The sequence below is a fragment of the Canis lupus genome, chromosome 15 (assembly GCF_003254725.2).
Source record: "Canis lupus dingo isolate Sandy chromosome 15, ASM325472v2, whole genome shotgun sequence".
Lineage (NCBI taxonomy): Eukaryota > Metazoa > Chordata > Mammalia > Carnivora > Canidae > Canis > Canis lupus.
The window spans coordinates 9765489-10053846 of NC_064257.1; the positions used below are offsets into that span (position 1 = coordinate 9765489).

At 40.2% G+C, this 288358-nt stretch overlaps 3 protein-coding genes, 1 long non-coding RNA gene and 2 pseudogenes across 28 annotated transcripts; 5 read left to right on the top strand and 1 right to left on the bottom strand.

Annotated features, from left to right (window-relative positions):
* The first annotated feature begins 3196 nt into the window (after positions 1-3196).
* Positions 3197-146630, top strand: EPS15 (epidermal growth factor receptor pathway substrate 15). Of its 9 annotated transcripts, none has more exons than XM_049093895.1 (26): positions 3199-3380; positions 37066-37179; positions 37489-37530; positions 40532-40621; positions 41880-41927; positions 45316-45411; positions 48098-48163; positions 50446-50571; positions 52664-52723; positions 60817-61017; positions 61869-62014; positions 63628-63784; positions 68257-68342; positions 85202-85274; positions 98442-98603; positions 99020-99217; positions 106916-107119; positions 109130-109246; positions 109496-109586; positions 113232-113267; positions 114154-114290; positions 118533-118602; positions 136799-136875; positions 138231-138393; positions 142027-142220; positions 144147-146630. In XM_049093895.1, exons 1-26 carry the CDS (start codon positions 3348-3350, stop codon positions 144291-144293), a joined length of 2934 nt encoding a protein of 977 aa, XP_048949852.1. In that variant the 5' UTR covers positions 3199-3347; the 3' UTR covers positions 144294-146630. The 9 variants fall into 9 exon arrangements, with proteins under 9 accessions (XP_048949856.1, XP_048949854.1, XP_048949855.1 ...); XM_049093896.1 differs by having other exon boundaries at positions 3201-3380; positions 60817-60906; XM_049093900.1 differs by lacking the exon at positions 3199-3380 and adding an exon at positions 3548-3701.
* Positions 71553-73667, top strand: LOC118350750 (calmodulin-like; annotated as a pseudogene).
* On the top strand, positions 102569-102684 carry LOC112642662 (U4 spliceosomal RNA; annotated as a pseudogene).
* A 17572-nt stretch (positions 146631-164202) lies between the features above and the next one.
* On the top strand, positions 164203-201494 carry TTC39A (tetratricopeptide repeat domain 39A). Of its 13 annotated transcripts, none has more exons than XM_049094541.1 (19): positions 164989-165120; positions 165760-165874; positions 172713-172817; positions 181624-181755; positions 182669-182745; positions 182876-182943; positions 184944-185008; positions 187006-187105; positions 188364-188429; positions 189849-189957; positions 190342-190409; positions 190623-190682; positions 191262-191423; positions 194152-194243; positions 196163-196283; positions 197992-198151; positions 198729-198843; positions 199882-199998; positions 200468-201494. In XM_049094541.1, the coding sequence occupies exons 3-19, from the start codon at positions 172753-172755 to the stop codon at positions 200586-200588; spliced, it is 1698 nt and encodes a 565-aa protein (XP_048950498.1). In that variant the 5' UTR covers positions 164989-165120; positions 165760-165874; positions 172713-172752; the 3' UTR covers positions 200589-201494. The 13 variants fall into 13 exon arrangements, 12 of the variants coding, with proteins under 12 accessions (XP_035554976.1, XP_048950496.1, XP_048950498.1 ...); XM_049094542.1 differs by lacking the exon at positions 164989-165120 and adding an exon at positions 175118-175391 and having other exon boundaries at positions 165740-165874; XM_035699083.2 differs by lacking the exons at positions 164989-165120; positions 165760-165874 and adding an exon at positions 164203-164302.
* A 6193-nt stretch (positions 201495-207687) lies between these two features.
* Positions 207688-243815, bottom strand: RNF11 (ring finger protein 11). 2 transcript variants are annotated; one of them, XM_025420117.3, is made up of 3 exons: positions 243255-243815; positions 210923-211092; positions 207688-209607 (listed from the first exon to the last, which is right to left on the bottom strand). In XM_025420117.3, exons 1-3 carry the CDS (start codon positions 243375-243377, stop codon positions 209436-209438), a joined length of 465 nt encoding a protein of 154 aa, XP_025275902.1. In that variant the 5' UTR covers positions 243378-243815; the 3' UTR covers positions 207688-209435. The 2 variants fall into 2 exon arrangements, with proteins under 2 accessions (XP_025275902.1, XP_035554977.1); XM_035699084.2 differs by lacking the exon at positions 243255-243815 and adding an exon at positions 229334-229583.
* Positions 211092-231732, top strand: LOC112642484 (uncharacterized). Of its 4 annotated transcripts, none has more exons than XR_007402517.1 (4): positions 211092-216216; positions 216999-218731; positions 221755-221839; positions 228092-229470. It is a non-coding gene; the product is annotated as an uncharacterized LOC112642484 (long non-coding RNA). The 4 variants fall into 4 exon arrangements; XR_004805142.2 differs by lacking the exon at positions 211092-216216 and adding an exon at positions 230147-231732 and having other exon boundaries at positions 216223-218731; positions 228092-228152; XR_007402518.1 differs by lacking the exon at positions 211092-216216 and having other exon boundaries at positions 216223-217131; positions 218661-218731.
* Positions 243816-288358: the final 44543 nt, after the last annotated feature.

A 288358-nucleotide genomic window follows, 5' to 3' on the forward strand; every position in this document is an offset into this window, starting at 1 on the left:
AGCTAAGTTTGCTCTAAGTGGACTTTACTGAAACAAGTTATTTACAAAATATTTGTTCCTTGTTTTTTTTTTTTTTTTGTCTGTGAAATGGGGATAAAATAACGATGCAAATAATAACTACACATGAGACTATGCATTAAATTCACTTCAACAATCTTTATCATGCTATATGCTGATGTGAAAAATTGATAAACTGTGAAAAGCAATTCTGAAAACATACAAGGTATTGTTTTTGATTTACTATAAATCACGCAATGATTATAACAGTAATAATTCCTTATGTTTCCTCCATATTTTCCACACTGATCTGCTCATTTTTTATAGATTTATTTATCTTAGAGAGAGAGAGCGAGAGAGAATGAGAGAGAGCACACAAGTGGGAGGGGCAGTGGGAGAGGTAGAGAGAGTCTAAAGCAGTTACTCTGTACTGAGTGTGGAGCCCAATACAGGGCTCGATCTCACGACTCTGAGATCATGACCTGAGCTGAAACCAAGAGTGGGGTGCTTAACGGATGTGCCACCCAGGTGTCCCTGATCTGCTCATTTTTATATATGAGAAACTGAGGCTCAAACAGGTTTGTCTGAGGCCATACACCAAATGATTCCAATATTTTCCTTACTACCTACATATTGCCTTTCTGGAAAACTCTATACACCAGGAATTCCACTCTATTCACCAAAAGTAGTATCTTCTTATATTTTATATGATTTGGAGGCTCTTCTTTGAATAGCAAGTGAATTTGTATTTCCCATAATAATTTACTCCATGGCTTTCAGGTTTCTTTCTTTCTTTCTTTCCTTCTCTTCTTGATTTTATCTATTCGTAAGACACGGAGAGAGAGGCAGAGACACAGGCAGAGGGAGAAGCAGGCTCCATGCTCGGAGCCCAATGTGGGACTCGATCCCATGACCCCGGGATCATGACCTGAGCCAAAGGCAGATGCTCAACCATTGAGCCACCCAGGTATACTGGCTTTCAGATTTCTTAGCCTACATCTATAACTATCTCCATCTTTAAGTATTTTCATATATGTTATTTCATTTATCCTCACAACAACCCTAAGGTTGTATAGCTAGTAAATGGTAGAACCAGAACTATAACCTGGATGTTTCTGGCATCCAAGCCCTGTTTATTCCACTATGCTATACTGCTTTGGTTATTAGCTGTGTAACTTTAGGCAAATCACTTAACCCCTGTAACCTTCATTTACTATATCTATAAAGTGGGTTTATACTTTTCAGAGTTGTGAAGCTCAGATGTGATAATGTAATACAGAAAAGTCAAATAGAGGGCAACCTGGGTGGCCCAGTGGTTTGGCGCCGACCTCAGCCCAGGGTGTGATCCTGGAGACCCGGGATCGAGTCCCACGCCGGGCTCCCTGCATGGAGCCTGCTTCTCTCCCTCTCCCCCTGCCTGTGTCACTGCCGCTCTCTCTCTGCATCTGTCATGAATAAATAAATACAATCTTTTTTTTTTTTTTTTTTAAAGTCAAATAGAAACATCAGTTGTGGTTATGGCTGATGGACATACCAAGGTAAACTAATTTAAAACAATATCTCCCCTTTTCCCTTGAGTTAAAAAGAATAAGAGCAAAAAGAGACCAAAGGAGACTGTTGAATATGTGGTGGTCCACTAGACCTGCATGCCTGGCTCCTTGTGGCCAGACCTTATGAAAAGGAGTCTGAGTAGAGTCAGGAATTTCTGGAGGCATTTCTCAGGTGGTTTGCCTGTGGTGGCAAAAGTCTAAAAACTTAGGTGAGGCTTACTCCATCATGAGCCTTGTCCAGCTGGCCCTCCTGGTATATTAAATGGGACTTCTATGATAATGGTGACAAGGTCATGGGTCTGATAGAGTTTTGGTTTGTTGGTGTGGGGAGCCACCATGACTGAGAAAAGAAGACCAATTCTAGGCAAAAACATTTATTGAGGCCTACTCTGCTGTAGACTAAACTGTGAGTGGGATGTAGTCATGAATCAGTCCCCTGTCCTCAAGGATTTTAGTGTGGTAGGTACAGAGAAGTCCTTAATTAACTCTTAAAAACAGGCGGAATATAAGAAGGACCACATCAGAACAACTAAGAGGTGGGATGGAAGTTCCTAGAAGGCTTCTTAAAGTAGATGGCATATAAGCCAAGTCTTTAAAGATCAGGGTTTCTAGTAACTTGTTGTATATTCTAACTGAAGATGGCAGTATGAGATAGTGTAGGATGCGCTATATTTAACACAAATTGTAACTAACGCCTTTTATTGAGTACCTGCTATATGCTAGGGTCTTGAGGATACAGAAATACATCAGAAGCAGTCCTTGCCATGGAGCAGCTCTCAGTCTCGAGGGGTAGACAGATGTAAAGGGTCCTTTGAGTGACAATGACTTCATAAAGCAGGGAAGAAATTTAAAAAGAAGAGTTGTAACTCTGACTTGGGGAGATCAGGAGATGCTTTGTAAAGGGGAAAATACTTGAGCATGTCTTTAGAAACTGGAAGTTTGCCAGGTGGACTATGGGAGGAATTAGGAGTGCTGCAGGTGCCTGAGCAGATCCCAGCGCTCTCTTATTAAACCATGTAAGTGTGGCAAGCAGCAAGCAGGCAAAGACATTATTTATCGCCCCTCCCACTTGGATTTTGGCTCCTGGAGGGAAGAACCTAGAAGTCTTCTTTTTCAATATCACGTACATGGTTAAATGAAAGGTTTTGGAGGCAGATCTGGATTCTAACCTGGCTTTCTAATCAGCTGTATGACTTTAGGTAAAATAGCTGTTTATGTTTCTATTTCCTCATTTATATAACTTATTTGTGTCTCAGTTCCTCCCACTCATACAACTGGAAAATAGTGTGTAGCACAGAGTCTAGCATATACGAAGTACTGCTACTTCTATCACGATCTCATTTCGTTTTCACAAGCAACCTGGACTTTGCGTAGCATTTCCCCCATTTTTCAGAAGCAGCAGCTTAGAGTACGTAGGCGATCTGCCTAAACTTTCCGGGCAATCTGTCTGCGGTCTCTTCCGCCTACGCAGCCCGTCCGCCTTACTTCTCTGTCCGCGCCGGGTTTTCTTGGGCGGCCCCGGGGGGAGGCTCCTGTCCGGCAGCGCGAAATCCGGCGCCAGGACTTGGGCGCCGCCGCGCTGGCGCCGGGCGGGCGGGCGGGGTGGGGCGGGGCCGGGAGGGGCGGGGCGGGGCGGGGCGGGGCGGGCGGGCGGGAGGAGGGAAGTTGTCGAAGTTACAGGGGAGACGCCCGCCCGCCCGGCCGCCCGGGCCTCGCCTCTGCCCGCTCCCTCCGCCTCCTCCCGCCCCGAGCCCCAGTCCGCCCGTCCTTCCTTCCCCTCCCGTGCATGATGGAAGCACCATGGCTGCGGCGGCCCAGCTCTCCCTGACACAGGTAACACCGCCCGCCCGGCTCGGCCGCTGTCCCAGGCGGCCCCTCCCCCACCGCGCTGCGGGCGGGCGGCCGGGTAGTTTCTCTGGTGCGGGCGGGGCGGCCGCCGGGGCGGGCGGGGGCGAGCGGCGGCGCGAGGCTGAGTGTGCGTGTACTGCGGGGCCGTCCGAGCCCGCAGCCGCGCCGCCCCGCCACGACCCCGCCCCCGCTCCCGCTCCCCGCGCGGCCCGCGGCGCCCGTGCCCGTGCCGGGTGGGCAGTGGCCCCGCGCGGCTCCGCCTCGGCCGCCGAGAAGTTTCCTCCTTCCAGGCCAGGAGCGCTCCAGGTGGGCTCCCGTGGCGCTGGCGCCGGCGCCGGCCGCCTCGCCCCGCGCGGCGGCCCCCGGGCTCCGCGGCGCTTCCCGAGTTAAAAGTCGCCTTCCCGACGCGGAGCCCAGGGCCGTTCCCCCCCCCCCCCCCGACGGGGGCCGCAGTCTGCCGCTTCCGTCGAGCCCCGCGCTCCCCTCGGCACCAGCCTGGGCCCCCTCCGGGTTCGGCCAAGCCTCGACCCGCTCTCCTGGGCTGGACCTCCGCTTCCGTCGTCTTCCGCCCCCTCGGGCCGGGGAGGGCCGTCGCGTAGCCGCCGCCTCATCAACAGGTGTGACGGCTCCGCCCGCCTCGGCCTCGGCGCTGGACGGCCGGAGATGACCTCCTGCGGGGCCATGGTCGGCCCCTTCCTCGCCTCCCCCGTTCCTCAGAGCCTAGGCCCGGTGCTTCGCTCTGGGAGCCTCGTTCCTCCGTCCCCGTAGAGAGGGCGGGCCGCGGCGGTCTTCCCCCGGTGCTCTCCCGCCGAGGTGGCCGGCGCTTGTCCGGCCCTGACCCCAAGCCTCCCGGCCTTCCACTTCTCGGCGGGTCCGCCCTGCCCGGAGCGCCTGCCACAGCCCGCGCGCTGCCCGCTGCCTCCTGCCGCCTTGTAGTCCCCTTGGCCTACATCCGTCGCGCTTCTCGTGGGCCGGTGCCGTCGTCGCGCCGCAGCAGAAGGCTCTGGGGTGTTTGCCCCGGCGCCGTGAACTCGAGAGCCCGAGCGACACCCGCTCTCCGGGGAACCCGCCGCCACCCGCAGACTCGTGCCTCAGGTCCAGTAACTCACTTCAGTTTGCAGGAATTCTGTTTCCTAAGTGACGTCTGGTGGTTTCCCTGTTCTCTTGATGTCGCTCACCCTCTTTTGACAAGCAGGTAACAGGGAAGAATCCTTGGAATGTGGGGTTGAGGGCTGGTGGCGGACCTCTTTGGAAGGGCCCTCCTGAGATTCAGGTGTGCGCGGTGGCGGCAGTGACTCTTGGGTCGCCCTTTTTAGGAGTCTCATGGCTGTTGGCAGGCCCTTGCTTTCTGGCCGCGCTGGCCGGGTCGGGCAGGAGCTTCCCCCTCTTGAAGTCTTCTGTAGATTTGTTTCTGAGTTGTTTGCGTACTTTATTCTCTCTCCCGGGCTAATGTTTCTGATTTCTGTTTATCATCCTTCATCTCTGGACATTTTCTTTAGGCTCTTGTCAGTTTTATAGATAGTTACATAATTGAAATAGGTTGTTGTGGTTGTGTGTTTAAATATGAACATGTATGTACACAGTAAGTACTGAATCACGAGTATTCTCCTTCAGTGTCTCACATAGAGAACGTACATTGATGGTTCATTTATATTGATAATTCAAATTAAGCCAATTTAGAATATTTTTAAGACATTAGAGGCAATAAGTTCTATATAAAGGGACAGGAAAAAGAACCTTTCTAAACCTTTCTATACCCTAACGTGCCGCCTCGTCATTTTAAAACTTTTTAAACTTGTGTATTTTTTTTTTTATTTTTTTTAACTGCTGGAAACAAATAAACTAAGGTAACAATGCAACTTGGTTTCACATTCATTATTGATCTATTTGTGTCACACTCCACCCCCGACCCCCAAACACACACTTAGGCATACTCAAGTGAGAAATCCTCCAGGGCAGGGACACATTTTAATTCATCTGTCTTCCTCAGTGCCCATCTGGAAGAAAGTGATTAAACACTGTCTTTTGAATGACTGAAAAATTTAAAGGGCTCTGTGACAGTTAAAAGATTAAACAGATGCTGAAGTGAGTTTCTACCTCTGGTCATGGGATAATGATGAAGTTTTGGAGTAGGTTCTTTCATTCAACAAATATTTGTTAAGTACCTATTATGTGCTAGGCACGATGCTAGGATTGTCTTGTTTATAGTTTTTTTTGCCTTTATCAGTTCAGTAAAACTGACAGTTTGGGGGGAAAATGTGAAAAACATTTTAATTTACTCCTTCCTTCCTCTTTCCTTGACTGACAACCAACCCACCAGCTCCCCAGCCACCAAAATAATTTATTTAAATTATCATATTCTAGCTTCTTCAGAGGATAGAATACTAGAGTAATGGAACTTAGTTCCAGTCCCAGATCTGCCAAGAGCTAACTCTATGGAATTGAGTTAGATCTCCAAGGCCTCAATTTTCTTAGTTTTAATATTCATTCAACAAATATTTGTTGAGCATTCATTGTGTGCTAGGAAATATGTGTTAGATACTAAGGATATGTTAAGAAACAAATAACAATTCTTGGAGGCAAAACATAGAACTTATATTCCTGTAGGGGAGTTTGAATGAGCTGATCTAAGGCCCTTTCTAATTGAGATTTCTTTTTTATAGACCATATTTTATGATTTGTAGCTCTAGTGGGACTTTACCGGGGTACTTTAGTGTTGTGTAGCCTTAGTGTTTTCTTTCTTTCTTTTTTTTTTCACTTTTTAAAATTTCAAGTAGGCTCCACACCCAATGTGGAGCCTAACACTGGGCTTTAACGATCTGACCCTGATATAGAGACCTGAGCTGAGATCAACAGTTGGATGCTTTACCAACTTAGCTGCCCAGGTAACCCTAGCATTAGTGTTTTGTAATTTCAATTGTCTTCGCTAGACATTCGATTTTCTTTTAATCAATATGAAGTAAAACTTAAATGAGAAAGATCTTGTGATTTTTGCTTGTGGTGATTACAAAAAAGATATTAGGGATCCCTGGGTGGCGCAGCGGTTTGGCACCTGCCTTTGGCCCAGGGCGCGATCCTGGAGACCCGGGGTCGAATCCCACGTCGGGCTCACTGAATGGAGCCTGCTTCTCCCTCTGCCTCTCTCTCTCTCTGGGTGACTATCATAAATAAATAAAAAATTAAAAAAAAAAGATATTAATACTTTCTCTCTTTAAGCTTTCCCAGTGGCCCATTTCTTCTTCAAGTCTGTATCCTTACTACTACTACTACTCTCAGCCTTTCTTACTATATGTAAAGAGCGTTTACTGTATATATTAGGGTGTTACAGTATGCAGGGAATTTTACTTCATTTAACTTAACACTCCATTTTACAAATGAGGGAAGTAATTTATGAGCTAATAAGTAGTAGATCTGAGATTTGAACCAAGGACTGTAGGATTTCAAAAGCTGTTTACTTCACTCTATTCTCTGTACTAGACACTTGGCATATCCAGTGCTCCCTTGTATTTTTGATGCTCTTTTTCAGTAAATGCTCTATTGTCCTAATTAGATGGTAAACTTTTTGAGGATGGAAGCCCTGTCTTTTGCCTCTGAATCTCCAGGGTCTTTTATGCTATTGTGAGTATAGAAGTGGTGTCCTCGATGATGATAAAAGTTTTATTTTATTGAAATATGACGTGATAGGAATATTTAAATGATTTTCCAGCAGCAGTTCAGCTTTATGTTGCAGTTTTCTTGTGTAATTTAGCAAGGATTCTTTTTTAATTAAAAAAAAGCCTTAGAAGGGGACTTAAGTGAAAAAAATCTTAGTATATGGTCTAAAGCACTATGTGCTATAAGAATAATACTTTTCCTGTTTTTCCCCCAAAGATTTTATTTACTCATTTGAGATGAGAGAGAGCACAAGCAGGGAGGAGAGGGAGAGGGAGAAGCAGACTCCCTGCTGAGCAGGGAACGCAGCCCATCCAAGGACCTTGAGATCCTGACCTGAGCTGAAGGCAGATGCTTGACTGATTGAGCCACCCAGGAGCCCCAAGAATACTTTTCCTTTTAATGCTTTTTTAATTGCAAGAGTGATATAACTGTATTACAGAAACTTCGGAAATTGGAGAAAAAGAATCCCTCATAATTTTGTAGTTTGTGGTGTTTATTTTCAGTTGTATCAAAGAATACATGATGTGTGTTAATAAATGTGTCATCTTAGTGGTCTGGTTTAGCAATATGGCAATAAATATCAGGATACAGTATAAAAATTACATGTTCTCAGAAGCAGAGTGTGTGTATTTAACATGACTATTAAGTTCTACTATGAGAAGGACACCATAATATTTTTCTTTTGTGCCTGCAATTACAGTCCAGTATACTCAGGAAATCCATCCTTCTTTGAGTGATATCCAACTGTTTTCAAAAATGGCTTGGAATGTTCAGCATTTGGGAGGAGTTGTCATAGTTAAAATTAATTAGGAACAGTTGGGTTTGTCCAATACAGAGTCTCCCAGGAGTAACCTAAGAGTGTATTCCTTTGTTTTCACTGTATTTGGGGATAGAATGGTAACGGACTAAAAAGTTGTAGGAAAAGATTGAGCATCTTTATTTAGTAATGAACCATAGTTTTTATCTCCTCTCTTACTAATAGTCTGACTTAAGGACTCGGTCTAAGGTGTTTTACTTGCTCTTCAAGGAATTAAACATACTTACACAATTCTTTACTTTGTGAGTTTTGCACTTAATGATACTGGAACTATGGAAACCAGAAGAGGAAAACAGAATGAGTGAGAGAGAGAATAAAAGAGAGAAAGAGAGAAAGAGAAAAATCTGGTTACTTGGAGAAATGAAATTGTAGAACTACATGAAAAGTTAATCCAGGCAGAGTTCATTAGGCAAACTCCTACGCTGGAATTTCATGTTAAAGTGGTTAAACTCTCATCAACAAGATAAAATATTATGCCTTCATTAAAAATTATGTTTATTGGGAGCTTATAATAATATGAAGAATATTGTAATTTGAATGCTGTATTACAGCAAAGTGGAGACATTTTATTTTTTTATTTTTTATTTATTTATGATAGTCACACAGAGAGACAGAGAGAGGCAGAGACATAGGCAGAGGGAGAAGCAGGCTCCATGCACCAGAAGCCCGATGTGGGATTCGATCCCGGGTCTCCAGGATGGCGCCTTGGGCCAAAGGCAGGTGCCAGACCGCTGTACCACCCAGGGATCCCGAGACATTTTATTTAGAAGAATGATCTAACCATGCATCTATGAGCATGCATAGAAAAAAGATTGGCAGGAAAAAAAAAGCATCAAGATTTTTGTAATAGCATGGTTATAGTTTTTATTTACCTTCTTTTTTTTTTTTAAAGATTTATTTATTTATGATAGACATAGAGAGAGAGGCAGAGACACAGGAGGAGGGAGAGGCAGGCTCCATGCCGGGAGCCCGATGTGGGACTGGATTCCGGGACTCCAGGATCATGCCCTGGGCCAAAGGCAGGCGCTTAACTGCTGAGCCACCCAGGGATCCCCTTTATTTACTTTCTTTTTGATAGTGAGCACATATTTATTTTGGAATCTGCTGATTTAGCATTTCTATATGAACTCTTTTTGAATATTTACTGTTAAATTGAAATTAATGACTATATATAAAGTGAGAATCTGTGTTCTACGATTGCATTTACACTCACATTTCATCTTAAAAATTCCCATTTTTACACTTGGAGAAATTGGTCAGAAGAATGATAATAACTATTGTTATAATTGGTTTGGAAAATTGTCAGAGGACTAATTTATAAGTTTTTGTGCTGCTGTATTATTTATTTATTTATTTATTTATTTATTTTAATTTTTATTTATTTATTTATCATAGTCACAGAGAGAGAGAGAGAGAGAGAGAGAGAGAGAGAGAGAGGCAGAGACATAGGCAGAGGGAGAAGCAGGCTCCATGCACTGGGAGCCTGATGTGGGATTCGATCCCGGGTCTCCAGGATCGTGCCCTGGGCCAAAGGCAGGCGCCAAACCGCTGCGCCACCCAGGGATCCCTGCTGTATAATTTATGAAACATTTTATGCTCTCATTTGATTTTCATAATAACTAACCAGCGAGGGTATTACTCTTATTTCAAATTAGAGAATACTAAGTCTCAGAATTTGCGACTTAAGTTTTACAGTCAGTAAATAAAAGCGTAAACCCATGTTAAAAAAAATTCAAACAAACAAAAAATTCAAACAATATCAGTGAAAATCTCCTTCTCTAGGCCCTGAGTCTCCTTCCTAGAGATGGTCATTCTTGCCACTTTGTTGTGTGTATTTCCAGCAATAATCTGTGATTTATATGTAAATATGCATAATTTTTCTTTTGAGTAAGCTGCATATTGTTTTATGGCTTATTATTATTTTTTTAGCTTAATCTGAGACATTATTCTTTACTAGCACATACAGATCTCCCTCATTATTTTCAAAACTTTAGGATCTTTCTTTATAAGAGTATACTGTAATTTATTTAATTAGCTACCTCATGATGGACATTTCTGTTGCTTCCAATTGTTTGCTATTACTACTAAGAGTGCTGCAGTGAATATTCTTTTACACACCTTTGTGCAAAGGTGTGCGTGTGTACTTTAGTTTTTGGTAGGTATAATTTTTGGGCCAAAGGATTTTTAGATACATATTGCTAATTTGCATTTGGAAAGGTTGTACTAGCAACAATTTGAGTGTGTTTTTCCTTCTCCATAGCTTCATCAGTACAGTATATTTGCAAACTTTTGTTCATTGCCAACTTGATACAGAAAATGATGCTAAAAGTTGGCCTTATGCACTGTACTTTCCTGTCACATAAATGTGAACTTTTTGATATTTTGTATAAAAGGTAGAGGTGAGATATAAGGAACTTAACTTTGTGATATAAATAATGCTTTGACGATTTGACAGTGCAATTAAAAATTAAAGGTTGGAGCTCTTTTAAAAACTTGTTTTTTATATGGTATAGATGTACAAAAAAAAGTAAGCCTCATTTCCTCAAGGCCCCTTTAGTTTGGGTATTTTGTAATGGGAATTAAATGGTATCAAGAGTCTCTCATCTGAAATAATCAGACTGCTTATATCTTGTTTTATCTCAATAAAAATAAAAATTTGGCCAAGAACAATGGGGCAAGACCATACTTTTTTGGAAGAAAGCTTCTATATACTTGGGATTTTTTAGATCATGGTTTTTCAGCCTTGGCACTATTGACATTTTGGGCCAGGTAATTCTTTGGTGTAGGGCAGCTGTCCAGTGCCTGCGGGATGTTTTACAGGTCCCTTATCCATGATATGCTAGTAACACTTTCTCATTTGGGATAATCAGAAATATCTCTAGATATTGCCAGATGTTTCTTGGAGCACAAAATTGCCCCCAGTTGAGCATCATTGGTTTATATACATACTCTTTGAAATTAGTGACCCAGGAAGGAATATAGGAGATACTGAGGTAGATGCTTTCCTGGGATAGGCATGGGAGGATAGCTTATCTTCATATTTTTATTCCTAAACCTGCCATGAGCCATGAATGGCTAATTGTGCATGGATTTTGAACTTAAAAAACTTAAATGGTAAGAAACTGGAAATTGTGAATTTGATTCTGTATATGGTTTCTCTTAGTGGGCTAAGTTTTAATATAAAGATATGGGAAGGAAAACACACCACTATTGTGAAAGAAGAGGAGTGATGTTTCTTAAACTCCAATAAGCAGTAGATACTTTTAGGTAATTTACATATGTCATTTCACTTAATCTTCATAGTTTTAATAAAGTAGCAATTAAGCTTCTGTATTACTTACTTAGGGTTGTGTTGTAAGTGGCAGATTTTTGAGATTTGAACCTAGGCACATCTGTTCTTAGACACATTCGCTATACTGTTTCCTGTAAACAGTCATTGACAATAAATCAGACAAGTATGAAAATGAACATTCACATGATATTATGTTCCTTCATTGTTATGTAAAAGGAACAAATTATTCAGAGTGAGGTACATGTATGTGTGTATGTGAGGGAGAGAAGAGGTCAATATTGGGATAACAATAATTAATACTTATTGAGCACTTACGTGTCAGACAGTGTTTTTAATAATCTTTACAACCTGAGGAAGTTTTCAGTAGTCCTTATAACTTGATCATCCCTATTTGTTTCTCAAAAAGAAATTTAAGCTCAGAGATGAAGTAATTTGTTCAAAGTCAAGCTGCTGCTAGGTAGTAAAGCCAGAATTGTGGGCCAGGTAGTGTAAACAATTCATAATAATTATTATTATGGTACAGATAGATTCATTCAATTGAATGAATGTGTTTGTATTTTTGAGGGCAGAATAATAGCTCTGACAGATCTAATTATGGTACTAATGCTTGCTTAACTGAACATATGTTCTAGGCTGCAACATCTTTTTATGTAAAAACTTACCATTGCCTACACCACATCTCTAGAAAGTGATTATAATACCAGATAGTGGAGAGTTTTTATAGACTTGATAGAAGGTAGTATTACATTTTGCAACCTAGAAGTTTATTACTAATGTAAACCTAAGCTTGTCTTGGTTTGTGTACAATATTTATTTTCAAGCTAATATTCTCTTGGACGTCTTGGAGTTTGTTCAGTATTTTATTGCTAACCATGATACCACATATCAGAAAATACTCCCTAAGAGACAAACTATTTTATTGAATAAAACATAGAACTACTAGGCTTAAAGATATCTGACACCACTCCAGAAATGAACATTGCTGAGAGCTGGGGTGAAATAATGGGAGATCTTGGGCTTTGCAGTGAGAATGTCTTAAATCCTTTATTTGATTGTGTAACAAGTTTCTTAGCCTCTGTTTTTCTTTTTTTTTTTTTTTAAGCTTATAAAATAGGGGATAAACTTAACTTGCAGGATTTGTTGTGAAGATTATGTGAAATAGTGGATATAAATGTCTAAGATCTATCGATCGATCAATCGATCAATCAATCGTCTATTTATTTATTAAAGGATTTTATTTATTCATGAGAGACATAGAGGCAGAGACACAGGCAGAGGGAGAAGCATACTCCATGCAGGGAGCCCGACGTGGGACTCGAGCCCGGATCTCCAGGATCAGGCCTTGGGTGGAAGGCGGTGCAAACCGCTGGGCCACCCAGGCTGCCCCAAGATCAATTTAAATGGTAGCAGCTAATAATAAAAATAACAAGAACAACTGCCAGCACTAGCCAAATGTTTACAATCACTGGATTTGGTTATTTATAGGGCTGTTAATTTTTATGAAATGTACTTAGAATTTTCATAGATCATTGATACCAAGGATTATTGATATCTTCATTTTATCTTGTATTCTTTTGGTATAGCACATGTATATCAGTAGGCATATATGAAAAATTGGAAACTTCTGTGCACCAAAGATGCTTCTGTTATTGCTGGTTGATCTCTTATTTCAGAAACCATTTACTGGGTAGCGCCGCCTGAAGCCTGAGGTGTGATCCTGGAGATCCGAGATCGAGTCCCACATTAGGCTTCCTGTATGGAGCCTGCTTTCCCCTCTGCCTATGTCTCTGCCTCTCTCTCTCTCTGTGTCTCTCATGAATAAATAAATAAAATCTTAAAAAAAGAAAAAAGAAACCATTTACTGAATGCCGTCTGTGTGTCATCGCTGTGTTAGGCCTTAGACATAAGAGGAGAGCAAGGCTTAGACTCATGTATGCACTGAAATTCCTTTTAGTCTTTTAGGGAGGTAACAGTGACTTTCTGGGATGAGAGGTACCTTGAAAAAGGGTGACTGAAGTAAGGCCCTGGGGTGGTGTGAAGTATCCTGTGATTCTGATGGAACTTTTTGTAGTAGTTTAGTTTTTGAGTTGATTGATAGCATAGATGACATTTAAGTTGTACTTAAAAGGGTAGCATAAAACTATAGGAACATTTGACTCAAGTCAAATTGTATTTTGGTGTATAGGGTCCACATTGGGGGAAATAACATCCATTTTTAAATGATTTATTCTCTGCTTTTTTCCCTCTATAAGAAAACAAGAATTTTTAACTCAGAGACATTAGGGAGGAGTTTCGGGGATAGGCTTCAAAGAATCTGTGACCTACTCTAAAATAGTATGTAAAAAATTATGAGTGTCAAGTTTTCTTTCTTTTTTTTTTTTGAGTTTATTTATTTATGGGAGACACAGAGAGAGAGGAAGAGGCAGAGACATAGGCAAAGGGAAAAGCCGGCTTACTCTGGGGAGCCTGATGCGGGACTCTATCCTAGGACCCCGGGATCACAACTTGAGCCAAACAAAGGTAGATGCTCAACCACTGAGCCACTGGGTGCCCCAAGTATCAAATTTTCTATCCCAGGGATACTGAGAGAAATTTTATATAGTGGGAAGAACACTGGACTTCACGCCCTGAGCTGAAGGCAGATGCTCACCACTGAGCCACCCAGGCATCCCTTACTTCTTTTCTTTACACGTTTCTTAAAATGTGGTTGTAACCTTGCTCTCTCTCCACACACCACATACAGTATATACATATGTATATATAATTTTATATTGTTTTCTTTAACTTAACATTATAAGTGTTTTTCTATGTTATTTCCATAGCATCTTTTTAATGTATTTAGAATATATTCATTAATCTGATGTTTTATTGTTTACTTAAGCCCTATGTATAGGCAATTTATGTATCAATTATAATTAATGCTGTTGTTAATAACCTTTGATGTGCCATTTGCTAAATCCTTTTTTGCAGAGTTATAGATGGTACTTACTACATAATTGAATTATTTTTCTATATATACCTTTGAGTTTTGAAGTTAAACTTGAGTGATTTTTACTTAATTTATGTTTATAAGATCTTGAATGGCAAAGCAGATAACAGCAGTATTTTACTCAGATAGGAACAATAATCTTAAAAATACTATTATGAAGGAATTAAATTGAATATATTTAATTTGGCTTCAAACCACCTTTATAGTTTGTAAAGTTTGCTTAGCATGGGAAGTTAGCATTAAAAGTTGTAGCTTGAGGAAGATCAGATGGTTTCAGTTTGCATATAGTTTTCATCCTTCTTTGCAGGCTAGGATGCTTTCATTCTTAGTCTTGTTCTCTACATTCTGTTCCATGTTTTATGTTTTTTATTCTAGCACACTTTCATGCAGGGCCTTGTAAGACCTAGGGGTGGATTCTGGATCATCTTGCACTTTAGAACAAACAGTTCAAAAACTTGACTGTATTGACTATACTTTGAGCCAGACTTGAGATGTTCAGGTTTGTCTCTGTGCTTGACAGTTTTTTTTTTCTTTTATATACCCTCACAGCTTTATGTGACAAATTTCTTCCTTATTTTATTTATTTATTTTTTAAAAGATTTTATTTATTTATTCATGAGAGACACAGAGAGAGACACACACACACAGGCAGAGGGAGAAGCAGGCAGAGGGAGAAGCAGGCTCCACGCAGGGAGCCCGATGCAGGACCCGATCCTGGGACTCCAGGATCAGGCTCTGGACTGAAGGCGGCACTAAACTGCTGAGCCACCCAGGCTGCCCTCTTCCTTATTTTAGTGCAGAAATTTTACCAGTATCAGTATTCATAGATTAAGGTGGACAAGAATTATTTTCCTATAACCTTACATGTGCGCCACAGATACACTTCTTATAAGGAAAACTTCCTAAAACACTCATTTTTAAAAATAAGTGTATGATCGGCATTATTTATATGTTTAATGAATATTAAAAATATTTAAAAATTGATTATTGGGCAGACCCGGTGGCTTAGTGGTTTAGTGCCGCCTTCAGCCCAGGGCGTGATCCTGGAGACCCAGGATCGAGTCCCATGTCGGGCTCCCTGCATGGAGTTTGTTTGTTTGTGTTTTAAAGATTTTATTTATTTATTCACGAGAGATACAGAGAGAGAGAGAGAGAGAGAAGCAGAGACACAGGCAGAGGGAGAAGCAGGCCCCATGCAGGGAGCTTGATGTGGGACTCAATCCCGGGACTCCAGGATCACACCCTAGGCCGAAGGCAGGTGCTAAACTGCTGAGCCACCCAGAGATCCCCCTCCCTGCATGGAGCTTGCTTCTCCCTCTGCCTGTGTCTCTGCCTCTCTCTCTCTAATAAATAAATAAAATCTTAAAAAAAATTGATTATTGTTTAGGTAACAGTTATAGTTTTTCATCATGAGGCTAGGTAGAAGGAAAAGCATACTTTGAAATTGTAAATTTACTGAATTTATTTCTAGTGCTAGTTTAAAAATATTTCATATGTGAAAATTAATGGTATTTTTGATGTATATTTGCATTTAGAATTATGAACTATCAAGCACTATTAAAAAGCACTAGAGGTACTGAATTTATAAAATATTTAAGAATTGTTGTTAAAAAGCTTTGAGATTCCTACATAATTTTTAAAAAAATTTTTAAATTTACTCTTTTAAACTAACTTAGTGACATATAGTCTGTATATCATACAATTTACCCATTTAAAAAAATGTACAATTCATTGATTTTTAATCTATTTATAGATGTGTGCAACCATCACCACAGTCAGTTTTGGAGCGTTTAATCACCTCAGAAAGAAACCTCGTATGCTTTAGGTATCATCCTCTTCTCTGCCATTCTTTCCCCAGTCCTAAACAACCACTAATCTGTTTTCCATCTCAATTAGATTTTCCTAGTCTGGATTTTGTATGAATGGAATCATGTACCATGTGGACTCTTCTAACTAGTTTTTCACTTAACATAGTATTTCTGAGGTTTATCCAAGTTGTAGCAAATACCAGTACTTCATTAATTTTTTTTAAAGATTTTATTTATTTGAAAGAGAAAATGAGCAATGGGGAAGGGGAGTGGGACAGGGAGAGGGAGAAGCAGACTCCCCATTGAGCAGGGAGCCCAACGTGAAGCTCAATCCCAGGACTCTGGGGTTATGACCTGAGCCAAAGGCAGACACTTAACCAACTGAGCCACTTAGGCACCCCTACTTCATTCATTTTCAATTTTTTTTTTTTTTTAAGATTTTATTTATTTATTCAGACCGAGAGAGAGGCAGAGTCACAGGCAGAGGGAGAAGCAAGTTCCGTGCAGGGAGCCCGACGTGAGAGTGGATCCCAGGTCTCTAGGATCACACCCCGGGCTGCAGGCGGTGCTAAACTGCTGTGCCACCGGGGCTGCCCTACTTCATTCATTTTTATGGCAGAACAATATTTCATATAATGTTTATACCACATTTTCTTTTTTTTTTTTTTTAAAGATTTTATTTATTCATTCATGAGAGAGAGAGAGAGAGGCAGAGGGAGAGGCGGGTTCCACACAGGGAGCCCGATGTGGGACTCGATCCCGGGACTCCAGGATCACACCCCGAGCCGAAGGGAGGTGCCAAACCTCTGAGCCACCCAGGGATCCCCCTATACCACATTTTCTTTATCTTTTTGTCTGTTGAAGGACGTTTGAGTTGTTTTCTCCTTTTGGCTGTTGTAAATAATCTGCTTTGAACATTCATGTACAAGATTTTGTGTGGATGTATGTTTTTATTTCTGTGAATATTTATCAGGTCATATAGTAATTTCAGGTTTAATTGTTTGAGAAATTGCCAGACTTTTCCAAAGCAGCTACACCATTTTACATTCCCACTGGCTGTGTATGAGGATAAGGACTTTGCCGCATCCTCTCTGGTAATTGTTAACTGTTCAATTCCAGCTGTGGCCAGAATCCTGGTGGCTGTGAAGTAGCATCTCTTGGTTTTGATTTGTATTTCCCTAATCACAAATGTTTTCTAGCATCTTTTCATGTACTTATTAGCCATTTGTATATCTTCTTTGGAGTAGTATTCATTCATGTCCTTTGCCCATTTTCCAGTTGGGTTGTCTTTTTATTATTGAGTTATAAAAATTTGTTATGTATCTAGTTACAAGTCACTTGTGAGATTTGTGACTTGCAAATATTTTCTCCCATTCTGTGGGTTGTGTTTCCACTCTCTTTTTTTTTTTTTTTTTTTATTTATGATAGTCATACAGAGAGAGAGAGAGAGAGAGAGAGGCAGAGACATAGGCAGAGGGAGAAGCAGGCTCCATGCACCGGGAGCCTGACGTGGGATTCGATCCCGGGTCTCCAGGATCGCGCCCTGGGCCAAAGGCAGGCGCCAAACCGCTGCGCCACCCAGGGATCCCGTGTTTCCACTCTCTTGATAGTGTCCTTTGATATGTAAAACTTTCACATTTTGGTGAAGTCCAGTTTTTTTCTTTTTTTACTTGTGCTTTTGGTGTTTTATCTAAGAGGGTTTTTTTGGGCAAATATTGGGTCATGAAGATTTATCCCTATGTTCAAAGAGTTTTATTATTTAAGCTTTTACATTTAAGTCTTTGATTCGTTTTGAGTTAGTTTTCACATGGTGTGAGGTAATGTTCCAGTTTGATTCTCCAGTTGTCACAGCACTGTTTGTCAAAAAGACTGTTGTTTCCACACTGAATGATCTTGTCAAAAATCATTTGACCAGGAGCACCTGGGTGGCTCAGTTGGTTAAGCATCCCAACTCTTGATTTTGGCTCAGGTCATGATCTCAGGGTCCTGTGATTTAGCCTCAGCCCAGTGTTGGGCTTCACCTGGGTATGAAGCCAGCTTAAGATTCTCTCTCCCTCTCCCTCTGCCCCTCCACCTCCCCTCCCTGCCTGGCCCCCAGCCCTGCGCGCCCACATGCACCTAATCTCTCTCTCTAAAATTAACAACAACAACAAAAAAATCATTTGACCCCAGATGCATGAGGTTATTTCTGGATTCTTAATTTTCTTGTGTTGCGGGACGCCTGGGTGGCTCAGTGGTTGAGCATCTGCCTTCGGCCCAGGGTATGATCCTGGGATCAAGTTCCACATGGGGCTCCCTGCATGGAGCCTGCTTCTCCCTCTGCCTGTGTCTCTGCCTCTCTCTCTCTGTGTCTCATGAATAAATAAATAAAATCTTAAAAAAAATTTTTTTTCTTGTGTTGCTCTTTACATTTATCCTTGTTTAGTAAAACACTATCTTATGTCTGCTTGTAGTAAGTTATGAAATTGGGAAGTGTTAGTCCTCTAGCTTTTTCTTTTCAGGATTATACTTGGCTACTCTGGGTTCTTTGTAATCCCATATGAATTTTAAAACTGACTTGTCATTTTCTACAAAGAAGTCATTTGGAATTCTCATAGGGTCTATAAATTAGTTTCGAGAATATAGTTATCTTAATGTTAGGTCTTCCAATTCATTAACGTGATTTTTTTCCCCATTAAATAGATCTTTAATTTTGTTCAATGGTGTCTTGTAGTTTTTAGAGTATAAGTTTTTTACTTATTTGTTAAATTTATTCTTAAGTATTTTATTCTTTAGTTATTTGAATGGAATGGGTTTCTTAATTTCATTTATATATTTGTTGCAAGTGTAAAGTTCAGTTAATTTTTGTGTATTGACCTTGTATCCTACAACCTTACTGAACTCATTTATTCTAATAGTTTTTTTAGTGGATTCCTTAGGAATTTTTATGCACTGTATAAGATCATGTCATCTATGATCATGTCATCTGTGACAGAGAGAGTTTTATTTCTTCCTTTCCAATATGCATGCCTTTTATATATTGTTTTTGTTTAATTTCCCTGGTTAAGGGCAGCCCCTGTGGCGCAGCGGTTTAGCGCCGCCTGCAGCCTGGGGTGTGATCCTGGAGACCCGGGATCGAGTCCCACGTCGGGCTTCCTGCATGGAGCCTGCTTCTCCCTCTGCCTGTGTCTCTGCCTCTCTCTTCACTCTCTCTGAATGAATGAATAAATAAATCTTTTAAAAAAAAATTTCCCTGGTTAAGACCTCCACTACAATGTTGAATAGAAGTATTGAGACTGGACATTCTTCTTTTGTCCCTGATCTTTGGGGGAAAGCAGGCACATTTATAAATAGTACCTTGAAGGTGCCTAGTTTAGCAATTGATTGTTCAGGAAACCTAGTGTTGTTTGAAAGGGGTTTATTTATTTATTTATTTTTAAAGATTGTATTTATTTGAGAGAGAGAGGGAGAAGCAGACTCTCTGCTGAGCAAGGAACCCGATGTGGGGCTCAATCCCAAGACCCTGAGATCATGACCTGAAATGAAGGCAGACATTTAACCAACTGAGCCACCCAGGTGTGTCTTGAGAGGGGTTTATTTTATTTTTTAAAAAGATTTTATCCATTTCTTCATGAGAGACACAAGAGAGAAAAGCAGAGGGAGAAGCAGGCTCTGTGCAGGGAGCTTGATGTGGGACTCGATCCTGGGATTCTGGGACCATGCCCTGAGCCAAAGGCAGGTGCTCAACCACTGAGCCACCCAGGCGTCCTCCTGAGAGGGGTTTAGGTCACACTTTGATAATGTAGCTCAGGGTTTCTTTTTCTTTTTTTTTAAAGATTTTATTTATTTATGCATGAGAGACACACACAGAAAGAGAGAGGCAGAGACACAGGCAGAGGGAGAAGCAGGCTCCATGCAGGGAGCCCAACGTGGGACTTGATCCCCGGTCTCCAGGATCAGGCCCTGGGCCAAAGGCAGGCACTAAACCGCTGAGCCACCAGGGCTGCCCTAGCTCAGGGTTTCTTAAGAGAGAACTTGTATATCAATATCACCTGAGAACTTAGAAATGGGAAGTCTTAGACCTTATCTAGTCCTACTTTGAATCAGAATCAGAAACTTGAGGGTGGGGGATTTACTTATTAACCTTTTGCGTGATAAGTGTAGTTCATATTTTGAAAAAACTAATGCTACTAATGAGTAACATAGGGTTTTAAGTCTATGAAGCATGTAGTATTCACAAACACTGTTTATGCTAGGTATTTTTCTTTTTCTTTCTTTCTTTTTTTTTTATACATATGTAGAAACAACCCAGGGAGGTTGTCAGTTTTCTATGCTTTTGGGCAAGTAGTTAAAAGAGTGAGCTCTGGCATTGTACTGCATGGCTTGGAATTGTAGTGTTGCCATTTATATCAGCTATGTGAATTTGGGCAAGTCATTTAATCCCCTTGTGTTTCAGGTTCTTTATGTGTAAGATATGAATGAGTGCCTACTTTATAGAGGTAGGAGTGCTCTTCACAGTTGCTTGACTAGTTCCTTTAAGATTTAATTTAGGTGTCACTTGTAAATGACTTCCTCAGCTTTTTCTATTTGTTAAAAAATAATTCAGACATGACTTTTCCTCTTCTGCTTCCCTTAGTTATCTCTGATTCCATAGCAACTGTGTTTACTCCCTCATGTTGCACTTATCACAATGGATTGTTGTCTGTTTTTCCCCTCTAGACTTAAGTTTCCAACGTCCGGGACTATGGTTTCTTAGTGTTCCCAGTATCTAGGCATATGGATGTACAATAGATGTCTAAATGAATGAATTTTGGACTTTGTATTTCTTCAGTATGTTTCTCTCTGTACTTTGTTTTTGTTTTTTTAAAGATTTTATTTATTCATGACAGACACACACACACACACACACAGAGACAGAGACAGAGACACAGGCAGAGGGAGAAGCAGGCTCCATGCAGGGAGCCCGATGTGGGACTTGTTCCCGGGTCTCCAGGATCACACCCCGGGCTGAAGGCAACGCTAAACCGCTGGGCCTAACCGCTGGGCCACCAGGGCTGCCCTCTCTGTGTACTTTGTTTCTGCCTGGTAATAACATTAGTAATACAGTTTATTTGAATACTTTCTATTTGTCTGGCAGTCAGCTTAGCACATTAAATACATTTTTGTATTTAGCCATTGTGTTATAATTTTGCTTTCTCTTTTTTTTTCTCTTAAGGCTAAATGACAGGAGAGCAAAGAAGTTGTCCTATTTGTTCATCTCTCTATCGGGAGTGCCTAGTACAATGACACATTAATAGATCAGCAGTTGTGTAAATAGGAAATGACTGATATTAGTATGTTAATGCATTGTCTTCTACTGAATCACACAGACTACATAGTGTAAGGCATATTTGTATAATATTTCAATGGATCCTGAACTGGGAGTTTTAAGCATAATAGGTCATTTTAGCTATCTTCAGCCTTCCTAGCTGCTTTCCGTAAAGCAATATCTTCTCCACTCAACTGTTCGTGTAAGTGCTCCAGCCAGTTACTGTATTTCCTCAACTAGAAATTGAAATGAATGGTCTAGTAATTATATAAAACACTTGAAATTGAGACTGGATGGATATTATCTCTATACTCATGTGCCAAAATTATCCCTGCCTGCAATTCCAGTAGAAATTCTTATTCCTAGTACTTTCCTGATTGAGGTTAAGCAGTTACGGTTTCTGGTATAGGTAATTCTCTGTAGAGGCTGCATGAGTGATCAGCAGACAGCCCCCGAGCAATGCTTGCATTTTAAGAGAGGGGTGTGCTAAGTAGGCCAAATGACAAATTGGTGAAATGTGTGTGGCTGACTATAACACTCTGCTAGTATTTTACTAAACTAAGGATTGAAAGGCAACAGATCTTTTCACATTATAGTATAGGTAAGTTGACAGTATTTTTCCAAAGTTTCAGTCATTTGGCTGAAAAAGGATGCTTTTTATTTCCTGGCTTGCAGATTTTATTCCCAGGAAAAGACAGTGAAATGCAAGGATGTTTATCATATGAAAATCAATCAATGTAATGTACCACATTAATAGAACAAAGGGGAAAAAACCCCACATGATCATCTCAATGCAGAAAAAAGCATTTGACAGAATTCAACACCCTTTCATGATGAAAATACTCAATAAATGAGCAATAGAAGGGAACTTCCTCAATGTGATAAAAGCCATATATAAAAACCCACAGCTAGCATCATACCAAGTGTTGAAAGTCTAAAAGCTTTTTTTTAAGATGGGGAGCAAGATGAACATGTCTGCTTTTACCATCTCTATTCAACATAGTATTGGAAATTCTAGGTAGAAAAATTAGGCAAAAAAAAAAAAAAAAGAAATAAAGAAATAAAGGTATCCAATTTGGAAAGGAAAATAAACTTGTCTCTGTTGATGACCTGATATTTTAAAAATTTATTCTGATAAGTAATACATAGCATGAGATATACCCCCTTAATAAAATTTTAAATGAACAGTACAGTATTGTTAACTGTAACCACAATGGTGTGCAGCAGATCTCTGGAACCTTTTCATGTTGTATTACTGAAACTCTTCCCATTGTATAGCAACTCCCCATTTTCCTCTTCCTCCAGTCTGTGACAACAACTTTGCTTCTTTTTGCCTCTATGAGTTTCATTATTTTAGATACCTATTATAAGTGGAATCATGCAGTATTGTCCTTCTGTAACTGACTTAATTTCCCTTAGAATGTCTTCAAGTTTCATTCATGTTGTAGTATGCACAGGATTTCCTTCTTTTTTATGGCTGAACAATATTCTATGTGTACCACATTTTCTTTATTTTTAAATTAAGTTTTGAAAATTTTTTTTAAAATTTTTATTTATTTATGATAGTCACAGAGAGAGAGAGAGAGGCTCAGAGACACAGGCAGAGGGAGAAGCAGGCTCCATGCACCGGGAGCCCGATGTGGGATTCGATCCCGGGTCTCCAGGATCACGCCCTGGGCCAAAGGCAGGCGCCAAACCGCTGCGCCACCCAGGGAGCCCTAAGTTTTGAAATTTTAATTTCAGTTTTGTTAACATACAGTGTTATATTACTTTCAGGTGTACAATATAGTGATTTAACAATTCTGTACTTTCTCAGTGCTCATCATAATTGTACTCTTAATCCCTTTCACCTATTTTAACCACCCCCCCACCCACCTCTCCTCTGGTAACCACCCGTTTGTTTTCTGTAGTTAAGAGTCTGTTTCTTGTTTTGTCTCTGTGTCTCTGTGTCTTTTTTCTTTGCTGGTTTGTTTTGTTCTTTAAATTCCACATATGAGTGAAATCATATGTGTACCACATTTTCTTTATCCATTTGTTGATACACAGTTAAGTGTATCTCTCTAGTTCTTGGCTATTGTGAATCATGCTGCTGTGAACATAGGGGTGCATTTCTCTTTGAGAACCTGATTTCAGTTCTTTTGGATAAACACTGAGAAGTGGGATTAATGGATCATATAGTAGTTCTGTTTTTTAACTTTATGAGGAGGCTTCATACAGTTTGACATGACTTTAAATGTAGAAAATCCTAAAGATTCCATAAAACCAATGGTAGAGCTAATAAACAAATTTGGCAAAGTTGCAGGATACAGAATCAACACAAAAAAAAGTTTTCAATTTTTACTAGCAATGAACAATTTGCAAAGGAAATTAAGAAAGCAGTTTTGGGGGATCCCTGGGTGGCGCAGCAGTTTGGCGCCTGCCTTTGGCCCGGGGCGCGATCCTGGAGGCTCTGGGATCGAATCCCACGTCGGGCTCCTGGTGCATGGAGCCTGCTTCTCCCTCTGCCTGTGTCTCTGCCTCTCTGTCTCTCTCTGTGTAACTATCATGAATAAATAAATAAAATCTTTAAAAAAAAAAAAAAAAGAAAAGAAAAGAAAAAAAAAAAAAAAGAAAGCAGTTTTGGGAGTGCTTCTCCGTCATTTGAGAGGCTGATTCTCGGTTTCAGCTCAGGTCCTGATCTCATGGACCCTGAGGTTGAACCCAGAGTCTGGCTCTCAGCTCTGTGGGGAGAATGCCTGAGATTCTTTCCCTTTCCCTCTGCTTCTCACATGTGCACATGAATGCTCTCTCTCTCTCTCAGATAAATAAATCTTTAAGAAAAAAAAAAGAATATCATTTGTAGTAGCATCAAAAGAGTAAAATACTTTGAAATAAATTTAACCAGGGGGGCAGAAAGAAGACTTGTACAATGAAAAGTAGAAAACATTGCTTTGACTTAATGTTTGATTGTGATACTAGAGAAATAAAAGCAGATAAATATATGTAATTTGGGGTTAATAATAAAGTTTTTTTTAAAGACTTTATTTATTCATGAGAGACAGAGAGAGAGAGAGGCAGAGACACAGGCAGAGGGAGAAGCAGGCTCCATGCAGGGAGCCTGACATGGGACTCGATCCTGGGAACCAGGATCATGCCCTGGGCTGAAAGTGGCGCTAAACTGCTGAGCCACCCAGGCTGCCCAATAAAAAAGATTTTAGGGACACCTGGGTGGCTCAAGTGGTTGAGCGGCTGTCTTTGGCTCAGGTCGTGATCCTGGAGTTCCGGGATCAAGTCTCGCATTGGGCTCCCTGCATGGAGCTTGCTTCTCCCTCTGCCTGTGTCTCTGCTTCTCTCTCTGTGTCTCTCATGAAGAAATAGATAAAATCTTTCAAAAATAAAAAAGATTTAAAAAATTATTTTCATATTAAGTTGTGTTAATAGGTGGCCCTTATGACTAAAGGTGCCTTAGAATTGGAACATGGTAATACTTCTCTGAGTGTTATGGAAGCTCAAATGATACACCGCATATGAAGGATGCTGGTAAGAATGATGAAACTAACAACATAGATGTTAAAAGCTAGTAAGATAATGGAGAAAATAACAACACTGATGATTGAAGCAAACAAATGATTAAGAACAAAAAGTCTTACAATCAGACTTCTTGGATTTGAATGCTGGTTCCAACACTTAAATAGGTATATGACTCTGAGTCACTCAGTTTATTAATGTCTCATTTTCCTCATTTGTAATGTATAGGAAATACTCAATAAGGATTTAATGTATGTTATATTATGAAGCCATAATACACTGTATGTATGATTTTTAAATGTGGGGTATTTAAATTCTGACTTTATAATTTAACTTATCTTTTAATTTTGTATTTATGTATTGATTATTTAAGTAGGCTTAACACCCAGCGTCGGGCTCAAACTAATGGCCCTGAGATCAAGAGTGGCATGCTCTTCCTACTAAGCCAGCCAGCCAGCCAGGTGCCCCTTAACTTACTTGCTTGCTTGCTTATTTATTTATTTATTTATTTATTTATTTATTTATTTATGACTTGCCTTTTTAAAAAGCAGCATTTCATTGTTGATTCTTTTGGGTCTCTGGTATCCCATTAACTATGAAAGATTTTTGCTCCTTACCTTCCTTTTTAGAAAGCAACAACATTTCATTGCTGATTCTCTTGGGCCTCTGGTACCCCATTAATTGTGAAATTTTTTTTTTGTTTTACTTGTGCAAAGCTACTGAAGAGCTACTCTCCATATGTCTGTATTAAATTTCAGCATATTTGTTTGCCTTCATTTACTACAGGCCAACTTTTACTAATCTATTAGTTCTGGGCTATTAATCATTCTCTCCAACTGGTGTCAGTGGCAGACTGTGAGGGTTTACCCCTCTCTCCCATTTTGTAAGTCATAATAATGAAAATTCTTTTTATAAAATTCTTTGCTATTTTAGAAATGAACAAACAATAAACATCCAAACATGTTTATTTTCTTGGTTTACTTTAAGTTTATTTAAGAAATGATATGTGTTTCAAATTATACTTGAGACAAAGTAAGGTTGTGTGGATATTTTTTATTTTATTTTATTTTTTAATATTTTATTTATGAGAGAGAGCTAGAAAACAAGCAGGGGAAAGCAGAGGTTGAGGTAGGAGCAGACTCCCCACCAAGCAGGGAGCCTGATGTGGGGGCTTGATCCCCGGATTCCGGAATCATGAACTGAGCTGAAGCCGATACTCAACCAACTAAGCCACCCAGGCACCCCTGTGTGGATATTTTTTAAATGTTAGATCTATAGCATAAAAGAATTGGGATAGCAAAGATTTTCTGTTGCTTTATTGTTTGATCCGTATTGTTCTGAATACCAGTCAAGAAATATGTAAAATTCACTCTTTTAGCCAGTTCTTTTGTTCTTATATCAGAACCGTTTTATGCAAGTGATAGGGAATGCCAGTTCTTAAGTGGAAAGGGAATGTTAGTTTACGTACTTGATAGGTCTGGGAGTAGAGCTGGCTTCACATGTGTTAAGGTCTCAATGATATCACTCCTCTGTTTTTCCTTCATATCTTGGCTCCAGTCTTACGCAAGCTTTTTGGTGTACCACTAAGAGGATTTTATACACTTTATAACTACTAGTACATGGACAAGAGAACCTCTTTTCTGGTAGCTCCCACAAAAGAACTGTGATTTTGTCTGATTGGACCGACTAAAGTTCCTATTTTTCCCTGAAACAGTTGCTATGGAGAATGGGTTGAAGAGTTGGTTTACCAGAAAGAATTGAAGTTACTGGTTGTTATGGGTCGATTTGTGCCTCTCTCCCACTCAAATTCATATGTTGAGTTCCTAAAATATGACTTGGAGAGAGTCACTAGAGATAGTTAGTTGAGATAGTTAGTTGAGTTACTCATACTGGAGTAGGGTGGGCCACTAATCCAGTACAGTGATGTCTTCATCAAAAGCAGAAATTTGGACACAGACATGTAAGGAGAATGCTATGTGAAGATTGGCGTTATGTTGCCACAAGCCAAGAAACTACCAGAAGTAGGAGAGAGGCCTGGAACAGATCCTTCCCTAGTGCCTTCAGAGGGAGCTTGGCCCTTCAGAGGGCCCTTGATTTTGGACTTCTGGCCTCCAGATTGTTAGTAAATTTCTATTGTTCTAAGCTGCTTAGTTTGTGGTGTATTTTTATGGCACCTCTAGCAAACCAGTGTGGTGATCATGAATTTATAGTAATACCAATCCTGTTCAGTGACTTTCTCAGCTGCAGCCTCGAAGAAAAGAGGGTAGTTAGATTCATCCAGGTTTGGGATTTTGCTGTATTTGTGTGACCAAATGACCAGAGGAGTAAGATTTTAGGTTACTGGCAAGAATATTCCCCCCCCCCCCTTCTGGCAAGAATATTATCGAAATCGTGCATCATTGTATCTAAACTGAATGAGGAGGGAAGTATAGTAAGAGAGGGTCTGGTGGTTCAAAGTCAAAATGAAAGGGTCCATGGATAAGAGGTCTTATAGAGGCAAAGGACTATACCTTGAAAGAAGTCCTATTTGGAGAGCAAGATGCTCAAAGTATGATTTAGGATGAAGAGCGAGTGCTGGTCAAGGTAGAAGGGCTAGGAAGGATGTGACCATGGGAGTAAGATAGTGAGTGGGCCATAGCATATGTATAGCTCCATGTTTTGCAGTGAATACTGGAGTTAAGAGGTCTAGGAGGTAAGAAGCCAGGTTGTTGGATGGGTTGTTTAATCTATGATATAGTCATCCATTGGTAATGAGATTCAGAGTAGAGAGGAAGACAGTGAGTTGCCAAAGCCTTAGATGAGGTAGAGAGATCAGGTTAGAAGACACCAGTGTTTTTTGTTTTTTTTTTTTAATATTTTATTTAAATTCAATTTGCCAACATATGGTAAACACCCAGTACTCTTCTCATCATGTGCGCTTCTAAGTACCCATCACCCAGTTACCGCATCCTGCCACCCTTCTCAGAAGACTCCAGTGTTAAGGAAAAGAAGAGAGTAATTTTGTTGAAAGGTAAGAGCCTCAAAAGAGTAAAGCTTAAAAAAAAAAAAAAAAAAAAGAGTAAAGCTTTATTTATTTACTTTTTAAGTAGGCTCTGCACCCAGCGTGGAGCCTGACATGGAGTTTGAACTCATAACTCTGAGGTCAAGACCTGAGCTGAGATCATGAGTTGGATATTTAACTGACTGAGCCACCTAGGTGCCCCTATAGAATTTAGTGATTCATCACTTGGATATAACACCTAGTATTCATCCCAACAAGTGCCCTCCATAATGCCCATCACCCATTGTTTTTTTTTTTTTTTAAGTTTTATTTTATAACTATTTATTTATTTATTTTAAAGATTTTATTTATTTATGCTTGAGAGACATAGAGAGAGGCAGAGACACAGGCAGAGGGAGAAGCAGGCTCCACTCCATGCAGGGAGCCCGATATGGGACTTGATCCCGGGTTTCCAGAATCCCACCCTGGGCTGAAGGCGGTGCTAAACCGAAGGGCCACCAGGGCTGCCCCCATTGTTTTGTTTTTAAAACAAAAAGTTGAGTAACATAATGTGGACAAGCTGTGGGGGTAATCAAAGGGGATTTTAATCCCATTTCTGGACCCTGAGATAGGCTGGATGTTAAAACTGGACCATCTGAGAGTGCTGTCAGGGAGGTAAGAGATTGAGTTCCATTGAGAGTGGGAGGTTGAAGGTAATATTTTGAGAAAAGATGTGTCTGCTTTTCTCTTCAGGACAGGACCAGGTGTTATTTCATGTTGGTAAGTGGAGGGAACATTCTCAGTAGAGGTTGAGGAAAAAAATGACTTGCTTACTTTTTTCTTTCTGTACTAGACAGTAAACTCCTTATAAGTAGGGACTATGTATCACTGTGCCTACCTCAGTCTTTGGCAAGTAGTAGGTTGTCAATAAATGTTGAATAAATGAATTTATACTTCCAACAGTATTTGAGAATTTACTGTAAGAAGGAATTTCATTAATAATCATTCATTCAACTAATATTTATTGAGGGTTTTCATATGTAGATACGGTGATAGGTATTGGGGATATGATGGTGAACAAGATAGATATGGGCTTCTGCTCTAATGGAGCTCACCTTAATGTGAGGGCCGTAAAACACACACACACACACACACACACACACACAGGCAAAATTAAAACAAGTCATAGTAAGGGCTTTCTGAAGGAAACAGAAACAAGCAAGACTGAGGTAGAATATAAAAGAGAAGAGGACCTACATCATAAATGATCCAAAAAAAATCTTAGAATGGGTAGGTAACATTTAAACTAAGACCTAAAGAAAATGAAAATACCAACTATGATTTTCAGGAAGAGAGAATGACACTTGCAAAGTCTGTGAGTTGGGACAGAATTTGCTCTTTAGAACTGATGTCAGAGTGGGTTTTAGAGAAAAATTTTTTTATTTTTCTGTCAGATGTTTGGGAGATATCCAAGTGGAGATGTAGAAGGTTAATATAAAAGTTTGGAGTTAGAGAAAGGGTCTGAAGTAAAGGTAGCAGTTTGGTAATCATCAGCGTTAGGTGTGGTATTGAACAATGGAAATGGATATGATCACCTGGGTTAATGTACAAATAGGAGGTTGTGAATGTCCTTTGTAAAAGGTAAAGTGCTATACATATAAATACAGGAGATAGTTATTTTGTTTCATTTCTTCCTTACTTGAATTGTTATAATTCATATATTATTCATGCTTAAAGATAATGCTTGTCCCAGTGATTTCTCTTTATTTTGGGCTGTCTAGACTGGTATGTGTAGGGCTTCCTGTCTTCTGAGGAGAGACCAGAGCTACTCTTTATATTCATTGTCACTCTGCCACTTAGATTTTTGATCAGGTTGGGCTGGATTTAACAAAAGCTGGTTTGTTATTGGTCTGAGTTGTTGGTATGTTTTGTTTACATCCACTGTTTTTCGGTAGTATACGGCTATGGCATCTTTTGAAATCCTTTTGTTTACTTGAAATACCTTTACCTTTCATTTCTGATAATCTCCAAAGCAAATCTATTCTTAGATCTAGATTTTGAAAGCTTTCTTAACAATACTCCTAGAGTTCTAGGAGTCACAACTCATTTAATAATTTAATAATGACTAGGTGTCTTCTAGGGACAGAGCAGTAGGTTTAGGTACCTAGGGTTCCAAAAACCATACAGGACTCTTGCCCCTCAAACAGCTTATACTTAAAGTTACAGTGCTCCATTCTGCAAATATGCTAACATCTCATGTTTGTCCCATAACAAACCATTTTAAATTGGTAACATAGTAGGCAGAGACCTAGGAATACTTCAAGAATCGTATTAAGAAAGCTTTCAAAATCTGTGCATTCTCTAAGTGAACTGCATTCTCTAAGTGAACTGCCCAGATGCCTGCTTGTGTTACCTTAAGCTTCTCATCAGCTTTAAAGGTGAGGACTACTCACAGCACTTGCTTTTCTCCATCCTCTACTCAGCTTCAGGGTTGTTTTCCTTCCTGAGTTTCATTATTATTGACGTTCTTTTGATGCTTCAGACATGTTCAGATTGCTGTTTCCTTTTGTCAGTTTGAATTGCCCCTTTTTATTTTCTCATTCTTCTGCTTACTGTTCATTTTTATCCTTTTTCCTTTGTATTGTGAAATATACAAGTCTGTTTTAGACATCACAAGAGTGTCAGAAGGATTTAGTCTCCTTTGCAAGCCATTCACATTGAGTAAATTATGTATATAAATGCATAGGCTTTTCTGATTGTATTCATTACTTTGGCCTTTGTACCTGCTGTTCCATCATTAAAGGAATTGGTGGTTGTGGTTGTGATTGAGTAGTTGAAAGGATGTCAGGGCTAGTTCCACTTCTGGTTCCTCAGTTCTCTTGAAAATGGAGCATTAGAAGGCTGTATTCTTAGTAAGCTGAATTTTTGTGTGTTAATATGTAAAAAGTACTTGTATGGCAAATTACCTGGAAAATTGTGTGCATTGTAACATTTATTTTTTTTATAACACTTATTTTTCTATGTCTACTAGTACTGAATTGTTACTTGTTTTCTTAAATTTTTAGATTGACCAAAACAAAACAAATTTTGGGTGGTTTATTTAGAAAAATAAAATCTTTCCCATTATCTTCTTTTCATTACCTAGACTTCTGTATCTGTTTGCCTTTATACACAGTGTTCTTCCTGTCTGGATTGCTGCCTCTTTATTTCATAGTGGTCTTCAATAACACGTTTACATGGCAATTTGCAAAAAGTACTATAGAGAGGTTGCATATACCCTTTATCCAGTTGTCCCTAATTGTAATACCTCATATAATTCTAGTACAATAGCAAAACCAGAAAATTGACACTGGCACAGTTCATAGGACTTATTCAAATGTCATTGGTTTTATAGACACGTGTGTGTGTATTTGTATGTAGTTTTATGCATATGAGGTTTTATCATGTGTGGATTCATGTAACTAGCAACAATTAAGATAACTGTTCCATCACAAAGATTTTTCATCTTACTTCTTTATATCATACCTACTCCCTTCATTTTATTAATTTATACACTGTTTTTTTTTTTTTTTTTATCATGTTACTCACTGGTTACTCTTCATTGTGTGGCCCTGTGATTAACGGAAAAAAGATAAACGTTATGTTTTAGAAGTTATTTCTCTATTTTTACCTTTTTTTCCCCCACATCCTTCTATAACTATTTACAATAAGCCTAATAACACTAAAGTTTCAGTTCATTTTGTGCACTATAGAATCATAGTCTCCTATGATGAGACCCCCAAAAATGAAACTAAAAATTCCATATGAGGCAATTCTTGACATTTATTTATTAACCTATGAATTTCCCTAATAACCAGGACCACCATCTCTTCTTCTTCCACCACCTCCTCCTCCTCCTCTTTCTCTTCTTTTTTTTACTACCTGGTATTCTTTGGTGTCAGATTACCTGTATGTTTTGCTGGATTATGTTGCAATAAGAAATAATGCAGAACATTGGCTTACAATAACAGAGGTTTAATTATTGTTCACATTATAGGTTCCCTAGTAATCAACTACAGTTCTACTCCATGATTCTTTTTCATTTTAGGATCCAGATTGCAAGAGCACCCCCTATTTGTGACATACTGTTCTCTTGGTAGAGAGAAAAGAGCAAGAGTTAGTGGAAACATAGCTCTTAAAGCTTCTACTTGCAGATGGAAGTTTCTATTTCACTGGCCAAAGTAAGTCTCATGGCCAGGCCAACAACAGTAGGGTTGTACTTGCTGCAGAGACGCACTACAAGTCACATGGCAACAGGCAGAGGTGTTAATGATACTTTGAAAAGAGGAGAATAGATGAGAATTATAATGCAACCTACCTTAGGATGGTGTAGTATGCAATACTTCTGTAGTAACTTTTTTCTTACTGAAGTTTATGATACTTTAAATGGTTTTTTTCTTAATAAAAATAGCAGCTCCTTTTTTTTTTTTATTTTATTTGTTTATTCATGAGAGACACAGAGAGGCAGAGGAAGAAGCAGGCTCACTGTGGGGAGCCTGATGTGGGCCTCAATCCCAGAACCCTGGGATCACGACCTGAGCCAAAGGCAGACACTCAACCACTGAGCCACCCAGGTGCCCCACAATTCCTTTCTTTTTCTTTGTTGCACTAGTTAGAATATTGGTTCAAGCCAAAATCACACTGGTTTATTTTATTTTATTTTATTTTATTTTATTTAGATTTTATTTATTTATTCATAGAGATGCAGAGAGAGAGAGAGAGAGAGAGAGAGAGAGGCAGACACACAGGCAGAGGGAGAAGCAGGCTCCATGCAGAGAGCCTGACGTGGGACTGGATCCAGGGTCTCCAGATCACGCCCTGGGCTGCAGGCGGCGCTAAACCGCTGCGCCACCGGGGCTGCCCATCACACTGGTTTAAACAGAGAGAGTTTATCTCCCTTAAGCAACTGTTCAGGTAGGGTAAGTGTATAGGACAGATATAGCATCTTTAGGATAGTGTCTGGGACCTAGGCCCTTTTTCTCCTGTTGTTCTTTTATTCTCAACCATGTTTTCCATCTTAGTCTGGACAACTGGTCTATATTCTGCCAACATACCTGTATTTGACAAGCTGGAAGGAAGGGCTAGGAGGTAGAAAACATTCTCCAGACTTCCCTGTAGGTGCATAGACCTGGGATTGGACACATTATTTTTTTTTTCTCATTCCATTGAGGAGAACTGGGATTGTAAGAGAGGCTGGGAAATGTAGCTTTAGCTAGGTGTCCATGTGTCCAGATAAGGCTTAGGGGTACTGTTCTAAAGAAAGAAGAAAGGATATTAGGAAACAAGCAGCCATCTCTTTAATTAATTTAATCCATATGAGACTTATGAAAAATAGATATTACTAGCACTTTACAGATAAGGAGACAGGCTTCTAATTTTATTTTGTGTTATTTGAGAGAGAGAGCATGAGCAAGAGGAGGGACAGAGGGACAAGCAGACAATCTGCTGAGTGGGGAGCCCAGTGTGAGGCTCGATTCCAGGACCCTAAGATCATGACCTGAGCCAAAGACACTTAACTAACTAAGCTACCCAGGCTCCCCAAGGAGACAGGATTTTAAAGAAGTGAAATAAGTGGTTCAGGTTCATCTAAGAAGTAGTAGAATTGGACTTTGGATCTAGGCCTATCTGATACCAAAACTTGAGTATTTTTTTACAAAACTGTATTTGCTTTCTAACATCTATTATTTACAAGCACTTAACATTTTTTCAGAGTAGTAATAAATAGCTACTGACTCTTTAGAAGGAATTCTTATATTTATGAATATTTTACTTTGTGGCAACTGATGAATTTATTATATAGCTAATAAATAAATAATTGTTTTTAAATAATGTTAGAATTTTAAAAGGTCAAATTTTTATTTGGACAACTTTAAAAGTTTTCCTTTAGAAATTAATTTAGATACTAAAAATTCATATGCAGTTTTGAATATGGATTTCATATTTGGGGGATTTTTGTATTTTCCCTCAATTTGAAAATAGCTTTATTATTTTATTTTAATTATAAAAATAGAAAATACTTATAAAAAAGAATACAGAGTAGTACAACAAAGAATGTAAAAATAATTTATACCATTTTAGCTATATGCTAAATTTTTTTATTTCTGCATTCATTATGTGTGTTGTGTATCTGTGATTTCTTTTTGATTTAAAATGATCATATTTCAGGAAAAAAGTTTTTACCGAGACACACCAAAAACACTCTTTGGTCTTTTTGCTTGATGAGTGAATTGGCAATTTGGATGGCTTTTTCCATTCTCACTTAGCTGTATCGTATTAGTATACTAATCAGTACAGGGTGTACTTTAGAACACTTTAGTGTGCTAATGCCTTCTCAAATGTGTTTATGTAGTAACCAATGAGTCTGTAATGTGAGGATTAGTAAAGTACAATTTGGAGCTCAGAATTTCTTTTTGTGTATGAGATTCCCATTCCTCCCCCCTCAGCACTAAAAATTCAACTAAAAATTGAATTATCTTTATAATTTAACTCTTCATTATAGATGGAATGTATTTTATTTGCTTCCTCTAGCAAAGTATTTTCACCCTTATCTATAAGTAGGATGGATATGTAATTTTTTACCAAATTTGGACATTTTTGAGAATGAAAGGGATACTTATAAATATTTAAAATTCTGAAAGTTTTTTGAGATATATTTTTTGGCATCAAAATGATTTCATTACATTGATAGGTAAGTATAGTAGTTCCAGACAAAGACAGTTTTCAGAAATAAAATTATTAAAACATACTATAACAAAATTAAGTCTTTATATTAATTATCACAATATTTGCCATTTATATATGTATACAATGGAATATTACTCAGCCATTAGAAACGACAAATACCCACCATTTGCTTCGACATGGATGGAACTGGAGGGTGTTATGCTGAGTGAAATAAGTCAATCGGAGAAAGACAAACATTATATGGTCTCATTCATTAGGGGAATATAAAAAATAGTGAAAGGGAATAAAGGGGAAAGGAGAAAAAATGAGTGGGAAATATCAGAAAGGGAGACAGAACATGAGAGACTCCTAACTCTGGGAAATGAACAAGGGGTATAGAAAGGGAGGTAGGTGGGGGGTGGGGGTGACTGGGTGACGGGCACTGAGGGGCGCACTTGATGGGATGAGCACTGGGTGTTATTCTATATGTGGCAAATTGAACACCAATAAAAAATAAATTAAAAACAGTATTTGCCATTTAACAGCTTGGATAAATAACCTCTCTGAGATTAGGTATTAACATAATCCAGAAGATTCTAAAGGAAAAAGACCAGTTGGCTGCATACCTGAGCTCCATGGAAAAGTCTTTCTCTGACCTCTTCAAGCGGTTTGAGAAACAGAAGGAAGTGATCCAGGGGTATCACACGAATGAAGAATCTCTGAAGAAGTGTGTTGAGGATTACATAGTGAGGATTGAGAAGGAGGGCCAGTGGTACCAGGCCCTGAAGGCCCACGCAGAAGAGAAGCTCAAGCTGGCCAGTGAGGAGATCGCTCAGGTGCGCGGCAAGGCCCAAGCGGAGGCCTTGGCCTTCCAGGCCAGCCTGAGGAAGGAGCAGATGCGCATCCAGTCACTGGAGAAGACAGTAGAGCAGAAGACTAAGGAAAATGAAGAATTAATCCGAATCTGTGAGGACCTCATTTCCAAGATGGAGAAGATCTGACCTGAAGCCCTACTGCCCCCCTTCTGTATATCTGTCTGGGGAAGATTTTGTGTTCTTTCCTCTCACATAACCTCTGGTTTTTAAACTAGACTACTTTAAGAAGAGTAAATAAAATTTCCCTTAGGTTCGCAAAAAAACAAAAAAAACAAAAAAAACAAAAAAAACAGAAAAAAACTGGGTTTTCCAGAGAAACAGGACCAACAGGATAGACATACACACACATTCACATACACTGATTTTAAGGAATTGGCTTATGTGATTGTGGATGCTGGCAAGTCCTAAATCTGCAGGCCAGCAGACTGGGGACCCAGGGGTGAGCTGATGTTGCTCCTGAATCTAAAGGCTTTCTGGAGGCAAGATTTCTTCTTCCTCAGGGGACTTCAGTCTTTTCTCTTAAGATCTTCATCTGATTGGATGAAGCCCGTGCTTAACTGACTGAGCCACCCAGGTGTCCTAAATGTTGATTTCCTAATCTAGTTTTATACCCATTAAGGCTATAGGCCCAACCTTGATGCTTGAAGATTTTTTTCTTGTTTGTATTTCTAACTAAGCCTTTCTTGCCCCTCTCATCTACTTAATAAGTGCTGTCAAATCCATTTTACAAACATTTGTTCAGACCATACCCTTCTTTTCTGCCATTGCCAGTGTTCAGGTCCTCTATTGGGTCCATTAAAATTATTTCCTGAGTAGCTTCTACTTTCCGTCCTATTTTCCCTCTTCACAAATAATCACCGAGACCTAATACTATGTTAATAACTTATGAATCTGTCCTCTTTGTCTATTCTCAATTTCTTTACTTTTACTGTGGCATGTGAATCCCTTAAGTTGCCTTTTACAAAACTTCACAATCTTCTTTCCAATTCCTGATACCATTCAGAATTTACTCTTTTCTTTTTCTTTTTTTTTTTTTGATTTTTATTTATTTATGATGGTCACACAGAGAGAGAGAGAGAGAGAGAGAGGCAGAGACATAGGCAGAGGGAGAAGCAGGCTCCATGCACCGGGAGCCCGATGTGGGATTCGATCCCGGGTCTCCAGGATCGCACCCTGGGCCAAAGGCAGGCGCTAAACCGCTGCGCCACCCAGGGATCCCCAGAACTTACTCTTTTCAAACATTAACTGAGCTTTCTGTTGATTGCAGGCCTTTGTGCATGCTCTTACCTCTATGTAGACTCCGCCTCTCCCCTTCTCATCCATACTTCAAATGCCTGCACTGATGTCACTTCCTTGAAGTCTTCTTGGATTTCCTTCCTGGTTCTAGAACACTCTTACACATTCATGTACAGGTGAACTTGAGCCTTCAGACATTAATATTCCTATGCTGCCTTTCAGATGAGATAGTAAATCTGTTCATTAGCTGTCCAGGGAACCCTTTAAACTGTGGTATGAACTCCTTGCCTACAAGCATTTCAGATAAGATGATATAAATATCTTTTTGTATATCAGCTTGTATATTCACTTGATTATTTTATCAAAATGGTTTTGAGTTGTATTCATAGGGACCTTGGACACTTAGGTAGAAGATGAATGCTGAAGGCTTTTGGACTTTCAACTGTCTATATATTGGGTTTCTTGGTAAAATTTTGCATGAGGAAAAAAAGTTTTTTTTTTAATTTTTATTTATTTTTGATAGTCACAGAGAGAGAGAGAGGCAGAGACACAGGCAGAGGGAGAAGCAGGCTCCATGCACCGGGAGCCTGATGTGGGATTCGATCCCGGGTCTCCAGGATCGCGCCCTGGGCCAAAGGTAGGCGCCAAACCGCTGCGCCACCCAGGGATCCCGGAAAAAAAAGTTTTGATGACAAAAGTAATTTTAAAATTCTTGTTCTAGAAAATAAAAATAAATTCTTGTTCTATTTTTTTCTACTTGATTCTTAATAATCCATATGGCTGCCTTTATCCACTTTCCCTTCCTCCTTAAAAGAAACTAAGCCAAACTTTTTGAAATAAGGATATTTTACTCTTACTCATCTTTGTTTCACAAATTTCTATTGAATGAATGCAAATATACAGATGATTGATTAGTATTTAATTTCTAATTGTTTGTTTATTTTAGTTATCAAGTGGGAATCCTGTATATGAAAAATACTACAGACAGGTAAGATTTTTGTTTCTTTGAATATAAAATTGAATTTAAAAATGTTTTTTCAACTCTTGATTGTATATTTGCAGGTTACAAGCCAGCCGAACACATTTGATGTGTCTTGTTTTCAATTTCCTGTGCTTTAACCTTTTGTTTTGAGTGCTTAATACTTTTGACAAGCTATCAGAAAAATGAAGAAAAGAGATAATTAAGCCCAAACACTTAATTGTCTTAAATGTCTATCTATCCATATAATGTGTACTATTAGATTTAGGTTATAAAATCCATATAATATTAAATATATTCATGCAGATATAAATATAGAAATTAATTATAGCCAAATAGAAATGACTTTTCTGTTGTTTTTAAGACTTATTAAAGTTTAGGGGCACCTTGATGGCTCAGTTGGTTAAGCAACCAACTCTTGATTTAAGCTCAGGTCACCATCTCAGGGTTGTTGGATTCCCCTTACCCCCTCCTCTCTCCCACCCTGTGTCCCTTTCCACTCTTGCTCTTTCTCTTATGTGCATGCTCATTCTCTCTCAAATAAATAAAATCTTATAAAAATACTTATTAAAGTTTAATTTTCGCAAAGTTAAAACTATGATTCTCATAGAAATACAAGTAGGAAATGCATGTGTGTCAAGGATTTTATTTACCTCAATTAATTACTGGGAGAACCAGTAAGATGTAAAAATGAGAATATGAGTTGTAGAGATTTATATTCTCCATGAGACAAAATTCATTTATTGGTATGGGTAGGAATCATTGCATTGCTATGTTTTCTATAATTTAACTTCTATTCCTAAAGAATCTTGGATTGTACTTTTTAAAGCCTTTGCTGTTTTTCCTCTATCTTGAGACTAGGGCCCAAATCTTAGAAATTCTTTCCCCCATATTTCATCTGCAGTACATATGAATTTGAATGAATTTATCTCATTTTGAGATTTCCCTGTCTGTTGAGGTTCCTAGCCTGCTAAGTGACCTTGCTTTACTGTCTCTGAGACTGGGACCTTATAAACTGGGTTGCAGAAAACTGGGAGGGCTTTCTAGACATTGTCTCTGCTTAAGTCAGTCCTTTTTCCTTAATAGTGGCTTGTTCTTTTTGAATAAAAGATCATTATTCTCACATAAGCCACTCAACTATATCCTGATAAAAAGAAAAAATTATTTAACGTGTTAATAACTATATATTGCCATAAAAATAAGAACATTCCATTGAAAGATTTGTTTTTGAGTTCTGAGGTCAGTGAAAATCAGATACCATTGAAAACTATTTCAGTTTATAAAAGCAGAGCCTACTAAATCAATATAAGGAGAAAATAGAAAGGGCTTTTCCACATATCCATTAGAAAACAGAATATTAACAATAATACCAACAGTATTCCAAGTTAATAACCATAATTAAATATTCCCCAGCAGTTCATTAAGTCATGTGTAATTAATTCTTCTTCCCTTGCTTGGGTCAGGAGTCTGCTTTCATGAAATGTATCTAATTCTGGACTGCACAGTTCTGGATCTTCTGACTTAGTCCAGTAGTATAGACTGAGACTTGTCTAAAGTGATGTCAGCTCAGAAGTCTTTATTAAAAAGTCTGTATTTTGAAGTGTTAATAATTCAGATTATATGGGATAGTTCTTTCCGTGAGGCTCTGAGACTGTTTATCTTTGATGAAAACAAAGTTCTAGCCTATAGCTTATGGCAGGGCAAGTGTCACAGTACAACAGGAACTCTTGTATGTGACAGAAACTAAATGGCTGTGTTTAATTTATTATAGTAACCAAAAGAAAGGAAGATAGTCAAATTGGAATATGATACATAAATATTTCATAAAAGTTTGATCAGTGTTTCCCCTGCTAGGAATAGATATTCCCTTCTCCCTGCAGTCAGGGAGCAGGCAAAGTAGGAGGAGTCCTGGAGATTTTTAGAGGCAGGTTTGTTAATATTTCTGTACTTCTTTGTTACCCAAAATTTGAATTGGGCAATTTTTTTTTGGCAATTTTTTTTCTTTTCTTTTCTCTCTCTCTCTCTCTCTCTCTCTTTTTTTTTTTTCTGAGTGATTTATTCCACATTCAAGCACTTGAAAGAAAGGATTTCTCTTTTGCGTCTTTGCTGGGATTGGCCTGTCTGGAATGCTTTGTATATGTTTACAACAATCTTAATCTTTTAACTAAACTGGAAAAACAGCTAGCTCAAAAATATCCTTGTTTCGTGTTACTTTTCCATGACTTTTTAAAAATTTACTTTTCATTTTTATAAACAGAATTTTACTTCAGGAAATCTTTACAGAAGTGAAAATCTTTTTTTTTTTTTTTTTGAGCTGTTTTTCTGCTCTTTGTGACATTCTGTTTTATTTTTATTTTTATTTTTAAAGATTTTATTTATTTATTCATGAGAATACACACAGAAGAGAGAGAGAGGCAGAGACACAGGCAGAGGGAGAAGCAGGCTCCATGCAGGGAGCCCGACGTGGGACTCGATCCCGGGTCTCCAGGATCACTCCCTGAGCTGTAGGCGGCGCTAAGCCGCTGAGCCACTGGGGCTGCCCCTGTGACATTCTGTTTTAACGGAAAGTTCCTATCAATTAAAATGATGTGTATCTGTTTTTTTGTTTTTTTTTGATGCATATCTGTTAATGCTCTTTAGGAACTTAAGAATTTAAAAAATATTTCCTTAAGTTTATTATGGAATCACTGCTGGTTTTAGAGCTAATACTCCTTTGACCTTTTTTTTTTTTTTTTTTTTTTTTTTTTTTTTAGGTGTTACAGTTTCTAAGAATAAATATAAAAGCAGAAGTTAATGATTTAAAAATGTTTGAAAAAAAGCCCCAGATCTACAGGTACTCCCATTTGTCAGAAGTTCTCTCCAGGAAATGCTGCCCTTTCTTGGCCTTTGTTAGTCAAAGGATTCCTGTCCCCTTTAAAAAAGTCAGTTTCCAAGTCACAGGGAGGAAGGCAGGTAAAATGATAACTTTGTCTCTATGGTTGTCAGCAACTTATGGTTTAAATCTTTTCAGGTTGATACAGGCAATACTGGAAGGGTGTTGGCTTCTGATGCTGCTGTTTTCCTGAAAAGATCAGGGCTTCCAGACTTGATACTTGGAAAGGTAATATTTATTCATTTTAATTAGACTATAATGAATATTTAGTATAAATAAATTGGATGCAAATTTAGAAAGATACCATCAAAAAACTTAGAACTGAATCATTGAAGCAGTTATAGGAATGCAATGGAGGGAATTTGTGGTGCAGTGATTTACTCTTTTGAAAAGTAAGGGGTTTTTCGGATTTTTAGAAAACCAATTACTTTTTAGTAGGATGAAATGAGGAAGGAATAGTACATTTGGGTATTGAGGGAGAAACAGTGCAGACTGGGAACCTTGCCACCCACTCAGAGAGTTGGCTCTATCTTTGTTTCCTGTACTATAACTGTCTCTAACTGTGTTTAATTTGTGGTGAATAGAGTTGGGGATGAGAGGCTTAGAAAAGAGCACAAAGAAGTGGAAAGTCCCTCTCCTGCTAGATCTCCTGGTGAATCCTTATACATGATACTGATATTAATTATTCACAAATAAACATGAACTATTTCAGCTTGCCTGTAAGGAAGAATATCATCTTAATATGGACCTAAAATCAAGGTAGTATGTTCTAGTAGAAAGAGCATTGAATTTGGAGTTAGAACCTGGGTTAATGAAAAGGGCATTGGACTTGGAAGTTAGAAGATGAATGGATAAAGAAGATGTGGTTTATGTATACAATGGAATATTACTCAGCTATTAGAAATGACAAATACCCACCATTTGCTTCAACGTGGATGGAACTGGAGGGTATTATGCTGAGTGAAGTAAGCCAGTCGGAGAAGGACAAACATTATATGTTCTCATTCATTTGGGGAATATAAATAATAGTGAAAGGGAATATAAGGGAAGGGGGAAGAAATGTGTGGGAAATATCAGAAAGGGAGACAGAACGTAAAGACTGCTAACTCTGGGAAACGAACTAGGGGTGGTAGAAGGGGAGGAGGGCGGGGGGTGGGAGTGAATGGGTGACGGGCACTGGGGGTTATTCTGTATGTTAGTAAATTGAACACCAATAAAAAATAAATTAAAAAAAAAAAAAAAAGAACCTGCATTTCAGTTCTTTTCTTGATGCCTTGAATGTTCTTGAGTTAAGTATCTCACTGGGCCATAGTATCTTTGTGTAGGGTTGCACTAAATGACCTTCAAGGTTTCTTCCCACTTTTAATTCTGTGATTCTTAAATCTGATGACCAAAGAGAATGAAGTTGTAAATTGCAGGGATTTAAGTTATCTTTAAGATGATTTTTGTTTAAAAAACAGATTGACTTTTTTTTTCTGAATTTCAGATTTGGGATTTAGCTGACACAAATGGCAAAGGAATCCTGAACAAACAAGTAAGATTCCGAGATTCATATGAAAAAGTTTTTGAGTGCTTCAGAATAAAAAATAACAAGGATTTTTTCTAGTTTTAAACTAGGAATTGGTTTTTTGCCAATATTAGGTTTTCCAAGGGAAAGTGTTATAACAGTATATTGGAAAATATTTCCAATTCCATAGACATTAAAGTAACTGATTCCCAAATGTTAGTGTTAATTTGGTAACATTGTTCTCCTGGAATGTCGTAGCCTGTTGGGGCTTCTCTAACATGATAATATAGACTGGATGGCTTATAAATAGCAGAAATGTATTGCTCACAGTTCTGGAGGCTTGAAACACAAGACCAGGCTGCCAGCATGTTTGGGTGAGGACTATCTTCTTTGTCACAGACCTCTTGTTGTATCCTTCCATGGCAGAAGGGGCTAGGGATCTTTCTGGACCCTCTTTTTTATTTTTTCTTTTTAATTTTTTTTTTTAATTTTTATTTATTTATGATAGTCACACACAGAGAGAGAGAGAGGCAGAGACACAGGCAGAGGGAGAAGCAGGCTCCATGCACCGGGAGCCCGACATGGGATTCGATCCCGGGTCTCCAGGATCACGCCCTGGGCCAAAGGCAGGCGCTAAACTGCTGCGCCACCCAGGGATCCCTGGACCCTCTTTTTTAAAGCATTAATCCCATGAGGCCCCCATTCTGATGCCTTAAGCATGTCTCAAAGGCCCTACCTCCTAATATCGCTACCTTTGGTACCTTGTACAATATACTTACTTGTGAGTATTCTGTCTAGGTCTTACTTTTGGCATATAAACCAAAAAATGGTTTACAGGCCATGAGTAAACCCTAGACTAGAAATATATGAAAGTGATTATGAATATTGGACACCATCAGTATACTTTGAAATTTAGCTTGTTAGGGATAGATTTCAGGACTGGAGATGGGTAGATTCCACAGCACTGAATTAAAGCTTGCTGCATGCTGATACATTGGCTGAGCACTGCTACTCAAAATTAGTTCCCCTATATGGGAACAGCTGAAGCAGCATCAAACTCCAAAAAGGGGTGGGAAATTTAGATGAGAGAGTACGAATATCAAGTCTCTTAATTAAGATTCTAGGGCTAGATTATAGTCCCCAATAGAGCCTCTGGGCAGAAGGGCTAATTGGTACGTTGGAGACATAGGAAAACTAGCTTCATATGGGCAGCCAGAGTACTGTGCGCTCAGTCAGCAAATATTTGTTGAATACCTGTTTTGAGTCAGGCTTTGGAAATGCAGGCGTGAACAAGACAGATATGGTCCCTGTCTTCAGGAGTTTATATAGTTTATATTTACAGTTTATAGTGTTTTCTTCACTCTGATATTACTGAACTTCGGATGTTGAGTTGAGTTGTCTTTGTTATATATATCCAAGTGGCTGGATTTGTGGATCTGCAGTTTAAACTTTGATGTTTGCATGAGAGAAGTAGATTTTTGAATTAACATGAAACAAAGGGAAAAAACCAATATTTATTGAGTTTCTATGTGCCAAAAATGACAGTAGGTGTTTTCGTTCTTATAGTATGGTTTTTATTTTGTACCTCATAATACATGGCAAAGGTATTAGAAAAATTTTATTTAACTTGTCCATGGCCGGGATCCCTGGGTGGCGCAGCGGTTTGGCGCCTGCCTTTGGCCCAGGGCGCGATCCTGGAGACCCAGGATCGAATCCCACATCGGGCTCTCGGTGCATGGAGCCTGCTTCTCCCTCTGCCTGTGTCTCTGCCTCTCTCTCTCTCTCTGTGTGTGACTATCATAAATAAATAAAAATTAAAAAAAAAAAAAAAAAAAAAAAAAAAATAACTTGTCCATGGCCTCACAACTTTAAGTGGCAGAACTAGAATTTAATGCAAGACTATTTCACTTCAGAGCCTGTCCATACTATGGGAGGGGACCTGATTACCTAAGAGTAATTGAATCTCTTATAACATGAGAAAGTAAAAAAGGTTGATTTTGGAGGACTTAGAATACCAGCATTTATTTTTATTTATTTTTTAAAGATCTTATTTATTAGAGAGAGTACACATGCATGCATATGAGGGAGGAGGGGCAGAGAGAGAGGGAGAAGCAGATTCCCCACCGAGGAGGGAGCCTGATGTAAGGCTCTAACCCAGGACTCTGGGATCATGACCTGATGCCAGAGGCAGGTGCTTAATCGACTGAGCCACCCAGGTGCCCCCAAAATACCAGTATTTAAAGGTTGGGGGAGGCATTGACTCTGAGATTTGAAAGGTCAGAGGAAAAGTAGGAGAGTTTTATGAAGCTATGTTGGTGGAGGAGAGTTTCTGGGAGTTATCATACTGTCCAGACTGCCAAAAGAACAAGCAGAACGAGGTGAAGTTTTTTGTGTTTTGTTTTGTTGAGGCTATTGTATTTGGTAGCTAAGAAGTTATTTGTGACATAGGCAGTGGTTTCTCTAGCTAATGGTGGAAGTTCAAGTGGGATTGCATAAAAGCTTATGGAATGAATGAAAAGAGAAGGGGAGATCTTGAAATATCACCTTTTTAAGAAATTTGTGAGTGAAGGCAAGGTGTTACATAAAGCAGACAACCTGCAAGGTTCTAAGAATAGGTAAGAATTGGGTAAGAATGGTATTGGTGAGAATAGGAGGTTTGAGAAAAGTGGTGAAGGGTTGATTGCATCAGCAACGATACTAAGTTGAAAGTGATTAAAACTGGAGTAAAGGCTTTTGTTGTGTTTATTCCCAGACCAAAAACCAGTTGCTTCAGCATCTCTGCATTTATTTATTAAATTTTGCACTGAGACTTAAAAGGCCAAAAATCCAAGGACCTTTGGGAGAGATTTACAAGTATTTTGAAGTGAAGCAGTTATGTAATTGTTTTAGATGCTGCACAGTAGCTCTATATTCTCTGTAGCTTTCCTGGAATAGCAGTGGTTGAATCACTTGAATGATTGGTCCAGTTTCAAAATTTATCATCTTAAATCCAGAGATGACTTTTGATAACATTCAGTTGTTATTTTCTTCTGGGGTTTTTTCCAGACTCTTTTCCTCACTTAAATGATAAAAATCATTTTTAACATCAAATGTTAAATGTTCATCAAATGTTCTTTGAAGAATGTATTAATCTTGTATAATTTCTACTACCTGTATTATCACAGTTTATTTAAATATTTTCCCATTTATATTAACACCTTTTGCTATTTATAATGTTAGGAACATCTTTGTACATAGATATCTTCTGAATTTTACAGCAAGTGTTTTCAGGCAAATGTGCTATTATATTTGTTGCTACATTAAGATCTTGGAGTAATTATGAATTGTTTTATATTTTCAGATTGTAAGTGTGGTTGGATGGATAGATAGGTAGATAGATAATTAATGTACTTAACTTCATGCTTCTCTTTCTCAGGAATTCTTTGTTGCTTTGCGACTTGTGGCATGTGCCCAGAATGGATTAGAGGTTTCTCTGAGTAGCTTGAACCTGGCTGTTCCTCCACCAAGATTTGTAAGAAATGATCTTAAGTTTAAATTGTACTTAATTTTTAAAATGGTACAACATGATTTAAAAATTAAAATTGCTATATTAAAAAATAATTTCCCTAACCCCTATCACTCAGCTACCTGATTTTCTTTCTTAATGGCTACTGTTGTTATTAGTTTCTTGTATATTCTTCCAGAGTTACTATATGTGTATTTACTTATTTTTTAATTTATTTTTTAAAGATTTTATTTATTCATGAGACACAGAGAGAGAGAGGCAGAGAAACAGGCAGAGGGAAGCAGACTCTCTGCAGGAAGCCTAATGTGGGACTCAATCCTAGGACTCTGGGATCACACCCTAAGCCAAAGGCAGACACCTAACCGCTCAGCCACCCAGGCGTCGCATTATATGTGTATTTAAAGAAATATAAATACCCACTTCCTCATTTTACATTGATTGTAGTGTACAATTAATAAACACAATTCTTTTTTTTTTTTTTTTTTTTTTTTTTTTTTTTTTTTTTTATTTATTTATGATAGTCACAGAGAGAGAGAGAGAGGCAGAGACATAGGCAGAGGGAGAAGCAGGCTCCATGCACCTGGAGCCCGACGTGGGATTCGATCCAGGGTCTCCAGGATCCCGCCCTGGGCCAAAGGCAGGCGCCAAACCGCTGCGCCACCCAGGGATCCCAATAAACACAATTCTATACCTTTTTAAATAATATGTTTTAGAGATCTTTACATAAAAGCGTATTTATTCTTTTTAATAGCTGTATAGTATTTCCTTGCTTCTATTTACATAAAAGTTTTTAAATTTTTTATTTAAACTCCAGTTAATTAACATACAGTGTTATATTAGTTTCAGGTGTACAATAGAGTGATTTGTTACTTGCCTACAACACCCAGTGCTCATCACAGCGAGTGCACTCCTTAATTCCTGTCACCCATTTAACCTATCCCCTCCATACTTCCTCTCTACCATAATTTATTTACCTTCCTATTGATAGGCTTTTAGCTTGTTTTTAATCTTTTATTATTAAAAAATGCTGCAATGAATAATAACCTTGGATATATGTCATTTTACATGTACAAAAATATATTTATATGTGCATATTCTCAGAAGTGGAATTGCTCTTTCAGAAGTTTGTGCATTTGTGGAGTTTTCATATGTAATATCAATTTGTGTTCCGTAGTGGTTGTACTCGTTCACAAACCCACCATCAGTTGGTCACGTGCTCTTTTGCTAACATTCTGTTGTTAATTTGAGAGGTGACAAATGGAATGTTGAGTGTAGTTTTAATTTGTCCATTTGGTTTTACAGAGTGAGTTTGAGTAGTTTTTCTCATGCTTATAAGTCATTTTCATTACCTTTATGTGAAATGTCTGTTTAAAGCTTTTCCCATCTTTCTTAGGTTATTGATCATTTTAAAAATTGAATTCTAGAGGTTATGTATATATACTACATACACACACACATATATTTTCCTAGTTTGTCATTTGTCTTGAAATCGTAGTGATTTTTTTCATAAAGAAGTGATTTTTTTAATGAGTTACTAGGATTTAATTTTTTAATAGTTTATTTTTTTCACATTTATGTTAGTCTTGATACTAAGTATGAGTATGGGTTCAAATTGATGATTTTCCCAGGATGGCCACTTTATAAAATAACCAGTCTTTTCCTTACTGATTTGGAATGCCACCTCAGCCATGTATTTTTAGTTCCTTTCTGGATTTTTTTGTTTTTACCCATTGATCTGTTTATTCATATGCTCACCTAACATTGTTTTAATTATCATATTTGGTAATTTGTTTGTATGTCTAATAGGGCTGGTCCTCCCTACCCTACCCCCTTTTCTAGAAGTTTCATGGCTCTTACTTATTTTTTGTTTGTTTTAGATTTTATTTATTTATATGAGAGAGAGTGTGTGCACAAACGAGGGAGAGAGTTAGAGAGAGAGGGAGAAGCAGACTCCTTGCTAAGCAAGGGAACCTCACTTGGGGCTCTCATTCCCAGGACCCTGAGATCATGACCAAAGCTGAAGGTAGATGCGTAACTGAATGAGCCACCCAGGCACTGTGGCTCTTGTTTTTAAATTTAAAACTTTAAAAGTATTTGCTCTGAGTATTATGAATTTAACTTCAGTTTTGAGAATTTCTGCATGTGTAAGTTTAGGTAGGGAATCAGAGGGTTAATTTAGGGATTTGTTTTCTAACTATATTATTATAAAAATGTTTCTACTATATCCATCTGTCTCTAAAAGGAGATAAATATAACAACTTGGGTGTGCTGTTAATAGGTTCATGTTCTTGTAACTTAAGAAATCTTAAGTTGGGTTCTTGTCCCAGTTTACTTTCCTTAAATAGTGTTAGGAAAAAGTCATCAGTTAACAGGGCCACAAATATTTCTGTTACATTCAGATATCTTTATCTTGATATCAGTTGTAATAAGATTTCTTCTATAACACTAAATGTTTCAGTTAGTGCTCTAATATCATTTATGCAGCTAACTCATAACTCAGTTTTTGTTTCATTTGTATTTAGATGAAAGTCTAATAGAGTCAATGTAAAATAGTGTCTTGTGTGCATTGAGTTCCGTATTTTGTATGAATGTATTTAAATCCAAAGACCTTTTTCTTGTTGTTTATTGATGTGAGGTTTTCAGCTCTTCATGTGCTCTATTTTTTTATTTATTTATTTTTTGTTTTTTTTAGCATGATACCAGTAGTCCTTTGCTCATCAGTGGAACTTCTATAGCTGAGCTCCCATGGGCTGTAAAAGTAAGTAAACTTTGTAACTACTTTTTCCTTACACATTGCTTTGCTTCCTAGCCATTTAATCCTCTCCCACTACTACCAAAATCTATTGTAACCTGCATGGGATTTTCATTTTTTTACTGTAGGGGAAATACTGGTACTAGAAATCTTTTGAGAGATCTTACTATTCTATCAATCATTTTGAACAGTTAGTATGGCTTAAATGCATTTATTTTATAGTATAAACTAAAAATGGTGATGTCATATTCCTATATTAATGAAAATATTTTATGAATAGGTAGTTTACCCTACTGGTATTATTTCCTGTTTGAAAATTCTGGTTAACCAGATAATTCTCTTTATGGCTCTAAAACAAACAATTTTGTATGAAATCTTTTTCTGAAGTGGATATTTTGCATTATATCTATTGGAGACATCATGCTAGTTATGTCTCCAATTTAAAAAATGTTATCGGGGGGATCCCTGGGTGGCTCAGCGGTTTTCACACCTGCCTTTAGCCGGGGAGCGATCCTGGAGTCCCGGGATCGAGTCCCGTGTCAGGCTCCCGGCATGGAGCCTGCTTCTCCCTCTGCCTGTGTCTCTGCCTCTCTCTCTGTCTATCATAAATAAATAAAAATAAATATTTAAAAATAAATAAAAAATGTTATCAGGTACCTGGGTGGCTCGATTGAGTGTCTGCCTTTGGCTCAGGTCATGATCCTGGATTCCTGGGATCAAGCCCATCAGGCTCCTTGCTTAGTGGTGAGCCTGCTTCTCCCTCTGCTCCTCACTACACTTGTTCTCTCTCTCACTCTCTCTCAAATAAATAAATAAAAGCTAAAAAATAAATAAAATCTTATCAGCTTTTAAAAATTTATCAGATTTTAAAAATCATAGTATCTAAATAATATTAGGACTAGGATATAGCAGATCAAATGGCTTTTAATAAATATGTATAGTTTTGTTCGAAAGTCACTTGGTTTCTATGTCCATATATGCCTGTGTGTTATTAACTAATTTAAAAAAGTATAGGAATCTGGCTTTGACTGGGAAAATCATGACTGCTAATTTTTTTAAAGATTTATTTATTTATTTTAGAGAGAAAGAGGGTGTACACACACGTGCGCGTGCGCACACACACACACACACACACAAGTATGGGGAGAGTCAGAGGGAGAGAATCTCAAGCAGATTGCCTGCTGAGTGCAGAGCTCAACTCAGGGCTCGACATGGGCTCCATCTCACAACTCTGAGATCGTGACCTGAACCCAAATCAAGAGTCTGACTCTCCACCAACTGAGCCACCCATGTGCTCCATGAACAGTAGTTTTTTATGTTATACAGATAACTTTCCAGGATTTTAGGGATGTCCTATTATCGATAAGAAAAGAAAATCTTGCTTTGGAAAAAATGGGAGAAACTAGGTGTTTAGTCCTATGGTGGTTATTTTTTTTTTTAAATCTGAGTTTGAAATATGACTTAATACCATGTTGAGAAGGTCGTAGAATGTCACTAACTAGCTTGTGTGTTCTCACAAGTTATTTCCTTGCTATGGATTTCAGTGAGAAGGTTGGACTAGATGCTCCTCTCAGAGCCCTTCCTATTACTTGATTAAGCTAATAGTAGAAAAGCAAACATAGTATTGCAGCTACAAAAGGAATGGAAGGGATACTGGACTCTTGAGTAACTTTTAGATTGTTATTTATAATATATTTTGATGAAAGCAAAAAATGTTTTAAAAATAATTTTTAAGAATATATTGCCTAGGGATCCCTGGGTGGCGCAGCGGTTTAGCACCTGCCTTTGGCCCAGGGCGCTATCCTGGAGACCCGGGATCGAATCCCACATCGGGCTCCCGGTGCATGGAGCCTGCTTCTCCCTCTGCTCTGCCTATGTCTCTGCCTCTGTGTGTGTGTGTGTGTGTGTGTGTGTGACTATCATAAATAAATAAAAATTAAAAAAAAAAAAGAATATATTGCCTAGGGGATCCCTGGGTGGTTCAGCGGTTTGGTGCCTGCTTTTGGCCCGGGGCGCGATCCTGGAGTCCCGGGATCGAGTCTTACATTGGGCTCCCAGCATGGAGCCTGCTTCTCCCTCTGCCTGTGTCTCTCTCTCTCTCTCTCTCTCTCTCTCTCTCTGTGTGTGTGTGTGTGTGTGTGTATCATAAATAAATAAATAAATAAACAAACAAATAAATATATCTTAAAAAATATATATATTGCCTATTCTTTGAGGATTTGATTTTTATAACTGCAGTTTAAATGCTTTTCACCACTGATTAACTTGTGATCTTTTTAATATTATAGTCTGAAGATAAGGCCAAATATGATGCAATTTTTGATAGTTTAAGCCCAGTGAATGGATTTCTATCTGGTGATAAAGTGAAACCAGTATTGCTCAACTCTAAGTTACCTGTGGATATCCTTGGAAGAGTAAGATATTATTAAATTCTAAATGTAATTTTTATGTATCTTATTTTTGTCTTTATCAGGGGCACTTACAGCTCATTGTCAAAGATTACACAGATTTTATTTTGATGTTATAGAATTTTTCTGTGATCTGCTTTAATATGTAAAATTATTGCCAATTAATTTTATTTGATATTCCCTCTAAAATATGAGTACTTGAAATTAGTTATATATGTAAGCCCTTTGAGCAGGTCCTTTTTATTTGAACTGTATGTTCTGACTTCCCAGTTCCTTGATTTAATTTCTGGAGACCATCAGTATTTTATATCTATTGCCTACTTCATGGCTGTATGATGGGGCCCTGCTATAAGGAATAGTTTCATCTCTGAAATCATTAACTCTCTAAATAGAACTTACCATCTTTATAGATCTCTTTCATAAATACTTGTAAGACTAATTCTTTGACTTCACAAGACTTTTAAGTCTCAGAGTCCTTTACTTTCTCCATTTTTCAAATTTATTTATTTTTTCCTCATCCAACTTGGTCCACAGTTTCATTTGGTATCTTTAGCTCCCGTTACCATATTTTCTAACCTTTCTTCTGACCTGTTGAAAATCTGACTTTGCACGAAGCTAATTATGTGCCTTCTCTGTGGTTGCATGTGGACTACTGAGAATCTAATAAGATATTGGTATCATCATAATTTTATGATCACCAACTTCAGCAGGGCTTTCCCTACTCTTGGGCTATTTTCCATAGTGATTTATCTCTATGCCTCTTTGGATTTCAAACCTCATCTACTCTCATTAAACCTCCAGAGAGTCTGTATTGTATGGAAAACAATAATGGACTTAGTTGGAAATCTTTAATCCCTTGCTTGGCCAGAATACAGAGGGTTAAATCTGGCTGCACCATTTCTTAGACGTGTGACCTTGAGTTAATCATCAGAAAACCATGTATCATTTTTTTTAATCTTTAAGATGAGCATGATTCCATTTATAGGGTTGTAAGGATTAAATGTGATTATGTATGTAGCACAGTGCTTGGTACATATTCTTTAATGCTAGATGCCACGATGCTGATGGTGATAATGACTTACTACCATACCACCTGTAGGAGTACTACTGGATCAGTGTTGTATAGGTTAGCTCAGTAAATGTTAATTTAAAAGCCATTTTTCAGTACTATTTCTCGTTAATCATTTCTCTACTGTGTGGTCAGTGTGAGATTTCTAAACTATAAATATAATCCTGTTATTTTGACTTAAACTTAACCCTCTTAGTAGCTTCTCATTGCATTTAAGATAAAGTCCAAATTCCTTGAAGACATTTAGTGACCAAACACTTGCTTATCTCCACTCCAGTCTCTTACTAAAGTAAATTTTACTCCCAGTAAAATTTTGTTGAAAGACTTAAATATCTTCTTTTCAAGGATTTAACATAGTTTTATAGCTGATCCAAAGGTATGGAATCTACTCTGTATTTAAACCAAATCTACTAGGGCCTTTTAGATTTATTTTTTCTTTGTAAGCCCTGGACATTAGCTGGTTAATAATAACACAGTATTCACTGGACATATATTTTAGTTGATCAGAGATTCTGTAGTGTATGGAAAACAATAATGGACTTAGTTGGAAATCTTCATGTTGAGAACTGATTCTGTGACTTAATAATGGTTGCATGATCTTAAGTCATATCACCTCAGGTCTAAAAGTGGGTTGATAGTACCACATGGAGTTGTTGCATGAGTTAACAGATGATGTTTGTGAAAAAGCATTGTAGCTGTTTAAAGTGCTGTATACATAGTTTTCTTACTGGATAGAAACAAAATATTTTCTTTAAAATTTTGTAAGAAACTTTTATTAAAAAACACTTGTATTAAGAATTATTCCTTCTTTTTACAATAATGTTAATGTTAATATAGCATATGAGTGATGTAATAAAATGTTCAGCATAAGTGAAATTTCTCCAAGAAGTAGATATTTTAATGTTTATTTATTTATTTTATATTTTAATGTTTAGATGAAAGATTTCCTTGCATTTATTGTATTTGGTGTTTACAGGTAGCATATGAAGTGAAAGAGCTTTAATCTTTGTTGATTCCTTTCTTTTTAAGGTTTGGGAGTTGAGTGACATTGACCATGATGGAATGCTTGACAGAGATGAGTTTGCAGTTGTAAGTAACCTAATGCTCTTAAAATCTTAAACATCTTAATGGTTTTCTCAAGCAAAAATTTCCTTGTTTAGTTTCTCCTCAGAGGAAAACTGTATTTTCCTAAGGTTGTTGGTATGAGTATTTTTGTCTAGAGTATACAGGTAGTCAATAAATATTTTTAAAGAAACAGATAGTAGAAAATGTATGGTCTTACTGTCTTCATTTTATTTGACTTTAATGTACATAGGATTATATACTTTGGATAATGTATTGTAAAGATGCTGAGTGGTATCGATCTTTACCAGACATCTCTTTTAAGTAATAAAAGTAGCTTCTTTCTGCTATGGAATAATTTTACTTCAGATATATCCCCAGATTTTCACATTTATTTTATTAAAGGAAAACATGGATAACATTGTAGTTTTACTTTATAGAGTGAGAAAGTTTTGACATCTTATCTGAAGATATGTCATCTTTGGAAATTGGAAGTTAATTCCAAATAGAGTTGTATTCTTCATCTCTTCCTTAAAAGTTAGATACAACTCTGCTGTGAGCTTATGAATAGTAAATCTCTAATCCCCCTTTGAATCTCTTACTTGGAAATTAATCTGTTCAGATTTTCTGTCTTTATTTTGCTGAGAAATTGTCTGCTTGACTTTCCAAATTTGTTGTGGGAGATTTGCCTTATTCTTTTAATCTCTTCTGGGCTGTGGTTGTGCTACTCTTTCATTCCAAATCTTATTTTTTTGCTCCCTCTCATCTTTTGTTTAATTGAATTTTATCTAGTTTATAAATCTTTAAAAAGAGCCATCTTTTGGATATAATTATCCTTTCTATTATGTTTTGACTTTTTCATTTTTTCAGCTTTTATCTTAATGACTTCTTCCTAGTTTCTTTTGGTTTACCTTTTAAAAAATATTTTCTTGAAAATGAGTACTAAATCCCTTTATTTTTTTTATCATCTTTAATATTGAAAAAACTTAAAGTACATATTTTCTCTTGAGTACAAGTTTAGCTGGATTCCATAGATACTGATACAAAGTATTCTTTTTACTACTTTTTAGATAATTTTTAGCTTTTTTAAATCATCTGTTTAGGAATATGTTTCCTAATTTCAAAGTAGTTAAGTTTGGTTTTTAGTTACCTTTGTATATACTTTTAGCTTGATTTGATTATGGTTAGAGAATGTGATCTTTAAAATCTTTACTTAAAAAATTTCATAAGATTTTCTTTGTTGCCAAGTTCATGACCTCTTATATGTTCCCTGGATGTATCAGCTTTTCTGCTCAGAAGATATTAGACCTATATAAATTCATTATATCAATTTTATTGATTATATTTCAGTTTCCATTTAGCCTTATTTTTCTTTTTTTGTCCTTTCATAAACTTTATTGTTTATATTCTAGGAATCAACTAAAATAGGAAGAATAAGTATTATTACATTTGAAAAAAAAATACAGAAATGGAAACCTTTTTTTTTTTTTTTCCAGAAATGGAAACTTAAAGTGACTTGAGTTGATGGTCTTAGGTCCCTAGCATTTTTAATTTTAATTTGGGTGATAGTTGGGAAATGGCAGGGGGTACCCCCTCACAAATGGTGACAGAAGTTATCTCAACTAACTATTAACGGTTGATTCAGTGTTTTGGGGGAAAGAAAGTGGTTATATTGAAGAGGTTTGGCTGATGATGTACTTTGAAAGACTGTGAAGACAAAAATTAAAAATTTCAAGGAAGGATTTGTATAAGTATAGTTAAAGTAGGTGGAGAATAGTATTATCCTCATTTGATTAACAGTAGTATGTGCTAAGGTAAGTGATTAAACACAATTTATCTTATGTGCTCTGAAGCCTTTTGCTAGGTAACCTACTCTTTTTTTTTTTAATAAAAGTAAACCTTTATTGAAAGAATAGTTTAAGAATGAACGACGCATTTATGGGAAGTTACAACTTAAAAAAAAATGAACATCTATATGTCTTCTCCTAGATTTAATAATTTTAACCACTTTGCACATTTGATTTCTTTCTATGAGCATTCCTCAGAAATTCTTTCCAACTTTATCATGCTTAGTGACTTTAATTTTAGATTTCGGCTCATGTGATGTATTTTTTTTTTTAAGATTTTATTTATTTATTCATGACAGACACACACACACACAGAGAGGCAGAAACACCGGTAGAGGAGAAGCAGGCTCCATGCAGGGAGCTGGACGTGGGACTCGATCCCGGGTCTCCAGGATCAGGCCCTGGGCCAAAGGCAGGCGCTATACCACTGAGCCACTGGGGCTGCCCCATGTGATGTATTTTTTAAAGATTATTTGCTTGATAGAGTGAGCACACATGTACATGTGAGCAAGGGGGGAGGGGTAAAGAGGGAGGGAAAGGAGAGAGAATCTCAAGCAGACTCCCTGCTGAGCGTGGAACCTGACGGGGCTCAATCCCACGACCCTAAGATCATGACCTGAATCAAAATCAAGAGTCGGATGTTTAACCAACTGAGCCACCCAGGCACCCCTCATATGATATATATACTGCCTCTGTTCTTTTTTAAAGTCTGGATCATCTGATATTTCTTTTCTTTTCTTTTCTTTTTTAGTATTTATTTATTTATTCATGAGAAGCACAGAGAGAGAGAGAGAGGCAGAGACATAGACAGAGGGAGAAGCAGGCTCCTGTGGGGAGCCCGATGTGGGACTCAATCCCAGGACTCGGATCACACCCTGAGCCAAAGGCAGACAATCATTGAGCCACCCAGGTGTCCCTACCTGATATTTATGTTTAAATTTATCTCTTGGATACAGCTTATTCCTGTGTTTCAGTTTTTCCCTAATTTGACAGTTTTTGTCTTTTAAGATGATGGTGCAGATACTGATTTTATTCCCTCTACCTTATGTATTTTACATTATTTTCTCTTTTTCCTGTTCCTATTGTTGCTAGTTATCAAGTAGTGATTCATTGAGTTTTCCCCTCTTATTTAAGTGTAAATTCTGTTTTAATATCTGTTCCATTAATGGTTAATAACACTTATCCCTGTACTTAATCATACTTCTTTCTCCAGCAGCTGAAAGTAAGTTAACCTTTACTCCAGTAAAACAAGTCCTTTAAATTATTTTCACTTCCTTTTTCACCTCCTAACCACAGAAAATTTTAGAATATTTTTTGTTAACTAAAATTCTAGACTTTTCTCAGTTAATTTAGTTCTTTTAATTCTAGGATTTTCCTTGTGGTTTTGCCATTATCAGTGATCTCACTAGCATTCTTTTGATGGACTTTGCCTGATAAATATTTTTCCATCTTTTTTCTTAATGAATGGGGCAAGTAACTTTTTTATAATTGAGATAATATGATTAACAGTGTTGTATTACTTTCCGGTATACAACATAATGATTCAACAATTCTGTACATTCCTCAGTAACCACAATAACCACGATAAGTGTAGTTACTGTTACCAAACAATGTCATTACAATCTTATTGCCTATATTCCCTATGCCATGCTTTTCATCTCTTATTTTATAACTGGAAGTTTGTACTTTTTAATCTTTATCTATTTCACGCATTCCTGCCACCTCCTTTCTGGCAACCACCAGTTTGTTCTCTGTATTTAAGAGTCTGTTAACTTGTTTGTTTGTGTCTTTCTTTGCTTGTTTATTTCTTAGATTCTACATGTGAATGAAATCATGGTATTTGTCTTCTCTGTTTGTCTGTCTGACTTCACTTAGCATTATATTCTCTAGGCCCATCCATTTTGTTGCAAATGGCAAGATTGTATTCTTTTTTTATGGCTGAGCAATGTTCCTCTGTATGTGTGTACACCACATCTCTCTTTATTGCTTCATTTATCAATGGACACTTGGGATGTTTCCATATCTTTGCTATTGCAAATAATGCTGTAGTAAACATGGAGGTGCATACATTTTTTTGAATTAGAGTTTTTGTTTTCTTTGGGTAAATACCCAATAGTGAAATTACTGGATCATATGGTATTTCCATTGTTAAGTTTTTGAGAAACTTCCATACTGTTTTCTATAGTGATTGTACCAATTTACATTCCCACCGATAGTGCAGAAGGATTCCTTTTTCTCCACATCCTTGCTTACCCTTGTTATTTCTTGTCTTTCTGATTCTGGCTATTCTGACAGGTGTAAGGTGATATATCATTGTGGGTTTTGATTTGCATTTCCCTGATGTCTCCTTAGTATGTAATAGTTTTTCTGTCTTGCTTCACTATGACTTTGGCATTATCAAGGAGCACTAGCCAGGTATTCTGTAGAATGTCTGCCAATCTAGGTTTGTCTGGTGTTTTTCTCATGGATAGAGTGGGGATATAGGTTTCTGGAAAGAATACCACAGATGTGAAATGCCTTTCTCATCACATTTATCAGGGGATAAATGATGTCTATATGCCATTACTGGTGATGTTAATCTTCATCACTTGGTAAAGCTGGCATTTGCCAGATTTCTTCACTATAAAGTTACTATTTTCCTCTTTTCCATTCTTTTCTTTGGAGAGGCAGACTCATGCCATTTTTACTTTGACAGAATACAAAGTAATCATTTGTACTGGTTTTTACATTCTTATTAGGCCTTTAGATTTTTCTGTTAAGTAAATGGTCTAAATTTTTGTCAGTAGCATTTGTTGGATCCTCATGTGAAGAGTTTTTGGCACTTTGAGGTTTATTAACTATATTTGTGTTAACATGTTCACATTGTACTGAAATTAACTTGTTACATGTTTGCTGCTTCTTTTGAGGTGGTAAGGTCTTTTTAGTTTTGTATTTCTAGTGCCTAGCACAGTGCCTGGTGGCTAGAAATTTCTCAGTACATATTTTGTTGAATTAAATTGATGAAGAAAATGTCATCAAATTTCATTGTATTACTTGGAATATATAAGAAATGCCTGATATTTTTTTAATCCCAGAATGCTATTTTAAGAAATTAAAACTGGCAGTTCAAGTGATTAAGTAGATGAATGAGCAAATAAAACTCTTAAGGAAACTCCTAAAATACTGGTTCTCAAAGTATTTGTCTTCTATCAGCAACATCAATATTACCAGAGAACGTATTAGAAATGCAGATTCCTAGGTATAAGCCCAGACCAACTAAATCAGAATCTCTGGGGTAGGGTAAAAAAGGCCTCCCCGAGATTCTGATGGCCACTAAACTGAGAAATACTCCCTAAAAGCAAAGAGAATAAAAGTGAGCAGCTACTGGTAATTGACTGCAATAGTAAACTAAATCCCCTCTTTCCCTGCTATCACGGAGAAAGCTTAGGCTTGTTTTTGCCAGACTTTACTTTTTTTTTTTTTTTTTTTCTTTCTTTCAACTATGGTGCTTCATTTCATTTAATTGCTGTATTTGTTTCAGTGGCAGGCTTTGATTAGGATAAAGTACAATATAATTTTAAAAAAAATTACAACCCAACAGTATACTGTTCACTTTTTTCTGTTTTATTTGGTAGAAAAATTTTTGGCTTCAGTTTTGTCAGGGAAACTATTTTCAAGGCAACATGAAATAATGATACTTTAAAAAAAATTTTTTTTTTTTTAACTTTCAAAAAATGTGTTGTCTGTTGGCAGCAGATAGCTGACATAGCTCTTTTGCTTCTGGTGTCTTCTTTTCCAGGAAATGACTCCCATCTGCAGTGAGAGGAATGCTGACCTTTAATGTGCATGTTAGTCACTTCTTTTAGCTCAGTGCCAACTTCATAATATTGCCTATATCATGAATTTGGTTGAAATTATATGCTATCCAGATATTTTTCACTCTGGAGTTTCAGGCTTTTGAAGATAATAAAGTTTATGTGTTTCTAAAACTAAATTAAGTTCTTCAAGTTGACTAGTAAATGGGGAGAGGAGAATTCTTGGTTTGGGCCAAATGGTTAAATATGGTCCAGGACAAAGAGCATCAGCATCTTTGGAGACTTCTTAGAAATATAAACTATAAGGCCCAACCCAGACTTAATGATTCAAGAATTCTGGGAGTGGAGCCTAGAAATCTGCACTTTATAATATTGTCCAGGTAATTCTGATACCTGCTACAATTTGGGTCCCATTGAGTAAAAGGTTAGTTTTATTCCACGTAGAGGAGAACATGGTCTTGTAAAATTATATGTGTACTCCTAGAGAAAAATAAGAGCTTATAGCCAGGTCTTTGAACCCTATACTATCACTTCTTAAAAAGATAACAGGCAAGATACTTAGCATCTTTGAGCTTCAGTTTCTTCGTACATAAAATGATATTTGTAATCACAGAAATTATGGGTCAGTGTTGTTGTATTAGGTACTGAATAAACACTGATTCGAAAGCCCTGTAAATAAACTTAGAATTGGAAGCAAACATTTTTAGGGGGAGAATGTCATTTTCAGGGAAAGAAAAATAAGAAGTACTTAAGCTTCCTCTCAGTTGCTGTTGGAATCTTTTTGGAGGTACCAAGTTGCTTTGAGCAGTTTTAAATTCTTGAAGATTGTCATGGAAACTATCTTTTCAAAGTCTTGAAGGTATCTTGAATTCTTTAAAATGAAGGGAATATCCTGCATTGTATATGTAATGTACTTTGTGCAAATGCTTTATGTATTTAATAATTAAAAATAATGTTTAATAGGTAGTATATTTGCATGGTTCAGAAGTCAGTACAATAGATGAAGATATTCAGTGGAGGGGCAGTTGAGTGGCTCAGTTGGTTAACGGCTGCCTTCAGCTCAGGTGATGATCTCAGAGGTCCTGGGATCGAGCCCCACTGAGGGGTTCCTGCTTAACGGGAAGCATACTTCTCCCTCTCCCTCTGCCTGCCACTCACCCTGCTTGTGCTCTCTCTTTCTGTCAAATAAATAAATAAAATCTTAACAAAAAAAAATATTCAGTGGAAAAAAAAATCTCAGTTCCATCCTTGCCCTCAGTGCTCCATTTATACTTACTGTGTAACCAACCACTTTTCTTAGTTTCTTGTTCATTCTTCTAGAGTTTAAAAAAGCAAATATAAGCACATAGGAATCATTATTACTTCCTTACTGCAAAAGATAACACACTATACATATTAACACTGGGATACCTTTTCACATAGAAAGCTGTACATTTCTTTTTCTTTTTTTTTCCCCAAGTCAGCTAGAGTGAGGACTACTTTACATACAGTGAGTTGCAATCAATTTAAGTATATAATTTGATGCGTTTTGATAATTGTGTATATTTGTGAAAGTACTATAGTTAAGAGAGAGAATGTTTCCAACTATTTTTTGTTTGTTGGTTTTGGTTTTGGTTTCATAGTATTTTATTGTATAGCTGTACCATAATTTTTTTTTTTTTTTGTACCATAATTTTTTTAAACCAGTCTTTGGTTGTTGAGTACTTGGGTGCTGCTACAAATAATTCTGTGATTAACAGTCGTTTTCAATACAGTGTTTTTTTATGGGCAGGTAATTCTGAGGATAGATTCCCAGATGGGGGATTGATGAACCAAAGGGAGAAGTAAATAAATTTGGTAGTTGTTACCAATTTGCCCTTCTTAGGCTTGGTACCAGTTTGAGCTTCCACTAAAGAGTGTCTGAGGATCCCTAGTCTAGTTAACAATGTACGTTATGAAATTTGGATTTTTACCAGTTAGTGGAAAATGGGACTTTAATATACTTTTAATTTGAAATTTTCTTGTGAAAGTGAGCATATTTTTGTATGTTGAAGGATAGGCCATCTGTAGTATTTACTTTTCAGTAAAATATCTGTTCTTACTATTTACCTATTTTCCTATTGAATTTTGGCTTTTTTTTTCTTATGTTAATTTCTAAGGATTCTTTTTAGGAAGATTAGCTCTTTCTTTGCAAATATCTTTTCCCCAGATTGTTTGCTTTTGACATTGCAAGAACTTTAGTTGAATAGTGTGTATCTGAGTTTTTGCTACTTTGGGTATCTTCCTAAAAGTTGCTTAGCTTTGATTTATTTCCTTTTCTCCTTTCTTCCTTTCGTCTCTCTCTTTTCCTCTTTCTTTCATTTCCAGCCTAATTTCTTAAAAAAAAAAAAAGAATTTCAGACAGCTCAAAGCTGCTTTGTTGTTGAACAATGATCAATTCAGTGGGTAGATGTTGTTAAATGATTTTAATATATGTGACCCTGGTTCATCTCTCTTGAAGGCCATGTTTTTGGTATACTGTGCGTTGGAGAAAGAACCTGTGCCAATGTCCTTGCCTCCTGCCTTGGTGCCACCTTCTAAGAGAAAAACGGTCAGTATATCAGGCTCTGTGCGGTTGATCCCCTCTTCAGCATCAGCCAAGGAACCTTACCACTCCTTACCACCTGTAGGCATTTTACCTACCAAAGCACCATTAAGACAGGTATAGATCTATCAGTGTTAAAGGACTTTTTTTTTTAAGTGCATGGCATTTAATAGTTGATTGCTTGATGAAGACAGAAAGAGCAATCAAAGGGATCAAAGATTTATAGCACCCTCTGGTTGAACCTGCATAATACGATGTCCCAGAGATGACATATAACCCTCTTGCATTTTGCCTTACTTAGATCATCTGGATTTTTTATTGGCTTTGCCTTGATCTACCTAGAATTAGAGTCGGAGACAGAAGATAATCCATGCTAATCTGGCATGCTTGCCCAGGCATAGTTAATAGATGTTACTGTTTTTTTAATCCCCAGTTAACTCTTGATTCTTTGGGATCAAATTATCCAATTTGTGGTTATCTAGGGCCTTTTTTCCCCCTCCAGCCTGCTGCTTGTCAGGCTGAGTAAAGGAGAATAATGACAGGATATGCAAATCAGCCAGTTCAGCTACAGCTAAGAAAGCTGAATGAAACTATAAAAATGGGGATTGAGAATTATCTAAATATTTTGTTTGTATCAACTTTCCCAGTTACCTCTATTAATGTGGTCATTCAAAAATCAAGAGTTAACTATGCTTGAATTTACTCATTACCTAAAAGGAAAAAAGTGAAATGGGCATCTATAAATATAGTCCCAACTGCTCTATATTTTTCTGTAATTTTTTCTTCACCATAGCATTTTGATTAGGGTGTGATGGAATGGTACACTATTGCTACATCTAATGGGGTGGAATTGCTAAGAATTTTGACAAATACTATCTTGGGTTGAAGGAATGACACTTCAAAGTCTTATTCATTCTGATGGAAATACTATATATATATATTTTTTTTTTTTTTTTGCCCCCCTGTAGTGGGTTGTATCCCCTGCAGAAAAGGCTAAATATGATGAGATCTTCTTGAAAACTGATAAAGATATGGATGGATTTGTGTCTGGATTGGAAGTCCGTGAAATCTTCCTGAAGACAGGTTTACCTTCTACCTTACTGGCCCATATTTGGTAAGATTTTATTTAAATTGATTTAGAAAAGAAATACAGCTTTGTGTAAGTTGCGTTTTGTGCATTCTTATTTTTAAGCATTTGTTGGACAATTTTGTTTCATAATTCTTTGTAGAGAAAATTTAAATATGAGGATTTCTTCTGAATAGTGGACAAAAGCTTGAGAATGGATTACCTGTTTTATAAGATTGACAGTGTCAGTGATTATTAAAATGTTAAAATGCAGCAGTTTATATCAATTAAACTTAGTTTTAAGGGAGAATGCAAAAATCTGAAATTTAAACAACATACAAAATAGTATCTTCAAGGTGTGCTCATATAATTCTGTAGGGCATATGTATACTTTTATACCTTTTCAGAGAAATTACACACTTGATCCTTAAAAAAGACAACCTTGAGTGTCTTTAGTGCATGTCATGTTAAATGAGACTGTGCATACGAAAATTTATAGTGTGCCTGTTGCCAGTTCACCTGACTATACCAGAGGTTATGTTGAGGTTTTCAGGGGGCAGCAAACGTCAGATGTGGAACCACACAGCTGCAAAGAGAAACTTAGAAAAGAACAAATGAGGACAGTAGGTCTGCCTTAAGAGGAACAAGAACTCAAGAGGGGGAAAGTTTAAATATATATAACTAATAATAGCTGCCACTTTCAAGTGCCTAGGCCAGGCAGTGTGCTCAATAAATGGCAGCCATCATGGGCTTGACATTATGCCCAGACTTTTTATGTACTTTACCTTTAATTCTCACTGTAACCTTGCAGAATATGTGTTATCTCCACTTTATCATTGAAGAAACTAAAGCTTGAAGAGATGAAAAAAAATTTGTTCAAGGTCACAAGAAGAAATAAGTAGAGAAGTTGGAATTCAGGGTTTCTTTGACACCTTACTGATAGTCTGTTCATCAGGCCACATTAGCTTTCAGTGAATGTAATAGATCAGGACTTCAGAAAGTTGACCTCTAAAAAGAGAGAGAAGAAGAGGGTGAGAGAGAGAGAGAGAGAGAGAAAGGAAAAGAAAATAGGATAAAATATTCTCTGTTTCTCTTCAAGTGATTTTGTAAAGCTTTCCAGATTTGCTGCCTTCTCTTCACATGTGATCTCCATTTGCAGCTGTTGTTTCTGCTTTGACTTGGTGATCCTTATATCCGCCTACTCCCAAGAGTTGCAGGAAGCAAGCCAGTGTGGAAATTTTTGCTTGTTTTAGAATCATTCTAATGCCACTAATGAACCAAATTTGTTGAAACTTAGGTTTCATTTTTAACATCTTTTAGTGTTGAGAACGTTAAGATTCTCTGGCCCACCACAACTCTTGCTCTGTAGTGTTTCTAGAAATCGGTAAGAAAATACAAAGCAAACCCAGATAGATCTGAGACCTCTGCTTAGCACTAAGGTGAATATTCTCTTTATCTTTTTAAAAAACCATTTTAGCTAATCTCTCTTTTCTGACATTTGACTTTAAGTTTTAGGCAGGCCACACACACAGAAGTTTGAGTTTCTTTTTTAATTCAACTGATTATTTTTAAAAAGCTACCTAGTCCTATTACTTTTTCCCTGGATTTTTAGAATGGTAGTTATAGCACTTATATTCTGTTCTTTTTGTTTATTTGTACAGGACATTATGTGACACAAAAGACTGTGGGAAGCTTTCAAAAGATCAGTTTGCCTTGGCTTTTCACTTAATCAATCAAAAGTTAATAAAGGGCATTGATCCTCCTCACATTCTTACTCCTGAGATGGTTCCACCATCAGACAGGGCCAATTTACAAAAGGTAAGGAAAACCCAAATGTGTTAACAGAAAAAAACAAGTGCTGTGTTAGATGACAGACTTGATTTGTTTGAAGCAGTGGAGAAAATGTATCTGGCTAGGAGCAGAGCAGTATACTGTTTGTGGTTTAGTTTGTGTCTATAAATATGTTCAGATGCCTTGTATGACATCCTTGGGCTGCAGCTCGTTTACCCCAGCATTCATTACACATATGGCAACCATATTTTCCAGTCTAAAAATTGGAAAAATATGGTCTTCCCCCCCATTTGGACTTGTGAATTTTTGTGAATGAGGTATAAAATTTAAATGAAATCTATAGGAATTAAATTATTGTATTGCATTTGATGATTCACTCTTAATACAAATTTGTTTTTTTTTTAACAATACAAATTTGAAAATAAAATCTAGGAGATTATGATTGCTTGGTGTCAATTTTATATATAAACAAAAACATCATTTTGAGAAGAAATCTGTATGGTTTTGCCACATAAATGACCTTCTTTTCCTGAGCATGTGGCCAAATTTCATATCTGAACAGCTAGAAGCAGGTTTTAGCTACTTTTGGTTTCTGGCCAGCAGTGGGAATTTTCAAAACTACATTGTTGTAGCCATGCTGTGCCTTGATTTTTCTCCCCGCCTCTACACATCCTTCCTAGCATAGTATATTTACAACATCTTGGTCTTAATAAAGCTTCAAAAGGACTTACATTGTCTAGTGGCTATTTTCCTTTAAAAATGCATACCTTGTTTCTTTTAATATCTTATGACCTATAAAATAATTGCTGTGGTGATTCTTCAGAGTTAGTTATAATAGAAGTTGTGAAATGTGTGGTGTAAGGAGAGTTGTCTTTAAAATGTCAGTAGAGGGGCATCCTGGGTGGCTCAGCAGTTTAGCACTGCCTTCAGCCCAGGGCCTGATCCTGGAGACCTGGGATCGAGTACCACATCAGGCTCCCTGCGTGGAGCCTGCTTCTCCCTCTGCCTGTGTCTCTGCCTCTCTCTCTCTTTCTGTGTCTCATGAATAAATAAATAACATCTTTAAAAAAATGTCAGTAGAATATTTTGGTTCTGTATTAATTTTGTCACATAAGTTTAAAAAAATCCCATTTTAACCTAATAAAAGTGAAAATTAATTTTTTTCCAAGTCAACTAAATGGAAATTTACAACCACCAGGATAGAAGTTGCTTATAAGAGTTTTTGTCCTTATTTTTTAATAACATAAATATTTGGTTATCGGTTTAGTGAGTTTGGGGGGGGGGGGCATTTTGTGAAGAAATCTCATTTTTTGAGATTTCTTGTGACATAGGACTTGGGTCCCCTAAGTTGTAGTGAAAGCTAAAAGTGATGCCACCCAGAAAGATAAAAGTTAGAAATTTGTATGTGTGCTCTCTGCTGTATCTCTGTCTCAGCTGTTCCATCCTTTTTTGTTTTCACCTTTACAGACTTTTTTTTTTTCCCCTTGCCACCTTCATGTTATACTAAGTCTTCCACCAGTACAAACTATAGATACAACAGAAGCAAATTGTTTGTTATGCAAAGTCTCTAAAACATTAGTAGACACTCTTATTTACATCTGCCTACGGATGTTTTTAATAGATTTGTCTGAAGTCCGTTCACCAGAGCATAGACACTTTTGGCTATTTATGTCAGATATCAATATTATACATTAAAATGGGATTTTTAAATCATTATTGTCTTATCTATTAACCAACATTTTTAACCTTAAATATTAAAAATTTGCATTTGGTTTATTTTTCAAATAATCTCTTTTTATAATCTATTTTTTTAGAACTGCATTTTTTTTGCAGCTTTTACTAATCTTTTTTTTGAATATTGCTTTCCTTTCTGTGTTTTTTCTAGTTTAGACTGTTTTTTCCATTCTGCAGCACTCTGCTTTCGCCTTTCTTGTACTGTCAGTTTCTTAACTCTGCTCTCTCAAGGTTAGAGCTTTACTTTATGCCTTTTTTTGCATTAGTTTTTGGCTTATAATTTTGAAATTAGAGGCTTGTTAAGTGGCAAAGTTGATGCAGAGAAAATACCTAAACAACATGATTTTGTTACGTCTGTCACTTGGTCCTTGTGTGCATTTTAGCTTGCTTTCCTTAGGCTCTTTGATCCACTTAAAATTACCAAAGTGGAATTTCTGTGTAATGCACAAAAGCAGGGCGAGAGGAAATATTTTGAAAAAAGGGACATGCTATATTTTTCTCCATATGCCTTTCTTATACTTTATATACTGTTAGCTGAACTTTTTCCATGTTTTTTGGTTGCATGCCATTTTATAACTTTAGAATGAGAGTTTAATTTCCAAATTAGCAATTTGAGGAGTGACACAAGCTATACCAACTGTAGTACACTAATCTTCCTTTTAGAGTCATCTGTGGTATCACCTTCTAACTTGTTTGAGGTTAAACTTACTTGCCTCACTCTTCTTATTTGATATTTTTAATAGTGGAAGACTATCAACTCTGAGTCACTTTTTTTGAGTTAGAGTGACAGAAGAGGTGTGAAAGTCATGAGTTTCTTGGTATACTTGCACCTTTCATAGCAAATTTCTCAGTAGCAGTTAGGTGATATAAGTTACTCTTGGTGATAAAAGTGAGACCAAGTGCTAATTTTTCATTTTGTTCAACTGTCAAACTATTCGGCCAGGCTTAGTTCATAAATCAAGTTTAGACAGACTTGAAATCCTAAGAATACCTGTCACATTCAGAAATCCACTTTAAAATTTCTGATATAATTTAGGATGATAAGGGTCTGTGTATTAGTGAAACACAGTAAAACAGTAAGAGGTGTATTTGATAAAAATTTGTAGTTAATATAAAATTAAGACTAGCATTAATTAAATCCTAATAGTTGAATTTGGGTATGCATAGCCAAAACAGAACATCTGAGGACTAATAATGCAGTGTGTCTGAAGAAATATGGAGAGAATTATTTGCCAAACTTTATTGACGTACCTGTTTCTCAAGTTGGCTTTAGGGTGATGGTTCATTTACCTAAATATCTTAATATGCAAGTGCCAAGAGGCATAATGTGAAATACATTTGAATTTAATCAGAGGTCTCCTAATCAATATTTCCTATTGCCTGGGTTCAATTTTAAGCAAGTCAATTATGCCTGGTTCCTTAGTTCTAAAATGGGGTTAATAATATTATCTGGCATACCTACAACCCAGTTTTCAGATTAGTTTTGAGACTTGATTGATGGATTTGAAAGTGTAGTAAATTATAAATCATCATATACATGTGAGGAGATGGGATATTGTGAACTTATAGGTATCCTCTTCTGTTGTCCAAGTTGGTAACATGAATTAAGTTCATAGCAACATAAGTATTAATAATTTTTATGATATAAAAATATATATCATAACTTTTATGATCTGCTAATAAAGTCCTCAGTATGTCTTAGTTTTACATGTTGAGGCCTCAATTTTAGTATTTCCTAATGGTGGTTATTCTGTTATTTGTCAATCTCATGGTAGCATTGGGTGTAGGTCAGGTGTCTGAAGGAGCAGTTATCTTCTTACCCTGACTTCACCCAGATGTATTAAGTACCAGAAATGGTTCACAAACCATTGTGAGCCAGGGTGGAAGCAATTCATTGGGAGGTCATCTATCTTAAGAGGATATTCTGTTGAGGAAATTAATTGTAATAATGCTTTACATTTATAAAATGTTATGAAGTTTTAGAGTGACTTACCTTATTTATTTCATTTAATTTTTAAAGTGGACAGGGCAGAGATTATTTCCCTACTTTACAGTGAAGATCATGCAGCTAGTAAAATGGCAGAGCCCAGGATAAACCCAGCTAGATTTTCTAATTACAGGTACCTTTTGGAGACCCAATTTTGACACTTTCATTATTGAAAGAAAACTATATGTAAAGGATGTCATATGAAGACAGTTTCATATTTGCTGATATTAATATTTACTATGTAACATGTTGAGCAGTTGGTTTTACTTTAAATAGGGTAGGCACTAAAATTGTTTAACAGAAGTAAATGTTAAATTGAATAAAATCAACTTACCATTATGATTCTGAGATTCAGCGAAAATTTGTTTACTTACTTTGTGCTGGATGACACAAGTACAAATAAGTCACCATCCATCTCCCCAAGAAATGTATTCTCTAATGGAGGAATTAGTTTATAAATCTGATATCTGCTTTACTTCAAGGTTTTAAACAGGTGCTAGGATCAAGTGACAAAGACTTTGGGATCTGAAGTGGTGATACCTATTATAGAGCAACAGCTTTTAGAGAACTTAAGCGAAAATGTCTCAGTTTATAACTGTGTGTGTGTGTATCTATAAGATTACACTAGATATGATTTTCTTAAACAAATTAAAAATATTAGTAATACTGTAAAATATGTAGTAGTCTATATTCATGTCGTGCTTTTGAACATTTTCAATGCTTCACCATATATAATTTTATAGTAATAATGTTATAATTGTGAACTTTTTGTTTTTAGAACATCATAGGATCAAGTCCTGTTGCAGATTTCTCTGCTATTAAGGAGCTAGATACCCTTAACAATGAAATAGTTGACCTACAGAGGTATGTAAAGTAAAATTACAGCTGACTATATACATATACACACACACATTTCTGTTTCTAACATGTATCTTGGTAAATGCTACTTTCTTTAAATACCCTTGAATTGGTAATCTGTGACCCTATTTCGTTTTTTATTCCAGTGTACCCTATTTCATCAAATCTAAGGCAACCTTTAGTTGCAGGATGCACTATTTTCTTATGTACCACTAAACAAAGAAAAAAAATCACTGCCAAATAAACAGTGGCATCAGCTATAAATACTATCTAACTTTTAGGGAGCAAAAAAAATGTGTATCTTAGAATGAATGGATTATAGTTTTCCTCCAGCTTTGGATATTTGAATAGCATATTAGAAAACATTATATAATACATTTTGTGGAAGGAATGTTAAATGCATATACCAATTCTGAGAGCTTTCATAATTGTTATCTTATTTGCTTCTTACAGAAACCTTACAACTTGAGTAGATTTTATTGTTTCTAGTTTACAGGTAAGGAGTTCAGGTGCAGAGAGAGGTTATTTTGCCCAGTCATACAAACTTGATAGCAGTAGAACTAATATCTGATCTCCAGACTACTTGATTTAGAGTTGAATCTTCTCTCTCATACATAGGTACTATGTAGAACAGACTTAAATACAATTGGATTTGAATCTAAATACAGCAGGTACTATTGATATTTCTTTAATTCCCTTGTTCCCTGGAAACTTTATGGTAATACTGTAAAAATGACCTCCTGAAATTACTTTTGTAAAAATGGGACCATTTTTCCATCTGCAAGGTTTTGGATTTACATAATATAATCACTTTGTATTTACACAAACCTTTTTTTTTTTTTTTTTTTGGTTTTGTTTTTAACATTCATAGCATTTTGAAGCAGATAATGGCTGATATTTTAGTGTTAGTATTGAGACATAAGAGAATAGTTAAATGATTTATCTGGACCATATGGCAAGAAATAGGGAATGATCTTTCCTCATTCATGGGCTACTTTAAAATTGTATGGAGAAACTTAGTTGTTATGATTTTTTACTTGCAAGAAACAATTCAACCCTGGCTAATTTAAGTGGGAGTGAATTTATTGACTTGTGAAACTAAGGCCTCTTAGAGGTAGGGGTGTTTTAAGGAATAGCTTCATAATGGGGCTTAAATGATATAATTTGTTTTCTTGCTCAATTTCTTGTATGCAGTTCCACTGGGTTGTTCCATTCTCATGTGGAATTTCCCATTATATTGCCAAAAGAGCAGTAGCACACGTAGCCTCGTGTATTTGTAAATTCAAATCTAATGCAGTACCTCTTTTCTGCAAAATCCCTAAGATTCCATGTGATCATACTTGCTTAGGGCCATGCCTGTCTCTGAAACAGGAGCCAGGTATGTATAATTTATTAATTTGCCATGAACTCAGTCATGGGAGTGGTGAGAGGGTAGTTGGCTACCAGGACCACATAGAGGAATGGGTATCCTGACATGAAAATTATGCCAGAAGGAGAAATGAATTCTGGGGAAGTCAATGTCTGCTGAAGGCCACACAGCTTCAAATCCACAGTATTTTCAGTGATTAGCCTTGGTATCATCTGTCTCTTTAAACAGTATGACTTGACATTCTAGAAACATAAGTCTGAGCCCCTTTTTAAATGTCATTGTGTAGGTTTTTTGTGTTTTCTGTTGTTTTTTGTTTTATTTAGTTTTGAGGTTATCTAAGTTCTGTCATATTCTTATTTCCTGCTCAAAAATTGCCCTTTGCCTATTTATATAAAGCCTCTACTCTTCGAATCCCAGAAAGTGAAAAACAAAAACAGAAACAAAACCCTTGGGAATTTTATAGTCCAATTTTTTTCCTTACTCATGAAAAAAATTCAAAGTCACACATCAAATCAGCAACAGTGCTGGGTGGCACCCCAAGTCAAGTTGTGTTAAGTCGTAGTTCTGCATTCTTTCTATTATATGTCTGCCTCTCATTAAGACTTAAACATTTTTTACTTTGGTTCAGAATAAAAGAAGTAAACATTTATTGAGTCTATAATGATGTGTGGACTTTTCATTTTCTTAGGGTCTATAAATAGCCCACTAACATTTTTGCTTGCCTTATGTGTAACAAAAATTGAATAATAGCTAGATTTGAAAATACTTGTCTTCTGTGCCTCTTGTAGATATGCCGCAATATGCTAGGGCCCCAATATGCTAGGACTCTCTTGACTTTATCAGTAATTAACATATGAAATGTTTTTGTAGTGAGCTTTATTAGAAAGTAGAGCATCATACATAGGGTATTCTTGCCAGTGCAGACATTTCTAATATTAATTACATTTGGTAAACTGAGCTTTCACTAACTTCTAATAACCATAATATTAAGTTATACTAGTGATAGTCTTCTATAGTGAATCACAACTGAAACATAAAAACATATCTAACATTTTGTGACTATATGTCTTATTAAGAAAATCATAGAGCTCTAAAACCTTGTTAGGTTTTAGGTTGTAGTCACACTGTATAAATGTGTAAAACACATATACATGATTTGGCATTTGTAAAAATATTTTCCCTAGGCTTTTATTTTAGGTGAAGTCTACAGTGTAGATAAACTTCTATCATCTGTCAGCTCCAGTAATGTCATAATGATACTCATCAACCCATGGTAAAATTATGGTTGTTAAAATAACTTTTGTAACTGGTTGTGTTAGGTCACTATATCACCCACTCTTCAAGATACTACATTATAAATCTTGGTTTTTGTTATTGTGAATAGCAATATTTTTCTGTGCCATAGTATTACTCTTCAGCCTTTAGATTATTTTTAATATATCAGGATACAATGAATATAACTATAAAACAGGAAAAATAATTTAAACAGAATTTGCTTATGGTTTTTACTAAATTGCTGTCTGAGAAAATTGCTTCTTATTTGTTGCTTTTTAGATGAAAATATTTAATTTCAGTCCAGGGACTAAACCTGCAAATAAATAATACATAATATGGAATTATAATGAATATAGTGCTTTACAAATTTATTTTTCCATAATGATGGTTATAGTGCATACTTGTAAACATTTGGAAAATACAGAAAAGCATAATGAAGAAAAGAATCTGTTTCTTAGAATAATATTTATAATCTTAGAATAATCTATAACCTCAAAATTAGTTGGGTAAAGAATATTCTTTGTTATGAGTCAGAAAATGAGATGTTTCTATCTGTGGTTCATGAAGTTTTCTAATTGAAAATATTTAAGAGATTGAGAGCTTGAAGCAGGATGTGTTTTTGTCATTCCTTAAATTTTTAATAATCCTTCAACATTTTCTATATAGAAATTTAATTATGTCATTCAGGTTAAATTTGCATGATATTTTTAAATTAAAGAAGGAAAAGCAATAGTTGTAAGTGGTGCTGGGAGCTTTGAGGGTGCAGTGCTGTTCTTTATAGTCAGGATGGCAGTGACACATCACTGAGCATGCATCAAACTGCTGCTGCTGCAGCAGCAGCAGCAGAAGAGGTACTTCCATCTGCTGTTCCAGCCCCTGCACTGGTGCAGCCACCCTCACTCCCTCTGCTCTGTCTGCCTTCGTTTGCCCCATGTCTGGTCAGCTGACCCATGAACAGATTGCTGAGTTTAGGGAAGCTTTCTCCAGCTGGAGATGGCACTATCACAACAAAGGAATTTGGGACTGTCATGAGGTCACTGGGTCAGAACCCAACAGAAGCCAGATTTCAGGATATGATGGTAATGGCACTGTTGACTTCCCAGAATTTTGGACTATGATGGCTACAAAAATGAAAGATACAATGAAGAAGAAATTGGTGAGGCATTACAATGAGTCTTTGACAAGGATGACAGTGGTTAATCAGTGTGGCAGAACTATGTCATGTTATGACAAACTTAGAGAAACTAACAGATGAAATAGTAGTTGAAATGATCAGACAAGCGGATATTGGTAGAGATGGACAAGTCAACTATGAAGAATTTGTACCGGTAATACTGCAGAATGACCTACTTTAAACTCCTTCCCCCTTCCCCAGAGGAATAAGACTGAATCTTTTATTTACCCCTTACCCAAGAAACAAAACAAAACAAAAAGAGCAAAAAAAAAAAACCCCTTTATTTACTCATTCTGTTTTTATTTAGCAAAACAATGTCAGAAGTGCGTTCTATGCATACACACAAAATCTGCATGCATTGCCTTGTGGTCTTGTCCCTTAAAGATCAAGCTATGCATCACTTTTATAATATAAGTTTAATAATATAAGTACTTTTACTACCTTAATGATCAAGACTTCTTGCAGTTCCATTTCCTAATGATTAATATACTGTTTGGGCTGGCCAGTTTTTCATACATACAACTTGACAATTGAGCACATTTGAACATTTATATTAAAAACAAAAAATGAAAAAACAAATTTAAAACCTATTCAAGTAGCTTCTAGTTCAGTTTGTTAGTATAAATTGTCATAACTGGTTTACTTAAAACAAACACTTAACATTGGTTTACCTCAGGATGCTGTGCAAAAAGAATGGGTGAAGGATAAACTATCTAGATGGCTATAGCCCCTCTTGTACTTGGATATGCCTTGACCCATGCTGATGACACACATCCTGGTGGCATGCTGTATGTATTGGTTTAGCATTATCCACATGGTACTTGAGTGAAATGGGTGTCAGGCTCTCACCATTCACACACATTTTTAAAAAGAAACCTTTACCAAGGGAGCATCTTTGGACTCTGTATTTTTAAAACCTTCTGAGCCATGACATGGGAGCCAGCAGGTTAGGCTGTGGCTGTGGACTTTACAACCATCAACATTGTTGTTTAAGAAATTACACTTTATGTCCATTCCAAGTTGTAAATGCTAGTTTTTCTGTCCAATAAAAAGATCATTAACTTAAAACATAGTTATATCATAATCTTTTTAAATATCTGGATTTCTTACCTCAGCCCAAGACCTATATTTATATTCTTCATTTGTCTTCTAGAGAATGTCCAGTAGACATGACTTCCCAGTCTTCTTACCGCTATCCTTGTCTCATTTATTTGCATTTCTTAGTGATGTGACCATTCATCTAGTCACTCAGGCTAGAAATCTGAGATTTTTCTTTTATCTGTATTCTATCTTTGAAATGTTTCTTGAAATCATTCCTACCTTTCCATCTCCTTTGCCTGATCACCTCCTCCTGATCTTTCAAACCTCACCTTAGGCATCACTTCCTTTGGAAGGGGGAGCCTTCTCTGATTTGTTTACCTCCTAACTTTCATACGTATCAAATTTTATATAGTTTTAATATTTACAGTAGTAACATTTACTATCCTTTATTATAATCATCTTTTATTTGGTCTCTCACTAGCCTATGTACTTCTTAAGCATAAGGACTATTTGCATACTCACTGCTCTATAAGCTAATGCCTAACTTATTTAATAGATGAGAAAATAATTTTCAGTATTGTTGAAATCTGTCCTGTGTACTATTATTATTTCTTTCTTAGTTTTACTAACCCTTTATCTCTTCTCTGGATTACTGTTGTAACCTCCTAATTGACTCTGCACTTTGAGTCTCTCCTTTCCTTTGCACCTCCAACTGATGTATAAAATACAACTCAGATTCCTTAGTGACTTCCTATCCCCAACTGGATCCAGCTCACTTTTCTGAGATGATATAAAGGCTCTTCTTTCATGGTTTTCCTTTGGCATCCTGAGCATTCTTTTGTCTTAGCCACCTCCCACAATAAAGTAGAATCCTTTTCTTCTAGAGCACTGTCAAGCTCCTTGAGAGCAGATGCCATGTTTGCTTTTGTACTCTCAGTATTGAGAATAGTGCTCTTGTTTTGGTTTTATCCCTCTTCTCAAGCCATGTGGTGGGTGCACCTCTCTGGACAGCATGCCACACATTTTTATTCTTCTGTGCTTGTCATCCTATTGTTCCCCTTTGCCTGAGCATACCTTTTACTTTGTAAGCTTTTACTTGTGCTTTAAGACCCAGCTTAAATATTGTCTGCTTTGTCAAACTTTTACTGAAATCTTGATTTGCTAATTGCTTTTTTCTTTCTACTCCTAGTAACTTTATTCCTTTGTAATAGTATTCACCATATTTTATTCTGGTCTTTATTTTAATTTGAACTCCTTTAAGGCAGGGGCTATGCTTTATTCACTTGGATAGGTCTAGAAGATAACGCATAGAGTGCCTGACACCACAGAATCTCAGTATAGGTTAGTTGGTTGAATGAATGAATCAAAGTATGTTATAAATATTAGAATATTTCCCAGACTTAATTCCTGCCAAGTTTATGACAGACTAGAAGCTGTGTATTAAAGGATGAAAAGACAAAGATCTTTTGAAGAATAGCTTATTTTGAAGACTGTACGAGAGGATTTTATAGACGAGAGGGTTTTTAATCCTCACAGGGACATTAAGGATAGTGGGCTGATTTTTCATATTTTGACAACTTGTTTTTTGTGTCAGGGATTTCCTCTGAGAATCTGATGAAGGCTTTTAGACTCTATCCCTCCCCCTCAAAAAGAACATATGTGTCCATGTACACATTTTGCATTTATTTCAGGGGTTCCCAGACACTTAAAAACTATCCATGGATCCATTCTTGCTCTGAAAGTAAAGTGTCTCAAGTAGAGAAATTCTTGACAGTGAAAAGTCAAAACTTGCTTCAGTCACTAAGATAGCATAGTGGTGGTAAATTGTGCTGAGGCAGGAGTTAATATTTATTTGTCTTCTATCAGCTTCTACTTCCTTCCTCTCTCTGTCCTTTTAGCAAGAACATCAGGAAGTAAAAGCTACATCCTGTCAGGCCAGTTTGTTATCCTGGTCTTGGGCCAGTAAACAGGATAGATAATTACAATAATAATTATTAGATATTGTGCTATGTCTGCTTTATATAATTTCTCTTATTGAATTCTTGCAACATCACTGAAGGGTAAGAAGTTTTATCCTGATTTTTCAGATGAAGAATAGACAAATCTTCTTTTCTAAGAAGCTTTCCTTTGGTATCTACCTCAGCTCAGAGAGCATTCGTTTCCTTCTCTCAGAATGCTTACAGTTCTGAATTATATTTCTTCCTCTGATAAATTCTGAGCTATGTAGGATAGCACAGACTGTCTCTTATTTCTGATGAGGCAATATAGTATATTATTTCAGAGCATGGCTTTCTCACAGAGTGCTTAGTTTGGCTCCTGACATGACTTAGCCAAGTAACTTAACACTCTGTGCCTCAGTTTCTTCATCTGTGAGATGGAAATATGACTAATACCATGTAAAATGTTTAATATCTTTCTTGGAACATGATAAATTCTCAGTATGTGTTTATAGTCGTCGTCGTCATCATCATCATCATCCCCAATACCGAGCTCAGCATTCAGAGCACAGCATTTACTAAATAGACGCTCAGCAAACATTGGTTGGAGTAGCTTTCTTTCCCTGGCTAAAGAGCTACTGGAACTATGTACACAGGCAGCCAGCATTTGTGTTTCTAAATATATAGATCTCTAGCTCAACATATTTAAGAACTGATTTTTAAAAAATGTATTTAAAGCGGCATTAACATACAATTTGAATTTTTTTAAAATTTATGTTTTGGTTAGGTCAGTTCACAACCATTAGAAACCATTAGCTCTGAAGAGAGCATAGCTTATACTATAGAATCTGGAGTTCTTTTGCTTATATGATCCAGTCTGACCTGTTTCTAGCCATGTAAAGATCCATGATACTATTAGACCTCAATCATGACTACCTCAACAGTGGTGTTACTGATTGAATAACTGAAGTTCTAGGTTGTTGTGTGCTTTTGTTTGGTAATAAGGAGTTTATCTAAATTTTCACACAGAATGCGTGGCTCAGCATTTAAAATCTTTATTTAGGGAGACTTCCCTTATTTGATACCCTCCCTGCGAAAGTTTGAACCTGTGCTAATACAGTAGCCACTAGCTACATCTGGCTATTGAGCACTTGAAATATGGCAAATCCAAATTAAGATGTGATGTTAGTATAAAATATACTGGATTTCAAAAAAGAATGTAAATGTTTTGGCTATACTGGGTTAAATAAAACATTATAATAAATTTCGCTTCTTTGTTTTTACTTTTTAATATATGGCATTTAGATCATTTAAAATTACATATGTGACTTGCATTTCTGTTGGATAGCTGTGGTCTCAATCAGTTATATTCTGTAAAAATTACATTTGCTTTCATTATTTTGTGGCACTGATAGCTTATTTAGGGGCTCTTTTTAAGAGAGCAATAATTTTTAAGATGTGTTAAAATCTGTCTTTGGGAAACAAAAATATCTACCAAGAAATTTCAGCTCCTGAAGGATTTAGGAGTCAGTCTCTACCCACATAGTTAGGTCCTAAATGCCATCATTCTGGATGCTTGATTGCAACTTTCAAAAAACCAGTTAAAATTACTCAGCCATCAGAAAGTATGAATACCTACCATTTACTTTTATGTCGATGGAACTGGAGAGTATTCTTAATGCTGAGCGAAATAAGTCAATTGAAGAAAGACAATTGTCATATGGTCTCACTCATATGTGGAATATAAGAAATAGTGAAAGGGACTATAAAGGAAAGGAGGGAGACTGAGTGGGGAAAAATTAGAGAGGAAGATAAACCATGAGGGACTCCTGGGAAACAGAGGGTTGAAGAAGGGGAGGTGGGTGGGCGGGTAGGGTTACTGGGTGACGGGCATTAAGGAGGGCACATGATGGGATGAATACAACTAGGTGTTGTACTATATGTTGGCAAATTGAATTTAAATAAAATATTTTAAAAAACCAAAAAGCTAGTAAATATTGTACTTTTGTACTAGTAAATAGTATAACAGTAATAATAATAACAACTGACATTTACGAGCACTGTGTCAGCATTGTGCTGATGTCTTTCCAGATGCAATATAAATCAGTCCTCCTTATCTTTATTGTCACTGTTTTATAGTTAGGAAAACTAAGGCCTTGTTTTACATTTCTTTACCTTTTTTCATCTTTTGTCCTGTCAGATGAGTGGAATAAATTAATTTTGGGAGTTTTGCAAAAATAAGCTTTTATTTCTCCTTTAATTTTTATTTATTTATTTGTTTAAAGATTTTTATTTATTTATGCGAGAGAGAGAGAGACAGAGAGGGGCAGAGGGAGAAGCAGGCTCCATGCAGGGAGCCCGAAGTGGGACTTGATCCCTGGTCTCCAGGATCATGCCCTGGGCTGAAGGCAGCACTAAACCGCTGAGCCACCCAAGGCTGTCCTATTTGTCCTTTTAAAAATGAATTATCAAGTTTTGGATTCTGCTGCTGACGGGGCAGTGGTCATGTGAGCAACGCCCCAAAGTTGGTGTTTTTCCTGACTCCAGCTAGGGTTTCCTTTCAGTAATTTATGACCATAAATATATTCCTGGACTTATTTTTAAAAACTAAAACTCATTACAACAGTCAGCCTCTCAGAATTAAAAACTTTAGTAATTCCCACGGTACCATATGTACTTGAACTGTTACAACGTTTGTCTGTTTTATGATTAATGGCTGTGTTTCCTCAGCAAACTATAGGTAGGAGCCCAACTTCAATCTTGTTTGGCATTTAGTAGATATTCGATAACTGTTGAAAGATTGAAATAATAAGATTCTATTATAGAAGGCAACTTCTAGAGAAATTAAATTACTTAAAGGTACAAATCAATGTCTTTACTCTCAAACTGTAGCTCAAATTTTGATCAAATCACTGATTCTTAGAGTGAAAGGCTGTCTAACTTTCAGACTGGTTTGAATTCCAAGTCAGGACAGATGTTACATTGCCTTTCTAGCAATTGTTATCAGCTTTCTGAGCAATAAGAGCCTCTACTTCCTCTCTTCTTCTACAGAGCAGAAGTTAGAAAAGAAGTGTGTTGCTAAATGATCCCGTTCAGAGTTCAAAAAAGCACAGCTCAGAAACCTTTAGGGACTCCCTTTGTATTAAAAGGCGGTATGTCTTTATTAACTTCTCATTTTGGAAGGATAGTTTTGTCAGCTCGTGTTTTTAGCACTTTAGTTTTTTTTGTTTTGTTTTTTTTTCAGCACTATATATATATTATCCCATTGCCTTCTTTTTTTTGGGGGGGGGAGAAGACAATTTTACTGAAATACAACATAGAAAAGTTAAAAAATCATGAGTGCATAGTTTGAGAAATCTTCACAAACCAAGCATGCCATGTAATCAGAACCTAATCAAGAAACAAGATTCTTCTTGCCCCCTTCCAATTATAACCTCCCCCAAAGCACAACTTCTAATATTATAGATCAGTTTTTTCCTGTTTCTGTACATTGGATACATTGAATTAGAGAATATTTAGGCTTTTGGGGGATGGCTTCTTTTATTTATTTGTTTGTTTGTTTATTTATTTATTTATTTATTTATTTATTATAATAAATTTATTTTTTATTGGTGTTCAATTTGCCAACATACAGAATAACACCCAGTGCTCATCCCATCAAATGCCCGCCTCAGTGCCCATCTGCCTTCTGTCCTTCAAGGTTTCTGCTGAGAAATCTTGTATGTCTTTACTACTGCTTTTAAGATTCTGTCTTTTAACAGTTTCATTATAATGTATCTCAGTGTGGGTTTTCCTGCTGGAATTTGTTGAGCTTCTTGGATTGTAGATTGATACATTTTATCAAATTTGTGAAGTTTCTTCTTAGACTACCTAGAAGTCTGCCATTTTGCTGACATCTTTTGTCAAAGAAAGCTTATGCTTTCTTGCATAAGCTCTCCTCCTTTTGAAATGCCATTTTTCTAACCAATATTCATTGTTTACTTCAAGGCTTAGCTGAAGTCTGACCTCCTTCACAAAGCATGCCTAGGCTGGGATAATTTCTGTTGATAAACATACCAGTTACCATCTGCACAGCTTATTTTGCAGTTAATGATCCTTCCTTCACTAATACCAAGCAAGTCTTTTCTGACCCTTTCCAGGGAGAATCAGGTGCCCATTTTCTGTATTCCCACAGCATCTTGTGCTTAACGTTCTAGCACCCAGTATACTGCATTGTGATTATCTTCTTATGGTTTACTGCCAAACCCTTCATATACACTGAATTCTGAGTTTCTTAATGGCAGGTACTTGTCCCATTGTTTTCTGTAGCCCTAAAGTGTAGCACAGTGACAAGTACATAGTAAGATTCAGTATTTGTTGAATCACAAGGTAGGTATTAAAGTTGCATAGGGATATATTATTGAGTTTTGTTGTGTATTTTCTTTGTCACTCCTCTCTGCAAACCCCACATATATGATATGTAGATACTATACTATATTCAGTTTATTTTAAGGAATTAACTCACAGAGTTGTGGGAACTGGCAAGTCTGAACTGTATAGGAAAGGCCAGTAGGTTGAAGTCTCCAGGAAGAGTTGATGTTGAGGTTAAAGTCCAACAATAGTTTGGAGGTAGAATTCTCTCTTCCTTGGGGGAACCTCCGTTTTTTTCTCTTAAGGCCTTAAACTGACTTGGTGAAGCCCATTCATACTATGTTGGGTAATTTACTCAAAGTCTACTGATTTAAATATAATTTCATCTAAAAAATACCTCTGCAGTAGGGAGCTGGGGTGGCTCAGTTGGTTGAGCTCTTCGTTTTGGTTCAGGTCATGATCTCAGAGGTTGGTGGATCAAGCCCCCTGTCAGGCTCCGCGCTCAGTGGGGAGTCTGCTTGAAGATTCTCTCCCTCTGCCCCTCCCCCAGTTGTAAATAAATAAGTCTCTTATTTATTTATTCATTTATTTATTAAAGATTTTATTTATTCATGAAAGACAGAGAGAGAGAGGCAGAGACACAGGCAGAGGGAGAAGCAGGCTCCATGTGGGAACCCTGATATGGGACTCAATTCTGGAAACCCAGGATCATGCCCTGAGCCAAAGACAGATGCTCAACTGCTGAGCCACCCAGGCATCCCAATAAATAAATCTTTTAAAAAAATATCTCCACAGCAACATCCTTACTAGTGTTTAACCAAATCTGTGAGTACCATGGCCTAGCCAAGTTAATGCATAGTTAACCATCACAAAGGGTGAAAGGAGCCAGAGCATAAGGCTTACCAGGATTCTCTATTTGCCTGCCTTTCACTTCAGCTTTTTATGTGAAAATTTTACTATTTATTAGGCAAAGACAGCAAATGTCCTCAGCACCAGGACTCGCATTTGCCCATCTTCACTATTTCACAGGAACAATTCTTCCTAAGAATGTATAGCACCAATTATGTAGTAAGCACTTATTATGTAGTAAGTTTAATAAATGCTAGTTTCCATAATTATAATTATTAATAGTAGTAGGTAGTACTAGTTGTTGTAATGATAGTTGTAGTAGATATGATAGTGGTAGTAATAGTTTCTATTAGTTCTGAATAAAGGCATCCTAGATAAAGATCCTGACTGCCTTGGCTTTGGTCATGGGTCTGTTCTTGAATTAATTGATGGTGAGTTGGTATAATGTGACTGGTTAAGCTTTGGTCAGGAGCCAGTCTCTGGCCAATCATTGCTCAGAGAGGTTGAATCTGTGAAAAGATGGCATCTTCTACTTGAACTATTCAGGCAAAAAGGTAATAGGTAAGGGAGAAAGAAAGGAGCAGTCTCCTAAAAGAAGGATTTCTGCGTCCTAGGAGAAGGGAGGGTCAGCAGAACAAATAGTTGCTACTACAGTGATTTAAGTAAGATGCCCTGTGATGGAGCCAGTATTTGAATTCTGGGCTGTTTTACACCAAATCTTATGCTTTGAAGACCATATAATGAGTTTTTAAAGGTAGAGAGTAGTTATTTGAATATTAGGCAAGATTTTGGTGCAGGAATTTTGGTAATTACATTATATATTCTATACATTGGGCCAATGTTTTCTAAATTTTAATGCAACCCATAATTCCCTTTAACAAATTTTAAAAATTACTCCATCAGTTTTATTTAAAATTCTAAGTAATGTTAATTTTTTTTTAATTTTTTATTTATTTATGATAGTCACAGAGAGAGAGAGAGAGAGGCAGAGACACAGGCAGAGGGAGAAGCAGGCTCCATGCACCGGGAGCCCGACGTGGGATTCGATCCCGGGTCTCCAGGATCGCGCCCTGGGCCAAAGGCAGGCACTAAACCGCTGCGCCACCCAGGGATCCCAGTAATGTTAATTTTATCAGTAAAAAGCAAGCACAGCATAGGCTCAAAGCCTGCTTTTTTCCTAATTACATGACATCTTGTACATTTTACCTCGCAAATCTTAAGATGGGTTTTTAGTTTCTCACTAGTTTCTCTTTTTATTGCTCTCTGGTTGGAAAATAGAATATTTATATTCAGAAAAAAACCTTAAAACTCTGTTTCTGGGAAGGGCTTTGAAGGTGACTTAATCCTGTTTCTCTGACAATGTTGGTATTGTATCAAAATTAAGACAGATGGCTCACTCCCCTTTTGCCATGAACAGCCTGGGGAAATGAAGGCAAACTGTGTGGACTCAGAGTCCCTGGGGCTGACTGTCCTTGTGAATAGCTTTGACTAGTTATAGTAAGTTTATGCAGTTATCTACGTTAGGTTTCTGAAAGCGTAGGTTGGGGTTTGCTTTTCTTGCTGGTTCACATACTAGGTTCCACCAAAAACCAGCAGCTTTTGGAAACCAAGGAGCTCTATCCCTGGCCTTTCTTTATGGCTTTGGTATTTGTAGATTCTTTAGGATGTGCTAGCATCTTGGGAGTGAATAGGGTTGCAGAGATAGTCTAAGATAGAAGGTGTAAGATCATTACTTTTCCCTTTTGGAAGTTACTAAGCTGAAGGCAGTAGTTTTTTCTGTCATCCAAAATGAGTAGTGCTTTGGGCAAAATGCTTACTTACACACTTATTTTTGAAATTTATCTTAAATATGTCATATCCATATATATTGATGGGCTCCTTAAGAAACTGCATATAAATATTTTTTATTGTGACACAGAATCTTGTCACACGAGGAATTAAGTTTTTGAATTAATGTTAAACAGAATGCTTTGTAATAGTTATTCAACCGTAATCTGTAGAAAAATTTGTTATTTGAAAGAAAGGAGAATGTAAGCTCTATGACCCAAGTCCCATTTTCTTGCACCTAAGCATTAGTGCGTGTAAATGTATTTAATTATTCTTACTTGCCCGAAATGAGAAGACTAGCTATAGAGGTTAAGTGTCTCTGGACTCTACATCTGAAACTAATGATGTGTTACATATTGGCTTATTGTATTTTTTTTTAAGATTTTATTTATTTATTTGAGAGAGAGAGAGAGAGGCAGAGATGGTGACAGCACAAGTGGAGAGGAGAGGCAGAAGCAGACTCCCTGCCCAGCAGGGAGCCCAATGCAGGCTCCATCTCAGGACCCTGGGATCATGACCTGAGCCAAAGGCAGACACTTAGCCAGCCAACTGAGCCACCCAGGTGCCCCTGGCTAATTGTATTTAAATTTAAAAAGAAAAAAAAAAAAAAAAGAATGCGGAATATCACAACATAACAACTTGGCATCCCTAAAATTATAATCTAAGTTAATGAGAAAATAATTTGATTTTTTAGTCTAATTTATAGGACAGGGACAGGTTTTCAATTGTGATGGTTTTAATAGAAGGTAATATAACTGATGATTTTTTTTACATTTCTCTTTAGTAATATATCTTATACTACTTGGTTTTGATTATAAAGGAATTATTATGAGGCCAGAATTTTACTAGATAAAAGTGGATAGAAAGTGAAATTTAATTGATCTCAGTACTATGAGAATTAATGCCTGAGGATTTCATTTTCTTTTTACTTGGAAATGGTCTTTAGGATATGTTTGGAGATATCACTACTGCTACCCTCACTCCCACACCCAAAATGATGAAGAGGAATCTGTACCTTCTGTGCTTCCTCCATTTTACACAAACATAGACCCTATTTGCTGGCTAGAGTTGACAGTCCTTTGTAATCTGTTTTCCTTTTTCACCAAGTGAACTTCCTTTTTTTTTTCCCCCTCTCTTATTCTGTCTTGGCTGCATTGTCAGCTCACTGCTTTCTTTCAGCCCTGTTTTCCTGCCTGCACACTTGATCTTTGAGCAGGCACTGTCAGTAACAGCAGTTAACAGACAAGCAGAAAGAACTGAATACAAACATGCCCCTTAGTGCGTTCAGTGCTGATCTGTGATACTATGTGTTGTTTTCTATTTTTGTTATTAGCTACTGTCAGAAACAAGGGGCAGAATTGATACTGACCCTGTGTGGAATACCTCTGAGAGTTTGGGATTGGGGGAGGGGGCTAGTTCTGACATGCTGCACCAGGAATGAAAACACTCTTCTGCTCACATAAGGAAGAAAGGAAAAGAGGATTGAGCTTGCAGAATTTGTGTGGTATATTTAGATTTTTCTTCCTGTGATTTCTATTTTTTGATTTTACCTCATTTTATAAAGGTTGGAATGGGGAATGACCTTTGCATAATAAGTGGATTGAGGTATTGGGGGGGAATGGGCTGCAACAATGATTCACATGGTAAGGGACTGTTTAAGATCTCCATGACATCATGACCCATGGTGCGACCCACCTGACAAATGGGTAGTGAGCTCCTTGGCCATCTCAAGTGTTTTAACAGTATACAAATAGCTTTTATTCTTGTGCTTTTTTTCCTCTCTGACAAATCTTAACACTGTGCCTGAATATCCAACAAAACAGTTGATTTTTGTCTGCATTTAAAATATCACCTCAAATAGGGGAGAAATATAAATGTAGCATTAAGTTGTCCCCTCAGTATCTCCTCTGGTATAATTTCCCCACTTTCCTTTATACTACAGCTTAATGGAGCCTGAGCTTATGTTTGGGTGTTATCTGGAACGAAACTGAAATAATAGTCTTGAAGCTCTAAGGAGAAACTCTGCAGTGCTAGTCTGGAAGACTACTTGGATGCCATCCTCCCTTTTTCATGTTGCCCACTTTTACCTTTACCCTCACCCAAAAATGTATTGCTGTAGAATTCTATGGATTTTTCTCTCATTTTGTAGAAAAGAAAGGAAAAAATGAAGGGAGCAAGTCAGTGTGTGTGTATGAGCAGTTAAATTTATTACATCAAAAGAAATAGCTTTGTATCATAATTCTGAGTCTAAGGTTGTTTAGGTCTCATTCATTAGGAATCTAGCTCTGATGGAAGCATATAAGAATTTAGATAATGGTATCTCAGAATACAAGTGGATCCCAGTATGTTTGATCTGAAGAGTATAGAAAGAGATAAATGCTAATGTGATTCCTTTTTTTAATTTAGTTATATACATTGTTTTATGTATTTAATCAACTGGAATTGATAAGTGGTCCTAAAATAGCTTTTTTGAGCAGAGCAGTATTTGATAGAGCAAATGGACTGTTATATTGACAGTCTTACCCATTTCCTCTATGTTGTTTCATTCTAAAATTGGTACACACCAGTGACTTAAGGGGAAATTAACACTTCAGTAAATGTCCTTTTCCTTAATATTGTTGACTATTTCTATTAGCCATTTTCATCTGATTTGACAGTGGTACTTAAGGGTTAAACTTACAGAGCTGATGCAACCCCTCCTTTTTTTCACCAGCAGTTTTCATTGGACATCATTTCCATAGCAACAGTGACATCAGTGAAACCTGAGTGTTTCATTGATTATTTTTCTCCTCTTCCTTTTTTAATCTATTCTCTTTTCACCACATTTTAGTGAGAAAGCAATTTTTTTTTTTTTTACAAACAGAGCTTATATTGATTTCTATTCCATAAATAATTAAAAGAGGGTGGAAAAATCTGCCCTTCACTTAAAAATTGAATGTTTCACTATGTATTTAAAAAGCGATTCAGGATTAGGAGGATGGATAACCATACCAGCTGTAGCTGATGTTCTCAAATATTCTTGCATTGTTTGCTGGTCTTCTAGGGAAAAGAATAATGTGGAACAGGACCTTAAGGAGAAAGAAGATACTATTAAACAGAGGACAAGCGAGGTTCAGGTAAATGAACTGTAAAATTCAGTATTCTGTTTCTGATTTAGAAGGATTCATTTTAAATGTATGAGGTTTTTTACTATTTGATGGTTGTGGTATTGATGAGTAGGTCAAGGGAATACCTGTTATTTATGTCATATAAATATTTGCTTTTTCCAAAATGATAGTTTTTCTCTGAATTTTGGCCTGCAAAGATTATACTGCAATGAGAAAGCAGTATTTTTTAGCATAAATTTCTAGTTTTGAAAGTATTTTTAAGATAATATTTACCTACATATTATATCATTAAAGGTAAGTTTGAATGACTAATACGTAAATATTATTACAAAAATAAAATTAAATGAATGAGATCATCATCACCACCACCATCTTCATCAAAAACAAATTGCTTTTTATGAATGTGAAATTTTGTTAGCTAGGATACCTAGTATTTTTAAACAGCTGTTTCTCCTAATATTGATAGGATAGGAAATGATATGAAACTATTTAAAATAGCATTTTGTAAGTTGCTTAGTAGCCAGGATATCTTAAACTTTAGCATTAAAGAGATTTAATTCATTTTCATTAGGTGCTGCATTAATAAGTACCTTCATTTTACAAATAGAAAAGGTAATAAAGCCTCAGTTTCTGATTGAGAAATGATACAAAAATGGGCATTTCAAACAAAAATATAGAAAATTGGGCAGTGTTGCATTTAGAGCAGTATACAATGCATGTGACCATGTTATTGGGGCACTGTTTCCTGAATGTTATACCAGCATATACAGGAGATTGGATATAGAAACACTGCTATCAGTTGCCAATAAAAGCTCATAAATGGGCCTTTTAAAACATATTACTTGTATGCTGGATTTCCCTGCTTGTGCTGATACTTTTAAATGAATGAAAGGTCTAAATTGGTAGATCCATTGTTTTTTTTTAATGTAGGACATACACTAGAGATTGTCTATGAGGTGGACTGTGCCTGGGTAGAATGATTTACTAGGAAATTGAGAAAGAAGCCAAAGAGACTTCTTGTTACAAGTTGGTTTTTTTTTATTAGATCACTACATTTATTATATATATTGGAATTTTCCTAATGGTGATGGAAAAGTCAAGAAATCATTGCTAATAAATATATTCCCCTTTGTGATAGTGAGATGGGGGGTAGTTACTTCAATTACATTATTTTTCTGCGGTTTTTGAGCTTCTTAGGAAATGCAAAAGAGACTCAGACTTTAAGCAGTGATTGCTGAAAATAGCATTAGAATGGAAGATAAAATAATCTATAGAAGTTTCTTCAATCTGAAGTGATAGATACAGTTACTAATAGAATACTGGACAGCTTCTAAATTTAGCCAGATAGTGTTTTGAAGTATGAAGGTTTTTACGATGGACAGTATTTTGTTATTTGTGTACATCTACCTGTTGGTTTTTCCATTCTGTATCTTTTAAGAATGTGAATTTATTTATTTATTTATTTATTTATTTATTTTTTTAAGAATGTGAATTTAAAAGGCTGGTTTGGAACAACCCTGAAATTTATATTGTTCCTTTCAGGCTAAATGGGCTGTCCTTGAATATTTGATTTCTTATAATTTTAGAAGTTTTGTTATCAGTCAAAATTCCTTCATGATTTTTCTGTCCTTTTTCACTTGGTGGTGATGGTAAGGTATATCCTTAAATCCAGCTTAAATCCTAAGCTTTGCTAAATTCAAAATATATAATTAGCAGAGGGAGTCTATTTAATTTTTCTGCATCAGGTACTATAAATAAAAGGCATCTTGGAGCATACTTAGTACAGACCAAGTTGTAATGTTTGAACATAAGTTCCTTGGCAAAAGAACATTGAATAAAAGCTTTGTATTAGTAAATTCATTATTTGTTCTGGAGCACAGAACCCAAATTTTAGAGGTAACCAAAGTGCTAAAAGACGTTCTTTTTTGTTTTGTGTCTCTGTAGTCTTCCTAATACAGATTAATTTAAAAATCTACATAATTAATTTCTAAATTTTTGTTTCCTATTTATATTCCTATGAACTAGCATCTTGAAAGTTTATAGTTCAAGATTTTTTTTTCCTTGAAAACCAAACCAGCAATTAACTTCAGGTTTTTTTTTTTCCTTGAAATGTTAACGTGTATGAGGTACACTGCTAGTTCAACTTTTTTTTTTTTTTTTAAGATTTTACTTACTTATTCATGAGAGACACAGGGAGAGAGGCAGAGACACAGGCAGATGGAGAAGCAGGCTTCCTGCAAGGAGCCCCATGTGGGACTTGATCCCGGATCCTGGGATCACGCCCTGAGCCAAAGGCAGACGCTCAACCGCTGAGCCACCAGGGCGTCCCTGCTAGTTCAGCTTCTGTGGAGAAATTAGGCCCCAACTGATCCAAGGAGAAAAAGCTATAAAAGGCCATTCTGTCTCAAAGGTATATGGTTTGGGCTTTTGGTAGTTAAGTGGAGAAGGCAGACCCCACATTCTTACTACCTTAAACTGCCTATGTACAATTTTTAAGAAAGTTTTTCTTCTGAGTAGTTAACAAATTAGGAATTTATTCTCCTGTGTGCTTTCTTCAGTGTTGCATAGAAATTTGTAGAAACAGCTTGGTATCAGACAAACTTGAATTCAGTTTCTGGGGCAGCCCAGGTGGTTCAGCGGTTTAGCACTGCCTTTGGCCTAGGGCATGATCCTGGAGACCCGGGATTGAGTCCTATGTCGGGCTCCCTACAAGGAGCCTGCTTCTCCCTCTGGTTGTGTCTCTGCCTCTCTCTCTCTCTCTCTCTCTCTCTTTCTCTCTCTCATAAATAAAGGAATAAATAAAATCTTAAAAAAAAAAAAACAGAATTCAGTTTCTGGTTCTGACTCTTCCTAGGTTTGTAATGCTAAGTAAGCAACCACTCTACACATTAGTTTTCTATTCTGTAACATGGGATAATAAAAATACCAAATACTTAGAGTTGCTGTAGGAATAAAATGAGATAATGCAGTTTCAGTGCCTCACAGAGTACCAGGTTAAAGTTCAGTAAATGTTCTGATTAGTAGTAGAATTCTATACCTACCGTCATCTCTTTATTACCTATCCTCCCTTCATTGTCAAGCTCTTCCTTCTCTGACTTCTGTCTTCACTGAGGGCTGTCTGCACACAGGACTCACCAATTTGAAAATACCTTTTTTGTGTTTGTTTTGTTTTGTTTTGTTTTCGGTTATTGCTACCATGTTAGCTACCAGCTTGTTTTTTTTTTTTTTTTGCTTTTTTGCTTTATGTGGCCATTTTTTCCTCATCATATCCTTTCAAGTAATTGTCTTTAGTGTGCTGTTTACCCATACCACTTCACTTTAATTTTTCTTCCCAGAACCAATAATTTTGTTCAGGCCAGATCCATTGGTCTTTCCTACATTAGTTCCTGCTTTTTTTTTTTCTTTTTAAGATTTTGTTTATTCATGAAAGACACACAGAGAGAGGCAGAGACATAGGCAGAGGGAGAAGCAGGCTCTGTGCAGGAGTCTGATGTGGGACTCAATCCCAGGACCTGGGGATCATGCCCTGAGCCAAAGGCAGACGCTCAACCACTGAGCCACCCAGGCGTCCTGGTCACTGCTTTCTTGAATTGTGTTCTTTCATATATTCTTCTGCCTGTCTGATCCTTTGCTTTTGTTACCTTTCCCCTGGATTGACTGATACATGCCTCCACCTTGTTTCCTTCCTTTGCCATACCCCTGTTACCCATATGCTGGTGACTCCCAAATATTTATCAAGTGCACTGCTCTCTAGTCTCACATCTCCAGTTAGACTACATTTTGGTGTTTGTCATTTCAAAGTCAATGTGTCTAAAATGAGTCTCATTTTGTTGAAAAAAATTGGCTTCAATTTTGGACTTTCCTATTTCTCTCAGTGTTTCCTTTGTTATTATCGCCACCCTTATTACCTAACATTTGAAATTTTGAAATCAGATCATAAGGCTCTTCTTGCTCATCCTCTTTATGCCTTTCTTCCTAAACCAATTTTAGTATCATAACTCTCAGATGTGAAAATCTTTACTGCTGCCCACTGCCGCAGTTAGTGATGGGAGGATGTCATATCTCATGGGTATATTGGAGGGAGAAACAAAGATAAGATCCAAATCCTCCTCTTGTACTACTTGTTTTTTTATTGTTTGCCTCTGAGCTGTGTGCCATATACAGTCTCTTATTCCTACCCCTTATATCTTTTGGCCTTGTGATCCAGAATGCTCCCTACCTCCCTGCCTATGTGAATTCTGCCCAAGCCTTAAAGCCCAGCTCAATTCCCACCATTTCTCTGAATAAAACTTTGCCTTCTCTGACTCTTATCAGTCTTTCCTTTGTTGGAATTCCCAGAGGAGTGTATTTACTTGGATGGTATGTCCAGTATGTGCTGGACCTTCTTGTGCTGGTGTAGTGTGCATGATTCCAGTATCTTCCAGCATCTATTGTAAACTCCTTAAGCTAAGAAACTGTACCTTAGAACATTTCTTTCACTATTTTTCATAATATATTATTAGTTGGAGATAAATTTAAGGAAGCTGTTGATAACAGAAATGAATAAACTTTAGTTTTATGCATGACATTAAAAATAGAACAAGACATACCCAGAAACCCTACACAGAAAGGATTGGGAGCATGATAGGTATCATAGAGTCAAAATTTTCCATAAAGTTCTTACTTGTTCATGCTACTCTGATGCAAAAGAAGCTTCCACTTATTTATACTTCATCAGTAAAGGTTCAGTAATTCATAGTAATTGTCCTTTTTGTTTTTTTCATTTTAATCACTTAGGTTGTTTTTTTTTTTTTTTTTTTTTTCCTTAGATGAAGAGAGAGGACTTATTTTGGGTAGAAGTAAAATTAGATACATGAGCTCAACATTCTTTTCGTAGCGATAATGCTCTTAGAACATGCTGGGAAGCATATGATTGGGAAATAAAGGCAAGCTGTTGGCGAGGTTTTCTAACACCCACCTAGTTTAATAGACTTCCTTTCTGTTCTTTGACCTAAACATCTTGCTCTACAGTTGATACTTTTTTTTATATTAAGATACTCTTGTAACTTCCATTTTGAGATTTAGGCCAACATAATGAATGTACCTGATTATTTCTAGTTTGGGATTAGTCTGCAGAATTTTAAAAATCAATTAAATAGTATTTTTATAAGATTACCAAAATACTTAAAATTCCCCATGTTCTTCTTCTTCATAATTCTTAAGGTATAGATACACTAGTATAAGTACATGTCTGTATATATGCTTTGGGGCTTTTAAGTAAGTATTTGTTCATAAGTTAGTGGGGTTTTTTGTTAATTTTTTCTCTATTTTATATGAAACAGATGCAAATGTATTCATGTTGTTAGTTCTTAGATTTAATACTTACATTATTTCTTCAGTTGTACAACTGACTTGGATTGCTAAAATAAATTTTTACTCTTAATATAGCTAAGAATTTTTATGTGTTTTTTAAATTCTATTTTCACTATATCTGTAGCACTTTATGAAGTGTGGAAGGATGGGGATGAGTTTATCATTTTCATTAACTTGTGTGATTTCTAGAAAATAGGACATTTTCTTTGAAAGTTCTTTTTAAATAAAGCCAAGATACTAGCTCAAGGATCCCTTCATTCCCTGATGAGGAACCTTGGATGTGGTTGCTTTGGTATTTTTCTAAAATAGACCTTGGCACTATGTTACTGTAGTTTTGTTCACTCCACTCTTGTCAGTCTCTAATTGCTGCTATCCTTCTTTGTTCTGTTGATGGCACAGATAGGCAAATAGAGCATGACCATGGAAAGTAGAGCATAACTAGGAAGGCTTCTGCAAATGTCCTTTAGTCACTTGATGGGATGGCATTTGATAGTGCTGCAGTTTTGCACTGAATCAGAAGAGGATTTTCCCAAACACTACTTTAAGGTTGAGACAATTATCCTAGTTTAGTGGAAGATACTGTTTGCTAGGAGAGACTGCTTATTGCCCTGGTCAAGGGCAGGGCAGGGGGTTTGGGGAGGTGGGCAGAGGGAGATGTGCATCTGTTGACTTCAGTTAGTCTCAGGATAAGCAAATCTATACCAAAAATAAAATAACCAAGTATATCTGAATATCTATGTTGATGGGGAAATTGCACTGCAGTGGTGGTAGCCTTACAGATAATTTTGTGGCGAAATTTGATTCTTGAATTTTGCATCGGTTCATTTCTATTATGTGCAATTTAATAACTTTAAGTTTGCTTACTCAAAAAGTAGACCCTTTTATGTATGGATTAGTGTTGGGATTTTTAAAGAGATGATCTTTTATCATATTTAGATATAAACATGAAGGGACACCTGGGTGAGCTCAGTGGTTGAGCATCTGCCTTTGGCTCAGGTTGTGATCCGGGTGTCCTGGGATCAAGTCCTGCATCAGGCTCCCAATGGGGAGCCTGTTTCTCCAACTCTGCCTATGTCTCTACCTCTCTTTCAGTGTCTCTCATGAGTAAGTAAATAAAATCTTTAAAAAAAAAAGAAATAGACATGAAGATGGGGTCCCTGAGTGGCTCAGTCTGTTAAGCATCTGACTCTTGATTTTGGCTCAGGTCGTGATCTCAGGGTCGTGAGATCAAGCCTTCTGTTGGGCTCTGCATTGGGCATGGAGCCTGCTTGTCCCTCTCCCTTTGCTCTGTCTCAATTATATACATTAATAAAATCTTACAAAAAAAAGAAATAGATGTGAAGAAACATTAATTATAATTAGTTTTAATATGGACATCTAACCAGCTTAGAATATATCATTAATGTGAGGTATTTTCTCAGTAATCTTTCCCTTGAGGCCTATACTTTTGTGTTACTATGTGGAGTTTTACTGCAGTTAACAAGTGAGGCTGGTAAATTTGAGTGAATTTGTTTGCTCTGTGGAAAAGAAAGGTCAAGAATGAGTAAATATTATATTGGCTTGTTTATTCTCTTTCCTTTTGCCCAAACTTATCTTCTAAGGGTGTACTTAAAGTGGCTCACTAAAAATACTAGTTTTGAAAAATGGTTCAGTTATTAAAGGAAACCACCATTATTCCTACTATTGGTAGTTCTTACATAAAAATTCCATCACATCTGAATATTTTTATATTGGTATGAAACCTCCAGAGGTATGTGATACTTAAAAAACTGCAAACTTGACATTTTGAGATTATAAAAGTAATTTAGGTCCATAGTAATCTTGTAAAATATAGAAAAGTATAAAAGAAAAACCCTATGATTTAACATTCTAGAGAAAGCCATCGTTAACATTTTGCTATATATTTTTTAGTGTACATAAATGGCTTTATATTAATCTGTGACTATACATGTTTCATATTCAGCTTTAAAAAATTAGCATTATGTCCTAGACATTTTCTTTTTTTAAGATTTTATTTATTTAGAGAAGGGAGAGGGGATAGGCAGAGTGAGAGGGAGTTCTGTCTCAAGCAGCCTCCACATTGAGTGCAGAGCCCAACGCGAGGCTCAATCTCATGACCCTGAGATCACAACCTGAACCCAAATCAAGAGTCACCTGCTTAACTGACTGACCACCTAGGTGTCCCTGGACATTTTCATATGTCATGTGACCTTTTTAAGGTAAATTTATTTTTAATTAGATTTACAGTAAAAGTAGAGACATCCAAATTACGTCTGTTTGTCAAGACTAGAGATGAAGTCCAAGATTTTTTTGGTGGGGGGAAGTTTGGGAGATAGTGGGAAATCAGACTAGAGTATATGAGGATGAGAATAGGTAACAGATATTTTTTCCTTTTCCCATCTCTGAACATTTTATTTTTTTTATTTTTTTATTTTTTTTAAATTTTTATTTATTTATGATAGGCACACAGTGAGAGAGAGAAAGGCAGAGACACAGGCAGAGGGAGAAACAGGCTCCATGCACCGGGAGCCCGACGTGGGATTCGATCCAGGGTCTCCAGGATCGTGCCCTGGGCCAAAGGCAGGCGCTAAACCGCTGCGCCACTCAGGGATCCCCCCCATCTCTGAACATTTTAATTAAAGGGAAAGAAAAAATATTTCCACAGCATATCAAAATACATAAACTATATAATAACTTTATAACCAAAGTAAGGTATTTATGATGGATTATATTCCCAAACCAACAAAATTACTTGAGCGGTAGGTGACATTTAAAAAAATATTTTACAGTTTACCTATAAGAAAATTTCAAACCACTGTAGTTTTCCCAGTTACTGTGTTACAGTGAAGCTGTTACTCACTTCCCTGAAGAGTAAGAATAGTGATAATATTATTATGTAAAAAACACAAATATATAAGCTTAAAAACACAAGAAAGGTATATGCCACAGTAATGTCCTAAAGCAGTAAAGATTATTTCCATATAATGGAAATTTTAAATGTCAGCTCAGTCTTGGTCTATAGACTATAAAAATATTGAACCAGTGTGGAAATTTAGGTATTATTTTAATTTAACAAAAAGCAAAAAAAAATAATAATAATAATAATAATTTAACAAAAAGCATTCACTTATCATAGATTAGTTTGAGGCTACTATTAATATTTATAGTTCAAGTGCAGAGTGAAGCTTTTCACAAAATGGTAAAAGAACATAAAATCCTTTCTTTCTGTCAACCTCAGGAACATATTCCAGTTGTTTTTCACAGGTATAGAAACTTTGTGATAGTTACACATCATTGTTTAATTAATCCTCTGGAATGTGTTGGGCATTGTACTAGATTGTGGAACCCCAAAGAAAGATGAGACATTGGCTCTGTCCTTCAGCAGTTTATTGTTTAGAGGTAACTATAATCCAGTGTAGTAAGTGTGATAATAGAGGTTGGTATGAACTGCTATAAGAGCACAGGTAAAAGAAGCTCAAGGTAAGTCAGAAGAGATTAAATTTGGCTGGGCTTTGAAGAATGAATAGTGTTTCCAGGTAACAATGGTGTGGAAGGACATCTAAGGCAGAGGAAATGGCTTTGGAAAGGCACAAGGACATTGAAGTATATATTGTCTCTTGGAGAAAGATGGTTTATTGAGGCAGGGGCACAAGTGAATATAAGGAAAAGAGGGTAATAGAAGAGGAAGGATAACATGGGGCCCAGAATTGAAGGTTCTGATGTATCTTGTAGGCAGTTTTACTTTATCCTACAGATAAGAAGGAGCCATTATATATTTTTGCAGAATAACTAAAGAACCCTCCTTTACAATGAGTTGTTTTGGTTTTGGTTTTTAAAGAAAGTTGGACATTTAGGATCGGAAGAAACAAAGACAGAAAAAACAAAGTGTTAATCAAGAAATGGGACAATGAAAACTGATATGTATTTATTAAGAGCCAATCCCAGGTGCATATCTAAAACTAGATCTTTGAGTATGGATCAGTTAATAGTATAGGCAAGGTTGAAAATTTAGGGATTAAAAAAAATTAGGCATGCTGGCAAATTAATGATAAAGTACTAGTGGAGCTTACCTTTATGAATCTATAATCACATGGAATGTCCACGCAAGAAGAGTCTTTCACGATCATCCGTTGTGTGGGCCCTTTTAAAGGAATTTATAAAGAAAGCAGCATGGTAGTAATTGCACTTTTAAATTAATCAGATGGTTGAGAAAATGTAAGTGAAAGTTATTAAAGGCATTATTCAGTGTCTTATTTAATCACAGAAGCATCTACATATATTTGAAAAAAATAGCATATTTGTGAGACATTTAGTCTATAGACACTGTGCATAGCTTAGTGATTAAGGACTCAGACTGGAATCAGAACCTAGTTTGAATCCATCACCTGCTAACTGTAACTTTGGACAAGTACTTGCCCATCTGTGTCTTCAATTTTCTTATCTGTAAAATGTGAATAACAATAGTACCTACTTCATAGATTTGTCATATAGAATTATAAATGAGTTAATGTGTGTAAAGAGTGTGGAACAATACCTAGCACATTGTAAGGGCTATTGTAGAAGTCCTTGTTTTGTATAAATCATGCAGTAATTCAGAGACCTTCCAAGTTTTTGTTTTGTTCTTAGACTCTTATTCTGATGAATGATTGATGAGATCTTTGAATGGTATGTTACTAAAAAGATATCATTATTTTAGAAATTTGTGTTCAGAGTTTTCTTTCACCCTTTTTGAGATATCTGCCCACCTTCTGCTGAGACGTACCTTAGAGTTATCAATCCCTTCTTCCTAATTTGTGGTTCCTAGAGAGAATTAAGTCCTAATTCCCTTTGGAAACCTTTATATACAGTGAATTAATCTCTCTCCTGTGTATCTACAATGGTTCTAGTATTGTACCATTCTGCAAAGAATTGGGAAAATAGTCACTCAAATGATTTTCTGTGGCCATGTGAAGAACCCCAAATGTTAGAGGACCTATAAATTAGGCCATCATGGCTGCTCTGTTTCGTGGTGGTAATGATAATGGCAGTGGCTGCTTTCATCTATCTCCCAAGGTGTCCTTTATATATTTTTTAAATAGATTTTTTTAAAGAGCAGTTTTAGGTTTATAGCAAAATTAAGCAGAGGGTACAGAGATTTTCCATTGTAATTTTTTAGTTTCTGTAGGCTTTATCATTAAGCATAAAGTATGACACATAAATAAATAAACACATAGCATTTTCAAAATGATTTATCTTTAGGAAATTCTTTTCTATGCTGAGATCTATATTTTCTTCCATACATTTAAAAATTTTTTATCTTCCATATATTTTAAGGTCTTGGCCTTTCACATTTAGTATACCTGGAATTTATTTTTCCATTTGGTGTGATTTAGAGACTTCATTTTATTTTTTACCTTTTGGATATGTCCAGTGTACTTACTGAACATTTAGTCTTTTTTTCCTTCCAGTCAATTTTAATGTCATGTTTTCACATCATTATTTCTATGTATGCCAGATCTATGTCTAAATTTTCTTTTCTGTTCTTTTGATGTGTTTGTCTATCCTTAGATCAACACCAAACTGTCTTAATTATTTTAGTTTTCCAATAATTCATAATACCTAGTAGGTTAAGTCCTTTTACATTTTATTATGCTGTTTCTTTTTCTTTTTTATTTCAAATGTGTTTTAGAACCACCTTGTCAGGCTCTTTGCAAAACCTTGTTAGGGTTTTCATTGGAATATATAAATTAATTAGGAATGAATTGACATCTTAATGATATAATTCATCATTCATTAAATATTTATGGAGTACTTCTATGTATACTGGGAACTGGGAATATAGCAGTGAACAAAATTCACAAATATCTCCAGACTCATGGAGCTTACATGGTAGTCAAAGGACATAGACTATGAACAAAATAAATAAATTGTATACTCTATTATTCATAATAGCCAAAAACTGGGAGCAATCTAAAAGTTCATCAAATGTATATCCATACAATGAAATAATATTCAGCAAGAAAAAGGAATAAATACCTATATATGCAACAACTCAGGCAAATGTCAAAAGTACTATACTGGGTGTAAGAAGCCAGATGCAATAGATTACATATTATATGATTCCATTTATATGAAATTTCTACAAAAGGCAAAAACTATAGTGACAGATCATCAGTTGTCTGGGGCTTGAAATGGGAATGAGAATTGACTGCAAAGGAGTTTGAGGGAACTTTTAGAAGATGGAAATGTTGGGGATCCCTGGGTGGCTCAGCTGTTTCGTGCCTGCCTTTGGCCCAGGGCGCAATCCTGGAGTCCCGGGATCGAGTCCCATGTCGGGCTCCCGGCATGGAGCCTGCTTCTCCCTCTCCCTATGTCTCTGCCTCTCTCTCTCTATGTCTATCGTAAATAAATAAAAATAAATCTTTAAAATAAAATAAAGAAGATGGAAGTGTTGTGAAACTGAGTTATGATGGTTGGCAAATTGTATATTTACTAAAACTTAGTTGTATACTTACAGTGGGCAAATTTTATGGTATATAAATCAAATCTCAATGAAGCTGTTTAAAATAATTATTTTATACCAGTACAGATGAGCCTTGAAAACATGTTAAGTCACAAGCCAATTACAAAAAAAAACAGATGTTATATGATTTCACTTATATTAACTATACAAAACAGACAGAGCTTATTGAGATAGAAAGTAGATTGATAGTTGCCTCGGGCTGGGGTGATTGGGAGGGAAATAGTGACTTATTAGTGGGTAGGGGTTTCTTTTTGGGGTGATTGAAAATCTAAAAAAATTGTGATGATTGCATAACTCTATAAAGATACTAAAAGCCAATGAATTGTATACATTAAATGGGTCAGTCATATGGTAGGTTTATCTCAAGCTGTTCTAGACAATGAATAAAATTACTGCTATATATGAAGGAGACTTAGGGGAGGGAAGTGGTGGTAATGGTACTGGTGATGCTGGTGCTGATGAGGAAGGCCTCACTGAGAAGGTTCTATAGCTGAGCAAAGACTTGAAAGAAATGAGACATTAAGCTGTATGGTTACCTTGGGGAAGAACTTTCTAGGAAGAAGGAAGATCCTGAGAAAGGAGCCTGTCTGGCATGTTTGAGGAGCAGCAGTGAGGCCAGAGTGGCTGAGCAAGGGAGAGCACAGTAGGAAGTGAAGTTGGGAGGTGCAGGGCCCCTCTGTGGACTTCAGTTTTTACAGTAAGGGAGATGGGGAGTCAGTGCAGAGTTTTGAGTGACTCATCTGACACATGTTTTTAACAGTGGCTGCTGTGCTGAAAATAAAATGTAGGTAGCCTCTGTAGGAGCAGGGAAACCAGTTAGAAGGCAGCAATCCAGGAGAGAGAGAACAGTGACTTGGACCCCAAGGTTGGGGAAAAGTGGTCAGATTTTGAATGTATTTTGAAGGAAGAAGCAATAAGATTTGCTGACGGATTGAAGATGAGATGTGAAAGAAAGAGAAGAGTCGGTCAAAGAAGATGCCGGATTTTTTGGCCAGGGAAACTGAGAGAGGGAAGATTGAGGATAAAGCAGATTTGGTGGGGGGGGGGGGATGCCAGGAGTTCTGTTTTTGACATGTTTGAGAAGCTCATTAGACATCCAAGGACAGATTTGAGTAAGCAAATTGGATTTTAAAATTTGGAGTCTAGGGAAGAAATCCTGAAGTAAAGACAGTATTTAAAGCTAGCTAGGATTCCTCCAATCTACCAACACCAATATATTTAGAAAGACAAGACTTTATTTTCCCTTAATATAGGCTTTTAAACATCCTTAAACATCCCCTCTCTCCAAAAATAATAAATATGTTGATTTTCTTCTATTTCAGGATCTGCAAGATGAAGTTCAAAGGGAGAATACTAATCTGCAAAAACTACAGGCCCAGAAACAGCAAGTACAGGAACTCCTTGATGGACTGGATGAACAGAAGTCCCAGCTGGAGGAGCAACTGAAGGAAGTTAGAAAGAAATGTGCTGAGGAGGCCCAGCTGGTAAAGTCTGGCCATTCCATGCAGCCTGTATCTGTACCTTAGTTGCTTTTCCTAGCATAAGATGGAAACATTCTTTGCTTGTTGTATTGCTGCTGTGGTTGTTAGGTGGCAATCTAGTCAATACTTGTGGCACATGAAGGAGTTGGAGCACTGTTCATCTGGAAATTGCAGGCCCTCTTTAGGGGAAAGAGGGCACTTAGTGCAGTACTTTTTCAAATTTTAGCTGAAAGTGTGGTACCTATGCCTTCAAGTCCCCTCTATTCATTTCCTAATTGCCCTTTTCTATCAAAAGTATATACTTCAAAAAACACCAAAAGAGTAAACTGAATAAATAAATGTGTTTGCATTATGGAACATTTTAATGACAACTCTTTTTTTTTAATCCCACTTTCTTTTCATTCACTCCCATGTTACAGATCTCATCCCTGAAAGCTGAATTAACTAGTCAAGAATCACAGATCTCTACTTATGAGGAAGAGCTGGCCAAAGCTAGGGAAGAGCTGAGTCGCCTACAGCAAGAAACAGCAGAATTGGAGGAGAGTGTGGAGTCAGGCAAGGCTCAGCTGGGGCCTCTTCAGCAGCACCTGCAAGATTCACAACAGGAAATAAGTTCAGTAAGTCTTTGTGGCAATGAGAAATATGCTCAAATGGGGCCTGCCTCACCATGTCCTTTTAGCAAATAATACTTTCTCAACTTGTGTTCCTTTTCCTTCTGCCTCATCTGTTATTCATTTTTCATTCATTTTATACAAGTAAGTTTCTTGTTGCCTGTTCTAAGTTAAAATTGTCATACATCTTGTATATCTCATTATTATCATAAGAGTCATGGCTAAGGGTGCAGGTTTTGTAGATGTATGGTTTAGGCTTAAGTGCTAGCTCTTCCACTTACTGCCTGAATCATCTTAGTATCAAATGCCTCATCTTTAAAATTGAAGAATTAACAATCCCTCTACTTTTTAGGTCTGCTGTAAGGATTAAATGAAATGTAAAGGATTAAACACTGTGAGACAGTTTAGCATAGTGTTTGGTACATAAATGCTCCAAATGTTGCTTATTTTTATAAATAATAACCTCGCACCTTCCCTTTTGTGATTCTAATCTTAAAACCAGTTTTGTTTATTTGGAGACCTTTATTATTTTAATTAGGAAATTGTTTTTTTATATAGATAAACATGTCGTGTTGTGTGGGTCCAGAGTATAGATCTCCTGCTTTGTTATTTCTAGGCTTCCCTAAATGAAGAATAATATTTTATAGAATGATAGTAAGATGGTTAGTTATGAGAAGAGAGATCATATAGCTCATTCTTTTCATTTTGAATTTGAACAAACTGAAGCCAAGAAAGATTAAGTAACTTGCCTGTGGTTACATTGCCTTTAAAAGAGCCGGAACCGGGCAGCCCCAGCGCCGCCTGCAGGCCAGGGCGTGATCCTGGAGACCCTGGATCAAGTCCCACATCAGGCTCTCTGTATGATGCCTGCTTCTCCCTCTGCCTGTGTCTCTGCCTCTCTTTCTCTGTCTCTATGAATAAATAATAATAAAAAAAAAATCTAAAAAAAAAAAAGAGCCAGAACCTAGAATCCAGATTTTCTAACATGTAGTCCAGTGTCCTCAGTTAATTATTATGTATAATGAAGTCCTATCCATTGATAGGCCTCCTTCCCCTCTCTTGTCTGACAGGTAAATACCTACTCACTTATCTTGCAAGACATAGCTTATTTCTTTATAGCATTTTCTGAACCCTGCCTCTATTGGTCTCTCCTTTTACAGAAATAGTAACATTTTTCCCTGCATATTTGTTTATGTGTCTGTCTCCCCCATCATACTGAGCTTTTTAGTCTAGGTCTTTTTTATATATTTTTTTAAAGATTTTTATTTATTTATTCATGAGAGAGAGAAAGAGAGAGAGAACGAGGCAGAGACACAGACAGAGGCAGAAGCAGGTTCCACGCAGGAAGCCCCACGTGGGACTCGATCGGGTCTCCAGGATCAGGGCCTGGGCTGAAGGCAGTGCTAAATCGCTGAGCCACCCGGGCTGCCCAGGTCTAGGTCTTATTTATACTCAATGAACAGGTAACCTGAAAGAAGGCTATTCTAGTGGGAATGCTATCAGCTGAATGAATATTCTTTAAAATTATTTTCTTCTTTGAGTTTTTTTTTTGAGGTATAATTTACATACCATAAAATTTACAGGTTTTATTTTATTTTATTATTTTTTAAGATTTTATTTATTCATGAGAGACACACACAGAGAGAGAGAGAGAGGCAGAGACACAGGCAGAGGGAGAAGCAGGCTCCATGCAAGGAGCTGATGTGGGACTGGATCCCAGGTCTCCAGGATCACACCCTGGGCTGCAGGCGGCGCTAAACCGCTGCGCCACCGGGGCTGCCCTACAGGTTTTTAATAATACAGTTCAGTGATTTTCAATAAATTTAGAATTGTTCAAACATCACAATCCAATTTTAGAACATTTCTATCACTCCTAAAAAGATCCCTTGCACCCATTTGTAGTGAGTCCCTGCTTCTACCCCTAGGTAAGTACTACTGCTTTCTGATTCTAAAGGTTTGCCTTTTCTGAGCATTTCAAGTAGATGAAATCAAACATTATATACATTATCTTTTTTCATGTGGTTTCCTTCACAAGCATAGTGTTTTTGAGGCTCATTTGTGTTGTAGCATGTTTCAACATTATTATTTCATTGTATAAAGTATTTTGTTTATCCATTCACTGATTAATGGGCATTTGATTCTTTCTACTTGTTGGCTGTTACGAATAATGCTGCTATGAACATTTGCAAACAATTATTTGTGTGGATATGTTTTCATTTCTCTTAGGTATGGAATAGTTGGTTATATTGTGAAATTATGTTTAAATTTTTTTTAACTTTAAATTGCCAAAGTTTTCCAAAGTCACTACCATTCACATTCCCAGTAATAATATATGAGGGTTCCAGTTTCTCCAGTCTTACTGAGACTTTTTTTTTTTTAATTTTTATTTATTTATGATAGTCACGGAGAGAGAGAGAGAGAGAGAGAGAGAGAGAGAGGCAGAGACACAGGCAGAGGGAGAAGCAGGCTCCATGCACCGGGAGCCCGACGTGGGATTCGATCCCGGGTCTCCAGGATCGCACCCTGGGCCAAAGGCAGGCGCTAAACCGCTGCGCCACCCAGGGATCCCCTTACTGAGACTTTTACTGTCTACTTAACTGATTTTAGTCATCCTAGTAGGTATGAAGTGGTATCTCATAGTTTCTAATTTATATTTTTCTTTTTTTTTTAAGATTTTATTTATTTATTCGTGAGAGACACAAAGAATGGCAGAGACATAGGCAGGGGGAGAAGCAGGCTCCCTGTGGGGAACCCGATGTGGGACTCGATCCAATTAACCTGGTATCAGGCCCTGAGTCGAAGGCAGACGCTCAACCACTGAGCCACCCGAGCATCCCTCTAATTTATATTTTTTTAATGACTAGTGATGTTGAGTATCTTTTCATGTGCTTATTAGCCATTTGTATATCCTTTTGGATATCCTTTATATCCTTTGACTCAAGGCATGATCCCAGGGTTCGGGATCGAGTCCCACATTGGGTTTCCCACAGGGAGCCTACTTCTCCCTCTGCTATGCCTCTGCCTCTCTCTCTCTCTGTCTTTCATGAATAAATAAAAAAAATCTTTAAGTAAAAATTAGATTGTCTAATTATTATTAAATTACAAGAGTTTAGGGGATTCCTGGGTGGCTCAGTGGTTTGGCACCTGCCTTTGGCTTAGGGCTTGATCTTGGAGACCTGGGGTCGAGTACCATGTCGGGCTCCCTGCATGGAGCCTGCTTCTCCCTCTGCCTGTGTCTCTGCCTCTCTCTCTCTCTCTCTCTGTCTCTCATGAATGAATGAATGAATGAATGAATAAATAAATAAATAAATAAATAAATAAATAAATAAATAAATAAGAGTTTAAAAAATTCTGGATAGCTTTGCGCAGTGGCAGTGTCATAGCCAATGAGGTTTACCTGAGGCACAATTATTACTAGTTAAAAATTCTGGATATAAGTTCTTTACCAGAATATTTGATTTGCAAGTAATTTCTCCCAGTCTCTGGCTTGTTTTTTCATTTTCTTTTCTTTGAGTTTTTTGAAAGAGAAGTTATTTCAAAGGAAGGAACATAAATGAGAAAAGTAGAAAGGACTCTGGATATTACAAATTATCACTGAGAAAAAAAAATTATCACTGAGAAAAGAAGACACTGTTTCTGAACAAGGAAAATAATTTCAGCAAACTATACTACCAAGTGTGCCAGATGATATTAGGTACTTATGGAAGGAATTATATCCTTGCAAACTGATCTTCATACCTTAAGAACAAACATACCAGGGAGCACCTGGCTGGCTCATTTGGTAGGGCATTGTGACTCTTGATCTTCGGGTCATAATTGTAAGTTCATTCCCTACGTTGGGTGTAGAGTATTTTTGAAAAATAAATAAAAAATAAAAAAAATTAAAATAAACATACCAATTTCTTATATTTGACTTAGTGACTTGTGTGTCTTTCCCACAGAGGGCAGCAGTTTCCCATGGGCCTATAAAAAATGAAAATCCAGTACTTTATAAATATACAATTATGCAAATATAAAATTATCCTGAGACTTTAATTGCTCTTTAAAGCTAAACTGTAGCTTTTCTGTTAAAAGGGAGAACTGAGGAAAAATTTCTGACTTGCTAAATTTTCATTTTTACTTCTTTGTATTTATGGTAGGAAAAAGCAAAGAACCTTTGGCTTTAATTCTATGTATCTTACTTACACAATATTTGCTGTTTTTATCCAAGTATTACTGGCATTCTGATAGTTTATTGCATTTCTCTTGCACAGTTTGCAAAGAGCTTGTGTTAGTTGTATGATTTTTTTTTTTTTTCTGTATCCTCTAAGTTTATGCAGAGACCAAGGAAGAAGACAGGCTAAGTGACAGGTACGTGAGAGAGCCAGACACAGGAAAGCCTAGTTTTGTTCAAGATATTATTATCTCAAAAGTAACTTAAAGGAATAAATTGTCTTAAATAGTACTCTTTGATAGGCAAGTATTTCCATACAGTGTTTCATCTATATGATGGTTATTAGTGTTAAGGTTTTAAATTGTAGACTGAAAAGGTATAGTGGATATTGAAATTGATTTAATGGTCATGATAAAAGCATTTTTAAAAAATGAAGTTAAGACAGGAGTGTTCTGGAGTGTTCAGAACTTTTGAGTCTTTGGTGCTCCTGATCACCAAAGTATTCTTTATTTGGGATTCCTTGAGCTAACCCAACTTGACATACTGGTCATCATCTTGTAGACATAGTCTTATTGCTCTTCAAATGCAGCCTGAAATCAGGTGTTGAATCCATTTTGTGAGCTTCAGTAGTTTCAGTCAGGGACAAGAAAAAGTCAGAAGGAACATGACTATAAAATAGAGAGGATGGGATCCCTGGGTGGCGCAGCGGTTTGGCGCCTGCCTTTGGCCCAGGGCGTGATCCTGGAGACCCGGTATCGAATCCCACGTCGGGCTCCCAGTGCATGGAGCCTGCTTCTCCCTCTGCCTCTCTCTCTCTCTCTCTCTGTGTGACTATCATAAATAAATAAAAAATTAAAAAAAAATAAAAATAAAAAATAAAATAAAATAAAATAAAATAGAGAGGAGATATTGGGCAGCCCTGAAGCAAATGGACTAGAGGAGAGCTCTGCCTCTGGCCCCCACAGAAAAAACCTCCCTGACCTGTAGAGTTAGTGATTGTGCCCAACTCAGTGAGAAAAACTGCCTGATCCATAAAACATAAAATTATTTTCTCCATGTAACATAAACCCATTTTATACGTGCACATTTGTTTCCTAATACACATTCCAAGTTTTTAATGTATAAAAAATTAAATTAACTATTGTTAATGATGGAGTACTACACTATGTACATTTTTAAAATAGAAAGTGAAAAGTCTTGTTTTGCTCATGTTTTTTTCCATTAATATCAACACTTTTGAGTAGAATCAAAGAATATTATTTGTAAAACCGATACAAGAAATAAAGATAATCTAATTTTCTTCCATAAAAAAAAATAAAGAAATAAAGAAAAAGAGACATCTGCTAATTCCAGCTCCTGGAGTAGAACAGTGTTTGGAGCATGGGACCTGTTCTGTCTGCACAGGGTGTACCTGTCTGTGTGCCTGCGCATTCCTACGTATACCTATATAGGTTGTTTTTATTTAGAAAAAATAAAGACATACTTTATATACAAAAAATAAAATAGAATGCAATAAGACAGAATAGGAAATATAAGCACGCATTACATGGAATAAAGATACATAAAGATTATAAGGATTATATTATAAAATTATAAGGATTATTTAAGGATTCATGAAACTTTCACAGCTGTATGTGCATGTGTGCATGTAAATTATACATATGGATGAATGTGTCTGCATTACATATATATGTTTATGTATGTATATATACACAGAGAGACCTGTTCAAATAAATACATATATTTACTGGGTTAGGAAGTAAAATCTACTTCTTTCTATAGATTAAAGTAAAAAAAAAAAGTTTATAAACCACAACTCAATAGCACTGGGAATATACAAGGCATATGCTGTGTGTTACAAATGTGTAACATTTTGGATTATTAGTTTAAATTCTAAATACAATGCAATTTGATAGACACATATGCTTACTGATATCCACGGTTTGAACCTAAATTACACGCTTACAGTACACTTACATCATTGTGCTAGATGTTGGAGATACAAAGGTGATAGCAAAAGTTATGGTCCCTACTCTCAAAGAGCTCAATGTTTTTAACTTTTTAAAAATGGAGTGAATTAGTGGAAAAAAAACAGGGAAACTTAATTCGTATTATGGTGAGAAAATGCTAGTGTGCTAGGCACTTTTATGCACATTGTCCATTATTTACGCACAGACATTTACATTTTACAGAATTCTTTCAAATATATCTTTGCTTCATTTAATCATCTGTGGAGATAGTTCTTACTTTAGGATTAAGAAATGAAGGCTTGAAGAAGTTACTTCGACTAAGGTCACTTAACTGAAAGGTGACAGAGCTCAATTGACGTCTGTTTTCCCAGTCCAATATAGTGTTCTTTTCCCAGGTTATGACCCTGGAAAGATCTGTGGTAAATAACAGATTCCAAAATGAGCAACCTAAAAACCTCATGCAGAAAATAAGATTAGAGGCACTGAGTCTTTTTTTTTTTAATTTTTATTTATTTATGATAGTCACAGAGAGAGAGAGAGAGAGGTAGAGACTTAGGCAGAGGGAGAAGCAGGCTCCATGCATTGGGAGCCCGATGTGGGATTTGATCCTGGGTCTCCAGGATCACGTCCTGGGCCAAAGGCAGGCGCTAAACCGCTGCGCCACCCAGGGATCCCCAGAGGCACTGAGTCTTGATTCATGAAATGTCAGTAGGAAATATTTATATTTGCTAAAAACAAAAAATACAGCATGTAATATAAAAAAATGTATTTTATGAAAAATGGGAACTATTCAGTAAAATTTCATTCATTACGCCTTTCACTAAAAGCATATTTTGATTTTTCCCTCTCTTCAATTTCTTTGAGATATTTACTAATTTATTTTTTTTATTATAGATGTTAGTATGAATAAGCATCATCTTTCCCCAGCCTCTGGCCCCAGCATTTTTCTTTTAATATATATTACAGTTTATTGAATTCTGCCTCTCTGTCCTACCGTTGTTCCAGGAATATAAAGTCACTTGGATACTGAAATCCAAACTACTTTGTCCTTTATTTAATATATTTGGAATAGCTTAGATTTACCACTTCCTAGGACTCTAGCCCATTAATAAATAATACCAGAGCATAGGACAGTAGCTCATTTTGCCTTAGTCTTCACTCTTCTCCTTCCCAGTAGGAGTATAGATAGCTCCAAAATGTTGTGTGCTCTCCCTCAGCTTCCTTTTTGCCCCCCAAAACTTCATCACAAAATCTTCCCTTGTTCTGTTACTTTGCTGTCTTTTTCCCAATATGCTGACCCTTTTTCTAGTTATACCAAAAGGACACCAAAATATGGATAATTGAATCAAAATTCTTGAAGCTTTCAAAAGATGTACAAAAGTGAATCCATATATACTGGAATTTCAAGAGAACTCATGGAGATGGATTACTGAAATCTCTCTAAATCATGCTGCATTCCCAGAGTATTTTCCCTAATGGAAGCAAATTTATCATTGACCAAACCTAGGGATGTAGCTATTTAAATTTTTTGTGTCTTTCTAGTAATAAATTCTGTTTTGTATTTCTACTTTGTGTTGACAGATGCAAATGAAACTGATGGAAATGAAAGAGCTGGAAAGCCATAATAATCAATTAAATTGGTGCAGTAGCCCACACAGCATTCTTGTAAATGGTGCTACAGATTATTGCAGCCTCAGCACCAGCAGCAGTGAAACAGCTAACCTTAATGAGCATGCTGAAGGCCAAGGCAACTTGGAGTCAGAGCCCATACACCAGGAGTCTCCAGTGAGTCTAGTAGTTCTATAATCTTCATAATCAACTTCAGAAAAAAAAAACTGATACAGATCAAAGTTTTTGTTGATGTCATACTTCATATAAATATAGAATCATGCCTCATCTGAGGACAGTTGCGTTTTGTTTTGTTTTCAGAGGCAGAGAGTAGGTACTGATCCAACAGTTCCAGTACTTTGAACTAATGTAAAAGTTAATTTTGACTAATCTATTATATAAAGCATGTTTTCAAAACAGTAGCTCTATAGATAGTAACTTTTTAAAACATTTTTTTAAAGTATTCTCACCCAACACTGAGAATAACTATTTCATAATGTTGAGGACACTTATCTTCCAGTTATTTAGAAAGTACCAGCTGTGTGCAGCAGTGCTGCTCTTATATATGAGAGCTGCAGAGACAAAAGACTGTAACTCTGCCTTTAAGCAGCATACAGTTTAGCAGTTGTAACACTATACTATGTTAAAGGGCTCTGATCATGGAAGCATGAGATATTCAGGTAGGACAGCTTGGAGGAGGCTCAAGATTTTATAGAGAAAGCTTTATAGGTGAGCTTCACAGTAAGAAGTGTTAAGCAAAGAAGAAGATGGTGTATTCCTGGCAGAGAAAACAGTATTTACATAGGTATGAGATGAGAGAAACATGCTGCACAGAGTCAGAAGAAATTCTCAAAGGATATCTTGTGATGGTGGGGAAAGTATTGATAGGAGATGAGGCTCTCTTATAGTGGCTCCCTGCATTATCTCTTACTTAAAATATAGATGTCTGTACCCCACTGCAAACTTGCTGAACTAGAGTTTCTGGGATGGTGCCAGGTACATATATTTTTACAAAAAAATTCCATGGGTGATTATGATGTGCATTGCACCTGGATAAAAGTGACCACTTTTAGGTCAAAAAGGGCAAGAGGGTTCATCTTGAAGCATTGGAGGATTTATCTTACTGCACTGAGTAACCATTGAAGAATTTAAGCAAGACGTGACATAATTGCACTTACCTTTTAGAAAAATGTAGAAAATGGATTTGAGAGTGGGACTGAACATGCAGAGATATGTTAAGAGACTGTTGGAATGGTCTATGTGAGATGGTTTTAGCCTAAACTTAAGCAGTAATGGGAGGGATGATGACAAGAATACAAGTTTGAAATACATTAAAGACATAAAATTAACAGACTTGGTTTTTATTTAGGCATTGCAATCAAAAGGTTATCCTTCAAAGACATAGGGTGATATGGAGATTTTCCCTGTCACTTCTTAAAACTCTTTTTTTTTTTTTTTAAGATTTTATTCATTTATTCATGAGAGACAGAGACAGAGAGAAAGGCAGAGACACAGGCAGAGGGAGAAGCAGGCTCCTTGCAGGGAGCTCAATGTGAGACTCGATCCCGGGTCTCCAGGATCACGCCCTGGGCCAAAGGCGGCACTAAACCACTGAGCCCCCCGGGCTGCCCTTCCCTGTCACTTCTTAAGCCCTGTTTCCTACTGATCTAAATCCAGAAAGCCGTGGGAAGCCATTGAAGGACCTTTAACCAAACAGTCCTGATCAGATTAGTATTTTTTTATTTTATTTTATTTTTTTTCAGATTCGTATTTTAGATCTATTCCTTTAGCTACTCTAAAAAGGGTCATTTGAAAGGGCACATGTTGGAGGCAAGAAGGCAGTTGGAAGGTTAAGCTGGATCAGAATGATGATACTATAAATGGATGATAGTGACAGTGAAGATGGAGAGGAATGGATTTGAGGAGGAGGTGGGAGGTAAAACAGCAAGACTTGGAGGCTAGGTGGGAGATGACCAAAGGGAAGTGGTTAAGTGGTTAAATTTTGTGGCCTGAGTGACTTTGATGCTTGATGATACCATTTTCCAAAGAAAGATTTTAAGAGAACTCATTTAATGAATACATTCTGCTTGTCTTTTGTTTTTTAGTAATTTTTGGTTATCCTTTGTCAGTTTCCTCTGCTGAGTAGAAAATACATAGTTTAGTCCATGTAGCATTAATATTTTGTAGGTAAGAAGTAGTCCTGAAATACTGCCTTCTGGTGTGCCTGATGATAATGAAGTGGCGACTACAGCTGTTAATGAGAAAGTTTGTCCTGAATTTAATACTGACAGACATTCAAAAGAGGTAAAAATAATTTTATATATATATACATATATATATATTTGTGTGTGTATGTATATGTTCTCATTACTGGTTTCCCTAGATGGGCTACACACTGTTTTAAACTAAGGAAAGAAAAATGTATTAAGTGAGCTTTATGACTACAGAAATATTTGTTGTATTACCATCCATTGATATTTTTCAAAGCATTTTATTTCAAAATCTTAAAACTGGTTCCTAAAAGAATACTTTTTAATTTAAAATTATTTTTAGGGCGATCCATTTAATGCAGAATCCAGTTCACTGACAGATCCAGTTGCAGACACAAACTTGGATTTTTTCCAGTCTGATCCTTTTGTTGGCAGTAAGTACTCTTCTTATATTATGGATTTACCAAAAAAGTCTTTTTAATGTAACGATATAAGAATGAGGGCTTCAGTTTTGAGATCCTACTTGTTACAACAAAAGTGGAGGATGTAGAGATGTGATATGTTATATTTGCTGGTATTTGTCCTCTTCAAGCAACTAACTCACTTCTAGGACTAAGCCACTGATTATGTCTGAGGAGCCCCTGATTAAGAGCATGTTTCTTGTTCAGAATAAGGACCAAAAGAAAGAGATATTATGGACCAGGAGAGGAGATTAAGTACTCTTAGGTCAACCAGCGATTTTTTACTAATGTGCCAACATCATGCTTTTATTTATTTTTTAAAGATTTTATTTATTTATTCATGAGAAACAGAGAGAGAGGCAGAGACACAGGCAGAGGGAGAAGCAGGCTCCATGCAGGGTTCCCGACACGGGACTCGTTCCTGGGACTCCAGGATCATGTCCTGGGTCGAAGGCTGGCGCTAAACCGCTGAGCCACCCAGGGATCCCCACATCATGCTTTTAAACGGTGGAATCAATAGCAGTTAGAAGCCTGATCCCTGCCCTTATGGTGCCTATATTGTTATTGAAGAAATAAAAGTTTAATAAATTGAAATACCTGGTGTCCATGTAAACTATGTTAAATACCACTGGAGTCAAAGCTCTTTTTGCATTTTATTTATTTCCAAGTCAGTTTATTGAAATTGATAGGTCATTTTACAACAGTTTTATTTTTTTTTTTCCTCCAAGGTTTTATTTAACTTCCAGTTAGTTGGGGATCCCTGGTGGCTCAGCAGTTTAACGCCTGTCTTCGGCCCAGGGAGTGATCCTGGAGTCCCAGGATCAAGTCCCACATTAGGCTCCCTACATGGAGCCTGCTTCTCCCTCTGCCTGTGTCTCTCCCTCTCTCTTTCTCTGTGTGTGTGTCTCTCATGAATAAATAAATAAAATCTTGGGCAGCCCAGGTGGCTCAGCGGTTTAGCGCCACCTTCAGCCCAGGGTGTGATCAGGGACCTGGGATCAAGTCCCACACCGGGCACCCTACATGGAGCCTGCTTCTCCCTCTGCCTGTGTCTCTGTCTGTCTGTCTCTCTCTGTGTGTCTCTCATGAAAAAATAAAATCTTTAAAAATAAAGTCTAGAACAAAAATTTAATTTAAAAAAATATAAAATCTTTAAAAAAATAAATTCCCGTTAGTTAACATACAATATAATATTAGTTTCAGGTGTAGAATTTAGTGAATCATCACTTACATACAACACCTGGTGCTCAGGACAACAAATGCCCTCCTTAATCCCCATCACACATTTAACCCATGTTTTCTCCCCCACCCAGGAGAACTCCTCTCTTGTTATCATTAGTGTATTCTCTATAGTTAAGACTATGTTTCTTGGCTTGCCTTTTTTCCCCCCATGGTCTTTTTTTGTTTGTTTGTTTCTTAAATTGCACTTATGAGTGAAGTCATATAGTATTTCTTTCTCTGACTTATTTTCTTAGCATAATACTCTAGCTCATTTGTTGTTGCAAATGAGAAGATTTCATTCTTTTTTGTTGGCTGAGTAACATTCCACTACATGCACATGTGTGTGTGTGCGCGCACACACACACCCCATGTCTTTGGTATCCATTCATCAGTTGATGAACATTTGGTCTGTTTCCATTAATTTGGCTATTGTAGGTAATGCTGCTGTAAACATTGGAGTGCATGTATCCCTTTAAATTAGTATTTTTGTATTCTTTGGGTAAATACCATTGATGCAATTGCTGGGTCCTAGGGTAGTTTTATTTTTAATTTTTTGAAGAACCTCCATACTGGTTTCCAGACTGGCCACACCAGTTTGCATTCCCACCCACAGTGCAAGAGGGTTCCCCTTTCTCCACATCCTCGTCAATACCTGTTGTTTCTTCTGCTGTTGAGTTTAGCCATTCTGACAGGTGTGAGGTGGTATCTCATTGTAGTTTTGGTATGCATTTCCCTGATGATGAGTGATGTTGAACATCTGTACATCGTCTTTGGAAAGATGTCTATTCGTGTCATTTGCCCACTTTTTTTTTTTTTAAGATTTTATTTATTTGAGAGAGAGTATGAGCAGGGTCAGAGGGACAAGCAGACTCCCCAGTTGAGCATGGAGTCTGATGTGGACCTTGATCTCAGGACCCTGAGATCATGACCTGAGCCAAAGTCAAATGCTTAACCGACTGAGCCACCCAGGAGATCCTGCCCACTTTTTAATTGGATTATTTGGTTTTTGGGTGTTGAGTTCTACAAGTTCTTTATATATTTTGGATACTAACCCCTTATTGGATATATCATTTGCAAATATCTTCTGTGGACCGTCTTTCCATGTGCTGATTGGTCATTTGTATTCCTTCTTTGGAGAAATATTTATTCAAATAATTTGCCCATTTTTATTGCTAGTCTTTTTACTGTCAACTTGTAAGAGTTCTTCACATATTCTGAATATAAGTCCCTTATCAAATATTTGATTTGCAAATGTTTTCATGTATTTTGCGTTGTCTTAATTTTGATGAAGTCCAATTTATCTGTATTTAGTCACTTGTGTTTTTGATGTCGTGTCTAAGAGCCAAAAATCATGAAGATTTACTCTTAGATTTTCTTCTAAGAGTTTTATAATTTTAGCTATTATATTTAGATCTTTGATCCATTTTTAGTTAATTTTAGAATACAGTATGAGATGGGGGTCTAGCTTTATTTTTTTTTAATTTTTTAAATTTTATTTATGATAGTCACACACAGAGAGAGAGAGAGAGGCAGAGACATAGGCAGAGGGAGAAGCAGGCTCCATGTACCAGGAGCCCGACGTGGGATTCGATCCCAGGTCTCCAGGATCGCGCCCTGGGCCAAAGGCAGGCGCCAAACCGCTGCGCCACCCAGGGATCCCTAGCTTTATTCTTTATTCTTGAAAAGATTATGTTTTCCCTGTGGAATTAATTATCTTGGCATTCTTGTCAAAAATCAATGACTGTAAATGTAAGGATTTATTTCTGGACTCTTTAGTTCTAGAATTATTTTATACTGTAGTAAAGAGCTCAGTGTCTTTGTTTCTATAGTGGTGATGGTAATTCCCATTCAGTATTCTTGCGAAGAGTATTTTTTTAATAGAGTTATTGCTGTTGTGCCTGTCTGTTCCCTTCTATCTGTAACCTCATCTTGTGATCAAAGGATAAGTATAGTTGGCTCCGATTAAAATTTGCTTCATTTGTGAGGTATCTTGGTGTTATGCCTTAACTCTTTATTATTTTAAATGTTTCCTAAAGGTGCATGGCATTTAGTGTTTTATCTACTTTGAGGTAGAGTTAATGAAACAGATTTTGCTTTAAGAAACTGCTCTTGTGGGGTCCCTGGGTGGCGCAGCGGTTTGGCGCCTGCCTTTGGCCCAGGGCGCGATCCTGGAGACCCGGGATCGAGTCCCACGTCGGGCTCCCAGTGCATGGAGCCTGCTTCTCCCTCTGCCTGTGTCTCTGCCTCTCTCTCTCTCTCACTGTGTGCCTATCATAAATGAATAAAATAAAATTAAATTAAAAAAAAAAAAGAAAGAAACTGCTCTTGTTTAAAGTTACCTTTAAATAACAGTCTCACAACAGTAAATATTGTTACTGTGATTTCTACTTATCACAGGTGATCCTTTCAAAGATGATCCTTTTGGAAAAATTGGTAAGTATATCATTGAAATCCAACTTAGCTGTAATTTGATTCTGCTCAATTATAAACCTATATTGTATTTAGAAATGAGAGATCAAAGTTAGATAGTTAAAGGAAGTGGACTTCCTTTTTATTCAGTTTTTAAAACTGATATAAAGGCCCCATTAAAATGTTGTATGTGCCTGGCATTTTCAGAGACAAAGTGATAGATTCTTGTGAATTTGCTTAGTGAACTATTAGCTTTACTTTTTAAAAAATGACATTAGTGTTTATATTTTGATACTTTTAATAATCCTTAGACTGATTTCTCCTTGTTAGCCGAAGACTAGATGAGTATAACGATCTATGCTACTACAGTGTTCAGAGCATTTTGTTTTCTAAGAATGCAATGTATGAATGGGGGAAAAGGGAACCTCTTAAAGAATTACTAAATGTCAGGCTTTATAAGACATTCTTTTCCTGGGATTTTACACTAGAATAAAGCAAATCTTGCGTCCATTTGTTATGCTTCCCAGACCTGTTCCAAATAACTTAGTTAGGTGAAAGACTATTTTTAATAAAATCACAAAGGAATTTGTGATTCCTCCTTCCCTAGAATTAGAATCATCAGCTAGAGGAATTATTTAAACCTAGCATACAGGTAATCCTTGTTTAATAAATATTGGAATTATTGATGTGTTCTGGGTGAATGATGAACAAGTAGGAAAAAGAATATTAATTAAAGTTATTTTAGGTGCAGCTGTATATTTTTTATGATCAATAATCGTAATGCAAAGCACCTCATTTAGATCCTGCAGAAGTTCAAGATGTCTTTTAATTAAGACAATTATACTTTCAGGTGATAGTAAATTTGGTGTAGTAGTTTTTAGTCTTTCATATATGTGCTATATTTTCTTAGATCCATTTGGAGGTGATCCTTTCAAAGGTTCAGATCCATTTGCATCTGACTGTTTCTTCAAGCAGTCTTCTACTGATCCCTTTGCCACTTCAAGTACTGACCCTTTCAGTGCAGCCAGCAATAGCAGTAATACATCGGTAAGTGGGAGGGATAAAAACTGTTAAATAACAAGCGTCCTAAGTGAGTTTCTTGGAATATACAGTGATGAAAGGATCCTCTTTTAGATTAATTCTGATGAGCTATTAAAATTTCAATCTCATCCAATTCATCTAGTTTTTGGTTCAGACTGGCATTTCACAGTGTTATCACCCCCTATAATTGGCTGGAATAACTAATTTTATCTGAAAATCAAGTCCATCCTTAATAAAGATCAAATATTATTCCATTTGGGATATTTAAAATAAATTATTGGAAATCCAAAAACCAGTCTTAAAGCTTTTCAGAAACATGTAGTATGCATTATTGAAATAATGAAAATTAACCTAAAAATAATATTAATGTTTTAGAAGATTAAATCATTTATATTATTTTATAGACACATTTTATACATATTTTGTAACACATACATGTAAGTCTTGTAAAGAAATACAAATTCCCACTGTTAGGCTTTTGTAATCTTTACAACCTTGCAAGGTAGATGTTGGTAGCCCTATTTTAACAATAAGGACACTGGGACTGGGAAGTAACCAAGGTCATACAGCTAAGTGCTTACATCTGGAGGCTATAAAAAAATCTTTATATTATGGGTATTTAAACATACTCAAAATAGAGTAATATAATGAAATATTTTAAGAAACCTCCATGTATCCATTACCCAATTTCAGTAATTATGAATGGTTTTGGAATTTTTTTGTTTTTATTTTTTATTTGAAGGTTTATTCTTTTAAGCAGGATGTTTCACATCTATAAGTAAAACAGACCCAAAAAAGAACAGTTGGTTGACAGGCATTTGAAGCAAAAATTTTGTCTTCCAATTATCTTAGATTAAGAATATTCTCTTAAGGGATCCCTGGGTGGCGCAGTGGTTTGGCGCCTGCCTTTGGCCCAGGGCGCGGTCCTGGAGACCCGGGATCGAGTCCCACGTCGGGCTCCCGGTGCATGGAGCCTGCTTCTCCCTCTGCCTGTGTCTCTGCCTCTCTGTGTGTGTGTGTGTGTGTGTGACTATCATGGATAGGGAAAAAAAAAAAAAAGAATATTCTCTTAAAAGAGTAATTGATTCTATTAAAGTTAGTAGATTTTGATATTCTTTACTGAGTGCAGTAAGAAACTAAAAAAAAAAAAAAGAAAGAAAGCAATTAAAGAACTATTTGGCCAACAACTAGTATTTTCCATTGGTGTAAAAGTGAGGAAGTGCCTTTGTAACTAAATATTTGTGGTTTCCACAGGCTACTGGATACTATTTTTCTACAATACTTAGTTTGCAGTATGGACCGATTTGCCAAATTCTTCTAAAATTGGCTGTAACCTGAATTATTTCTTTTCCTTTTACTTTATTCTAGTCTCTGATGCTTCGCTATTATCATTAAAGAGCAAGAAACCAAAAAAAAACAAAACAAAAAAACAAAACACCCAAAGTAGCTCTTCCTAATTTAAAAAATAAAACGAGTTTCTCCTGTTCCTCTTGCCTTTTGAAAAATTTCCACCATTTGTTGTATTTACTTTTTCTCTTTCCTCACCAGTTTGTGAAAGCAGGATTGCCCTTGCTGACTGCTCTTGTTTTCAAAATTAAAAACAGAACAGAAAACCAAGTTGGCAATATATTAATAGCTATGTTTATCTCACCTCTTCCTATACCTAAGTTATGGGGCTAAGTTCTGTTCATGTGTTGCCCATTTAATCTTCACACTATTCCTATGAGCTCATGTTTCTATCCTCTTTTTTAAGATAAAGTAAATGAGGCTTAAAGAGGTTAAGTGATAGTAAGTGGTAGAACTGAGTCCAAACCTTGGTCTATCTGACCAAAATCTAAGGTCTTCACCCCTGTAGTCTAAGATTTAAACTTAATTCTTCCCGACTACGGAGCCCTTGTGTTTTGTAATTTTTCTTCTTTTCAAACAGGCCTCTGATTATGTTTCTAGATCTGAATCTCCCCAGAAGTCTTTTCTATTCCCTCAAGGCTAATCTCTGCTCTCAGAGGGACATAATTTAAAAAACCAAAGCAAAACAAAATAACTGCCATTTCTTACTCTCCTAGCTAGTGTCTGGTGGCATTGTGTAGGTACTAAGTCATACAGTCAAAGTGAGGGGTAGATGGCTGATGTAGAAGGAAATTTCAGTGATAAATTTGGTGACCTTGTAGGAGGATGTTGGTACATTATTTCTAAAAAATACCATCTGAATCGTAGTTGTGAAAATTACTTCTGTGTACTAAATTGCCTAATTATCAAACTGAACATAGCATAAAGAGAGTTTTAATGGCCTCTTTTTCCTTCATAGGCTACGCAGTCCATCCTGTCCCCCTTGCTGTCTCAATGGCCTCTTAGGTGCCTCTTAGGTGGTATATGAGGAAGGAATAGAAATTAAACCTGACACTCATGTAGGCCTACTTTTCTATTTCCTTCTGTGATGGCTAATAAAATCTATAAGCTTTTGTTAAAAATCAGGCCTGTTAGATTTTTTTTCCCTGTGAAATTCAAGAAAGAAAGCAAAATAATTGGTAACTTATGTCAGTGACTATCTCTCACACTGGTATTTTGACTGTAGTATTAGGAACCATGCAAAGTTACCTGGCATTACAGACCACATTAATGTTTTTCTTTGATTGCTCTTTATTCATTCAGCAGATATAATTAGAATATAAGCTAGTATGCTAGTTTTATAATAATATCATTGGCATCAGTTAAAATAAGTACTATCATCTTCAGTTCTAAAAATTTCATTAGCGTTAATTACTTCTTTCTGCTAGTAGTTTAAATGGATTCTCTTTTATAAAGGGAGAATGTACTGCAAGTCCTGGTTAGCAATACTTTTCCCTTTTCAAATACATTTGTTTTATTTGGAAATGTATCATTTGAGCTCTGCGATATCCTTTGACAGTCAATTGTAATAACCAGTTTCTTAATGATTAGAAATAGAGCCTGTAATACAGATGACATTGATAGCTATGAGTCAGCGGAAATAAATGTTCCTAAACCCTTCTAATGTCCCTTTCACCTGTCTGCTAAGGCTTTCATTGGCCTCTTAACAGGGCCTTAATGCCAGAAAGAGAAGGTTCACTTTTCTTCCTAAATATGTCATTTGTTTGACTATGATTAAAAACCAAAATAAGTTAGGAAAGCAGTTCTAAAGCAGGAATCCCTGACTTATGGTAAAGTCCTCACTCTGTAGCCACTCACCCTTGCGACCTGGTCCAGATTCTTACATGGCTAGTTATTCAAAGTAGCAAGATCTTTCTAGCAGAGCTCCCTCTCTCTGGTCTCCCTCCTTTACCCCCTCCCTTCATTCCTTCCTCTCCCTGCCCTACCTTGGGAGCACATGTATGTATTCCTCTGCTGGGCAGAATGCTAGAATTATTTTTAGATAACAATTACAAAATAAATCTAGCATTTTCTGATATTAAGTACTAGAATATTTAAGAGTTAGAATAGTATACATCGTAAATGCAACATGTCATCCTGGAATAGGAGAAGGACCTTAATGGAAAAGCTGGTGAAATCCAAATAAAGTCTATAGTTTATAGTTTTGTACCAGTGTTAAATCCTTAGTTTTAATAGATGTACCATGATTATATGAAGTACTAACATCAGAGGAATCTGGGTGAAAGACATATGGGAACTCTCTGTATTTTCTTTACAACTGTTTTAGACATCTAAAATGACTTCAGTATAAAAAGTTAAAATAGTGTATATTTGTACTATTAGCAACATAATGAAGAAAAGAGATGAATGCCACCAAAGTCAGGGTAATAATTATCTCTACAGAGGAGGGATAAGATTGTGCTTGGGAGAGGGACACATGAAGACTTCTCAGGTGTTTGCAGTTTTTACATAGGTGTTCATTTGATAGTTACTTGTTAAACCGCACGTTTCATATACCATTTTGAATGGATATTATATTATTCAATAAAAGCTTAGAAAATTTTGCGTCATTTCAGTTTAAGAAATTGTAAATCAGTAAGGGGAAACATTCCTAATACTTTGTATTTCTTTCTTTCTTTCTTTCTTTCTTTCTTTCTTTCTATCTATCTATCTATCTATTTATTTTTAATGGCTTCTTGTTCTGGCTTCGACAACATATACTAATATTTTTAGTGGCGTGTATTTCTTAATTAAGAGCTTGTAAAGAATTTTTTTTTTTTTTTTTTTTTTTTTGGTGTGACCATGAGGTTTCAGCTAGGAAACATTGCCTCTCTTAGTCATGATTTTGTGTTATTTGTTTAGGTAGAAACATTGAAGCACAATGATCCTTTTGCTCCTGGTGGAACAGTTGTTGTTGCAGCAAGTGATTCAGGTAAGGAAATAATTGATCAATTTCTTTGAACAGTAAATAGTACCATTTTCTTTAGGCTTTTTTTTTGGGGGGGGGGGGGGTCTCCAAATATATCTGTCCTACTTACTTATGTAAGGCTTTAAAACTATTGCATGGTTATAGCCGGTCGTAATCTACCAGTAGTAATGATGACAAGTGTGAGCATATCACTTTCTACTCTTCTTATTCATTTATCTCATTTATTATTTATTTATGTTATTACTAGAGGGAAGTGGGAGACAAGCTTCCAGTTATGGAATAAATAAATCATGGGAATAAAATGTACAGCATAGAAAATATAGCCAGCGGTATTATAAAATAGTGTTATACAGTAACAGAAGGTAGCTATGCTCACAGTGAGCATAGCATAACGTGTAAACTTGCCAAACATTATGTTGTACACCTGAAACTAATATATAACATTGTATGTCAGCTATACTTAATTAAAAAAAAATCTTACTAAAATATGTACTCTAGCCAGTAAAACCAATAAAAGACAGTGTTTGGCAATTTCAAAGTCAGCAATGACTCATTTGGATCTTGGCCTAAACTTAAAAATTAATTGCTTCCAGTATGTAATGATCATAGCTTTACAAATAGTGGGTAAAATCTTTTAATAATACAGAGAAAAGGGAAATGTTACTATCCAATCTTCATGCTGTATTTATGGCATCTAATTTTCCATTTATCCTTTTAAGTGATATTTCCATTTTAAAGATCAGGAAAGTGAAGACCAGAACTTTAAGTAACTTGATCAAGATTATACATTTTACTAGAGTTGAACCAGGTGAAGCCAAGATTCAAACCTAAGTCTGGCAGTCTAAAAGCTTCTGTAACTTTGTCACTGTTCATTTAAAAATAAAACAGATCAACTATTGTGTAGGAGAGCAGGGAATTAAAGGAAAGTGGACTCAAACATGTAAATACCTCAAGTATCATGCTGAATAGGATTCCTTATTTTTCCAGATAAAAATAAGGTGAGTTATTCAGTACACAAATTTGCTGATGTGATAAGTTGAGGATTATGAGCATAAAGAAAGATTAGTAGAAATGCATTCACAATTTCTGGTATTGTACAAATTAAGACAAGATGAGATTTAGCAGTGTACATTATTTTCAGGTTGAAATTTAACTTTCAGTTCACCTGGGTGGCTCAGTGGTTGAGTGTCTGCCTTTGGCTCAGGGTGTGATTCCAGGGTCCTGGGACTGAGTCCCACATTGGGCTTCCCGTAGGGAGCCTGCTTCTCCCTCTGCCTATGTCTCTGCCTCTTTTTCTGTGTCTCTCATGAATAAATAAATAAAATCTTAAAAAAAAAAATTTAACTTCCAGCATGAGTAACAAAAAGGAATTGAATATAAAAAGCAGATATGTAGGGATCCCTGGGTGGCGCAGCGGTTTGGCGCCTGCCTTTGGCCCAGGGCGCGATCCTGGAGACCCGGGATCGAATCCCACGTCGGGCTCCCGGTGCATGGAGCCTGCTTCTCCCTCTGCCTGTGTCTCTGCCTCTCTCTCTCTGTGTGACTATCATGAATAAATAAATAAAATCTTTAAAAAAAAAAAAGCAGATATGTAGAAAACAAGATGTAATGTAGGTGCTGGGTATTGATATAAGCCAAAACTTAGAATAACAGCAATAAGGTTTCTAAAAGGCATATCGTAGTTAATAGTGTTAAATTAATATATTTTAAAAATACATGTGCTTTCTTTAGACTCTCATTATCAAACTGATGAATTAATATATTGCTAGGGATATTGTATGATTAGAAAGGATAACCTAGGGGATCCCTGGGTGGCTCAGCGGTTTGGCACCTGCCTTCAGCCCAGGGCATGATCCTGGAGTCCCGGGATCAGGTCCCACATCAGCTCCCTGCATGGAGCCTGCTTCTCTCTCTGCCTGTGTCTCTGCCTCTCTCTCTGTGTCTCTCTCATGAATAAATAAACAAAATCTTAAAAAAAAAAAAAAAAAAGGATAACCTAAGAAGGTAAAATGAAAAGTTAATATATTTATATAGGTGACTCTTGAACAATATGAGGGTTAGGGATGCTGATCCTCTCCTCACCTGCAGTTGTAAGTCTGCATAAACCTTTTACTCTGCAAAACCTTTACTCATAGCATTCTGTTGACTGGCAGCCTTACCAATAGCATAAACAGTCTATTAGCACATATTTTGTATATGTATTCTTACAATAAAGCTAGAGAAAAGAAAACATTATTGAGAAAATCATAAGGAAAATACATTGACAGTACTGTACTGCATTTATTGAGAAAAATCTGCATATAAGTGAATCCACATACTTCAAACCCATTGTTGTTCAAGGGTCAACTGTAATTAAGTCTTGACTGCAATAGTAAGTGCCATGGAAGTTCATTAAAGTGGCAAAAATTTAAAGGAAAAGAAAGGGAGATCATCTCCATGTAGGGTAAGTTATGAATGGCTTCAAAGCAGAAGGTAGCCTTTGTGGTGTACTTTGAAAGAGTGGGCTAGGATTTTAGTAAGTAGATAGAAAGAGTATATAAAGCGAAAAGAGCAATATGAGCAAGGAATGGAGGCAGGGCATGTTCAAGGAAAAATGGATATATACATTTTTAAATTCTGTTAGTTACATACAGTGCAGTATTAGTTTTAGAGTAGAATTCAGTGATTCATCACTTACAAACAACACCCAGTACTCATCACAAGTGCTCTCCTTAATACCCATCACTCTTCTAGCCCATCCCCCACCCCCTCCCTTCATCAACTCAGGAGTCCCTTATGGTTTGTTTCTTTCTCTCCTTTTTTTCTTTGCCTCCTTCTCATAGGTTCATCAGTTTTCTTTCTTAAGTTCCACATATCAGGGGATCCCTGAGTGGCTCAGCAGGTTTGCGCCTGCCTTCGGCCCAGGGCATGATCCTGGAGTCCCAGGATCAAGTCCCACATCGGGCTCCTTGCGTGGAGCCTGCTTCTCCTTCTACCTGTGTCTCTGCCTCTCTCTCTCTCTCTCTGTCTCTCTCTGTCTCTCATGCATAAATAAATAAAATCTTAAAAAAAAACATCCACATATGAGTGAAATTATATGGTGTTTTTCTTTCTCTGACCGATTTGTTTCACTTAGCATAATACACTCTAGCTTTGTCCATATCATTGCAAATGGCAGGATTTCATTATTTTTGATAGCTGAGTAACATTCCATTGTACATATATACCATATCTTCTTTATCCATTCATCAGCCCATGGACATTGGGCTTTCCAAGAAAAACAGATATTTTGGTGAAGCTTATTTATAGATAGAGAAATCATAAGGTTAAAGCTAATGTCATAGATTAAATATTAATTGGTCTTGGTCTTCTCTTTCAGTTCCACTTCCTTACTAATTTTCTAAAAGTGTTAGAATAAATGATTATAATAGTCTGGAAGGGAACCAACATTCATTGTTGTTAATCATCATCATAATAATAGATACCATTTATTGCACTGTTGCAGTTACAGCATTACATGTGCTAACCATTTTCCCATGCTTGGTCTCCCTTAAATCTCACAGCAACTATATGAGGTAATTGGTATTATGTTTATTGGACAGACAAGGAAAATCAAAACATGGAGAAATGAAACCATTTCACAAGGTTAAAAAAGAGTAATAAGTGAACCCACATTCAGATGAGGTCTCTGGTTTTCCACTGACCTCTTTGGTCGTTCCTTCTGTCTCTTTTGCTTATTTTTTCTTTCTCCCCCAAATTTTTTATGTTGTACTACTCTAGGTCTTAGACTCTGGACCTCTTTTCTTATTTATTTATTTATTTATTTATTTATTTATTTATTTATTTTTATTTATTTATTTATTTATTATAGTCCCACAGAGAGAGAGAGGCAGAGACATAGGCAGAGGGAGAAGCAGGCTCCATGCACTGGGAGCCCGATGTGGGATTCGATCCCGGGTCTCCAGGATCGCGCCCTGGGCCAAAGGCAGGCGCTAAACCGCTGCGCCACCCAGGGATCCCATGGACCTCTTTTCTTATCTCTGTGTGTTCCTTTGGGGATCTTACCTGATTTCATGGCTTCACATACTGTATATTTGTTGATTTAGATCACTAGCCACATCTTTTTTTCCTGAACTCTAAACTCCTATTTCTAACTACCTACTAATATCTCTACTTGAATATCTGATAGAGCTAACAAAGAACATCTAGTCTTCCACTCCCAACCTGCTTCTCTTGTAGCTTACCCCATCTCAACTCATGGTAATTTCATCTTTAATGTTGCCAAGACCTAAAACCTTAAGAGTTATCCTTGGTTCTTCATCTCTTTATCCCTAATCTGCCAAGGAATCCTACTGGCTCTTCCTTCAGATTATATCCAGCAAAAGATTTACAATGGCCTATACTTTCCTAACAATATTCTTTATCATTATTCCCTTTACTCACTCTGCTCCAGCAATGCTGGCATTCTTGGTGTTGCTCAAACAACAGGCCAATTTCTTAGGCCCTTTGCCTTTAGCTGTTCCTTATTCCTGGGATGATTTTTGCCTATATATCCACATGATGATCTACATTACCTTTAATAAATTTTTGCCATATGTCACCTTGTCAGTGGGCACATTGTGGCCATCCTGTTTAACATTTATAAGTACCACCGCCTAGCCCAGCACTCCTCCCTTACTATTCTCTAATCTTTCATTATGGCTTACTACTTTTCCACAAGCTATATAAATTACCTTTTTTTTTTCTTTCTCATCTTTCTCCTCCTCCTGCCACTAGATTTTAAGCTCCAAGGAATTTGGATCTTTGTATTCACTGGTGTATCCGGAGAACCTTAAACTGTGCCTAGGCCATAATGTTACTGAATGGATAAATCAGTTACTCTTCTCACAGATCATATAGGATGGGAATGGGGGGCAAGGGATTGTTTAACAACGTTTTCCTGATAATGGGTTCTTTTTGTGCTGAGGTGTACATAACATTTACCATTTTAATCATTTTTAAGTATATAATTCATTGGTATTAAGTACCATCACACTGTTGTGCAACCATCACAACCTTCATCTTCAGAACTTTTTCTTTTGAAATGGAAACTCTGTATCTATTAAATAAGAACTCTTCATTACCACCTCCCACTAGTGCCTGGCAACCACCATTTACTTTTTGTGTTTATGAATCTGAATTCTCTGCATGCCTCATAAGTGGAATCGTATAGTATTTTTGATTTTGTGACTGGCTTATTTTACATGGAATTATGTCCTCAAGATTCATCCATATTGTAGCATGTATCAGAATATCCTTCCTTTTTAAGACTGAATATTACTCTATTGTTGTATGTATATACCACATTTTGTTTATTTCTCCATCAGTAAATGTTCAGGTTGTTTCCACATTTTTGGCTTTTGTGAATAATGTATATTAGTGTACAGATACCTGTTCACGTCCCTGGTTTCAGTTCTTTTGGGATCTATACCCAGAAGTGGAATTGTTGAATCATATGACAATTCTATTTTTAATTTTTTGAGAAACCACCATACTGTTTTCCAGAGCAGCCATCCCATTTTACATTCCCACCAGTAGTGGACAAGGGTTCTTTTTTTTTTTTTTAAGATTGTATTTATTTATTCATGAGAGACACACAGAGAGAGGCAAAGACACAGGCAGAGGGAGAAGCAGGCTCCATGCAGGGAGCCCAACGCGGGACTCGATCCTGGGACTCCAGAATCATGCCCTGGGCTGAAGGCAGGCTCCAAACCGCTGAGCCACCCAGGGATCCCCTGGACAAGGGTTCTAATTTCTCTATATCATCGCCAGCACTTACTACTTTCTGGTTTTTTGATAATAGTCACTTTAACAGGTGTGAAGTGGCATCTTACTGATTTGATTTGCATTTCCCTAATGACTAAGTGATGTTTCATATGAGCATCTTTTCATATGCTTACTGGCCATGTATCTTCTTTGGAGAAATATTTAATACTTTGCCCATTTTTCAATCAGTTGTTTACTTTTTTGTTGTTGAGTTGTAGGGTTTCTTTATTTGCTCTGAATATTAACCCCTTATGAAATGTATGATTTGCAAATATTTTCTTCCATTGTTGCCTTTTCATTCTGTTGATACTGTTCATTGATACACAAAACTTTAATTTCAGTGAGTCCATCTTATCTACTTTTTCTTTTTTTTGCCTGTGCTTTTTAGAGTCATTCCAAAAAAATATAAGTAAATCCAATGTCATAAAAGTTCCCTGTTTCCTTCTTCTAAGAATTTTATAGCTTTAGGTCTTACATTTAGGTCTGTGATGCATTTTGAGTTAATATTTGTATTTGTTGTAAAGTAAGAATCCAACTTCATCTTTTAGAGTGGATTTTCAGTTTTCCCAGCACCATTTATTGAAAGGACTTGACTTTTCCCCACTGAGTGATCTTGGCATCCTTGTAGAAAATCATTTGACTATATACGCAAGGGTTTATTTCTGGACTCTCTCTTCTATTCCACTGGTGTAAATATCTGTCTTAATGCCAGTACCACACTGTTTGGTTACTGTAACTTTACAATAGATTTTGAAATCAGTAACTTTGATACCTATAACCTTGTTACTCTTTTTCAAGATTGTTTTGGCTGTTGGGGTTCCCTTGAGATTACATATGAATTTTAGGATGAATTTTCTATTTCTGCAAAAAAAAAAAAAAAATAAGCCATTGGGATTTTGATAGGGATTGCTTTGAATCTGTAGATTGCTTTGGTTAGTATTAACATCTTAACATTTTCCAATCCATAAGTGGGGTATCTTCCCATTTAATTGTATCTTTTTAATTTCTTTCAGAATGTTTTGTAGTTGTCAGCATACATGCCTTCCTTGGTTAATTCCTGAGTATTTTATTCTTTTTTCATGGTATTGTAAGTGAATTTGTTTTCTTAATTTCCTTTTCAGATTGTTCATTATTAGTATATAGAAATACTATGGATTTTTGTGCATTGATTTTTTGTATCCTGTTACTTTACTGAATTCATTTTATTCTAAACAGGCTTTTTTGTGGAATTTTATAGTTTTCTACAATGAGATCATGTTGTATGCAACAGAGATAATTTTACTTCTTTCTTTCCAATTTAGATGCCTTTTTTTTTTCCTTGCCTAGTTGCTCTGGCTAGGACTTCTCTGATGAATTGAAGTGGTAAAAGTGGGCGTCCTTGTCTTGTTACTGATAGAAAAAAAATTTCAATCTCTCACCATTAAATATGATGTTCACTGTTGGCTTTTCATATATGGCCTTTACTATGTTGAAGTAGTTTTCTTCTTTTTTCTAGTTTGCCAAGTGTTTTTTATCATGAAAGGATGTTGAGTTTTGTCCCATGTTTTTTCTGCATCAATTAAGAGGATCATATGGGGTTTTTTCTTTATTCTTTTTTTTTTTTTTTAAGATTTTATTTATTTATTCATGAGAGACAGACAGAGAGAGAGAGAGAGAGAGAGAGAAGCAGAGACACAGGCAGAGGGAGAAGCAGGCTCCATGCACCGGGAGCCCGACGTGGGATTCGATCCCGGGTCTCCAGGATCGCGCCCTGGGCCAAAGGCAGGCGCCAAACCACTGCGCCACCCAGGGATCCCTTTTTTCTTTATTCTTAATGGGATGTATTATATTGATGATTTTTGTAGTTAAACCATCCTTACAGGGGATCCCTGGGTGGCGCAGCGGTTTGGCGCCTGCCTTTGGCCCAGGGCGCGATCCTGGAGACCCGGGATCGAGTCCCACGTCGGGCTCCCGGTGCATGGATCCTGCTTCTCCCGCTGCCTATGTCTCTGCCTCTCTCTCTCTCTCTGTGACTATCATGAATAAATAAATAAAAATTAAAAAAAAAAAAAGTTTAAAAAAAAAATTTAAAAAATTAAAAAAAAAAAATAAACCATCCTTACATACAAATGAGAACTTATATCTTTCTGGTCTTCCATCTAGCTTATGTGTTGATTTGAATGAGAATCTTAGAACCAAAAACTTTTTTTTTTAAGATTTATTTATTTATTAGAAAGCGTGCTTGCACAAGCACAGGTTGGGGGGAGGAGCAGAGGAAGAGACTCTTCAAATGGACTCCCTGCTGAGTGCAGAGCCCCATATAGGGCTGGATCTCATGACCTTGAGATCATGACCTGAGCTGAAACCAAGAGTCAGTCACTCAACCAACTGAGCCACCCAGGCACCCCTCCCCCGCCAAAATTCTTTTGAGTTGAGTGGGCTACATATTAGTTGTGTTGGACTCAGTTGCATAGACCTTCCACAGACTCCAAAATACCAGAGATCTGAACTTAACTTTTCTTTTCTTTTCTTTTCTTTTCTTTTCTTCTTTTTTCCATACACATAAGGTCATCTAAACTTTGTTTTTTGCATTTTCCTCATTTAATCTTTGCAGTGGTTATAGGGACAGGTACTATTCTCATTTTAAGGATGAGGAAAATGAGGCTTAGATCAAGCAATTTGCCCAAGGCTGCAGTAGTTGTTGCCATGCTCAGTGTTCAGTCCATGTCTTACTTCAGAGCTCATTTTATTAGCCACTTTATTATGGTGCCTCTGCCTTATCTTCATATCCAATCCTGACAATATTAAAATGGTAGTGAGGTAATGCCACAGATTTTTTTCCTGTCAAACTTAACATTGCTGCCTTTGTTACAGCTGGTAGGAATCTTAGACATGCTATGGGCCAGAGTTTTCATAGAATTTTTCACAAAACTAGCCTCCAAAGAGGTCATCAGAGATTTGGCAAATTATTGTTTCATATTTTTAAGTGCTTTAATTTTTAAGAACTGCAAGTTAATTAAATATATGCATTCATAAATGTTACAAACCATATTAACATAGTGCATTTGTGCTTTAAAGTACTATCAGGTTAAGTGGTTTTTGTGCAAACCTCTGGATAAAAATTATTTTAAATTACTTTGAGATTGCAAGACTCTTATTTAAAAATTTATATAACTACTTCTTGGGTGAATTGTTTGTTTTTCTTTCTTTCTTTCTTTCTTTCTTTCTTTCTATTTTTTTTGGGGGGGTGAATTGTTTTTCAAATAGAGCAACTAAAACCAACTATAGAAATAAGTTCAACTCCTGACTTTAAACATTTGTGTTAATCAAAATTGTTTCTTGGTTTTCACTGTCATTGTGATAAGTAAAATTATAGATTTGAACTTAAAATGATTTTAGAGTTGAGCTTAGGTGGCTCAGTCATTTGGGCAGCTAGCTCTTGGTTTCAATTCAGGTCATGATATCAGGGTCCAGGAATTGAGCTCTGTGTGTTGGGCTCCCGAGTTCAGCAGAAGGAATCTGCTTGAGGATTCTCTCTCTCTCTCCTTTCCCTCTGCCCCTTCCCCCCTAGTCTCTCTAATAAATAAATCTTAAAATTATTTTAGAGTTAATTTTTAAAACCCCATTTATTTGTTTCATATTTTGGAATTTCATTTAAGATTTGAAAACTATTATCAAGCCTGATTTCCTAATATATGGAAGGAAAAGCTAAGCCCCAGCCACATATCAGTTTGCTTCTCAATCCATGCCCATTGATTTTCCTCTGTGTTATCCTGCCTCTTTACTTACTTATCTACTATGTAAATGAAAAAAAAAAGAAAAGAAATCCTTGGGAACCCAAATGTTATAAAAGGGTTCTGGGAACACAGGGAATATAATCAGATGAAAAATGTTAAAAAAAATTAAAGCATTTTAGTAAGAAACTTGTAGAAAATCCATGAAAGATTCTTGGGAGTAGATGGAGATAATTCCAGACTTCAACCTTTCCATGCCCTTGTTTCAACAACAACAAAAAAAAGTATTTCAAAAATAGGTTATTTGAAATAATCATAAGCAGTAACCTTTAGAAATCATTATGTATAGCAGCTTTTTGGTCTGAGGACCCCTTTACATTTTTAAAAGTTAATGAAGACTCTCAAAGAGCTTTTGTTTATATGGGTTATATCTATCAGTATCTACTATATTAGAAATTGAAACTGAGAGATTAAAAAAATTCTAAGTCGGGATCCCTGGGTGGCGCAGCGGTTTGGCGCCTGCCTTTGGCCCAGGGCGCGATCCTGGAGACCCGGGATCGAATCCCACATCAGGCTCCCGGTGCATGGAGCCTGCTTCTCCCTCTGCCTGTGTCTCTGCCTCTCTCTCTCTCTCTGTGACTATCATAAAAAAAAAAAAAAAAAAATTCTAATTCATTTAAAAGCAATAATAATAAACCCATTACATATTAATATAAATAACATATATCTTTAAGAAAAATAACTCCAAACCAAAAGAAAATTGTGACAAAAGTATCATTGTTCATACATTTTTGCAAAGCCCTTTAAATGTCTGCCTTAACAGAAGACAGCTGGATTCTCATATCTACTTCTGCATTCTATCTGCTGCACTATATTGTTTTGCTTGAAGTATGTGAGATGAAAAAGATCTGCTTGCACGCAGATATGTAGTTGGAAAAAGGAGGGATATTTCAATAACCTTTTTAGGTAATTATGGATATTCTTCTTGGATACTATACCAGATTTCAACATATTTTAGTTTCTTTAATGTTAGTTGCAATGTGGTACATGAAACCATATCAATATCCTTTTCATGCTCTGTTACATTAAAATCCATTGGTCTTTCTTATACTTTTTTTTTGTTTTTTAAAGATTTTATTTATTCATGAACACAGAGACAGAGAGAGAGAGAGGCAGAGACACAGGCAGAGGGAGAAGCAGGCTCCATGCAGGGAGCCTGATGAGGGACTCGATTCCGGATCTCTAGGATCATGCCCTGGGCTGAAGGCGGCGCTAAACCACTGAGCCACCGGGGCTGCGCTCTTTTCTTACACTTTGAATTTTTTTACCTATATATGATTTTGTAACTTGCATTGATCACTTGGGAAATATTGGTTCACTAAGTTATACATATCTTCCAAATGCTGACACATTTCATTGTAAATATTTTTTAAATTATACTTATTAATATTACCATTCATCTTATCAGAGTCTTTAAGTATTGGTATAATGTTAAGATTATGGGGCAGATAGAGCTTTCTAAGATTCTCATTTTCACTTGAAAGCTTGAATTTTTATCATCTGCAACAAATGCTGTCAGTTGTTTTCCTTAAAGTGATATCCTCACTATTTATTTTGGAAGAAATGCCACCAAATACACAAATCTGTTTATCTGTTATTTCTTTCAAGTTTTGAAAAGGGCATTCCATGAAAAAATCAGCTAGTTCAACTTGTTTCTCACACCATCATACAAGTGCTTTTCCTCCAGATAACCATCATACTTTGTACTCAGCAGAGGTGCCTTGTGTGTATTTCTGATCTTGTTTCTCAGAATTTTATTTATTTATTATTTTTTAAGATTTTATTTATTCATGAGAGACACAGAGACAGGCAGAGGGAGAAGCAGGCTCCACAGGGAGCCTGATGTGGGACTCAATCCCGGGACTCCAGGATCACTCCAGAGCTGAAGGCAGGCACTAAACCACTGAGCCACCCTGGGACCCCCTTTACTCAGAATTTTAAAAAGCTGTATACCAAAGGGCACCTGGGTGGCTCAATTAGTAAAGCATCCAACTCTTGGTTTTGGCTCAGGTCTTCATCCTCAGAGTCGTGAGACTGAGCCCTGAGTGGGGCTCTGCACTCAGCACAGTCTGCTTGAGATTCTCATTCTCTCTCAAATAAATAAATAAATCTTAAAAAAAGAATATATGTACCTAAGGATCATGATTTATTAAAACTTAATAATTTTTATTATTCATCAAGGACAGATATTTTTAAGCACAACTGCCCTTCCCCCCCCCCCCAAGTTTGTGATGGTGAGAGATTTAATGGTTACCAACCAGTTTGATGCTACTGCCTTGATACCCATTAAGACACCAGCAGATTTATCTACGTTGTTGCAAATATCAACACAAATATAAATAACATCTTCATATTCTGAAAATAGTTTTAACCGTACAGATCTCCCTAAAGAGGTCTTGGGGACCTCTGGGCTCCATGGGCCACACCTTAAGAACTTCTGATCTAATACAACTAAAAGATTTTCCTGTTGCCCTGATCTCTGTTCCCTCGGGACAGCTTGCTCTCAGAAGGTATCTGGGACAGATGACTCCTTTATTCAAAATGAGAGCAAGAGAATAATCTCAGTGTCCTGGAGAAAAAACTGAAGAGTAGAGGTTATCTTTTTAGTTATGTTTGAGCCTGGTGCTTCTGCTGTTCTCACAGTACACACTTCTTACGGTGGTCATGTCCAGTTCTGTCCTGTTTCCTAATGGCTCCTAGATTTAGTCTTCCAGTGTGGAACTCTCTCCTGAGCCTCCATTACCTTCAAGTTACCTGCTGGATATTTCCCCTTAGGTGCCAAGTGCAACAATACTTAAAATTGAAATAATCATCTTTTCCGATTAGTATTAGTATACAATTAGTAATGTAATAGTATTTCTACTTTCTATAGTAATGATACTCTTAGTTATCTTAGACTTCTCATTCCTCATCTCCAATACATTGCCAAGTCCTGTTGTTTTACCCCCAAGCAGACCCTGATTGTTTCTCCTTTTGCTCAGCCTCGTTTGGACCCTCATTTTGTTTTACCTGAACTGTGATGTTAAATTGCCTTCATTTCTTTACCTGCCAATCCATCATCTACATGACTGTCAGAATTGTCTTTCTTAACATCTGATCATGTTACTAACCACAAATCAAAGTCGCGAGCCCTGTGTTCCACACATATGTGTGGGTATACTTTTGTTATGTATATATTATTTATATTAGTTAATATAATGTTTAATATAGTATCTATATTATATTTATATATATTTAATGGTCTTTTACTTCATGTGTCACAGGTGTATATCTGAAAGTAAAGTTGCCACCTTAGGAAGTTTAAACAATACTAAACATCTTCTGGATATCCCATCTCTGTTAATGATATTACCATCTACGCAGTTGCCCAAGCATAGATTTGGGAGTCATCCTAAGTTGTAGCCCTACTTTCCCACCACAAAGCTTCTGGGACATAGCAGAGTCTCATTAGTTGAATGCTGAAGAAATGAATAAATGATTTGTTTCCAACTACTACATTATCATAAGATTTTGAATTGGTTGGAACATAAACAGCCTAGAGGAGGTTGTCATTATTAGGACATCGGTGCTTGAGGCCAACTGCCTGAATTTACTCAGGTAAAATTGCTAATTCCTTAGGTTTTCTTAGGCTCCATTTCCTAAACAATAAAATGAGGTTAATAATTATACTTCATGGGTTTGTTGGGTAGATGAAATGACATAATCTATGTTAAAGTATTTATTGTGTTACCTATTGCAGTAAATGGTAGCTGCTATTACTATTACCACTACTACTTTTTAGTTTAATGGTTTTAAATCCTGGTTAATGTCACTTATAATATACTCTTTGATAGTTCCAAGTCAAATAGGGATGGGAGAGAGAGAATGAGAATGAGAATTGTTGCCAGCTCTCTTTTCCTGGAAAGGATTCTTTCAGTCTAAGATTATTTTCTCTTATTTTTAGTTTTTAAATCCTTTTGTTTGTGAAATGAACAATGTACTCTTTTTTTTTTTTTTTTTTTTAAATTTTTATTTATTTATGATAGTCACACACAGAGAGAGAGAGAGAGAGAGAGGCAGAGACACAGGCAGAGGGAGAAGCAGGCTCCATGCACCGGGAGCCTGACGTGGGATTCGATCCCGGGTCTCCAGGATCACGCCCTGAGCCAAAGGCAGGCGCCAAACCGCTGCGCCACCCAGGGATCCCCTGTACTCTTTTTTTTTAAGTTTTTTTTTAACCTAAGTAAATCTGTCTCCTTCCCCTCCTCCCACTGATTTATGTACATATGTTGTTTTTTTAATGTATTTATTTAGTTTAATAAAAATAAAATCCCAACCTCTGGAAATCACTGAGATTTAGAGAGATGGTATTATATTCCTAAGGTCACAAACAGGACTTCTGCCCTCTTTACTCATACCCCTATATTCCTGTTCTTTTTCATCAAGAAATACAGTGGTTAGCCAGGAAAAAAAAAAAAAAAAAAAAAAAAAGATTAATCTCACAGAACAGAAAAAAGATAACCTTTCAAAAATAAACTAAAAACCTAAGGTTAAGTTTTTGTTCTTAAAAATTAAATGATAAATCACTTCTATTACTAAAATTTAGTGATTATGATAGAGATGGACTTCAGCTATTTCTAATATTTTGACTCATAGTAGGGTCTTTCTAGCATTTACTCCTTGTGCGTAGACACATCGTAGACTAAAAGAATACTAAAGAAAGCAAATGCAGGTTACTCAGTTTCTACATATATTTTATTTTGTCTTTTAAAAGTTTTTTCCACTTCATTATAGATGAGATTAGTTCTTGTGCCAGAAGATTTTTTGCGTGGATTATTTTACCACTAACTGAGGAAGTGCAGAATCTTTCCAACTCTTAATTAAAACCTTATAGCATCCTGAGGATATAGAATGGAATTTGTGGTCTCCCCAGAGCATCTTTGACTCTAAAGGTAGTAAAATGCCAAGTAGGTCTTCATTTTTTACAGGCAATGACTCAGGCTAAGCACATGGATGTTCAAATGTTTTATTATTCTTAGCGTCTGCTTTCTTTCATGTTTCGTCTCTAATTTTCTCTGTTTCCACAAACCACAGACAATGACTGTCTCTTCAAGGCCACTTATTTTTTGCACGGAAAAATGTGTGTGCATGAGCGGGTGTGTATTTGTATATTTGGTGTAGTGTGTATATGTCTCTTTTTTCTCCACCTCCTTTCTGTCCATAAGTAAAAGAAAGTAAAACCTTTTTTGGAAAGTCTTCTTGGCCTCTTTCTCATAAACTAGCTGTTGCTTCTCCTTTACTGTCTTTGAACTTTAACATTTATTGCTGTGTAGCAGTTGTATACATATATATATATGTATATGTTATATATAAGTATATATTATATATATGTATATATGTATATATTATATATATGTATATATGTATATATATTTTATAAATATACATACATATATATATTACTCAGTTGAATCATGAGTTCCTTGAAGGTAAGTGTTGTGTCTTATTCTCCTTTAAATCTCTAGTACCTAGCCTTGATAATTAGTAAATTTGATGGATGAGTGGGTGAGTGAGTGAGTGAGTGAGTGAATGATTTGGAGACTAGCTTGAGAAAATGGATTCTTTATTAATGACCAATACCTCAGATTATTCATGAGTATCTCTTAAAGGTTTTCTGTGAGTTTGAACTTTATCTGATGGCTTGTGAGTGGGTCATGGAGAAAAACATTTTCTTCTTTTTCCCAGGATTCTCTGGTAGATACCTGTTGTTGGTTATTATTTGTGAGCCTTAAAACTGGCTTCCTTTAATCCTTGTTGGTCAGCTGGTTATGCTAAGAAATATTATGATACCTGTTTGGAAGATCCTTAATAAGTAGACAATTTCTTTCCCCCTTTTCTCGCACCATTTTCAATGAATATGAGCATCTTCTATTACCAGACCTTTTTCTAGGCCTTTAAGATACAGTATAGCACAAAGCAAAGTTCTTGTCTTTATAGGGCTTAAATGGGAAAGATAGGCAAGAAACAAATATATAAAGTACTCATGAATGCAATGAATTAAATCAAGGTAGGAATAAAAAGTGATATGTGTAAAATGTAGCTTTAAAGGGAAAAAAAATACCAGGAAAAAAGCTGTTAAAAGAAGCATGCTAAAATAATTGATAAGGGTTATTTCTGATAATGAAATTATAGGTGATTTTAAAAATTACACTTTTATGTAATTTTCCAAAGTGTTAATTACCTTTATTCTTGGGAAGAAGAAGGTGTCCGTGACATCACATTTGTATTTAAAGCCTCATTCTGATGGTCTATAGCTCCCATGTGATCAAGAGGAAGAAAGCCACCTGCTTATTCCTCTCTAGATATTTCTGGGACTCCTCAGCACATGGTCTGGATAAGTTCATACTCAGTGAGTCTTTCCAGTTTCTGGACAGAACTCTACTTCATATCAGTCATGATCAATATCTGAGGAAATTGTTGCCAAAGTCTTAATTCTCCAATTTGGACAAAAGTGCTTTGTCATTCATCCAGGACACATTCACCAGTGTTTGGACCAATGCCGAATAGGTTGTTTATTCTAATGAATAAAGTATAGAAAAACTCTAGTAAAACCACAAGCAGCATATTTTTTATATACAAATGTGTATTTTATTAATGTCTTTCACAGTGTACACTTCATAATATTTTAGTGAAACTTGACCTAACTCCACACTGTTGACATATGTGTTATGACTTCTTATAAAAGCTGTGGCAGAGAAACACCATGAAGCAGATTTTTTAGTTCCCTCTAGTGAAAAGAGCCAACTCCTTTTCCCTCATCACCTTTCTACTAATCAGGAGAGCATCTGCACCCTGGTTGTGCCTCAACTGCTGTGGCATCAAGAATAACAGAGAAGGAGAAAGAAAAGAAAGCCTGAAAAACAACACTCATGACTAGACTGGGCCCCAGGCTGTGGGACTTAGATATATAGTTATATAAAAGCATCTTTTATGGCTAAAGCTATAGAATTTCCTGTAACTCTGTACTTTCAGCATCCTCTTCAGGCTCAGAGTTGTTCTCTTCAGGTGTATCTCTAAAGGACTAATTTTCTTTATCCTTCTTCCCACCCTCTTTACTTCCTCCAACTCATGACTGTCTTGGTAACAAAGCAAGCAAAAGTAATATATACCTTCTTGCCTCTCTTCAGCTTATGCCCGTGGTATACTGATTTTTAGAAGTAAAGACCTACTTTACACATTTAAATGGCTATATGGGCACACTTGTTTTAAAACCGATTTGAGGGGATCCCTGGGTGGCTCAGCAGTTTAGCCTGCCTTTGGCCCAGGGCCTGATCCTGGAGTCCGGGGATTGAGTCCCACATTGGGCTCCCTGCGTGGAGCCTCCTTCTTCCTCTGCCTGTGTCTCTGCTTCCTTTCTGTGTGTCTCTCGTGAATAAATAAATAAAATATTTTTAAAAATAAAAATAAAAAGATAAAACCGATTTAATGTAAAGATGAAGATTTGAGGGAGAATGAGGAAAATTTTTCAGTGTGTCTGCCCTGTCTTACCCTGTCTCTTGCAGTTCTCTTTCTCTTTCTTCCTTTGTTTCTGTTTTCCTAAATCAAGTAACAATTCCTATAAATATTCTTTGGCTTTATTGGTAGCCTTTATGTCTGAATAGGTGAAACCTATCTCAAAGTAGATCCGTTCGTTCCAGCCAAAAATGTTAATCCATTTGTTCTGTGATGGATCAGATAACTTCTCATGTCTGGGAGTAGGTTAAATAAATAATTGCTTTTGCAATTACTCTTCCCTCTGCCTGGAATGTCTTTATCTTTCTCACCTTGATCTATTCCTTATTTCAAAGGCCAAATGTAATAGCTTCTTTGATACTTTTCCTGATTCTCCCAGTTAATGACTCCTACTACAGGGTTTTCATACCTCTCTAATAGCTCATTTAAGATTGTTTTGTTGTTTTTTACATGTCTCTCATTAGACTGTGAGGTTTTGGGGGTAGGAACTGTATTTTCTTAGATCTGATATTCAAGAAATGTTTTTGACCATTTATTCTTCATCAGATAAGCCTTCTTCACTGTTTTAAGGACTTTACAATTTCATAATGGTGATCTATCATAATGGTGATATATCAATCACAGATAACCATAGTACAAACTAGAATGCAGTCACTGCCTCACAGAAGAAATCACTTCTTGCTGTGGCAATTAGAGATTATCCCAGGCTCATGGATGAATTCACATTTAAAATGCACCCTGAAAAAATAATAATAATAAAAAAATAATAAAATGCACCCTGGAGGATAAGTATGTTAATGTGGAATTAATGGAATCTAGCTTTTCTGACTTTTTGATGGCTTTATTAGATATACTTTAAGTGCATGGTAACTATATTATTTGACATTTATTCCAAAGCCTTAAATCTAGAGTTAATTTTCTTGTTTTTGATGTGAAATAATTCATCAGTTGATATATACAAAAGAATGTATTATGTGTGTTGCAGGAGAGGTATCAATTTGTTCACTGTCTTCGTGGATTAACTCATAAATTCAGGAACTGATATTTAGGGTTTGATACTTTTCATCGGTCTGAATGTTAATAACCAAAAAAGGACATGAAATTTTGATATATTTCTGTCCTGTTGCATTGATTTTCTTTATTCATTTTAGCCACAGATCCCTTTGCTTCTGTTTTTGGAAGTGAATCATTTGAGGATGGATTTGCTGATTTCAGCACATTGTCAAAGGTAATCTGCAATGATTAGTGGGAAAGTAAAAAATGTATTTCCACCACTGGAGCAATCCTTTCTTCCAATTATGTGACCTCCTCACAGACATTGCAACTTGATTTCAATAAATTAACGTAAATGTTGATTTCAGATAGAAATGATAGTTAAGTTGTAATTAAAGTAGACATATTTCTATACATAAAGACTTATGTCTATGGTACAGGTAATTACAATTTTCTGCTGACAGGTTAGCTCAACAACTTCATTTTTAGAGTCTTCTGCCTTTGTATTTCTTCCAGTTGAACTAATTTTTCCCCTATTGACTGTCTGGGTCAATAGTTGTAAAATTTGGGCACTCATGCCACCTTCTCTGCATTGGTTACTTCATTTTATGTTTTGAAGCTGTTAGGGTTAGTATTAGGATAATTAATACACATAGTCCAGCTCTGTATGTCCACTGTCTATTTTCCAGTATCGCTCTAGAATTGATTCAGGCCAAAATAGTAAAATTTTAGTATATGTGAAATTGTCTACATCATCAGTTCTCAGCTGTATGTTATTCCCCTCGCTCCCCCTCATCCTCAATTATTTGGCATTGTCTAGAGACATTTTTGGTTGTCACAACTGGGAAGGGGTCTATTCTTATCTAGTAGATAGAGACCAGGGGTGCTATTAAACATCCTACAACACAGTGTCTAGCTCCCCACAATACAGAATTACGTCCAGTCCACAATATAAGTAGTACTGTAGAAATTGTTGGCCTAAAGAGATCTAAAATCATTAATGTCTGATTCATTATACAAAAGTGAATCTTTCATTATTAGAAAGGCAGGGCCTTCAGATCCACATTAAGACTTGATGTTCCATGGGATCAATTTGCTTTTAAAAATTGACTTTCACGTTGTCTTTAATGTTTTTCAAGATGCCACTTTCTTTGCCATTATTAGGTCTTTCCTCTATTTAAGTGCATTGGGAAGTGTGGAATCAGTATTTTTTCCTTTATCATTTGGATCAGATACTCGTCTGAGGAAAAATATATCATCCCTTTAAAATAGGCCTCAGGTGGTTTTGTATTGCCTGAGGTTTGAAAAACTTTTAATCCAGAGTTGGCTTGTTTTGGTATGTTTTAGCTTTGTTTGGTATGATCATATCAAACATCAATAGTGATGTTATAATCACTATTCATGTAGAACAGTTTTTTAAAAAATTTCTCCCTTTTGGCCCTGAATGCAGAGGTTAACATGTCATTGTTGTCAGAATTGAAATAAAGCTGCATAATACTGAAGATCATTCTTCTAAATGTTACATGACCATATATATTTTGGTTGGTATAATTTATATAACCATGTATAAACATTTCTTTTCAAACAAAGGTCAATAACGAAGATCCCTTTAATTCAGCCACATTGAGCTCTGTCAACAATGTGGCCATTAAAAAAAATGTGCTTGAGGAAGTATCGGTCAAAGGTGAAGATGTACCCCCAGCACTGCCACCAAAGATTGGAACTCCAACAAGACCCTGTCCACCACCACCTGGTATGAGAGTTGGTATATTTCCTAATGTATCAACTTTTTGGTGTATTAGGAGATGCTTTTTTCTTCCTGAAAAATACTGGTGTGGGCCTTATTGACGTAGATGATGGGCTTTAAACAAAACAAGTCAGAAAACATGGCAGAAGCCTGCTATTGTCATCTATTCTGACCTCAGTACAGAATTACAGACATGTACCTAGAAAGCCAGCATCTGTAATGTGAACTACTTTTCTGGCAAGAGCTCATTTCTTTTTAAATCATTTTAGAGAGGCAGTAAATGGAAAGAGGACAGTATCAGTGAAATGGCTTGCTTTTTGGAAACTCACTGATTACCATTTGCACCAGTTTCCTTCACTTTGGTGCTTTAATTAAATTAATTTCTGTAAGAAGAGATTAATTTGAAGTCTCCTTCTTTTACTGCTCAATGTGAAGTCTTCCTTAAATCCTTTTATGTGAAAATGTATGGCCTTTTTGATATCCAGAATTCAGCAACATAGTGGTTTAAAGGAATGTATTGTTTTTCTTTAAGGAAAATAATATTTTACTTCACTCAATAAGAGACTCCTTTATTTTATAAAAGTAATTTTTTTTTTGGTCCAGGAACAAATCTTAATGTTTTTACTGTTTTGTTTTTAACAAAGATAATAAAGTTGATGAGAAATGGCTAACAAGGCAATCCCCTAAGTAGGTGTAGTGCTTCTTAGGCTGTTATATGAGAAGACGCATCTGGTACATGCTTATTTTAATAATCATGTATCATTCCTTGGTAACGATTCCTTGGTAATTCCTTTTAAGCCACAGTAGTTACAGATTTTTATGCTTGCCTTTCACAATAACCTGCATATGGTATTTCTTGGGCTGATTATTTTTGTCTTTTTTGACTTAAAGTGTACAGTTTTTAATATTCAATTATGTGTTGAAAAATCAGGTAAACAAATTAAGTGATTTCTATCTTTTAAGGAAAAGTAGCTTATATCTTATATTGCTAGAGGCTAAGGTTGTCAAATATATTAAAAAACAAATGAGTCAACAAGCAATCCAACTAAAATGTGGGCAGAAGACGTGAACAGACATTTTTCAGAAAAAGCATACAGATGGCCAACAGACACATGAAAAGATGGTCAACGTTACATATCAGGGAACGGCAAATCCCAAACTACAATGAGATATCACCTCACAACTCTCAGAATAGTTAAAACTAAAAACTCAAGAAATAACAAGTATTGGTGAGTTTGTGGGGAAAAAGGAACCCTCGTGCACTTGTGGGAATGCAAACTGGTGTGGCCAGTCTGGAAAACAGAATGGAGTTTCCTCAGAAAGTTAAAAATAGAACTGTTCTAGGATCCAGCAATTTCACTATTGGATATTTACCCAAAGAATACAAAAATACTAAGGGATACACACACCCAATGTTTATGGCAGCATTATTTATAATAGCCAGGGATTGGGTGGCGCAGCGGTTTGGCGCCTGCCTTTGGCCCAGGGCGCGATCCTGGAGACCCTGGATCGAATCCCACATCGGGCTCCCGGTGCATGGAGCCTGCTTCTCCCTCTGCCTGTGTCTCTGCCTCTCTCTCTCTCTCTCTCTATGTGACTATCATAAATAAATAAAATTAAAAAAAAAAAAAATCTTATAATAGCCAGGGATCCCTGGGTGGCGCAGCGGTTTAGCGCCTGCCTTTGGCCCAGGGCGCGATCCTGGAGACCCGGGATCGAATCCCACGTCGGGCTCCCAGTGCATGGAGCCTGCTTCTCCCTCTGCCTGTGTCTCTGCCTCTCTCTCTCTCTCTCTCTCTGTGTGTGTGTGTGTGTGTGTGTGTGTGAGAGAGAGACTATCATAAATAAATAAAATAAAATAAAATAAAATAAAATAAAATAAAATAAAATAAAATAAAATAAAATAAAATAAAATAAAAATTTATAATAGCCAAATTATGGAAGCAACCGTAGTAAGTGTCCATCAATAGAAGAACAAAGAAAGATAAACGATGGGTGTATATACATATATATACACACACACACAGTTGTATATATATATACATATATGTATGTATATATACACACACCGTGGAATATAAATAAAAAGAGTGAGATCTTGCCATTTACAATAACATGGATAGATCTAGAGAGTATAATGCTAAGTGAAATAAGTCAGAGAAAGGTGAATACCATATGATTTCACTCATGTGGAATTTAAGAAACAAAACAAATGGATAAAGGGGAAAAAAATAGACAAACTGACCATAGAAAACAGAATGGTGGTTACCAGAAGGGACGTGGGTGGGGAGATGGATGAAATAGGTGAAGAGTATTAAGAGTACACTTATGATAAGTAATGTACAGAATTGTTGAATCACTATATTGCACCTCAGGAACTAATATAACACTGTATGTTAACTGTACTGGAATTAATTTTTTTTTAAAAAACAAGAAAAAAGTGAGTCAATTTGCTCATTTAAGTTTTATACCTGTAGGATGGCAATAGCAAAGTTATTTTTTAAATCCTAAGTAAAATAGTATACTACTGTATTAAATAGATCTAAGGATCTTCAGCAAAGTAAGCATGTATCACTATCGAAGTATCAAGGCAAAAAGGATGGTTTGTTGGAGAGAGCAGTGGACTGGGAGCTTAAAGATCTGGGTGCTAATTCTGGATGTCCTCAGACTAGCTCTGTGATCTTCAGTGTGTAATTTCGTATGCCTGAGCCTCAGCTGTCTGAGCTGTTAGATGGTGGCAGTAACTAATTTGCCTACCTTCCCAGGAATGTTGGAAGGATCTAGTAAGATATGAGATATGAACATCTTTTGTAAGATGTTATACTCATGGAAAGACTCTGTTATGATTGCTATTACCAGTTTAACACATTTTAGGAGAAGTACATATTTGAAAATATTTTAACACCCGTAATTATAATTTTCCTTCAAGTAAGTTTAAGACTTTAAAATTGGAGAACTTGTTTCAAAATGAGTTCAGCAACAGTACTGTTGTTTGGTCAAAGATTAGTTTATCCACAACCACAAAGATTTAGGCCCCGAGCTTCAAAACATTCTCTATTCTTCAATTTGAAATATTGTAGATGGCAAAAAAGTAAGTGAGGTTTTCCAAGATAAGTTTTCATTGTGTTCCCAGGTGTCACATGTAGATCCCGTAAAAGCAGTAACCCAGAGATTTTTCTGAGAAAAATCAGAAGAATATGGTCATTTTTCAAAGGTCATTTGTTCCTATTGCCTCTAGTAGTTAGTTGTTATCAGGCTGAGATTACAACAGCAGAGGCCATTTCTGTCTTTCTGTCATCCTCATCCTGTTTCATCCTTTCCTCTCTCTCTCTCTTTGAGAACATGCTGCTTTGGGGAAGACAAGGTTTACACTCTGGGTATAAATATGATTCCTGGCCCGTTCCATTCCCTTTTGCTATTTTTTCATTTAGCTACATAGAGCTGCAATGTATTTGAGAGATTATGTGAAAAATTTGAGGACAGACCATTTGTGTAGTCATTTAAGACCATACTTTAAGAACGTACTTTTAGGCCCTTACCTCCATTCCCCCACTCCCAGTTCTTTAATTCTCTGCGTGTTCATGGTCTTGTGTGTTTGTTTGCCATATTTGCTTGTTAATTGTAATGATTTTGATCCAGGGAAAAGACCCATCAACAAATTGGATTCTTCTGATCCTTTTAAACTGAATGATCCATTTCAGCCTTTCCCAGACAATGATAGCCCCAAAGAAAAAGATCCTGATATGTTTTGCGATTCATTCACTTCTACTACTACTACTACTACCACTACCAATAAAGAGGCTGACCCAAGCAATTTTGCTAACTTCAGTGCTGTAAGTACTGTGAATGGGCTGTTTGGGGGAAAAATCTTTCCATTTACAGTTTAAAGAGTTTTCAGTGATTACTTTGGAGTCTGCCAAATTTGCATCATTTTAACTAAATTTACCAACATACTAAAAATGATCTATATTCCTCCCCCAACCAAAATTTCTGTTTGATTCTGTTTTGAGGATTCTAACATTGTTCCATTGCACAAAGGGTTTTAGTAGTCTTAGTCTTTGTTGATGTATACCACTTGTTTTGCAAACCCTCCCTTTAGTCTTAGTAAACAATATAAATAAAATCTTGACAGTTACTGTTTTGCAAATTGTTATGGATAATGGACCATTAGAGAATCATTTGCTGTCTGCCCACTGGATAAATAATGGCAATAATGAGCTTGTGTATTTGTAACTGTGTATGTGTGTTTGTGTATAAAGTTTTGACGATTTCTAGAGACCTGCCAGCAACTATTATTATATGAGAGGATAAAGCCAGGGATTCTTTGAAAAGCGAAACTCTGGTTTTTATATAGTAGTGTTTTTAAGATATAAATGTCGATTTTATGAAATAAATACAGTTGTCAAGAGCTAAACAGTCTTTATTTGGACAGTTCTAATTCATTAACCTTCCGTATTTACTCTGCATTCTTCCAGAGGCACACCAGTAGAAACAATGGAAAGGTGCTGGGATAACACATAGATAGGGCCAAAAGATCACAGAAATGGGGCAACCAACTATGGAGGTGTCGCTCTAGAGAGACTTAAAGCAGTGATATATATAGTCCATCGTTCAGATAAAAATGAGGCTGGCTTGCTTTATTTATTTGTTTGTTTGTTTGTTTATTTTTCCAACTTTTGAGTCCATACTGTAAGTTCCATTGGCAGCTTCTGAATGTGCAGAGTAGAATAGGAATAATATTTTGAATACTGGAAAATGGAATGTCAGAATTCTACTGACTTAGCTTTTGGTAGAGTTTGAGTTGTTTCAAGCAAAGAATCCAGAATTGCTCTCTCTAGGAGATTATAATCCTCTATATTTAATATAAAGTAACGGTCTGTCTCTGGTACTTAATATGTTAAATACAATTTCAGCAAGTCAAAATCTTGTTGGAGTAAGTCTTGAACAAAGCAGAAGCATTTTGTTTATTTCATACGTAAAAGTTTCAACATAGTGTAATATAAAGCAACTCATAATAAAAATGCCTGCCTCCCTTTTTTCATTATGAAAGTTTTGTTAAGTGTTGTAAGTTTTAAAGTCCCTCTAATTACTGGGGGGAAAACTACTATTTTCAAAAGCCTGACAGTTTCTTTCCTTTCATCCTGTTATGGTATTCCTCCATATGACAGGGCTTCAAACCAAGTAAAATTTATTAATTTAGTATCTGCCAATGTTGCTGTTTTAGGGAGATAAAAATATTTCCCTGACCTAATGTTAAGATGTAAGGTTTTGTTAATGTTAAGCATATGGTTTTATGTATAACAAAATCAGCACATTCTTTGCTCCTTAGTTTTTCTGTACCTGAGAGCAAGGATAAGATAGGAAATCACCAGTGGAATTAAGTTGAAATGATTGATCATGTGAGGATGCTTCCTGAAGTTGAAGTAACATTTTGCATTAGAATAAAAGGCTAGCACTCCTGTTTGTAAATATCCTAGTTCACCTTAAGCATTTCTACTTTTAAAAAGTGGTTCAATATTTATGTATAGACTTTCTATCAGTAGACTACAATAATTTAAAAAATTAAACTCCATTTAATAACTGGTAAAACTAAATGTGTTTTCAGGGGGAAAAAATTTAACAGGTAACAAGACTATTCCCAGCATTCTTTAGTGAAACAAGTAGTGACTGTCCTTTGTAACAACAGTTCTACTTACTTGCTTTTTTATTTGTTTTACTCTTTAACTTACTTCTTTGTTCATCCATCTTTTAAATGGCAGTATCCCTCTGAAGAAGATATGATTGAATGGGCCAAGAGGGAAAGTGAGAGAGAGGAAGAGCAGAGGCTTGCCCGACTAAATCAGCAAGAGCAGGAAGATTTAGAACTGGCTATTGCACTCAGCAAATCTGAGATCTCAGAAGCATGAAGAATTTTCCTGTCCTTTGTCAACCATACAATATTCTTCTTCCTGAATACTGAAGCTCTTTACAGTGTGTATCAAAACTACCTATGAGCATGGGAATATAAAAGGTTTGAGATTCCTATAAATGTGACAAAAGTTTGTTTTTGTTTTTTTTGTTTTTGTTTCTTACTCCATTTCAGATTTGTCTTCCCCCACCCCTCCACCCGTAAAAGCAGTAACCCAGTCAGACAACTTCACCCAGGCTCCTGTTCTGATGTGCATTTACTGTGAGCTTTTGCCTGCCTGTGCTACTTTTACTTGTAAAGCTAGAGTACCCAAGCTTCTGCCTTCTGGAATATAGAGAAATAGTTTCATCCCTGTGCTACCCCTTGTTCTGTAGTTACTCTGATGATAGCCAGTGGGTTTCTTAAAGTTTGCCAGTATTCTTCTCTGATTTGAATGGTTGGGGGAGGGGAAGGGAAAGAACGTCCTATTTCTTTTATGATACTGCAAATTGGCTAGTTTAAAATGTATGTTTATATTTCCTTATAATTAAAATACTGTTCAATTTGTTTTTTATAGACAAGGAAAAATACTTTGCATAAACTGACTCCACTATTGAAAAAGGGATGCATTAAGGTTGAACCATGATAGCTTCAGACTCAATCTTTTCCTAAATAAAAATGTTAAAGCCTCATATGTGAAATATATTTTTTAAAAAAATTTCTCTGGATTTGAAGAATTTTAGATGAACAGATACCTCTCCATAAGTTTAAGTGCTAGACAGTGGAAAAAATATATCACCTAACATATATCCATCAGTATAAGGTAAGCAAAAGTCTTAACATGGCAGCCGTTCTACTATTGCTATGGCACTGTCTATCCCCTTTAGTTCATGGTAGGTTTATTTTTGTACTTTGCAGAAGAAACTTTAGCAAGTGAGAACTGGAAGGTACTCTAAACTTTTGTATATATTTTTTTGTTTTCTTTAATGAAGGCTCACTTACTTGAAATGTAAAAACTTTCACCGAATACAAATAAGCAAAGTGACATGTATTACATCATATTATTGATTTTTGTCCATCTTTATGATATAAAACAGTTTATCCCCTTCCTGATTTTTACCTATAAAATTGGCAGGCTAATAAAAAAAATCTTGGTTTTTTTAATTTGGAAGAGAAGAGACCTATCAGATTGTCAAAGCTCTTCATGTATTAAAAGCCTGTCTTCTGTAAAACTGACCTAGCAGACAAGCTGAATTTGAAGTAGACTGTGATATAGGCTATAAGTTGTGGAATAACCTTAGTTTTCTTTTAAGATCAGTTACTGACTTAGATAATGTATTATTGAATACCAAGATAAAGAAAAATGCACCTACAAACTAATTAAAAGTCTCTGTGGTCACCAAGTCAAGATGGTATTGATCTGTGTTAATCAAAGTAACTTACTGCCTAGCCTATGAATAAATTCCAAAATATCGAATTCATTTCATCTTGAAATGGTGCTTTTTTTCCTCTCCACACACGATTGGACTGCTGCAGTTTAAAGCAAACTCACACCACCACGTTCCTGCATAACTAACTTTTTTCTATTTTTATAAATTGAAACATTTCAGCATAAAAGTCATACATGTGAAGCAAGGGCTGAATCATAATCATAAGGCTTTAATTTTGATAAACTAATCCAGTGGCCTAAGGATATACTGCTGAAGTTGATCGAGAAGGTAGTGTTGGGAGCTGTGATAGGTAGTAGTGGTGTCGGGTTTTGTTTCCTTCCCCTTACACTTCAGGATAAAGGTAAGTTGACTTGAATAACTTCTTTTGCACTGGGAAAATGAATAGATGTTTGAAATGCTTTTAAAATATTTTTTTTAATTAAAAAAACCACTCTGGAAAATATTAAATATCTGTAACTTATAAACAATGTAATAAGTGTACCCTAATCTTATGTATGTTTAACTGGATTACACAGATTCTTATCTTTTGTTAAAATATGTATACTCAGTGGACCAATATAATATTAAAGTATGTATATATTATATAAATCTCTCTCACTCTCTCGCTCTCTCTCTCACTCTCTCTCCATGCTCACTTATGTAGGATGAATGTTTCAGAGTCATCTGTGATTACATTTTACGTCATTGACTGGCTGCAGAGCCTGTGCTTTATTTAAAAGGACAGACAAGTATTCCCGAGAGCTCAGTGGCAGTACTTACAAAGTTTTAACCATCTTCTACAGACTCGTTCAAGTTTAGTTGGGCTCTCTTTATAGAATTTTCTCTGTTTTAGACTTCTTAACTGTAGCCTGTAATTATAAGAACAATAAACTTTAAATAATAAAGCATACTATCTATACATCCTATTTTAAATGGAGTTTTGCAGTTCTCTGTTATGTGCGTGCTGTGTCCAAGGAGGGGTACCTCTACAGTCAGCACAGATTAATATGTGTAAAGTGCTTGAGACAGTGCCTGGTGTAGAATAAATAATAAATGTTAACTGTTATTTTTAGTTCTCATGTCCCATTTCTGTAAAAGAAAAATAGAAAATGTATGTGCATAGTGACCACAGTGCCTGAAACATAAATGGTTTGTACATATTTGTTGAGTGAGGATTTGTGACATGGACCCTAGGAGGGCACCACAGTATAAAAAATGCTTTAGTCCTGGGATAGAATCCCTAGTCTACCATTTTTGAGAAAGAGGACTTTGAGAAACTTACTTAACTTCCCTAAGCCTTATTGTCGTCATCTAATGAATATCATAACAGGATCATTCGAAGGATTTGATTTTGGCAGCTTTTTAATATTACCTATTTTAATTAAATAAAGTCAGCTGTGTTATTATTAATAGTGAAAATAGCTATTGGTTTCCTTGTGGCAGCGCGAGAGCAGAGTATGGCAGGACAGGCCATTTAGAAAGCTTCTTTCCTTCTTTGACCAAGTTCTAGTTGAAAGGAGTGCAGCCAAAACTGTAACCACAAGGAGGTATCATGCTTCCAGAAAAATCTCAAGGAAAAGTATTGCAAGTAACAGTAGTAGCTGTTGGATCAGGCTCTAAAGGAAAAGTGGAGAGATTCAACTAGTTAGTATGAAAGTTGGAGATAAAGTTCTTCTCCCAGAATATGGAGGCACCAGAGCAATTCTGCATGACAAGGATTATCTCTTTAGTGATGATGACATTCTCGGAAAGTATGTAGACTAAATTGTATGTATGTATTGAACTGATTTTCATGTGAAGAAAGCTGCCCATTTCACTGAAATTCTGAAATCTTTCACCTGGAAATGGAAATAATTTCCATTTCTCTTTTATAATAAACTAATGAGGTCTCAAAAAAAAAGAAAAAAAGCTACTCGTTATTGAATACATGGGTGAGGCACTAAACGAAGCACTTTATGTGTGTTTTCTTGTTTAATCTTTACAACAACCCTGAGTAATACTATTATTAGCCTTTATTTTGAAATGGGTAAACTAAAGCTCAAAAAAATTAATGTTCTTCAGATCATATGGCTAATAAGTAGATTTGCCAGGAATTGAACTCTGGTCTCTCTGATTCTAAAACATGATACTCTTTCCAGTTTACCATGCTTTGTCTCATCTCGTGTGAAAAAAATTTGCTCCTGGGAAATGTTAGGAATAAGATATGATAAATAATAACAAATAATGTCAAGCTCCAGGCAGGATCCTTTTGCTTTACATACATTAGTACATTTAATCCTCACAACAGCAGTAACTCTAAAGTATATATATAATAATAATCATCATTGTCTCCATTTTACAGAAGAGGTGCCCTAACTAAGCTGTAGTTCTGTAGCTAGTAAGGGGCGGAGCTGGCCACTTTGAATTCAGGAAGCTGACTCCAGTTTTAACCACTACCTGCTATTTCTGTTAAAGATGAGAAGCCAGAGGAGAAATACCATAAATAGAATAACCCATGTAATCTCTGCTTTTGATTAATGAAACAGACTTCTACATAGCACATGGCATCTTATAAAACATTTTCTAATTCATTCTCCAATGTAATCTTTACAAGGATTTAGAATAGTTTGTGACACATGAAAGCATTCAACTATTGTTAATTATTAGTATTACCATAAGTGATAAGTAAGTACATAGGGGAGATGGCCAATGTTGCTTTCATTAAATAGAAATTTGAAGGGACACCTGGGTGGCTCAGCGGTTGAGTGTCTGCCTTTGACTCGGGGCATGATCCGGAGGTCCTGGGATCGAGTCCCACATCGGGCTCCCTGTGAGGAGCCTGCTTCTCCCTTTGTGACTCTGCCTCTCTCTGTGCACCTCTCATGAATAAATAAATAAAATCTTTAAAAAATAAAAAAAATAAAAAAAAAGAAGATGTGGTTTATGTATACAATGGAATATTACTCAGCCATTAGAAATGACAAATACCCACCATTTGCTTCAACGTGGATGGAACTGGAGGGTATTATGCTGAGTGAAATAAGTCAGTCGGAGAAGGACAAACATTATATGGTCTCATTCATTTGGGGAATATAAATAATAGTGAAAGGGAATAGAAGGGAAGGGAGAAGAAATGGGTAGGAAATATCAGAAAGGGAGACAGAACATAATGACTCCTAACTCTGGGAAATGAACTAGGGGTGGTAGAAGGGGAGGAGGGCGGGGGGTGGGGGTGAATGGGTGACGGGCACTGAGGGGGGCACTTGACGGATGAGCACTGGGTGTTATTCTGTATGTTGGCAAATTGAACACCAATAAAAAATAAGTTTATTATTAAAATAATAATTAAAATAATAAGTTATTAAAAAATTAAAAATAAATACAAAATTGAAAATCACAAAGGTCACAAAAATGAAAAATAATTTATCAGTGCTGGCAAAGCTCTGGCAAATAAGAAGGTAGGCAAAGAGTTGAAGAGTTTGCTGCACAGATGAAGGGACGGCATTCTGGGCAGAGGACATGACTATGTATAAAGGGTTAGGACACAGGACAGTGTACTAGCAAGCAGCAAGTATGGAAGTAATTTTCTGTGACTAGAGTTTAGGTCTGTGGGCAAAAGAGTGAAGTATTTGTGTTTGTATGTAAGAAAGTTCTTAATGGTAGTGATTTAGAGGATTGCTTTAGGGGAAACCAGGCAGGAAGAGCTGGTGAAGGCTGTTGGATTCATTCAGGTGAGATGGTAAGGAGCTAAAAATGTGGCTGTGGCTGAGGTCTGAGAGACGGAACTGATTTAGGACAATTAGAGGTTGATGTTCGGTGGAAAGGTGTGGCTCGCAAACTTCAAGTACCAGGATCACCTGGAGAGCTTGTTAAATTACAGATTGGACCCCATCCCAGAGTTTCTAATTTCAGTAGGTCTAGAGTGGGACCCAAGAATTTGAATTTCTAACAAGTTCCCAGATGATACTAAAGCTGCCGGCTTGGAACTAAACTCAGAAGAACCACTGGAGTAGAGGCTAACTTTCAAGTCTCTGTTCTGCAAATGTTATTAAATCTACTCATTTAGTTTGCCATGCGTGCAACTTGTCATTGTATGCTTGACCTGTGGATTCTGTTTCATAATGTAAAGCACTTCCAATCTTTCTTATAGAGTTATTTAAAAATAATAATTGGAAGCTAATAACACTGTGTGCCAGCACCATGTGAAACCGATAATTCTTTAAGTTAGGTGCTGTTATTTCCAGTTTAAAGATGAGGTATAAAAAGGTTAAATAACTTGCCCATGATCCAGAACTACAGAGTATCCAGGGGAGGATTCAAACCCAAGGATTCAAGCCTTCTGACTCCAGAATCCATGTTCAATAATTCTTATATTGAAAAAACTTAGGATACTTTTGAGGCATAGATCTATAGTATACCTCTTACTGGCAGAAATCCCTATATGTCTGAGTGTTGGAAATGTGAGGAAATCACTGTCATTCCATTTCCCATTTGCTCAGATGTATTGTGTTCTAGGCACTGTGCGTGGCTAAGGACAGAGAAGACTTTATGAGGGCCTTGCCATCGGTGGTGATACAGTAGGAGGGATAAACACCTCCCCTCAGCTAATGCCACAATACTGCGTGCTGAGGGTTATGGTAGGAATGCTGGACACCCAGAGGAAGGAGAGAATAGTTCTAGCCCAGATTGGGGAAGGCTTCCCAGAGGAGGTGCCCCCAGGACACAGTATTCTACTTCTAGCATTAATAGAAACATAGATTGTCACTCAAAATTTTGAAAAAGCATAGCTCTCACAAGTCCACACCGTTTGATGGCAGGGCTCTGTTGACTGGGAGAGGCCAGCAGACAGCCTCCCAGGAGGCCTCTGTGAGTATTTATTGCTTAGTGAATTCAGCCTGGCCCCAGGTCTGCCCTTCAAGTTTAGAAACCTGACTTTTCATCAGTAAAACTGAGAGCTTCCATTATAGGGACTGATGTAAGGACCAGAACGTCAACTTCCAGCAACATTGGCCACAGGGCCTAGAACACCCACAGTTGGTTGAACTGGACTCCTCCCTTGCCGGTGGTGTCTGGATGCCTCCTGCCTCTTAAGCTCCTCTCTCTCTGCAGCCAGGGCTGCCTGGCCCTCTGATGAACATGGTCTTTAGATTGATGTATTTAACCAAGTTACAGTCTGGTTTGGCTGGTTGGGTAGCTAGAGCCAGCATCTCTTTAGGGTGACTTTGTATATCTTTGCTTTCATCCTTTGTGGACTCTCTAGTTTAACTCCTCCTGAGGCTGACTTTCCCCAATTTGAGTTCTTAGTGAAGCATCTCAGCCCCCAGGCTTTGATTCCACCCTTTTCATTGATCATACTATTTATTGAGTGTATATATGCCCAGCCTTCTCGCTGACCCATCCTCCTCCAAACCATCAACATGCCCGAACAATTCTGCCTTTTAAATATCTCTCGAATCTATCCTCTCCATCCCTAGTGCCACTGCCCCGGTTCATGTCTTCATCATCTCTCTTGTAAACTTTGCCAAAGCTTCCTAATCTCCTTGCCACCAGTCTCTGTTTTTCCCTCTGCTTCCAAACCATTCTCCATGTTGCAGTCAGATTCATCTAGAATCAAAACTAGCCCCTACCATTCCGACAGTATAACAGGACATTGATTCCCACCACACTCAGGTTAAAACCTTAAACCCTTAAAAGGCTTTTCCTTCATAACCTTAATTTCTGATTGGTATTTATTCGGTAATGGCTTGAGGGTGTAAACTGTTTTTACCCGCTTAAAGAAATCTTGAGAAAACGCTACTTGAAGGAAATAAAGGTACCTCCAATTAGATTATGAAGTAATGGAATGCTTTTGAAATGTGCTTAATTTTATACTCTCTAACTTGATGTTTTTCAAACAGTAATACATTAGTTGGGTTGGGAAATCAGTTTAGTGAATCAACTGGCAAGGAAAAAATGTAAACAGTAGTAGAAAGAACTCCCATGGCCCAATTATCACCTTCAGTAATTGCCAATTAATATCCGGTCTAATTTTATCTATATTCCTGCCAACTTCCCTCTCATGTTATTTTGAAGCTAATCTTAAACTTCATTTGTAAGTTTTTCAGCATTGTAAAAAATGGTGAAATAGAATTTGTTTTTGAGCATGTACTGGGTCACAGGATAAAATGTTTAAAAGCCACTTTTTTTCCAATATCCCTTTTCAAATAAGAGATGTAGGTGGCTCTTAATGTTATGTATCCAAGTTAATAACATATAAGATTGCCTTATGGAGGAGAAGCTGTGTCTTTGCAGAAACACCCCACCTATTTTTCTTCCCCACCCCAATAAGTATATATAGAATATATTCAGCTGCCTAAGACCTGCCCAAGCTTAGTTTCAGCCTCTCCTGTTTCCTCCGGAGTCCCAGCTTGAGAGGACTGAGTTATTTTGTGGAAAGGAAAAGAGGAGGTGAGGAAAAGTAGCGGACACTAAGGAGCATCTCTGAGCCTGGCACTAAGGCTCTTCATATACATCATCCTATTTAATCCTCACAACACTTTTAACAGTTAGAAAACTTGAGTTTATAGAAAAATGGAAATGACTTATCAAAGACATCCCCAATCCCACCCCCGACCCCCGTAGAGACCAAGCCAGGTTCTAGGCCAGGCGCCCTGGCTCTGAGACCTGCTCTTCCACCAGCAGCCTGCCTTTTGTATACCTGGCCTTAAAGGCAGCCCTTTGGGCCTAAGTAACAGTGGAGATCACATGTGGTAAACCTGGGCCCTTAGCAGGAACTGCTGTTCTCAAAACCCTGATTCATCTCAGTTTCCTGAGAAGGTTCCTGGCCTTGTAAAAAGAACCCAGATTTCAGAGTCTTATGAACATGCATCTAAATTCTGGCCTTCCTACCTGCCGTATGACTATGAGTGCATCTCTTAACCTCTCAGAGAACAGTTCCTTCACATGGTGGTTGTGAGGATTAAAGATGGTGGATACGAAGTCTTCATTCGTATCCACCGTGACATGGCGGGTAATCGCTAAGTAAGGGCTGTTGTGTCTGTGTTTAGAAGACAGAAAAGGTAGTAATACATTTTGGGAAAGTGTGTAACCATGGTTAAAGAGAATAAACTTCAATCACCTTAAAAATTTAATCTGAAACCAGTGATGTACCATATGTTGGCTAACTGAATTTAAAGAAAAAGTTTATTGATAAGCCTTCCTTCCTCACGGATTCTGAATAAAACTATCACATGTGTTTTGAATTCACTCATTTAGTCCTCCCAACAACCCTTGTGCTAGGGGTTTTTCTTTTCCCCATTTTATGTAACTCCCATTTCAGATGAGAACTCTGAAGCAGAGAGAGGTTAAGTAACTTGTCTGAGGTCACATGCATCTGTCAAGTGGTGAAGCCCAGATTCTAACTGGGCAGCCTGGCTGGAGAGCAAGGGGAAGAATAACACCCGCTCTACCTTGGGGTTGATTCAAAAAAAAGATAAGCTTCGGGAAAGTGATTCGGAGATACCGTGTGCATTCTAAGAGCTTGTCTAGCAGGCACGCTGGGCTAGAGCTATGATACAGACTTGAGGGTGACTGCTTGTGGTAGGTTGCTCAGTCTGCTTCTGGCCTTTGTGACCTTGTGCAAATTACTTAGTCCTCTGCCTCATTTCCTCAACTATAAAAATTGGAATTGTAAAAGGAAATACCGGATAAGATTGGATTGTTCTTTTTTTTTTTTAAGATTTTATTTATTTATTCATGAGAGACACACAGAGAGAGAGAGAGAGAGAGAGGTAGAGAGAGAAGCAGACTCCATGCAGGGAGCCTGATGTGGGACTTGTTCTTGGGTCTCCAGGATCACACCCAGGGCTGAAGGTGGGGCCAAACTGCTGAGCCACTGGGGCTGCCCGGATTGGATTGTTCTGAGGATGAAATGAGCTGGTACACCTGAAAAGTTTAAAATAATGCCTAACATAGTTCTAGACAAACGATGGGGTGACGATCAAGATGAAGAAGATGATGGAGGAAAACGTGAAGAGGATAAATAGTAGTTCCTTCTTCATTTACTCTGCCCTGAGTACCTACTGGGATAGCAGGGGCGCCAGACTCCATGGAAGACGGATGCGACACATTCACAGGTAGAAATCTGAAGTGAGGCTGGTCAGTGATAACTAAGGATTAAAAAGTGTGCAGTGCTAAATGCTGTGAAAGAGATACAAATGTAATCTCTGAAAAGGAAAGATTCCCCCACTGGGGAGATACCAGAGGGATTCTTGGAGGAAGTAGTGTTGGCTGTGGGTTCAGAGGCTGCATGGGACTTCACATCCAGGTGGGACTTGCCTGGGCTCTGGGCTGGAGGAGGCCAGGCTTCTGAGGCCCTGTGGTGTCATGCCCCTGATCCCAGGAAGAAGTTGGCTTGGGCAGTGCCCAGTGCTGCCAAGCTGGACAGGGCTCTGAGGCTGAGGGATTTGGGTCCCTAGGTGCAGGTAACTGGAATTTCCAGATCTGGAAGCTCCAGCGTTGTGGTCAGACCAGCAGCATTCTCTGGCCCTTGTTGATCTGCCCAGCCCATGACGTGAGTCCGCAGAGAAAGGGGGAAAGGTGCTATCTTCTCTGCTGCCTGCCAAGGAGCTTGTAGAGAAGCTGCCCAGAAAGCCCTTGAAGCCCCTGCCCTCCGCGCCCAGCCCGCCTGCAGAGCAGCCCAGGGCGGCAGCCTGGGTGTGGGGACGTCAGCCTCCCCGCCCCAGGGCCCCAGGTTCACCCAATACTCCATAAGATGGAATGTGAGGAGAATCTGGGTCAAACACCTGGCTTAGGGCTTGGCACGTTCGAGAATGTCAGAATCGGTCACCATTTCGTAGACTCCGGGTTTGTGTTGCACAAGTGCCTTGGATACAGAGTCAGCCCCAAAGGGGAAGGCACAGAGCCAGCCCCAAAGGGGACGGAGATCCCCCGCTCTCCATCCCTCCCCCTACTGATCAAAGCCTCCAGGGACCCCTGAATCCCTCCATCCCCCGGACCTGGGCTGGGCCTCCTACGGAGCCTCCTGCCTCGGGGGCCTTGCCTGTCAGCAGCCTCTGCCCCCAGCGCTGCTTCCTGCGGCCCGGGCCCCACTCCGGGCGCGGGCAGGTTCTGAACTCCGGCCGAGGACACGGGGGCGGGGGCGGGGGGGACACCGCCAGCCCTGCTCGGTGCGCAGGACCGGCTTTAGGAGGGGCTGCAGGGGCCTGGGGGAGATCTTGGGGCTGCCCCCGCTCCCCGTGAGCTCTTGGGGCCCATCCCTGGACGTCCTGGGCCTCAGCTGCTCCTGGGGACTACTGGAGGGTTTTGACGGCTCTGGGCACCCCAGGTCCGCTCCGGGGACACCGGCGTCCCCGGCAGGCAGGGAGGCGCCCGGCCGCGGCGGGGAGGAGCCGCCGGTCCCGCCAGCCCGCGGGTGCAGGGGCCGCCGCGAGGGGCCGCCCGCGACCCCGTCGGAGCCCGGGCCGCGTCCGTGGCGTTCCTGACCGCCTGGGAGAGGTTGGCCTCCGGGAAGAGCGACCGCAGGCACCCGGCGGGAGAGCAGCGCGGGGTACCGTTCCTGCGCCCCGTGCCCGCTGCTCGCGTGTCGCCGCCCGGGGCGGGGCTGGGCCTGGGGACGCGGACCCCCACCCCCACCCCCACCCCCACCCCAGTCGCAGCCGCTCCGCACCCGCCCCTCCATGGGTGGCGCACCTCTGGGGCGGCGGCGGGGTCCGGGTTGAGCCGTGTGGCCCGAGCTCCTCCGAAATCAGTCCGCGGGGGATGTCGAGGCTCCTGTGCGTTGCTTGCACGCCCCGCCTCCCCAGGGTCGGTATCTCCAGAGGCCTCCCCGGAGGCACGGGTGACCGTCCTTACCTCTCTGAGCCCAGACGCCCCCACTCCCTTCCTCTCCAGACGGTTCCCCGCCGTCCGTCCCTGGAGAAGAGCAGCCCGAGCGCCCTCCCCGCTCCCACGACTCTGCTCTGAGCTCCTCGACCTCTGCAAGCCGCAATCACAGTTCGCATCTTCGCCCCAAACCCGTTCCTCCTCTTGTGTTCCCATATCGGTGAGCGGCAGTCATCCACCGTGTTGCTCCAGCCCAGAGCTGGGAGTCACCCTCTCTCCTCCCTCCCTCATCTCCAAGTCCTGGCGATTTTCTCCCAAAGCTGTTGGTTCCCCCGCGGACGCCCGCAGCAGCCCCCCACTCTCCCGGCGCCTCCAGTCCGCTCCTTTCCACGTACCCATAGATGATCTTTTCTAAAGCACAAGCCAGACAGTGTCATTTTTCTGTTTTAAAACTTCCACGGCTCTCTGTCGCCTGGAGATTAAAGTTCAGGGTTCTTGGGGAGAGTCGCTGCAACCAGCCTCGGCCCTCACCCCACGGTCGAGGGCTTGCAGGGCTCGCACCACGGGCCAGGCTGCTCGGGCTGCCCGGCCTGGGCGCCGTCCTCTGCTCCGACAGTCCCGTCCTTAAGGGGCGACCTTAGGCGACCTCCCTTACAGGGCCTTTCTGACCCCATCCTTGAGCCAGACCCGGGGCGCTTTCGGCACCTTTGCTCGGCCTCGTGGTGCTCGTTGGGCCCCGGCAAGCACTGGTGGGCAGCACCGCGCTGGGGCGCTTGGGGACCTGCGCGGTGGCCGGACACTGAGGGGCAAAGCGGCGGCGCTGCGGGAAGCTCGCGGTAGAGCCACGTGCTGGGCCGTAAGGTCGATCTCTCCTGGAGGGACGGAGCTCACGTCCAAATGTGACTTGAGGGGTCCCTGAGGCGCCTGGGCCGGCGGCCGGCAGGGCCAGCAGGTCGCAGCCCACAGGGGGTCGGGAGACGGTCTGCGGCCATGACCTGCTGCCCCAGGAAGGAAAGGCTTCGCCGAGGCGCGGCTGGGGGGCTTCGGTTTGGATGAGGACGGGCGACCCCGCTGGGCCTCAGGGAGCCGGAGTTCACTTCCTCCTGGCGCGGTCGCAGGTAACCAAGGTGACCCCCTTGAGCAGCGGGGCCTCAAAGGTGCGGGCGCCGAGGTGGGAGCTGGGGTTCCAGGCGGCAGCACGCGCAGCCAGTGCCGGAGAGGGGGCTGATGGCACCTCTTGCCGCGGGACAGCCCTTCCTGCCGCCGGCCACTCACGGCTCCTGGGGAGGCGCACCAGCGGCAGAGGCCGCTGCCGGGTGGCTTTGGGCACAGGACGGGGCGCAGGGCTGCGGCGGGGGGGCCTCTCAGAGTGGAGGGCCCAGCCCGGAGCCAGGGCCCGGGCAGCCCAGCAGAATCCCTGCCCCGAGCCCCAGGAGCCCTCAGGGCCTCCAGGTCGACAGTCTCACATTTGGGGACTGGAATCCTGGGGTGGCTCTGGGGTCCCTTCCTTGGGAGGGGATCTGGACCCGAGGCCAGTGCTGAGTTCGCCTCGAAGATTCTCAGATTCCATGAATGAAGGCACTGGGGAGTCATGAGACAGGGTCCTGAGATCTTGAAGCGTCAGGTCCCAGGCGTCTGCCCTCCCTGCGTCCCCAGAGCAGCCGCGGGGTCTGAGAGGTGCCGGTGGGAGGCCCGGAGGCCCGGGATAGCCCTGCCGTGAGGTCAGCTGGAATCGGTTATGCAGGCTGCAGGGGCAGCTCCCTGGCCGCCAGGTCCTCACTTACCCCCAAACCCCTGACCTCAGGCGCTCGGCCTTCCCCTGGGAAGGTCTGCTTCTCCACTCAGCTTCCCCCTGCCGGGGGGCTCCCGGCCTGACGCCTGCCTGCGGCCCTGCTCCCCCTCCGGGGGGCTCCGCGGCCAGCAGCTTCCACCTGGAGCAGGGCCCTGGAGCCCCAGGCGGATGCTGGCCCCAGACTCTGGGACTTTCTGGCCTTGTGACTGCGGACGGGTTATTTAACTTCTCTATACCTCGTTTTCCTCACCTGTAAAATGAGGGTGACGTTAGGACTTGCCTCCCAGGGTTGAGGTGAGGATTATGTGACTCCGTTTATGCAAAGCACTGAGGACAGTGCCTAACACATGGTGTAACCAAGGAGTGTCACTGATTATTGTCATTAGTCCTCCAGGCCAGAAGAGGAAGGGGCTTCTCCACCAGTCTAGCTTGAAAAAGCTCACGGAAATATTCTAGTTGACCTTTCCTTCAGTCACTGTGCCCTGAGAGGCGGAGCCAAATAAGAGACACCTACCATTCAGCCAATGGGGCTGGACAGGAGAGAAGGAGAAGGGGGACCCCTACAAAGAAGTTGTGGGGTCGGTGTGATGTCATAAGGTAAATATGGCCAATGAGCAGGACTTAAAATCACAGCTTCACGAAGTACCCAAAATATGATTTACTTGGAGCACTCCAGCCCATCCCTCTGAGGGTCTTCCATTGCTCTTGACACCTGGGAGCCGGGAACTAGTCCCATGAGGCCCCCTCCTGCAGTTAAGACTTTGCCAGCCATTCTCAGCCAGAGCACCAGCACCACACTGGCCTGGGAGGAGGGGGTTGCTTATGGGGCAGTGGTCCCTGAAGCTCTTCACTTTATCACCCCATCCCCCATCCCAAGGGTGGCACAGGCTCTTCTAATTCCTCTCCAGCTTGACCCAAACCAGTCTGTAACTTTTTAAAAATTTAATTTAAATTCAGTTTGCCAATATATAGTGTAATACCCAGTGCTCATCCTATCAAGTGCCCCCCCCTCAGTCCCTGTCACCCAGTCACCCCAACCCCCTGCCCACCTCCCCTTCCACAACCCTTTGTTCGTTTCCCAGAGTTAGGAGTCTTTCTTGTTCTGACTCCCTCTGTATTTTTTCCCTCTCAGTTCCCCTCCTTTCCCTCATAGTCTGTTTCACTATTTCTTATATTCCCCATATGAGTGAAACCATATGATGATTGTCCTTTTCCTATTGACTTACTTCACTCCGCATAATACCCTCCAATTCCATCCACGTCGGAGCAGATGGTGGGTGTTCGTCCTCTCTAAAGGCCGAGTGATATTCCACTGTATACATAGACCACATCTTCTCTATCTGGTCATCTGCCGGGGGACACCGAGGCTCCTTCCACAGCTTGGCTACTGTGGACATGGTTGCTATAAACATTGGGGTGCAGATATCCTGGCGTTTCACTATGTCTGTATCTGTGGGGTAAATACCCACTGATGCAATTGCTGGATCTTTTAAAACACCTTAGGAAGCAGGGAATGAGCAACAGATTTACAGGATTCTGTGGCCCCTTGCTGAGCCTGTCAGCCCCCCTGGAAGGAGCCTAGCTTCAGAACTTCCGCAGCTGGGAGGGCCCAGAGTATGTCTTCCCACAACTTCCTTTCTTCCTGGTTCAGATGAAAATGGCAGTTCAGAAGTCTATTGTATTTAGGTAAAATCCTTCCCCTACCCTACTAAGTGGCTGGAATTGCCCCCATGCACCCCAGGAAGACAATTATATTAGGACAGTGAGGGGGACATCGGTGCCCTATCCAGGTAACCCTGACCAGATGCTCCATACCTTGTGGCGTCCCCCTGCCATGGGATAAGGTTTGTCCCCACTCGTTCCCTCCCACAGCCTCAGGGGGTCCCTCTTACTCCCTCCCTCTAAGAGCTTGCCCTGGCAAGTACCCTCCCCCATACAGAGCATCTGAGTCTCAGATTGAAGGCAACTCTGCTGTCTTTCCAGGGAAATGGGTGGGTAGGTGGTTCCTTTACACCTGTGTGGCTGAACGGCACACCCGGCACCGTCCCTGAGCACAGGACCGCCGGTCGGACAGGGCTGATCTCCCCACGGGCTCCGTGCACTGCTCAGCACCCAAAGTGACCCACTTCTCCTTGGCCTGCCACTGCTCCCTCCATGCCCAGCCTCTCTCTGGACCCTCTGAACGAGGCCCCGGCCTCTACCTCCCACCCCTGGCCACCCTGTTGCCCCAGTGATCTGATAACAGGGACCTCTGCCCTTGGCTGTGCATCATCACCTTCCATCCACCTCGACTCTGACCCCGTATTGTCTTATTGTCTCTGATTCTAACAGATGAGGAAACGGAGCCTCCTTGTGCTTTCTCAAATACATACACACGGGGGGCGGGGGGGTTCTTTTTAAATATTTTCCCACCTTCCAGAAAACTCATTTATGCAACAGTTAATGAGTGGGTGCCAACTGGGTGCCAGGCACTGTTCTGGGCACTGCAAGTATATTAGAGAACAAAACTGGAAAAAGAATCCCTCCTCTGTGTGGAGTGTAGAATTTAATAGGTAGAGACAGAAAATAAATAAAAAAATATTCAGGAGGTAAGATAACAAATGCTACGGAAAAAATAATGCAGCATAAAGGAATAGGAAGCATGAGGGGAAAGGTTCCATTTTAAATAGAATGGTCAGGAAGGCCTTGTGGGGAAGGTGACATTTGAGCTGAGATCTGAAGCTCTTTGCTGGAAGAGTAATCATGTGAATATCTGCAGGAGGAGCATTCCAGGTAGAAGGAATAGCAAATGCAAAGGGCCTGAGGTGAGAGCGTGCCTGGCATTTTTGGAAAAAAAGCAAGGAGGCCAGAGTGACTGAATATGAGAAAGAGTGAAGAGAGATGATGTCAGAGAGACAGATAGGGGTACAGGTCATTCGGGGCCTTGAGGCCATGTGAAGACTGAAGCTTTTGCACTGAACAATATGGGGAGCCAGTGTGGGGTTTTGAACAGACAAGTGATATGATCAGATCAAACGGGTCTGGTTCTGTGTGTGTGAGAAGACAATAAGAGGCCAGGGGCTGGGGCAGAGAAACTACCCGGGAAACAATGTAGTAATTTGGGCAAGGCAAAGAAATTCTCTATAAACATAATTTAAATATCTGCAGAATATTTTACCCTACAAATTTACTGTAATTCACTGAAATCTTTATTGGTGGGTATTTAGGGTTGTTACCAGCTGTATCCTTATCATAGAAAACACTGATGAACATCTTTGTACCAGAAATCTTTATGTCTGTTTCTTGAGACATAAAGACTATTTCTTAAGACACATCTGTTGCCTTGGTGTCACTGGGTCACCTTTCTCGGGTTTTCTTTTTTTTTTTTAAGATTTTATTTATTCATTCATGAGAGACAGAGAGAGAGAAAGGGGTGCAGAGACACAGGCAGAGGGAGAAGCAGGCCCCATGCAGGGAGCCCCGACATGGGACTCGATCCCGGGTCTCTAGGACCAGGCCCTGGGCTGAAGGCGGCGCTAAACCTCTGAGCCACCCAGGCTGCCCCTTTCTCAGGTTTTCTTTTTTTTTTTTTTTTAATTTTTTTTTATTTACTTATGATAGTCACACAGAGAGAGAGAGAGGCAGAGACACAGGCAGAGGGAGAAGCAGGCTCCATGCACTGGGAGCCCGACGTGGGATTCGATCCCGGGTCTCCAGGATCGCGCCCTGGGCCAAAGGCAGGCGCCAAACCGCTGCGCCACCCAGGGATCCCTTTCTCAGGTTTTCAATCCAAAATTCCAGTTGCCCTTGTGAAAGCTGGTGCTGCTTTCCCCTCTCCGTGGCAGCCTGGAAGGCAGCACCCCACTGTAGGGTATGTGGCAGGTGACTGGGGGTGTCCTTGTGGCCCCAGCCAGGTCTGCGCGCACCTCTCAGGAGGCGTCCCTCTTCCCTGGACAGCCTTGCATGGTCCATGTACTCAAAGTCCACAGCTGTCCTGTTATCCCAGCTTTACAGGCGAGGGAACCAACGCTCAAAGGCCAATGGTGGGGCCCTGTGCCACGTGCGTTACCCCCGTTACCTCATCTAATCCCTGCAACAGCCCGGTGATGTTGGTGCCATCGTCATCCCCTCTCAGGGCTGAAGTCACCGATCCAGGGTGTCAGCGCTGGGCACTGACCTGCTCTCCGAACCACTGCCTGCCCTGCCTCCAGCTCATCGGGGGATTCGCTTGGGGCTGCACAGTCAGGATGTGGAGGGGCCACGAGCCCGGCCGGGTCTTCCTGACCCTGCAGCCCGAGTTCTAACCCCCAACAGGATGCCCCTCAATGCCTGAAACACCTCACTAGAGCTCTGCCTCTTTCATTCAATCAGGAGTGTTCTTGGTCTCTTGTGCTTGACTTGGGCTCCCTCCTTAGATCCACTCTCAGCAGCTCTGGGAGACCAGGCTTTGGTAGAAGAGCTCAGATCCCAGAACCAAGCACTTTGGAGTAAGGAAGGGCCTTGAGCTCCTGGACCAGGTTCTCTCCCCCTTTTTATGGGGAGGAGGAACTAAGGGCCAGAGTGAGGCAGTAACTTGCCCAAGGTTCCACAGCTAGTGGGGGTCAGAGTTCGGGGGGAGGGAGGAGGCTGGCCCAACAAGTAGGCCTAGGTCTTCCCTAAGAGCCCCTGCCATGGAATATTTCAGAACTGTGACTGTCACAGGCCTGTTCAAGGGCCCTTTGTTGATGGGCCTGTTGATTGTGAATTATTAACCTGTCCAAGCCTGCAATCTGCTGGGTGGGGCTCACCCACTTTAAGAAAATTCACTGTACAGTCTGCAGCCCAGCTGGGTTGGTGGGGGGGGTGGGGGTCTCTGGGGCCAGCTGCCTAGTTCTGGGCTGGTAGAGAGAGCTAGTGGGTGGGGGAGGGGCCTCCTGCCAGGGAAAGACCCAGGGGGTCGGAAGGGGTGCAGGGGGAAGGGGCACCCCGGGTAATGCTCAGTCAGCCTTACAGCATCCCTGGGAGGCCGGCACTGTTACCCCAGGTTTACAGATGGGAAGACAGGGTCAGCGAGGTAAAGGCAGAGCACGCTCCACAACCTAAGCTCTTTCTACAACAATGACATCACTTTTCACATGCTCATGCCCCCATTTCTATGACCCACCCCCCTTTTCCAGACACTTTTCCCATAGGATAAGAAGTCAAGACCTGAGTCCAAGTCACACTTGGTCCAAGCCTCAGTTTTCTAAGCTGTCGGATGGGAGATAAAGCCACTGTGGAGCTTTTAGGACCACCCTGAAGAGGTTTCACTAACCAGATATTTCTTGAGGGCCTTGCTAAGCTGAGAGACGGTACAAGTCAAAGTAGCCCAGGGAGGTTCTCAGGACCATCGGGTGTGGTGAGCCCAGCGATTTGTGCTTGCAGGTTGGGGAGAGGATGAGAGGAAGCAGGCCTGGCCACTTCCAGGCACGAGGCACCAGGAAGTCCTCCAGCAGAGGAGGAGGGAACCCCGGACGCAGGATGGTCTCCTGGTCCCCACAGCCTGGCTATCAGCTTGCAGTGGAAACGCGCCGGTGACTTGAGCTGAGTCACCTGGGTCAGGAGGCAGAAATAATGGTGACTCCCAGGCTCCCTGGTGTCAGGCTGGGGCCAGAGCTCCTGGGGGCTGGGAGCTGCCTGGGTGGCGCCCTCCTGAAGGGTGGACCACTCTGCTGCTCTGACTCATCAGGTGAGTGGTGCCAGCATCATTGCCACTGCTGTGTGGGGACAGTTCTGGCTCCAGGGGCAGCTGGGCCGCTTACCTTGCTGAGCTTCAGTTTTCAGTATAAAAGGGGAGAATAATAGCACCTACGTCACCAGCAGCACCGCCGGGGCACTGCACAGCGCCGTGCCACGTGCTAGCTGCTATGCCGGGCATTTCAGTCACAGGAATTCTTAATCCTTTGAGGCCGGCAGGATTTCCATTTTACCGATGAGGAAACTGAGGCTCGAAGAGGTAGTTAAAAGCGAGCATTAAATGAGATAGTCCATGGCCTACACTTGCCATGTGTTGTCTGTAATAAGCCTTCAGCGGATATCAGTCATCATTATAATCATGACCTCGGAGGGAAAGGGTAAGTGCTAGGCCAAGTGTGGGAGTCTGGCGATCAATCAGACACAGAGATGTCTGACCAGGCCCGACCCCGAGAGTTCCCAGCCTGTGGGCAGAGGCAATCGCGTACACACTCACTCCACCACCGTCACACGTGGATGGCGTCGGCCCAGGGTGACGAGGGTAGGTCGGGGGTCCGTGTGTGTCCAGGAAGCCCCTGACCCAGCCAGGGAGGGAGGGCTTTCTGGAAGAGGTGGCATCTGAACGGAACCCTGCAGGGTGAGTAGTTGGCATAGGTCAGGCTCTGAATACAGGCCAAATCCAGTAAGGGTCTACCTGTAGCCGCGCTGCCCCGGGGCCCGCGGGGCCTGCGGCACTCTGGCACTTTTATATTGGTAGATTTGTATTCTTTTTTGGAAAAAGAAGGCTTCCGATTGTAAGCTTCTGGATAGAACCCTGACTAAATGGGTGAATGGTAAGTGACAAGGGAGGAAGGTGTGTCCCAGGTGGAGGGCGAGTATGTGGGAGTGCCCGGGGACTTGAGAGGCGCCCAGCCTCATTCGGGGCTCCCCGAGGCCAGCGGACCTCGGCCCTGCTGCTCTCCCATCGGGACCCACTCCCACCGCCGCTCAGGTCGGCGCCGCCTTCTCCGGGAAGCCCTCCGCGGCTCTCCGCGGCTCTCCGCGGCCTGCGTGTGGCCCCCGGCGGCCTTGGGCGCTGACGTGGGGGCCCGACCGCGGGGGCCCGACCGTGGGGGGCCCCGGAGGACCCCGGAGGGCCCCGCGCCGCCTTGCCCGCCCGCCGCGCTCCTCCCCACGGCCGCCCTCCGCCCCGCCGGCGGCGGGGACGCTCCCGAGGGCGGCCACGTGCTTGATGAGTCACGGTCCGCGGCAGCGGGCCTGGAGGTGGCGGCCGCTTCCCTCTGCGCCGCCCGACGGCGCCTTCCCGGAGGCCAGGTGGGCTCTGCCGGCCGGACGGCGCCTCGGGGCCCAGGGCGGGGCGGCTCCCTGCGCCGGGGGGACGCGGGCGGGGCACGGGGGACACACGGGGTCGGGGGGGCACGGCCACGCCTCGCCCCCTGTGAGGGGAGGGCACTCGGGCCGGTCGCGTCCATCCGCGCCTCACCTGCCCTGTCTGTGAAATGGCAGCTCGGGGGCGGGGGGGCGAGCGTGGCCCGGGGCCGCGGGGAGCGCTGAGAAGGGGCGGGGCGTCGGGGCCCGGCCGGCGGGGCCACCGCGGACCCAGCTCTAGGAACCTCCTCGCCGCGCAGGGGGCTTGGAGGGCAGAGCGGCTGCGGCCCGCGGCGCGCGGCGGGGAGAGCCGAGGGCTGGGGGCGCCTGCCGAGGCCCGCCCCCCCCCGCCCGGGCGCCCCGCCCTCCGCGGCCCCGCCCACCCCCGCCCTGCGCGCCCCTGCCCTCCTCTCCCCTGCGCTCCACCCCGCACCCCCCGCCCCCGCCTCCCCGCCTGGCGCGCCCCTCCCCTGCCCTCCCCTCCCCCTCCCGGAGCCCCCCCCCCGCACCCCCGCCCTCCCCGCCCGGCGTGCCCCTCCCCTGCCCTCCCCTCCTCTCCCCCGCCCGGAGCCCCCCCCACCCCCGGCCTCCCCGCCCGGCGCGCCCCTCCCCTGCCCTCCCTCCCTCCCTCCCTCCCCTCCCCCGCCCAGCGCCCGGCTCGGGGTTCCGGCAGCACCTGGGCCGCGGCTGACGAGCGGCAGGGGCGCGCTTCCCCCTCCCCCCGCGATGAGCTCGCCCGGCGCCGAGGACCCCCTGCCCGCGGGGTAAGTGCGCGGGATGCGGGGGCCCGAGGAGCGGGGTGCGGGGCCAGGGAGGGGGGTGGGGGTGCGGGGCCGGAGAGGGGAGGTGCGGGGTGCGCGGCCCGGGGGGGGAGGAGGTGCGGGGTGTGGGGCCCGGGGAGGGGGTGCGGGCCCGGGGGAGGGGGGTGGGGGTGCGGGGCCGGGGAGGGGAGGTGCGGGGTGCGCGGCCCGGGGGGGGTAGGAGGTGCGGGGTGTGGGGCCCGGGGAGGGGGTGCGGGCCCGGGGCCGGGGAGGGGAGGTGCGGGGTGCGGCCCCGGGGAGGGGGGTGGGGGTTCGGGCCCGGCCTCCCCGGCGCCTCCGGCCGCACTGCGGCTCCGGCCCCCTCCCCCCTCTCCCTCCCCTCCGGGCCGCCGCGGCGGCGGGGGCGCCGGGGCCTGGGGCGGTCACTCCCCCCCCCCCCCACCCCCGGGTCCCAACTTTCTCACGGAGCTGTAGTAGCGGCCACGTCAGAGCCGCCGCCCTCCCCGCGTGGCGTGTGCACCTGTGGGTGGGCCCGGTGATTCCGCTGTCACAGGCGGGGAAACGGAGGCACGGCTCCTCCGTGGTGACTTGCCTTTCCTTTCCTTACCCGGGCCGGGGTGAGGACCCGCTCCCTGACCCCAGAGCCCCCCATCCCAACCCCGGGGCCGTGCCGCCTCCTCTTCCGGGGTCTGAAGGAGTTAAGAGGCTGAGATAGGATCAGCTGTCCCAGTGGGCGCAGCAGGAAGTGGTGGTAAAGGTGGGTGTTGTCTCGCCCATATGGTCCTCCTGCCCCCCCCCCCCCCAGCCCTGGAGAATCCCTACGCTGCCCTGTAGCAGTGCCAGCCCTTTCCCGGCTCAGGTGAGCTGCAGGTGTCCGCCCTACCTGGGGCCTCACCACCAGGGACAATGTTTGCCAAGGGCCTCAGGGCGGGCACGTGAGCCGGGACTGCCAGGGTGCCAGCCTGGATGGAGGCCTCCACTGGGCCTGGGCGGGCATCCTGGGTGAAGGCTTAGAATTGGGTCACTGAGGGACCCTCTGGCCCGAGGGAGGGTCGCCTGGTGAGTTTTGCCCTGTTTGTTGTGTGGTTTTGGCCATACCCTTTATCCTCCCTAGACTTCTGGTCCCTCCTTTGGAAAACACAGGGAGGCCAGGCCTGGCTGCTCCCTTCCTGCTCTGAGCTGAAGTCTGTAAATCCGGAGCCTGCTTAGGTCCTTTCTGCCCAGCCCTGACTAAGCACCACCCCATTGGGCCCAGGAAAGAAGCTTCCAGGAGAGAAGGCAGGCAGGAACAGGGCACCTAGCAAAGAATCCTAATTCCCAGGCTAGAAGCCACATGCATCCCTCTTCCTTGCACGCTCATGTCCTCCCCTGAGTCTTCTCTACAACTCCAGGCCCCTCTGGCTCCTCCGTGGGCCTCCGGGGCAGTGAGCTCAGTCTTCTAGCACTGCTGGACCTTCCTCCTAGGACCATCCCTCCTCCCACCACATGCCTTTCAGGCCCCCCTCTTCTTTGATGCCACACAGGTCCATCTGTCCCTGTCCCTGGTCAGTGCCATCCTGGTGGGGTCTGAGCAGAGGAGAGTCAAAGCAGTTCCACCTTCACCATAGACACTCATTCAGTCACTCAGTGAACATTCCCAAGGCCTGCTCTGGGCCCAGCCCAGGATATGAGGGTCCGTGGTAAACAAACCAGACTTTAAATCTCCACCATTTTAAAAAATATGAAATATTTTAAGCCTTCAGGAAAATATAGCAAATAATAAAATGAACTCCATGCCCAGTTTTTTCAAATGTTAATCTTGTGTCCACTTATTTCATATTCTTCTTTATGTTAAAAAATAAATTAAAGAGACTTTTGGAGCCTCTGCAGACCCTCCCCTCATCCCTCTCCAGAGATAATCGCCATCCTGAATTGTGATCTTGCCATTTGCATTTTAATTTAAAAATGTTTTTATTTGAGTCTAGTTGACACACAACAGTTACCTTAGGTTCAAGTGTACAGCATAGTGGTTCAACTTCTCTATGTTAAGCTGTGCTCCCAGTGTAGCTGCCATATGTCATCTGGCAACACTATTACAATATTATTGCTTTTTGTCATTCTCGGTTTTATTCTTTTGCGGAGTGTGTAAAAGTCTAAAAAAATGTAGCTTGTTCTCACTTTAAAATTTTTATATAAACGGAGTCGTACAGCATGAATCATTTCGCAGTTTGCTTTTTCTCACCGAGCTTCAGGTTTCTGAGATGTAGCCTTCTTGATCCTTACAGCTCTGGTCCCCACGTTCCCTGATGTAGGATGTGCCCCTGATGTAGGGTCCCCCGTTTATTTATTTACTGGCCTTCTTTTTTTTTTTTTTAAGATTTTTTATTTATTAGAGACACAGAGATAGAGATAGAGAGAGAGAGAGAGAGAGAGAGAGAGAGAGAAGCAAGCTCCATGCAGGGAGCCTGACATGGGATTCCATCCCGGGTCTCTAGGATCACACCCTGGGCTGAAGGCGGCACAACTGCTAAGCCACCAGTGGCTTCTGGCCTTCTTGATGGACATTGAGGTGGTTCCTAGAGGCTTGCTGTTCAAACAGTAACTATTCTCATAAGGTCATCCTTTGTGCATATGTGAGTTTTCTTCCCAGTTGCCCCATGGGAGTGGAATTGGTGGGTCATGGGATATGTATGTTCAATGTTTTAAAGTTATTTAGTTTTTCTATGAAAGCAGTGTTGCTCCAGACATGATGGAAACACAGACTGGTAGAAAAATAAGTAGCAATGGCTGACCTTTCCCCAGTACTTCTTCCTGGGCTCTACATGGTCCAGTCATTCTTCTCAACAACCCCCGGAGGTAGGGACTGCCATTCTCATTTTATTGATGAGGACCCTAAAGCTCATAGAGTTTAAAGAACCCTCCCAAGTTTCTCAAACAAGTAATTGCTGAGCTGAAGTCTGAGACCAGGGTTACATGCTTTCAAAACTCTTGAAGGCCATGCTGCTCGAGGCCCTGTCACATTGTACTGACTTTATTCACAGCGAACGTATTCTCTGGGAGGAGAGTCACAGTCACATGTGCAGTTTAGAGACTTCACTTTGCGATAGGGCCCCATGGACGGCTCCCCCCCATGCCCCTGACTAAGTCCTGAATGGTGAAGCAGGGAAGAAAAGCCAACTCTGGCTGCAGTCGGCTCCCTGAGTGACTTTGCACTGCCTCTTGCCCCAGTAGGGAGGGAGAGGTCCCCTGCTCCATCCAGCTCTGTGCTTCAGGTGTCAGGGTGGCAGCTTCCGGGCAGACTTAAGCCGGGAAGGGGCAGGGGAAGGGGGAGTGGTGTAATGCCAGGCCGCCTGACACCCCCTCCCCACCTCCAGCTCCCTTCTCACTCCGGCCTCAACCCTCCCCCACCAGGATGCCAAAGCCTCAGGCACCGGCCCTGCTGCATGCCCCATGCTCCATCCAGCAGCGGCGCCCCATGCTCCATCCAGCAGCGGCACCCCTGTGCCTTGCGTTCTCCAAGGTACAGGGGAAAGCCGCCATCGGCCCCTCAGGAGCTGGGGAATGTGGCTTGGAGCAAAAAGGCCTTGAAGACATGGGACAGCCTGCAGAGATGTGGGGACCTCAGTCAGCTGAGGGAAGAGAAAGGTCTGGGGAGGTTGCCTTTTTAGAAAGCATTTCTGTCTTCTCCCCAGCTTCCTGGGTGGAGAAGATGAGGCTCCTGTCTTCACCGTCTTTATCTCCTCATCTGGCAGGTGCAGATAAGCAGGCCTGCCTCTGGGTTGGTGGGAGGACTGAGGGAAATAAGGCAGGCATCAGTGGAGAACTTGAAGTATACCTCGGGGCGGCGGTGGTGAAGGGGTGCTTATTGATGCCTTCATTAAGTCAAATGGAGCCACCGTCCTGAGCCTTCCTGAGCTCCCCAGTCAGCCGGGACACACCACCCCCCCTCCCTTTCGCAGGCCTTCCAGAGCCTCCTTGTCACGATGGTATCATGACTCTAGCTCTTTGCTCAGCTTTTTCCCCTTCTTGGGCTTCTTTCTCCATCTTGTCCTTGGTTCAGTGCCATCTTTTCCAGAAAGCTTCCTCGAGTGCCCGTGTCCACTTCTGGGCCTCCTTACAGCCTTCAGTGAGCCCCATGATCGCTGCCTTGATAACTTTGGCTGTCACTTCTGTAGACCGTGAACTCTTCAAGGGCAGGGCCAGGTCTGGGCCAGAACCAGAGACTCATGGGCATTTGTAGCTGCCCCAAAGCAGCTCCCAGTCTGGTGAGGTCACATCAGGGCCCCCTCACTACAGTGAAGCAGAGGAGGTGCTGGAGCTGCCAGGGAGGGAATGCACCTCTGTGCTGTATGTCCGTCTGTCTGTGTAGCTCTCCATGTAGAGGAAGCAGACGGAAACTCTTTCTTGATGGGAGGTGGTGGTGGTGGTGGTGAGGTGTATGCAGGAGTGGGAGGCAGGTTCTCGGCTCCGGAGCTGTTCAGAGGTGGTCATAAGCCAGGACCGTGGGCTTGACTTCCTGGGGCTGATGGGTGGGCACTGGCTCAGGCAGACACTTGGTTAGAACCCACGCCTGGCCTCGTCACCTGTCCTCTGTGGCTCGTCTAGAGTCGGGGTAACAATCCTACCTCACAGGCTTCGTGAGCGCTCAAGGAGAGAGGACCAGTTGAACACCCAGAGTGGCAGGTGCTCGCTGCCTCTTCCCCGATTCATCCAACACGAGTGGACTGAACACCAGGCACTGGGCTAAGCCGTGCGCACCGAGGAGGCTTCTGTGCCCGTCTCAGGAAGAAAGGGGCGGGGGCTGCGTCTGGTGGGGCCTTTTCAGGAAAGAAACTCAGTCTTTATCCTAGAGTCATGGGAAGCCAGTGGAGGACTTCAAGTTCAGAAGTGACATGGTCAAATTTGTTTTTTTTTTTTTTTTTTTTTTAAGATTTTATTTATTTATTCACAAGAGACAGAGAGAGAGAGAGAGGGGGCAGAGACACAGGCAGAGGGAGAAGCAGGCTCCATGCAGGGAGCCTGATGCGGGACTTGATCCTGGGACTCCAGGATCATGCCCTAGGCTGAAGGCGACGCTAAACCGCCGAGCCACCCAGGGATCCCCCTCAAATTTGGGTTTTAAACAGAAAACTTTGGCTGTTATGAGAAGGATGGGTTAGAGGGAATAAAGCTTCCAGCATTCTCCCTTATAAAAACCACTTAGAGGCTGATGGGTTACTCTAGACATCCTTTAAAATACATTCCTGAACAGAAATCCTCTCAAGCCAAGAATAAAAAGGAAGCTGAAATCAGGCTGGTAAGTGACATGAAGCCACAGCAATGTGAAGGTATTGACAAATTCCAGAAATCTAGAACCTTGAGTTTTAATGACCACTCAAGGCATGAGAAGTAAGGACTTGGGCCTACCCAGTGGCAGTGTGAGGAGTTGAAACCTAGCTCCCCTGCCACCACCATGTGAATCTAGGACCTTCAAGGGGCTTCCTCCTGAGTGAATAGGGTCATTGACCAGAAAGAAATAGCCACCCTCCCACAAAGGGGGATGACAGGTCTGGTAGAGAAAATTATAAATATGAATCTGCTGTCACACAAATTTTGGGTTTGAAGACATACTCCCTTTGTGGTCCTGGAAATACTAACCTAAAAGAGTAACTTAAGTATCATGGAATGGTAGTGCCCCAGGGAATCTGGCCAAAGTAAAGGAAAATCCTCTCTGGAGAAACAGATCCTTCTCCTAAGATGCCTTTGGGATCAGCCGAAAAGGAGCTCATGGTAAAATTACAAAACACACAAGGAAAGAAGTCATTGTGAGCAGTAGATCCCCAAATTAAGAAACAACAGGATTTGTTTCTCTGAGAGTCTTAGATGCTAGAATTATGGGATCTAGAATAGAAGTATCTTAAAAACATGTAAAGAAAATCAAAGATGGACTTGAAACAAATAAGCAGGGAACAAAATGCTGCCCCAAACAACCAAGACGATTTCAAAAGGAAGCAAGTGGAATTTCTGAAAATGCAAAATATGATCCTTAAAATTAAAAACTCAGTAGACGGGAAGAGAGGCAGATCAGACATGCCTCCAGAGAATTTGTGGAATGGAAGACCCGAAAAAATTACTCAGAATCTAACAGGGTGAAAGAGATGGCAACAAAGAGAGGGAAGAGACTTGAAATACTGAGCAAAATAGTCCAACAGAGAGAGAGAGAGAGAGAGAGAGAGAGACAGGAGGGGTAGGAGGGGCAAGGGCAGGAGGGGCATCTTCCATTGACCCGGGGTGAGGGTGATGGCGGCCAGCCCTTGGGCTTGCTGGGCACAGAAGAGCCAGGGTTGAGAGGTGCCCAGGAGGCCCAGCCGCTCGGGCTCGGTGAGGCCTGGCCGGGGAGGCCCGGAGAGGCAGGGAGCATGGCTGACTGCCAGACTTCTGGCCTGACAAACTGAGCAGAGGGGTGTCATTCATTAAGATGGCAAAGACTGGGGGAGAAGGAACAAGAGTGCGGTTTTGAACAAGACACTCATTTCAATCTGCCGGGAAGATGCGCTGCTGCGTCATGGATGACACATTAGAGCTGGGCCTGAAGGGATGTGCAGACCTTGACCTGGTGGAGAGGGACTCTCTCTTAACTGTTTGGGGGAAAGGGACTCCTTCCAGTGAGGTCGTCAAGGCCCCTTTTGGAACCTTCTCTCACTCAAAAGAGACTCCTTGAGAAGAGACATCCTCGAGACCATCCTCAAGATAGGACTTTTGAGGTCTCCTAACTTAAAAGATTAGTTTTTCAGATGGGGAAGCTGAGACCTATAAAGGTCAGGGATTTGTTCTCCCAACCTGAGACTCCTCCTTCAGTCATTTTTTTTTTTATCCATTCACTAACAGATGCTTATCAAAAGCCCACTTTGTACCAGATCCTAGATGATGGGGATACAGCAAGGAACAAAACAGGGATTCCTGCCCTCAGGAAGCTCCTGTTTAGTGGAGGGGGACAGGCAATAAGCACAAAATAAGCAAAAATAAAAATAAAAAATTGTGTGTGTGAGTATGTGTGTGTGTGTGAACGTGAGGGTGCTAAGGCATAAGGGTCAGGTGTACTGGAAGTGCTGTTGGGAAGGGGACTGTTGAGGAAGGGCCCTGGACAGCCCTTATGGCTCTGCTGCACGCTACAGTCCATTGTGACAGGGTTTCTGGGGTTCTAGAGTGCAGGCCCGAGGAGGGCAGGAGAAGTCCTGGAGAAGCAGGAGGAGGAAAAGGACTGAAGTGGGATTTAGTGGGTGGGCTGTGCCCCCCTGGGGGGGCAGAGAAGCCCGATGGGTCAGAAAGGCCATAAAGACTCCCTTTATCCTTGTGAGAGGTAAGATCAGTTTGTTCCTGAGACTTCCTCGCCCTCCATCCTCTGCTCCCCCCCAACCCTCTCCCCCAGATCTCAGATGACACCCCCATTCTACTCTCCTCCCACCTTTAGGAACATTGAGAGGGGGACCAAATTGTCTTTGTGTCCCAGTACAGCCTGGACAAGCTCATGACAAGCCCCCATGGCCCACAGGGAGGCCGCCTGGGCCCTGTGGGGCTCTGTCCCAGCCCTGAGCGGGGCGTGAGGTCTCCTGGTCACTGTGCGTCTCTCCCAGCAGGACTTCTGTGAGCAGCCTCCATGAGGCCCTGGACCAGTGCATGATCGCCCTGGACCTCTTCCTCACCAACCAGTTCTCGGAAGCACTCAGCTACCTCAAGCCCAGGTGAGGCTTAAGCCCAGGTTGAGGTGGGGCCCAGGGCGTGTGTGTGTTCACTGCACACATACACACACTCCGGAGTGTCGGGATGGGGGTGTCTGGTCATGGAGAACCAGAGGTCTTGTGTAAGAGGAACCCCATGTAACTGACTGTCCTCAGCCTCCTGGGTCGCCGTGACCCCTGAGAGTCCCATAAAAGCAGGGGCCCAGGCTCCCCACTCTATAGTCCTGGGAAGCCAGGCCCTCCCCGAGGTCACTGTGACTTCCTTCCTTTTAGGCTCTTGTGGCCTTTTCTACTTTGATTTCTTGTTCCCACTGAATCCGTTGGGGTTTCTCCCCTGTCAGCTCTAACACAGCTGCTTTTCCTCATTTTTCCCCAAAAGACTAAAGATTTGAATTGCCTTTACTCAAGCCCTTTAGGGTAGTAGTGTTGGTTAGTCATTTAGCCATTGCTTCCAGTGTTTACTGCCTTATTTCTAAATAATATTCTTATACCGCTCTTCCTTTATCATTTTTTTTCAGTTTTTTAAAGGCAATATGAAATAGAATTCATACACCACAAAATTCTTTTTATTTTTTTTAACCTTTTACTTTTATTTATTTATTTTTTAAAGATTTTATTTATTTATTCATGAGAGACACAGAGAGAGGGAGAGAGAGAGGCAGAGACACAGGCAGAGGGAGAAGCAGCTCCGTGCAGGGGGCCCGAAGTGGGACTCGATCCCGGGTCTCCAGGATCATGCCCTGGGCCAAAGGCAGGCGCTAAACCGCTGAGCCACCCAGAGATCCCCACCTTTTACTTTTAAACATCTACTGGTAGACAAGAATTTAGCTTTCTTATCTCCCTGCCCTACTTCCCTTCCTTCATCTTCCTCTCACGATTGTATCACAGTATCTGGCTAAATCAGTAACATTTACGTTGTTATAATTAGATAACTGATGCTCATTGCAAAGACAAGTCACACATTGTAGACTACATTCCCTTTCTGAAATTAATAATTGTCTTCTTTTGCCTAATGTGCTATACATTTATCCTGAAGTGTTTATAACCTTTTTCCTGGAAACCTTTCCTCTGGAAGACGGATGTGTCTACCGGCCACCTCCCTTCTGTCTCCTGGAACTCCCTTTCCTTCTCTCTTTTTTCCTTGACCTGGGTTTTTTCTGGCATCCTCTCTTATTTTACCAAAGCATGTCCTCCAGAAACTTCCAAGGAAGGAGTTGCATAAATGTAATTTTCCCCCTCAGAATTTCAAAGGCATTGCATCCCTGTTTTCTAGCATCTACTGTAGCCGTGGGAACCCTACTTTCTTCTAACATTGCATGTGATCATTTTTTCTTCTCTAGAAATGTTTAAAATCCTTTCTTTTGTTCTCACAAATCTGAAACTTCACAATGATGTGCTGAAATATAGGTCTTTTATTTGGAGAGTGCCTTTTGGTTCTAGGATATTCTCTTGCATGACCCTTCCATGTTCTGTCTCCCTTTCCCAGGTTTTCTTTAAGTCAAACACTGGACCTCCTGGATCAGTCCTCTTCTAAGCCTCCTGACTTACCTCCAATTTTGTATTTCTTTCTCTTTTTGTTTTCTCTTATTTGGGGGAAATTTCTTCAACCTTATCATGAAATCCTTCTATTGAGTTAGAAGAGATCCTTCTATTTTCTTTTCCTCTGTGATCATATGATTAATTTCCTCATGCTCCTTGTTCTCTGAATGTTCTTCTTATCCCTAAAACATCTTATTTTTGGCTTATGGATGTACCCTGTTCTTTATGTCTACTTTTGAAATATGGGAGTCCTTAGGATAGGGCCTGGCATACAGTAAGCATGCTAGTAAATATTTGTTATTATCACAGGATGTTGTCTCTTAAACATTTTTTCTCCTGCATTACTCTTGGCTTTCTCCAGGTTCCCTTCTTCTGTGTAATGGGGGGATCTTCTGGTGGGGGCTTTCCTCCAGTACCTGATGGCCCCTGGTTGTCTGGTTATATTTAAGAGCAAGTTCTCGGCCTTGTAGTTGATGGGTTTGGTTTCTGGATGTGGGGGGAGGTGGGCAAGAAAGGTGGCACAGAAGAACCTGCTTAGGGACAGAATGAGCAGAAGGGAGGCACCTGGATGCTTGGCCTTGTAATTGGTGGGATTGGCTTTTGGATGACCTGTCTCCAGATGTCAGCTTCTCCAAGGAATATTCCTCTGTTCCTCACCACGGTCACAGAACCTCTGGCTGCCTGAATTCTGGGATTGGGATAGGGGTGAGGGGCCAAGAGGCTAATCATGTCTGGTGCCTACTTGCCTAACCCCTTCTTTTTAGTTCTAGGTTGTGGTTGTCCTCTGCCTCATCTGGTTCCTTCAGGTTCCCCGGGAAAGCAAATGCTGAGTCAGGGGAACTGCTTTCCCCAAGTTTCCAAGCCTGACCTGTTCAATTTCTCCTGTCTGGGGTCAGTGGCCCAGCCTCTGGGGGATGGTGTGGATTCCAGCATGAGTCTTATGATGATCCCTCTGCAGCAGGCCTGAAACCTCATCCTCAGCCTCTTAGGGGGTCTGGGTTTGAGGTGGGGCCGGGGCAGCTCTGCAGCAGGAGTGAGGTAGGCCATGCTTCACCCTGTTCCATCCCTGAACATCTGGGTTCCCCTCCAAGTATTTTTAGAAGGCTCCTCAGCTCCACTTCCCTTCTGGTCATTACCTATAACTAAGCAGACCCCTCCCTGCCACCTCTCTGCACTCTTGCACACCCTCTCTTCACAGCCTCCTTGTCCCCTTGTATTGAGGGGCTGCCTCACCCTCCCTGACCTCAAGAGGGCACTCTACCAGGAGTCCCACAACTGGGGGTGGGGGTGGGGGCGGCAGAGAGGAAATGCTTGCCCCAAAGGAGGCAGTACCAAGACACCAGTCTTCCCATGAGACTACCTTTTAACTTCATGCTTAAGGCAGTGAAGCTGCTCCTTCCTTATCTTAGCCCCTGTCCCATTCCAGAAAAGAATCCTTCCTTTGTCTTTCAGTTTAAGAGAGTTCTCTCAAACAGTAGATGGTGTTAGCACACTCCCCACCCACATCCCCATTTTGACAACCAAAAATTCTTTCAAGTTATTGCCAGATGCTGGGGGGAAGGGGGACAGGAAAAATCTCTCTCCATCTTTATTAAGAACCACTTGTCTAGGGGAAATAATTCTTGCTAAAAAATAGCTGCCTCTCCTCATTTATAGCCATCGAAGCTACAAAAGATGTTGAGGTCCAGTTTCATTCACATTCCTCCTTGTGCATGCAGTGTCTCATTTCATTGTTCTCCATACTTTGCCCTCAGGGAATAACGGGCTCATCAAATTCCACCCCTCATCCCCCCAGCCTGAGCATTTGTTTTCTGTCTTTGTCACTTCTTTGAGTAACTTCTAGTTTATTTTACTATGCTGCTGGTAAAGGAGGGAAGGGCTGGAGGCCACTAGGCTCAGGTGACCTCCACATGGCCAAGGAGTCCCAAGTCCCAACACCCTGCCCTCTGATGGCTCTTCCAGTGCCCTCCCCAACTTGACAGCTGGTCTGGGCCTAGAAGGTAGGATGCCAGTGGGCATCCTGTCCCAGAGCTGAGTTTGCCTCAGAGGTGAGGGGACTCTTACTCTCAGGGGTCAAGATTGTATAAGCAAACAAGAACTTGTGGGTTGTAAGTTAACCTTGAGGTGTCTGAGGTTTGGAGAGTTGTTCTACCTGTCTACGGGCTTACCACATTGCACTTCACAGATACTGCATTTGTTATAAATCAAAGGTTTATGTCAACCCTGCATCACGCAAGTCTCTTGGCACCATTTTTCCAACCTTTACTCACTTTGTTTCACATTTTGGTAATCCTTGCAATATCTCAAACTTTCCCATTAGTATTATTTTTGTTACGGTGATCTGTGATCAGTGATCTTTGATGTTACTATTGTAATTGTTTCTGGCTGCCACCATGTAAGGCAACGAACTTAATCAGTAAATGTGTGCATTCTGACTGGTCCATTGACCAGCTGTTCCACCCTCTCTCTCCGTCTCCTTGGGCCTATTCCCTGAGAGACAACAATATTAAAATTAGGCCAATTAATACCCTGCTGTGGCCCCTGAGTGTTCAAGTGAGAGGAAGAGTTGCACGTCTCTCTCTTTAAATCAAAAGCTAGAAATGACCAACCTTAGTGAGGAAGGCTTTTTTTTTTTTTTTTTAAGATTTTATTTATTTATTCATGAGAATACACAGAGAGGAGAGAGAGAGAGAGGCAGAGACAAAGGAAGAGGGAGAAACAGGCTCCATTCAGGGAGCCCGACATGGGACTCCAGGATCATGCCCTGGGCTGTAGGCGGTGCTAAACCACTGCGCCACACCGGGGCTGCCTGCAAGGAAGGCTTTTAAATCAAAACCCAAGATAGGCTGGAAGGTAGGCCTCTTGCACCAAACAGCCAACTTGTGAAGGCAAAGGCAAAGTTCCTGAAGGAAATTAAGAGTGCTACCCCAGTGAACACACAAATGATTAGAAAGTAAAACAGCCTTATTACTGATACAGAGAAAGCGTGAGTGGGCTGGATAGAAGATCAAATCAGCCACAACCTTGCCTTACGCTAAAACCCAATCCAGAGCAACGCCCTAGCTCTCTCCAATTCTGTGAGGCTGAGAGAGGTCAGGAGCTGCAGCAGAAAAGCTGGAAGCTATCAGAGGTGGGTTCCTGAGGTTGAAGGAAAGAAGCCATCTCCATAACATAGAAGGTGAAGCAGCAAGTGCTGGTAGAAACTGCAGCAGGTTAACCAGAAACTCTGGCTCAGATCGTTAATGAAGGTGGCTGCCCTAAACAACAGATTTTCAGCGTTGATGAAATGGCCTTATAGTAGAAGAAGATGCCATCTAGGACTTCACAGCTAGAGGGGGGATCGGTGCCTGGCTTAAAGCTTACAAGGACAGGCTGGCTCTCTCGTCAGGAGCTAATACAGCTGGGGACTTCAGGGTGAAGCCCGTGCTCCTTTACCACTCGGAGAATCCTAGGGCTCTTAAGAATTACGCTAAATCTCTTCTCCCTGTGCTCTTTAAGTTGAACAACAAAGCATGCCTGTTACAACATGGTTTACTGAATATTTTAAGCCCAGTGTTAAGACCCACTGCTCAGAAAAAAAGATTCCTTTCAAAATACTCCCGCTCATTGACAGTGCATCTGGTCACCCAAGAGCTCTGATGGAGTTGCAGTGAGATGAATGTTGTTTTCATGTCTGCTAACAACACAATATCCATTCTGTGTCCTATGGGTTCAAAGAGTCACTTTGACTTTCAAGTCTTGTCACTTAAGAAGTCTGTTCCATAAAGCTATAGCTGCCATCGAGAGTGATTTCTCTGATGGATCTGGGCAAAGTAAATTGAAATTCTAGAAGGTACTCACCATGCTAGATGCTAGTAAGAACTTTGCGATTCATGGGAAGAGGTCACAGTATCAACATCAGCCGAAGTTTGGAAGAAATTGATTCCAACCCTCATGGATGACTTTGAGTGGTTCAAGACTTCAGGGGATGGGTAGCCCTGGTGGCACAGCGGTTTAGTGCCGCCTGCAGCCCGGGGTGTGATCCTGGAGACCCGGGATCGAGTCCCACATTGGGCTTCCTGCATGGAGCCTGCTTCTCCCTCTGCCTGTGTCTCTGCCTCTCTCTCGCTCTCTCTGAATGAATAAATAAATAAATCTTAAAAAAACAAAAAACAAAAAACAAGACTTCAGGGGAGGAAATAACTGCAGATGGGGTGGAAGGAGCAAGAGAATCAGAAGTAGAGCCTGGAGATGTGACTGCACGGCTGCCATCTCAGGATAAAACTTGAGTGGATGAGAAGTTCCATCTATGGATGAGCAAGAAAGGTGGTTCCTTTTCTTTTTTTTTTTTTTTTTAAGATTTTATTTATTTGAGAGAGAGAGAGAGCATGAGCAGGGAGCGGGACACAGGGAGAGGGAGAGGGAGAAGAAAACTCCACTGAGCAGGGAGCCCAGCATGGGATCAGGACCTGAGCCCACGGCAGACGCTTAACCAACCAAGCCACCCAGGCGTCCCAAAGAAGGTGGTTTCTTGAGATGGAACCTACTCCTGGTGAAGATGTTGTGAAGATTGTTGAAATTACAACAAAGGATTTGGCATATTACATAAACTTATTTGATAAAGCAGAAGCAGCATTTGAGAAGATTGACTCCGATTCTGAAAGAAGTTCTGTGGGTAAGATGCTGTCAAGCAGCATCACATGCTACAGAGAAATTGTTTATGAAAGCAGGAGGCCATCAGTGGAGAAAACTTGGTTGTTGTCTTACATTAAGAAATTGCCACAGCTAACCCATCCTCCTGTGACTGCCACCCCATCAGTCAGCAGCCACGGACATCAAGGCAGGATCCTTCACCAGCAAAAAGATCAGCTCCCTGAAATGTCAGGTGACGGTTAGCATTTTGTAGCAGTAAAGTATCTTTTAATTAAGGTATGTAGTTTTTTAGACATAATGCTGTTGTACACTCTGGACATAATGCTATTGCAGACTTAATTAGACTTCACTTCTGTGTGCATAGGGAGACCAGAAATTCACTTGACTTGCTACATCGCAATATGCACTTTATTGCCGTGGTCTGGAACCAGACTGGCGCAAGCTCCGATGCAGGCTTTACCACACGTCTCAGTCCAGAACGTGGTTGAGGGGCTTCCAGTGGTGGGCTGGGGAGAAGCCAGGATTCCCAGCTGCAGGTGCATGTTGGGGCATTGGGCCTCAAACTAGAAATCCCTCTTTGCCTGCCAGCTGCCCAGGCAGGGCTGTCCCTCCTGGGCCTAGCACCAGCCTGGGGGAGTGAGGCTGAGCCTCCAGCCTCCCTGGTGTGAGGAAAAGAGGGGCAGGGGCTTGAGAACTGGAGAGACCTGGAACCCTGGAACGGGAGGTGATTAACTGGTGCGGGGACTGGGGGGGGGGGTCTGGATACTGCCAGGGAACCTCTCCTGAGGGAGAGAGTGTATTCAGGGCAGTGACCCTTGACCCTGGCAGACACAGAAGGAATTGCATTTATTGAGCACCAGCCATGTGGCCCTGGCCGGGCTGTGCTATTTAAGCCACTCAGAGTCCTGGGTGAGGAGGATTATTGTATCCATTTTACAGAGGAAGGACTTGAGGCTCAGAGAGGTTTCACCTTCACCAGGATCGCACAGCTGGTCACTGGCAACCACGGTTTCAGCCTGTTTCATGGACTCTGACGCCTGAGTTCTGTCCCCACTTCAGGCTGTGGCCTCCTTTCCACAAGGCAAAGTTTTGATGAAGACCCAGGAGGTGTCCTGACAGCTGCCAGGACTGATGAAGGGTGGACCAGCCTTTGGTTTCCTTTAAAACCTTTGACTCCGCAGGATAATAGCACCAGGGAGGAGGGTCACCCAGAAATTAAAAAACAATTTACAAAAGGTCTTTAATTTTACAGAGAGTTTTATGAATGAGAAAGGCATGGAAATGGGTAAAGTCACATGATTTGACAATAGGACAGTTTGTAAACCTTAGTTATCTCTTTCCCCTGAAGCTCAGCATAAGCCCTGCCCTGAGAAGTTTTGTAAATAATTAACGAGGGGGTGTCCTGCCGTCCTGCGGGAGTGAAAATTGCTGTTGCACCTACTGTGTGACCAGCAAGAGTGATCCCCAGCCAGTCCCTCAGGGGCCTGGGCAGGTCAGCATTATTGTCCCCACTTTGCAGAAGTATAAGTCAAGGCCCAGGCACGTCGTGACTTGCCCAAGTGCAGAGGACGACCTGCATGTTTCTTGTCCCTCCTTGCCTGCTTCTCTTTCCATTTGTTAGACTGAACACCACCCCCTGCCCCCCACCTCCCCCCACCCAACCACATACCCATATACTTTTCGGTTGAGAGGCCTGGATGGGGGAGCAGCAGGATGGCAGGAGCAAGAGGCTTCCCGAGTGAGGCTGGCTCCAGGCCTCCGGCGCTGGTGCTGAGGACGGCGGCGCCCACATGGCCTCGGTCCTTGGGCCTGTGGCTCAGTGCGAGGAGGGCGCGGGGCCTTTGCTGGTATCAATTTCAGCAGGACATGTGTCTTGGAGGCAGCTCGGGGCCTTGACAAGATATGTTGGGGCTGTGGGAGCAGGGCAAGGGCATTTCAAGTTGGGGGAACAGCATGGGCAAAGGCCAAGGGGAGGGAAAGTATGGGAGTTTCTTGAGAGCATGTGTCTCAGTGTGACAAGAGGTACCGTCTTGACCTGGATCAGGTGTCAGGGCAGAAGCAGAAGTGACAAGCAGGCGGGGCTGGAGAGGTGGGTGGGACCTGTGCTGTGTGGAGCCTTGGGCCCAGGCACTCCCCCAGGGGGTGTGAAACCCCCTGGGAGCATATAGGAGGGGGGCATACAGGACTGTAGCCTAGGCAGAGGGTGGGATGGGGAGAGGGGGGGAGGGGGGGTGCGGCCAGTGAGGCCACCGAAGGAGGTGGGGCAAGGCCGGGGACAGGGTGGGGAAGGGGAGCTTGAGGACAGATGGATTTGGGCTCTTCCCCGGGAGGTGGGGCAGGAGGCGGTCCCAGGGGGCTAGCGGCACCCCTCAGGCCAACATCCTGCTAAGGCCCTTCTAGGGGCCTCATGACAGCCTTGCTGCCATCCCTGCAGAGTGGATGAGAGAGTGAGGCCCAGAGTTGGAAAGTCACTTGGTGCCACTCAGCAGGAAGGAGCAGAGCTGGGGTCCGAGGCCTTTGGAGCAGCAGTGGAAGGGTCAGAGCTTGGGAGGGGGACCCTTTCCCGTCCCCTCGAGAGGTTACGGGGGTGCTGCCTCTGTGGCACTGGGGGTGCTCTCACGTCCCTTCTCTCCGGCAGAACCAAGGAGAGCATGTACCACTCACTGACGTATGCCACCATCCTGGAGATGCAGGCCATGATGACTTTTGACCCTCAGGACATCCTGCTGGCTGGCAACATGATGAAGGAGGCGCAGACGCTGTGTCAGAGGTCAGGGCCGCTGGGCAGGGGTGAAGGGGGTAAGGCCCCTCCTCTTGTGACCTCGGCCTATCCCAGTGCCTGAAATACCAGTTAAAGATGTTAAAGATGGCTGCGAGGACCTGTCCCTGTCAGCTCTGCCCCGGGGGCCCTGTCTGAGCCAGGCTCTCAGCCACTTCCAGGGACCAGGCCTAATTCTGTGGCGGCGGGCGCTGGCCCTGTCACACGATGCTCTGATCTCGGGCAAGTGTCTCCCTGCACTCTCCGCTCTTCGTATATGAAGTGGGTGTAAGGGCAGGGCCTGCGCGGGGCTGCAGGAAGCCTGGGTCGCGGCCCAGCACCCGACTGGTGTCCGCTCACATAAGCTGCTCGCACGCCTGCACAGATGAGGCGATGAATGGGTGCGCCCTCGGGGTTCGGGTGCAGGTGGGCCCAGGGCTTAGGCCAGCCCCCCGGGGCTGCGGGGGTGGCGGGGGTCTTGCCGGAGGAGCAGGACAGGTTTTCTGGAGGAGGCGTTGCTGCAGCGGGTCCTCAGGGGACACTGGCTGGGGCAGGGGAAGGTGGGGCGGGGCTCCACCCTGACCCGGGGTGCTTGCCAGGTCCGTGCATGTGGAGCCCCATGGGAAGGGTGGGAGATGCGCCTGAGCCTGCACCCCCACTCGCATCCCCACCCGCTGCCCCACCCCCATTCCCACCCATACCCCGACCCACTCCCCCACTTGCTCCTGCACCCCCACCCCGACCTGCTCCCCCACCCACACCCCAACCTGCTCCACCACTGCACCCTAACCCACTCTCACACCCCCACCCCCACCTGCACCCTGACCCGCCCCCCCACCCTCACCCCCACCCGCTCCCCCACCCACACCCCGGGCTCCTGGCTCACACTCACCCAATGACTGGAGGCCCCCTCTTTCCTCTTCAGGCACCGGAAGAAGTCCTCTGTAACAGATTCCTTCAGCAACCTGGTGCACCGCCCCACTATGGACCAGTTCACGGAAGGTGCGGCCTCTGATGGCCCCTCAACCCCACTGATTCTGATTCCCTTTGCCGTCTGGGAAGTGGGGTGGGGAGGATTTGGTCCATGCTGCCTGCCCAAGCGTCCCAGGAGGCTCTGGTTTTCTCCTTGCAGAGGAAATCCACGCTGAGGTGTGCTATGCAGAGTGCCTGCTGCAGAGAGCAGCTCTGACCTTCCTGCAGGTAGGACCCCTCTCCCAGGATGCAGCTGGGATTGCGCATCAGGCCCCATCTCCAAGCCAGAGGGCTCCCTGTGGTTCAGGGAGGACTGAGGCTCAGTGGCCCCAGCGCTCCCCGCCCTGGCCCAGCTCAGTGGCAGCAGTGACGGGCTTTACCCCCTCCACGCTGGGCACGTGTGCCACGCATGCCCGGTCTGCTAGTAGGATGCGCATCCCCGCATGACCGCCGTTTTCCTCCCAAGGGCATGCGGGGTGACAGGCATTAGCACGAAGCCTGCTCTACGCTTGATTCATTCAACAAGCAAGTTTGAATGGATCAAATGCGCGTCTGCGACCTCCCAGGCCTCGTGTGTACATTTGGCTAAGTGGTTTTACGTACCTCACACACTTTGCATGTTTGTGTTTTACATAAATTTACATAGATTATTAAAGCTTCACCTCACAGGCCTGCAAAGGGGAGGATTAGAGAGGAGAAGCCACTTTCACAGGGTCATCTGATCAGCGGCTGGCAGAGCTGGGATTTGAACGCAGGTCAATTTGGAATCTGTGCTCCTCACCACACAGTGGTAATTCCAGGAACCATCACCTCGTGGTTTCACCTGCAAGCCTGGCTTATAATATACAGTCATCATGTAAATATGCATATTGAATGTTATTATTGGGGTACTATTTATTTTTGTTAGCTGTCGTTCTTATCTTTTTGTACCTCGGGTAATTAGAATTGGATTACTCCCAATTCTCATTAGGATCACTCTTAATAACTGCACTGTGAGTGGCCTTTTATGTATCTGCGTGTCTAGCACGCATAGTGAACAGCGCCCACAAGTACCCCCACCTAACCAGAGAACAGAGCATTGTTAGCAAGTCTCCTGGCCCTCCGGGCTCCTCCCCACCCTGTCCCCTGCCTCCCTTCGTGGGGAACCCACTGCCTACAGTTCTATCATCCCTCACCCTTTTTTTTTTTTTTTTTTAAGATTTTATTTCTTTATTCATGAGAGACAGAGAGAGAGAGGCAGAGACACAGTCAGACAGAGAAGCAGGCTGCATGCAGGGAGCCTGATGTGGGACTTGAACTTGGGAATCCGGGATCATGCCTTGAGCTAAAGGCAGACACTCAACTGCTGAGCCACCCAGTTGTCTCATCACCCTATTTTTTAAAAAATAGTTTTCTCAGCTTCCTCGTCCCGTCTGAGCAGCATATTGTTATGTGTCAGTTGGCTTCAAGCTTCTTAAGCCTCGAGCTGTGTGGGGCTTGCTTTCTTTACCCAACCTTATGTGGTTGTATAATATTCCCTTCCATGAATATAGCAGTTCATTCATCCATCCTCCTGCAGAAGGGCATTTGGGTTGTTTCTGGTTGGCTGCTATAGACACTGGTGCTGTGAACATTTTTTTTTTTTTTTTTTTTGCTGTGAACATTCTTGAGGGGGATTCCGCACCCCGTGTTCATCCGTTTCTCTTGGGTAGAGCCCCAGGAATGGAACCCTAGGTGGGCTATGTAGTTCCATGCCCACTGAGCAGGGAGCCTGCTGTGGCGCTCCATCCCAGGACTCTGGGATCAGGACTTGAGCTGAAGGCAGATATCGACAGAGCCACCCAGGTGCCCGAAATTGGTGCTTTAAATTACAAATGTGATAAATAGCTGCTTGTTGTAAAAAAACACAAAAGTTCCAAAACAGGAGCATCCCTCTTGCTTTCGCACAGTTACTTCACCTAGGGGAGCACCTCCTCCAGGCCCTTCTACAAGGACTTAGCATAGGTACCTGTGAAGCTGGGATCGAGGCCTGGGCATTTTGGAAGTCTCATTTGGCACGGAAACCCTTATCTCGAGTCCCAAGGGTTAGGGAGGCCTGGTTTGTCTAACCCCTGACTCCATCCCCACCCAGGACTCCTTCTAGAGCTGGGCCCAAGGTGGGGCAGGCCAGGCCGGGAGCCTTGTATGATCCCTCTCCAGCCTGTGGCTCCCCACCCAGGCCTGTCTCTTAGCATCTCTCCCTCCCGCAGGACGAGAACATGGTGAGCTTCATCAAGGGTGGCATCAAAGTTCGAAACAGCTACCAGACCTACAAGTGAGTGGGCCTGGCTCGGGGGGGCCTGGGGTCGCAGCACCTAGCATCCTGTGCCCCGCCCCCCGCCCTCCCCCACCCCAGGCTACTTTGTGGAGGGTTGAGAGCCTTACTGGAGGCTGGAAGCCGAGAATGCCATGCGGCCTCAGGCAGATTCTGTACCTTCAGGTCCTCAGTTTTCCAGGATATTACTCCCCTGGTTTTCTGGGTTTATCTGTTCATTTGGTTCCCTAGAGTCTATGCCGGGCCCCAAACAGGGGAAAAGAAGGCACATTCTGCATAGTCAGCTTGGTGTGGTGGGGGCTAGGAGGCAGGCACAGCGGCAGACCCCCATGCATCTGGTAAGGCCCAATCCAATGCCACATCCCCCACAACATGCTCCCTGGGGGAAGGGCCAGCGCACAGGGATGGCATCCACACATGCTTACACCCTCCGAGGGCCACGCCATTTCCCCGCCATCTCAGCACTGGGCCAGCCAAAGGCCTTGTTTTTGGATGAAGGAAATAAGACTCAGTCTGAACACTTCTGCTTAACATGGCACCACAGTCCTTATCTGCAATTCCAATAATCACAAAAGCTTTGAAAGCCAGTGTCTTCCTTCAAGTTTGGCATTAAAACTCATTTTCTGTTAAAAGTTGACTTGAATTGACTTGATACTATGTATCATCTTATTTTCCGCATCTGATGTGCCTGTTTCCCTCCAGAGATATTGTGAGTTCGAGTCAGGGCACTGCTGGGGCAGAACCAGCACGCGGCCCGTGGACACCACATTACCTGTGGGTCTGTGCTGGCCTCGTGCTGTCCCCTGCAGTCCCCTCCAGCCCCCTCCAGCTGCCGGAGCACAAACCTTGTCAGGTCACCCCCTACCAGTTCCCACTGCTCCTCTTGCTCTTAGTCCCAGGTCATTGCTGAGTCATTCTGGGAGCTCCTCCTGCCCTCCTCACAGTATCTTCCACCCCGCTCTGCCTCAGCCAGTTGGGTCTTGCTTCCAGTTCTTCAAAAAGGCCAAGCTCAATGCTGCTTTGGGACATGCTGTGCCTCTGCCAGGAACACTCTCTATGCCAGGCCAACCCTCCTCATCCCTAGAGTCTCAGCTCAAATGTCAGCTTCTCAGGGAGATCTTCCCTGAACCCCAGACTAGGTCAGGCCCCAGGAGTCTTCTCCTTTGAGGCCTCTCTTACCCTCCCAGTGACTTGATGGGGGTCTGTCCCCTAGAGTGGGAGAGCTGTGAGGGCAGCAGCATGGGAGCCCAAGCTCCTTTCCAGGCCTGGCACAGAGAGGCCTGTCTGCATTTGCTGACTGAAAGCCCTCAAGATGCCCATGGCCCCAGGAAGGAGGCAGGCACATCTTTAAAGCCTCTGTTCTGCCCCAGGTGGGCTGGAATACAGATTCTGTGCAACTGATGACCAGGAAAAAAGAGAGTTGGATTTCTTTTTTCTTTCTTTTTTTTTTTTTTTTTTTTTTTTTTGAGGGTTGGATTTCAACCAAGAGGCCCCAGGTAGACTTCTTGAAAGACAGGGTGTTGGAGTTTGCCCAGTGGCTTTTCATTGGGACATTTGGCAATATTGGGAGATATTGGGTAGTGACAACCTTGGGAGAGGTTGCTCCTGGCATCTAGTGGGTGGAGGCCAGAGATGCTCCTAAGCATCCCACAGTATGCAGACAGCCCCCCACTTCCACCTGAATGAAGAATTTATCCAGCCTAAAATGTCAGTAGTGCCAAAGAAACTGTTCTAGAGAGAATGCAGAGCATGTGCAAATGCCTAGACATTGGGCAGGGCAGGTGTGCTGGGGCTCATAAGGCTGACATTCAGGAGTAGGTTGTTATGTGGACGGGACTAAGAAGTCCTCGGGTATCCGCTCTCTGGATTGCCAGAACTGTTATCAGTCTAGGGGTTTCTGAGACCAGCTAGGCGTGGGGGGCAAGCTCAGCCCCAGCTGGAATGAGACCCAGCCCCCCTGCTCTGGGGCTGCAACAAGACTCTACCTCTCTGCACAGGGAGCTGGACAATCTTGTCCAGTCCTCACAGTACTGCAAGGGAGAGAACCACAGACACTTCGAAGGAGGCGTGAAGCTCGGTGTGGGAGCCTTCAACCTGGTGAGTGGGCATCCCTCAACGTGCGAGCTCTGCTGGCCTGTGGTGCTGGGCCCCACGCTGCCCGGGGACCCAGCAGTAAAGCAGACAGGCTGCCAGCCTAGGATGCTCAGAGCTGGGCTGCGGGGCAGGGGGGTACTGGCTTCACAGTCCCTCTGTGCATTTCTTCCCAAGTCAAGTTGAGAGCTTGAAATGTACCATGGGGGTGTTATTTATAGGACCAGAAAAAGACAAACACGATAAATCAGGGCCTTCTCTACCCTGGAGAACTGGTGGTTGGTTAAATAGTGACCAGTGGCAGGGAGAGGGAAGGGCCTGGAAGCAGTGGGCAGCCCACAGAAATGGAAAGCCAGGACCCCTTCCTGGGGGAGGTGGGGAAGGTTTCATGGAGTGGGAAATGTTTGAGCTGGATCTTGGAGGATCTGTAGGCAGGGAAGGGCATTCAAGGCAGAAGGAAGAGTGTGAGCTAGGTGGGGAGGCTCTGAGGCCTATTCCTGGGAGGAGGAGTGGCTCATCAACAATTTAGGCTCCTGGCCCTGGGTGCCCAGAGCCCTATCCGAGTCTTCTCTCTGGGCAAAGCCTGTCTGAGAGCTTTGGAACCACGTCCATGCCCCATTCTGGGTTCCAGTTTCCTTGTATGTAAAATGGGAACAGTGACCTGGGCCCGAATGCTGAGAGGTACAGAGTGCAGAAGTGTCATCAGGTGCTTTAGCGTCAGAGCCTGGCTGTCTGGGTTTCAGAACTGGCTCCCCCTCTCATAATAAGTGACATGTCCTGTCACTTATCTCTGCCCGACTTTTTTCATCTGTCAAAGGGGGCAGTAATCTTTCTTTGCAGGACTGTTCTAAGGATCAAGTGTGATGACAGAGCAAGGGTCCAGTGTGACAACAATAGCTGTTGTGTGCAGACCTATTATGTGCTGTACATGTATTGATTTGATCTATCCTCACAGTACCCCTAGGAGGTAGGGGCTAGTATTACTCCCAGATGAGGAAACTGAGGCAAAGAGAGGCTATGTAGCTTGCCCAGCGTGACCCAGCAGACAAGTGAGATTAGGATTTAGATACAGTTTGCTCCTGGTCGTCACACTGAGATGCTTCTCTGTTGGGGGAAGTTGGCTCTGTGGGAAACCTCAGGCCTCCTTGTGGGCTTTCTGGAGATAGGTCCTGCCCCCCAGCATTACCCTGGGACTCTGGGGGTTTGGGGAGTGGAAGGGACAGTTCTCACCCCTCCACGTGCCCTGCTGCCTCTGTTCCTGCAGACGCTGTCCATGCTTCCTACCAGGATTCTGCGGCTGCTGGAGTTCGTGGGGTTTTCAGGGAACAAGGTAACCACCTGCCTTCTGGGACTCCTGACTGGCTCAGGGATGGGGGGCTGCCGAGCCTGTGTCAGTGTGCGGCTCTGCTCAAGGCCCAGGCCTCCCTGACTCAGTCTTCTCTCCAATCAAACGGGCCATCGATCCCCGCCCAGCCCCCCACATAGGGTGAAGAGGCCCTTAGGGTAAGGGTGGCTGTGAAGGGTCGCTTCGAGCAGCAGCCTGGAGTCCTGTTCTCTGAGCCTCACACGTGTCAGGAACCTGGTCCTCCTCCCTTTAGGAGACCTTGGGCAGGTTCTTTCCCTGGGGACCATTTTCTTGCCTGGGAGTTGCCTAAGAGAAGCATCAGGCCTTGAGGGCAGAAGCCAGAGGACTCAAGCATCCAGAGGCTTTGCCAAAGGCAGGACCCTGAGTACTAGGTAGCAAGTCAGGGAGAGCTCCCCAGGGGAGGCAGCCCCTGTGCTGGAGGGAACAGTGGCCTGGGGGTCAGGAGTCCTGGGTCAGTCCAGCCTCATCTCCTCCTCTGGACCTTTTTTGGGTGAAACAAGGGCCTTACTAACTTTTTTAGACTGATCAGTGTTTCTCAAGCTTAAACTTCCTCTGGCCTTTTCCTGATTTTTGCTATGTCTGCGGACCTCTGTTATTATTTATGTATTACTTTTCCCCAAAACGGTGCCTATTTTTTACTTAAGTTTATCTAAAGAAAACACCTAGAACACCCATGTTAATTGGCAGGATAAGAACATAATCCTAGCCATCAGCTCGAGAAAGCAGGCAGGGCGGCCTGCAAGGCCGTTTTCCCGTGGGCAGAGGTGGCTAGGCCGTGGTGGTGAAGGGGCTCCAGTGCAGGACCGGGGCCTCCCCTGGGTCCCAGGCAGCCGAGGGCCGAGCATGAAAGCCCCCCTCCCCCCACCTCCGCCCCGCACAGTCTTGGTCCAGGTCCAGGGAAACACCGGCTAGAGGCTCTGAAGGCCCTAATTAGTTTTTTCTTGAGAAGGCCCTTGAGTCCTGAGAAGGATTTCAGGAGGATGACAGGGACAGGGTGGCCTGCCTGGCGCCGAGCCGCGGTGGCAAGGCCCGAGTGGGCGAATCCGCTGGCTTCATCTTTGTCCTGAAAGCGAAGGAAGCTGTGGAGGGTTCGAGGCAGGGGTGACGTAGGTCAGATTTGTCCATTAAAAGGAAGGACAATGCCCCAGAGGACAGACTGGGGCAGGGAGCGTGGGCAGGGATACAGGGAGCATGGGGCCTCTCCAGAGCCAGGCTCTGGATCCTTCTCCTCCAGGAAGCCTTCCCAGGTAAGTCTGGTTAGGGTTATCTGCTTCTGCCCCCCAGACCCAGGACTACCCCGGGCCTCCGTCCCCCCGTCCCCCATCATGGGGGCGCGCGGCAGGGTCCCCTGCGCCCCCTCAGCCTGTGCGCCTCTCCCCCCAGGACTACGGGCTGCTGCAGCTGGAGGAGGGCGCGTCGGGGCACAGCTTCCGCGCCGTGCTCTGCGTCCTGCTGCTGCTCTGCTACCACACTTTCCTCACCTTCGTGCTCGGTAGGAGGCCCAGGGGAGCGGCCACCCGGCCACCCGCACGCCTGCCCCTCCTCGGCCCGGCCTCACCGGGTGCCGGCCGCCTGCCTCAGTTTCCTCATGGGTGACGTGGGGGCGGCCGTGCCCGCCCTGTAGGGGAGCGAGGACCCTGCAGGCGGCCCCGGGGGTCTGGGCCCCACCCCGGCAGGTGTGGGCCTTGGTTATTGAGCCCCCACACCGGCGGGCCTCGTCCGCACCCTCCCACCTAACCCCCCCCCCCCCCCCCCCCCCCGGCCCCGGGCGTAGAAGAATCATCCTCCCGTTTCACGGAGAGGAAATGAGGAGCCCCGGCCAGGGTGGTGACGGGAGCCAGTGGTGGGACGTGTGTCGTGGCCTCGCCTCCCTCAGGCACCGGCCACGTGAACGTGGAAGAAGCGGAGAAGCTCTTGCAGCCCTACCTGAAGCGGTACCCTAAGGTGAGCCCCGCCCGAGCCCCGCCCGAGCCCCGCCCCTGGAGCTCCGCTCCGCCCCCTGCCCAGCGCGCAGCCCCGCCCCTAGCCCCGCCCCCGCCCCTGGATCCCCGCCCCTAGCCCCGCCCCCTGGATCCCCGCCCCCTGCCCAGCGCGCAGACCCGCCCTTAGCCCCGCCCCCGGAGCCCAGCCCCGCCGCCTGCCCGCGTGTCTCCGCAGGGCGCCATCTTCCTGTTCTTCGCAGGGCGGATTGAAGCCATTAAAGGCAATGTTGACACAGTGAGTGGTGCGGGGCCCCCGGGCCTCCCGGACCACCGAGTGGACGGGCCGGCGGGCACATTCGGGGAGGTGGGAGCCGTTCTGAAGGAGACCGTGTGCTGGGAGGAGGGAGGAGGTGGCGCTTGCGGCGGGCGCGCCGGCAGGCAGGTGGAGGCCCCGCGGGAGTGCGAGCTGCGGACGCCCAGGGACGGGCACCGTGGGCGCAGCGGCGGGGCCCGCCGGTGAGGTTGGCGCCTTGCTGGGCTCGGGGGCCACCGGAGGTTCAGAGCGCGGCGGCGTCCCCGGGGGGCCTGTGGGCTGGGGTTCCGGGGCCGCGGCGGCAGGACAGATGCCCGGGAGCTCCTGGGGCTCTGGAGGTGGCGCTGAGGCAGACGCCGGTCGCTCTGACGCCAGCCTCTCCCGCCCTTTCATTTTGTGCTCAAAGACTAGCATCCCACCGAGGGGCAGGGGCTGGGCGCAGGGCCTAGGAGTGGCATGCGGCGGGTGGGACAGGAGCCAGGACCCCGTCCCCTTGCCCCCCTCCCTCCGTGCCTCGCGGGGTGGGGGTGGCGCTGGGGGCTGACTGGCAGGTGCCCGCAGGCCATCCGGCGGTTCGAGGAGTGCTGCGAGGCCCAGCAGCACTGGAAGCAGTTCCACCACATGTGCTACTGGGAGCTGATGTGGTGCTTCACCTACAAGGGCCAGTGGAAGATGGCCTACTTCTACGCGGACCTGCTCAGCAAGGAGAACTCCTGGTCCAAGGTGGGCTGACACCTAGTGCTGGGCCACCTGGCCATGAGCCCCAGACCCAGGGCCACACCCCCAACTGAGAGCAGGTGACTCAAGCTGAAATTGAAAGGAAACCCTAAGTTCTAATAGGACTTGGGGTTGGTGGGAACCACAGACCGTGAGGAGCGGGCAAAGTTTAAAACTACAGGGTATTAGTCAGGGTTTTTCATCCCAGGGAACAGAAACATGCCCAGGTGCCCAGGTGAGCGCCGACCATAGAGCATTGTTCTGGTGAAGGCGGCCACCAGCTACAGGGGTGTGAGGAGCCCTGCGGTGCGCCAGTCCAACTGGAAACAGTACTTTCAATTTTAATTCTAATTAGTTCAGATTTAAATTTAAAAAGTCACACAGGGGTAGTGGCCACGGTACTGGACTATGCAGGTTGAAAACACAAAAGGTTCACAGAACTGAAAAATTCTAGGCCCCACCGATTTCAGATAGGCTGGATCCAGGAATTTCAAATGGTGTCATCATGGCGTGTTCTGCTCTGTGCAGTGCAGGCAGGTTTTCTCCTTGTGACAGACATGGCCATGGACTCACATCTTCCTTTTGGCTTCAGCCACAGTCACACAGTCGAGGCTGCCTGGTCTGGCATAGATCCCATGTCAGTGCTTGGAACCAGGGGCAGGAAAACTCCTCAGGGATCAAGCGTAGGAGAGAGGTGGTTCTCCGGGAAAAAATGAGGTGATGTTCCCAGAAAAAGTGTTGGTTGGTGGGGGAGCCATTAAAGAGAAGCCATGAAGGCAAAGTGGAGCAAAGCAGATGCCCAAAGTACGTGAAAACTTCCCACCTCGTGGTGAGTGGTGAGAGGAGTAACGGCCATTTTCGTGGTGAGATAGCCCAGAATTTGAACCAAGACTACTCAGGATTGGAGAGATTGGCAGGGGTGTCCAGGGCGGTATTGGCCGGTGTGCACAGCGAGTGTCTGGGTGTCTCTGAGTCCCAATTTCTCGCCCCTCCCCCACCTTTTCAGAACCCTTCCTGGGGCCCAAGCTGCAGGGGAGTTCTTTGGGTTGGGGCAGGCTACTGTGGGCCCAGCACTTGCCTCCCCTCCACGCCCGAAGAGGGAGGCCAAGAGAGGGTATGTAGCTTTCCTGGGCCACGCAGCTGTCGGTGACAGACCCTGGATCTGAAGACCCTTCCTTGTGACTCAGAGGCAGAGGCCTTTGCTTGTCCCTCGTCCCATAAGCCCCACTGAGGAGGCTCCTCTTGGCCTGAGACCACCCTGCTGTGGAAGGTGCTCCCTCAGAGGCAGCCCCGCGCCGGAGTTCATCCCTCTTCACCTCCCACCCCCAGAGGGGCCCACGGCCTCAGGGGACCTGGTTGGGAGCTGGAGCGGCAGCTGGGAAGGGAGGACAGGGTAGCTCACAGCTGCTGGGGCAGGGCCAGGCCTCGCAGGTGTCAGGAGGTCTGCCTGTGACTACATTCTGGCTCCACTCACTGTGACTTGGAGGTGGTCACCCCCCCATCACCTCTTCAGAAGTGCTTCCTGTGAAGTGGGGGGTATCCCCCAACTCCTGGGGCCTCCTTCAATCCGCCCCTGTAGCACTTGGCCACCGGGCACTGCCTCAGCGCAGAGCCTTCCAGGCCCAGGACGCTGAGGCTGCAGTTGGGGGGACAGAAGCCACGCATCCCACGGATTTGGGGAACAGCTGAGAGGCCAGTGCAGCCCGGAGCAGTGATGGGCGACAGGACGCCCAGGTGGCGCGGAGACAGGCGGGGCCTACGGCGCCTCCAGGGCCTCTGGGTTGCTAAACGTGAAGGCTGCGAGGATTCCAGACACGAGCTGACATGAGCTGACATGAGATCAGGGTGGCCCCTGGGCAGCTCCCCAGCTTGCATCCGACGCTTGGGTTTGGCTCTGGTCACCGTCTCAGGGCCCCCGGGGGTGTGAGTGCACGTTGGCGCCGCGCTCAGCGCGGGCTCTGCAGCTCCTTCCCCGTCCTCTGTTCAAAAAAGCCCAGGATGGTGCGGAAGTGGCTGGCTGGGCAGGAGCGCGGCAGGAGCGGAGCGGGAGAGGGCGAAGGAGACCAGCAGCCAGCACGAGGGGGGGGGTGGGGGGGGAGGGCTGCCCCGCGTGCAGATGGCATGTCGGCATCCGCGGGGGAAGGGGGGTGATGTGCCTGGGGGACAGGTGTCCGAGGAGCGCCGCCTCCTCCGCTGCCCGTGGTCCGGGGGCCAGGCCCCTGAAGCCCCCAAACCCCGGGCCCCCTGCAGCTCTGCTCCTGCAAGCAGGCGACGCATATGTCCTTCTGGCCCTGGCCGCGACCCGGCTTGTGGGGAGGGGTCACCCCAGGGCCCTGCCGCTCTTCTGGCCTCTGCTCTCTCAGGCCGTCAGTACTTTATGCTGCCCGCTTGTCACCTTCTTAGACCCACGTTGGTGCCTCCGGCTTTGCTCAGCCTGTTTCTTGTCTGGAAAGTTCTTCCTCAGCTCTCTGAATCTTCCCATTGGGTCTAGTCTGAAGGGGGTGCGTCCCAGAAGCCCTTACTGCCCGGTCCTCCCGCGCCCCCTGGCTGAGCACGCCCTGTAGGTGGGGAGCCTCGACCCGAGCCCCTCGTGGGCAGGCTCCCAGCTCAAGTCCTCCGGGAGCCCCGCTGCTTCAGTCTCTGCCCTGGGGCTCGGCTGTGGGGCTGGCCTCGAGAGGTCCGGAGGGTGGGCGGCTTACATGTTGTCATTGTGCTGTTGCTCTGCCGTGCACAGGCCACCTACATCTACATGAAGGCCGCCTACCTCAGCATGTTTGGAAAGGAGGATTACAAGCCGTTCGGGGATGATGAAGTGGAGTTGTTCAGGTGGGTCCTAGGCCGCAGCCACGTCTGCCCACAGCCACCCACGGCCACCCTGAGCTTTGGGCGGGGAGGGAGGTGGTGGGCTTCTTAACTCCCCGGGCTCTGAGCTGCGGGACTCTCCCCCAGGATGGCCCCACAGCCTCATGCCCTAGCATCACCCCACCTCCTGCTGCTTGTTCCAGCCCGTTCAGGCTGTTCAGAGCCCCTCCGCCCCATGAAAGTGGTTTGTCAGCATCCTTCCCACTGAGCCTTTCTTCTGGTCAGTGGGATAGATGTGGACACTGAGGTGCAGAGAGGTCCCTCCTGCTGAGTTCCCACCAGCCGGGAGAAGCACTGTAGGGAACCAAATGGAGTCCCACAAGATCACATCTAGCCTCTGCCATTTCTTAGTTGTGTCTCTGTGAGCAATTTCAGCAGCTATGAAATGGGAATAACCACCTATGCCTTGCAGGGTTGTTTTGTGAATCAAATAGAACCTGCAAGAGCCTGGTGTAGGGCCTGGAGCCACGAAATGGCACCGCTGTTTTCATTCTTATCTGTACTGCCGTTTGCCTTCTGGCGAAGGGTCTGGGCAGGGCTCAGCCTCAGCAGGCTCACGGGGAGCCTTGGGCCTTCTGGTCAGGAGGGCTGTGCCCAGCTGGGAACCCTGCGCTTCCCACTAGTGCTGTCACATCCTAGTGTGTCTCATTTACCAAGCACCTCTACTTCATCTCAGTTCTTCCAGAAAGCCTGGAGGCTAAGTCTCTGGGGGGAGGAAGGATAATTTTCCCTTTACATTTTTAGTTTCTTGGCTAGAGACTGGCTGAGACACTCCCCAACCCCTAATAAAAGATTAACAGGAGAAAAATAAACCAGAGTTTAGTAACATGTGTACTTCCTGTATACATGGGAGAGACTCAGGAAAACTGAGCAACTGAAATGGCCCAGGCCATCACCTTAAATACCATCCCTAAAGATAAAAAATATTTGGGGTGGGGGAGCCTGTTACGGGAGGTTTTCAGGCAAAGCAGGTAAAGGAGGGTAAGGTGCTTCTGCGGATTTAAGTCTCAGCCTTTTCCTTTGAAAAGAGTTTCTGGGGCTTCTCATCTTCTTCCAGACACAGAGGAGACACCCTGATAAATGGGAGGTCTCTTATAATTGTCTTAGGAAAGCTCAGCTTCTATTAGGTTTTCAGAGCTTTTTCTATATCTGCTGTTTCTTAATCAGCTTAAAATAATCCTTATGCCAAAGAGGCATATTTTGGGGTGACAAATCCTGCCCCCATTCATATCATCAGATCCAATTCAGAGATGAGAAAACTGGCGTCCAGAGAGGTTCCGGTGAATAAGCAAGGGAGATGTTTGGCAAGGAACCTCACAACCAGACCCAGCTGTTTCCTGGGCCTGGAAGGCTCAGGCCTGAGGGTCCCAGCCACACCCAGTGTGTGCAGATCTCAGGGTGGGATGGAGCTGGGTGAGTGAGGCTCCAGATGTGGGAGCTTGCCTAGCTGCATGCATTTTACTCTGCCCGTGGAAACAGCTGAGACGGCCACAACTCACGTGGCAAGTTAAAGGTTTGAGCCGTGTGGTCTTAGGCAGCTCCTTCCCTTCCTCTGGGTGTTAATCTCCCATATGAAACTGGGGTCAGACTTCTGCTGAGCCTTCTGGAAATGAGGCTTGTCTTGGAAGCAAGACAACTAGCAAAGCAGGCCTGCGACGTTTGCTGACATTCTCACCTCTGCCAGTGGGTGTGGAGGAGGCCTCTTACCCAGCCTTAGAAGTGGTCACGTCTGGAGGCAGGGCCTGCGGTGGAAGGCCAGAGCTCCAGGCTATGCTGTAGTCCAACACAGTGCCTCATATAAACTGGGGAAACTGAGGCCCCGAGAGGAGCCAAGCTGGAGAGCCGGCCTCCCTAGGTTTTTCTTCCCCTCATCTCTTTCACAGAGCAGTGCCTGCCCTGAAGCTCAAGATTGCTGGGAAATCTCTACCCACAGAGAAGTTTGCCATCCGGAAATCCAGACGCTACCTCTCTCCCAAACCAGTCTCTTTGCCAATTCCTGCTCTGGTGGGTAGGAGGGTCTAGACTGTCCCTGCGCTTGTTTGGGATTGTGGGGGTTACTGAAAGCCAGAGATACTGCGAGGGCCAGGGGGAAGTGGTTGCGGAGAGAAAGACCTTCATGCCTCAGGGCTCTGGAAAGGGTTTCACAGTTTACCTAGCACTGTGACAGAAGCACACAAATGAGTCTGAGCCAGGCCCTGCTTGATTAAAGTACTGGTCCGGTGGCGGTGGGGAGACAGGGAGGCAGGCTTCAGATGCTTCGAGGTGAAAGTGCCCGGGCAAAGGCATCACTCAGCTGTTTATGTTCCCACACATCTGTTTTAGTCCTGCCATATTTTAATGGTTTACACTGTCCCCCTCACTGGACCACGTTCTCCTAAGGCCCAGGACCGTGTTCTGTTCAAGTCTATAATAGCTAACAGTGTTATTGGGCACGGGCTGTGTTCTTTATACCCATTGCTTCATTTGATCCTCACAACCACCCTGTGTAGATGTTGGTGTATCCCGATTTTACAGATGGGGTAAGAAGGCATAAGAGATAAGCAGGAAGATAAAATATCTAAGAAATAGGTAAGATATAAGTAGATGAAATAACTCCTCTGGATCACACAGCTAGTGACTTGTTAGATTTTAAACCTAGAATGGTTTTAGAGCCCAGATTCTGAATGATGCTAATTCCACTCATGATTTTAGCAGGAATTAGAGAAGTTTCTAGCTTGTTAAGTCTGTTATTCAAATACTAAGGTAGCCAAAAAAGTAGAAAGGCACTGTTTTTTTCTGGTCCTGGCCCCACTGTTCACCAACTATGACCTTCGATAGGGTTCCCCTTCTCTTAATGTAAAATCAGGGGTAATATATACCTTGCCTGTTTCATACAGCAGTATGAGACTTAGCTGATAAAATGTTAAATATTTATAAATAAAAAAATTTGATTAATATAGAATTTATGTATTTCTGAACCAATTTTGAAACTTTAAAATGTACAATAAAAAAAAATAAAACGTACAATAAAACTATTATCATATGGGGGATGAAAGGGCAACAAGTGACTATACCAAAAATTCAGGAGAGAATTTCCCAAACTATAATCTGCAAAATGCTTTTTATGCCTAAAACAGTCTGTGATTAAATATATTTGGGACAGACCAGCCTAAACAAAGTTGATATACTGTGGATCTTTTGGAGCCTTATATGATAATATGTATAGTAAGTCTCCAAGAATAAGCTGAAAATGATTTTTTCCCCTAACCTTTTGAGCCACAGACACCTATTTTTTTGCAGGAACATTTGCTACCTTGGGACCATATATACCATTAGAGGAATACTGGTTCTAAACTTAAGTTTCCTCCCTAGAACATAACAAGAACCAAAGCTGTAACATGTTTTTAGAACTTTTTGTATACAAATCACTTTCACATCTATGACCTGGTTCCATAGTTTAGGAAATGCTAATGGAATTATAAATAAACATCCAACTTAGTATTCTGATATTCCTGGCAGCCAAAGCCAAGAAAGGTATCAGGATGTGTGTTGCAATTTTCATGATGGCCCTTCAAGCCCAGTGCCTCGGGGGAAGAGAGACAAGGTGACACAGTCTTAAGAGCCAGAAGGGCCTTTAGTGATCCTCTGATCTGAGCTACACATTTTACAACTGGGGAAACTGAGACCCTACTGGGGAGGAAACCTTTGGACTGACTTCCTCCCTTGCCCTCAGGAAATGATGTACATTTGGAACGGCTACGCTGTGATCGGGAAGCAGCCGGAACTCACGGACAGGATCCTTGGGATTATCACCAAGGCTGAAGAGATGCTGGAGAAGGGCCCAGGTGACCACCCCCGGGCCCTTGAACCTGCCAGGCTGAGTCACATCACAGGTCTTTACAGTTACAGGTTCCCTCTACCAAAAATGTCCTTCTCTACCCTGGTTAATGGTCCTTTGCCTTTCTAGACTGAGTTTCAGTGGCATTTCTCCTCATTGTCCCTTGTCCCCCAGGTAGGGTTAAGGCCTCTTCTGGGCTCCCACAGCCCCTGGGCTCCCACGTCAATCCTTTTTTTTTTTTTTTTTTTTTTTTTTTAATTTTTATTTATTTACTTATGATAGTCACAGAGAGAGAGAGAGAGAGGCAGAGACACAGGCAGAGGGAGAAGCAGGCTCCATGCACCGGGAGCCCGATGTGGGATTCGATCCCGGGTCTCCAGGATCACGCCCTGGGCCAAAGGCAGGCGCCAAACCGCTGCGCCACCCAGGGATCCCTCCCACGTCAATCCTGATCTCACTACATTGTCACTGTGTCAGTATCTGTTTTTCCTTCCCAGTTATGAACTTCCTGAGGACAGTGACTATGGGTCAGTTACCACTCTGTCCCCAGGGCCCAGCAGAGTAGGGGCTCTGCGAGTAACTGTCGCAGAAATAAACGAGCCTGCCTTCTTCCCTCACTCCCCTATTCTCAGAGAATGAGTACTCAGTGGATGATGAGTGCTTGGTGAAGTTGCTGAAAGGCCTCTGCCTGAAATACCTGGGCCGTGTCCAGGAAGCTGAGGAGAATTTCAGGAGCATCTCTTCCAAGTAAGTGCCTAGGTGGCTGCTCCCAGCCCGGGTGGCCGGCCTACTGCTGGGCCCGGGTCTCCTGGATAGAACTGGCTGGGTTCTCCTCCCTCACGAGCGCTCCAGTGCTTGACCCTAGCCCACCCCCCTCACTGCACTTGTACTAGTGTCTGTTCTACGCCAGGGTCCTTACTGGGCAAGATCATCGGATCCCATTCCCTGGGGCCACCAGCCCGGCCAACCACAGGAGTCCAACACTGAACTTTCAGGGGAATGGTGCCCCCTAGAGTTTGTAACTCAACTCCGCCCTTGAGGAGCACAAGCATTATAGGCAGAAGCTTTAGGAACTCCATCTGGTATGATCAAGACTGTGCTTGAGGCAAGCAGTGCCCTGAGGAGGGACCTAAACATACTGCGAGATAAGGCTTCCCAGGGAGGCCATCTCAACTGGGAAGTTTATTAGGCAGAGAAAGGAAAGCAGGAGTTTTGAGTAGGTACCTGGGCACAAGGAAAACACGGAAGGTCGGGGTAACAGTGATTAAGTCCTTCCCTGCCTGGGTGAAGTTACAGAGGGACAGGGTTACAGAGGAAGTAAGGGGGACTAGACGGAGAAGGGATGGATGTTTTGCTTATATGGCCGAACTTTATCCTGTAGACAGAAGATCCGAGAAGAATACTTCACAGGGCAGATTTGGGTTTTAAAAGGTGACCTCTGGGGCAGCTTGGAGGATGGGTCAGAAGAGCCAGCCTGGAGACAGGAGACTTCCTAATTTCGTAAACCATTTCCCCTGGACCAGGGGGGTCGGGGACAAAGGTGGGCATGGGCAAAGGACAGGCACAAGCCAGAAGTTGTTGGGGCCCTAGGTGCAGAGGACTGGAAAGCCCTGCTGGCGATCATAAACCTTTCTACGGCTAAGAGTCTCCCCCAACTAGGCTTCATTGTCAGGGAGACGTGCATGAGGGCCCGGATCAGATCTTTCCACGCGGAGAGGGCTCAGGACGAACCCGAAGGATATCCAAGAGCAGGGCCTGTAAGCCATATTCTTCTCTGTCCTACAGTGAAAAGAAGATTAAATATGACCACTACTTGATCCCAAACGCCCTGCTGGAGCTGGCCCTACTGTTTATGGAGCAAGGCAGAAACGAAGAGGCTGTCAAACTCTTGGAAACTGCCAAGTAAGGCGTGGGTAGCACTGGTCTCTCCTTTGTTCCCCCCAAGCTCAGGAGACAGGAGCAGAGGCAGCAGGGAGGGTGCTGGTAAGGGCATTATGGGAGTCCAGAGGCCAGGCCTGGTCCCTGGGAACCCCGCAAGGATCGGGATCCCAGAAATAGGGAATGAATTACCCAGGGTCGCACCACAGGCCCAACTGCAGAGCTAGTAGAAGACCCAGGTCTGCCACCTTCTGGCCCCATGGATTTCTCTCTTAAAATAATTCTGTCAGGCCTGGGGACTCAGCAGGCGTGGAGTAGTTCAAGGGTACCTACCAGGGTGAGGGCACTGTGTGGGATCTGTGAGTCCACACTGGGCAGGGCCCACCTCTTCGGACAGAGAGCCTCCTTGGCCTGGTAGCCTCCTGCAGCTCAGACTGAAGGAAGAACACTTCCCAGGGCAGCCTTACAGGTCTGATTCTTTGCTTTTTTCCAGGCAAAACTACAAGAATTACTCCATGGAGTCAAGGACACATTTTAGAATCCAGGCAGCCGTACTCCAAGCCAAGTCTTCCCTAGAGAATGGCACCAGATCCACGGGCTCAGTGTCTTTGTAGTTTTATACAGCACTCCCTCCCAGGCTGGAAGACAGAGACACGGACAGAGCTCCTGGAAACATTTCAAAAAGATCCCCCCACCCCCCGCCCTGCCTTTGGGCCCCACCGGTGCTCCAGCGGGACAGCGCGACATAGGTATCCACTCGGAAGGGAAGCCGGCATTCTCACCAGTGCGGCCAAGGGCCTTCAAGGAGAGTGGGTGGGGCCCTCGGCCTGCCCTGTCACACATACGGGTACTTGTTTTTCACTGTGATGTTTAAGAGAATGTATGAACAGTTTACATTTTCCTTAGAAATATATTAATGGGATCACAGTTGGCTTAAAAGAAAAACTGTAAATCTTTGTTTCAACCCATACTGATCTGAAGGTAAATCTACAGATGATGCTTTTTCAAAATTCAGCAGTGTCTCAGCTTCCAAGGCCAAAGACCCCATCAAGGCTTCTGAGTGCTGGGCAAGAGGTTGCACAGGCACCTACACCTTACTTCTTACACTTCATTTTCACTCCCTTAGTAACTTTCTAATTAAAAAAAAAATCAGATGAGTATTATTTCACTAAAAAGACCTGTGAGTCTATCTACAGGAAAAAAAAAATCAATCTTCATTAATAAGGACTGAGAGTTGCTGAGGCCTGACGGAACGGGAGCTTTGTGGCTCTTTCTGCACCAAAGCCAAGACGTCGTGGGGGAGGGTCTCAACACCAGTCTGCATCCTCACTGTGCCCACGGGAACCAGCTGGGAATAAGTCACAAAACAAAAATCCTCTGTGCTTTACTATGAGGTACATTTATTTCCTGACAGCATTTTTCTTAGAATGGTTATATTCTTGGCCTGTTGTGTATGTTTTAGATTTTTCAGTTAAGAGAAAAGATATTTAAGTAATAAAACTCACACACTTAAGAGATCACGCAACATCTATTTCAGTAGAGTATGTGTTGCTTGAATTCTTGGGCAAGGCAGAGTCTGGATCAGAAGCCATATGGCCCAGGTATGTTTTATTTAGACAACATGATGCCTTAAATGTTTTAAAATAAGTTACTGACATTTAAAGATGGGGAGATCGCAACAAATCTGGTTTCTGGCCTCTTATTTAAAAAGAAAATCCAACCTGGCAACATCCCTATAGAACAAGGCAACAATCAGAGCTGAGTAGAGGCTGCTTTAAACTCCCATATTCTCCTTCTGGGCTCTCAAAGCATCTGAATTTGCAAGCTCCAGGGCTGTTACAGTGAGAGCTCCAGTTCAGTGACCATATGCCCAGCTAAGGACGGCATACTTCAACTTCACCATTTCCCTGGAGGAAGAAAATCATGTACACAGTAAAAATACTCATCTGTGAAATGTGTCTCCTCAGAGATGAATGCAATTTCTGTAAGGGAAGAACCACAGACAACTTCCTAATCTTCTGGAATTCTGGACTTTTAGCCAACACCTATGAACATCTGCCATGGGCTGGGGAGGTTAACCTATTAACACAGGCAAGCAGCCTTCTGTGACTAATACCGAATGAAGTCATAGGTTTTAAGTAAAGCAAACTCTCATTAGGAAAACAAAACCCTCATTCAAGATCGTTTTGCACTTAGTACTGTCAGAGCAGAAATGCTATGAAAAAAAATTTCTCATTTTGTTAGATCTAGACACAGAATGCTCGCCACCAAGAGCAAGTCCTTTGCAAGCTTGCTCTCCAGGGCAGCCTGAGCCTAGGTTGTCAGGCAGGGAGGGTGACAGCAGTGACTAGAACCAGGCTACTGGAGGAGGGTGGCCTTTCATGGTTCCTTCACATACAGGAACGCTAGTACCTACCGCTGCAGATAGATAACAGCACGCTGGTCACAAGATACCAAGCACAGTTTGTAAAATTGCAGTTAACAAAAAACTTAAACATTCATTTTAGGCACTTAAAAAAAATGTATGCCAGGATGGTTTCCTTGTCAATGTTATTACCGATTTCCTGCTGGGCTTCATTAATGAGCCGAGGTCACCTGACCTCTGTCTGCTGCTGTGGCCACAGTCTGGCTGGTAAGAGAAGTTAGTGGGTTTGGGCTCCTTTATGCCACCTGCGGCTGAAGACATCTATTAAAAACATGTTTATGAAGTTGGGTGAAAATGTCAGGTGTCTACCACCATTATCTTTGTTCAGAAACTTTGAAAGTGAATATTCTGTCCTGGGCTGCTTCTATCTCCTTTGAGCCACTTCTAGTTGTTATGTCTCTAATAGTGCAGAGCTTTCTAGCACATGTACCCGGGAGAGGCAGCTAGCTTCCAGGTGGAGAATTCTGGCCTCGAAGTAAGGAGACCTGAATTCGAGTCCCCATTTTGTTACTAATTTTCAGAGTGACCTTGGAAAAGTCATGGACTCTCAAAAGATTAGTAATTTGCACTAGATTAAGGCTCTTTCCTGCTGTCAATGGTTCTGAGTGTGACTCTGGTCCCATGTTTCTGGATTTTCACATCCAAAATGAGGTAAGGCTATGTACCTCCCTACCTGCTGCCAAAGCCTGGTATCCCTAAGCGACTCTGCGAGAAACAGCAGGCTTTCTCGTGGGCCTCGACAGTAGCCCAGCACGGGAGAGCCAACATCTTCATTTGGGGAAAGGCTAAATCCTGATACACAGAGGAGCTCTGCTGTTCGGAAGCAGTGACTACGTAACACGATCTACACAGGCCCTGGCCATGGAAAGTCTACCTCCGCCTCTCATGGGCACGGGCCTCGGACTGGCAGGGCGGCTTCCAGCACTGTGCTGGCCCCTATCAGCTCTCCCGTGTGTTGGCAGGATTCCCAATTCCTTATCTCAAGTCGGAATGGGAGTGCTTCCAAGACAGCTTTCGTCATTCGTGGCAGAAAGTCATAACCTGACAGCAAAGCCGGGACCCTAAAAGGCCAATGCCAACACAAGACTTGGCTGAGACCCAGGTGGAGGAGTTCCAGCAACTGAATGGCACCAGGAGGTTTTCAGAAAGCCTCTGCCAGCTGAGTGTTAGAATCATGAAGAAAAAAAAAAAAATCAGACTTTTCTCTGGAGTTACTCCCAAGTTTGTTTATTCTAAGATGCTGAGGACAAGACAGTCTTTTTCTTTGCTTTAAATTGAAAGCCTAACAACTGTTTCCTTATGTTAGCACCATCATACTAATTCACTAATAAATGAGAGGTGCTTGGATTCTGAAAACCAAGCAAAAATGGGAACTTCTCATACACACCTACCTCAGATGTAGCTTTTCCAAGGTTGGAAAATGCTTTTTTGCTTAGGTTAGCACAGCTCTTGAAATCTAGTACAAAGTTCATCACTGCTGAACAGGTTAGGTCCACAAACAAGGAAACCCATTTGGCAGCTTGAAAAATCCATTTCCAAATGAGCAATGTATGAATTGCTTTTACTCTATAAAGCCAACTGTTAAGTGACAAAATAGAACAGCCGTTCCCTTGGGAGGACAGTTACGAAAGGTTGCTATGGACTTCTACAAGCTGACATTCGAGTTTAATCAGACACATCACAGGTAACACCTCACTAATGACTGGATTGGGTTTTATTTTTCCTCATATCATTAGCAAATTGTTCAGAACACCAGATTCCATATGCTCTGGGTGTTTTGAAAAATAATGGCTAATATTAAGTGCTCGCTATTTACCTGTTGCTAGTGTAAGCACTTTACATGTCATTCTCGTAACCACTCTATGAAGTAGGGACTAATACACATGAGAAATGGAGACAAAGGGTAAAGAACTTGCCTAAGATCACACAGCTATCATGCAGCAGAGATTTAAAGCTGGGCACCTGAATTCTAAAGCCACACTTTGCTGAACTGCTGGTAAAATTATCAACTTAAAGTTGAATCTGACTTATACTGACCTCTGGGCCACTACTGCGGATGGGAAAGGTGCTGGCTAATAGCTCACACAGCAGAAATCCTGTGGCATGGCTCTGGAACTGGCAGATGTGACCTATTTCCACACTTCCTGAATGGACCGTGCTGGAGGCCAATCTCGGTGTCCGATCCTGACCCTGACGCATGATCCTGGCTTCCCGATTCACACGTTGTCCAAGACTTGCCTTTGGAACCTAAATGGCGAGGGGAACCATTAGGAGGCCTTCCCCAGGAAGCTGGGCTCATTACTTTTGCAAAGCAACCAAATCTCACAGGGTTCACCACTAGGACCAGACTCTGGAGGTAAACCCTCAGCTACCTTGTTTCAACTTTTCTCAGGGCCAAGAAATCCGGAGTCTACAAGCACTGATGCTGCTCCTCCTTTGATCAGGATCAGTTTTAGATGCTTCGAGTCTATACCTTGATAATGCTGCTTCATTCATATGCAGAGAAAAAAACTTTCTGTGGAGGCATTTAAAGAAGACCGTCTTCCAGTGGAAAGTAGTTTTTCTCAAGAAAAAAAATGTAAAAGAAAGTTCTCTCTCCTGAAGTTGTCTTAAAAACTTTATGAAAACAGTAAATGGTTTTAGTTGATCAACAACATTAAACAGGTGGATCCAGCTGTTGCTCTGACCAAAGACTATTGCACAGAGTGCTAATACGGACAAGAACAATGTGGACAATTAAAACATAGATAAATCCAAATCCCTTTTGTACAGTTTTGCTGAAGCCCCTAACAAAATTTTATGGATTAGGAAATGGGTTGTAAAGGGACTCATGGATTCTGTTTCCAAGCTAAAGAGCAAGGAAATAGCCAAAATAGAAAAGCAATACTCATACCTGGACAATCAACCTCTGAATCAAGGAGCACCCAGTCATGCTGTTATTTTTTAAACTACCACTATGTAATTTATAAAATTATAAATTTATAAACTGGGTAGAATTAACTGGGCTAATCTTTTTTGTGTGGGATATTTTTAGATCCACAGGCTCTCAGAAAACAAATTACAAACTATATTTAAAAATTAACATTGCCAAAATACATGTGCCTCATCCATTTATTAATGTGTCATTTTAATATAAACCTTAATGTGTTGTAATTTAGCTCTTAGGAGCTTAGAAGAAAAAAAGGTATTTCTCTCTAGTAAAAATACTTTATGTGCAGAGCTAATTAATAGCCAACTTAAGTTGGCTTTAACTTTCCCTAAATACATAGAATTAACTTCGTATATCTTTCAAACCACTTAGAAAAAGTACTATTTTTAAGATGTTTATATTATACAATCAAACGTTTACCGTTACTCTATTAAATCCTTATGTTTCATTTGATTACCACACACGAAAGCCATAAATCTGGATTGTATTAAATCACTGCCTAGCCATAGGCAAATACATGTTTTCATCCACAAAACTGAGAAAAAAATTCTTTCAGAGACCACTTGTAATGGCTCTCAGGAAAACCTCATCTAATAATAGGTCAATCAGTAATTATATTCAATAACAAGCATTTATTAATGAGCACCTAAAGATGTTTTGTGTATATCTTTAAGGAAAACAATGTATTTAAAGAGATGAATGGGGGATCCCTGGGTGGCTCAGCGGTTTGGCGCCTGCCTTTGGCCCAGGGCGCGATCCTGGAGTCCCGGGATGGAGTCCCGCGTTGGGCTCCCAGCATGGAGACTGCTTCTCCCTCTGCCTGTGTCTCTGCCTCTCTCTCTCTATGTCTATCATAAATAAATAAAAAAAAATAAAGAGATGAATGGGCAGATCCCATCTTAACAGGTAGGCTAGCCTATAATTAGATCATTCCTGAAGAGAGCAGGAACACAGCACAGCCTTCATGAATAGAAGAGGCATGAAATTGATGCAAACGAGACCTCAATGGCCAAATATTTAGGAATGGAGACTAGGAGGGAAGAAATTAGAAGGAATTCAGCTAAGTTCTCAAAGGATTAATAAAAAACACAGTCAGGAAAAGCCAGCTCAGGATGCTGACGGCTCTTCTGCCCATACTTCCCATGATGGAGCTACACTGAACGCATAGCGCAGTGTAGCATTAGAGCAGGGGAGCTGCGGAGAGGGTACAGGATGGATTATAAACTAGCTTCTCTTTCATCCATCCAGGAAAAGACCACATGATCTTTACAGTCAGTGAGTAAATTTAAAAGTACTTGAGATACTACCCAATCCCACTGTTCTCATGTTCACTAATTTCAAAATTAAAGGCTTATGAAATTAGCTGAGGCTACTATAGTGGCTGCCGTGCAATCGGCTGGCTCTGAGACAATGCTAGGCGATGCCTTTGAGCAGAGGTAACCACCAAACTGCTTACATTTCTGAATCATGCCAAAGAAACTTACCTTCTTCACTGCTTACCATTTTAGTCTCAGAAATCTAGGCAGGTCTGCTTTTGACTATTATTCCTTTGTAAAATATGTGCTTCCTTATGACCAGGCTTTGTGTGCAAAGAAAGTTAGCCCAATGCTCACCGTACTCTGTAAAATCATACGGGCTTATGTAGGGGACACCAACAGGAGGAAATCTTTTCCTGGTTTAAGACATTCTCTATAAAGAACACTCAGAATTGAAAAGGTTTTTGTGAACCGAAGTATTTCAACTAACTTCTAGGTTTACACTTAAGATTTCTTTTACTTTTTCCTGGTCAGGCTTTTCAGACATTTCAAATCCTATAGCCAACCTTGAATGCATCTTCCCTAAATCGAAATGTTGCACCTATTATTTGGCTTCAGAAAATCTGAAGCTATCAAGCTTCTAAATTTATGATTAGATGGTATTAAATGCCACATAAAAAATACTTCCCAAGTTTATAAACTTAGAGATTAAAATTATACACCATTTAAAAGAAAGGATTAGATAATTTGGGGAATATTCTTACATAAACAACTCTAACTGTAGCCCTTTACAACTGTATTATAACTTTATTTAACTTAGTAAAAGCCAAAATTGATAGTTCTTAACATGGTGTATGGAAATCAAAATTAAAGAATACAAAGTACCTTAAAAATTTTTTTTCAGCTCAATTCTAGTTCCTTCACTATTACTGCCAAACTTCTGTGAAAGAAGCCTTGCAATAAAGACTAACAGCAACATTAGTTTTTAAAAGTTCACTTACCAATTTTAACAATCTAGAAAAAAGGAAAGTCAGACATGTATAAGTAGAAAACACAAGGATAAAAAAAGTAATATCTATGAAAATATTGCACAACTTCAGGTGTTTCCTCCAAATTTGCTTTATGTAATTGAGTGGATATAAATTAATGAACAAAAACTTAAGCAAGATACATGTAACAATTTAACAGAACCTGATAATCTAATTTTCAGTTTTTCTCAAATTCATCTTTAAGTCTTTCCATCATGGGGCTCATAAGAAAATTAACCAACATATGGATACTACAGTCTAGTGTCAAATCTTTAAGTATTTATGACATACTGAATTCCTCTACAATGCAATTTTGAAGAACCCTCAAGATACTTGTGTTTTGTATGTAGAAAAGTGTTAGAGTCAAATATTCAACTCAATATTAAATAAACATTTCTGATGTTAGATTGAGATTGCTTCTCCTTTTGCTAATGAATGATATACTTAGCTGTATAATATCACTGAGCTGAACAAATAAGTCACCTCTGAGTACATAAGGAAAAATAAACACATGCTAAATGGATAAAACATTACAAACTACATCTTTACTAAACCATCTATACCTCTAACACCTCTAACACTTCAGAAGCTTAGAGATTCAGAGTGTTCTTACATTAACTGCAAGAAAGATAAAGGAGAAATTCCCTCTTTGAGATCACAACTATGAAGTCATATGGTTATACAAATTCTGCGTTTGTGTGCAAAACATGAATACGTTTATCTTAATTCTCCCTGCTTAGACTTGTCAGCCAGCAGGACTTTTCCTTTCAAAGAAACAGACTGAGATGTGTTTTATATAACTTCAATAACCTCAGCACTACAATAATAAGAGATGCAGTATCCTTTTGCTATGGTTCAAGACAATAAGGGAAGGAGGTCGCAAGAAAGAATAAATCAAAACTGTTAGAACTGAGCAACTTTTCTCAGTTTCACCATGGTGCCACTTTCATTTTACATAAGCATGGTGGCATAATTCAAGCTCCATAAATCAGAAATCTTAATATTTAAAATTTACCTTGACTTTTAATTATTACCATATTAACAACCAAAGTAATTAGATAAAACACACAGGAAAGGGTAACAGTAAACCCCACTTTACTAGAGTTGGTTTCTTGACATTAACTCAGTGTTTATAGAAAAGGGATAGTGCATCTCAGTTTGCTTACAAGCTAGGAGATCACTTTGAATTCTGCATTTCCTAACTGCAAACAGATATAGCACTTATAACAGGTTATAAATAAACTGGTTTTCAAGCATAGAGCCAGCCCCAACGATAATAATACACTATTTAAAAAGACCTAAGGCAATGAATTCCATTTCCAATGGAAAAAAAGAACTGTGCAAACAAGCTTAAAACTACTTTTTTTGTGCCAGTGTTATAAAATGTAGCTTTTAATAAAACCTTGACCCAAATGCCAGCAACTTCAGAAAAGAATTTGGGTGGGGGGGAAAAAGAGAGTTATTTCATTTAGGAAAAACAACCACTATCTTTTTCCTAATCTTCAACACACACAATTTAAACATATACAGCTGCTGTAACACTTTACACAATTCCTATGTACTGGAGCATAACAAGATCTAAATACAATTATATTTTTAAACACTGGGTCAAGGCTTTACATAAAAATACCATCCTACTTTTCCCCCTAAGTTTCTAAAATATCACATATTTTTTTCCCCAACATCTGCAGCCATTCAGGAATTTTTAGGAAACTTTTGTGCATGATCTTAATTCCTAATCCCTGACTCTTTGGGCTCAGTGACAAAAGATCAAAACCACCAAAAAATGATGGTTCACTTGAAGTCAGACCAGAGACCCTGGCTCAATTAGTCTCGTAGGACGAAAGCAGTGCTGCATCAACTGGCTCCATGCAAGAGGGGCACGTGAAGGATCTCATCAACCAGTCATCTATACAGTCCAGGTGATAGATGTGCATGCACGGCAGAAATCGAATTGGGTCCCCATAAACAAAGTCCATCATACAGATAACACACCTGTTGGGGGTGAGGGAGAGAGAAATCAGAAAGCATTTTTTAGAGAAGTGATGTATCTAGAATACTCTTTAAAATCCCATTACAAAGACTGTTAATCCGAACAGATGAAAATGGCTTGCTTGTCATCCTACCAAAGCATGCAAACTGATTTTTCCTAATAAGCATTAATCCATCAGCAATCTCTCATTTTGATCCGCTGGAAATTCATGGGAGTTTGAGAGCTATCAACAGAGCAAAGAGAAATGGACCACGTGGGGATCAGGTCCATTCCTAGAACTGCACTTGTAAAATAGCTACATATTATACAAGACACCCAAAGAATGTGATGCTTCAGGTAGGAAGCCATCAGATCAACTCTGTTTACATGAACTCAGTTTTTAATGTACACCCAGGAGTAAGACAGTTTTCATTTTAATAACTATGTAAAAAACCATCACTAATTTTAGCCTACTTAACTGAGCTGCTGTAGCTAAAGATCTCTTCATTAACCCTAGTTTCAGATTCACGGCATTTTTTCCTACAGGTTTAAGAAGGAACCCAGTGCTGTAGGATTTCAGAAGTCCGTATTCAAGACAGGTTCTTAAGTACTAGCACTAAATCGTGCTATGAGTCAAAACAACTAAGCATCAACATAGTATAGTAGAGTATGTCTTTGTTGGCAAGATCATTCTCAACCTATAAGAAGTACTCATTAGGGATTCTTAGACAGTAATGAGATCTGAGGACAAAAACTTCCCAGAAGTAAAATTTGATATTCAACTCATCAGGCTTAATAAAATTATTCCTCAAATTAAAAAAGGATTTAAGATTTTCCTCATTGTCACTAAAACTCCTTAACAATTTTAATACTGCATAATCTACCAAAGTTTTCCTATGCCACGATTAACTATACTTCTACTCTTAAGTAAAACCATGGTGAATATCTTTGTATATAAAGCACTAGGAGTTGGACTGAGGTACACACTTTAGGACAGATCTCTAGAGCTGACGGTCTCAAACAGTATAGATCTGAGAAGGTCCTTGACATATTGCCAAATTGCTTTCCTAACTGACAAGGCCACCAGCACAATCACACATGAATCATTTTAACTGACATCAACTGTCATCCAAGTGGACACAGACAACATATAATATGGTCAGAATTCATACCATTTCTTAGCTATCTTTTTACCGAAAATTCTTAATTACTGTAACTCAACATTCTCTTGCTTGAAATGATTATCTTAAATATCTAACTTCTAAAATCCAGGAGAGTATTTTTCAAAAGCAAAATTCTGGAGATGGACCTTTGAAACATGTATAAATTAAAACTTACTCCCGGATCTTTTTTTCTGATCCATCCCTTCCAGGGTCATAAACTCCTTTAGGCAGATGTTGTATAAGGCCTATTCTTTGAGCTATCCTAATTTGTTCCTCTTCAGTCAGCTGAGTTGCTAGGCGAGTCTGGCTTGGTGTTGGATGATAGACTGGAACTGGAACTTGTTCCTAAATTTTAAAACACAGAGAAAATGATTATTTTTTAAACATCTGTTTTTTGGGGGTAATGTTTTTCTTGTTTCTTATTTTTTGGCTTAGTGGGTAGGAGGGGACCTTGGAGAGGTAGGAGATTGTTTTACTCTGCCTTAACTTTAGCATATTTGGACTAACTTTTCAAAGATAAAATCTTTACTGAAAAACTCGCATTTTGTGTTGGAATATTGTGAAGTATTTCCACATGAAGGCTACATAACTAATATCATTCTTGATGTGCAAATAAATATATTTATTTGTACAACAGGAACAATACACAATATATATAATTAATAGACTTCAATATTCTAGGCTATATTCTGTATTCAATGGAGTTTTGTAGTCTCAGTATACCATTATTTACATTAAAACTGGTCATTACAGATCTTATTTGTAAATTCTTTCCATATAGACAGCAACCTTAAAATTATTATTTATTTAGAAAGGCTGGATTATTATTGCAATAAATTTTCACGAAATTTCTTAAGCTTTTGAATAAGTATTTGGATATGACAACTGAGCCAAACGAGGCTACCCTTCTTCCCAAATGGAAAACCTAAGTTTAGAAGATGTAAGTAAAATAGCCAAATATCTACTTATAATTTACTTGCATATATTAGTACATACAAAATTAATTTAAACATTGTTTTATCTATTCACATTCATGAAATAATTCTATTCATATTATTTATACATTCTTTTAACAGATACTGAATATCTTATGTGCCAGGTAATGGAGGATGCTACTTTAGGATTTATTTTAGAGAAAGAGAGAGCAAGTGTGCATGCAAGTCCCATGAGTAGGAGGAGGGATGGAGGGAGAGAATCTCAAGCAGACTGTCCACTGAACCTGACACAGGACTCAATCCAACAACCATGCGATCACAACCTAAGACAAAACCAAGAGTCAGATGCTCAACCAACTGAGCCACCCAGGAGCCCCAGGATGCTACTTTAGATAGGATGCTCACAGCAAACGTCTGATGAGACATTTGAGAAAAGACCTCAATGAACTATGAGGAAGATCATGCATCTGTAACCTAATGATTTCATTGTGGCTAGAACCACAATTTTTGAGCCACTTAAAATGATGTTCCAGAGAACATCTCTACTGAATATAAAGAACTTCACAACTACCAATTCACACATTACTTTAGAAAATGGTATTTCCACTCATCCTGTAGGATCACTCCTCATCTCTGCAACGTAAGCACTTGTTTGAGGACAGCCAATATTCGCAATTGTGAGATTATGCCTCCAGGAATAACTGCTAAATCTGTGTTAAGCTAAAAAAAAAAAAAATTCTGTGAAATGACTTCCATAATCATCCAAAACATCAATTGAGGCTGCTTTGAACTAATGGCTTTTGTGGTCAAAAATAAAATAATCAAGAGCACCCATAATGAGAAACTTAAGGGCTCACGTATAAATATCCTTTCTGAAGAGAAATTTTACGGGAAAGTCTCAGATACATATAAGTTAGTCTTAAATACTGAATATTCAAGGAAGAAAAGAGTTTTCCACATACCACTATGTCCCCTTAAACTATAGCCTTATTTGTAAATACTCCTTTGGCAATAGTTAGACTTTAAAGGGAGATCAATAGGGACGCCTGGGTGGGTCAGTGGTTGAGCATCTGCCTTTAGCTCAGGTCGCCATTCCAGGTTCCTGGGATCAAATCCTACATCAGGTTTGCCATGAGAACTGCCTGCTTTTCCCTCTGCCTGTCTCTGCCTCTCTGTGTGTGTCTCATGAATAAATAAAATCTTTTTAAAAAAATAATAAGGCAGATCAACATAAGACTTTAAATATTCATTACACACACACACAGGAATACTACTTAGCCATCAAAAAAAATCTTGGCATTTGCAATGACGTGGATGGAACTAGAGGGTATTATGCTAAGTGAAATAAGACAAAGAATTTTCATATGATCTCACTCATATATGGAATTTAAGAAACAAAAAATGAAGATAAAGGAAGGGAGGGGAAAATATAATAAGATATAAACAAAGAGGGTGGGACGCCTGGGTGGCTCAGTGGTTGAGCATCTGCCTTTGGCTCAGGGCATGATCCTGGAGTCCTGGGATTGAGTCCCACATTGAGCCCTTGCATGGGGCCTGCTTCTTCTATCTCTGCCTCTCTCTGTCTCTCATGAATAAATAAATCTTTAAATTAAAAACAAAACAAAACAAAGCAGGAAACAAGCCATAAGAGAATCATAGGAAACAAACAGGGTCACTGGAGGGGAGGAGGTGTAGGGATGAGGTATATGGGTGATGGACATTAAGGAAGGCATGTAATGTAATGAGCATTGGTTATTATATAAGACTGATAAATCACTGAACTCTATCTCTGAAACTAATAACTGAATTTAAAGGCAGGTTTTATACTGCATATAAAAGTTTTACAACCCTTTGGTTAATAATGATCAAATACGACCGGTGCGTCTTTGGTTTAAATACTTCCAAGTTTAAAAAAAAAAAAAAAAAAACTTCCAAGTGTTTAACCTAGTAGGCAAACATTCAATATAGAAAAGTTTCATGGTTAAAAATAAAACTCTGCAACTTACTAGCTATAAGGTCCTGTAAACATGGCACTTAGCTGAGTTCATAGAGCACGTGGTTCTTGATCTTAGGGTCATGAATTTGAGCCCCATGTTGAGCCTACTTTAAATAATTAAAAAAAAACCCGAACACATTTTTTTAACCTCTGAGCCTGAGTTTCTTCATGATGTAAGAATAACTTGAGAAGTCTAAGTGTTGTCCCTGGTGTAATACAAGATACACATAAAAAAGCATCATTTAGGGATGTCTGGGTGGCTTGTCAGTTAAATGACTCTTGATTTCAGCTCAGGTCATGATTTCAGGGTTATGGGAGTCTGCTTGCCCCTCTCCATTTGCTCCTCCCCACTCCTGCCCTCATCATTCTCTCTCTCAAACAAAACTTTCAAAAAAGCTCAAATAAATGTTAGCTATTGCTAGTGCAGCTCTACTATTATAGGACTATGGAACAACATTCCAATATTTAAGAAATGGATTGGATTTATAATCTTAACATGTCAGTTACACCTCAAAGCTGATATTGAAACAAAATTTAGCTCTGAAAAAGAAGAAATGGATTGGACTATGCAGAGATAAGTAAAAGGTTTCAAATAGCAATCTTAGAATTCATCTAAGGTCAACTCTCATCTTATATGCCTAAACTTGCCTATAGTCACATAATTACTGACAATATTACAATCAGAATTCTGGTCTCCCCTTTTAAGTCAGTAATTTCTACTACAGCATTACTCGTTGCCAGAGAGCAAGGAAAACTCCGTGGGTTAATTTGGCTTGTGTCCGCTTACATTACTTTGAAGAATAGTACACTGAAATGACATTTTAAGAGAGCCACAAAACAAGGCATATATCTCATGTGGTTCCTTTAAGGGTTTTTCATCTGTAATAAAGCTTTTATAATTTCAGTGACTACTAGAATTTAAGAATTTCAAAGAATATCAAATCCATCTTTAAACTGACCCTGTAAAATAGATTCTATTACTACTAGTAGTTAAACTCCAAAGTCTAATCATAGCTGCCCATCTATTCTTTGACTGAAACTCCTGAGGGCTACTTCAGGTAGTTCTTACTATAAGGTTGAGAGTTCAAATTCTGCTGCTACTAGAGGACTGTTTCTCTATATGCTCACTTTGGGATTTCTGTTCTCTGATGTCACTTTCTTAAACTAGTCTAAAAAGGTAGCATGGCCTACTAATCCAATGGGGTTTTTTTGAGCAATAGATCTTGTTCTGAGTAATCTTATTTATAATTACAATATTTAATTGTAATTTATTTAATTGCTCTAGTGGAATGAGGCTGAGATGGAATGTGACCTACAGGGGTGAGTATCCTCATTCCATCATCTACCTGGGGCATGTTTTGCTAATTTAGAAAAATCAATGGAACAGTTTTTAAAACACTGCTATACAAGAATATGGATTTTGTCTGAAAAATTGTAAGACTAAAATCTGTTACTATGGGGACTGTTAATATATTTAATAGTCTCAATATCTTTGAATAAAGGTAATAGCACTTTAGAGGGTGATGATCCAATCATAAGATAACAAATAGCTTTTAGCTTTATAAATGTCAACATTTCTAAGTCATTCTAACCATTTGTTTTCCCACCACCACCAATGACTCTGGTTTGCAGACTTAAGCTAACAGCTATTATCCCTGGCTTTAGTCCTGGCTCTCTGGCTTGTCCCTGAATACAAATTCTTTGACCTCTGTTAGGACCCCTGCCAGCTCTTAATTTTTCAACCCTTGGATTACCACTTCCAGGCTAAGCTATCCTGATTCTCAGTCCCAGTCCAGTTGACTAGTCTGGCACAAGAGAACACAAATGAAGTCACATTGGTAAAAGATTGTGAGTAATAAGGGTCTCCAAAATCCCTGAACATACTACAAAGAATTGTTTTAAATTGTTTAGAAATAATCTCTAACCATGTACTTTAAGAGGCTACATTTCCTTGGTCTTCTGGTTCATATGTATACAGAAGAAACAGAAAACAAGCTCTACTTTATGAAGAAACAATAGATATTAAAATAACACTATCTTTTAATTATACATATTATGGATGTATTTTCTTTGGTATTTTTTGTTAAACCAGAGGAACTCTCAAAGCACCACTGAGATATTTAAAATGATTCAACACTCTAATTTCAATTGACTACAACTTTTCAGAAAGCCACAAAAGGAAGGAAATGACTAAGAACTGCTGGTATTTTAAAGATGGTTATGGCCTCACCCTTTGTAACACATACACCTAACTTTAATTTCCATCATACCTGTTAAAATGGCTTTTATGAGTTACTGTTTACAGACTAGAGATCCAATGGTATTTTTCTAGGTGGCAAAATGGAATCTTCTAATGTCAGCTAGAAGACACTGAATAGAAGACAAGACATGGATATAAAGAACAGCAATTTTTAAAAGATTTGGATTCTGGGACAGTTCTCACCACTCCCTAATTGATGGATCATTGCACCTAAACATTGTGTAAACAATATGGTTTATGCCAAACACCTGCTTCCCTCCTGGGAATCTGGAATTTTGGTATGTACTAGGCAGTGGGTGTCTACTCAGTATTTTGGGCTCCCCTAGTAGACAACCCTTCACAACTACTGGCACAATTCAATGCTGGGGAAATTAAGTGTATCCTGTGTGACTCCACTAGAGGATTATTGGAAGGCTGTGCCTATTTCCTATGGACTAATGCACCTTTTTCCTTGGATGATTTTGATTTGTATTCTTTTGCCATAATAAATTAGAGCTATGATTACAACTATATGCTAAATGCTATGAGTACTCCTATGAAATCAAAGAATAATCTAGATAATGTCCATAGTGATGGATAGTTCTCACATTGACTCCTTTTGTTTTCAGTTTATTTGGCCATGCACATTAGAAATTCTTTGTAGAAAAAAAATTCTCCTTTGTGAAAAAGGTGTGTTTTGACAATGGTGGTTACACAGTACTTGTGTTTTATTGCTTTTCTTAAATTTTAAAGGACCCCTGTAAGGAACTTTTATTTTGAATATTACTTAGCATACAGGAACTATTATTTTGAATATTCCTTAGCATACAGAAAAATACTTTTGAGATAAAGATGTTTTGGGCTGAACTGTGTCCCCTAAAATTCATATGTTGAAGTCCTAATGCCCAATATCTCAGAATGTGACTGCATTTGGAATCACTAACGTGACTGGTTTTATCCTGGCCTCTTCTCCTGTCCTATACTCTTCACCTTCATAACTATGTCCATACTGACAACAAAAATTAGATATAAATGATTCACAAATTTATATTCCAGTCTAAATCTCCCTTTTAAATTCCAGGTTTTACTTGACAGTTCCAACTCAGATGTCCTCAAAGTGCCTCAAACTCAACATGTCCAAAAATGAACTCCTCTCCAAACTCTGGTCCTCTTTTTGGCTTCCTTATGAATGACAGAACCATCTTTCCAGTTCAGTAAGACAGACATCCTTGGCACCTCCCCATCCCCCCTACTCTTCCACCAAGTTCTAGCAAGTTAATTTGCCTCTGAAATACAGAATCTGTTTATTTCTTTCTGTATTCATTGCCAATATCTAGTGTAAGCTCCCATTTCATCCCTGGTGAACAATATTAGCTAGCAAAATCTCAATTTGTTCTCTAGGACATTCCTCTCAAAACAGATTCCATTCTATGTCCTCCTCACACATACCTAAAACCGTTTCATTCAATAGCTTTCCATTGGTTAGGATGGAGGCCAAAGTCCTTAATAAGACTTCCAAAGCCCAGCACTATCTGGTTACCTGCCCTCCTTCCTTATCTAACAACTCCGGGCTTTCTAGCTCCACTCCTATAGGAAGTCACAGTGCCTGCTATACTATCTACAAAACACTTTCCTCCATCACCACTCTGCTAAATAATGCCTTTTCTTCCTTTAGCACTCAATGCAACATCTTTCTAGTATCTGAGAAACCTCTCCTAACTAACCATTCTCCTTTATTACAGGCTTTTATACACCAGGTAACTTTTCTTCATAGCATGTCATAGTTGTAATTTTACATTTAGTTATAATTTGTCTTCCCCACCAGACTGTAAGAGACACATTAAGAATTTTTTGTTTCTCATTGAAACAGCAGATGAATAAAAGGTCTATTAAAAACCGTATGTACTAATAGCTAAAAACTGTCACCCATTAATTTACTCTGGGGATTTTGTTTTCCATTTTTCTTTACATTTCCTGGAACCCCTAGCCAATTGTTAAATACTTGATAAATTTAGTGTACATGCCATACTATTGGAATTATACAGGTTTTTTTGCTAAGTATATTAAGAATAACAATAGTACCTACTTTCAATCCCAAATGTGAAACTTAAATATGATTTTGAATACCTATTGAAAATGTTTGCAAATTAATCATTTCCAGTGCACAAGGACACTTACTACAAAAATACTATGAATCAGTTTATGAAAATCTAAATCACTAAACTAAGTAATATAAATACTGGCACCTTCAAGGGTGGTTCAATTGGCTTCCCTCACCTCTGACTATGATACAATTCATGAGGTATTCTGTGCTTCCCCTAAAAAGGTGTGATTATCTGCATAACTATTATATTTCCTCATTACTAGACTATAAGCTGGATAAGGAGGGACCTATGTCTATTTTGCTCAGCAGTGTATACTATTTATTCAGTATTTGATACATTGCAGTGATTGGATAAACATCACTGGATAGCTGAATGATAAAGCACTCATGCTCCTGTAATCCACGAATCCATGTCATATATTCATACCAGGATTTTGTAAACTTGCTATGAAAAAACTGCCAATGATTGGGTTACACAGTAAAAAAGAAAACTCAATGTAAATTATAACCAACCTTCCTTCTCTAAATGACAATACCTGTTTGTTGTCTATCTCAGGAACTTCAATACGTTCAAAACCAAACTAATTATCTCTACTTCCACAATCATTCTGAAACTCAGAATTTATATGCCTACTATAGGTTAATGACAGAGAAGTACAGTGGAAAAGAACATAGACATCTCATGTGATCTCAGCTTTGGCACTTATCAGGTATGCAACCCTAGGCAAGTTAGTCAGTACCTGTAGGCCTAAATTTTCTCCTCAGAAAAATCAATAGAATACCTATCTTAAAGAGTACTGTAAGGAATAACTAAGAAAATGTAAATAAAGTACCTACCAACACAAGGACTCAATATCTGGGCCTTCCTGATTCCTCTGACTTCCCCTCCTTTCCTTTATCTCCATCATCTACTTTAATGTCTTATAATCTTTTTTTTTTTAATTTTTATTTATTTATGATAGTCACAGAGAGAGAAAGAGAGGCAGAGACACAGGCAGAGAGAAGCAGGCTCCATGCACCGGGAGCCCGACGTGGGAATCGATCCTCGGTCTCCAGGATCGCGCCCTAGGCCAAAGGCAGGCGCCAAACCGCTGCGCCACCCAGGGATCCCTAATGTCTTATAATCTTAATTACCATTTCCTCAATGTTGATAGGAGACACATGTACATGCCCTGTGAGTTTAAATTTTGAGAAAGGAGGAATTCATAGTATATTTCAAATAAACTTAAACATTATATGCTTTCTTAATGCTTTAATTCTCTAAATCTTCATGAAACAAAAACAAAATGAGAAGCCAAAAAACATTTGCAATAAAGAAAAATAAAGTGTTAGGAAAAATTCAGCATCACAGAAGGGAGTAGAACAGAAAAGGAACAAAGGATTACAAAATAAGCTGAGGCAGAGCAAGGAGAAAATACAGGATCAGTCACATAAAAAAGCAAGGTCTGACCTTCTGATGAGAAAACTCTGAAGCATTCCAGTTGTTTGTTAATATATAATGAAGCATCTATAAAACGATGAATGCTGTGAAAAATATAAAGGGCCCTAATCTTAGAATACAAACCAAGAAAGACAGAAACCTGCCAAAGTGTAAACCTATTTGTTTGAAAGGCAGTGCATTAAAATTTGGACCCAATTTAGAGAATATGATATAATTTTCAGAAACTAAAACAATGCAGTGGGTAAGTGCCTAAATAATGTGCTGAGGCTGGAAATAGTACAAGTCTGGTTTGTGGTAAAGGAAAAATAAAGTCACTGCTAAAGAATGCAGCTTGTCACCAAAAGCTGTATCCTTTCCTCCAGTAGGAAGTAAGAGTCAGCTCTTCTGATTTTCTCCTTACAGCCTCACAAGCTGCTGCTGGCACCACCCCCTCCCCAGCTGCAGTCTCCTACTGGGAATGTTTTCCCTGAATTTGCCAGACTGAAGTTTAAGGCCATAAAATGGAGGATTTGGAATGGACAGTCTCAATGCACATTCTCTGATGTTCAGTGAATCATGACCCAAAAAACCCCAAACCAAACAACCAACCAGCCAAATAAACAAAATCCTCAAAGATTAGCATTAATGTAATTCCTGAACCATAAAAGATAACTATACATATAGAGGAGAAAAGAGACAGCATCCCACTTTGATACTGACAAATGATGTCATATTTGTTGAGAAAGTATACAAACTAGAGTAGTCTGCATGGGAAAAAAACATTGCTTCCATGGAGGTAGTATGGCATCTGTTTGCTTGTTTACTTTTTTAAGGATTTGTATTTTTTTTAAAAAAAGATTTGAGAGGGAAAGGGAGAGGGAGAAGCAGACTCCCTGCTGAGCATGGAGCCCCATGAGAGGCTTGATCTCAGGACCTGAGATCATGACCTGAGCCAAAATCAAGAATTGGACACTCTGGCGCCCCATGTTTGCTAATTTTTTTTAAAATGAAAAGTATGACTTCATTCACTACATAAATATTCACTGAGCACTTATTATCCAGGGTTATTTACCATATCCTAATTGGGGGAGGGTTGGTAAGCATTATTACATCATTAGATAATTCATTTAAAGCTCAAGACAAATGAAACCAAGGTCACATTTTGAGCCCAGGCATCAAGTCAGTATTTCTTAACACCCAACCACTTTTCAGATGCTGTTTCAGGTAAAGGAGATTATGGTAGTAACCAGGTAAGGTCTCTGTCCTTCTGAAACCTAAAACCCCTATAGTAGGGGGATCCCAAGATAGTAAACAAGTGAGGAAGACAGCCACCTCAACCAGAGCTCCACACTCTCAATTGCCCATGACCTGGCAACTTCTGGAACAGGCATATATTCGAAAGGCCCCATAGGCTAGCCAACATTTAAAGACACTGCCTGACTGGTAAAAAGAGGGTGAACCAATCCAGTTCTTTCTTCGGTTAGAATTGGAAAACTCAATCAACTGACCTGAAAGGTCACTGAGGAGCAAATAAGAAGCATGTAAAAACTGCAGTTATAGGAAGACATGGTATTAAACCCAGATTAGAAATGCTGAGTGAAGCAGACATTAATAGAGCCTATAAATTAAAACCCCTGAAATCCCTGGATAAAAGAAATGGGAGAGGGGATGCCTTGGTTCCCTGACAAGCTTTCTGCTTCTAACCCATTTGATTTTATATATCATTAAAATGCAGCATCTTTCCTCTAATTGTCTAATAAGAGTCTTGTAAAATCACCACCATTTTCTTTCCTAGATTAGGGCTACCTTCTTCTTCTCATCAAGCAAACTGGTTTCTAGAGGGGAAATGACACCCAGTTATTGACAATTTTGTACCAGTGGGGCAGATATCCAGTGAGGTTGTGGGCCAAGAGCTATTGCCCTGACTTAGCGCCTAAGTTATTGTTGGAACCATTTCTTTGCTACAACCAAAAAATACTAGAATTTCTCATTCAAGCATTCTACCTTTGAATTTTATCAGTTCAATGAATAAGAATAAACATTTCAGTAACTGTCATTCTTTCTTAAGTGGCAGGTGCAAATACAAGACTCCTATTTGAAAGCTAAGAGTAATATGCCCAAGAATTCTTTGCGAAACAAAGAGAGAATATGCATAGCCTTTAAGGAGTTAAAAGATGAGAACTTTAAAATCTATTAATTCCAAAAAAGAGTAAGTCTGTAGCAGCCAAAGTTGGCTTTGTAGCTCAGGAAGTCTGCTATTGCATTTACTGCACTAAGTTCTCTAACAGATACCCTTATCCTTCTTTTTTAAAGGACCAGGGCTAGTATCAATAAAAATGAATTTCCTCCAAAGACTACTAAACTTCAGTTGTAAGAATGCTGCAGAATTCTTTAAGAGGTAATATTTCTTGGATTCTAAGTTTTTAAGGCTTAGAATTAAATGTATACATCAACTAGAATACACATTCTGATTTCAAAAAGCATTGAAAAGTTTTAAATGTTTTTTAATTTAAGTAATCTACACCCAACGTGGGGCTTATGACCCCAAGATAAAGAGCCACATGCTCCTCTAATTAAGCCAGCCAGGTGTCTCAGCATTGAGGAAATACAGTACCACTGCAAGATAAAAGGCCTACATTTAATATAACACTTACTGAGCTATAATTCACATAACGAACTCATATAAAGCATATAATTAAATGGTTTTAGTATGTTCAGTTATGTGAAATTCACAATTTCAGAACATTTTCATCATCCCCAAATGAAATCGCATACCTATTAGCAGTCATTCATCATTTTCCCCTAAATTCCCCAGCCCTAAGCAACCACTAATCTGCTTTCTGTCTCTAAAGATTTACCTACTCTGGGCATTTCATATAAATGGAATCCTACTAACATGGTCTTTGGAGGCCTAAAACTTAGCATGTTTTTAACATTTACCCATGTTGTACCATATATCAGAACCTCATTCCTTTTTATTACTGAGCAGTATTTTGCCGAATGTACTCTCAACCAATTATATAATTTGGCCATTTATTAGCATCTGGGTTATTCCCACTTTTTAGCTACTACGAATATACTGCTATGAACATTTGTGTACAAGTTTCTGTGTGGTTATGTTTTCATGTCTCTTGGGTATACACCTAGGAGAATTGCTGGGCCACATGACAACTATCTACATTCAATCTTTTGAGGAACTGCCAAATTTTTTTCCAAAGCACTTATACTGGAATTCCGATTTAAAAACTTAAAAACAACAACAAAAAACAAAGTACTTCTACCATTTTACATTCCCACCAGTACTGTATGAGTTCCAATTTCTCCACATCATTACTAAATCTTGTTTTCGTTTTTTCGTTGTTGTTATTATAGCCACCCTAGTGGTTTTTACTTTCTTGATAGCAAATGATGTTAAGCATCTTTTCATGTGCTGACCAGCCATTATCTTCTTAGAAGAAATGTCAATTCAGATCCTTTACCCTTTTTGAAATTGGGTTGTTTGAGTTATAGGAGCTCTTTATGTATCTTGGACATCAGTCCCTTATCAGATAAATGATTTGCAAATATTTTCTTGCATTCTATGGGCCATCTTTTCACTTTCCTGATGGTATCCTCTGAATCACAAGTTTTAAATTCTGATGATATTCATCTTATGTGTCTTTGGGTCACACCACACGTAAGAAGGCTTTACTTAAGCCAACGTCATGAAGACATACTCCTTTGTTTTCTAAAAGTTGTGCAGATTTAGCTCTTATGTTTAGGTACATGAACAATATTAATATTTGTATATGGTGTGAGAAAGTTAATATTTGTATATGGTGTGAGAAAGGGGTCAACTACATTTTATGTGGACATGTAGGCGTCCCAACACCATTTGCTGAAACTTGAAAAGACCTACATTTTAATGTGAGATTTTTCCTAGAAGCCTAGTGAAGTATTCTGGGGCAAGGGTGAAAGGAATAAGAATCTTAAAAGACTGTTTATCTGAAGGAACCAGGGTGTCTTAAGGATGCCTAAAATTAGTCCGACCAAGCATATTTTCTACATCCTCTAGTTGTATCAGTTGCTGCAGTTTCTACATAGGTGGTTTCTACTTTCTAATGCATTATTCAATATCATATCCCTAATACTTGCCTTCTAATTGTTCATATGTGTTTCATGTAATATATCCTAACACAGGAAACAAGAACAATCATAGCTGTCTTAAAACTATTTGCTTTAGACAGTTACAGAGAATGCTCTGGATCTCAATGTTGAGACTATGAAATATCAAGTGTCAGCACCTACAAGTCTGACAGTGGAAAAGCAGGTTTCATCTTTAGATTCTTCAAGTTCAATTCCATAACCAAGCCATCAGGAAATTGCTTTAACTAGCAAGAGAAACAGATTAGCGGAAAATGGAATACAGGGTGCTTAAGTCTTCTTGGTAATGTACCTCAAAAAAAAATTCCTAGCCTGACCTCAATAGAAATATGAAGTTAGGATTACTAGAGATTACTAGATTATTCTTAGAACCCAAATGTGAAGTTGTTCTAAGGTTATTCAGCGATATAAACAGAGATGACCAGCTATTTACAAGTTATTTTCTAACTGAAACTGACAGCACATTAATTTTCCATAATTTCTACATGAGAAACACATCCCACCATCTCCATCTTTATCATCAGGAATCAAGAAAATCACCTCATAAAGAATCCAAATGTACAGGTCAATATAGACTTAATATTTAATAGCTTTTAAAAACCACACGAGAGACACCTAACTCTGGGAAACGAACAAGGGTTAGTAGAAAGGGGGGACTGGGTGATGGGCACTGACGGGGGCACTTGACGGGATGAGCACTGGGTGTTATGCTATATGTTGGCAAATCGAACTCCAATATAAAAATACACTAAATAAATAAATAAATAAATAAATAAATAAATAAATAAATACCAGAGTTCTAAAGACTGTGTCAACATGAGAAAATGCTTATAGAGTGATATTAAGAAAAAAGTAAAAGGATGCAAAAATAGAGTGCCATTAAGTGTACATTTAAAAGTATCTGCATTTGAAAAAAAACTAATATACATTGAAATGTTAACTGTGGTTGCATTAGAGTACTGAAAATGAGTTTTTATTTCTATGTAATATTTAACCTGCAGTTATAAAAACTTTATATAAAGTTGGTATCACTAATAGCTAAAAGTTATTGTTAAAAAATCTAATTTATAGGGGCACCCAGCTGGTTCAGTCAGGGGAACATGCAATTCTTGATCTCAGAGTCATGAGTTTGAGCCCTGCATTGGGGTGTAGGGATTATTTAAATACATTTTTAAAGTTTTTAAAAATCCAATTTTTAAGCAGAAAAGAAAATGAAAGCAAAATACAGACAACTCACAATGTATATTTAATTCTGCTAAGAATATGACTTGTATACAGAGTCTAATTCCACTTTTTAAAAATTGAGATGAATTCACGTAACCTTAAATTAACCAATTAAAAAAAAAAAACAATTCAGTGACTGTTAGTACATTCACACTGTTGTGCATCCACTACCTCTACCTACTACCAAAATACTACCTACTATCAAAATACAAAATAATCACTCCCAAATAAAACTTTGTACCCATTAAGTAGTACCACCCATCCTCCCTTCTCCCCAGCCTCTGGCCACCATCTGCTACTATGAACTTGCCTACTCTATTTCATATAAATGAAATCATAGAATATGTGACCTTTTTTTACCTCTGGCTTCCTTCACTTAGTATAATGTAGTCAATGTTCATCTGCATTGTAGCATGTATTAACTCCATTTTTAAGATATAAATAGTGAATCAGTCAAATATATATATTTGAGCATTCCTTGCATGTAAGGTATTAGTTATTACCTAAACAATACTTGGTTTCAACGATGCATCCTGGGATACAAAGGTATACAAATCAGTGCAAATTAACTTTGGTTTTTACACTTAAAATAAAAAACTACAAAAGAAAAGGGATTGTTAACAAAGTTCAAAAATATTTTTAAAGTACACAAACCACTCTTGGTTTAGAATTATGTAATGAAATCCAATGATAGAACATGCTGTGTACCATAAGTCAGGAAAATCTGGTTCAGTGTTATAAAAGAGCTGTGACCTTGCCGCATCCATTCAAATCCCCAAAGTAGAGGACATCCAATGTTCTTAAATATTTAGTCTTTATATTAAATTGCAGGCACTGAGAATCAAGCAAGAGGTATAACATAAAGGCTATATTTTGACAGTAGACAGGATATATTGAAGAGACAATGAAAGAAGCTAGAAGTTTGATGTAACAGACCAGAGGTTGTTCATCTGAGATCCAGGGCTTAAGGAAGTAAATACATTCCCTAATATGCAAATTCTGTGCACCTTTCTACAGAGGATTTGTGGTTTACAGTTTCTCAAGACTTATTAAAGGGTCAAGAAACAGACTTAAGGATGGTTGCCATAGAAAAACTATTTGAAGGAAGAGAAGGGAAAAAATCAAATAGAGGGGTAAGGAAGTCTTGATTTGAGAACTGAACACTGAGGAAGCCCTCTCAACTCTAACCAAGTTATCTCTCCCACTTCAATTCTTTCTCTAGCACCATGCCTATGATTTTGTACTGTTTCATATTTTTATCTTATACTTGGTATCCACCAGTGAGTGACATCACAGATACCCTGAAGTTGTTTAAAAAATTCTAACTGCTTTGAAGGTGCTTCAGTCACTCTGCAAATAACTTAGGCTTAATCAATGTTTCTATTTTAGATTAAAATTACAAGTCTAGGGCAGCCCCGGGGGCTTAGCGGTTTGGCGCCGCCGCCTTTGGCCCAGACCATGATCCTGGAGACCTGGGATCGAGTCCCACGTCGGGCTCCCTGCGTGGGGCCTGCTTCTCCCTCTGCCTGTGTCTCTGCCTCTCTCTCTGTGTGTGTGTGTGTGTCTCAAAAAAAAAAAAAAAAATCTTAAAAAAAATTACAAGTCTAGAACTCAAAAACCGTAGAAAACTGAAATTCTTTGCAAATTAGGCAGTAATGTCTTATTTTTTAAGATTTTATTTACTCATAAGAGACATAGGCAGAGAGAGAAGCAGGCTCCGTGCGGAAGTCCAATGGGGGACTTGACCCCAGGATCATGACCTCCACTAAAGGCAGACGCTCAACCACTGAGCCACCCAAGTGCCCCTATGTCTTATAGTTTCTAAACCCAAAACAGTTCTTGCCCTCAAGATGGGCTAGATCCATTTAACTTTGAATGGAGAGGTCCCAATTTGAGGCTACCAAAAGTAGTCTTAATTCTCTATTAAAAGGTAACTTCTAGGAACACCTGGGTGGCTCAGTGGTTGAGCATCTGCCTTGCACTCAGGGCATGATCTCGCAGGCTCCAGAGCCTGCTTCTCCCTCTTTGTATATCTCTGGCTCTCTCTGTGTCTCTCATGAATAAATAAAATTTTTAAATAAAAATTAAAAGGTAACTTCTGAAAGTGACTTTCAACTGACAAAACATGTAGTTTCAAAAATTTTCCTGGTGGTTGTCTCCAACTCTGGTCCAGTAACTCCTCACCTCCATGACTGGATCAGATTTCCCTAAATGAATTCTTGCTCATTTAACCGAATAAAAATCTCCACACAGTTCCTTTACCCTAAATATTCCATTTCTAACTGCTGGTCCCCAAAACGACCTCATTCTTCACTCAAATCATTCAGGTCCCTTAGATGTTGCAGAGTCAACTTACACCCCTGCCCGCCTGTGTACCTATCTCCAGTTAGTCTTCCATCTTGCTAAATAGAGGTGCTAGCAAAAGTACAATAACCACCTAAATGCCCATCAAATAGGGAACTGGTTAAATAATATTCAGCCCCAGGGAAGAATAAAGCTTTTCATCTATTGACAGATGAAAAAAGGTACAGAATTGTGTGTAGTGGCCTTTTTGTATAAAGGGGTCATGAAGGACTATCTGTATTTGCTTGCTTGTGTATAAAATCTTCTGGATCCACAAAAATGTAAACATTAGTTGCCTATGGGATATTGAGTTGAATGGCTACAAAACAGAAATAAGATGTTTCATCTGTACTCTAATAGAGACTACATGAATGGATCACTTAATTATTAAAACAGATTATAATTACAAATTTTAATTAAAAAAATTGTTTTCTTTCATATAGGCCAATTTTTCTTTCTTTTTTTTAATTTTTAAGATTTTACTTATTTATTCATGAGAGACACAGAGAGAGAGAGAGGCAGAGGGAGAAGCAGGCTCCATGCAAGGAGCCCGATGCGGGACTTGATCCCCAGACTCCAAGATCACACCCTGAGCTGAAGGCAGACGCTTAACCGCTGAGCCACCCAGGCGTCCCTAGGCCAATTTTTTGATCTTTATACGGATTCTATCTGCCTCCACCTTCTCAGAAAACTTTGCTGCTTTCCCTATTCAACCTTTACTAGATCCTTCTCAGCTTATAAACATGATCAGGTCCTTCTCATTAAAACAAATTCATCCACCTTCAATTCCATATCCCATCATTGCCCTATTCCTGTACCACTTCACAACCAGTCTTCTCCCAATATATCCTATTCTTGCTCTTTCTATATCCTAATATCTTAGAGATACATTCTTTTCTTATAATCCATTACTAAATTGTTTTTTTTTTTTTAATAACAGGATTCGCTTCTAACTCTTCATCTCTATCGCCATCTCTTCATCTCTATCGCCAACAAATCAGGTAATACAGGGGCTTCCTAACTACTAGTCTTCCCTTGACTACTATCCCCTTCCAATTTGTTCTCAGATCTTTCAAATGTCAATTCTAATTTACATAATCACCCCACTCATATCCCCATTTAAAATCCTTTAGTAGCTAGCTTTCCACTTCTCTAGGATAAGGTCCAAAATCCTTAAGAGAATAAATGTAAAGGACCCAGCGCCAAGCAGCTTAATGTCGAGTCCCTGGGTGCAAACATGTACCCATTTCTCTAAAATGCTGCTCTACAGACAGGCAAGCTTGAATCCCTAAGAGATCTTGAGATGTGGGGCATACAAAATATTTTAATGTATCTCACAATCTTATCTTTTTGGCTCTACATCTTGGAATGTTTTCTAAATGGCCAAAGACTTTTTACAAAATAAAACATACAGAATATATGCAAGGGTCAACACTGTTTTATGAAACTTGTCTCTGTTTTTATGAACATAAGTATGGTGTAAAAATGTACTTTTTGTGAGGTGCCAAGAAATGTTTGAAAGCCTATAGTCTTGGCAATTTTTTTTGAAATTATGATACTGCCATTTTCCTTGTGATATAAAATTTTTTCATCTATGACTTAAGAAATTATACTTCAAGTTAATTTAATAGATTTCAGAATTTCAGCCATTTTAAAATGGCCTTATTTCATAAATGAGATGTGACAATTTACCTAATAGTGTTGCAACAACAAAATTTAACCGAACTCCTGTACCACACACCTATCAGAACTCTGTGGCTCAAACCCCAAAGGCTTTGTGGCTTCTGGCAACAGTGATAGAGCTCATGATCTGCAACTAGAGACTGCCTCTTAGGGATTCTTAACGGTCTTTGTGGCACAGAAACCTTTGGCAATCTGGTAAAACTTATGGACCACTTCTCAGATAATGTTTTTGAATGAACATATAAAATTACCAAGGACATCAGTTATCTTAAAATGCAGTTCTATCCATGGCCTTATAGGGATCTGTGGACCTAATGGTAAGTATTCAGTTTAAAGATTACACTGAGCTTAGATGTAGTTTAGTGTAGATTAGAAGAAAATTTAGTTTAGAAACTAAACATTGAGAAATAAAATCTAGGGAGAGAAAATTCCAGATAATGAAGGACCTTTGGGGAGAAGAGAGAGGCATATGTGAAAAATGAAACACTGATAAGCTTACCTCAATAGTAAGGATTTCTTCCTTTTCAGTTTTTCTCTCATAATACATGGTAAAATTGACTTTATTTACTTAAGCAAATCTGAGCCAAGGAAACTTTAAAAATAATTTTTTTTTAAAAAAGGTGCCATGTATCCAAATCCCAAAATACTTTATTCACAAAAATGTTGCTTTAGTCACAGGTACTGCATTTGGGTTGTATTGGCAGGAAATATGACAAGCCTGATTATCTGGTTTTCCAAAATGCAGAGTGAGAGGCACAGCAAGGTCAGATGTATTAACAGCAGATGAAGAACAATCTGACAGTGGGAAAAGAAAATGATATAAGCAGGTACAAGAATTAAAATTAGAATAGCTTCACCCAATAACAAATAGTCCTACATAATTCAAGACTTTGGAGGTACCTTTCTATTATTTCCAGGGTATAATAAACTAATCTAATAATTTTGAATCAATAAAATGAGCTGAAAGTCTGCTAAGAAGTCAGTATTTCAGTGATTTATGGGGAAGTAGTGACAATGAAAGGGGAAGGTTGTGAAGTCTGAAAAAGGACTGGGTTGAGAATTAGTCTTGGTAAGACACTGTTACTACCTTTGGTAAGTATATTGGAACAAAAAATGTTGGCAAAAATGCTAAAAATGTGTAATATATTTTAGAAGGTTTTCTACTCCAAACTTATCCAAAATAAGTCTCTGTCTAAACTGGTAAATATCATTTAAATCCAACTGCAATTATACTTTCTACAATTGGATCCATTATATTCCCTTGTGTGATTTTACTACCCCATCTCCTTTTTTACTTTTTTTTTTTTTTTAGAGACCTGTTTTCTGGACCTCCTTGCTCCTCCATTATCCTGAATGGACTACTTACCAGTTCTTATAGCTTCAGAGCCTACTTTGCTATTATAAATCTACTTCTATTACTTCCCTATTTTAAAAATACCACAATAAAAACCAGGATACAAATGACTAATGGACATAATGCTAAACAAAATAGGCTTAGTTAATAGATAGAAGCTAGTGGCTTAAAATCAATTAATGATAAATATTTCTTATAATGATTTGGTTACCAAAAGTTAGACAGGAAGAAAAATCACCAATTGATAGAAAAGACATGTAAACACCAGAACACACTTTGCTACCTTTAATATTGCACTGAGGTGGCAGGGCTGCTTATCCTTAAATGACAAAATAGATGTTAAGCACAGGAGTATTTCTGTCAATTTAGCAGAACACTGCTGTGCTATATGAAACCTACCTTTATATGATTTATGAAATATTTTTAGAAGACCCAGTTCATTATAAAGGAGTCTCATCACTTCAATTATCACTGTTAAAGCCACTTCATTCCAATACCCCATTGTCCCAACAGATTAACTCCACTAGAAATGGACTCCCATGTTCCTATGACTGTCTTTGAGCCAAAATGTTACATTTTGTAAAATATGACAAATGTAAAATATTACATTTTCAATCTTCCACTATTCCTTTGCTGTACAATTGCCTCTGCCTAAAAACTCGAATCTCACAGCTGCCTGGCTCTGCTGCTAATAAGGCTGTTTCTTCATCTAGAAGATATAAATACTTTCATAGAATTATGAAAATTAAGAATTTCTAGTTTCTGGTCTGGCATGTAAGGAGCTTACAAACTGTCACTCCACTCTAACAAAAAAAAAGTTGAACAAACTTAAAAATCGACAACGCTTCTGCCAGAGCGGTGAGGCCACAGGGCAAACTGCTGACCTGAAAACTGGGAGAGACAGACAAGTGGATACAGAAAATCAAAACTTACCAGAGCTGAAACCCATGAGCAGAACCAGGGCTGGGGCAGGAAAACCTGAACTGTAACTGACAGACTGCTGAAGGGTCAGTGTGGACAAGGCTGAGCGAAACTCTGCTCCACCTCCATGTCAACTCTGCTCCACCTCCATGTCAACAGCTCTACCAGGTCCTCACAGTAAATATCAAGAGAAAAATCCCCTCACACTTCTAATGGGGAAGGAGGGAAAAGGACCATTTTGATATACACCAGAGCATTCTATTCTTCTTAACAAGGCCTGCACTCAGGAGAAACCTCAGACAACCTGCACAGGTTTTATCAGAGCCTAAACTATCTGAACAAACGAAAATACTCAAACCCAGCTGCCTCCAGCCTACTACCACATGGAGGAAGGGAAATATCCAACCTCAGCTCCCTCTTGCCATCCTGTCCCACCTAAGGGTGAGGGGGATGACACTGAGAAGCACTGCAAATTAACACAAACAAAACAGGAGCACCTGGGTGGCTCAGTGGTTGAGCGTCATCTGTCTTTGGCTCAGGTCATGATCCCAGGGTTCTGGGATCGAGTACTGCATCTGGCTTCCCACATGGAGCCTGCTTCTCCCTCTGCCTCTGTCTCTGCCTCTCTGTCTCTCATGAATAACTAAAATCTTTAAAAACAAAAAAATAAAAAATAAAATCTTTTTTTTTTAAACACCTAACAAAAACACCACTATATACCTATTAGAATGGGAAAATCCAAAACACTGACAATTATCAAATGTGGAGCAACAGGAAATCTTATTGCTAGTGGGAATATAATGTGGCAGTGTCAGTACAAGACAATTTGACAGTTCCTACAAAACTAAACATACACTTACCACATACGATCCAGCAATTGTGTTCCATGGCATTTACCTAAATGACTTGAAACCGTATGTCCACCCAAATACCTACATGTGGATGTTCAGGGCAGCTTTATTCGTAAGTGCCCAAATCTGGAAGCAACCAAGAGGTCCTTTAGTAGGTGAAAGGATAAACTGTGGTACAATAAGACAATAGAATACTATTCAGTGCCAAAAAGAAATGAGCTTTCATTTCACACCATGGGTAGACATGGAGGAACCTTAATTGTATATTACTAATTGAAAGAAAATCTGTAAAGGTCCCATGTGATCTGATTCCAACTATATGACATTCTGGAAAAGACAAAGCTCTGGTGACATTAAAAGGATCAGTAGAAAAAAAATAAAAAATAAAAATAAAAGGATCAGTAGTTGCCCGGGTTAGGAGGGAGGGATGAATAGGTAAAAAGCAGAGGATTTTTAGTTCAGGGAAACTATTCCGAATGATGGATGATATAATGGTGGATCTATCTCATATCTTCATTCACAGTGTACCCTAATATAAACTACGGACTTCAGGATGATGATGTTTTGATGTGGGTTCATTAAAAAAAAAAAAAAAAAGCTCAAGTGGTCACAAAATCCCAGGTGGCTTATATACAGAAGTGAACAGCTGACCCTAAAATTCATATGGAATTAAAAGGGACTAAGAATAGCTAAAACACTGTTGAGCTAAGAATTTACACTTCTGATTTCGAAACTTATTTCAGTGTTGGTGCATTAAGAATAGATATAAAAATTAATGGAACAAAACTGAAGAGTCCAGAAATAAACCCTTGCATTTATGATTGATTTTGGGCAAGAATGCCAAGACAATGGGGGAAGAATAGTTTTTTAAAAAAAATTTTATTGGAGTTCAATTTGCCAACATATAGCATAACACCCAGTGCTCATCCCGCCAAGTGCCCCCCTCATTGTCCATCACCCAGTCACCCCAACCCCCCGCCCACTTCCCCTTCCACTACCCCTTGTTCGTTTCCCAGAGTTAGGTGTCTCTCATGTTTTGTCACCCTCATTGATATTTTCACTCATTTTCTCTTTCTCTTTATTCCCTTTCACTAATTTTTATATTCAAATGAATGAGACCATATAATGTTTGTCCTTTCCCAATTGACTTATTTCACTCAGCATAATACCCTCCAGGTCCCTCTACGTGAAGCAAATGGTGGGTATTTTTCTTTTCTTTTTTTTTTTTTTTTTTATTTGTCATTTCTAATGGCTGAGTAATATTCCATTGTATATATAGGCCACGGGGAAGAATACTTTTATTAACAAATAGTCCTGTAACAGGATAGCCACTCGCAAAAGAATAAATTCAGGCCTTCCTTACATAAAAATTAACTCAAAATGGATCTATATCTAAAATATGAGAACCAGGAGCACCTGAATGGCTCAGTGGTTGAGTGTCTGTCTTTGGCTAGGGGCATGACCCCAGGGTTCTGGGATCTAGTCCTGCATCAGGCTCCCCAAAGGGAGCTTGCTTCTCCCTCTGCCTGTGTCTCTGCCTCTCTACTTCTCATGAATAAATAAAATCTTTTTAAAAATAAATAAAATGTGAGAACCATAAATAAAGCTAAGAGTAAATCTTTGTGGGTCAGGAAAAACTTTTAGACACAACATCAAAACTCAAATGACAAAAGAAAAAATTGGACTTCATAAAATTAGTAACTTTTGTGCTTCAAATACCACTGAAAAAGTGAAAAAACCAATCCACAAAATGGGAGAAAAGTTTTGCAAATCATTCACCTTACAAGGGACTAGAATATATAAAGAACTCATGCAACTCAATAATAAAGACAGCCCAATAAAAAATAGGCAAAGGATCTGAATAGATACTTGTCAAAAGATACACAAATGGCCATCAAGCACATGAAAAGATGCTCAACATTATTAGCCTTTAGGGAAATGCAATCAAAACCACAATGAGATACCACTTTACAGCCAACAACACAGCTATAATAAAAAAGACAAGTTCTGGTAACAATGTGCAGAAATTGGAACTACTGTGTACTGTTCGGTGGGAGTGTAAAAGTGCTTTGGAAATGGTCTGGTAGTTCCTCAAAAGATTACATGTGGAATTATACAACATGCCAATTCCACTGGTAGGTGTATTAACAGAGAAATGAAAACACATCCATATAAAAACCTATATACAAATGTTTATAGCAGCATTCTAACAGCCAAAAAATAGAAACCCAGATGTTCGTTAACTGAACAATAGCTAAATAAAATGTGGTAGATTCATACAATGGAATATTTCACAATAAAAAGGAATGAAGTCCTAATACACGCTACAACATAGATGAATCCTAAAAACTTGATGTTAAGTGATGTTAAGAGGTCCGTTCCAAAAGACCACATAGTACTATGCATATTGGTATGCATTTCTCATTCGGGAAATGCAAGTTAAAACCAACTAAAGACTTCTACACACTTATTGAAATACCTAAAATAAAATAGATGGATAATACCTGGTGTTAGTATGGACGCAGAACAAACAGAACTCTCATACAAAGCTGATAGAAGTGTAAGTTGATGGAATCACTGAAAAAACTGTTTGATCTTGAAATGCATCACAAATAAGATGGACTGATTAAGATGTGTTAAATACAAAATGTACAGAATCTAAGTCATAGGAATATGGATTTTCTGTCAACTTTCTTTTCAAAAATTTATGTAACAAAATGTTGTGGGACAAACTATGTACCCCAAATAAGCATGTACATTACGTACATAAAAAGAATGGTCACAAAAGATTAATACAGCCAAAAGCTCAGAACCCAAATATATATCAACAGTAGAATAGATTGAAAAATAAATGTAAAAATGTCTATTTATACAATACTGTACAGCAGTGAAATCAATATAACTACATAAAACAAATGAATTTCACAATACTGAACTATTCTATTTAAGTTCAAAACTAGGCAAAACAAATATATACTGATAAGAGGTCAGAATAGTGGTTATCTTTGGGGAAGGGGTATTGACGGTTGGAGGATATATGAGGGAGACTTTTGGGTGTTGGAAACAAGCCATATCTTTTTTTTTTTTTTAAGATTTTGTTTATTTATTCATGATAGTCACAGAGAGAGAGAGAGAGAGAGAGAGAGGCAGAGACACAGGCAGAGGGAGAAGCAGGCTCCATGCAGGGAGCCCGACGTGGGATTCGATCCCGGGTCTCCAGGATCGTGCCCTGGGCCAAAGGCAGGCACTAAACTGCTGCGCCACCCAGGGATCCCTGGAAACAAGCCATATCTTGATGGTGATTATAATATGTAAAAAAGTTCACTGGGATATATAGTTAATACTGTTAGTTATAATACTGTTAGTTATACTATTAAAGATACACTCTTCATTGTACCTTCAAAGGTTTATTTACACACACAAACACACATTTTAATGTATCAGATCATACATCTCTCTAAATTCATGTTCATCACCTACTGGCTCCAAGTTCTCCCACCCATAGTTTAATCATGGCAGCTCTTTTGCTTTTATTCCATTTCTTACACATTCATGTAAGACTTCACTTAAAGTCTTCAGAAGCTAAAAAAGTAAATTTGTGATTCTGTGTCCTGTCACAAATTGATCCCAACCTCAAAGTCTACAGCAATTTAATACTTGTTTATATACTTTTTTTTTTATTATATACTTTCATACCGAATACTCTATGTATATACATGAATCTCAACTCCTTAACTAAAATGGTAGCTCCTTAGGGGTAAAGGGTTCATTTTCCTTTCCCCTTGGTGCCTAAGATAAATTTGCTGACTGAGAGAAGAAACTGGTAATGGGGTGTCCTGGTCTCTATCCTTAAAGTCTTACTCAGTTTATGATAAACTGCTTTTTCCCCACAAATAAGAATTAAACTTATACAAAATTACATGCAATTTGAACTAGTTGCGTCAGTAATAAAAGTCTCACTCTTCTTAGAGCCATTTTCATAAGAATTCAGAAAAATTTTAATAAATTAAATATATCTGGAGGATTGCTTTCTTCATTCCCACACTCTATCCCTTAGTTACTTTACTGCAAGCTCTCTAGATTAAGTAACAAGATAATTACTCAACTGGCCTCTGGGAGCATGCTCCAGGTTGGCTATTTAATTAAAAGATAGGTATATGTGTATTCATATTAAGTTGAACTCAAAAGTATTTTTGATCAGTGAAAATAAGGAACTCTAAGACTTCAAAAGCCACATCCCATAAGCCAAACTGAGTATCCAAGTCACAAGGTCAGACAGGTCATCCAGGAGCAGAACATATTTAGTTCTCCCTTACTACTTTACTTTTTGATTGCATGTAGCAATCTCTTGCCATTAAAAGCACACTTTGGCTGTCAATTAGCCAGCTTTTCCTCGTATCTTTCACTTCCACTTGCACTCCAAGTCTTTAGCACCACCATTTCATCTATATCAAAACTGCAAAAATCCTGAACTCTGAGCACACTATCATAAACATTATATTCAGCATTAAAAGTTACTGGTAAAGGGGCAGCCTGGGTGGCTCAGCGGTTTAGTGCCGCCTTCAATCCAGGGCGTGATCCTGGAGACCCAGGATTGAGTCCCATATCAGTCTCAGTCAGGCTCCCTACGTGGAGCCTGCTTCTCCCTCTGCTTCTCTCTCTGTCTCTATCTCTCATGAATAGATAAAATTTAAAAAAAATGTTTTTAAGTTACTGGTACAGAATCAACTTCTAAATTATTTCTTACAGCCTGTTTTTTAATGACTTATTTGAATACAGGACAGAAATACATCATCCCTAACTCTTTGCTTTAGGGGAGGTTATACATGGAAGATAATTATATTCAGAAATGGCTCCACACAAGATGACAAATATAACATCTAATTTTAATTGTATTTACAATTATCCTCCTTATAGAATTTAACTTGGCTAAGACACAGTAAAGACAGAAGACAAAAGAGAAAAAGTGGCACAAATTGAAGAAAAGTCAGAGAGAACCTATACTGGTCATTCTGTGACAGTTTTTCTGTTTAGAAGACATAAAATTAAGATCTTTATAAAAGAATCATTATTATATTATAATTTTATATTAAACTTTTAATAGATTGAAATTTTATAATATAGACATTTCTAGAAAGTATTATCTAAAAAATATTTTAAGGAAGTCAACTTCTCAGATCTTATGCACTGAGTAACTCATTACCCCTATCTTCTCAAGTTACTCTATAATTAGCTCTAGAATTAAACACTGACACACAGACTGCCCTACTCTTAAAGGTACATACATTCTTAATGGTAAAGAATCAGCCTTAATTAAAGGACATCTAGAATGGGTTTTAGGCATAAATAAAACGCCTGCAACAATGGTGACAAATAAGCAAGTATCTTCAAAAAAAAAGATCAAACCAAGTTGAACTACACAGAACACAAACCAAACTCAAATGAAACAGCTCACACACTTTATAAATTACAAGTGATAGAACAAAAATGAAGTCAGATAAAACAGTTAATGTGGGAAAGAAAAATAGAATCCTTTATGTTATAAACGCCAAAGCACAGGATTCTGAGAATAATTTAGATAGAAGTAAAACCATAAAATTTCATACTCTTACAGAAAAATGCAATTAACTGATTTCCACATTTATTCAAGTATTTGAGTGCCTGCTATGTGAAAAGCGTAGTTCTAACAATGCAAAGAGTGCTAGAGTAGGAGGCCAGCAGGAGATATGGCATTGTATGAATAATTGAAAATCAAAAAAGGGTAAAGTGTCTGTCCTAAGAATGGTAAACAAAGTGCTAAAGGAGTTCAGATAAAGCTGTTATTTACATTAGGGAGATCAGTAAAGGACTCATGGCATATGAGCTGGACCTTGAAAGCTATAACATACTGGGAACAACTAAGGGAAGAGAATTCTGGGCAATGGAAACAGAACACAGGTAGCGGCTGGAAAGCAGAAGGCATATATAGAATTATAGCAAACTGTTCAGTCTGATTAGAGTATAAATTGTATATGAGACTACAAAAAGCTGGAAAACTATAAGGAGCTAGATCATGAATCTGGTTGCTAACACCGAGATCTTCAGTAATAAGTCATTAAGAATCATTAAGGATTAAGAGGCAAGGTATATGATCTGGAGATTTATCTAGCATTGAAGAATGAAATGAATGGGGAAGAGGATACATCAATTAGGTTACCATGAGAGGTAGCGAGGACTTCAATCATGGTGGTTACAGTATAAGAGGGAGAACGCAGAGTTCTAAGGCACTACAATGTGTAGGAAGCCATTCCACTCCACTGAGAGATTTTAAAAATCTTAACATATCATTCATTTTTTTAGAAAGATTTATTTATGAGAGAGAAAGAGTGCATGTGCACGAGCGGGGAGGGGAGGCAGGTGGCAAAGGGAGAGGAAGAGAACGAAGCAGATTCCTCACCAAGTACATAGTCCATTGTGGGGCTCCATCCCATGATCCTGAGATCATGACCTGAGTAGGAAGAGCTGGACGCTCAAGCGACTGTGCTACCGAAGGGCCCCCACATCATTTTCATTTTTAAAGAAACTGTAATCTGGAAAAATAACCATTATTAAAGTACTAAGAGCTAATTAACTAATCAAGCAATATATGATTTCTAGATAAATATTACAAACAAAAATGGTCAAGGGATGCTTTAAGACTTTGGATTTGATCTGCACCTTAAAAGACAACTTGAAGAGGCAGGGATAAAATAAAATAAAATTTCACACAAAGGAAACTTTTTAAAGTTAAATTTAATAAAATTAAGATATGTGAAATACAGATTGAATTTCCAAAAAGGTAGAGAAAATGTAATACATAAAAAATTTTCAAATACCTGAATTTAATTTCACATTATCAGAAAAACAAGGTAATATATTACAGCCTTAAATAGTCAAAAATAAGTATTTTTAGATTTTTAAAGGAGGATGAATACTGAGTTCTTATAGGAAACCAAGTCTTTTTTATAAAAGTATCTTGAAGCTTTATTCAGTCACCACTTGAAATATCCAAAATGTTGTCATTCGTGAAAAGTTCCTCAAAACACAACATAATCTGATAAACTCTCTTCATATTTTACAAGTAAGTGACAATTAGGATTTGAACTCAGATCCATCTGACCCCAAAACCAGAGGTACGCTTGTACTTACTGCTCTATTAACTTACTTTCTTCTGATTTAAAAATTCCAAATGAATTAATCTCAAAGTAGAGGACAGAAGAGATCAATCTCAAACTGTGTAACTGCTGCAAAACTGATACCAATCTTTGTATTTATATAGATATCACAGTATTCAGACAGAAATACTGTAAAGTGGCTTTTGTTGTTCAGTGAATATTAACTTCTTTTTAACAAAGTGCTACTCTTGAATTAGCATACGACAAATGAGGGTGCCTGGTGTTTTAGAGTAACAGTACTTCATGCAGGTACTTCAACCTGTTCAAATATTCCTTTCAACACTGGGCTACCAGCTGGCCTTTCCTCTTATGGACCACCTTCATCCTCCAGCCTTTCATGATTTACCTACCCTCTCACAACCTAAGACTGACCTTGATGGGCAGATTTCCTTTGCATTCTTTTGAAATATTCAGGAAGGACAGAGTAGAGGGTATGCCAATTTCTTTGTTTTTACCTTATAATTCAAGAAAAGCTCTAACCTCTTCCCTCCCATTTCTTTATGGACAAAGATTTATTTTCCCATAAAATAAACATTACAGAATATATACTGTATATATTTTAAATACCCTAAATTATTTTATATTTTAAACCAATTCCTGATTGCTAAAATTTGACTTGTAGGATTGATTCCTTAAAAAGGACCCACAAAGAGGAAAAAAGGCACTTGGAATGTGCAGTTCTTACAAGATATTAAATAGCACTGGCCTCAAAATATTAATTCATTTAAAAGAAATCCATTCATTCAACCAATAATTGATTATCTAATATGTGCCAGGCACTGTTCAACCATTAAAAAAAACCTCCTTTCCTCAAGGAGTTTATTTAGCCTTAGTGGGAGAAGACAGATAAGCAATAAACAAAATAAAGACAGTGTGGTAGAAAGTGATAAAAGTTACGGGGAAAAAAAACAGAATGAGAGAATGAATTCCAGGGTGTTGAAGCAGGTTGTAATTTTAAATGGGGTGTTCAGAAAGTGTTTATGAAGGTGTCCTTTGAGTAAAGACCTGAAGGAGGTGAGGGAATCAGCAATGCAAATACCTGGAGAAGAGCACTCCAGGCATAAAAACAATGAGGGAAAAGGTCCTGGAGTATCCTAGGAACAAGTAGGCCAAAGAAGCTAAAGGGATGTCAGCAGGGGGAAAACTAGTAAGAAGTCAGCATCAAGAGAGATATGTGTTGGGGATATACAGATAACGTAGGGCTTATGGACACAGAGGGATTTGCCTTTTACTGTGAATGAAATGGAGATCCACATAAGGTTGCACCAAGAGACATGATTTGTAGTTGTTATTTTTTTGAGACATGATTTGTTTTACCAGAATAACTGACTGCTGGGTTAAGAACAGACTGTAGGGAAGGCAAGGGTGAATACAGTGAGACCAGTTAGAATACTAACTAAACACAGGAAATAAACAGGTACTTCCTATAAACTTTCACTATAATGGCATAGAGTTTACTTTTTAAACATAAATTAAATACATCTGTCAGGTCCTGCTAATAGGAAATAACCTAGAAATTTACTAAGTAGAGCTCTTAGCATTAGCCTACACCGTGCAACACAAAAAGGACATCTTTTAACCACCCACTACAGAAAAATACTGTGTTCCTCTATAATCAGCTTTAAAGATTTTTAAAGATCCTATTGCAGCTGAGACTATTCTTTCAAGAAATATGCTATTCTTGTAGCTCTTTTAATTATATACTATTTTTGAAGAAAAAATGTTACTTCTGTCCACTGAAAATATAAATCATTTCTTGGACTGGTGTTTGGACTGGTGTTTCTCAGATCATTTAAATTAACCATTCCTAAAAATCTTATTTCCTTTGGGAGGGGACAAAGCTTTTTCTACAAAAGTTTCTTTATGCTCCCATTAAAGTTTTATTTCAATTGATACGAAATTTGCATCAGTATCTGGGTCACTCACTTCAAAAAAGGGCAACCACAAAAACTCCTGCTGTCACAAATAACATGTTCCTTCATGATTTAAAAAAAAATCTATCACCTAGTTCTCCTGGAAAAACCAAATACAATTCCTAAAAATTAAGTTATCCTTAACACTGTATTACCGTGCGGGTAAGAGAAAAAGGGCCATGAACTCAGGATATTTAATTTGCCTGGAAAGGGATTAGGGAGTATGGAAGGAGATTTTGAAATAAAAATCATACCTCTACAAAAATTTGCTCAGGAAGCTAAAATAAGCACATTGTCCTATAGTATTTGAGGGAAATGAAAAGTGAAATATAAACAATTTACTTGCTTCAAAGATTCAAAAAGATGAAAAGACTTCCCTGTGACACTCTCTGGAAGAAACAGGTGTGTAAACTTACCACACAAGGTACTGAATTCAAATTCATTAATTCATTCAACATTTAAATGCTTAAGTGCCAGTAATTTCTTTTTTTTTTTAAGTGCCAGTAATTTCATGAAACATTGAGGATACAGTCCTTGTTCTTAAGAGCTTAGTCTTCACTTATCCCACAAGTTACTGAATATTTACTATGAGCCAGATGCTGGGGATGTAACAGCATAGCAGGTGACATAAGGGTCCCTACCTGCCAGCAGCTTACACTGGAGGCAGAAGGAAATGCCATAAGGATGAAACCTACATCTAACAAAACAAAGATATTAACACCCCAAGTGTTGTTTGTGCTGCTTATGGAATGGGGGTGAGGGGGTGGAGGGTGCTACACAAACAACTGAGGGATGGATTCACAGAGGGAGGGAGGGGAAGGTAGAGACCTGGGAGAGTGGTGACAGGAGAGCTGAGTCTTTAAAGAGGATTAGATGTTCACCTTGCTGACCTTGGGGGAAGGGATCCTAGCAGAGGGAGCAACTGGAGCAAAGGCAGAGATGTGAACTGATGTATTTGGCAGGCCTGAAATACAGAATGTGAAAGATAAACCATGGAGGCTTCTGTATGCCACGATTAAGACTGGACTTTATTGGCATATATATATGAAAGGACCCTGAGGGTTTTATTCACAAAACCAGGATATGTGATCAGGTTTTTCTGGTGTGATGAGACACTGGTTTACACAGGAATGAGAGAAGAATAACACTAGATAATGATGTCACCACATGAAACAACAAAGGAGACTGCCCGGTTAGAAAACTAAACCCCCTTCAGCTAAAAAATTAAGGCATTTAACTATTTAAACCCCTCTGGAAAAAAAGCTAACCAATATCATTCAAAATTGAAAAGTAGAGAAAAGGTTTTTATATATTCTAAATAAGATCTACATTATCTATTTGGAGTTCAAGAGATCTTAGCTTTTTTATTAACTGTAAACATATATAGGACGGATTGCTGTACAAAAAGCGATGAAACTGTTTAGGAGCAAGTCTTTGATACGAAGTGAGAACCACGAGTAACAGAAGATATTCAAGTCAGGTTTAAAGGTTTCCAAAGTTCAAGATACTCAAGTTTTATTGAATCAGCGCGTTTAAAAGGTGTGTCATAGGGTGGAGCGAGAGGAGGAGGGATCAAAATTAATACATACACACACACATATGTATAAACAAGTAACTCCTGATGTCGCCAGCACTAAAATCACCACTTGATCTCTTCTCATGTAGGAGAAATGAGCACCTACCAGATCCAATTAACGCACAGGGTACAGGGAGGGGTGGGGGAGCGGATGGCCACACATGACGAGGAGGTGGGGGGCAACGACCTACCCAGAACCCACAGTCCAGGCGGCGGCGCGATGAGGAAACGTCCCCCACATCTCATACCAGACTCCACGCTTTAGACATAAAGGCGGAACGAGGTCATCCCCAAATTCCACAAGCGAGGAGGATACTGTCACCACTCGGATCCCAGAACTCAAGGACAGAGAGGGCCGTCCCCACGCCGTTCCTGATGGGAGGTGAAGGGTCCCCCTTACCCCGGGAGGGGCGGCGATCACCTTCAGTCCCCGCCCTAGGGCCGCCGCCCCCCAGGCCGGGCCCGGCGAGGCCGGGGCGGTGACAGCCCCTCGGCGCCCCCCCGGCCCCTCGGCCCCCCTCGGCTCCCCCGCTCCCCTCCGGCCCCGACGCCCCCCCACCCCCCGCTCGGGCCGCCTCGCCCCGCTCCTCCCCAACACACAGCCTCCCCTACCTGATATGGCGGCGGCGGCTCCTGGTCCGGTTCCGTCCCCTCGCCGAAACTAGCGCGGTCGGACTGGGACTCGTGAAGCAGGGAGATGTCATCCGAGGTGGGGGACTTGAGGCAGTTCCCCATCTTCCGAGGCTACGAGGTGTGATCCGGAGGAGGCAGAAGCAGCGGCGGGCCGTTCGCACGCGCCGGGCCAGCGAGGCGGGGTCGGCGGCAGGCCGGGCTCAGGCGGCGGCTCCCCCGCGCCCCGGCGCCGCCGGAGGGCTGCTCATGCCAGGCCCCGGCCCGGGGGCTCAAGGCTGGGCTCCGCTGGGGTCGCGGCGGGCGCCTCCTGCGAGGCGGCACTGGGGGGGGGGGGGCGGGGAGACGGAGCCCTTCCCCACCCCGCCCCCCCGCGGGGCGGCGGCGGCCACCGAGCTGCCGGGCCTAACGCGGGTCAGGGGCGGGGGGCGCGGCTGCCGCGGCTGCCCCAGCTGCTGCCTCAGCGGCTGCTGCCCCCGCCGACGCCGGAGCCGCGGCCGCGGGCCTCATCCTACTCCGCCTCAGAGCGGCGGCGGCGGCCAGAACGAGGCGGGCCGCGGCCGTGCGTCACGCGCCGTGCGTGCCCCGGGCCCGCCCCCGGCGCCCGAGCCCTGGGCGTCTCCGGCCGCGGCCGCGCCCCCTCCCGCCCGGCGGCTGTTCCCGGGGCCCTGGCGGCGGGGCCGGGCCTCGGAAGCCGCCCTGCGGGCTCCCTCCCGCGGGTCCCTGCTCCCTCGGGCGCGCCTCAGGCAGCCTCCTGCCCGCCGCCGGCCGGGTGATGTGCTCGCAAACCCTCCTCCCAACGGGTCGCTCCCGGGTTGAAATGTTAGGGAGGCTTCTTCCCCGTTCTCCCTTCAGAATAAAGTCCAAGCTCGCCCGTGAGCCGGGCCACCGTTCACACAGCTGCGCGATCTTTTTAAAACATAAATTGACCCCCCATTTAAGACCTTCACTGGCTTACCCAAACCGTTAGGAGTATTCTTAAACGGTTTACAGATCTACTTCCCCAATCTCATTAGCAGCATTGTCCCCTCAGATATCTAACTGCGGGCTGTCTAAAGTACCTCGGGTTCTCTTAGAAGACTGTTCCCTCCGGCTGAGGCCTTCACCCGAACTGCTTCTCCGACCTACGCGCGCTTCGCCTTCACGCCAGACCTCCTACCCCCCATCAGGCTAACCGTTATTCCCAGTTGTCCTTCCTAAATTCAACTTCGTTTCCTCTAACCCTCCAGTCTGGACTGGTGGCCTTCTCCATGCCCTTCGTCCCTGAGCTTCTCCCCATCACAGCCTGATCGAGCCGAATCATCTGTCCCTCCTCTGTGCACGGCCTGGGTGCTGCCTAAGGGACAGTAGGCCCTCTTGGTTGAGTGAACAAAGAGCCCGAGAAGCAATATGTGCAAAGGAAGGAAATAAGAAAGATGAGAATGCTCCCAGAGGACAAGAAGCGGGTCTTGACTCTCTTTCTTTTATTCACCAGTCACTGATTCTTTTTCTTCCCTCGCAAGACCACATGCTAGGCACTAGGGAAGCTCTTTTACCGGATCTGCTTTGTCCCGGATGGAGCCCAGAGTCCAGCTGGGGAGACCAGTAAACAGTGAGTCCCTACTCCCCTCCACCACCAAAAGTTTTTGCAGAGCCCTAAGGAGACTGTTTAGACCATGTGGGTGAGGATCAGAAATGATTCTTGGAGGTAGGATTCTAAACTAGTATGGGCATGAGTACTCTAGCTTTGGAGTCCCTATTCTACAAAATCACTTACTTAAATGTCCTCATATCCCATATTAAATAGAACCGTTTTGCTGCATCCTGTCTTCCTCAAGACTTACCTTCCTTCCCATTGATAGCTCCACCTAAATATGGGATTCCCTAATCCCATGTTTGTATTGGAATCTTTCATACATTCCCAAGAATCATTACTTAATACTCTAGCTTGAAAAGTAAAATCATTGGATTCTCTGGGAAAAAAATTTCAGGCATTTGCCTCTTTCCCCCCCATTTCCATTTTCCCTGTCTCCTCTGAACTCTTGCAATAGCTTCTCAATGAAGCCTTTGCTTCTGTACTATCAATCTATTCTCCACACTACAGCCATGAAAAATGTGACCAGAGAGCATTCATAGACTTGTGGTTCAGAGATGTAGCATGGCATTAAGGCCTTGCACCATTTGGGTCCCACCTTTATGTCCCATATGACTCCAACTCCAACCCCACATCCTACATTCCAGCCATCTTAATGCTGCTTGCTATGCCCTCAATTTTCACTATGCTCTTCCACCTCTGATCTTTTGCCATGCTGTTCTCTTCTGTTGAATTGTAGCCATCATTTAGGACCCTCTTTAAAAACCACTTTCCTCAGGGATCCCTGGGTGGCACAGCAGTTTAGCGCCTGCCTTTGGCCCAGGGTGTAATCCTGGAGTCCTGGGATCGAGTCCCACATCAGGCTCCCTGCATGGAGCCTGCTTCTCCCTTTGCCTCTGTCTTTGCCTCTCTCTGTCTTCTCTCATGAATAAATAAGTAAAATCTTAAAAAAATTTTTTTTCCTCATGTAGTTATCCTTGGTTTCACTTCGTTGAAAAATATGTAACAGTAGAAAATAAATGGGATCTATTATTATTATATACAACTATATATTAATTTGAATTGTTTAACACAATTTTAGATATGTAGTCATAGCTGACATTTATTAGCCTGAGCCAGACATATAAGAGCCCAGAAAGGTGTACATTGGTATTTCTGTTTTGCAAGAATGGAAATATGGATTCACATAGCTATTTAGGGCTAAAGCCAGGATTTGAATCATATACCAGTCACCTTTGTTAGGTGTGAGAAAGGACTACAACATTTTTCATCCTGGTATTTCTCCGTGTTTAAAAACAAGGGAATGAGGGAAGACATCTTGAATGCCTTTGGTGTCTACATGTAAGGAAGTAGCCATTTGAGGATCCTTCTTCCTAGCCCAGCTTTAGAAAGCAGCCCTTGGGTAGTGCCCTATAGACCAGAGTGTGACCTAATGACAAATATAATTTAAAATAGAAAGTAGTAACCAGGACTATTGCAGTGACAAGAACTCCTAACTCTAGTCAAGCTCCTCTAAATTCCTCAAGGCCCTAAACTTGGGTTCTGTCATTGGCCCCCATATTCCAGTTTTAGCAAGAATCTATCTGAGTCACTTTAACCCCTGTCTTGCATCTGACCACCTTAGCCTGCCTTCAGCAAAAATCCTATCAAGGAGGTTTAGCCGGAATTCTCCTTAGCCCTGATGTTTCTTCTTAGCAATTTTCTATCCATTTATCCCACCCTGTTCCTTGCCCATAAATCCATGCTTGTCTTTTTTGTATTCAGAATAGAGTCCAGTTCTACAGTGAGCTCTCCCTTTCCCTATTGCAACAGCTCCTGAATAAAATTTGCCTTCACTACTTCTTCTGTCTGGCTCTGGTTTTCTCTAGCAGCAGGAGATCTAATGCAGAAGGAGATATGATAGTCTGATATCTTCTATTGGACTAGATTTTTTTAAAAATATATTTTATTTTTTAGACAAGTTTTAGGTTCACATCAATATTGAGCAGAAGGTACAAAGATTTACTATATAAAGCCCACGCCTATGCATGCATAGCCTCCCCCATTAACAACATCCTGCACCAGAGTGGTACATTTGTTACAATTGATGAGCCTATAATGACCCATTACTAACCTACAAAATCCTTGCTTATGTTAGGGTTCACTTTTGCTGTTGTACATTCTATGGGCTTGGACAAATTTATTTATTTTTTAAAAATATTTATTTATTCATGATAGAGAGAGAGAGAAAGAGAGAGAGAGAGGCAGAGACACAGGTGCAGGGAGAAGCAGGCTCCATGCAGGGAACCTAATGTGGGACTCAATCCCAGGACTCCAGGGTCACGACCTGGGCCAAAGGCAAGTGCTCAAACCGCTAAGCCACCCAGGCTGCCCATTGGACAAATTTATAATGGAGTGTATCCACCATTTTGGCATCATACAGAATAGTTTCACTGACCTAAAAATCTGTGCTCCACCTATGCATCCCTCTCTTGCCACTGGCAACCACTGATACTGATTCTTTACTGTCTCCATAGTTTTACCTTCTTTAAAATGTCATGTAGTTGAAACCATTCAGGGTAGAGCCTTTTCAGATTGTCTTCTCTTACTTAGTAATATGCAGTTAAGGTTCTTTCATGTTTGTCCACGACTTGATAATTCATTTCATTTTAGCACTAAATAATATTCCATTCTCTGAATGTCCCACAGTTTACACTGAAGGACATTTTAATTGCTTCCAAATTTTGGCAATTATGAATAAAACTGCTATAAACATCCACACACAGAGGTTTTTTCCCCCAATTTTTTTTACTGTGGTAAAATACACTTAACATAATATTTGCCACTTTAACCATTTTTTAAAGTAGGCTCCATGCCCAGCATGGAGCCCAACATGGGGCCCAACATAGGGCTTGAACCCACGACCATGAGATCAAGACCTAAGCTGAGATCAAGAGTCAGATGCCTAACTGACTGAGCCATCCACAAGTCCCTCACCTTAAACATTTTCACATTTCAGTGGAATTAAAAACATTCATAATATTGTGCAACCATCACCATCATCTGTCTCCAGATTTTTATTCATTTTGTAAAACCCAAACTATCCATTAATAAACAATAATGCCCATTCTTCTCTCTCTCCAGCCACTGGCAACCACCATTTTCTTTCTGTCTCTGTGATTTTTTTTTTTTTATTTATTCATGATAGACATGGTGAGGGGGGCAGAGGGAGAAGCAGGCTCCATGCCTGGAGCCTGACATGGGACTCCATCCCAGGACTCCAGGATCACGCCCTGGGCCAAAGGCAAGCGCCAAACTGCTGAGCCACCCAGGGATCCCTTCTCTGTGATTTTTGACTAAGTATCTCACAGTATTTGTCCTTCTGCAACTGGCTTTAAGGTGCATCCATATTGTAACATATTGCAGAATTTCCTCCCTCCTTAAGCCAAATAATATTCCATTGTGTGTGTGTATACCACATTTTACTTGTCCATTCATCCATTGATGGGCACAAGTGTCGTCCAAGTTCTAGCTATTATGAATTGTGCTGCTCTGAACATGGGCATACAAATATTTCTTTGAGACTCTGATTTCAATTCTTTAGTCATATACCTGGAAGTGGAACTGCTGGATCACATGGTAATTCTATGTTTAATTTTTTGAGGAATTGCCATAGTGTTTTTCACAGCAAATATACCATTGTACATTCCCACAAAAGTGTGTTTGCAAGTTTTTTTGTTTTGTAGACATAAGTTTTCAACTAATTTTGGCAAATATCAAAGAGCGCAACTGCTGGATTGTATGTTAAGAATATGTTTAATTTTGTAAAGAAACTACCAAGTTGTCTTCCAAAGTGGCTGTACTGTTTTGCATCTCCTCCAGCAATGAATGAGAGCTCCTGTTTCTCCATATCCTCACCAGAATTTGGTGTTATCAGTATTCTGGGTTTTGGCCATACTAACAGGTGTATAGTGGTAACTCATTCTTTTTAATTTCCATTTATCTGAAATTTTCCTTTCCTATGCTTATTTGCCATCTGTATGTCTTAATTGGTGAGATTTTTTTTTTGTTTTTTTAAAGAGGGTTGTTTATATTGTTGTTGAGTTTTTAGAGTTCCTTATACATCTTAGAGAACAGTCCTTTATCAGATATGTCTTTTGCAACATTTCCTTCAAGTCTGTGGCTTATCTTTTCATCTGCTTGACACTGTCTTTCATACAGCAGAAATTTTTTAATTTAATGAATTCAACTTATCTATTTTCTTTCATGTATTGTACCATGCATTGTATCTAAAGTCATTGCAAAACCTAAAAAGTCATGTAGGTTTTCTTCTGCGCTATCTTTTAGGGGTTTTATATATTTGCATTTTACATTTAGATGTGATCCATTTTGAGTTAACTTTTGTGAAGGGTATAAGGTCTGTGTCTAGATTCATTTTTTTGCACGTGGCTGTGTAGCCATTCTAGTCTAGTACATTTGTTGAAAAGACTATCTTTTCTCCATTGTATTATTTACCTTTGCTTCTTTGTTGAAAATCAGTTGACTATATTTGTGTGGGACTATCTGGGCTCTCTATTCTGTACTATTGATCTATTTGTCCATTCTTCTGCCAAAACCATACTGTCTTGATTACCATAGCCTTGTAGTAAGTCTTGAAGTAGGGTAGCATCAGTCCTCCAACTTTTTTTTCTTCAATTATCTGTTGTTTACTCTGAGTCTTTTGCCTCTCCATAAAAATGGACAATCAGGTTAGGAAGTATTCCCTCTGCTATGTTCTGAAGGAAATTGTAGAGACTTGGCATAATTTCTTCCTTAAATGTTTGGTAGATTTCACCAATTTGGTAGTATGCCTACCTGGTCCTGGTGCTTTCTGTTTTGGAACGTTATTGTTTTTTGATTCAATTTCTTTAATGAGGTTTTTCATATTGTCTATTTCTTCTGGTGTGAATTGTGTGGCAAATGGAGTCAAGAAACTGGTTGATTTCACCTACACTATCAAATTCATGGGCATAGAATTGTTCAAAGGGATCTGCAGTGATGTCCTTTCTTTCATTTCTGATGTTAGGAATTTGTGTCTTCTCCTTTTTTAACTTCGCCTGGCTAGAGGCTTGTTGATTTTATTGATCTTTTCAAAGAACCAGCTTTTGGTTTAATTGATTTTCTCTATTGATTTCCTGTTTTTAATTTCATTGATTTCTGCTCTAATTTTTATTATTCCTTTTCTGCTTACTTTGAATTTAATTTGCTCTTTCTTTTTCTAGTTTCCTAAAATGGAGGTTTAGATGGTTGATTTTTAGATCTTTCTTCTTTTCTAATATAGGCATTCAATGCTATAAATTTCCCTCTAAGCACTGCTTTTGCTGTATCCAAACAAATTTTGTTAAATTTTCTTTTCTTTTTCATTTAGTACAAAATATTGTTTAATTTCTTTAGAAATGTCTTCTTTGACCCATGTGTTAGAAGTGTGTTGTTTAATCACTAAGTATTTTGGGATTTTCTAGCTATCTTTCTGTTATCGATTTCTAGTTTACTTCTCTTGTGGCCTAGAGCAGACATTGTATGATTTCTAATGTTTTAAATTTGGCAAGACATGTTTTATAGCCCAGAATGTGGTCTGTCTTGGTAAATGTTTCCTGTGAGCTTGAGAAGAGTGTATAATCTAGTGTTGTTGGATAAAGTAGTCTATAGATATCCATTATATCCAGTTGATTGATGGTGCCATTGAGTTCAGCTTATAACCTTACAGATTTTAAGCCTGCTAGATTTGTTCATTTATTATAGAGTGGAACCAGATATTAAGGAGATATGGCAAACATAAAATATATTATTTATGCTAGCATATAAGGGCTTAATACTGTTATTGTTATCATTTTTAAAAAAGATTTTATTTATTTAATTGACAGGGAGAGAGAGAGAGAGCACAAGCAGGGGAAGTAAGAGAGGGAGAAATAGACTCCCTGCTCAGCAGGGAGCCCGATGTGGGCTTGATCCCAGTAACCTGGGATCATGATCTGACCTGAAGGCAGACACTTAACCAACTGAGCCACTCAGGTGCCCCAATATTATTATTTTTAAATGAAATTTTTAAAAATATTTCTCAGTTTTTAAAAAGATTTTATTTATTTAATTAACAGAGAGAGACACACACACACACAGAGAGAACACAAGCAAGGGGAGCAAAAAAGGAAGAAGCAGACTTCTTGTTGAGAAGGGAGTCTGACACAGGGCCTAATTCCAGGAACCCAGTATCATAACCTGAACTGAAGGCAGACACCTTACCCACTGAGCCACTCAGGTGCCCCTGAGTTTTCTTTTCTTTTTTATTTTTTCTAAATATTTTTTATTTATTCATTTGAGAGAGAGAGACAGAGAGAGCACAAGTAGGGGGAGTGGGAAAGGAAGAAACAGGCTCCCCGCTGAGCTGGGAGACTTACATGGGGCTCAATCCCAGATCCTGGACCTCATGACCTGAGCTGAAGGCAGACACTCAACTGCCTGAGCCACCCAGGTGTGCTTATTTTCTAACTTGATATATATTGATAGATATAATTTATATAAATGAAAGCTCATTGGAGTCTTTAATAATTTTTAAGAGCATGCAAGGCTCCTAAGACAAGAAGCTTGAGAATTACTAGTCTAAAGCCTTCCTACTCAAATTTTGTCCATGGATCACCACTACCTAATTCACCTAGGAGCTTATTAGAAATGCAAAGTCTCAGCCCCTACCTAAGACTGAGTATATGAGAATGTACATTTTACCATGATCCTCAGATTTATATGCACGTTACATTTTATGGAAACCTTGGCCAAGGAAGGTTAAAAAGTCTTCTTGACACTTGAGCTTTGTAGCATGGCTAGGAGCAGCAGGGGAGGACTGAAGACAAGGACTCAAGAAAGGAATTCCTCAGAAAGGAATGCTTAGAAGAAGGCACAGTAGACAGAAATGTCATGACACATTGGGAAACTGCAGATAGAACATATCTAGGTTCTTTGTAATATTTTTTCCAATTTTTTTATTGTGGTAAAATATACATAAAATTTACTATCCTAACCATTTTTAAGTATACGGTTCAGTGGTTATTAAATACATTCATGATACTGTGCAATCACCAACACAATCCATTTCCATTAACTCCTGTGTTCTTTTTAGAATTATGTTAAAATTCATGTAACATGAAATCTACCATTTTAACCATTTTTAAGTGTACACTTCAGTGGTATTCAACACAGTCACATTGTTTTACAGCCATCACCACAATCCACCCTCTTAAATCTTTTATCTTGTAAAGTCAAAACTCTATACCTATTAAACAATAACTCTCCAGTTATTGCTGTACATAAGGGTTCCAGTTTCTCCTCATCATTGCCAGCACTTATTTTCTGTTTTCCTGATAGTAGCCATCCTAAAAAGTGTTGTGATATCTCATTGTAGCTTTGATTTGCATTTCCCTAATGATCAGTGATGCTGAACATTTCATGTGCTTATTGGCCATTCCTGTATTTTCTTTGGAGAAATGTCTATCCAAGTCCTTTGCCTATTTTTCAATATTAGATTGTTTTGTTTTTGTTGTTGAGTTTTGGAAGTTCTCCATATATTCTGATTATTAATCCCTTATCAGCTACATGATTTGCAAATATTTTTCCCATTCTATAGTTTTCCTTTTATGTTGTTGATAGTGTCTTCTGATGTAAAAATATTTTAGTTTTCATGAAATCCTACTTGTCCATTTTTTCTTTTATTGTCTGTACTTAGTGTCATAGCTAAGATACCATTGCTGAGCCCAATGTTGTGAAGTTGTATCCTGTTTTCTTTCAAGAGGTTTATTAATTTAGGTCTTTGATCCATTTTGAGTTAGTTTTAAAAAATATGGTGTCAGCTAAAGGTCCAAATACATTATTTTGCTTTTGTATATCCATTTTTCCCAGCACCATTTCTTGAAAAGACTGTCCATTCCCATTGAATGGTGTCAAAATCATTTGATCATATTATGTAGGGCTTTATTTCTGGGATATCTATTCTATTCCATTCGTCTATATGTCTGTCTTTATGCCAATACCACACTGTTTTAATTTTTATAGATTTATAGTAAGCATTGAAACCAGGAAATGTGAGATCCCCAGTTCCTCTTTTGTGAGATTGTTTTAGCTATTTGGGGTCCCTTGTGATTCCATATGAATTTTAAAATTTCTTTTCATATTTCTATAAAAAACTGTAGTTGGGATTTTGATAGGGTTTGCATTGACTCTGTAGTTTGCTTTGGGTAATATGGATATTTTAACAATACTAAATCTTCCATTCCATAAATATGATATATTTCCATTTGTTTATGTCTTTTTAAATTTTTTCAGCAATGTTTTAAAAGGTTCATGTACTAGTTTTTCATCTCCCTGGTTAATTCCTATGTATTTTATTCTTTTTATGCTGTTGTAAAAAAAAATTGGTTTTGCAATTTCTTTTTCAACTTCTTTATCATTAATGCAGTTGACCTCTGAATAGCACAGGTGTTAGGGTTGCTGACCCTGTGCAGTTGAAAATGCATATATAACTTTGACTCCTTTCCAAATTTAACTACTAATAGTAGCTACTGATCAGAAGCCTTCCCAATAAAATAGTCAATTAACACATATTTTGTATGCTATATGTATTGTATACTGTATTTTTACAATCAAGTAAGCTAGAGAAAACAAAGTATTATTTAAAAAATCATAAGGAAGAGAAAATAAATATTGAAAATATTGTACTGTAAAAGATCCATACATAAATGGACACACTCGGTTCAAACCCATGTTGTTCAAGGATGAACTGTATATAAAAATGCAACTGATTTTTGTGTTGACTTTGTTTCCTGCTACCTTGCTGAATTTATTAATTAGTTCTAATAGGGGCTTTTTTGTGTGGAATCTTTAGGGTTTTTGAAATATAAGATTATATCATCTGCAAATAGAAATAATTTTACTTCATTCTATTTAATTTGGATGTCTTTCTTTTTCTTGCCTAATTGCTCTGGCTAGAACTTCCGGCACTATTTTGAATAGAAGTGGTGAAAGTGGGCATCCTTACCTTTTCCTGACTTCAGAGGAAAAGATTTCAGTCTTTTACTATTGAATATGATATTTGTTGTGGGTTTTCCACATATGACTTTTATTATGTTGAGGTCATTTCCTACTATTCCTAGTTTTCAGAATGCTTTTATCATGAGTGTTTGTTGAATTTTGTCAAATGCTTTTTCTTTATCAGTTGAGATGATTATGTGTTTTTTTCCCCCTTCATTCTGTTAATGTGATATATTACATTGATTGCTTTTGCATATTGAAAAATCCTTATATTCTAAGAATAAATTGCACTTAATCTTGGTGTACAATCCTTTTATATGCTGCTGAATATGATTTGCTGGTATTTTGTAGAGGATTCAATGTTCATAAGACAAATTGACCTATAATTTTCTTGTAGTGTCTTTTTCTGATTTTGGTATCAGGGTAATAATGCTGGTCTTACAGAATGAATTAGGAATTGTTATTGCCTCTTCAATTTTTTGCAAAAGTTTGCGAAGGATTGGCATTAGTTCTTTAATGTTTGGTAGAATTCACCAGTGAAGTCATCAGGCCAGGGCCTTCTTTGTTGGGAGAGTTTTTGGTTGTGAATTCAATCTCCTTACTAGTTATAGATCTATTCAGATTTTTTTCCCCTAGTAATTTGTTCATTTCATCTAGGTTATTCAATTTGTTGAAATATGCTTGCTAATAGTACTCTCATAATTCTTGTTATTTTTGTAGAATCAATAGTTATGTTGCCACTTTCATTTTTGATTTTAATAATTTGAGTCTTCTCTCTTTTTTCTTAGACATCTAGTGAGAATTTTATCAATTTTGTTGATCTTCTGGTTTCATTGCAACTTCTGGTTTTATTGATTGTATTCTATTGTTTTTGTATTCTCTAATTTATCTGTGGTCTGTGTTATTTCCTTCTTTCTGTTATCTTTGGGTTTGTTTGTTCTTCTTTTTCTATTTCCTTAAATTGTAAAGTTAGATTATTGATTTGAGATCTTTCTTGTTTTTTAATGTGTTTATAGCTATAAATTTCCCCCTTAACACTGCTATTGCTGAGTCCTATAAGTTTTGGTATATTGTGTTATCATTCATCTCTAAGTATTTTCTAATTTCCTTTGTGATGTTATTATATTATATTATTTAGTATATGGTTTATTTTTATTTATATATTTATATTTTTTTAAATAAAATATAATTTATATTTTATATATTTATATATATTATATATATTTATATATTTTTATTTCTAATTTCACCCCATAGAAGATACTTTGCATAATATTTATCTTTTTAAATTTATTAAGACTTATCTTATGGCCTAATATTTGGTCTACCCTACAAAATGTCCCATATGGATTTAAGAAGAATTGTTGTTGTTGGGTAGAGTGTTCTGTGTATGTTTGTTAGATGGAGTTGGTTTATTGTGTTAAGTCCTTTATTTTCTTATTTATCTCTTGTCTGTTATTTCCTTCCTTGTCATCTTCTGGAATGGTTGTCCTATCCATTATCATGAGTAGGGTATTGAAGTCTTCAACTATGTTGTAGAATTGTCTATTTTTCCCTTCAATTCTGTCTGGTGGAGAGGTGTGGGGAAGAAAATTGAATTGAAGAGAAGGGAAGCAAAAAAGGAGAACCAGCCCTTTAAATTGCCTGGAAGTCACTAGTTGGAGGGGCTTGCAACAATTGGAAGGTGCAACCACAATGGCTGCCTACCTTTTTGTCTGTGCCTCTGTGATCAGAAGCAGTAAACAGCAATCAGAGCACAGATCCCCAGTACTTGGAGCACAGGGTCTTTTTTGTTCACCCAGGCTTGCACAAGCTATGCTCAAGCTGCCCCAAGAAGTTGTGCACAGGGATGGATAGCTGCTACTGTGCTGAGTTGAAATTGATGGAAATTTGCCACAATTTATCTTCCAGGTCTTTCCCTGGAAGTTGTAAGCTAGGCATCAATAGACTGTAGAGTTCCAAATACATAGTTATATGAGACAGATTCTGCTATGCAGTTGTCTCTTAGTGAGGAGACAGAATCTTGGCTCTTCCTACTCTGCCATCTTTCCAGAATCTTCTCTTGGTAACTGTTTGCCCTGTAAAAAATAAATTATGGTGATTACAATATCTTTACATTAAAAACCAGGATATATATATATATATATATATATATATATATATAATCATAGGAAAATGATTAAATAATCATATACTCACTTCAAGAGATATTCTCTAAAATTGTCATTCTCTACATTATTCTCTAGTGCCTTGCCTTACTTTTTCTTTATAGCACTTGATATTTTACTATGTATGTATTGTTCATTGTATATCTCTCTCAATAGAATTAAGTTCATAGGGTAAAGGCTTTGTCATTTTCATTAATGAGTCCTCAGCATCTAAAATAGAGCCTGGCAAATTATAGGAACTATGTAAATATTTGTTGAATATATACATAAATGAAACATGAAAAATTCTTTGGAAATACCAGTTAGTAAAAAATATTGAAAATTAAATGTTTTCTCTCATTAAAACAATGAAATATGACATGCATGTTGACAGAGTTTGGAATTTAGGAACTTGGAGACAATGGTCACCAAGGTAATGTGGAGAAATGGAAACGATATTCTGATAGGAGACAAGGTTGTAGGCAATATTTTCTCCCTTTCCCTTTATTCCTGGCATTGTGTTTCAAAATGGTTTGTGCTAGGAAAAAAAAAAAAACTTTAAAAATTCTTTTTCTGAAGCAGGTGAAAGTATGGATAAATATTATACTTGCCAAACTTATTCCTGACAAATGGAGCTATATATTCCAGGCTGGGAAGGAACAGTCCTTAGAGATTTCAGAGAGGAAAATAAGCACAGAGAAGGAGGATGATTGCTTAGTGTTTGAATAGTAAAGTCACATGATACATTAGAATCAAGGGATGTGGGGAGAAAGAAATAGGAACTAGCTTCTCTATGTGTCCACAGTCTCTGTTCTGAATTTAACAAAGGAACACCAATAATAAGCAAGGCTGGAATATAGAGTTTCACATCTTGTACATGTCACAATAGAGCTTAGGCCAGGAAACAAGTGGCAACTAAAATTCAGACCTTACTCTACGTTCTGAGCCACTGAAACCTGATGTAGGACTGTATCTGCCCAGAAGATATACTTTTTTCTAATTTTCACAAAGGTATCATAAACGATAGGTAGTGGAATGGGCCACTGACTTAGTGTGCTGGAGTCTGATGCCAGACCAAATAACCTCTTAGTTGTACCACATCAATTCTACTCTAAGCAAGTAGTAAGGTCAGGCTCAAAGTATAGTTTTCAAATAACCACATGAAAAGACATGTGATTAGTATTCATCACATATAGGCTGTTACCCAGACTTGTACACATGCTAAAATAAGCTTAAATGCTGGATGTAAATATAGAACACTAACTGACCTACTTTCTTCTAAACCTACTGCCATGATTTAATGAAGAAATGGAGGTGGGAGGCTTGTATATTGAAACAAAGAAAAGCTTTGGAATCACAACTCTAAGACTCATCATTTGGAAAAATATTAAGTTGAAGTCTCCAATCTCTTTCTCCTTATATCTCTCTCACTGCCTTAGGAAAAGACATTAAATGATTTGAGTGGTTTGTATTTCACCTTGTGAACTCAGTGTTTCCCAAACATACCATGCTTTCTCACCCTGCCTCCCCTTGACCTATGCCTAGAAACTCTTTCATTGTCTCCTCAGCAAATTCTCTTCAGCTTTTAAAACTCAGCTCTAAGGTCATTTCTTTAGGAAGCCCGCCTGAGACACCCTCTTCCCCAGTGCAGATATTTCCTCGCTCTTTTGTGTTCCCCCAGCATTTGGCATACTTCTATATTAGCATGTAGCATGATCTGTGAACCTGTCTACTGACTTTATTAGACTACGGGCTATCCCAGAATATGTTTTTATGTTTATATCCAGTCTTAGCATCTAACATGATGCCTAGCAGACAGGGCTATTCCAGAAATGTCTGTTGAATCATGAATAGAATGAATGCTATAATTACTCATGCATACATCTGAGGCAGAAGATCTGGTTTCAACTCTTGGCTTTACTGTTAACTTTCTTTATGTGGCAGATTAAATATGGCCACAGATATTTTGAAGCTCCTCCTATAAAGAGATGGAGTCTATGTCCTTTCCTCCTGAATCTGAGCAGTCTCTGGTACTGCTTTAACAATTAAAATATCCCAGAAATGACACTGCCAGTTTCCAAGCGTGGGACTTAAAAAACTGGAAGTGTTCATTTCCTATCCTTTAGTATATTGCCCCTTGGAGCCCTTGGATGTTAGGTGAGATGTTTGACATCCTTCTGGAGGCACCTCATGGACAGGCTTTGAGACTAAAATGCACAGAGAAGGGCCTGAATGACCCCAGCTTCTGTGTGAGGGAAATGGGCTTAGCTGAATCCAGCCTTCCAGTTGTCCCTGCCAATGTCTCAGTCATGTGAATGAAGCTATCTGGGATCCTCCAGACTAGCTAAACTGCCACCTGAATACCATACACTGACTCCATTTAACTCCATGTGGAGAAGAATCAATCAATCAATCAATCAGTCATCCAAGCTTATGATCCACAACACTAAGATACACAATGACTTTTTATTTAAAAAAAAAAGCTACTAAGTGCAACAACTGATAATCAGAACAGAAGCTGACACCTGGAAATGGAGTACAACACAAAACCTAAGACATTTGATATTGACTTTGAGACTAGGTGGAGACTTGAAGGGCCTTGAAGTCTGTTAATGAAATTTGGAATGGCCTGGAAAAGACTGTTGGTAAAGACTTGCAGAACAGTCTAGAAACTGACCAGAAGCTGGAAGAAGGCTTGGCAAATGGTCATTTATGGTAACATGGAAAATAGATAGTTGATGAATGTGAGGGATCTGACTGGGCATTTGTCAGGCAGAATGTACAAAGGATCAACTAGCTTTTTTTCTAGCTATCTATGATAACATATGAGAAGAGAGAGGTAAACTAAAGAAGTGCCCAGGGTAGTATTTCTAGCCAATTTCCAGCACAAGGATCTCAAAGGAATAGATGGCCTCTTGTTACAGGTCAAATCTAAGGTGTTGTCAGCAAAATAAGGTCACGGGGTAAAAACAAATCAAGGGTGCAACTGTAAAATCTTTTGTTAAGACCTCAGAAAGATTTAAGGCTGGATCTCATAGATCCTTTTGAAATTATTCATAGGGGCAAGAAAGAATTAAGAATTAATTAAGAATCTTAATGCTGTGCCTCATTGATCCTCAATGTTAAACAATAGGTTTTCTGAGTCTTGAGGGTATCATTCCACAGCAGCTTCACAGAGCACCCAAGGTCAAGAAAGGCTCTCTAAAGGAGATTTGTGGGTGTGTTTTCTAGATAATGGAGTAGATTATAATTTGATACACAGGAAACTCCCTGAATTTTAAAAGGATTACATTAGCGGCCTGAAACTGACAGAGACAACACAAAATGAAGAGGTCTTCGGACTTTCGATCTGCTGTGGGCAGAGAGCAGGCTGAGAAGACTACTCAACTACAAAAATGGGCTATTTATTATGGAAAAAAAGAGGGATGACTCAGAGGGCAAGACCAAAAGTCACAGACACTCTCATTCCCAGGGAGCAGAACCAGGCTTTAGTGAAGGAACTGGCAACATGTGCCTGGCTAGATTTCAGAATTTCTTTGCACCAGTGACTGCTATGTGCTTCCATTCCCCCACCCACCACCACCACCACCCTCTTTTGAACTGGAGTGTACATTCACTTATTTTATGCCTGTCGCCATTGTAGTTGGGTGTGTAAGGGGAAGATAACTTTATCTCTTTAGTTCAGAGATCTTCAGTTTGAAAGGAACAATGCTCAAGAAGCTACAGTTTAGGAACTACACCTGGGGAACTTCATCCACACCTGGAATTTATTTAGATAATAAACTCACAGACTTTAGTCCAGAGTCTGATGCTATAACAGGCTGGTTTTTTTTTTTTTTTTTTGGGGGGGGGGGGAGTTGGGGGACTTGGAGGAGATGAATATATTTTGCATGTGGGAAGAATGTAATTTGTAGTCAGAGGGCAGATGGTGAAAGATTAAAGATGGTAAATTCTTTGATCATCTTACAATTGTCAAGTGGTATGTCTCTTCCTCCAGAGTCTGGGTGGGCTCTAGATTGTTCTAAGCAAGAGAATACTGTAGAAATGACACTGTGCTAGTTTCCTAGCCCAAGTTTTAGGAGATTGATAACTTCCACTTCCTGTCTCTAGGGAACATTGTCTCTTTGAGCCCTGAGCCAAAATGTACCCTGCTGGAGAGATCACAGAGACTCTCTTTAGGGTGAGAAGGGCCCACATGAAGCCAGCTTTCTAGCCATTCTTGGCAAGGCTTGTAAAGCCAAATGAATACCTTTGAGTGACTTCAACTGACTCCATGTGGAGCAAAAGAACCAACTAACCTAGTCCTGACTGGATTCCTGACTCACAAATTGTGAGAAATAATAAAACAGTTGTTGATCTAAGCCACCAAACTTTGGGATAGTTTGTTACACAATAGTTGATAACTGAGATCTCCATGACTTTGGGTCAATTTTCCTCTCTAGAACTATTTCTTCAGTTTGGGCCATGTTGGGCTAGGTTAGGTGAACTCAAAGACTTAATGGTTCTGTTTTTTTTTTTTGTTTTTTTGTTTTTTTGTTTTTTAATGGTTCTGATTTTCAGTTCTGATGTAGCTAAAGGTGTTTGTACTATTCCAGATGGCATTTAGACATTGTTGAATGATCAGAGGAATATAGACTATATATAATTAGGTACTCAATAAGTATTTTAATGAGTTTTGAAGGATGAAAAAAGAACTGAGTAAGTAGAAGTGAAAGAAGGACACTCTAGACAGAATGAACAGCATGTGCAAAAACTCAAAATCTGAACAGTGTAGGAAATTGCAAGAAATTCAGAATTGTTGATGTAGCAAGTACAAGAGACAGTAGGGGAGATGAAGCTGGAAAGATACACAGGGCCAGGTGGTAAAGAGCTTTATGTGCCTGGCCAGGTGTTTTAGGCTTTATCTGCAGACCCTAGGAGACCTTGAAAGGAAAATTAACACAGAATCCTCAGTAAGATAAAAGATATTATTCCTCTTTTCATAGATATAGAAACTGAGGTTTTGTTACCTGTCCAAGATCACATAATTAGTGGGTGGCTGATCCAGGATTGGAATAGCTAATAGCTCTGAAACTACATTTTCAAAAACTTCAGAAGAGAATAGAATATAACTCTATTTTTTAAAAAATCACTTTGAACATTTTCTATGAAATTGTATAAATTAGGAGAGATGTGAAAGTAAATATCATAAGCAATTCATATTTTCCTAGAGAAATAGAAGAAATATCAATTTTCCTTGGAGAAATGAGTAAAGCCTCTCAGAAAAGAGGACATCTTGTTTGTTTGTTTGTTTGTTTTGAGAGAAAGAAACAGTGAGGGCAGGGGAGGGAAAGAATCTCAAGCAGATTCCATGCTGACCACAGAGCCCCACTCCTGCTGGTTGAGATCATGACCTGAACCGAAATCAAAAGTTGATCACTTGGGATCCCTGGGTGGCGCAGTGGTTTAGCGCCTGCCTTTGGCCCACGGCGTGATCCTAAAGACCCGGGATCGAATCTCACGTCGGGCTCCCGGTGCATGGAGCCTGCTTCTCCCTCTGCCTGTGTCTCTGCCTCTCTCTCTCTCTCTCTCTCTCTCTGTGACTATCATAAATAATAAAAAAAAAAAATTGATCACTTAACCAAATGAACCACCCAGGTGCCATTTATTTATCTATCATTTATTGCTATTTTAAAGCAGACCTAATATTCATTGAGCTCTAACTATTCTCCTGACATTGTTCTTTTTTTTTTTTTTTAAGATTTTATTTATTTATTCATGAGAGACACACAGAGAGAGGCACAGACACAGGCAGAGGGAGAAGCAGGCTCCATGCAGGGAGCCCTGTGTGGGACTCGATTCTGGAGGATCCTGGGTCTCCAAGATTGTGCCCTGGGCTGAAGGTGGCGCTAACCCGCTGAGCCACCCAGGCTGCCTTTAAACTGGGTCTTGAGATAAGGAGATTTTCAGGCCAAAGGGGATTTAAGGGAGGAAAACAAATGCAAATGCTTGATGCAAATGTTTGTTGGCAGGAAAGTTCCTTGCATTCTAAGAATAACATTTCAGAGAAGCTGAAATTTAAAGAAAGATGCCTATGTGTGTGTGTGTAGTAGGAAGTAGAGGGAGAATGAAAGAATGGTTAGGTGAAGGTGCTAGAAATATAGTTTGGGGTCATGTAATAGAAGACCTGGAATGCTAGACAAAGGGCTTAATCCTCTAGGCCATGGGGAGGCATTGCAGTTGCTTTTCTTTTCTTTCTCTCTCTCTTTTAAAAAATTTTTATTAAAATTTTTAAAAAAGATTTTATTTGTTTATTCATGAGAGACACAGAGGGGCAGAGACATAGGCAGAGGGAGAAGCAGGCTCCATGCAGGGAGCCTGATGTGGGACTCAATCCTGGACCCTGGGGATCACACCCTGAGCCAAAGGCACCCAACCACTGAGCCACAACAGGTGTCCCTTTTAAAAAATTTTTTTAAATCAAAGGAGTACCACAGTTAGGTTTGTATTTTAGAAAGAGCAATCTGGTTGCAAGGGGAAATGGATTGAATAGAAGAGACTGGAGGCATCGAGAAAAGTAGTCAGGACTCAGTTATAATGTCTGACATGAGGCCTGAGCTAGGATGGTGGTAGTGGGGATGGGGGAAAGGGAAATTAGCAATAGGTAGGCTAGTGCTTGTTTTCATAGCTAATAGCTAGTTCCTACTGGGCATAATTTTGAAAGCTGATTAAATGTGTCCTGTGTTTTGCTTGGAGAGGCTTGGATAAAAAGCTTATTTTCATAACCTACATTTCAATGGTCCCCCACACAGGGCAGATGAATCAAACACACTGAGGCCATTAAAGGACACAGATCTAAGAAGAGTTTGAACACTTTGGCCTTTCCATCTAGTTATTGGCATTATTTCTACCTCAAAGACAGAACCCCAGCTGCATTTTAACAGGCATATTCCTGGATTTTAAAATGTCCACAGAAGGCCACAAAAGTTGACCCGACCTAAATAAAATTGAACAAAGGCTGAGGCAAATCCTGCATTCTGCACGTCCTGCCTTAACAAACATGACAAAGGAAACTTGCTGACACCTCCAACTCTTTTCACATCAATCCCACTTGCCTAGAAAGCCCTCCCTTCAATTATTCTCCTCTATGATGGACTCAGACCCACCCCTCCCACGGCAAAGCCAGATATGTATGTCTCTTTGCTCCTCTACTACCCTCCGTATTTCTCTCTTATAGCACCTGTCATCTGTTTAATAACTATGTGATTTATCTTTCTCTCTCACCTGTATTATGAACTTCTTAAAGGTACAGATTTAATTTTGCTCTTTTATTTATCTCCAGGGTCAAGCAAAACACCTAACACATAAATGCTTGTTAAGTAACTGGCAGTCAGCACATAAACACATGATAAAAATCTTCAGTTAAATCCAAATGCAAATGAAATATCATCAAAAAAATTATTTTAAAACTTAAAAAATAATCAAAATAATGCATTCACATTATTTATAAAGCCAAAAAATACTATCAGACTTATGGTGAAAAACTGTGATCTCCATCTCCTCCCATCCTTAACCTCAAGCCTCTTCCCCAAACTCTTTTAGCTATTTATTCTGGTATTTACTTCCACTAAAAGATAATATGCTTATACTGATTCTTTTTGATTTATCAACTTTAGACATTATCTTTTGAATTCCTATTGTGAAAAGTGAGGAGTCAGCCCCCTTTCATCACTCTAGGCCCTTATTTCCTCTCTCTCTCTCTTTTTTTTTAAAGATTTATTTATTTATTTATTTATGAGAGACAAAGATTGAGAGAGAGAGAGAGAGAGCAGCAGAGACACAGGCAGAGGGAGAAGCAGGCTCATGCAGGGAGCCAGATGCACGACTTGATCCCGGGGACTTGATCCTGGGTCTCCAGGATCACGCTCTGGGCTGAAGGTGGCGCTAAACCGCTGAGCTACCCGGGCTGCCCTTATTTCCTCTCTCTAATGTAGATAAAATATAATTTTTGACTAAATAAAAATTCACTCTTTGAATTATTTTAAGTATTGTTTACTGCCAAGCTAAGCACTGTACTATAATTACGTTTCCTTTCTTGTACACTTTTCTTACTGGAAATATTAATCATTTTATCTTTTCCTGTGCTTTGTTCTCTAGGTCACTATTTTCTACACTATCAAATATATCAGATAATTTATCTGTTCCATTTATTTTCCTGAAGATACACATCCTGGAGCCCTCTATTCTCCTGTTCCAATCTTCAAACATACTAAACAGTTGCCATCCTAGCATTCTCCTTCACTGTCAACAGAGAATTTTCTTTGCCACTCTCTTGTGGTAGATGCACTTTTTTTTTTTTTTTAAACCAATTCCATGTTTCTTTCTCTTTCTATCCCTCATTTTGGTGGCACATATCCTATTAATAGTTTCCTGAAAAAGAGGAAACTTTGAAAGTCTCAGTATGCCTTAATTTTACCTTCCTGCTTGATGGGCAATTCTCAGCATATAGAATTCTAGTGTGGAAATTATTTTGACACAGAACTTCTACGGCATTACTACTTTCTATTCTGGTTTCTATTTTTTGTTGTTGAGACATTTAATGTCCTTTGGGTTCTCTCTATATACTTTGTAGGATACTATCATTTTGCCCTGGAAGCTTAAGCATACTTTATCTTCCAGTATCCTGAAATTTCTTAAGGATGTACCTTGATACTTTTTTTTTTAAATTTATTGTGCTCAGCCTTTAATATATCTTTCAAACTAAAAACATGTATTCTTCAAGTTCTGGAAATTTTTTCTTGTATTCTTTCTTTAATAATTTCTTTTTCTTTGTCTCTTTATTTTTTCCTTTTTTATTTTATTTTTATTTATTTATTCATGAGACGCACACAGAGAGAAGCAGACATATAGGCAGAAGGAAGCAGAGACATAGGCGGACCCAATCCTAGGACCCCGGGATTACAACCTGAGCCTAAGGGAGACACTCAACCACTGAGCCACCCAGGTGCCCCTACTTTTTCTTTTTGAAACTTACATTGTTTAGATTTTTGGATCTCCTGAATTTATCTTCCAGTTTTCTTATCTCTTTTATTATTGAGTTGCTTGTCTTTCTGTTCTGTTTTGGGGGAATGAGAAGATCAACTCTTCTATTGATTCTTAAAGTTTTCTGCTTTCATGTTTTTAATTTTCATGAGTTCTTTTTTCTCTTTTTATTCCTTTTTTTCTTAAGAAAGCATCCTATTCTTGTTTCATGAGTATAATATTTATTCTTGCTCTCTAAATATAGTGATCGTTTAAAATTTTTTCTTCTGCTCCCTAGTTTGTCTGTTTTCTTTGAGTTCCATTTCTTGATTTCTTTTGGCTTCTCCCATTTTGAAGGCTTTCTTCAAATATTTGGTAAAATTTTGTAGCACTTCATATTTAGTAGTGAGGTACTAAAAAAATTAATTGGAAGCTCTGTGTGAGTAGATGGGGATTGTCAACTGGTGGCTTCACTATAGGGTAATAGGGAGGTTACCTGAGTATTTCGATGGGAACCTCAAAATATCGGTATTTGGAGTTCTTTCTTCTGAAGCTGGTCAGTTTCTCCAGATTCTTCCCTTGAGTAGCAGAGGCAGGTATGGCTGCCTGGCGACCAAGTATTCTAAGTTGAGAGGACAAGAGGCCCAAAGTCTTACCATTAAGTGAGTGTGCATTCACTTAATGTCTTCTGTTGGCATTTCTCTCCCCCTGCTAAGTGCCTAATTTCTCTTTGGCTTTACCCATGCAATTTTTCCATAGATCAAATCTCTGGTCACCTGCCAGGATAGGGAGATACACTATGGTTGGATGAGTTGGTTCCAAGTCTAAGTTCTTTCTACACAGACATTCAACTAATATCTACACCTCGTTCTTGTCTTCCACAATACCCTGTGCTTCAAATTACTGAGCCTTTCTCAAATGGCAGTAAAGCATAGTCATTAAGGGAATGGACTTTTAACCCAGATAGCCTGGGCTTGAAACTTGGCTTTTTGACCTTGCCCAAATTATTTGACCTCATTCTTCAATTTCCTCATTTGTAAAATGGTGAAAATAATAGTACCTTCCTCAAAGGATGTTGTGAAAATTAAATGAGTTTATTTTTTATTTTTTTTAAATTTTTTTTTAAAATTTATTTATGATAGGCACACAGTGAGAGAGAGAGAGGCAGAGACACAGGCAGAGGGAGAAGCAGGCTCCATGCACGGGGAGCCCGACATGGGATTCGATCCTGGGTCTCCAGGATCGTGCCCTAGGCCAAAGGCAGGCGCCAAACCGCTGCGCCACCCAGGGATCCCTTAAATGAGTTTATAAATGTAAAATGCTTAGTACAATGCCTGATGGCTACTAAGATATAGAATAATATATTATTATTATCCTTATTAGTTTCTATAGCTTTCAACTAGAATCTCCCCTCAGCATATACTTCAGCTTTCTCAACTCTACCAACTTTTCTATCTTCTAAAAATGTGTCTACTGACTTCTCCTGCATTCTCTTTTCTCATGAGTTGATAGTGTTAAAATAATCATTTGTTCTCATTTCATTGATGTTTTTGGAGAAGAGGGAAGATAAGCATATATCTGGAGTATAATATATACATATAATATGTATAAAACATATATATTACATATATGTAACATACTATATATTATTATATATTATTATACTAGAACTGTTCAACTGACCAAAATAAAAACACTGAAATCATAACATCAATGTTGATAAGATTGTGCTGAAACAGGGAATTCATTCATTATTATCAATATGAATTCATATAATTCATTTAGAATATAGAAATCTATATTGGAACAAAAAACACTTTGACCTGTAACTGGCTATCCTATGAATTATTTAGAGGGAAATAATCAATAAACAAAATGTTATTCATTTTAATGAAAATTAGAGGCAACAAAAATTTCCAACAATCTTAGGATATTAAAATTTAGTATGTCTTACACATCTAACACACAGTTGATAATATTATATAGTAATTATTTTAAAATACAACTTTTGTTAAAATTTAAATGTTATAACACTGAGTGCAAAGAAAAGGACACAAACATATGTTCATTGTTGGTAAGCAATGTAAACTTTATATTTTATAGAGATTTTACAGAGAATATGCAAAAATAAAACCAGTTGTTTTAGAGAGGTAGAATTAGGGAAAAATTTTTTAAATTCCTTTTATGTTGTCATAAAGCTGTTTTATAATTAAAAATAAAAAACCCACAAGCCTGAAGCTGACAAAAATCATAGTGATTGTGTCTACCAGACCCCTTAGATGAAGAGAAAAACTAAGCCATTCAGCCAAACATCTGAAAGTCTCAGAACAGCCAGGTTTTTGATGTTGGGTAGACTAAACAATCAGATGTTTGAGTAAAGTTTTCTGTTTTCATCTGAAAATCTGACATCATGTAACTATAGCCTGAATGTATTTCTGATGTCAGTCACCACAAAGTTCAATGAGTTGTTAGCACGGTCCCATGTAGCTCTCTTGGCCCTCCTCATTTGGTACTCATAAATATCATCATCAGTAGCTTGCTCTTTATTTTAGATGTTATATGACTCTTTCATTATTCTTCACTTTCTGTAGAATAAAGGCTAACCTCCTTAACCCTTCCCAATGTGGCTCCAACTGCATCCCCAGCCCCATCTCTCATCATTTTCCTCCATCACAAGGTCCATATCCTCTAGATTGCTGGAAATATAGTCCCTGATTATCAAGATATTCATAGTGGTATTATTCTTATTGTTGTGGTTGACTAGAAAATATTAGTGTTATCATTCATTGAGCTATTATGAACCAGAGTAGTAGGGCTTAGTGTACACTATTGAATTTAATCTTCACCACAATTTCTATAGCATTCACCAATAGTGAAAGAGGAGCTAGAGAGATTGTCTTGCCCAAAGTTATATAACCTGTAAGATATGGAGCCAAGACTCTGAATTCCAAAGCCTATCCTCTTCATCACAACACCACAGAGACATGTCTACTAATAAATTTATTAAGGTACTATGGTGGCTACATCGAAGTATGGAGAGAATAAGGACTATAAAATGACAGAAAATAGATAGGGGTTTGGTCCAAGTGCCATTTGTAAAGTGCCTACAATGTTCTGGACCCCCTACCAAGCACTAGGCACACAGAAAAGTTGAATATCATCTTTGCCCTGAAGGAGAAATCAGTCTGATAAAGATGCCAGGCAAGTACAATTAGGTGGAAACTTGCAGATGTTACAGAAATGGAGCCCACAGAAATGATGGTGTTATATATACCTAGGGCTTGGCTGGGGTATAGAGTCTCAAGGTAAAAGTTCCAAGAAAAGGAAAAAGGGAACAGAGAGATCCGAGGTACTAAGTAACTTAAGAAGAGTGCCCAGGGAGATCATTGATTGTCTCCTCACAGGAAAATTTGAGGATGAAGAGAGAACAGAAACTGTTATCACTTGAATCAAGAAAGCACTGGGATACATGACAGTCACAGCTATTCAAGCAACAATGAAAATTCACTTATTTTACTAGTTCCTATTCTGTCCCTCTATTGGGCATCTGGGATTCAGGTAAGAGTCAGACACAGTCTATCCCTGCTCAATGTGGATGCTTCATTCTTTCTACAAATAGGTATGGGGAACCTACTATGTGTGAGACATTGTTTTAGGCAATATGACAGATATTGACAGATATGACAGTAAACAAAACAGACATGTCTTATGTTTTGGAGCTTACATTCTTGTAAGGGGAGACAGACAAATAAATATGTAAAAAATATATTTTAGATGGATAAGAACCAGGAAGAAAAATAAAGCAGGGAAGGGAGACAGGAAGTATCAGTGAGATGGAGAAGTCAGGAAAGTCCCCTCTAGGAAGATGATTTTGAGCAAAGACCTTGCATTTTCACAAAAACGAGAGCATTCTAGGTAAAGAGTAGAGCAAGTACAAAGGCTGTGAGGCTAGAGTGTTGTTTGATATGATCCAGGAACAGCAAAGAGGCCAGTGTAACTGGGGCAGAGTAAGGATTATAAGAATTTTGACTTTTATTCTGAGAAAGATGGGTAGCCATTGGAGGGTTTCTAACGAAGAAGTGATATAATCTATGATTTCAAATTTTCATTCTGGTTGCAGTGTTGATGATAAGGTGGAAGAGTGGAAGTAGGGAGACCAACTAGGAGGTTATTGCAGTAATCCAAGGGAGAGACGATGAAGGGTAGGATCACGAAGAGAGCAGCAGAGGTAGTAAGTGGTCTGATTCTGGATATACTGTTTTAAAGGTACACTTGGTAAGTTTGATAATGGATCATATTGGAGTGTGAAAGAGTGGAGTCAAGGATGACGCCAAGGTTTTACCCTAAGGAAATGGAAGAATGGAATTTTACCTTACTTTGATGAATAAGACTAAGAAGCAGGCTTTCAGTGAAAGATCTAGAGCTCAGTTCAGACATGCCAAGCTTTATATACATATTAAATATTCAGGTAGAGATGATGAATAGGTAATTGGATATATGAATCTGGAGTTTAGGGGAGAGGTCCAGGCTAGAGATAAAAATTTGGGATTCATCAACATATAGGTATTTGAAGCCACATGATGCAACTAAGGAAGTGAGTATATAGAAGAAAAAAGTCCAAGGACTGAGATCTGGGCACTCCAACATTTAGAAGTTAGAACATGAGACACTAGAAAAGGAGACTAGAATGAATTATTAAAATTAGAAATGAAATCAGAAGAATGTAGTTTCTAGGAACCAAATGAAGGAAGTGTTTCTGGAACCATTTGCAGTAAAGGGGAGCAGGAAATAGGGGTGAAGTTGGAAGGGAATATGAAGTCAGGAGAGAGTAGTTTTTAAGGGAGCAATACTAGCATTTGTGTGTGTGCTGGTAGGATGATCTAGTTCAGGATTTCTCAATTTGGGCACCATTGATATTTTTGGCAGAATGTTTTGTGCTGTCCTTCACAGTATAAGATGTTTAGAAACATCCCTGACATTTTATCCACTAGATGACAGGGCTCCCTGCCCAACCTTCCAAGTTGTGGTAACTATAAGGGTGTCTAAATATCACTGAATGTTCCCTGGAAGGTAGAGGGAGGGGAGCAGGCAAAAACCACCTGTGATTGAGAACCACTGATTTAGTAGAAATGAAAAATATTGGTGATGCAGGATAGAGAATGGGAGAATTTCTGGGGCAATATCCTGAGTTAGTGAAAAGGGATGGGATCTACTGTCCAAAAAGAGGGATTGGTCTGCTAGTTTCATGGATTGTGACTACGTTAACAGAGAAAACAGAGGGTATGGGCACAAATGCAACTAGGCAGCTAGGTGGGCTGGTAGGAACCTAACGAGGTCCTCTTCTAGTTGCCTTTGTTTTCTCAGTAAAATGAGAAGCAGAGTAAGCAGCCAAAAGCAAGCACTGAAAGGAGGTACTGGAGGTTTTAGAAGATGGGAGATCTAACAGGAAATCATCTAGAAGAATGAAAGACAACTTGGACTAATGAGATGTATTGTGATTGCTGAGCAGCTTTACTATTCAGCGGTAAAGATCCATTAAGAGTAGAGGAAGACTGGGACATCTGGGTGGCTGAGTGGTTGAGCATCTGCCTTGTGCTCAGGGCATGATCCTGCAGGGAGCCTGCTTCTCCCTCTGCCTATGTCTCTGCCTCTCTCTGTGTGTCTCTCATGAATAAATAAATAAAATCTTAAAAAAAAAAAGAGTAGAGTAAGACTAATTAACATTGTTGTGTGTATTTTTTCTTCCAGTCATACTCAGGGGTCTTGGTGCACAGAATAAACTCAGAGTTGGACACGAACAGGGTTGCATTCTTACCAAAAAATCTTATATGGGTGCCTGGCTGAGTCAGAGGAGCCTGCGACTCTTGATCTTGGGTCATGGGTTTGAGCCCCACATAGGGTGTAGAGATTACTTAAATAAAAATTTAAAAAAAAATTAAAAAATAAAAAAATTTAAAAAAGAGTATCATGAAATGAAGGGTGGCAAAGGAGTCGAATATGAGCAAAGGAGTGCTTATAATGATTTACCATGACATTTAAGCTGAGTAGGAAGGGAAGTAAGGACATGAAGGGGGCAAGAGACAGTAAAAAGGTGGTAGCATCATCAGTGGAATATATATCCCTGTGGGACTGAAGGATTGTTGGTGTTGAAGTACTAAAGACAGTGAGATGGAAATATAGGAGGTCAGGGTAAGGATAGGGCCCTATGACTATGGTATTGAATTTCAGGGCACGGTGGGAAATGGAGTCACAAAGACAGATGCACAGAGCCAAAGAATGTCAGAAACCTTATTGAAGTAACTAGCATAAACAATTATCAATTTCTACTCTACTTTGATTATCCTAAAACTCTTTGTGGTAATACTATTTATTCCTCTTACCACTGACCAGTTTAGAGATGACCAAGTAGATGAGGGAAAGCCTTCAGGGAAGCTTATGGAAACTGTTTTCTTATTCCAAAGAATAGGATAGTTCCTCTTTTTTCTCTGGATTATGTGATGCCTGAAACTTTTGTAGCCACTTTGTTAGCAGCCTAAGGATAAAGTCAACACTGAAGATGTCAGAGAGATGGAAAGAACATGGGCTGTTGATGACACTGTTGAGCCATTGTATCAACCAATCCTGGAGATTGCCCTACTCATAGAGCAATACTTCTATTTTGAGAAATAGTAAGTTATTGTGTAAGTCAGTTTGCATTAGGTTTCGTTATTCCAGCCAAAGCATCTGATCACCTGTCCTTCAGGAGCCCCTTGCCTGTGGGAAAGCCAACATGGAAACAGATAAACACATCTAAGTATGTCACATGCTGCCCTGGGGGAAAACCAGGGGGCTGTGAGATCCCTGTGCAGGTGCTTAACCAGATTGAGAGTCAAGGAAGCCTTCCCAGGTAAGAGTAGTCCCTAAAGGTCAATAAGAATTTGGAAGGCAAAAGGGGGTTCCCAGGGAAAGAGAGCTGAATAGGTGATGAGCCAATGGTAAAAGAAACTCAAAACTTCATAATTTTACAGCTAGCAGGAATTCTGGTGACCTCAACAAAAATACTAACATTTGAAATATATTTGCCAATTGAAAAAGTCATATTTATTAGGGGTTCGTTAGTTGCCTATCTAGCATTTACCTTCTCTCTCCCTTCCTAACTATATGTATATATATATTTTCCTTTGAGAGCTATTCCTCTCACCTGGTGTGATTGACTCCAACCCCAGCTCTAGAGGTAGCCTCTGACTGGCAGTAACCAAGTAGAATAGCCTTATGCCCCTTGACATGGCAATTTGTTCTGGTAAATGAGGTACAAATCAATCAAATCTGGCAGTCCTCTGGCTACAGAAGATACTTCAGGAATAGTATAGTCAAGTTTGGGACTTTTACTCACTGGTTTTGAGAAACCATGCTCTCTCTCCCTGCATGTAAATACAAAAAGCATATAATCTTTCTGCTAGCTGCGGGACTTGTGTCCATGGGGGGATCCCAGTCCAAGGACTTCACAAGCTACATACATAGGAAGTTGGGAATGAAACAACTGAAGAACATTTGAGGAGAAGGCCTGATTGAACTGCACTGAAGCCTGCCCAATTACTTGATTTCAGTTGTAATTACCAATAAATCCTTTCATTAGTTAAGCCCATTTGAATTGGATTTTCTATTACTTTAAACTGAATGGTCCCAATTTGAAACACATATATAGAGATCAGTATGTTCATTAGTAACCTACATTATATTTTATATTAGCCGGTATATGAGCAATTCATACATAACATAATATTTTGTATCTTTAATTTCTTAAACACATAGATGACATGCAGAATGTCTGGTTCCACACCAGACACCTGTCTACTCTAATGGCTTGAGATGGGATACATAGATAAAATGGGGGAAGTGGATGGGGACAGTATTTAGAGATAATGGAGAGCCAGGGGAAGGGTTTAGACAGGTTAAGCAAAAGGTAACAATTTCCATGGTTTTGAGTATAAGCCTTTTCAAAAAATAATCTTTTCCCCTGTCTTTTTCTTTCAATAAAATCCTTACTGACTTCAAAATCAACTGATGTATTCAGTAGCTATCTATTAAGCCAGTCACAGTTGTAGGAGCTTAGGATACAGCAGTGAACAAACCAGGAAAAATCCTGCCGTCATGGAGCTTAGGTCCTTTTCAGGTCAAACAGTATCCTTTCCAAAATATCTGCTTGAATTCTATCATATTCACTATTTTAAAATGTATTTATTTATTTATTTGTTTGCTTATTTGTTTATTTATTTAGAGTGGGGGGTTGGACAGAGGGAGAGAGAGCACGGTGCCCACGAGGGGCCCAATCTAACTACACTAAGATCATGACTTGAGCTGAAATCAGGAGTCAGAATCAACCAACTGAGTCACCCAGGGTCCCTTTCTCATTCATATTTAATATATCCTTCTGCTTTCTGGCATGTTGTACTATTGTAATTATACTTGTGATCTGTGCTTCAACTGAGAGGTATTGCCTCAGAGGTCTCTCTCACTAGACCAAAGGGAACTTTATAATAATAAAGTTCATTTGTATGACTGTGGGCATGATAGGAAAGGAAAGTCTGGATAATTGTATTATGAAATTCAAACAGCTGTCCAGCTTAATGAATGTAAATGGCTCTTTGATGAAGAAATGGAACATAGCAATGAAAATGATGTCTACAAGTATAAAAATATTTCTTTGGTTAAAACTTAAAGTACTCAAAAGCTGGGTCACATATGCACTTTTATAAATTATTTTAATTTAGGAGCAAAGACCTCTGGTTTTCCTAAAAACAAAAAAGAATTACTGTAAAGATCCAAAGCATTTGTTTCTTCTGGATGTCAAAGGGTTGCTGTTTTATTGCTACACAGTCAACAGAGGGAGCCCATGTTACAAAACCTAATAGAATTTCCTTACTGAATTTTTTTTTCTTACTGAATTTTGTACATGGTAGAAAGCCAATAAAAGATAAAGGAATAGAAGAAGTGGAATAGAAGAGCTAAGGTATTGGACATATTTGATTTTAAACTGTACTGGGAAACTGGAATCCCTCTTACAAGACTGAATTTGAGAGATGATGTAAAGTTAAAGGTATTTCAAAATAGCATACATGTAGTGGACCTATTTTTAAATCACTTTACATACTACCAGGGGGATCCTTTATCTTTAAAGTACACAGTCTCCTGCTTGAAACCCTTCATCACTCATATGACAAATCCAACCTTATGGGGTTGTATTGAAGGACATAATCAATAGCATAGTGCCTGGCACAGTAAATTGTCAGTAAATTGTTAGTGTTATTTTTCACTACTGTATCTTTTATTGTAGTGATTCTTCAGACTAGAATGCTTTCCAAACTGCCTCATTCCTAGTACTCTTATCTGGTTGACTCCTTTCTTATACTAGAGGCTTCAGAGTTTTGCTTCATTCAGTCTGGATGCTCTTCTGGTGCTTAACATACCATATTGTAGTGATATGTTCAAAAAGGTGTCTCCAACTTGAGCAGAGGCCAGATCCCATAAACTGTTATGTCTCTAATGTATAGCACTTAGGTGACCAAACATCCAGGTTTGCCTGGGACCATTACAGTGTTAGCACTAAAAGTTCCATGCCTCTTAAAACCCCACAGTTCCAGGCAAACCAGTTAGTTGGCCACCCTCCCAAAGATCTTGATACATAATAGTTCAGTCAATAAATTTGTTTTCCTTTTTTTGTATATTTTTTAATTAGAGTTTGATTTACCAACATATAACACCCAGCGCTCATCCCATCAAGTGCCCCCCTCAGTGCCCATCACCCAGTCACCCCATCCCCCTGACCACCTCCCCTTCCACTAGCCCTTGTTCATTTCCCAGGTTAGGAGTCTCTCATGTTTTGTCACCCTCACTGATATTTCCCACTCATTTTCTCTCCTTTCCCCTGTAGTCTCTTTCACTATTTCTTATATTCCCTGAATGAATGAAACCATATGTTTGTCCTTCTCTGATTGACTTACTTCACTCAGCATAATACCCTCCAGTTCCATCCACTTCGAAGCAAATGGTGGGTATTCATCGTTTCTAGTGACTGAGTAATATTCCACTGTATATATAGACCACAGCTTCTCTATCCATTCATCTTTCGATGGACACCGAGGCTCCTTCCACAGTTTGGCTATTGTGGACATTGCTGCTATAAACATTGGGGTGCAGGTGTCTCGGTCTTTCACTGCATCTGTATCTTTGGGGTAAATCCCCAGCAGTGCAATTCCTGAGTGGTAGGGCAGATCTATTTTTAACTCTTTGAGGAACCTCCACACAGTTTTCCAGAGTGGCTGCACCAGTTCACATTCCCACCAACAGTACAAGAGGGGTCCCCTTTCTCCACATCCTCTCCAACATTTGTTGTTTCCTGTCTTGTTAATTTTCCCCATTCTCACTGGTGTGAGGTGGTATCTCACTGTGGTTTTGATTGTATTTCCCTGATGCCAAGTGACACGGAGCATTTTCTCATGTTGTTGGCCATGCCTATGTCTTCTTTGGTGACATTTCTGTTCATGACTTTTGCCCATTTCGTGCTTGGATTGTTTGTTTCTTTGCTGTTGAGTTTAATAAGTTCTTTATAGATCTTGGATACTAGCCCTTGATCTGATACGTCATTTGCAAATATCTTCTCCCATTCTGTAGGTTGTCTTTTAGTTTTGTTGACTGTATCCTTTGCTGTGCAGAAGCTTTTTATCTTGATGAAGTCCCAATAGTTCATTTTTGCTTTTGTTTCCCTTGCCTTTGTAGATGTATCTTGCAAGAAGTTGCTGTGGCCAAGTTCGAAAAGGGTGTTGCCTGTGTTCTCCTCTAGGATTTTGATGGATTCTTGTCTCACATTTAGATCTTTCATCCATTTTGAGTTTATCTTTGTGTCTGGTGTAAGAGAATGGTCTAGTTTCATTTTTCTGCATGTGGCTGTCCAATGTTCCCAGCTCCATTTATTGAACAGACTGTCCTTATCCAGTGGATAGTCTTTGCTGCTTTGTCGAATATTAGTTGACCATGGAGTTGAGGGCCCATTTCTGGATTCGCTATTCTGTTCCGTTGATCTATGTGTCTCTGTTTGTGCCCGTACCACACTGGCTTGATGATCACAGCTTTGTAGTACAACTTGAAATCTGACATTGTGATGGCCCCGGCTCTGGTTTTATTTTCTCAATATTCCCCTGGCTATTTGGGGTCTTTTTTGATTCCACACAAATCTTAAGAATTTGTTCCAACTCTCTGAAGAAAGTCCATGGTACTTTGATACGGATTCCATTAAATGTGTAATTTGCCTGGGTAGCATTGACATTTTCACAATATTAATTCTTCCAATCCATGAGCATGGAATATTTTTCCATTTCTTTGTGTCTTCCTCAATTTCTTTCAAAAGTGTTCTGTAGTTTTTAGGGTATAGATCCTTTACCTCTTTGGTTAGGTTTATTCCTAGGTATCTTATGCTTTTGGGTGCAGTTGTAAATGGGATTGATTTTGTATCCTGCCACACTGCCGAATTGCTGTATGAGTTCTAGCAATATTGGAGTGGAGTCCTTTGGGTTTTCTATGTACGATATCATGTCATTTGCAAAGAGGGAGAGTTTGACTTCTTTGCCCATTTGAATGCCTTTTATTTCTTTTTGTTGCCTGATTGCTGAGGCTAGGACTTCTAGTACTATGCTGAATAGCAGTGGTGACAGTGGACATTCCTGTCGTGTTCCTGATCTTAGGGGAAAGGCTCAGTGTTTCCCCATTGAGAATGATATTTGCTGTGGGCTTTTCGTACATGGCTTTTTAAGATGCTGAGGAATGTTCCCTCTATCCCTACACTCTCAAGAGTTTTGATCAGGAATGGATGCTATATTTTGTCAAATGCTTTCTCTGCATCTATTGAGTGGATCATATGGTTCTTGTTTTTTCTCTTGTTGATATGATCTATCACATTGATTGTTTTACGAGTGTTGAAGCAGCCTTGCATCCCAGGGATAAATCCCACTTGGTCATGGTGAATCATCTCCTTAATGTACTATTGGATCCTATTGGCTAATATCTTTTGAGAATTTTTGCATCAGTGTTCATCAGGGATATTGGTCCATTATTCTCCTTTTTGGTGGGGTCTTTGTCTGGTTTTGGAATTAAGGTGATGCTGGCCTCATAAAAGGAGTTTGGAAGTATCCCGTCCCTTTCTATCTTTTGGAACAGCTTTAGTAGACTAGGTATTGTTTCTTGTTTAAACGTTTGATAGAATTCCCCTGGGTAGCCATCTGGCCCTGGACTTTGTGTCTTGGTAGGTTTTTGATGACTGCTTCAATTTCCTCCCTGGTTATTGGCCTGTTCAGGTTTTCTACTTCTTCCTGTTCCAGTTTTGGTACTTTGTGGTTTTCCAGAACTGCGTCCATTTCTTCTAGATTGCCTAATTTATTGGCATATAGCTGCTCATAATAGGTTTTTAAAATCACTTGTATTTCCTTGGCATTTGTGTGATCTCTCCATTTGCATTCGTGATTTTATTAATTTGAGTCTTTTTTCTTTTTAATAAGGCTGGCTAATGGTTTATCTATCTTATTAATTCTTCAAAGAACCAACTCCTGGTTTTGTTGACCTGTTCTACAGTTCTTCTGGTCTCTATTTCATTAAGTTCTGCTCGGATCTTTATTAACTCTCTTATTCTTCTTGGTGTAGGTTTTATTTGCTGTTCTTTCTCCAGTTTCTTTAGGTGTGAGATTAGCTTGTGTATTTGAGGGTTTTTTTCCGATATTTTGAGGGATGCTTGTATTGCAATATATTTCCCTCTTAGGCCTGCTTTTGCTGTATCCCAAAGATTTTGAATGGTTGTATCTTCATTTTCATTAGTTTTCATGAATCTAATTCTTCTCTAATTTCCTGGTTGACCCATTCATCTTTTAGCAGGATGCTCTTTAACCTCCACATGTTTGAATTTCTTCAAAATTTCTTCTTATGATTGAATTCAAGTTTCAAAGCATTATGGTCTGAAAATATGCAGGGGACAATCCCAATCTTTTTTAAAAATTTTTTTAATTGGAGTTCAATTTGCCAACATGTAGCATAACACCCACTGCTCATTCCCACCAAGTGCCCCCCTCAGTGCCAATCACCCAGTCACCCCAACTTCCCGCCCACCTCCCTTTCCACTACCCCTTCTTCGCTTCCCAGAGTTAGGTGTCTGTCATGTTTTGTCATCCTCACTGGTATTTGCACTCATTTTCTCTCCTTTCCCTTTCATTTATTTTTATATTTCAAAAATGAGACCATATAATGTTTGTCCTTCTCCAATTGACTTATTTCACTCAGCATAATACCCTCCAGTTCCATCCACATCAAAGCAAATGATGGGTATTTGTCGTTTCTAATGGCTGAGTAATATTCTATTGTATACATAGATCACATCTTCTTTATCCATTCATCTTTTGATGGACACCAAGACTCCTTCCACAGTTTGGCTATTGTGGACATTACTGCTATAAACTGACAATCTCAATCTTTTGGTATCAGTTGAGATCTGATTTGTGACCCAGTAGGTGGTCCATTCTGGAGAAAGTTCCATGTGCACTTGAGAAGAATGTGTTTTTAGTTGCAATTGGATGCAAAGTTCTGAATATATCTGTAAAATCCATCTGTTCCAGTGTATCATTTAAAGCTCTTGTTTCTTTGGAGATGTTGTGCTTAGAACATCTATCATTTGCAGAAAGTGCGGTGTTGACGTCTCCTACTATTAGTGTATTACTATCTAAGTATGTCTTTACTTTGGTTATTAATTGATTGATATACTTGGCAGGTCCCACATTAGGGGCATAAATATTCATGATTGTTAGGTCCTCTTGTTGGATAGACCCTTTAAGTATGATATAGTGACCCTCTTCATCTCTTACTACAGTCTTTGGCATAAACTTTAATTTATCTGATATGTGGATTGCTACCCCAGCTTTCTTTTGAGGGCCATTTGAATGGTAAATGGTTCTTCAACCTTTCATTTTCAGGCTGTAGGTGTCCTTAGGTCTCAAATGAGTCTCTTGTAGACAGCAAATAGATGGGTCTCACTTTTTTATCCAGTCTGAAGCCCTGCATCTTTTGATGGGATCATTTAACCCATTCATGTTCAGAATTACTATTGAAAGATACGAATGTAGTGTCATCATAATACCTACTCAGACCCTGTTTTTGTAGATTATTTCTTTGGGCTTCCTCTTTCTTTTACAGGGTCCCCTTAATATTTCTTGCAGAGCTGGTTTGGTGATCACATACTCTTTCAGTTTCTGCCTATCTTGGAAGCTCTTTATCTCTCCTTCTATTCTGAATGAGAGCCTTGCTGGATAGAGTATTCTTGGCTGTATGTTCTTCTCCTTTAGGACCCTGAATATATCCTGCTACCCCTTTCTGGCCTGCCAGGTCTTTGTGGATAGATCTGCTGTTAATCTAATATTTCTCCCCATATAAGTTAGGGATCTCTTGTCTCTTGCTGCTTTAAGGATCTTCTCTTTATCTTTGGAATTTGAAAGTTTCACTATTAAATGTTGAGGTGTTGAACAGTTTTTATTGATTTTAGGAGGGGATCTCTCTATCTCCTGATCTGAATGCCTATTTCCCTCCCCAAATTAGGGAAGTTCTCAGCTACGATTTGTTCAAATATGCTTTCTGGCCCTCTATCCCTGTCAATGCTCTCTGGAACCCCAATTAAACATAGATTTTTCCTTTTGAGGCGGTCATTTATTTCCCTTAAAATTTCTTCATGGTCTTTTAATTGTTTTTCTCTTTTTTCCTCAGCTTCCTTCCTTGCCATCAACTTGTCTTCTATGTCACTCACTCTTTCTTCTACCTCATTAACCCTCATTGTTAGGACCTACAGTTTGGATTGCATCTCATTTAATTGATTTTTAATTTCTGCCTGATTAGATCTAAATTCTGCAGTCATGAAGTCTCTTGATTCCTTAATGCTTTTTTTTTTCCAGAGCCACCAGTAGCTTTATAACTGTGCTTCTGAATTGGCTTTCTGACATGGAATTGTAATCCAAATTCTGTAACTCTGTGGCAGAGAGTACTGTTTCTGATTCTTTCTTTTGTGGTGAGTTCTTTCTAGTCATTTTTCTCAGTGCAGAGTGGCTGTATGAGTGGGTTGAGTTAAGAATATCAACCATGACCTAAAAATTTCAATTTCACCCTAGATGATTCTGATGAGGTTAGCGACCAGAAATTGAAAACAAAGATCAGAACGAAATAAAACAAAAGGAGCTGAAAACTGAAAAACAAGTTTTAAAACAAAGTAGTAAAAAATAAAAGTCAAGAATCCCAAAGAAGATAGAAAAAAATGAAAGAAAAAAAAAGGGGGGGGACTGGGAGATGGTGGTAGTGATGAAGTTGTAGTGGAGGGAAAATGTAGTCCTCCTGAGGGGTCCTAGAGGCTGATCCTCTTGTTTTTGAGTATACTAAGTTCTGTGTGTTAGATGATGCTCAGTCTGAAATTTATGTAAACCAGAAATTAAAAAAAAAAAAAAAAAAACGAGAATACTTGTAGAGGGCCCCAACATTGACCACCAAAACATAATGAGATAGAAGAGGGGGGAAGAATGGGAATGAGGAGTCTCACAGAATGAACCAGCACAGTATATCATTTGGTTCTGGGTGCATGCTGGTCATGTATTAAACTTCCACCATTGTAAAACAAAATGAGGCAGAGAAAACAACACAAAACAAGAAAAACAGATCTTGTATATCTCCCCAAATTAAGTTGAGTATGCTGAAGGGAATCTAGAAGTGGAAAATATATCTAGGGCCTGTAATTGTAGAAACATGAAAGTCAAAAAGGAAGAATATTAAAAATGAAGAGGTGGTAAGATATAGTTAAGGTATAGAAAAGAAAAAAAATTGGAAATTTACAGTCTGATATAAAAACGAGTTGTACTGGAAAAAGGGAAAAAAATACAGGAGTGGACCCTCTGGTTCAATATACTGTAAATCCCTCGACTTCCCCTGGAGCTTTCCAGTGCTGCTTGGTCAGGTGCTTGCTCTTCCCCTGTCCTTCCAGCTGGTGTGTGTGTGTGTGGGGGGGGCTGCTGTGCTGATTCTCAGGCGTGTGCACCTGGGGGAGCTTCCCCCCCCCCCCCCCGCCACCGCCGGGTGCCGGTCTCAGTGGGGGCTGTTGACCCCCTGAGGCCCCTGTTCCCTGGTGGCCCCACCTCTCCCAGGCACAGGGTGACACCAGGAGAAACACCACCACTGGCCGGGGCAGGTCTCCGGCCGTGAGTCAGCTCCCCCAGTAACCACCGTAGCTCCCAGTCCGCACTGCCCTGGGTGCTCGCGGCGGGGGCGCTGACCTGCACAGCTGGGGGTGCCCGGGGGCAGGAGCGTCCTCGCTGTCCTGGGCCCTCCCCGCCCCGCCCGTCCCCGTCCCAGGGGGAGCGCAGGGTCCGGGGCTGTGTGCCCCTGGGGTCCCGGGCCTGCGCCACTGGAATTGCGCTCTCGGGGCCGCGGCTCTGAAGGCAGCAGGGCGCAGCCCCCTCTGCCCGGAGCCCCCCGACCCACTTTGGGGCTTTTCCCCGAGGCCCCGCCGGGGCTCTCAGCCCTTTACGGAGCTCGGCCGAGGTGTGGGAGGCTCTGCCCCAGCGCCCCTCCTCTCCTAGTGACCCCGGGAGACGGAGCCCCCCCCCCCTCCCGTGCTGCCGGGTTCCCTGCTGAGCGCCCTTCCCGGGGGGCGGGGAGGGGTGGGGAATCCGGTGCGGGTTTTGAAAGTTCCAGCTTCTCGGGGGCGGGGCTCTCCTGTCCCGGGGCTCCGCCCCCTCAGCCGGGCTCCGAGCGGCCCCTCCCCCACTCCCTCCCCCACTCGATTCCGTTCCGTTATATATATATATTTTTTTAAGATTTTATTTATTTATTCATTCATGATAGTCACAGAGAGGCAGAGACACAGGCAGAGGGAGAAGCAGGCTCCATGCACCGGGAGCCCGATGTGGGATTCGATCCCGGGTCTCCAGGATCGCGCCCTGGACCAAAGGCAGGCACCAAACCGCTGCGCCACCCAGGGATCCCCAGTTATATTGTTGTATTTTTTTCTGCCTTCCTACCTTGTTTCTGCCTTCCTACCTTGTTAGAAGCCAACACCCTTCCCTCTGGAGCGTCTAGCTGTTCTCTCTTTAAATCTCGGGTCAGGGGATCCCTGGGTGGCGCAGCGGTTTGGCGCCTGCCTTTGGCCCAGGGCGCGATCCTGGAGACCCGGGATCGAATCCCACATCGGGCTCCCGGTGTATGGAGCCTGCTTCTCCCTCTGCCTGTGTCTCTGCCTCTCTCTCTGTGTGTGTGTGACTATCATAAATAAATAAAAATTAAAAAAAAAAATCTCGGGTCAGATTCGTAGGTTTTTGGGATGGTTTGAAAGTAATCCGGAAAAAAAAAAAAAAAAGTAATCCGGGTAAGTTGGTGGGGTGGGTGGGTTGTCACCCCACTCCTCCTCCATCTGGCCTTGGCCCCCCCCCCAAAAAAAAAAACTCAATAAATTTGTTTTCCTAGGCAAATTATCTTTGGTGACTCACTTTTGCTTCATGGGTTTAAATTTCTCCGATTATAACTAATAATTTTAAACAAAATAATATCTAAGGCCCTTTTAAAGAAGTATTTTAGGGGATCCCTGGGTGGCTCAGTGGTTTGGCGCCTGCCTTTGGCCCAGGGCGCAATCCTGGGGTCCCGGAATCGAGTCCCGCATCGGGCTCCCGGCGTGGAGCCTGCTTCTCCCTCCTCCTGTGTCTCTGCCTCTCTCTCTCTCTCTCTCTCTCTTTCTCTATGTCTATCACAAATAAATAAATAAATCTTAAAAAAAAAAGAAGAGGTATTTTAGAATTGGATGTCATGGGGGATCCCTGGGTGGCACAGCGGTTTAGCGCCTACCTTTGGCCCAGGGCACGATCCTGGAGTCCCGGTATCAAGTCCCATGTCGGGCTCCCTGCATGGAGCCTGCTTCTCCCTCTGCCTGTGCCCCTGCCTCTCTCTCTCTCCCTATGTCTATCATGAATAAATAAAGTCTTTAAAAAAAATTGGATGTCACATTTATGTCCAGCCTACCTTCATCATTTTGTCTATAGCAAGGGAATTCTAACTATATTAACATCCTGATTTTTTAAATTAAAATGATTCTTAAAAATATTTATTTATTTTGGAGAGAGAGTGAGAACAGAGGGAGGGAGAGAGAGAGAATCTCAAGCAGATTCTAAGCTGAGCACAGAGCCCACCACAAGGTTCGATCTCAGGACTCTTGAGATCTCGACCTGAGCTGAAACCCAGAATCAAGCTGAATGTGCCACCCAGGTGCCTCAAAAGATTTTATTTTAATTGACCTGTAGTCAATTAAACATAATGTTCCATTAGTTTCAGGTGAACAGCTGAATGAGTTGTTTGACAACTTTATATGTTATGCTATGTTCTCCACAGATGTAGCTATCAAATGAAGAATAAAATATAAATCTTGTATATATGGTATAATTCTAACTTTGTAAAATATGTATATTTTATGTTTTATTTAAGAAAAGAGAATGGAATTATGAATATGTCTTTTGTTGATAAATTCCCCGCTTCCTGAATTTTTAAAAATTTCTACAATGATTATATGATTTTATAGTCAGTTAACAATACCTACAAAATACCAATGTTTGTGCTGATGTGGCAGTGGGTGTCCCTTAAATAATTATTTAGGAAATTGTTCCCTTTGCATGAAGTTACTAACAAAAGTTAGCTAACTGATTACATGTTTCCTTTAACTATGCTTCCCAATTATTAATGTAAGTCTGGGTTGGGCCTGTGATTCTGCATTTCCTTTTATTTTTATTTATTATTTATTTATTTATTTATTTATTTATTTATTTATTTATTTATTTATTTATGATAGTCACAGAGAGAGAGAGAGAGAGAGGCAGAGACATAGGCAGAGGGAGAAGCAGGCTCCATGCACCGGGAGCCCGACGTGGGATTCAATCCCGGGTCCCCAGGATCGTGCCCTGGGCCGAAGGCAGGTGCCAAACCACTGCGCCACCCAGGGATCCCCGCATTTCCTTTTTTTAAAAGATTTATTTATTTGACAGAGGCAGAGAGAGTGCATGAACACAAGCCACACAGAAGGCAGAGGGAAAAGTATGTCTCTTCTGAAGATCAGGGAGCCTGATGCGAGGCTTGATCCCAGGAACCCAGGACCATAACCTGAGCCAGAGAAAGGAACTCAATCAACTGAGCCACCCAAGCACCCCTGATTCTGCATTTCTAACAAACTTTCAGGTGATGCCAGTGCCTCTGGTCCATTGACAACATTTTGGGTAGCAGGTTTTAGTGTATGTGAATTCTAATCCACGTTTGACTATCGATTACAATTTTTTAAAAAGATTTATTTATTTATTCATGATAGAGAGAGAGGCAGAGACACAGGCAGAAGGAGAATCAGGCTCCTGACATGGATGTCAGGAGCCTGACGCGGGACTCAATCCCGGGACTTCAGGATCCCGCTCTGGGCCAAAGGCAGGCACCAAACCACTGAGCCACCCAGGGACCCCCTCGATTACAATTTTTTCAACCATACTGTGGCTTTGGTAGTGCTTCCCCAAATACACGCTGGGGAAATAGAGGAAATGTCTCATCACCTTTCTGAGGTGTAGTGGTTGAAGTTCCTGCCTTAGAGTTAGTTGTCTTTTGTAAACAAGAAGTCAAACGCAACAATATATATCTAAACAACCAAAATACTAGAACCCTATGTTGACAGATGCAACATTACTTAAAAGAGATTAACTGCCTTCTCCTTGAGGCCCCTCATAGAGTTCCCAGCACAGTTAGGTTTTATAAATAGTGTTTGAATGAATGAATGAGCTTAATTATATAATAATCTCTAGCATTTGAATACTTTCTATAGATTTAAAGCTCTGGTACTCAAATTTTAGTATGTATAAAACATACCTGGGAAAGTAGCTGAAACGTAGATTCTTGGACTCTGCCCTCAGAAATTCTGATTCTGGGAAGTGGAATTCAAGAATCTATATTTTTAACAGACATTCAGTTAATTCCGAATTAGGTGTCTCTAGATCACATATTGAGCAACACTAGTTTTAAATTGAAAAAGATTACCACAACCTATAGTAAGAAATACCTTCCACAGTGTGATCCAGTTCACACACATGCTTATATACATACATATCTGAAAGAAAAATTTCATAAAATAATACTGACCCTTACCATGTGTCCTACCTATGTGTCAAATCATAGCCTGCTATTTTCTATTTTATTCAATTTCATTACAAAAACATTGCCCACAACCAGCCATATTGATTTTACACCATTTATCTCATTTAACCTTCATATCAGTGCTGCAAGGTAAGTACTCTTAACTGAATCTTCTTATTTAGAAATGTAACCTTGGGGAGATTAATGTACCTGATGTTACACATTGAGTAACAGACAGAGATAGAATTCAAACTCAGAATGCCTGGCTTTAAATGGTCATGATCAGCCCTCACCGTCATACAAACATCCTGAAAATGCCCAGCAACCCTCCCATTCTGGAGTGCATTCAGACAACCCCCTGGTGTCCCCAGTTGAATCCCATCACCTTTGAATACCAATTTGAAATTTCTAAGAGGAAAAGAATTGACTCAACTTGGACCAGGTGTGAACTCTGAGCCATTCTGCTGTAGTCAAAAGCTGCTGAGGGTGGGGCCACCTAGTACAGTCATGTATTCCTACAGTAAGGGTTGAAGCTGGAAGAAAGTGATTTCAAAGAAAAGGCAAAGGGCTTGGCAGTCACATAGAAACACATTTACTATATCTACATTCCTCCTTATTTGAGCAAGGGGATTTTCATCTCCCTTTCCAGGTAGGTCCTCACTGCAGCATCATACCAGGAGAAACTAGAACAGTATAATCCATGTCTCCATCTCCCAACCCCTGCCAAACTCTTTCCCTCCTTACTTCCTTAAATGCACAGCAGGGGTAGTCCTGGAAGTTCCCACCTGAGGCAAAGGAATGCCAAAATGAAAGGGGCATCTCCGTCAGTTTTTGTGACTAAGGACAGTGACCAAGTTTCTGGGTCAATAAAGATCTTAGGAGATTCAACAGTAGCTGATTCTCCTCTGTGTTTGAGTTTGTCACTCTTGTCCCTTTCTTCCTTGGGTCTCAGCAGCAGGTTTTTGAATAAGATTCTGAAAACCTGACATTGTTACACAATTTATTTTTTTATTTATTTTTTAAAATTTATTTATTTATTTATTTATGATAGAGAGAGAGAGAGAGAGAGAGAGAGAGAGAGGCAGAGACACAGGCAGAGGGAGAAGCAGGCTCCATGCACCAGGAGCCCGATGTGGGATTCGATCCCGGGTCTCCAGGATCGCACCCTGGGCCAAAGGCAGGCGCTAAACCGCTGCGCCACCCAGGGATCCCATTGTTACACAATTTAAACTTCCCTAGTTCCAAGACACTATTTTAACCTGAGAAATTGCAAAATTTCTCTCAAAAGTTGTTGAATAAAGAAAAAAAGGATTAATAGCATTCTTAAAAAGTATTCAAAATAAAAAATTAAGGGGTGCTTGAATGACTCAGTTGATTAAGTGTCTAACTCTTGGTTTTGGCTTGCATCATAATCTTGGGGTTGTGGGATCAGGCCCCAAGTCAGACTCTGTGCTCAGTGGGGAGTCTGCTTTGGGTTCTCTCTCTCTCCCTCTCCCTCTGCCACTCCCATGCTCTCATGCTCTCTCTCTAAAAATAAATAAATAAATCTTTTTTAAAAAATAGAAAATTGGGCAACCAGGGTGGCTCAGTGGTTTAGCGCCCACTTTCGGCCCAGGGCGCGATCCCAGAGTCCCGGGATCAAGTCCCACATCAGGCTCCCCCGCAGGGAGACTGCTTCTCCCTCTGCCTGTGTCTCTGACTCTCTCTCTCTGTGTCTTTCATGAATAAATAAATAAATTCTTAAAAAAAACTTTATAAAAAAATAAAAATAGAAAATTAATGAGACAGCTCTCTAACACATGTTTCTTTCTTCTATTAATGTAGACACATGCCTCTTATGAAGACCAGCTATGGAAGTTTCAATGATGCCAAGAAACATAAGACTAAATAAATCAAAAGGTCATAAAAACATATAGAATTTTTAAATATCTAAATCCTTTTTGGACTAATCAGAGTGCTTTTATTCAAATCCTTTGCTTCCTTCCCACTCCTAAGGAAGATCAACAGTTTCTTTGATTAAAATAACAGTTTGAAATGTTTTTTTAAGAATATTTTTAAGATTTTTGTTTTTTTAAATAAAGATTTAATTAATTTATTTGAGAGAGAGAGTGCAAGAGAGAGAGCGTGAGCAGTTGGGGATGGAGAAGCAGGCTCCAGGGAGCCTGATGTGAGACTCAATCCCAAGACTCTGGGATCATGATCTGAGCTGAAGGTAGATGCTTAACTGACTGAGCCACCTACGCACTCTAGGATTTTGTTTTCTGTTATTTTCAATATTCTTAAAAGTCTTGAAGTTTTCCTCTCTTTGATATGGCAAAATAAAGATTGATTTTTGACTTGACTTATAAATAGAGTTTAATAATGTTTACTTCTAATTAAACTCTAAAATGTTATTAAATAAAAACAATCAGTAAACCCTAACTCAACAAATATTTTCCTTTCCTTCCTATTCCCTTCAAGTCTTTATATACTGTGTTTGTATAAGGATAATCCTGGGAAATATAAAATGTATTTTTTTTCCTCTTAATGACAACAGCAGCAAAATAGTAGTTTCTTTTGCAAAAGTTTTATTAGCTTGTGCACATTCATTTTAAATATTATTTCTATGTCTCTTGAGTATAGCAATCATGTCTCATAGTCTTTTACCTGGAAGCATTTTAATATGTATTATCTGATAGGTATTAATTAAAATAACTATTATTTTAACATTCATTTGTTCATTATTATTCATATTAACCTGAATGAAGATAGCGTCTACATACCACCAGAGTCATGCCAAAAGTGAACACAATGAGTATCTAAAAAATAATACACATTTCCAGTTCCAATTGGTAAGCACTTTAAACAAATACTACTATTACATTAATAAATGAATACTGTGAGTTCTGTTTAGAAAATAATGCCTTAGGAGAAAAAAAAATGTTTCACACACAAAAAATTAACAAATTAAATAAAAACTCTTAGAAGGGAGGAGGTAAAGATACCATTGAATTCTATCTTAATGGTGGATGGGAGAGGAAATAATTGTATTTAAAGGTAGACTTGAGCCAAAAGTTGAAAGTATTCAAAATACCCTTTAAAATGCCAAATCAGAGAGGAGGGGGACCAAGATGGCTGAATAAGAAGACCCTAAACTCACCTCA

Excerpts from the sequence above, each read along its gene's own strand:
- RNF11 (XM_025420117.3), bottom strand. The coding sequence starts at position 243,377 with ATGGGGAACTGCCTCAAGTCCCCCACCTCGGATGACATCTCCCTGCTT. Across the intron at positions 211,093-243,254 it reads AGCCGCCGCCGCCATATCAG|GAACAAGTTCCAGTTCCAGT; the intron begins GTAGGGGAGGCT and ends TTTAAAATTTAG. Across the intron at positions 209,608-210,922 it reads TCAGAAAAAAAGATCCGGGA|GTGTGTTATCTGTATGATGG; the intron begins GTAAGTTTTAAT and ends CACCCCCAACAG.
- TTC39A (XM_035699083.2), top strand. The coding sequence starts at position 164,220 with ATGAGTCACGGTCCGCGGCAGCGGGCCTGGAGGTGGCGGCCGCTTCCC. Across the intron at positions 182,746-182,875 it reads TATGGACCAGTTCACGGAAG|AGGAAATCCACGCTGAGGTG; the intron begins GTGCGGCCTCTG and ends TTCTCCTTGCAG. Across the intron at positions 194,244-196,162 it reads GATGAAGTGGAGTTGTTCAG|AGCAGTGCCTGCCCTGAAGC; the intron begins GTGGGTCCTAGG and ends TCTCTTTCACAG.
- EPS15 (XM_049093895.1), top strand. The coding sequence starts at position 3,348 with ATGGCTGCGGCGGCCCAGCTCTCCCTGACACAG. Across the intron at positions 37,180-37,488 it reads GATCGCGCCCTGGGCCAAAG|TTATCAAGTGGGAATCCTGT; the intron begins GTAGGCGCCAAA and ends TGTTTATTTTAG. Across the intron at positions 136,876-138,230 it reads ATTTCAGCACATTGTCAAAG|GTCAATAACGAAGATCCCTT; the intron begins GTAATCTGCAAT and ends TTTCAAACAAAG.